At 47.7% G+C, this 285,717-nt stretch overlaps 2 protein-coding genes across 5 annotated transcripts; one reads left to right on the forward strand and one right to left on the reverse strand.

Annotated features, from left to right (window-relative positions):
• Positions 1-2,288: 2,288 nt before the first annotated feature.
• On the forward strand, positions 2,289-195,105 carry ATRN (attractin). Of its 4 annotated transcripts, XM_061992449.1 has the most exons (29): positions 2,289-2,714; positions 46,490-46,573; positions 51,482-51,595; positions 63,656-63,784; positions 66,476-66,681; positions 69,498-69,666; positions 71,008-71,098; positions 73,276-73,519; positions 74,926-75,109; positions 77,037-77,191; positions 82,555-82,639; positions 84,576-84,796; positions 85,886-86,007; positions 87,121-87,259; positions 88,669-88,850; positions 91,053-91,269; positions 93,910-94,095; positions 98,045-98,278; positions 98,967-99,104; positions 105,828-105,921; positions 106,843-106,895; positions 108,510-108,604; positions 109,935-110,013; positions 110,415-110,572; positions 140,674-140,735; positions 156,161-156,239; positions 171,277-171,384; positions 189,050-189,164; positions 189,830-195,105. In XM_061992449.1, the coding sequence occupies exons 1-29, from the start codon at positions 2,359-2,361 to the stop codon at positions 189,952-189,954; spliced, it is 4,224 nt and encodes a 1,407-aa protein (XP_061848433.1). In that variant the 5' UTR covers positions 2,289-2,358; the 3' UTR covers positions 189,955-195,105. The 4 variants fall into 4 exon arrangements, with proteins under 4 accessions (XP_061848433.1, XP_061848437.1, XP_061848436.1 ...); XM_061992450.1 differs by lacking the exons at positions 2,289-2,714; positions 46,490-46,573 and adding an exon at positions 50,130-50,244; XM_061992453.1 differs by lacking the exons at positions 156,161-156,239; positions 171,277-171,384; positions 189,050-189,164; positions 189,830-195,105 and adding an exon at positions 143,906-143,995 and having other exon boundaries at positions 2,484-2,714.
• A 7,581-nt stretch (positions 195,106-202,686) lies between these two features.
• On the reverse strand, positions 202,687-220,012 carry GFRA4 (GDNF family receptor alpha 4). The gene is made up of 7 exons (XM_010199037.2): positions 219,739-220,012; positions 216,440-216,520; positions 210,823-211,168; positions 207,833-207,942; positions 206,679-206,813; positions 206,276-206,433; positions 202,687-202,818 (listed from the first exon to the last, which is right to left on the reverse strand). The coding sequence occupies exons 1-7, from the start codon at positions 220,010-220,012 to the stop codon at positions 202,687-202,689; spliced, it is 1,236 nt and encodes a 411-aa protein (XP_010197339.2).
• Between the last annotated feature and the right edge of the window lie 65,705 nt (positions 220,013-285,717).

Consider the following 285,717-nt stretch of genomic DNA (forward strand, 5'->3'; position numbering starts at 1 on the left):
ACCTCCTTCAGCTCACACAGGTAACTATTTGGATTTCTTCTCAGTTGTTGACACGTTTCCCCACTTGAAACAGGGGAGTAAATTAACTACTCCAGTAACTCTAGATACAATAAGCTTAATGGAGGCAGACCAAAGACAATATTTACCCAAGGACTCCAACATCATCAGCTTTCTCACTCCATCGCCCTGCTGAAAATGAAAGGCCTGAACATTTTGAATGGCATTTGTGTTTCTGCTCCACCCTTCCTGTCACAAATGGCATCTTACTAGTGTGTACACAGCAGGCTGCTGTTCTGCCCATGAACTCAGGACAGAACCAGCTATGTAACTGCATTACTTCTTCCCTCACTCCATCCTTTGCTGTTATGGATTAAGGCCTAGAAATCCTTGGAGAACATCAGCTTGTTTCCCAACCATGCTTGCAGACCAGTGTTTCGTGGCTTGCACCATTAAATAGTAAGAATGGAAAACTGTTTTTTACTAGCAAGTGATGACAGGGCTCCCCAGCTCAAGGGAGACAGGGAACTGCTGGAGAGAGGCCAGTGCAGGGACACCAAGATGCTGAGGGGACTGGAGCATCTGTGAGGAGGAAAGGGTGTGGGACCTGGGGCTGTTCAGCCTGGAGGAGAGAAGCCTGAGGGGGATCTCATCAACACTTATAAGTATTTAAAGGGTGGGTGTCAGGAGGATGGGGTGACATTGTAGTGTCAAGTGACAGAACAAGGGGCAATGGACACAAGCTGGAACATAGACAGTTCCACTTAAACCCAAGGAGCAAGTCCTTTGGTGCTGAGGGGAGGGAGCCCTGGCCCAGGCTGCCCAGGGAGGGTGTGGAGGCTCCTTCTCAGGAGGTTTCCAACCCCAGCTGGACACGTTCCTGTGCCCCTGAGCCAGCGGAACCTGCTTGAGCAGGGGCTGGGGCTGCAGCAGCTCTGCAGGGCCCTTCCAACACTCACCATTCTGGGATTCTATGACAAACACACTGGCAAGCTTGGTTTTTGTGCTACTGTAATTCATGCCCAAACAGCTGATTACTTGTATTGCTTAAGCCAGACTCAGTGATGGGAGATCTCAGCACTAACCAAACTGTGACTTGAAAAACCCCAATGCACAACCTCAAAGTGAATTACTCCAGCTTTAACTGCTCCCATTTTCAGCCACGTACCACAGCATCCCTTCCCACTGCCCAGAGCTCTGGAGCAAAACAAGCCTCGCTACCCTGTGTATCTGGCAGCGTCTCTCCAGAGGGCAACCACTGCCTCAGCTCTGTGTTGAGGTGCCCGTGGATGTACACACCTCTGAGGGGCTGAGGGACAGGGTTTAGTGGTGGGCTTGGCAGTTTTCAGTTCAGCAAGAGCAAAGAAGGGCACCAGAGCTGAGGAAGGGGTTGGAGCATAGTGGTGCTGGGGAGGGGCTGAGGGAATGGGGGTGTTAAGCCTGGAGAAGAGGAGCCTGAGGAGGAGACAGGAGCACTCTGACACTCCCTGACAGGGGTGAGGTAGGAGTCAGTCTTTTCTTCCAAGTGACAGGACATGAGGAAAGAGGCTCTAGTTGCCTCAGGGGAGGTTGAGACTGGAGCTGAGGCAGAACTGTTTCCCTGAGAGGGGTGTCAGCCCTGTGCCAGGCTGCCCAGGGAGCTGGGGGAGTGCCCAGCCCTGGAGGGATCTCAAAGCCGTGGAGCTGAGGTGCTGAGGGCTGTGGGTCAGTGCTGGGCTGGGCAGGGTGAGGGCAGGGCTGGGACTGCAGCAGCTTCAAGGACTTTCCTCACCATAGTGATCCTGATTCCATGAACTCTCCAGTGACAGAGGAGCCGGTGGGTAGAGCGCCCTGCAGCAACCCACGCAAAAGCAGGAGCATAACAAAATACCCCAAACTCATCTTTTCACCGTTTCCCTCCCCTCGAGGCCTCTCCCACACCTCAGTGCCACCCTCCCCGCGGTCCCCCCGCTCCCCACAGCCGCCGCACGGCCACTTTGGGGAGTGGCCCTTGTTGCGGGGGTTCAGCGTGACCCCTGAGGGAGCTCCGCAGGGGACACTCCACGCCCGGGAGCGAGTCCCCCCGCTCCGTGCCCCTCGGGCTGCGCTGCCGCGGCGTGCGGAGCCGCCACGCTCGCGGCCGGGCCGGGCCGGGGCGGGGCGGGGCGGGGCGGGGCGAGGGAGCGGGAACCCCGCTGCCAGTGGCCGCCGCGCTGCTGATGTCATCGGCCGCGGCCCGGTGCTGCCGCCCGGCTGCTGCGCGCTCGGCCCGCCGCGTTCCCGCCCCCCTCCCCCGCCTCTCCCCCCCCCCCCTCCCGGCCACCGTAGCGGGAGCGGCGGAAGCCCCCTCGCCGGCCACCGTCCCGGGAGGTGCCGCGGCGGATGGTCCGCGTTGTCCCGCCGCCCCCTCCCGCCCGCCCCTGTCGGAGTCGGCGGCGTCGGCGGCGGCAGATGGCGCGGGAGCGCGCGGCGCGGCGGGGCCCGGGCTGGCGGGGCGGGAGGCGGCCGCCGCCGCGGCGGCTGCTGTTGGCGCTGCTGCTGTTGTTAATGCCAGCGCTGCCGGGCTTGGGGCCCGCCGCCGCCGCGGCCGCCGCTGCCGCTGAAGAGGCGGCGGCGGCGGCGAAGGAATGCGACAAGCCGTGCGCCAACGGCGGGCGGTGCCAGCCGGCCAGCGGGCAGTGCGAGTGCCAGCCCGGCTGGGTGGGCGACCAGTGCCAGCACTGCGGGGGACGCTTCAGGTGAGGCCGCTGGAGGCGGAGGAGGCGGCGGTGGGTGTTCCCGGTCGGGGCTCGGGGAGGCTTGGGGACGGCAAGGCCGTGGGGGTTGGAGGGGCAGGTGCGGGGATAAGGGGCTGGTTTGGGGTACGGTAGGAGAGCGGGTGGGAGCAGCTCTGGGGGCAGCGGGAGGCGGCGGTTGAAGCTGCCCAAGGGTACGCTTTGGGGTAACAGGGAGGTGGGTGTGAGGAGCGGGTCTGGGGGCCGGAAGGGGGTGGGAGCCTCCGTGGCTGGGGCTGCGCAGGGCAGAGTGGCCATGGGTGCGAGGTGCCGGTCCGGATGGTGCTAGGGATTCAGGTGTAAGGCTGAGTGAGAGCGTGTGGACACCTGTCCCTGGTTGAGTCTGTGTGGGGGCAAGTCAGAGGGCAACAGGGATCTGCGTATGAGGGGCTGATCTGGTGGGGTATGAGTGTAAAGGGCTGGGTGGGATCCGTGGGGGACACAACAGGGAGGCCTGGGGCGTGTGGTTGCGAGGTTACCACGAACATCTGTCTCTGAGGAGGCAGAATTTTGGGTAGTGCTTGTTGGGGTTGCACAGAGGTAACTAGGGATCAGTAACTAGTGGGTCTAAGGGGCTGTGGCTCTGCAGAAGCAGGGGTGTCAGTGTAGGACATAAGGACACAGGGGTGTCAATGCGAGTAACTGTTGTAGTAGGTTTGGAGAGAAGGTAAAGCTGGTGGGAGATGGGGTGGAAGCACATATTGAGGGCAGCAAGGGTGGATTTGGGGACTGTGTGGGTTGAAGCCTGAAGGATAGTGGGTGAAGGAAGGTTGATTTAGTGGCTGGAGGTGGCTGGTGCTGGAGGAAGGTGGGAGCAGAGGAGGGTGCCCGGGCTGGAGGATGGCATGGGTGTGGGGCCGGTTCCTGGGCAGGAGCAGATATGGGAGAAGGACTGATATTCAGATAAGAGTCTCTGGCTGGCTGGGAACAGGTTCAAGTGGGAGAGGAAGCAGGTGTTAGGGGTGGGTGGAGGCAGTTGGAGTGTTGGGGGGAGGCGGTTAAGCAATGTTGGCAGATAGGATAAGCAGGTTTGGGTTAAAGGTGAATTCAGGAGAATTATGGGCAGGGGAGAGAAGGAAAATGTTTAAGGGGTTAGCTGGCAAGTGGGGAGGCTTGGCTCTTGGTGCAGAAGAGAGCATGCAGGAGTGGTGCTGGCTCACAGGGAGGGACAGTGGGCAGAGATGGACAGGACGGTGGTGTGAGGGTCCTGCCTCTGGTCAGGGTCACTTTTCTGGGATGAAAAAGGCTAAAGGGTGGTTCAGGGCAGGAGGATAGAGATCCCTCTATCTCTGTGCTTGTCCAGGCCATGTGCATATGTGTGTGTATGGGGGTGAGAGGTATCTGCACAGGAGAATGGTTTGAGCTGTGTGATACTGGGAAGCACGTTGCCTGCAGTGCTGAGAGGCCAGTTCTGGTGGTGATAAGATACTTGATTGGGTTGTGTGTCTAAAATCTATTCCATAGGATGAGAAACTGGAAATCATCCCAGGAACAAGCTGGAAAATGCACCCTGGCCTCTCTGTATAAACAAGTTTTCAGACAGGGGTTTCTCTAAGATGGTTACCTGTTTGGGATTGATCAGCTGTGGCAGCCAGAGAGCCTGAGTGTGTGTGTCTGCATGTGTTAGGTGCATCTCCTGGGCAGAGCTGCTTCTTGGAAAAGAAGGAGATGAAAAAAACAAAGGATGATTATTTTAGGCAGGGGTTGCTTTCTGGGGGAGTTCCTTATGGAGATTACCAGCCACCTTCCACAATGACTGCTGTTGAATTGCAGGGAAGGGGAGCCACCTGTATAAGAAACACTTTGTGTGCTTTAGGAGTTGAGGTTTCTGGGGTTTTTTTGACAATCTGTACATGAGCGTGTGATACAGCTAATTTGAAAGGGGTTTTGTGTAGAAATGATGCCAGGGCAGGCAAGCCCTGGAAGTCAAAAGCTTCCTTTTTCATGTTTGGTTTGGTTTTGTTATTGAAACTGACATGATAAGAGTTTTGTTGTGTGAAATAGCTACTTACCTGTTACTTGCCTCCAGTGGTTTAGGATGTTTTTCATTTGAAGGAGACTAGATGGAAATAAAACCTGTCTTTTCTGAATGGCAAAACTGGTGCTGCTGAGTGTATATATATATATTTTCAGCTTATTTGTATTGTTAAAGCTTGTTAGTTTTCCCCATGTAATCCCAGTCTGAAGTTTTGACTGGAAACCTAACGGATGTTTTTCCCTCTGAGTGTTTTATTCAGCTGCTTCTGTGTTTCTTTGTTTATTATTGAGTTGCCATTTCTAGTAATGTTTGTAAACTTTGAGCTCTGAGAAAAGTGCAAGCAAGCGATTTTTTAGCAACATTTGTAGCTTTGCAGCCACAACTTTCCCATGCCCTTGGGTTTACTCTTGTCTCCTGTCAGAAGTGGCACTGGAAGGTGGGGTTTGTTTTGGCACGTGGCTGTCAAGAGCTTTGCTCTCAAAGACTTGATGTATTATTAGGTGCTGCAGGTACAACTGGGAAGTAGAAGGGCAGGTGAAAATGACTCTGGAAGTGTGGTATATTCAGCATGCTTATCTACCTGACTGAGAGAGGTAATTAAGTTTGGCGTGTTTGTCTTCCTGCCCTTATCTAGATGGATGTGATGACTGTATTTGTGGTCTTGACTTGTGTTTATGTTGAGCACTGGGGTTGTCATGATACAACTTGTGCTTCACTGACCTACTAATCTCTGACATCTTGGGTTTACAGCAAAGAAAGAACATCATAGCTTCACGTTGCAGCCTCCTAATATTCTACCTGCTCTCCTCATTAGGAAAGTCTATTTCTTTAGGCTGCAGTTAGACCTTTAGACAACAAGCCTTGGATGGACCATTTTCCTTCTTCTTTCACCCCAACTGCAAAGGGGAGGTGTTGTGCAACGTGTTACCATTCTAATGTGGATGTGTGTGGGCTTTTCAAGGATGTGTGGTGTGTTGTGACTTACTGAAAAGAAAAGGGTATAACCTCTGCATGTGGTTTCCTTAGTGCTTGTTCTTGGTTGTAGGAACGGCTTCTGAGAAAACACTGGCCTCAGTGATGCTCTTGGGAGGTAGAAGATTGAGTTAGGAAGCACATCAGGTGACTTTCTTCTTTTTTAAGATGTGAAACCAGCCGCTTGAGGTCTTTAAAGATTAAGATCTTGGTTTTAAAGGAAGCTGAAATGGAAAATATAGGACGTGCCTGATGGGCTTGTGTTTTCTATTTCTGTCCAAACCTCCAGTGGGCTTCTGTGCTGGCTGGAGTGTGCTGCAGGACAGTGGCTTCAGGCTGCTGTAGTCTGGGCAGGAGAGGAAGACTGCTGTGAGGCTGTCTGCTGGGAGGGATGAAAAAGCTCCCTGTCACAGAGCTGCAGCAACATACTGGAGGTGGTGTTTTTGAGCAGTGGGAGCTCAAGAGCACCAGCCTTGAAGTGAACTTGTCAGCATTGGGTGTTGTACTGTCAAAAGGATGCTGCAAGCTTGGAGACCACTGACTCTTCCAAGTGCTTCTGTAGCTCAGTGACACAACCTCTTGTCCTGCTTGAATTGTTTCAGCCATCTGCCTGACAAGGGCTGCTGAAGGAGGTAAAGCACAGGTTAAGAAACCACTGCTATTTGTTGGCCAGGCATTGTAGAGGATTGGATTAGCAAATTCAGGCTAGTGCTTGGCTTCTGGGACAGTAATTGTGTGTAGACTGTGTATATAGACACACCTGATGGGCAATTTGATGTGTGATATTAGCTGAAGATATGAGCAGGCTATATTTTGGACTATGTAATGAAATACCATTTTATTCTAGAAAGCTGGTTTCTGTGTGCAAAGGCACTGGTTCTTGTTTCATGGTGATGCTCTTTTATTTTGAGGTGGGAGATGAGAAACACTCAGCAGTGCTTAACAGTGCAATGTGACAGTTGGAAGGGGGAAAAAAGATTAGAGTGTTTCTTTTAAACTACCTTTTTATTAATTTAATGGAGGCATTTATGGGCTGCTGATTGAGAATTGTTAAGGAGTCAGTGGTAATAAAGTGTCCTTGGCCCAAGAATATTACAGTGAAGAGGGAGTTTTATCTCTGGAAGGTTTGGGTAAATCATAACCTGAGAGAGTTGCTAGCTGGCAAAGAACCAGCACAGTTCCCATCCTTAAATAAATAGCAACTTTTGGTCCATAGATAGTATTCAAACCCATTGTTTTTAACATGTTACCTGAGGCAGTTGAAAGCTTTAGGAAAGCCAGGAAAATAATATATCTAAGGACTTTGGCAGCTGGAATTAAATCAGTTTAAGTGCCCAAATTAGATTTGGGTGCTGCATTTATGCCTGTGGTCCATTCTGTTTCTGTCTTTTCATTAGTGCATTATCATGCTCTTAAGATGATTTTCTCTTCCATGTTGCTGTGTTGCTCTCTCAAATGTGCACTGCTAATAAAAGAACAAGCTAGTCAAGTAGGAAATACTTAAGCATTATCAGTTTGAAAGAATACACTGGGGGAAAAAACAGCTTTATGTGCTTTTATTTAGTTCCTTGAGGCATCATTTTCCCCACTCTGGATTTATAATTCTGTTGAGGAGGGGAGTGTGTGTGTATCTGTCTGCATCTGCATATCTACATCTTTATCTGCATGCATTTAAATGGTCTGTTCTTTGAGAGAAAGTCATGGCTAATATTTCTTCTGAATTCCCACTGTCTTATTGGACAGTCTGATATTTTACTTGGGCTGTTTGAAGAAGAAGAAATAATCTGTGAAATAAGTGAGTATTTTGGAAATAGCCAAGATGTTCCAAGCTTCTTGCCTTGCACTGAACAGCCAGTGTCAATATTTGACTTGTGTGAGGTTTTGTTCATCTTTGGCAAGAAGCTCACTTCTTACTGTTACTTTTCAGTCTGTTTTTATAGCAAGGAGCCAATAGTGGAGCATTCAGAACAGTTAAGACAATGCAGTGCACGCTACATCCTTTCTGTCATCTCTGCCTCGTGCACATCAAACGTCTTCACCAGCAGAGCAGTGCTTCTTGGAATTACTGAACAGCTCATGCTTTCAAACCTGTGAGGGAGAGGACTAAATAGCATCCAGCTGCTGTCTTCCTCATAAGCACATCTGAGCTTTGGGACCTCTGGGAACGGTGCAGGTAGAGGATAACATTCCTCTGCCTGTCAGTTCCCAGAGTATATCGCTGCCCCAGACTTGATTGCAGATGCCTCCTTTTCTGCAGTGGTCAACACAAAAGACATTTCTATCTCATTTCTCTGAATATCAGGGAATGGCTGCCTGACTTAGCTCAGTCTGACACTGCTCTAGATTCTTCCATGCTTTCACAGCCTGGGTTGCATCTTTCCTTATGGATTCAAGAGAAACTTATGTCCAACTGGGTTCTCGTTACCATCGTAGTCAATTTGCATTCAACACAAATGGCTTCCATTGAAATATCAGCACTGTTAGCACTGTTTTCATGGAAGTGGCTTTTTTTCCCTCTTCTAAGCTTTCAGAAGAACTAGGACCAGCAGTGCTTTTATCATGTGTCCTGATAAAGTTAATGCATGTGACAGATTTCACTTCCTGCCTTGTTCCTCTGAAGCTTTTGGGAGCAATCAAATTTAAACTCAGGAGCTTACTGTGCCTAATGTGTCTATGAAGATCCACACTGAAAATCCTCTCTCTATTGAGATAATGCTGCTGCTGACCAAACTGTTGTACTATTGCATTGATTTATGATACTTGTTAGTGTTTTCTTCTTAAACACTCAGTTTCCTTGAATTTTTCCCCCCTAGTTTGGAGTTCCAAGCACAGTTCTTGGAATTGGCTCCTTGAGCTAGTAAAGCTTTGCTTTTTTCCCCTTGCCTTCAAAGTATTCTCATAGAATCATAGAATGGTGGGGTTGAAAGGGACCTTTAGAGATCATCTAGTCCACCCCCCCTGCAGAAGCAGGGTCACCTAGATCAGGTCACACAGGAACGTGTCCAGGTGGGTCTTGAAGGAACCTCCACACCCACTCTGAGCAGCCTGTGCCAGGGCTCCTTCACCTGAACAGTGACAGAGTTTTTCCTTATGTTTAAGTGGAACTTTTTGTGTTCCAGCTTCATCCCATCACCCCTTGTCCTGTTGCTAGATACAATAGGTAAAAGTGCTGCCCCAACCTCCTGACACTCACCAGTGAGATATTTGTAACTATTAATGAGATCCCCCCTCAGTCTCCTCTTCTCCAGCCTGAACAGCCCCAGGTCCCACAGCCTTTCCTTGTATGAAAGATGTTCCAGTCCCCTCAGCATCTTGGTGTCCCTGCACTGGCCTCTCTCCAGCACTTCCCTGTCCCTCTGGAGCTGGGGAGCCCAGAACTGGACACAGGACTCCAGATGAGGCCTCAGCAGCTCTGGCAGAGCAGAGGGGCAGCACAACCTCCCTGGCCCTGCTGCCCACACTCTCCTCAATGCCCCCAGGCTGCCATTGGCTTCTTGCCCACGAGCCCACGTTGCTGCTCATGGGCAGTTGATTCTCCCCCAGCACTGCCAGGTCCCTCTCCTGGAGCTGCTCTCCAGCAGGTCACCCCCAGCCTGTGCTGCTGCAGGGGGTTGTTCCTCCCCAGCTGCAGGACTCTGCCCTTGTCCTTGTTGAACCTCAGCAGGTTCCTCTGTGCCCAACTCTGCAGCCGCTCGAGATCCCGCTGAATGGCAGCTCAGCCTCTGGGGAATCAGCCAGTGCTCCCAGTTTGGTGCCAGCAGGGAACTTGCTGAGGGTCCCTCTGTGCCCTCATCCAGGTGGTTGATGAAGATGTTGACCAAGACTGGATTCTCACCAGTCTTTAGGAACTCTTCACTCCCAGCTTCTAAAGCACAGTGAAAAGGTACAGTATAAAATGCAGAAGGTGAGATGGAGAAGTAGGTGATTTTTTTGTAGGTAAAGTGGTTCTGGTGCTGGAGGAGTGAGGTGCTGCCAGCTGGAATTCACCCTAAGAAGAATGGCAAGAATTTTATTGCAATACTGTGTTCTTGTAGAGCCATCTGCCAACATCTGCCAGTGGTAACTGCCACAGTGTCTTGAAAGCAGGGCTGGAAAATTTGATAATCAGTTTTTAGAGCCCACAGCAGAGATGATAATTTGCTTTTGTGTGTGGCTTTGAATCAAATAGTCATTTAGTGGCTGAAACACTGAACCAGTAATGATGTTTGCTTTTAGTTTCCTGCTTTTGTTCCCTTGCTTTGTTTGTGGCTGATCCACATGGATTTGCTTTAGAGCCTACTTGAGAGTGTCACTAATGTCCTTCCCTCCCTTTGCTTAACATAAATATTAACTTGGTAGAGACACAAGTGACAGAACGTGAGGAAATGGCCTCAAGTTGCACAGGGAGAGGTTTAGATTGGATGTGAGGAAGACCTTCTTCACCCAGAGCATTGGGCTGCTCAGGGAGGTGGTGGGGTCACCATCCCTGGAGATACTCAAAAGACACATAGATGAAGTGCTGAGGGATATGGGTTAGTGCTGGGCTTGGCAATGTGAGGGGAGGGGTTGGACTCGATGATCTGAAAGGTCTTTTCCAGCTGTAATGATTCTATGACATAAGTTGCTGTGAGGCCTTTGTGGATGTGTTGCATGTTATTCAGAGCATGAGTCTGGCATGTAGAACCTGATATCCTTGGGATTCTCAAAAAGGAAAGGCTCTGCCCTGGTAGTGGAGCTGTGAAATCATTAGGATTGGTAGAGACCTTAATTACACATAAAGCAGTCTTCAAGTGCAAAACCTGATAAAAGCTGCAGGTGGGACATCAGAATAGTACAGGGTTTATAGAATAATGTTTTAAAGAAAGTGAACTCGGTGCATTGGGCTGATAATCACCTTAGTGCAACTCACAATGGTGTAGAAGAATTCCCATGTTTTACTGATTGGCTGAGCAATATTCCTGTTGAAGTGAGGGTGGCTGATCTCTAAACCAAGTTGTATGAAATACTTCTAGGACACTCCAGGATCGGGTTCCTGGTAGTGATTGTGGCTTCATTTAATAAAGCAGATTTCCTGCACTATCATCAGATTCAGAACTTTTCAGTTCTCTGAAAATGCAGAAGTGAAATAAAGATGGTTTAAGGGAGATGATGCAAGGAGAGGTGGCCTGGGCATTTCAACCAAGGGGTTTCCAACAAGTAAAGCACCTTTTTTTTTCCCTGCCATTTCTGCTGAGCTTGGAGCTGGATGAGAAGCACAGAATCTTAAGAGGCCTCAGAAGCTCATCCAGTGCAACTCCCCTGCCAGAGCAGCACCACACAGGGACTCATCCAGCTGGATTGGAATGTCTCCAGAGAAGGAGATTCCACAGCCCATCTGGGCAGCCCCTGCCAGTGCTCCCTCACCTCAACAGGGAACAAGTTTGTCCTTGTGTTACTTTGGAACCTCTTCTGCTGCAGCTAGTCCCCATTGTCCCTTGTCCTGTCATTGGCCATCCCTGAGCACAGCCTGGCTCCATCCTCCTGACACCCACCCTTGATGGATTTGTAACATGAATGAGGTCACCCCTCAGTCTCCTCTTCTCCAAGCTGCAGAGCCCCAGCTCCCTCAGCCTTTCATCACAAGGGAGATGCTCCACTCCAGCATCTCTGTGCCCTGCACTGAACTCTCTCCAGCAGCTCCCTATCCTTCTGGAACTGAGGGGCCCACAACTGGACACAATATTCCAGATGCGGTCTCATTGAGGGCAGAGTAGAGGGTGAGCAGAACCTCTCTTGACCTCATCTGTGAGGTTGCACTAGATGCTCTCTAAAGGTCCCTTCCAACCCCTACCATTCTATGATTCTAAGCCTGTTGCACGTGGCAAAATATTCAACTAGGGGTTGTTGCTTCATGGAGATGAAGTGCTTCATGTCCTGTTCTGGATCAAAATGATTTGTAATACCTTTTACCGTTAGCCAGTGCCACCAGCTCTCCATGCAGACTAATGCAGGGTGGGTGTACCAATGCAGCTGTGACAATCTCAGCTTTTCTGTTATTTGTCTTCTTTTTCTAGATCCTGTTTTTCAGAAACTTAGTGAGGTTTTTCTTTATCCTTTGTTAGATCCTGTAATTTGAAAGGGTACAAAATAAGGAAGGCTATGGTAGGAAAACACCCTTTTGAAGACTTTCTTATTAGTCAGTGTTTGTATTGCATGAAAATTTAATACTTGTCTCCAAGGTGGTGCTTGTCTGCTCAAAGTATAAGGAGCCTGGCACAGATGAATTAACATTCTTTGTAAACTCCTTTTATGGAGTGAAATCCAGAAGGTGAGAAGTATTTTTATTTTTCCATTCAGAAAGTTTAGATTGGATTTGTTATTATTTCATTGGGAGGTGAAAGAATAACTACATCCTCAGCTACTCTGCTTTGAAAGCTGTGGCAGTTTGCATCCCTGCTCCTGCAGTCATTAGTATTGCTATGAACAGTGAATTACTCCTCCAGTGGGTTTAGCTTTGGTGAGCTTGTATAATGTATAGCTGTGTATTGAGTGGGTTTTGTTTCTTTTTTTCCCCTCCCCAATGTCTTTGTGCATGTGTTGTTACATCCTTCCTTTCTCAGTGTTTTAGCATCGTGGCCAGATCTCCTGAATGTGATTGCCTTAACTGGAGAAAATCCCTGCTTGAGGTTCACCCTGTGCATGGTTTCTGGGTTCCATTGCTTGTTACAATTGAGAACATGCTTTGAGTTCCTGTAAAATCAACTTTTCAGGATGGCTTTGTGAAGGTTTTTGTGTTGCAGTGTGCAGCATATTTCCTGCCAGAGTTATGCACCTGCCTGTTTAATGATTAATTTCCACGACCGATACCCTATTAATGCAGAGTGGAGAGTGTCACATGAATTTTATAGCCATTTCAGAGCTTCATATCTCCACTATCTGCCTTTGTTACATGCTTTGATCTTCTGTGAAATCAGCAAAGGTAATGTCAAGAGGAAAAATTCGAGGCATTGCAAATCCTGAGATGCAAAGTAGTGTGGGGCTGAGATGCTGACTGTGCAGGTCAGTGTCACGAGAGCAAAATCAGGGGGACCTCCTGCATTGTTTCCTATCCAGGACTTGTGTGCTGCCAGAAGACAATATTCCACCCAAATAGTACCCAAATAGTGAGCAGCCATCGAAGTTGCTGGTCTGCTGGAAGAAAAGTATTCATTTCCAAGCAGTATACTGGGAAATATACTTGGAGCATCTTCCTGCTGAGGAAAGGCTGCAGGAACTGGGGCTGTTCAGTCTGGAGGAGTCTGAGGGGGGATCTCATTAATAGTTACAAATATCTAAATGGTGGGTCCCAGGAGGTTGGGGCAGCACTTTTTTTGTGTTGTATCCAGTGCCAGGACAAGGGGTGATGGAAAGAAGCTGAAACACAAAGAGTTCCATTGAAACATAAGGAGAAACTCCTTTGGTGCTGAGGTGAGGGAGCCCTGGCCCAGGCTGCCCAGGGAGGGTGTGGAGGCTCCTTTTCAGGAGGTTTCCAAACCCACCTGGACATGTTCCTGTGTTACCTAACATAGGTGGGACCTGCTTTACCAGAGAAGTTGGACTGGATGCTCTCTAAAGCTCCCTTCCATCCCCCAGCATTCTGTGATTGTATGAAATAATTACTATTGAGGTCACTGAGGGTCCTGAGATTTTCATTAGAAAGAGGCAGAACTGTAAGGTCAGTTGCTTTAATTTGGGCTGAAAAATTTGCAACTAAATTTGTTGTCTTACAAGATACACTCTGTATTTCCAGATGCATTTATTTATAGGTGCTGCCTGCTTGCTTGATGCTACGTTAGCGAGCTTTTGTTATCAGATTGATTCATTGCATTCAAACAGCTCACAGGCAGATCATTCAATTTGGGTCAGTCAGTGTCTGTTTCTCAGGAGCACAGGTTGCAGTGATTCTTTAAAGTCAGTGCTTTTCATTTTGGGAATGGTAATGGCTGTTTAAGTATGCCCTTGTTCAACTTTTAGAGTATGAATCATTTTGAGGAGGTGTTGAAGTGGTTCAAAGTCAAAACCAGAACTTGACTTCCTGCCTATGCACATTTGCACTAAGACATCCACTCTAATGTTGCTGGAAATAGAAATGCATCTATATATTGACGTATATTGCTGATATTCTGTTACCTTGTTTTATTTCAATGCTGAGCCCAAAGAAAACTCAGAGCTGTGTAAAACACAGTAATGTTGAAATAGTAATTCCTGGATCATTTGCAGCTCCTCTCAGTAACCTGGACTGCTGAAGATTTGTAGGACAGAAGGCAAATGTCTCCATGTGTGCCTAATTCCATAATGAATATGGCATAATAACAATTTCTGTGCAGCTTTGTTGGGGTTTGAATGTGAAACAATGAGGATTTGGATTTCTGGTGGGAAAACAGAACTGACAGGATCTGAAGGGCTGCAAGGGACCTGGAAAGCTCATCCAGTGCAAATCTCTGCTAGAGCAGCACCACTTAGAGTAGGGCACACAGGGACTCATCCAGCTGGGTTGGAATGTCTCCAGAGAAGGGGCCTCCACAGCCCATCTGGGCAGCCCCTGCCAGGGCTCCCTCACCTCAACAGAGAAAAAATTCTTCCTTGTGTTTCTTTGGAACCTCTTCTGTTGCAGCTTGTCCCTGTTGCCCCTTGTCCTATCATTGGCCATCCCTAAGCACAGCCTGGCTCCAGCCTCCCCACACCAACCCTTGATGGATTTGTAACATGAATGAGGTCACCCCTCAGTCTCCTCTTCTCCAAGCTGCAGAGCCCCAGCTCCCTCAGCCTTTCATCACAAGGCAGATGCTCCACTCCATCATCCCTGTGCGCTGCACTGAACTCTCTCCAGCAGCTCCCTGTCCTTCTGGAACTGAGGGGCCCAGAACTGGACACAATATTCACGAGGGCAGAGTAGAGGGGGAGCAGAACCTCTCTGACCTACTGCCCACAGCCCTTCTAATCCATCCCAGGATGCCATTGGCCTCTTGACCTCTTGAGTTGCTGGCTCATGCTCATCCTGCTGCCCACCAGCACCCCCAGGTCCCTGTCCCCTGCATTACTCTGTAACAGTTCATTCCCCAGCCTGTGCTGGTACATGGGGTTACTCTTCACCAGATGCAAGACTCTACACTTGCCCTTGTTGCATTTAATCTCATTTCTCTCAGCCCAACCCTCCAGCCTGTCCAGCTCTGGTTGAATGGCAGCACAGCCTTCTGGGGTGTCAGCCACTGCCCTCAGTTTAGTATCATCAGCAAACCTGCTGACAGTGCCTCTGTTCCCTCAGCAAGGTCATTAGTGAATGGATTGAACAGTACCAGTCCCAGCACTGACCTCTGAAGGACTCCACTAGATACAGGGCTCCAACTAGACCCTGCCCCATTGATCACCACTCTGCCATCATCCCTTCAACCAGTTCCCAGTCCACCTCACTACCTGATCATCCAGCCCACACTGTCCCAGTTTTGCTAGGAGGATGCTGTGGGAGCTGTCTGGAAAAGGTGTAGTAACCTGCTATCTTAGAACTTTTCTGATGGCACCTAAGGAAGACTAGAACAGGGGTAAGGGAACTCCAGTCCTGAAAAGACAAAGGGAAGGAGTGAATAAACAAACAAGTGCCCAAGGTTGACATGCTGCTTGCTTTTATAAAACACCCAAGTCATTTCTTCTGCACTGTGTCTGAAGCTGAGACCAAAGCAGGTTGTCCTCTGTTCTCCCGTTCTGCTTTTGAGCCCTGTTGCTAGGTGGCTGCATGTATCCTCATCCAGCAGACACTGCACTGTCAGGACTTGGGGTGGGAACCTGAGCTAAATGGGAGAGGGAGAGCTGTTGCTGTGTGCTTGTGCCAGCCCAGGCGTGAGGAGTGGTGTGAATCCTGCACAACTTGACATCTCTGCCAGGCTTCAGTTTTTGTGAGCTAGAACAAGGCATATGGATGAGAAAACAGGGGTTCTTCTTGCTTAGTACTAGTTGGAAAGGAGATGTGATGTGTTCAGGTAGCTTGGAGGTAGACAGCAGCTTTTATTTGTCTCCATATCATGGTGATGTGTCTTTGAGCAAACATACTCAGGGTTTGTGTTACTGTATGGTGTGGGAGTGTCTCATCTGAAAGGAAAGGATGGTTTCACAGCCAGCATTGATTTTAGTTTTGCCTTCAGTTCTACCAAAACACCAGGTACCACCGTATCAGTTTGTCAGTGTTTGACTCTCAAGTTTGAGATGGAGTTTTAACATTGATTTGATGTGATTCCCTCAAGAGGAAATGACCACACAACCTTAGGAATCAAACAGAAGTATGCTTCATCATCTAGTTATCTTGGTTTGGTTTCCTACCTGTGACCAAGTTCTTGGTATGTTTTAAAGATGTTCTGATGATGACACTATTCACAGAGGAATTTAAAAGGTTAGAGGGATATTTTCAGCTGCATTTCTGCAGGACAATTTGTATCCAACTTGTCTGTTCTGAGAATAATACAGAAGAAATCTGGTTAATGTTACTATAAATATGCCTAAGTCATCTTCACTGAGGCTTCTGAAAAAGGATATTGGATGTTAAAAGTGATGAAGTTTAATATGATCTTAATTTCCCTATTCAGTGCTGACAGGCATTTGTCATGTGGAATGAAAAGAAAAAATATGACTGTGAAAATGGTGTGATCTGATCAAAGCTGGTCAGGGCATTTTTGTGCCAGAGGTTGCTTTGTTCTCAATACAATAAGTATGAGAGTATGCATGAGGTGAGATGCTGTGGTGAAAAAGACATCCTTTGCTGTGCTCTCACCCCGCCTAAAACCCACTGATCACAGAATCTTAAGGGTTAGAAGGGATCTGGAAAGCTCATGCAGTGCAACCCCCCTGCCAGAGCAGCACCACCTAGAGCAGGGCACACAGGGACTCATCCAGCTGGGTTGGAATGTCTCCAGAGAGGGAGACGCCACAGCTCATCTGGGCAGCCCCTGCCAGTGCTCCCTCAGCTCAACAGGGAACAAGTTTGTCCTTGTGTTGCTTTGGAACCTCTTCTGTTCCAGCTTGTGCCCATTGCCCCTTGTCCTATCATTGGCCATCATTGAGAAAGGGCCTGGCTCCATCTTCCTGACACCCAGGGCAGAAACATGGTGAAACATGAGTACAGGCATGATGATATAGTGGCTTCCCCTATAAATTTATCTACCTGACCTCCTCAGGCAGGTTCACCAAAGCTGATGAGATTCTGGAGGAGGTAGACCAGGCAGCATCCTCCAGAGCAAAGCCCTGTGGCTGGACTGGAGGTTCTCCCAGGGAAGGTGGAAGGAGGTTTTCTCTTACTTTATGTATTTTATAGGTTGATATAACTTCATGCATCATGTTCTGTGTTAAGAGCATAGCCATTTGGCTAAAAATATAGGCTGCATGCACAGCTGAAAACTCAAAAGTCATGCCCAGCCCCTGTGATTCAGACCTTTTTGCTGCTCTTTGTTCTTTCTCAGCCCCTAGATCTTTCTCTACATCCAGGCTTTGTCCAGCCTTGCAGGAAGGAGCCGTGTTTCTATAATCCCTTGAAGAAGGGTTTGACATGTTCTCTTTTTGACATGTGTGAGGAGAAGGGAAGGATGCTTTGCCCTGTTGCTTTGCAGCCCTGCTGCAGCTGGGAAACAATAGGAGTGAGCTTCCCCTTCTTCTCTTTCACAGGAGAAAGTAACTCCTGGAAAGGAATTTCTTGCTTTTACCTGTGGGTTTGAAGGAGAAATTCAGATGGAGACAACTGTGTGTGTGTCCATTGATTTCTGTTTACATTTCAGTGCTTTGAAATGTGCATTTCCTATTCATTTAAAGTTATGATGGGGTCATGGACCTGGGCAAATTGGGAAACACCTGAGCACTTCATGGCCAGGCTTCGTGGGGTCCCCTGGGTATCAAGGGCAATAAGTAATAAGTGAATTCCTCTCATTCACTGAAGGAAATCTTACTGCTCAGGTTTAGGAAGATGTACTGGATGCTGTAGAGCCAAGTGGAATGGCTGATTCTTTGTAGCATCCTGATTTTATGAATAGTGTGGCCAGAAGCAACCAGTTCATGTTGAAAATTTAAGAGTACCTGGAAGAAAGCCACTGTCCATGGCTGTTGGAACAAATAAACCACTCTGAATGGTTTCAGTGGTAGCTTTGTAGTAGATGAACAAGAAAAACAAGCAAGTATTGTGGAGGACGTTTAAGTTCTGATTTACAGGCTAGCACAAGGTGCTGTGCCTAATGAACAGAACAAGTGTTGGAAGCCCTTTGGGAGTCTGGGTTGTTGATGGGCTTGTGATGGGCTAAAGATTAACAGCAGGTCAGGACTGCAATTTGGCACAGGATGCTTTCCCTTTTATCTCCAATTAAGTAGAAAACCCCTGGTAGCTATAATTTTAATAGGGTTAAATATATATACCCCCCCCTTTTCCAATGGCTGTTTGGCATCTTGTCAAAGTTTCTCCTTTCTCTAATGACTTGGCTTACAGTTGAAATCACTCTGTAGCTTCTTTTTATAAGCTTTCCCCCCTTGATTGTACATGTTCATGATTAGCTGTGAATGTAGACAAAGTCTATAAAAGCAACCTCTGGAAAAGTTTGGTCCTAATGAGTTTTGTGTTGCTCTGACTTGATAGAAGTGGCAAGTTCCTCAATGTTCTTGTTGGGTTGTTTTTCTGGCAGTTACCTCTGTGCCTCTTAGGTGTAAAACACTTGTAAGGGTGGTGTGAAACACTCGTAGCGTGGCTAAAGCTGTACAGTTACCTAGGTGTGGAATTGAAATAACTACTGTACAAGTCACTTGATGCTCCTTAATATACAATAATATCCTGTTTCAGTGATGGAGCTGAGGAGGAAAGGAGACCAATGTCAAATAGTTGGCCTAAGTACTTTTGGTGACCCTGCTTCTGCAGAGGGGTTGGACTAAATGATCTCTAAAGGTCCCTTCCAACCCCCACCATTCCATGATATAATGTGAAATAGATCATGTATCACACAATCACAGAATCTCAAAGGTTGGAAGAGACCTGGAAAGCTCATCCAGTACAACTCCCCTGCTAGAGCAGGACCAGCTAGAGTAGGGCACACAAGAACTCTCATCCTAATTTCATTAGGAAAGGTCTTACTGGTTACACAATAAAATGCCTTAAAGACATATTTGCTGGCACTGATATTGTTTGAGACCTTCACTTTCACACGGAGTAAACTAAACCCCAACTCTTCTGTGTACTTCGAAAAGAACTCTACTTGGAATCTAAAAATAGAAGTGAAATATTCTTAAGAGCTACCTTTTGAGGAACACAGTCCCCAGGCTGCATGGGACACGGGCAAGCTGACGTAGGCAAGGAGTATTTTAACTGACTCAAGTTAGATGATGTCAATATGCCACCTGCAGCCTTATTCCAGTCAGAAATACTTCTGGTGGAGTTTTGACATGTGCAGAAGAAGCCAGTGGGAGTACAGTGTGCTCCTTTGCTTCACAGCGATACTGGTAACAAACTCATGGCAGCAAGTTGCAATGGGATTGGAAATGGAGCGAGGAAATTGCTGTGCATCACTTGGTTTGGTTTCAGTTTTTATGTTGTGGATTGTTGTTTTTCCACATTTGTGGTTTGTATCTTGACTTCTTCCCCTTGTTTTCAATGAAGTTTCAGGTCAGAAAGGTGTAGCACACTTCTCCCTCCAAATGAATTAGTGCAAGAGAAGAGGATTGATTTATGAATGGGTTAACTGCTTTGGTGCCTCATTGATTCAGTGCTTTTCAGCCCTTGTAGACTGGGCTGTTGTCTACAGAGTCTTAGCTGTCAATCTAAAACTGGTCTTAGAGAGCTGTTTTCCATGGCAGTGTGTTGAAGAATGCAGAATCTGTTCCCAAACTGCAGAGCTCATCCTGAGCTCTGGAAATGAGAGCACGGTACATATGGATACAGATCGTGTTACTTATTTGTACTCAGGGAGTATGTAGGAGTCATAGTCATAACATTTGGATTGTGTTCCCCCAAAAATAGCCCATGTTGATTATTTGCACTGATGGGATTCACGTTCTCTGGCTCAAAAGAACGTTTCTCCCTTTATTGCTGCTCTTTTAGTGCTTTGGTTAGATTTTTAGCAGTTGTGTAATATGCTCTAGATCCTTAATTCACTCAAAAAATTTTTCTTCATGTAATTACAATTGAATTTTGCCCTTGGGCAGGTGTACTTGTAATCTTTTAAAAGCAGGGTTAAAAATAGTGAGGGTAAAGAGCTGGCCATAGAAAGTAATATAAGTTGAGTCTTTAGGCTGTGGAATAGTGATATGCAGTGTCTATTAACAAAAAAGGGAAGCTGTGGGAAAGATGATCTGTGCATCTACAGAGCCATCAATCTGACCTTGAGAGCAAATGAGGCTTTAGAGCATGTTAGAGGAAAGAGCTGTTGGAGGCAGACAGAAATTGCCAGGTATGTTTGCCATTTGTAACTGATGCTGTATTAAATAAAATATGTCTTTGGCAAGGATGCTAATCTTATATGTGCATGGGGGGGATGTTTTTCTAAGCATTGCTTAGGATTACAGAATCACAGAATGGTAGGGGTTGGAAGGGAGCTTTAGAGAGCATCCAGTCCAACCCCCCTGCTAAAGCAGGTCCCACCTAGATCAGGTCGCACAGGAACGTGTCCAGGTGGGTTTGGAAACCTCCTGAAAAGGAGCCTCCACACCCTCCCTGGGCAGCCTGGGCCAGGGCTCCCTCACCTCAGCACTGAAATAGTCTTCCCTTATGTTTAAATGGAACTTTTTGTGTCCCAGCTTCTTTCCATCACCCCTTGTCCTGGCACTGGACAGCAGAGAAAAGTGTTGCCCCATCCTTTTGACATACACTTTTACAATACTTATAAATATTAATGAAGTTCCCCCTGAATCTCTTCTCCAGCCAAAACAGTCCCAGATCCCACAGCCCTTCCTCATAAGGAAAGTCCCCTGCTCCAGTCCTCTGATCATCCTGGGAGCCCTGCACTGCTCTCCAGCACTTCCCTGTCCCTCTGGAGCTGGGCAGCCCAGAACTGGACACAGGACTCCAGATGAGGCCTCAGCAGCTCTGGCAGAGCAGAGGGGCAGCACAACCTCCCTGGCCCTGCTGCCCACACTCTCCTCAATGCCCCCAGGCTGCCATTGGCTTCTTGCCCACGAGCCCACGTTGCTGCTCATGGGCAGTTGATTCTCCCCCAGCACTGCCAGGTCCCTCTCCTGGAGCTGCTCTCCAGCAGGTCACCCCCAGCCTGTGCTGCTGCAGGGGGTTGTTCCTCCCCAGCTGCAGGACTCTGCCCTTGTCCTTGGTGAACCTCAGCAGGTTCCTCTGTGCCCAACTCTGCAGCCGGTCGAGATCCCGCTGAATGGCAGCTCAGCCTCTGGGGAATCAGCCAGTGCTCCCAGTTTGGTGCCAGCAGGGAGCTCACTGAGGGTCCCTCTGTGCCCTCACCCAGGTGGTTGATGAAGATGTTGAACAAGAGTGAGCCCAGAACCCTGTGGAACCCCTCTGGCCAGAGGCCTCCAGCTTGTCTTCACTCCTTTGATGATCACCCTAAAGATGAAGGCATCTGTAACAGATAAATGCCACTCAGAGTATTATTAGTAGGGAAGCTGTGCTACTCTGTGTGACAAAGGAAGAACTTTTCACCTGTCTTGTGCTGCCCAGGAGAGCTTGAGTAAGCTGGCAGCCAAGTTCATTTCCCTTTCTGTCTTTCTATTGACATCAAATTGATCGGGGTCCTGCTCAAATGATCTCAAAGGGCAGCACTTGATGAGGTGTTAAATAGGTAGAGTTCAAAAAGGGGAGTATTTGGTAAGAACTTGGAGCTGGAATGTGAGGTAATGTTTTGATTTGTGACCTGGGGAGAGTGCACAGATGTGCACTGATTGCATGACGTGTGACATCACTGGGGAGCTGGGTGCAGAGGTCACAGTTTCACCCTGGAAGAGCAGGGTGACAGAACGGGGACGAGCCAGCATTGCTCAGCATGGCATTACACTCCCAGTGATGGAAGGGAAAAGCCTGTGAAGATGGAGTTGTACAAAAAAAAAAAGACCCAGAAACAGTAATTAGGCTTTGAATGGTTGTTGCTTGTCAGCTTGATGCCTTTTGAAAGACAAAAGGCCATGAGGAGAAGGAGGGAAAAATGATCCTGTGGTTGAAAGCAGTGACAGGAGCATCTCCTGAGTAATATCATCACCCTCTGATCAGGTGTTTTTTAATCACCTGGTAGCAAAGAGGATTGTTCTGCCCTTCTTTTTAGGGAGTCTGGTTGCCATGTATGTTGAAGTTCTTCATGTCTATTGATTAGCAAGTGCTCTTGCCTGCAGCTATTCCTTATCAGCATAAGGAAAGCATAGAATTCAACAGTGTTTCATGGGTGCTAAACATAAACTATTGTTTCAATTACTGAGGCTTCACTTTGCCAAGCATGTAATGCTCATCCCCTGATTGGGGAAAAAAAAAAAAGGCACAAATAATGATTTCTTTTAGGAAATGAGACAAGTCCTGATGTTTAATCCAGAGTCTGATGGTTCACTGGAGCACCAGCCCTTCGGTGATCCTGCTCATCACTCACTGTACAGCCTGCTGACATCTACTCAGATGCCTTCTAGACTGGAAGCCAGTAGCTGCAGAACATGTTGCCATGCACTCCTTGCTTTTAAAACCTATTAAATGATATTACAAGTATTTTTGTTTTCCACACATTCCTCTTCAGCTCACAGCTCAGACTGGGAGCAGATACAGAGATTTGGATTCCTAATTGTTACTATTTCAGTGTCTTCCCAAGTGGAAAAAAAGATGTTTATGTTAAAATTCATCTATTTGGAAAGTTCTATCAAGGCCTGTTACACTCTTAAATGAGTACAACAGCCTTGAATGGAAACAACTAAAGCAAATAACACATTGATGTTATTGCTCAGGTTTTCTTCCCCACAGTCAACCTCTGCCAGCAGAGCAGGGTGAGCGTAATCACCCTGTGCTTTCATCCAGAGTTGAAGTTAATCCCAAAACCACACTTTGAGGAAGCCTGACCTTTCAGGGACTTCACAAGAGGTCTCGGGTGCTTCTCTTTCCTCTTATGAGGAAAGGCTGTGGAACCTGGGGCTGTTGAGTCTAAAGAGGAGGAGACTCGGGGGATATCTCATTAATAGTTACAAGTATATAAATGGTTGGTGTCAAGAGGTTGGGGCATCCTCATCTTCTGTTGTACCTAGCAACAGGACAAGGGGTGATGGGATGAAGCTGGAACACAAAAAGTTCCATTGAAACACAAGGAAAAACTGTTTCAGTGTTTGAGTGAGGGAGCCCTGGCACAGGCTGCCCAGGGAGGGTGTGGAGGCTCCTTCCTTGGAGCTCTTCAAGACCCACCTGGACACGTTCCTGTGTGACCTGATCTAGGTGACCCTGCTTCTGCAGGGGGCTTGGACTGGATGAGCTCTAAAGCTCCCTTCCAACCCCCACCACTCTGTGTTTCTGTGTTTCTGTATATGAGGCCCAGGAAGCACAGTTTTTCCATTGCTGGCAGTGTTGTAGTGTTTGGTGGGTTTTTTGGTGGGGCTTTTTCTTTGAAGAACAAGATGTTTGGTTTTCAGCTCTCTGCTGGAGGTTGTGTTCTCCAAGTGTTTGTTGCTTGTGTAACGGACTCACCAGTATCATAGAAGCAGAGAATTCCTGAGGATGGAAACACTGTTAAGATCATCAAATCCAAGCCCTTCCGTCACCCTGCCCAGCCTGGCACTAACCCATAGCCGTCAGCACCTCAGCTCCAGCTTTGCAATATCTCCAGGGCTGGGCACTCCCCAGCTCCCTGGGCAGGCTGGCACAGGGGCTGACACCCCTCTCAGGGAAACAGTTCTGCTTCAGCTCCAATCTAAACCTCCCCTGGGGAAACTTGAGGCTGTTTCCTCTTGTCCTATCAGCTGTTAGGTTGGAGTAGAGACCAACCCTCAGCTCCCTGCAGCCTCCTGTCAGGGAGTGTCAGAGAGTGCTCCTGTGTCCCCTCAGGCTCCTCTTCTCCAGGCTCAACACCCCCATTCCCTCAGCCCCTCCCCAGCCCCTTGTGCTCCAGCCCCTTCCCCAGCTCTGTGCCTGGCTCTGGCCACGCTGCAGCCCCTCAGTGTCCCTGTGGCAGTGAGTGAGGGGCCCAGCACTGAATAGGAAGTTTATTGTATTGAGGAAAAATGATGAAACCTGTTCAACAGCAATTATATATGTTACAACTTTAATATAAAGCTTCAGTAAGGCCTATTTGCAAATCAATCTCGTTTTCCCTCCACAGATTTATAGAAATCAATGCATTTTTTTCATTTATTGGAGCCTTTCTCTTTGGGTTAAAAAGGGATTCTTGTGAATACCACTCTGAAGTGGTATCATTAGAGACCTTGCAGTAAAATGTCATTTCCATATGACACTTCACTGAGATCAAATCTTACCCTTGCCCATGCACCGTGTGTAGGAAATGTGACAAGATTAGGCAAGGTACTAAATGTTCCCCATCAAACTAGTGGCCAGATGAGGTTTCAGAGTATGAAGCCTCCTTTGGTAGTGCAATATACGCTTGTTGACAAGTCCTGACGCTGCTCATGTAGAAACAATTCTGTCTCCAGAGAAAAGAGGCCACAGAGCCATGGGAAAATGTCTGCTGAGACCATCAAAGGCGAAAGACAGCTCTGAACCAAACCCCTAACAAATGAATCAGCTGTGACTTTCACTCCCCACTCTCTTTGCATGAATTACTTATTGATTATTATGCCAACCAACATTAGGAGTGTGAGATCCCCTGTCTCACCAGGGTTGTAAACCTGCCATGCAAATAGGAACACGGGTCCTTTGGGTTTGGAGGCGCCAACAAGCTCTGCTGTGTTTAACTCGCCAGTTTTGTATGGACTAGGTAAAACCATCCTGTTTGTTTGTGCTCTCATGTAAAAAGGGGCTGTTGTGAAAGGTCCTGCCTCGTGTTGGATGGCTTAGTTTAATAATTGGCTTTGGCTGAAGAGCCTTGTATGCTTTCAAGGATTTTGTGTGTTTGCTCTCAGTGAAACACTTTGGGTTTGTGCCTTGAAACTGTTGACTGCACGGAGCAGAAAAAGGTGGCTCAAGTTAAGCTTTTCACTTAATGGCCTGGTTCTTAAAAGTGCTGAGCATTCAATATTGATCTTGCTTTTCCTGTCTGCAAAATACCTGCCCTTTCAGCCAGTGGGAAAGCGGGGAGAAAGAGAAATCATTATGTAATCAGTTATGTAGTTGATGGCAGGGGTTTAAACTGCTTTTGTGGGGTTATTGGCCCTTAACCTTCCTTTTAAACAGGGGCAGTGCCAGGGCCTGCTGTACCTAGGGCAGCTGCTGCTTTCTCACCTGCAATATTGAACAGTTAAAATGCTTTAATTTCCCAGCTAAAAATCTAAATCAGCCTCTTTCCTAGGGAATGTGACTTCAGGGTTGGGTGCTTCAAACCCTTGTTTGTTAAACTTGATGAGATGAGACATCCACCCCCTAAGTAAAGAGTTATACCGCTGGAGAAACTGAGTACTCCCACTTTCTCTAATATAGGGATTGGAATTAGTGGAACAATGTGACTGCAGGCCAGTTTGAACAGCCTGCCTTCATCATCTAAATGCCAGCACTCTCCACAACTACCTGAAAGGGAGTTTTAGTGAGGTGGGGGTCAGTCTCTTCTCTCCAGTAATGACTGATAGGACAAGAGGAAATGGGCTCAAGTTGCAGCAGAGGAGGTTTAGTTTGGACATTAGGATGAACTTATTCGTGGAGAGGGTTGTTAAGCTGAGGTACAGGCTGCCCAGGGAGGTGATGGAGTCACCATCCCTGGAGATATTTCCAAGAGGGACATGGTTTAGTGCTGGGCTTGGCAGTGTGAAGTTAGTGATTGAACCTGATGTTCTTAAAGGTCTTTTCCAACCATAATGATTCTATGATTCTACAAAGAAAACCCAAATGCTTTGAGCAAGATTTGTCTCCCTTTTCCTAAATTGGCAAGAAAGCATCTTATTCTGTAGCTGGGATGAAGGGGAAAGACAAACTGGGTCTCCATCCTCCTGTTTCTATGCCTCCTGATTGAGGGGAACCTGCTTTAGCAGGGGATTAGGCTGAATCATCTCTAGAGGTCCCTTCCAACTCCCACTGTTGTGGGATTCTGTCATGAGGCCAAGCAAGGCAAGAATCACAATCTGCCACGACAGTTCTCCTTCATGCCACAGCTCATCCCAGCTGATAATGCTCCCTTGAGCTGAGCACCAGCTCTCTCTCTGCTTTCCTGGAAATCATGTTTGCTTTTTGAGGTTGCAACTCTGTGTATTCAAGTGTAAAAGGGCTCCCAACATCACCCAGGCTATGGCAACCCCACTCAGTCAAATGCTTTGTGCTCCTGAAACTTGGGAAGCTTGAAGGGGCTCTGAAGTTGGACCTATGAGTTCCAAGATTTCTGAGGAAACATTGTGCAGCATCATTTGAATGTTGTTTTGTCTTTGAAACCACTGCATGCAAATCTTTTGAGGCTCATAGTTAAAAGAAGTCAGAGTCCACTATCAAACTTCTCCACAGTGTCAGCAATGCATGCAAGTCTATTAACTAGTCCCTGTTAGCTTTAACTGGAGAAGACACCAGCAGCATGAGTTTTTATCTTTACCTTTAGAAAGATCATTTCAGCAGAAGAACAAAATGATTCCCAAAAAGTCTTCTGCAGTGACTGAGACCCTTGTGTTTTGCATGCCTCAAATTGGAGCTGCTTACCATTATTGCTTCACTTGTTCTGTAAAATTATCTGACAGTTTAATTGGAAGCACAGGAGGTGCAAGGAGGTTACTGACCTTATGATACATTGATACATCTGTGGTTAGGTCTGGAAAGCATTCAACTTGAAACTTCCTCCTTTCAATAACCTCAAGTTTCGTTTGTATTGTGTTAAATAGGAGAAATGAGTAGTCAGACACTAAGCTTGCCCTCAATACACATCCATCTGCCTGACAGCAGGCCAGAGAGATGCTTTAGGCCAGGAATAAAAGTACAGTCAAGAGGAAAACAGCTTTGCACAAGTACCATCAACACCTAGAAATCCTTCCCAGCAATGCATAGTGTGGCCAGGCAGACAATGCAGCAGTGTTTGAGTGTGCCAGAGGGAAGCACTTGACATCAAGTGGGTTATTGCTTTCTGTTCCAGAGGACTCTGCCTGAGTGGTTCCCCTAATCCATCCTGGTAGGGTACACTGAAGTGTCACGTCTTGGTTTCAGAAGTTTTAAGGCAGGAATGAACTTTTTCCTGACAGGATTTGAGGGTGCTTGCTGTAGATGGTCAGTGTTCCTCTTGTAAATAGTGTTTGAAGACATTTTTGTTGTGAATAGAGAGCTGAATGGAAATGTAAGAAAAGGGAAAATCTTTTCCTGTTTCTCTCAAGAAACTAATGTGCTGAGAGCAGCATTTGGTGCACAATTCCTGCTTAGTGCAAACATGGTTTTCCTGTGGATGTTACTGGAGTGAGGAAAATTTGTGATGGCTGAATCTTAAACAAGGAGGTGGGATGTATTTTAGGTACTGTTAGTTGAGAGGTGGCCTGTAAATCATGCTCAGCTTGGTACTGAAGTTGTGTTGAGCTACCAGCTTTGGTCCTGTTGTTACAAATCTGTTGGGAGCAGATGGAATCACATTTTTTTTCATAGAATGGTGGAGGTTGGAAGGGACCTTTAGAGATCATCCAGTCCAATACCCCTGCAGAAGCAGGTCCCACAGGAATGTGTCCAGGTGGGTTTTGAAGACCTCCAAGGAAGGAGCCTCCACACCCTCTCTGGGCAGCCTGTGCCAGGGCTCCCTTACCCTCACAGTGGAAGAGTTTTTTCTTATGTTTAAATGAAACTTCTGATGTTCCAGCTTCATCCCATTACCCCTTGTCCTGTCACTTGACAGAAAAAAGTGCTGCCCCAACCTCCTGACACTCACCATTAGGTATTTGTCACTATTAATGAGCTCCCCCCTCAGTCTCCTCTTCTCCAAACTCAACAGCCCCAGGTGCCACAGCCTTTCCTCATATGAAAGATGTTCCAGTCCCCTGATCATTTTTCCTCCCTGTTCAAGAACAGCTCCTTTCTATGTCATGTTAGAGACAATAGGAGAGGTGCATATGGCAGCTGTGGAGATGGAAGTGCTGATTTCTTTTGCAGCTATGCCTTCCCTAGGGGAGTTTGGCTCTTTGCTGGGTGACTGCAAGCTCTGCAGACCTGCCCCTCCAATTCCTGCACTCAAAGGACACCCACAGTTGTGTTATTTTCTGGGTTTACCCTGCTATCTGTTACATGGTTCATCTGTTGGATTTTTGTTGGCTTTGTGAGGGTTTTTTGGTATATTTTTAAGGAAGGGTTTCTAAGCCCTGTGGGTGTGATTATCAAGAGGACTGGATGTTAGACACTCCCTTTACTACAAGAAAAGAGGAAGAAAAAGCCTGTGTGTGCTTATCCACCTCTGCAACTGAGAAATCAGTAGGCTGGTGGCTCTGACCTTCCGTGCACCATCAAGCTATTTCACAGACAAACACTTAAGAGCTACTTACCCTGCTAAGAGATCTTGGATTATAAAGATATTGTGGCATGTCTGTTGCTAAGGCTGCATTGACACAAACCACAGCCCCTGCTCTGTGTGCCAATGAGTGCGTTGTTTCCCAATTTCAAACGTTTCTTCCAAGAATAGAACAGCTTCTCATAGTCATTTCTTGATGCAAATTAGATAAAAAGTCAGTTTTTCAGACGGATTTCTTTCTTTTCAAGTGAGTTTTCTTGCTGCTGCCTCCATCCTGGTGAGGAAGCGAAGCTTGATGTTTTCATAGCCAAGAATCTGTTGTGGTGGGTTAGGAAATGGCTAATGTGGATTGTGAAATTAATTGTGCACATGCATTTAATAAAGCACAGCAGTTTATAGTGACTAAAACTACTCCTTTTCCTAAGGGATTTATGCTTGGTGGTCACAGTGAGGCTTAAAAGCATGCTCTAGTATTTGAAAATGCCTGGCCAAGAAGGCCAATGGTAGCCTGGAATGCATTGTGGGCAGCAGGTCAAGGGAGGTTCTTCTCCCCCTCTGCTCTGCCCTGCTGAGGCCTCAGCTGGAGTCCTGTGTCCAGTTCTGGGCTCCCCAGCTCCAGAGGGACAGGGAAGTGCTGGAGAGAGTCCAGTGCAGGGTCACCAAGATGATCAGGGGTATGGAGCATCTTCCTGATGAGGAAAGGTTGTGGGACTTGAGGCTGTTTAGTCTGGAGAAGAGGAGACTGAGGGGGGATCTTATTAACACTTATAAATATCTCACTGGTGGGTGTCAGGAGGTTGGGGCAGCACTTTTTTCTGTAGTAGCCAGCAACAGGACAAGGGGTGATGGGATGAAGCTGGAACACAAAAAGTTCCATTTAAACATAAGGAGAAACTCCTTTGGTGATGAGGGGAGGGAGCCCTGGCCCAGGCTGCCCAGGGAGGATGTGGAGGCTCCTTCCTTGGAGGGCTTCAAGACCCACCTGGACACGTTCCTGTGTGACCTGATCTAGGTGAACCTGCTTCTGCAGAGGGGTTGGGCTGGATGATCTCTAAAGCTCCCTTCCAACCCCCATCATTCTATGATTCTATGACTCCAGACTTTTCACCTCAGGGCTGTTGAGTTACTGGATGTCTTTCACATTTGGTTTAATTTCTCAGGCTCTTAAATTAACACTGTGGTGGTTTGAGGGGCTTGGATTTGTTCCATTGTTGCAAGAAGCTGATGGAAAAGCCTAGGCTCGATATTTGCAATAAGCTGAATGTGGTTAAACCAAACTGTGGCAGCAGTAGCAAGTTTTAATTTAAGGGATTAAGATGGTTTAACCAAATCTATTACATATTTCTTCATTTGCTAAGCCAGGCTACTGGCTACATGTTTGAGTGTAAACTGGTACAGGTGACTTCCCATCTCATGCTTTGATTCTGTTCACACCAACAAACTGTGTTTCCTTACAGTGGCAACTAAATGAGGTATTCCTGGAGCATTGATAGACTTGATTAAAGTTGTTGACTCAGAGGAATTTCCCCAGTTGTTTTCGTTGCTTTAATAAGTGTCCTGGCACTAGAGGGTTTGCATAGGTGGATGTGTGCTCACTGTGTTGTTCTGACCTTCTTAATCACCAGCATTTCTGGTGTTGAGTCAAACACGCAGCTTGGTGTTAATATATTGATGTGCTAGAGGTGGTTTTGATAGCAAATAAATTCTTGAGAAGCCTTGGAGTTCATAGAGTCATAGAATCACAGAATGGTGGGAGTGGGAAGGGTCCTGCAGAGCTGCTCCAGCCCCAGCCCCTGCTAAAGCAGCTTCCCCTGGCTCAGGGGGCACAGGAACGTGTCCAGGTGGGTTTGGAAACCTGCTGAGAAGGATCCTTCACACCCTCCCTGGGCATCCTGGGCCAGGGCTCCCTCCCCTCAACAGTGAAAGGGATTTTTCCTTATGTTTAAATGGATCTTTCTGTGTTCCAGCTTGTGTCTGGACATTACAGGAAAAAAGTGCCACCCATCCTCTTGACAAACACCTTATAAATACTTATTTTAATGATTTCTCCCCCTCAGCCTTCTCTTCTCCAGGCTGAACAGCCCCAGGTCCTGCAGCTTTCCTCCTCACACACACGTTTTGTCCCCTCAGCATCTTGGTGGCCCTGCACTGGCCTGTCTCTCTGGAGCTGTCCAGAACTGGACACAGGACTCTGGATGAGGCTTCACCAATATGCTGCTTTTTTTTTTTACTTCCTTGTTTTCCATCTGAATGCCTGATTCTTTCTTCTTGGTTTGTAACCTATGTTAGCAGCAGTGTGCCTGTGTTTGGGATGCAGGGAGTAGCTGAGCACAGCACACTCCCCCAGCATTTGCGTTTGTGGTTTGTATGTGTAGCCCTGCCTCAGCTCCACTCATCTGGATTGTTCTTTATTTTTGACTTTTACTCCACTTAACTTCTCAAGGAAGCTGACTGTGTACATCTGCCTTGATTAAATACTTGAAGTATTCAATATTTAGCTCCATTTTCCCCCCCCCCATTTGGTATGAAATTGCTTTCACTAAAAATGAGTCATTTGGGGAAAATACCACTTGTGCTTTGCTGTGAGGGGTTACAAATCATTCTTTTTCTTGCTATGATTAAGAGCTTAGCACAATAGTCCATGGGACAGAGGAACAGCTGGCTTCAACTGGCAAGTGTAAGGGGAGGGATGAAGGACTGAGATGCTGTTTATGGAAGGTGATTACCATTCTGTGCCAATATGCATGTGGAAATTAGAAGTGTCTGTAAAAAAAGAAAGTAGAAGAGAGAGCTTTTTGTCCCCATCTTTCTTTCTCTTGGGTATTGGCATTCTCAAGATAAATGTTACTTATTCATGTTATGGAGATTGTAGCAGCTTTCCAGTCCCTAAAGAGGCTGACAGGAAAGATGGAGAGACTTCTTACAAGGACGTGGAGTGATAGGACAAGGGGTGATGGCTTCAAACTTGGAAGAGAGGAGATTGAGATGAGGTGTCAGGAAGAATTCTTCCCTTTGAGGATGGTGAGGCTCTGGCACAGGCTGCCCAGAGAGTCTGTGGCTGCCCCATCCTTGGAAGTGCTCAAGGGCAGGTTGGATGGGGCTGGGAGCAACCTGGGCTGGTGGAAGGTGTCCCTGCCCATGGCAGGGGGTTGGAACCAGGTGAGATTTAAGGTCTCTTCCAATGCAAACCATGTATGATTCTAAGTGCTTATCTCAAGTTGCTTCTTCAGGTACTGGAAGGTACTCAGTGAGTAGGGAACAAAGCTAGAAGTAAAACTGGACTCTGGTCAAGAACAAGTGGGAAGATGTGCTCACCTCTGTGAGTGAGGGATTGTAGCATCTGCTTGAAAGACCATTCATAATTGGATGTGCTGGAGGGATTGTTACGAAAGAGCTCATGTGGCTGCAGGGAATGTGTCTGGGAACAGAATCCACTGCAGTGAGGTGCAAAATGGAATATATTAATCAGGCTTCTGGAGGTTTGTATTGGTCAAAAAGTTTGGATGTGTTTTTTGTTACTGGTGCTCTGTGGACTTCTCCATCTCCCCTCAATTTCTGCTCTCTCCTCTCCTTAAAGCCAAGTAATAGTTACATTCCTTTCATTCTTTAAAATAAGGAGAGGGCTATTTTGTGTATGATATGAACTTACAGTGTTTATTTCCTGGGGCCCACACTTGTCCTTTTCAGTTCAAATTCAGTGTCCAATGCTTATGATGTTGTTATTCATACCAGTGACATCCTTGAGATCAGTTCCCTTATTATTGTGTTCATTTTCTCATCAGAAAATCTGTTTCATTAATAAATAGAATCTTTTCTGCCAAGTTTGATGCTTAGTTGTCAAATGCTACATTGATATGTCACTGGTGTCAAGAAGAAGAATATAAATGGGTGCCACATTGCTTTTGGTTGGATGCAGGAGCTCTTGTGAATATTCAGTAAAAACTGTTGCAGCAACAGATCGATGTCAACAAACCCAGTCAGCCCCAAACAGACACTGCAGCCTGGATTCCTCTTTGAATATCAATTCCCTGCTCTTTGCATGACCTTCTGTCAGCTACAAACCTGCTTGAAAACATTAAAGGTCCTCATTCACAAACCCCTGTCTGGATCTTTGGATGGGGCTTTACTATTTTAGTGGTTTACACACTAGGATCTGTGTCAAAACCTTTTCAGGTCAGGACCAAACAACTGAAGTTAACCTTCACACCAATCTGGTTTCTGACCTTCTTTTTTAGGAAGCAATTTTCCCAGCAGGTAAATGCTGCTACGTAGTAGCTTAGAAATTGCTGAATGCCTGGCAGGAAAGAGTTATTTTTATCCTTGTTAGGAAAGTGGGTCAGGCTGTGATATTTATTTATAGGATGTCTCAATATTTTCATTTTCCTTTTTTGCTGCAAAACTAACTGGTCTCTGGCTTCAGCTTTTCTGTACATGCTGCTACCAGGTACTGTGCTCTGCATTTAGCACAGGAGTTGGCAGTGGTGGTGGAAGGAGCCAGCTTTCTCCCACAACATCAGAAAGCTCAGGCAGTGTGGCTGGGATGAGTGGGCAGTGAGGTGGATGGAGAGCTGCTGAATGACAGAGCCCAGAGGGTGCTGAGCAATGGCACAGAGTCGAGTTGGAGGCCTGTGGCCAGTGGAGTTGCACAGGGATGGGTTCTGGGGCCAGTCTGGGTCAACATCTTCATCAACCACCTGGATGAGGGCACAGAGGGACCCTCAGCAAGTTCCCTGCTGGCACCAAACTGGGAGCACTGGCTGATTGCCCAGAGGCTGAGCTGCCATTCAGCGGGATCTCGACCGGCTGCAGAGTTGGGCACAGAGGAACCTGCTGAGGTTCAACAAGGACAAGGGCAGAGTCCTGCAGCTGGGGAGGAACAACCCCCTGCAGCAGCACAGGCTGGGGGTGACCTGCTGGAGAGCAGCTCCAGGAGAGGGACCTGGCAGTGCTGGGGGAGAATCAACTGCCCATGAGCAGCAACGTGGGCTCGTGGGCAAGAAGCCAATGGCAGCCTGGGGGCATTGAGGAGAGTGTGGGCAGCAGGGCCAGGGAGGTTGTGCTGCCCCTCTGCTCTGCCAGAGCTGCTGAGGCCTCATCTGGAGTCCTGTGTCCAGTTCTGGGCTGCCCAGCTCCAGAGGGACAGGGAAGTGCTGGAGAGAGGCCAATGCAGGGACACCAAGATGCTGAGGGGACTGGAGCATCTTCCTGATGAGGAAAGGCTGTGGGACCTGGGGCTGTTCAGCCTGGAGAAGAGGAGACTGAGGGGGGAGCTCATTAACATTTATAAATATCTAAAGGGTGGGTGTCAGGAGGCTGGGACATCCCTCTTTTCTATAGTAGATAGTAACAGGACAAGGGGTGATGGGATGAAGCTGGAACACAAAAAGTTCCACTTAAACATAAGGAAAAACTGTGTCAGTGTTTGAGTGAGGGAGCCCTGGCACAGGCTGCCCAGGGAGGGTGTGGAGTCTCAATCCTTGGAGCTCTTCAAGACCCACCTGGACACGTTCCTGTGTGACCTGATCTAGGTGACCCTGCTTCTGCAGGGGGGATGGACTGGATGATCTCTAAAGGTCCCTTCCAACCCCCACCATTCTGTGATTCTATGATTATTTACAGCTGAACCAGACTTTAAACATGCTTCTTGAGGTTTGAGTATTTTTAGGGTGCAGTGATTAGGGAGGTTTGAGCATTGGTTTCATGGGTAGCTTTGGAAAGAGGAGAGGATTGCTGCTGCTGCTCTTAATGTTGTGTTAGAGACTTGGGTTTTTGTGTATGTCTTAGTGAAGTGCAGCAGGATGATGGTGGTCTGCATGGCCTTAATTGCCATTCATTTCCAGTTCCTGATGGCTAGAATGTTAAGTTGGCAGCTCGACTCCAGCCAGCTCAGCACTGATGAGGCTGCAGCTTCAGGGCTGTGTCAGTGCTGGGCCCCTCACTCACTGCCACAGGGACACTGAGGGGCTGCAGCGTGGCCAGAGCCGGGCACAGAGCTGGGGAAGGGGCTGGAGCACAAGGGGCTGGGGAGGGGCTGAGGGAATGGGGGTGTTGAGCCTGGAGAAGAGGAGGCTGAGGGGAGACAGCAGCACTCTCTGACACTCCCTGACAGGAGGCTGCAGGGAGCTGGGGGTTGGTCTCTGCTCCTAAGTAACAGGTCAAGAGGAAAGGGGCTGAAGTTGCCCCAGGGGGGGTTGAGGTTGGAGCTGAGGCAGAACTGTTTCCCTGAGAGGGGTGTCACCCCTGTGCCAGGCTGCCCAGGGAGCTGGGGGAGTGCCCAGCCCTGGAGGGATTTAAATGTGGTAGATGAGGTGCTGAGGCTCGTGGCTTAGTGATGGGCTTGGTAGTGCTGGAGGAACAGTTGGACTCATGAGCTTAAAGGTCTTTTCCAACCTCTACCACTCAGTGATTCCATTTGCTATACAACACACGTCCCACCAGGAAAAGCTTTTTGCCTGGGTTTTAGTGTAGGACTGGGAACTTGAAAGCTTCTCAAAGTAAAGTGCTCCTCAACTGGAGGCCATTATTGATGTGCCTGTCAATTCTGAGCACGTGCTTCACACATTTGAGTCACGATGCCTCCTTTAGAAGATACACAGGTGTGGTGTACTGCAATTTAAATGCTTGTACATGTGCTTAAGATACACTTTTGATTAACTGAATGTTTCTACTTTTGGGTAAGTGCTGAAAAATCACCCAACAAACCTCTTGTGCTGTTTGCCACTCAAGTGTGGATCAGAATGAACTTTTGAAACCGAGGAGAGGGCAGAATAGCAAATGAGAAATGGGTTCAAATGGGTAGGATCAGGGGTGCAAACTGCATCTTGAAATGGTCTAAAATAGCTCATCTGTAAAAAGTACTGGGGTTTTTTTGTGGGTTATTGAGTCTTTGAGCTTACAGGACCTTGAAAGAAATTTGTCAAGATGTGTTAAGTAAGAGGATGACACAAATTTGTGAAGCTTTCCATATTTTTTGATGACACTGAGCTGGGTGGAAGTGTGGATCTGCTTAAGGGAAGCTCTACAGAGAGATCTAGAGAGGCTGGATGGCTGGGCCAAGGTCAATGCCAGGAGTTTCAATAAGGCCAAGTGCTGGGTCCTGCACTTGGGCCACAACAACCCCAAGCAGTGCTACAGGCTTGGGGAGGAGTGGGTGGAAAGCTGCCAAGCACACAGAGAAGCCTGGCAGTGTTGGTTGACAGAGGCTGAACATGAGCCAGCAACGTGCCCAAGTGGGCAAGAAGGCCAAGGGCATCTGGGCCTGGATCAAAAATAATGTGACCAGCAGGACCAAGGAGGTGATTGTTTCCTTGTACTTAACACTAGTGAGGCAGCCCCTTGAATCCTGTGTCCAGTTTGGGACCCTTCACTACAAGAAGGACACTGAGGTGTTGAAGCCCGTCCAGAGATAGGCAATGAAGCTGGTGAAGGGTCTAGAGAACAGGTCTGGTGAGGAGAGGCTGGGATGTTTAGCCTGGAGGAGATGAGGCTGAGAGAAGACATGATCACTCTGTACAGCTGCCTGAAGGGGAACTGTAGTGAGGTGGGGATTGAATGATAATGAATGATAGCACATGAGGAAATGGGTTTAAGTTGGCCCAGAGGAGGTTTAGATTGGACATCAGGAAAAACATTTTCACTGAAAAGATTGTCAAGCGTTGGAACAGGCTGCCCAGGCAGATGGTGGAGTCACCATGCCTGGAGATGTTCAAAAGACACACAGATCAAGTTCTGAGGGATCTGGTTGAGCGACAGGCTTGACAGTGTGAGGTGAGGGGTTGGACTTGATGTTCCTAAAGGTCCTCTCCAACCCCAACAATTCTATGATCTTTAGCCTTTGATGATTCTCCTTGATGATGGCAGTAATGTACTTTCTCCTTACCTTTGTTTTGCATGGTGTTGGGCTTTGGGTGATGCTGAGACAGTTTGTGTGGGGTAAGACTGTTTGCAGGGGATCTTGGCCAGGACTTGCAAAGATTCATGACATGCAGTGGGAAGAGAAGAGCTGCTACATTCCTCTTTCTGATGCAGGGTTGATGTGAGAGCTTGCTTTGTTTCTGCTCTGCAGACAACTTATTGCTATAAGCTCCAAGAGCATTTCAGGACCACTAGTGAAGGGTGAGAGTTGTCTTTTTCTAGGCATTGCAAACACTTGCAGATAAAGGAATCTTTACTTCAAAGAAATAGGCCAAGATCCAATAAATGGATTTGTGAACAGGTGGGGAAAGCATAGTGCAACTGTTAGATCAGCTGAAAAGGCAACTGGTATAGCTTACACCATCTGCGTGGCTGATGTCTCAGGTATGGCCATTGGATAAAGGGGGGTTTCAAGGGGACTTGAAGTGGCCTTTTGTTATGGCAACACTTCTGCTTATGAGCTTGGCACTGGGGAAGAGTGTTTTGAAGACAAAAAAGGACTGATAATCAAGATGGAAGTAGTTGTGGTATGGAAGCACAGATGGATCATAATAGAAGCAGAACAAAGCCACAGAAATCTGCACTTGGAAAATGCTGCTTGTGTGAAGATGGCTCTCCTGTGGTGCAATGATGTCTTTTGTTCTTTGCTTTCCCACATGAAGTGGAATGGGGAGAAGAATTTGCAGTAGACAAGGTGCACAGTAACATTTGCATTTACACAGCAGCTTGGATGTTTAGTTTGACAGGTAAAGCTGAGGTTATGCAGTAAACAATGCATTGTGGTCTCGGGGCTGCAAATGAAGAACTAGACAGGGATCTATGTTTGACATGTTTCCAGTTGGAGTTTAATGGCCAGAGAAACTTGGAGGCAAGAACATAAAGTGGAGCTCCAGTGTGTTTTTGGAGCATGGAAACACTGATGTTATTATCTGGAACTGGTGACTCTGGAACTGGTGGAGTGCTGGTGTCCTTTGGGATCTAGCACAGCTTGGGTTGTTGTTTTTCAGTGGTTCTGCTATGAGGATATGGGATTGGAGGAGGGAAACCAGCTTTTCCTTCATTGTTTCTGTTGTCTGAGTGGTGAGATTTGAGTGATTTAGTGTCTTGTCCAATGGCTTCTCCCTGGATATAATTCATTTACTCAAGTAAATGAATTACTTGGCTTTTGAGTTTGTAGAGTAAGAGAAAAAAAACAAGCTTCTTCACTAAAAAGAAACAGAAGTGTCTTTTTAGATTAAATGTCTTAGCAATTCCTCACCTTCCCCAGCAGGAGAGCTGGTTGGGCAAGCAAAACTTTAAAAGATTAACTAGAAAAACTGGAGGAGCTCCAGGTGTAGCTCAGCTTATTGAAGCCAAGGAGAGGATATGTTTCTAAATCAACATGCAGAGGCACCAGCCAGCCCCAAGAGACTCCTTTGGTATCATTTGTGTTTTGGTGGCAACAGAAGGAGCTGGGACAGTGTGTCAAGATTGGGAGCGTGGAGATACTGGTGGCCAACTGGAGAGGGTCTAAGATGGAGAATATTTGCCTTCTAGCTTGTTGAATTAATGATTTTTAAGACTATAGCAGCACATTTTTTCCTTCTGAGTTCTCTCAGGCTGTCCAGTCATTCAGTCGTCTTTGGAGAAGCAGCTTGTCAGATCAAGGCATATCTTTGAGGAGCTAAGAGGGATTTAACAGGTTCAGGAGCATGAGTGCTGCAGGTTGTGACTCAGACAGGAGAGGCTGTTTTACTTGCTGCAGTTGCTCTGAGCGTTCTTTCTGAGACCTCAAAGGGCTTTCCAGGCTCTGCCTTTATCTCTGATCAGGAAGTCACTTTCCATATTTCTCTCTATCTCACACAGAAGGGCAAATCTAATCTCTTCCTTTGAAGAAACAGTATTTCCCATATCAAATTAACTCTGTCAGTCATTCAATTCCTCTTGGTTGTTTTTTTGAGCAAGACAGCTTATTAACATCAATTCAACTGTACCACAAAGTGGGATGAGAACAAGATACTGATCATCTCTGCTCTCTGGCCTCTGTGAGATTGGCATAGCAGTGCAGAGTGACCTTGAAAGACCTCATCCTCTGTGAGAGGGAAGCCCTGATGAAGGCAATGCAGAGGATGACTTTCCAAGTGCAGGAATGTTGCTGTGAGAGTGGTTAAAGATACCTTTTGCTTGCAAAGCTGTCAGATTTTCATGACTGTGTGCCTCTGCTGCAGGGTATGGTGGTAAAGGGCATTATTAGGGGAGTTTTGAGCTCCCCCTTTCCAAACTGAGTGTTCAGATTGGCTGGGGTTGTAGCAAGCTATTGGAAGCAACTTCACCTCCACTTTGTGCAGCTCTGAGCTTGATGGGAGTTGCCTGAGTGCTCTTTGCTGGAACTGCTGAGGAGTGTCCCCTTTGAGGCTGGGACCTTTCTTCAGATCCTGTGCCAACCTGACACCATCTGAGGAGGAGGACATGAGCTGGGCTGCTTCTGGAAGAAGGAGAGTTGCATCATCCAGAAGCTCTTAGCAAAGGGTTTTGGAAATCACAGGGTAGAGCCATCTTCAAGCTGATGTAGAAACACCATGAAGGAGTAATGAAAAAGAATGGGAATGAAGAAGCAGTGACTTTGCACCCTGAGTGGTAGAGCTAAGGTGGTCAGATGTGACACTGACAGTCGTGGGGGCAGCAGTGACCTTAGCATGAGTTCACTCATCTGGAGAACTCTTTGGCTCAGTTGCACTGGTGGTTTTGTGAGGGAATCTCTATAAATACACCCAGAGTAGTTCAAAGTCTTTGGTTAGATTTCTGCATAACTTAAATCCTTATGAAACTTATGCCTGTGTGACCTGATCTAGGACCTGCTTTGGCAGGGGGGTTGAACTGGATGCTCTCTAAAGGTCCCTTCCAACCCCACCATTCTGGGATTCTGTGGAACTTGGTTGTGAAGTTACTTTGAGCAGTGTGAGGCCTGTCATGTAATCAATTCTATCCTTCCATACATAGCTGTGGCACCTATTTGGAAGGAGATGTAGCCATCCTACATTAGAAACTCATTGAATAGATGCATAGGTTCTATTTACCTACATCTCTCATCCCTTATGTGGCTGCTCACTATTCCATACCTATAAATCAACCCTGGAAGGATATATCCTTGAACCTCAGTGTGTTTATTGAGAAAGTGAACAAAGCTAAATTGTTAATCAATTTAGACTAGAATGCCATTGTTCTGGTAATAGGCTGTAACAGCTCTTTCTTTCTTGGCTTCAACTTCAGATTTATCCAAAACAATGGCTTTTAATTGTGGTGTGCTTGAGGCTGTACAGCAACACTTGGGAAGGAAAAGGGAGAGGAGGAAAACTCATTGTTTGCATCAGTCTCTAGATTTAGCAACTTCAAAATTAGGATGAGTGGCTGGCTTTGGGGTTTGTTTGTTGTCTTTATTCTTTGGGGAGCTTTTTTGTTCTTTTTTTAGTGGAAAGGCTGTGCTAAAACTCTCCAGAGAATAAGCTGGTAAATGTTTTGTGGCATTACAAGAGTCACTGCAGTCTGAAAGCAGCACAAACCAATTCTGAGATGCTCTGATGACCTCTTAGAGGTTAAGGTTTAATTTGTTTTGTAAACCAAGCCACCTTGCTAACTTTCACTGGTGAGGAATGAAGAAAAGGCAATCTGCATTGGCTCTTTTGTAGTGCTTCTGATAAAAAGAAACATATCCATATCTCTTCCAATCCAAACCATTCTATGAGAGAGACCTGGGAGTGCTGGCTGATCATGAACTAAACAGAAGCCAGCAACGTGGGCTCGTGGGCAAGAAGCCAATGGCAGCCTGGGGGCATTGAGGAGAGTGTGGGCAGCAGGGCCAGGGAGGTTGTGCTGCCCCTCTGCTCTGCCAGAGCTGCTGAGGCCTCATCTGGAGTCCTGTGTCCAGTTCTGGGCTGCCCAGCTCCAGAGGGACAGGGAAGTGCTGGAGAGAGGCCAGTGCAGGGACACCAAGATGCTGAGGGGACTGGAGCATCTTCCTGCTGAGGAAAGGCTGTGGGACCTGGGGCTGTTCAGCCTGGAGAAGAGGAGACTGAGGGGGGAGCTCATTAATAGCTACAAATATCTAATTGGTGGGTGTCAGGAGGTTGGGGCAGCACTTTTTTCCTGTTGTATCCAGTGCCAGGACAAGGGGTGATGGGCACAGGCTGGAACACAAAAGGTTCCATTTAAAATAGGGAAAAACTCATTCAATGAGAGGTGAGGGAGCCCTGGCCCAGGCTGCCCAGGGAGGGTGTGCAGGCTCCTTCTCAGGAGGTTTCCAAACCCACCTGGACACGTTCCTGTGTGACCTGATGTAGGTGGGACTTGCTTTTAGCAGGGAGGTCAGAGTTAGATGTTCTCTAAAGATTCCTTCCAACCCTACCGTTCTTTGATTCCCACACCCCATTGGCAACATGTAGTGTACCTGTAATGTTGCAGTGCTTTGAGTGAGTGCTGTGAAATGATTTAGTCATCAACTAAATGATAAAAATGATTTACTTACAAAAATGATGTAGTTACAATGACAAATGATCCATAATCATTACATTGGTGAAGATAAATGGATGGAAGTGATTTCCTTGGAATGGTATCTAATATATAATCATTATATATAATAAATGATATCATTGGTAATGATATCTCATCAAATACGTTGACAAAGGATTTGAAAATGAGTTAGTTTTAAGCTCCTCTCAACTTTGTGACTTTCTGTACACGAGCAAGGTGAATGCTTTAGCTTATTAGCTAGTAATTAGATAACAGCTTTTGAGTCACTGCCTGGTTGTGCTGGTCATGTGTCTCTAGGAACTTTGTCAGTGTATACTGACTTGTATTTGAGACACATACACTGCAAGTATTTGCTGCAAGTTCCCTGCTGGCACCAAACTGGGAGCACTGGCTGATTCCCCAGAGGCTGAGCTGCCATTCAGCGGGATCTCGAGCGGCTGCAGAGTTGGGCACAGAGGAACCTGCTGAGGTTCAACAAGGACAAGGGCAGAGTCCTGCAGCTGGGGAGGAACAACCCCCTGCAGCAGCACAGGCTGGGGGTGACCTGCTGGAGAGCAGCTCCAGGAGAGGGACCTGGCAGTGCTGGGGGAGAATCAACTGCCCATGAGCAGCAACGTGGGCTCGTGGGCAAGAAGCCAATGGCAGCCTGGGGGCATTGAGGAGAGTGTGGGCAGCAGGGCCAGGGAGGTTGTGCTGCCCCTCTGCTCTGCCAGAGCTGCTGAGGCCTCATCTGGAGTCCTGTGTCCAGTTCTGGGCTCCCCAGCTCCAGAGGGACAGGGAAGTGCTGGAGAGAGGCCAGTGCAGGGACACCAAGATGCTAAGGGGACTGGAACATCTTTCATACAAGGAAAGGCTGTGGGACCTGGGACTGTTCAGTCTGGAGAAGAGGAGACTGAGGGGGGATCTTATTAACATCTATAAATATCTAAAGGATGGGTGTCAGGAGGTTGGGACATCCCTCTTTTCTATAGTAGATAGTAACAGGACAAGGGGTGATGGGATGAAGCTGGAACACAGAAAATTCCCTTAAACATAAGGAAGAACTCTTTCAGTGTTTGAGTGAGGGAGCCCTGGCACAGGCTGCCCAGAGGGGTTGTGGAGGCTCCTTCCTTGGAGGTCTTTAAGACCCACCTGGACATGTTCCTATGCAACCTGATCTAGGTGACCCTGCTTCTGCAGGGGGATTGGACTGGATGAGCTCTAAAGGTCTCTTCCAACCCCACCATTCTGTGATTCTATGATTTCTACTCCTGTTTATTATTAAAACCACATAGATTTGTCTGGTATGCTCCAGTACTCAGATTTGGCTTTTTACCCAGGAGATGCTGTTGCCTGCTCTCTGATTCTCTTGTCTTACCCCTGTGCTTTGCAGGCGCTGCCAGAACTGGAGGGGAGTAGCTAAATATGCAGAATTCTTTGACATGAAAGATTTCTCTTTGAAGCAAGCTCTCTTTTGTGACATCTTCAACCTTTTCATTGCCTCCCTTTTGTCTTTGTCTCACAAAAAGCTGAAACAGGCAGCACTCAATGTTGTAGCCCTTTTGAATACATAAGCTGTGGATTCAGTTCTCTAACTCCCTTTACCCCTTTGGTTCTTCTGTATTGCAGTCCACTTGAAAATCACTGAACAACTTCACACCAGCTGCACATGACACTGTTGCCACCTGGTAATGTTTGAAATAAGCCTTAAGTAGTGTGGATATGCACAAGAGCATACAGTATATATTTTTCACATCTCTGTTTTGTAAACAGATTCTTGCAATTGTTTTTCCACCCCTGGAGGATTTAAAGTCAATGTTGTAGCTCTGTAAGTGCTAAATGTTTGTCACCTGTGCTTCCCGGATGGTTTTGCACCTGTGTAGATGTTTTTATGTCACTGAGAATAACTGAATGACCTTGCTTTTTGATTTTCTTTGCATGTAGCAGCTGCTCCTTGCAGAGTAGTAGACACAACACATAAGTAGTACAGAGGTGTTTCTTGTGGAGTAACATCATGCAATGGTTTGGGTTGGAAGGAACCTTCAAGCTCATCTGGTTCCAACCCCCTGCCATGGGCAGGGACACCTTCCACCAGCCCAGGTTGCTCCCAGCCCCATCTGACCTGCCCTTGGACACTGCCAGGGCTGGGGCATCCACAGCCTCTCTGGGCAGCCTGTGCCAGGGCCTCAGCACCCTCACAGGGAACAACTTCTGACCTTATAAATCTCCCCTCTTTCAGTTTGGAGCCATCACCCCGTGTCCTACCACTGTATACCTGTGTAAAACGTCTTTCTTGGCTTTCCTCACCTACTCCGAAGTTGACCAAGAGAGATGGGAACTGATACCTTTCCATACTTTATGGAGTCTGTTTTTTGCATATGAATGATGGAATTATAAATACACACAAAAGATTTAGTAGGGCAAAGACCCGAGAGCCTGGTGGTGTTGGTAGCAGGTAACCCAGGGGCAAGAGGTTTGTGGCACACACACCATGAAGGTGGTTCCAACACATAGCCCTGTGTGTGGTATGGAAATGCCCTCTGATCAAGTAATTCATTCCTGGAGTGTTTTTCCCCCTTGAGTTACTCATGTATTCCCTTCCTGAGCCTTTGCTCCCAGATGAAGCCAAAACTTTGTGTAGGATATCTGCTGGTTATCAGTGCCCAGTGTCACGAGTAGCACCAACGGGCCGGAGCTGGCAGGAACCAAGGGGGTTTGTTTGCATTTTTAACTAGAGCTGGGAGAGTGGTTTACAGCTCTCTCTGCTGAATGTCAAGATAAAATTCCAGCTTCAGTTTGCTTTTAGTGATTGGTATTTATTTCTGTCTACCTTGGAGCATGTCTCTGGGAGAGTGTTTATAGAGGAACTCACATGTGCTAATGCCCTGCCCGTGCCAGGCAGTAGGTGGGGTATGAACTTAGCTCCTGTGTCTTTTGCTTTCAGAGACATCAACTCTCCTTTTTAAATGTCCTGTATTTGTTCTAAAGCTTAGTAAGGAATCTGATTAACTCCCAGATAAGTATTTAACTAATAGCACATCAAAGAAATGTGACTTTGGGTTAAGTTTGAAAGACCCAAGCCCTGTGTTTTGTTTTACTGAAATATGATTGCTATGTTGATGTTGAAATGCTCTTTTTCCCCCCTGAGATGTGACATGGCTGGGGCTCCAGCACTAATGGGATTCATGGTTTTATTTTCCATCACTCTTGATAACATTTCTGTGGTGAATGATTCAGTAATTGTTTCCACACCAAATTGTTCAAAGACTTTTCAGAGCCAAGGCTCTTTGAGAGTTTTTTGGCAGGTTGCATAAGGTTGTTTTTAGCTTGTGAGACTTGCTCAGGTTTCCAGGGTCTGTTTACTCTTGGTTGCATGTGAAGTGCTGTCAGTGTGGAAGCGTTGGTACAGTCTGATTCCTGGCTTTCCCACAGATAGGATATTGAAAAGCATTACATTTTAGGCAAGAAATGTAGATATTATTGCCTCCAACTTGGGATTTGCATGTTTCTGCAAACTTCTGGTCAGCAAATAAGTAAGTTGAGTTTTCAAAGAGACTGAAGACTTCAAATACCTCTATCTCTCTGTGTATGTTTATTTGTCTACCTCTGTATCTCTACATCCATTTGTGTCTCCACACAAGGCAAAGATGCTCCCTGTGCCCCTGAAGATTGGGGTTGTTTCTTCACTTGCTTAAATGTAGATCTGCAGAACTGAAGTAACTGGCTTTTAATGATCTTAAGCTGCCTTTCTGAAGTTGAAATGTATTGGGATAAGTCAATATGGAGGAAGAAGAAGGTGGCTTCCAAAATCTGTGGGTTTTGCCTTGGAAATTGGGATCAGAGATGAACCTTTCAAGTGTTCTGTGGAAAAGCTTCTGGAAAAACCATTTTGACTCTGTCAAAATATTGAAAAAAGATCAGATGGTAACATGAGCAGATCACTGGGAAAAGACACAGCAAAAGGTTCCAACATTTGGGAACTTGTGATCTTGATTCCTTCTCTTCTGTGCCAAGTTTGATTTTTGCAGAGTGTTTTTGTTGTACTTTAAACTCTATTGTAAGTAGGATGATAAAACTTTGCCAGAAGGCTGTGGTTTGCTCCAGCCATGTGACACAGTGGAGTTTCTAACTTCCCTAGGTAGGAATCCTGTTGCAGGTGCCAATACGTGTTCTACCAGCACATGGTGTTTGGGCATCTCCAGATACTGCTTCCATCTTTCCCTGGCAATTTCTTTTCAACTGTTTCTACTATATTTGTTAAAACCAATCTGGAATATTTTGACTAACGCATGTGAGATGGTTTGTGCATCCAAATGGTCTGGCTCTTGGTTTAGTCTTCTGCCCACGTGTGCATCTACCCAGTCCCACTTGTCACATTGAGAGTAGGAATAATGGCAATGTAAAAGCACATTTTGCACAGCTTTGCTCACTCCTTCCACTATCTGTATTAACTCACATTACAATGAGCATGAATATCAATTCCCTTTGTGCCACAATAAAGGATTAGGCATAGTTCTGAAATATAGAATGGCTTGAGTTGGAAGAGACCTTAAAGCTCATATGGTTCCAACTCCCTGCTGTGGCAGGCACACCTTCCACCAGCCCAGGTTGTCCCAAGCCCCATCCAACCTGCCCTTGGACACTTCCAGGGATGGGGCAGCCACAGCCTCTCTGGGCAGCCTGTGCCAGGGCCCCACCACCCTCACAGGGAACAACTTCTTCCTGATAGCTCATCTCAATCTCCCCTCTCAATCTGGAGCCATCACCCCTTGTCCTGTCACTCCAGGCCCCTGTACAGCTTTCTTGTCGGCCCCTTTAGGGACTGGAGGCTGCTCTAAGGTCTCTCCAGAGCCTTCTCTTTTCTCTATGTCTCCACAGCATAGATGCTCCAGCCCTCAGATCATCTTCATGGCCTCTTCTGGACTTGTTCCAATAGCTCCATGTCCTTATGTCCTTAAAATGTCATGAACTTTTCATCACAGCACCTTTGTGAGCTTTGAACTGGGTTTGTTGCTGCACTTGTGGCCATCCCTGCAAGCAGTGTCTAGACAAATGTGGTTGTCTGGAATTTGCACAGCATGGTGTTTACCAAAATGAAAATGAGTCCTTTGCTGGCTTTGTTTCCTTCTCTCTCTCAGTGGCATCTTGAATTTTTAGTGGTTTTAAGTGCTGACATTCATTGAGTGTCCTGGGATGAATGATTCCAACTCTACTTTCTGCTGTTACATCCTTCTCGAGTCAACTGTCAGGTTGTCACTAGCTATTTGTAGGCACAGAGGGGAAGAGTTGTTTGCAGGGTACCATCCAAGCACTGGGGACCACTCAACTCTTGCATGTTGATCACTACCTCTGGGATGATGGGAACATGAAGATGGGGAATGCCTGGAGCTGCCATGCTCTGATGTTGCTCTGAGGGACTGTAAGACTTACTTTGCACAAGAGGATTGTGTGATAACGACTTCGTGAGAAGTCAGATGCAGGATGGGCAGGAGGTTGTGGCACAGACCTCACTGGAGCTTCTTACAAGAGTTCCATCATTTGTCTAAAGTAGTTTAGGGGTTATTTTAGCTTGGCTGTTAATGGACTTTCTTTTGCTGTCTGGCTGGTTTAGTCTGTGCATTAGTCTTTATGAAGGAAGATGGGTTTTTTTCTTAGGGGGCTGATCTGAAACAATACCATGGATCTGACAGAGAAACCTTCCCTCACAACTGTCATTCTTGGAGGACAGTCATGGCCAAGCATGTACAGGGTTTAACAGGAGAATCTCAATTACCCAGTTGTGCTGCTGATCTGCTTTTAGTGGCTCTTCAGGAAAGGAGAAAGCTCCTCAATTTAGGAAATGCTCTGGAAATGTTTAATATCATGGGAGACTAATGCCTGTCTTTGTTTTGTATTTACAGACTCACTGGACCTTCAGGGTATGTCACGGATGGGCCTGGGAATTACAAATACAAAACAAAGTGCACCTGGCTCATTGAAGGAAGGTGAGTGTAGTAAACATCATGCATTTCTGTGCTGCTTGTGGTGACTTTTAGGGGATGCTGATCAGCGTTGACTACTTCTAAACCTCATGATTCTTTCCTGTTCTTAAAACTATATAGAGCAGCACTTAAGTGTTGTTGGTAAGTGAAGGGGGTTTTGTGTGTGTAACTGAGCCTTCCAAAGTGACTTCTGAATTTGAGATTTGCTGTGTGAAACACCTTTCACATGGAAACTGTACATGGAGAAATGAGAGTAAATGCATCTGTATAAAGAAGAGCTAAAATCATTGATCTGTTATCGTTGCCATTGTGGGCAGCAGGATGAGCATAAGTCAGCAATGTGCCCTCATGGCCAAGGTCATGGCATCCTATTAGAAAGGTATATTAGAAGGGCTGTGGGCAGCAGGTCAGAGAGGTTCTGCTCCCCCTCAACTCTGCGCCTGTGAGACCACATCTGGAATAGTGTGTCCAGTTTTGGGCCCCTCAGCTCCAGAAGGACAGGGAGCTGCTGGAGAGAGTTCAGTGCAAGGCCACAGAGATGCTGGAGTGGAGCATCTGCCTTGTGATGAAAGGCTGAGGGAGCTGGGGCTCTGTAGCTTGGAGAAGAGGAGACTGAGGGGTGACCTCATTCATGTTACAAATCCATCAAGGGTGGGTGTGGGGAGGCTGGAGCCAGGCTGTGCTCAGGGATGGCCAATGATAGGACAAGGGGCAACAGGGACAAGCTGGAACAGAAGAGGTTCCAAAGAAACACAAAGTTGTTCCCTGTTGAGGTGAGGGAGCCCTGGCAGGGGCTGCCCAGATGGGCTGTGGAGGCTCCTTCTCTGGAGACATTCCAACCCATCTGGATGAGTCCCTGTGTGCCCTGCTCTAGGTGGTGCTGCTCTGGCAGGGGGGATGCACTGGATGAGCTTTGCAGGTCCCTTCCAGCCCTTCAGATTCTGTCATTCTGTAGTGGGCTGCTTGATGACTAGAATTTGGTTTGGGATTTGTCCTTTTGGCAGTATGAAAAAAAGATAGAGCAAGTGCTATTAAAGCCCTTATTCATACAGAATCACTTTCAGTAATGATGCTCCTCTGATCCTGTGGCACTGTGAAGAATTCAGAGAGACCGTTGACCTTTCTTGCCAAAGATCTTCTAAATTGTGAGAAGTCCCTTAGATGTCTTCCCCTCATTTCTCATCCTTCCTGTATTTGATCTTTATATTGCTCAGTCACTTCTTGGCTGAGGTTTTTGGAGCAACCTATTCAGTTCATATCCCCTGACTGTCACCTGATGGATTGTACAGCCCTTCAGAGCATCTGACTTGTTGAAATACGTTTTTCATGGTACCAAGCTGACGGCAGCACTGTAAAATCCATTTATTTCCTCTCTAAAACTTTGCTGAGTGATGACAGCTATGCATTAATTCCCAGTCCATACTGTTCCTGAATCTCTAAGCAGAGAGGTTTGTGGATGGGAAGCAGTCATGTGAGAGCATGAATGTTTTCAATGACATTGGCTGCTTTTAAGCTGAGGTCTCCTGAAGGATCAGAACTTACTAAAAAACAAGGGCATACTTTTTTTTCTTCAGTCTTTTCTCTCTGTTTGGGAGGTCCAGTGGGTGGGAGGAATTGGTATTCACTTCATCTACTTCAGACATTTATTTTGCATGAGTAACTTAAATACCTAAGCTCCCAAGATGCTCAAAGGTGAGGACTAAGCTGTTCCAGAGAGCCACGTAGATCACTGAAATTGGAAGCCAGCCACTCACTACTATTAACTATAGAAGGAGCCTAGTTCTTTAATGTGGTTGAGATCAGAAGTTAGATGCTGTAAGTGGCAACACCTCTTAATTTTTGTAGGTAATAAATATACAACTGCAGCCAGTTTGGAATTACAGATAATTACACACTGTTCTGCAGGGAGATTATTGCAGACAGCCTCAGCAATTCCACTCCAGTCAGATTAACTTTCATAGCTTTCTTTTTTCCCCTAAAGAATAATGTGACTCACTTTTTTATCACAAGTGAAGTGCTGTTCATGGGTCCCCACTAATGTCACTGTAAATGCTCCTTCAAGCCTTTGTTTGCTACTACTGAGAGGCTTCCTAGAGAACTCTCACTGTGTGGGGTTTGAAATGAGATCTTCCTTGCTGTAGAGGTGTACAAAAATGTTGCTCCTTCTTTTGTAGCCAGGCATTTGAATCAGTGTCCTTTCCCTGCTTCAGATTGTTTGTACCCTGCTGTCAGAAGATAGTGGTAAACAGAAAGGAGATAATCACGCTGATTAAAGCAGCAGAAATCACCCTTGTGATAATGGCCTGAGCTGTCTGCCAAATGTGTCTCCCAGAGATCTGGACTTGGAAAACCACTGCAAGCAAAAGCTGTTAAATTCTGCTGAGTGCTCTCACCTTGTTGCTAACAGAGTGGTATGTGGAGGGCTTTTGAGGGTAGGAAGGGAAGGCACAATCCAATGTGCAATTGAAGGCTAGATAAATTCAGGTGTCAAGTCAACCATGTGTTCTTTACTGTAGTCATTTCACTGTTGCACCATTCCTGACTCTCTTGGCTGGTGCCAGTGCTGTGTCCTCCTTTCCATTTTTCCCCAGGAGCATGAGACAAGGCAGGTGAGATCCATCCATGCTGAGGACCCCCTCTGAGGCAGAACCCATAGCCACGTGCTGTGCAAGTTGAGCACTGTCTGTTAATGAATTGTTAACCGGAGCAAAGATAACCTCTTTTTGTTCTTAAAGCTTTTACTGGTTAAATATTACTTTCTGCAGCTGTCAGACTGTTAAAATAGAAGCAACCTCCTCACAGTTTCATTGGCTGCTCAGTTTTGAAGTGATGAGAAGTCTTTGTACCTTTTCTTTCAGCAAGATATTATCCTTGAGCTACACCTGTGGCTCTTTGTCCAAAGGCCTGGAGTAGACTATTGTGCCAACCAAAAAATGTCCCTTAGCAGAACAGTTCCCTGAAGTGTTCCCCTTCTGTGGGAGGAAAGGACTCTCTAGCAAGCTGATGTCTTATGAATTTATTTGATTAGGATGAGCAAGGGTTTAATTTGAACCCAAGGGCAACGCTGTTGAAGAGATCCTAGTCACTGGCATCCATCCTTTCAGCAGCTACGCTGTGGGTAGGAAACAACAGTGCTGCCACATCAGGGTCCAAGCACAATGGTAGTGATGTTTTCACCTTCTTTGAGTGGAGCCTTAGATTAGATATTTGCTGTGGCTTTTGTGTGATTCTCTCAAATTTATCTTTGTGTATTAGCCATGAAACTAATGGTATCTAAATGGACATGACTTGGTTGTGGCTTATTGGGCATCTTTTGTGTGTATGGATGTGTTTGGTGTGTGTTTGCATCCTCCCATCAGCTAAATTAACCCTTTTCCTTGCTATTATGTCTCCGAAGATCAGTCCCCTCAATGGTCTTCTCTTGGCTTGGTAAGTTAATGGAGTTGACTCTCGACATCAGGGTGTACTGGGCTTGCTGCATTCAGGTGGAAGGCAGCAAGTGTCTTCCAAGGACTTCAGCTCATTCATTCTTAACTGGTCCCAGTAGGTTTTGTAATGCATCTCCAGAAGAAAGTCAAGCTACTTGGTCACCATTTGTAAGGAATGAGGGACACTGAGTGGTTACTGCATCTACACAGTCCAAATGATAACCGAGAGCTTCCTTTTGACAACAGGTAAAGCTTCAGGGCCTCCCATCCTGTAGAAGGTGGATCTCCTCTGTGTTCTCTTGACCCATTTTCTCTTGCTCCCAGAAGGTGATGAGCAAGACTGAGAATTTCATTAGTTAATATCCACCGAGGCATATTTTTGATCCCCTCCAGTGTGGAGGGGCTTGTCTCAGGGCTGTCCTGCAGTACTGCACAACTGATGAGGTAGTAGAAGGATTTCTACCAGCTTCTGGGCAAGTCAACAGTGTCAGGCCATTGTAATCATATCATTCTGCAGAAAATCCCTAGAATGAGAAAAATAGCTCTAGTCAGTGTCCTGATGGTGACTGTGATTCTTCAAAGAATCATTTAGGTTGGAGAGACCTTTAAGATTGAGTCCAACCATGAACCTGCCAAGGTCACCACTCAACTATATCCCTAAGCAGACCATCTAGAATGTATTGTCCATGTAGATGTTCCATGCTTACCCCTGCAAAGCCCTGTCATTCTCAAGAGGGACAGAGAACTTCAGGGGACAGTCCAGTGCAGAACCACCAAGATGATCAGGGGACTGGAGCATCTTCCTTATGAAGAAAGGCTGCAGGACCTGGGGCTGTTTAGTCTGGAAAAGAGGAGACTGAGGGGGAATCTCATTCATAGTTACAAGTATATAAATGGTGGGTGTCAGGAGGTTGGGGCAGCACTTTGTTCTGTTGTATCCAGTGACAGGACAAGGGGTGATGGGATGAAGCTGCAACACAAGAAGTTCCACTTAAACATAAGAACAAACTGTGTCAGTGTTTGAGTGAGGGAGCCCTGGCACAGGCTGCCCAGGGAGGGTGTGGAGGCTCCTTCCTTGCAGGGCTTGAAGACCCACCTGGACACGTTCCTGTGTGACCTGATCTAGGTTGACCTGCTTCTGCAGGAGGTTGAACTAAAAGTCCCTTCCAACCCCACCATTCTATGATTAGGGGAGTCAATAAAGAGCACAGGGCTGGCAGTGCCTGCTCTTCAGTTTTTGCCACTGGTGATAGGGTTAGGTTTAAGGACACAGTTTTTCTGACCATAGAGAATCTGTTGCTTTCATACCAGGGGAGTGCACACACAAGAAGGAAAGCCACAGCCTGTCTCACGGATCTACAGATGCACTAGTTCAGTCTCGCTTAGAGACGAGCTTCACACCAGAGGAGTTTGTTGGAGGGGATTTGCCATGTGTATTGCATGGCCAATTACAAGTCTTTCATTCTTTTTTTTTCCCCCACAGGCCAAACACAATCCTCAGGCTTCGATTCAATCACTTTGCCACAGAGTGTAGTTGGGACCACTTGTATGTGTATGATGGAGATTCCATTTACGCTCCCTTGCTGGCAGCCTTTAGGTAAGTGCTCCTTGGTAAGAGTCTAACTCTGCACAATCACATTTCTTTAACTTGGAGCCTGGATCAAGTGTGGCTTCTAGCAGTATAAATATGTTCCAGCACTCTAAATATATAATACTGCAAACACAGCATATATAGCAAGTGTCCTTTTGTGCAATCATCATCAGCATAAACAATTAAGGAGTTGTTTCTGCTTGTACAATGAACAGATCATGTTGCTACCCTGTGGCATGTAAGTATTATGTTTTCATTTCCAAATCCTGATTATTTGAGAGACAAAAAAATGATTGTTGGCTGGTTGAGCTTGAGATGATTTGATATGCAGGCTCCTTCTAAACTAGCAGCCTGCCCCATTTATCAGGTTTAACTCGAAGTGTGTTTAATGCTGACAGAAGGCAGCACGTTGCAGACACATAGATCTCAGAGAACTGTCTATATCCTTGTGTACCTACAACTTGAGGAACTTAAACTCCCTGGAAGATGTTCAGAAACAACAATGGGTCAGACAACCTTGTGAAAACACGTGTAAAAATATCTGTTCTTCTGCTGGATGAGTGGAATTTGGCTCATGTGCCTGTGGTGAGAGACCAATTTGTGGATGCTGGTTAACAGGCGACATTTCACGAAGAGACCTAAATATAACTTGTGCATTTATGTGCTTCAGTCTTCCAGTGACAAGCACCACCTTGTGTTTTCTATTCTCTTAGCTGCAATGAGAAAAAGAATCCCAAGTTGGGTATGGAAAAAAACCTAATGGTTCCCTTTGGACTCTACTTCTTCCAAGTGGCTGATTAACTATTTCCAGAATTAACCTTCTGTTGTGCTTCCTTTCATTGGTGAAATGGAGTTCTGAAAATAATTCATGTTTGTTCCAAAAAAACCCCAACCCCTTGTCATTTCTCTGAGAGAAGATTAGCATAGGAACCACAGGTTGATTAAATATATACATCAAAAACACTGTGTGAAGGGTTTTTTGTCTTGGACTGAAAATAGAGTTGTTTTGTAGTGAAAATGCTTGGAAACCTTCAGACTAACCTGAGCTCAAAACAGGACACAAGAAGGAATTATGATGTTATTCTCACCACAACTGAAGGGAAAAAACCCTCTTCTCTCTTCTTAAAATGGCAAAAAACCTGGAAGCACAACCTGGAATCACTGTCCTTGCATTGATTTGCAGGAAGAGGAAGAAATGTCATCTCGTAGTCGTTTTGCTCTAATCAAGCTAATTCCTAATACACTGTTGAGAAGGTGAAATGATCATGATTTGTGCCTCCAGTTTTTTATGTGTTTTCCAAAAATGAATAGCCTTCCAAAATTGAGGTTCTAAGTAGTTCACAGCAGTAACAATTATGGTTCAGATTTGAAAATCATCTGTGAATCACTAGGAAGTCTGTGCCCAGGAGGAGCCAAGTGTGAACTGAATACAATGATGTGTTTGAGGTGGGGGGAAAAAATCCAGTTGTATTTTAATTCCTCCTTTAGGTGACAATTTGAATTTCCATCTTCATTAGTAGTGAGCTCTGTTTAGTAAACCCAAGTTCAGGAAGTAGCAGATGCTTCTAGTTTTGGTGAAGTGCAAAAAAACCCATCTGTCAGAGACCACCTTTCTCTGATACAAACCCACATGCACTAGGAGTTTCCAGGAGCAGTGCTCATGGAAGCCAAAAGAGAGCTAAAATAGGAAATTATAAGATGAACCATAGTGATATTTCCCTCTTCAGTGCTTTTTGCACCGTGCCAGAGGGTTTGCAAGGTTGAGCTCTGTACAGCTGGACACTGTTTGTTGATAAACACTGTAAATTCCTCCCTCTCTGAAGCTCAGTTTTTCTTACCTCCCTGGCTTCTTACAGCACTTGCCTGAGCCCTCACTTCCTTCCCTGCTCTCATCTTGTTCCCTTTACCTCCTGATGCTCATTATGTTTGTCCACAACACTCTATTTACCCTGAATATAAGATGATCTTGGAAATCCTCAGCATTGGACTGTAGAAAAACTTTAATTGCCTTTGTCAATTTTTAACTGTGATAAATATTTGCATAGTGCAAACATTTACCCAGTGCAAGTGTCTGCATAAAGTGTTTGCTAAACTCCTTGTAGTCTCAATGTCTCTGATGCAGTCTGGTCCTGCACATGGTTGTGTCCAGTTCTGGGCCCCTCAGTTGCAGAAGGACAGGGAGCTGCTGGAGAGAGTTCAGTGCAGGGCACAGAGATGCTGGAGTGGAGCATCTGCCTTGTGATGAAAGGCTGAGGGAGATGGGGCTCTGCAGCTTGAAGAAGAGACTGAGGGGTGAACTCATTCATGTTACAAATCCATCAAGGGTGGGTGTGAGGAGGCTGGAGCCAGGCTGTGCTCAGTGATGGCCAGTGATAGGACAAGGGGCAACGGGGACAAGCTGCAACAGAAGAGGTTCCAAAGAAACACAGGGAGTAATATCTTCCCTGTTGAGGTGAGGGAGCACTGGCAGGGGCTGCCCAGATGGGCTGTGGAGGCTCCTTCTCTGGAGACATTCCAACCCAGCTGGATGAGTCCCTGTGTGCCCTGCTCTAGGTGGTGCTGCTCTGGCAGGGGGGTTGCACTGGATGAGCTTTCCAGCTCCCTTCCAACCCTTGAGACTCTGTGATTAGGGTTTAAGCAGGGTTAAGAATACTTTTGCTGGTTTATATTTGTGATTATAGGCAACAGAAGTCTCTGTAAATGTTCTGCTTCACAAATGCAGTAGAACAGTGTAGAGGGAACAGAAATCCAGTGTGTTTCTCTGCACAGGATGAGAGAATCTGAAGCAGACAAACCACACTCATCACCTGTCAACTTTGTTGGTTTTGTTTTTAATGCTCCTCTCTCATGTTAAACATTTACTGGAGCTGCTTTTCTTGTGCATGTTTATGTTCATGTTGTGCTGATCAGCAGGGGAGGTGTTTCCCTGTCCCAAACCAATCATTCTCATGCAAGACCTTTGGCTGTGGTTTGGAGCTGGGAGGTGAGAGTGCTCAGGAAAGCCTCATGCATTGGGTGCCAGATGGTGGTTGTGGTGGCTGCCCCATGGGCACCTCCTGAGCTGGCAGCTCTCCTGTACCTTCAGAAAAGAGGAGCAGCTCCCCTTCCTTTTGTTACTAGGTGAATGTGGCACTTTTACACTCAAATTTGAATCTAGGCACAGAACATGGAGTGAGTTAGGTTGGAAGGGCCCCAGGTCTGGTGCCTTGCTCAAAGCAGGGCTGAGCTTCAGGGTGGGATCAGGCCCTCACTCAGGACTTTGCCTGGTCAAGTTGTGAATTTCTCTTCAGGATGGAGATGTTGTTGATCCTCTTGGCCTTCTGTTCCCGTAATTCTTTGCCAGAACCCACATTGCTACCCTGAGCACAAGCAAAGGTTCCCTTTTACTCTGCTTTATCCTCAATACCCTTCCTGAAATAACCTTGCAAACCTTGCATCACCCTCATCATGGACTTCAAATGATCAGCTGATAACAGCAGGAGGGTTGCTAACGAGGATTAATTACACTGGGAAAGGGACAAACCATGTTGAGTTGGTACTATTTGTGTTATGAGAGTATCCAGAGGAGATAATCAACTTAGAGATGATGTGATACAGGCTCATAGGAAGAAGCTGCTGTTGCGTCTGGCGCATGTACACAGAGAGCAAACCCTGGGTGTACGTGCTCTGCCTAAAAAACACAAAGGGACCTTTAATGCTTAACATTTCTTGTTGTGTTTGCATCAAACCATGTGTTGGGTGTGCTTTGCTCATGTGTGCAGCTGATTTTCCCCCCTCCCTGTTGATCTCACCTTCAGCTGATGGAGCTGGCCCTTAGCACATCAGCAAGCATCACTTCCCAGATCAGTTGTTACTCTGCTTCCTAGGATAAGAGATGTATCATTTTACAACCCTGTGCTGCTCTGTTGCAATACATCATGCACATGCTCAGTTCACAGAGAAGTCCAGCTGACTTGTCCTAGCAGCCTGTCCTCTTTAATAATAAGAGAGAATCATAGAATCCTAGAAGGTTAGGGGTTGGAAGGGACTGGATGATCTCTAAAGGTCCCTTCCAACCCCAACCATTCTATGGTTGTGTGATTCTCTTATTATCTTGCTCTGGTTGTTTTCTTTCTAAGCACAATAACTAGGGCACTTATTCAAAACACAATGAAACCAAAAGAGGGTTGGTAAGGAGCAAATGTAGGTGGGATTTGACTAGAAAGGTATGTGCTGAGTGATATTGACATTTACTCCATGAGCCCATCAGTGAGCCAGCTGATCTTTGGATTAATTGATTGACTAAAATGTCTTTGTAGTAGAAAGTCACAATCTCTTGGAGAAATGTAAATGCCTTGGACCAAAATTGCTTTTGTTCACTAAACCTGTAACCCATTTCCAAACCACCACATTTTTTGACAAGGTGGATAAAGAGAGTTTCTGTTTTAGTGTTTTGAAACAATAAATCCTCTAAGATAACTCAAGAGCTATAAAGCAAGTTGAGAGGAGAAAGTTTCTTCAGTTCATCACTTTCCCCTTAAACTGTTTCTGATGAAGGAAGTAAATGTATTATTTTCATTAATTGAAGTGTCTTGAGCTTTATGGTATTGAATGGTAACAGCAGTCCTTAGGTTGTAAAGAAGGAAAAGGCTGTGGCACCATGGCCCAAAGCATGGTCTGTGTCTCCAGGACTAGAATCTAATCGATTTTGTTAACTTGTAAAGGATGGCCTCACTCGAGTGGCAAAAAGAGGTCTTTTTGAGTCTTCTCTGTTCATGTTATCACAAAATGTGGCTTTTGCAGTCACAGAGTCATAGAATCCCAGAATGGCAGGGGTTGGAAGGGACCTTTAGAGCTCATCCAATCCAACCTCCCTGCAGAAGCAGATCCCACCTAGATCAGGTCGCACAGGAACGTGTCCAGGTGGGTTTGGAAACCTCCTGAGAAGGAGCCTTCACACCCTCCCTGGGCAGCCTGGGCCAGGGCTCCCTCACCTCAGCACTGAGATGATTTTTCCTTATGTTTAAATGGAACTTTCTGTGTTCCAGCTTCCTGGATATAACAGAAAAAAACTGCTGCCCCAACCTCCTGACACCCACCAGTGAGATATTTGTAACTATGAATGAGATCCCCCCTCAGTCTCCTCCAGGCTGAACAGCCCTGGTTTCTGCAGCCTTTCCTCATCAGGAAGATACTCCAGTCCCCTCAGCATCTTGGTGTCCCTGCACTGGCCTCTCTCCAGCACTTCCCTGTCCCTCTGGAGCTGGGGAGCCCAGAACTGGCCACAGGACTCCAGATGAGGCCTCAGCAGCTCTGGCAGAGCAGAGGGGCAGCACAAGCTCCCTGGCCCTGCTGCCCACACTGAGCATTTCCATAATCACCAAAATTGACTGAATGACTCATGAGACACATGACAATATGTTCCTAGTTTGTCTGTGCCCTCTGGAGGAAAAGCATCATGTGTGAACCAAGGAGGTTTTTGGGGCAAACCCCCTGGATCCCGAGGGCTCCGTGAGCAGGCAGGCTGTCCCTGTGCTGGTGCTGTAGCAGCTGGCTGTCTGTAGTGCAACAAGGGAAGACAGTTTCCATTAAAAAGAATTACACTGGGGTGTTGCCAACTCTAAATAATGAGGGATTTGATTTGTTTTGTGTTTAAACAAGTGTAATTACTTTCTTTCCTTAAAAGTCTCTGTTTGGGAGTCACTGCACAAGAGTCATGGCTTTTCCTTTAAGAAAACAATGTTGAGATGTCTCCTTGTTTTCTCTCCCCCTGTTGTAATTTTTTTGGCATTGATTTCATCTTAGTCTCTTGGAATTGCTGATTGTGGTTGGTTTATTTCTACTCTTGTAGTTGTGAGTAGAGGTGAGGAGCATGGACTGGTCTTTTGCTAAGGAACAGTTTCATTTTGCATGTGTGTGTGTGTGTCCAGATCAAACCATTTAGAAATTAGAAGGTTGTTTTGTGCTTTTGCATCAACAATGTGGGTGAGGGCACAGAGGGACCCTCAGCAAGTTCCCTGCTGGCACCAAACTGGGAGCACTGGCTGATTCCCCAGAGGCTGAGCTGCCATTCAGCGGCATCTCGAGCGGCTGCAGAGTTGGGCACAGAGGAACCTGCTGAGGTTCAACAAGGACAAGGGCAGAGTCCTGCAGCTGGGGAGGAACAACCCCCTGCAGCAGCACAGGCTGGGGGTGACCTGCTGGAGAGCAGCTCCAGGAGAGGGACCTGGCAGTGCTGGGGGAGAATCAACTGCCCATGAGCAGCAACGTGGGCTCGTGGGCAAGAAGCCAATGGCAGCCTGGGGGCATTGAGGAGAGTGTGGGCAGCAGGGCCAGGGAGGTTGTGCTGCCCCTCTGCTCTGCCAGAGCTGCTGAGGCCTCATCTGGAGTCCTGTGTCCAGTTCTGGGCTCCCTAGCTCCAGAGGGACAGGGCAGTGCTGGAGAGAGGCCAGAGCAGGGACACTAAGATGCTGAGGGGACTGAGGAAAGGCTGTGGGACCTGGGGCTGTTCAGTCTGGAGAAGAGGAGAATGAGGGAGCATTTCATTAATAGTTACAAATATCTCACTGGTGAGTGTCAGGAGGTTGGGGCAGCACTTTTTTTTCTGTTATATCCAGTGACAGGACAAGGGGTGATGGGATACAGCTGAAACACAAAAAGTTCCCTGTAAACATAAGAACAAACTGTGTCAGTGTTTGAGTGAGGGAGCCCTGGCACAGGCTGCCCAGGGAGGGTGTGGAGGCTCCTTCCTTGGAGCTCTTCAAGACCCACCTGGACACATTCCTGTGTGACCTGATCTAGGTGACCCTGCTTCTGCAGGGGATTGGACTGGATGATCTATAAAGGTCCCTCCCAACCCCACCATTCTGTGATTCTGTGTTTTTATTTCAGTAGATTGAGGAGCCAGTGTGCTCCTGTTTTGGATGGTTTTAGTATCACCTTTGTCTTTTTGCTTCTCTATGATCTCTTCTCTGTATTTCCACACTTCCTTTTTCTGACTCCAGTGTTTTCCCTTTTTGACTGTTCTCTGCTCAGTAGAGCCTCTAATGCTTTTGATCTCTGCCATGTTGGCAGGCTCCATCTCAAGTGATGAATACACCATCACTATGATGCTTCCACAGCAAATGGAGGAGAAATAATAGTGAAGATACCTTTAATTTTCAATCATTCCCATTTTATTCTGGTGTGGGGAGAGAACAAGGCAGGGGGAGTGTGCAGGGCGATGGAGAAGTTGCGTCTCTTGGATGTTGCCTTTCACTTTACCACTGACTTTATGAATCCAACACACAGAAGAGAGAAGTTGTTTCAGGGCACAACAGATGTTTGCCTTTCAGTGTGTAAGAAGCAGTGTCATTGGCCAGCTTAGCTGAGTAGGAGTATTTATTTGCTTTGGAGTAGTGATGATTGCAAAATGTTTTGAAACCTTATAAGAAGAAATAGAAGCGGTACATTGTGCAATAGTCTGAGCTGGGCAGGAGCTGAGTCTCGTGAGAGATTCTGGATTCCAGTTAAAAAGGAAGTTTTGCCTAATCCTTTACCATTCTAATTCTGCCTGTTGGAGTTCTTTTTTCATGGCAGATAATGTGAATCCTGTTCGTGTTGGTTTAGCCAAAGCATTGCAGCGCACACACTTGGTTTAGTCACAGTTCTTGAGGTTCAGCCTTTCAAAGACCTGATGGTTCTCATTGTGTTGGGTTCTCTTCATGGCTTTTTGTGAAAGAAGTGTCAACCTCTTTATGAAATTCCATCAGGCTGCTGTAAACTTGTGGAGGTGGGACAGTGTCCTTGAATACTGTGTTCAGTTCTGAGCCCCTCACTATGAGAAGGACATTGAGGGACTGGAGCCCATCCAGAGATGGGCAATGAAGCTGTTGAGGGGTCTGAAGAACAAGTCTGTTGAGGGGGAGCTGGGAGTGTTTAACTTAGAGAAGAGGAGGCTGAGGGGAGACATGATCACTCTACAACTCCCTGATAGGAGGCTGCAGTGAGGTGGGGGGTCATTATCTTCTCTCCAGTAATAAATGACACCACAAGAGGAAACAGCCTTAAGTTTCCCCAGGGGAGGTTTTGATTGGAGATGAAGAATTTTTTTCCCTGAGAGGGGTGTCACCCCTGTGCCAGGCTGCCCAGGGAGCTGGGGGAGTGCCCAGCCCTGGAGGGATCCCAAAGCCGTGGGGTGAGGTGCTGAGGGCCATGGGGTAGTGCTGGGCTGGGCAGGGTGAGGGCAGGGCTGGGACTGCAGGACCCTTTACAGAGCTTTTCCAGCTGTAGTGATTCTTTTCAGTATATTGACATACAAGTCATGAGAAAAAAGGTGGAAAGGAAGGAGCATGTAGTGAGAGCATCACTACAGAGCATCACTGGTACTCTGTTCTCCCCAAAGAAATCCCCAAGTTGAGATTTTAAAGGTAAATAAGTGTCCTGTCTTTGTCCTTTTATTAGGAAAGGTTACTGGGGAGAAGTTGTCTTCCCTCAGTAATACTACTCGCGTCCTACTTGTATTCTTTGCTGTTAGAGTGTAGCCTCAGCAAGTTCCCTGCTGGCACCAAACTGGGAGCACTGGCTGATTGCCCAGAGGCTGAGCTGCCATTCAGCGGGATCTCGACCGGCTGCAGAGTTGGGCACAGAGGAACCTGCTGAGGTTCACCAAGGACAAGGGCAGAGTCCTGCAGCTGGGGAGGAACAACCCCCTGCAGCAGCACAGGCTGGGGGTGAGCTGCTGGAGAGCAGCTCCAGGAGAGGGACCTGGCAGTGCTGGGGGAGAATCAACTGCCCATGAGCAGCAGCGTGGGATGGTGGGCAAGAAGCCAACGGCAGCCTGGGGGCATTGAGGAGAGTGTGGGCAGCAGGGCCAGGGAGGTTGTGCTGCCCCTCTGCTCTGCCAGAGCTGCTGAGGCCTCATCTGGAGTCCTGTGTCCAGTTCTGGGCTGCCCAGCTCCAGAGGGACAGGGAAGTGCTGGAGAGAGGCCAGTGCAGGGACACCAAGATGATCAAGGGTATAGAACATCTTTCATACGAGGAAAGGCTGTGGGACCTGGGGCTGTTCAGGCTGGAGAAGAGGAGACTGAGGGGGGATCTTATTAACATTTATAAATATCTCACTGGTGGGTGTCAGGAGGTTGGGACATCCTTTTTTTCTATAGTAGCCAGCAACAGGACAAGGGGTGATGGGATGAAGCTGGAACACAAAAAGTTCCACTTAAACATAAGAACAAACTGTGTTAGTGTTTGAGTGAGGGAGCCCTGGCACAGGCTGCCCAGGGAGGGTGTGGAGGCTCCTTCCTTGGAGGTCTTCAAGACCCACCTGGACACGTTCCTGTGTGACCTGATCTAGGTGAACCTGCTTCTGCATTGGGGTTGGACTGGATGAGCTCTAAAGATCCCTTCCAACCCCTACCATTCTATGATTATCCCCTCTCCAGTGCTGTCCAGGTAGATTGCCCTCTAATATCAATGATAACTGCTACAAGAACAAGACCAAAGAAGAATAAACCTGAACAAAGGAATTTCCCTTATCCCTGAGCTGTAGTTTGCATGACCCTGAATTAAATTCAGATGCCTGTTTTCCTGTGACAGAGACATACAGTCCCACAGTTTGCATTACAAAGGAGATCTATGAACCAAACAGTAAGAAGTTTATTAGACTTCGTCTTCTTTGATGTTGGGGGAGATGCTCTTCTGGGAGAGATGATCTTCAGATCAGAAGCCTCAGATTTGAGAAAGAAAGAGGCAGCACTTACACATGGAGCAAAAGGCAGCACATTTCACCTTTTAATCCCATGTCCTTGAGGTCAGAGAATGGAAAAATGCCACTTGCTTTGTCACCAGGAACTATTTATTGAGCAAATGAGCTGTTTAGGTAAAACATGGCATCAGGTTACTATGTTCTTAGGGCATGTTGCTAAAATGAAGAGGATCTTTCTGTCCATTGAGACTTGTTGTGCAGAAAGGGCTGCTGTGCATTTTGCAAACACTCCTGACTCCTGTAGCAAAAGCTTTTGGAAAGGCTCACTGAGTGCTCCTCTTCTCCTTGGAGCACAGGATCCTATGGTATGGAGGGGACAGAAGAATTCATGTCACAAAGAAAGTGATGTGAATGGGTTACTTTGGGTGTTTTCCTTGGGTGTAGAAACTCATTTACCCTGTCTTCAAATGCCTTGGCTTTTTGTTGTGAGTAGCCCTGAGAGGAGGAGAAGGAAGCTCTTTTCAGGAGGAAGGAATTCTTTTCATCATTGCTTTTTCAGTCCATGCTGCCCTGGGATATTGACAAGTTGCAGGGCATGAAACTAGGCTGGGCTCTCATCCCAGGAGAGCTGCTGCCTGCCTGCAGCCCCAGAGCTGCCTCCAGTTCCCTGCCTTGGCCTTTGGAGTCTCTGCTTTTGCAACAACCTTTGAAAACACAACTGAGTCTGGGGAGAAGATGATTCTCTATGAATCTCTATGATTCCCTATCAGCTGGCTGTGGATAGGTGGTGATAGACAAGGAGCTTTGCTTAGATAAAGGCTTTTATGAAACCAAATTCAATACACTTCAGATTTCTGCTTGCTCTCAGGTCATTTGTATGAGAGGGAGAGTTGACTTGTTGATTTTGTTATTGTCAGGCTTCTGTTAAAAGAAGAATAAACGTGTCCTTTGGGATGCCAGCTGTCTTATGAAATAGATAAAATAGTGAACTCTTGCAAGAGACATTTAGTCTCCTTCTCAGCTTACTCTAGATATTTGGGAGATGATGATATAAGTCTGTACTGTGTCCAATCCCAAATAGTGTAAATAGCTTTGCCCACCATCCTCCTTTCTCTTCAGCACCCCTGGAAAACTATGAAGTTGGAGGATCTAGTAGAGAAACAGCCAGAGGTGACTTGAAGTTTGCAAGTGAGGTGGGAATAGTGAGTGTGACAGCCAGAAGATGGATGGAACTTTGAGTGAATGGCAGGAAGAGGCGCTGGGTAAGAGTTATTTCTCCCAGAGGAAAAGCTGAGGAGGCAGGGTGGGTGATCAGCAGGTGTAAAGCAAGCATTAGGAATCACTTCTCTGTAGTTCCCAAGTTAATTGTTGACCTTGCAGGTTTTCTGGATGAAAAAGCTGTAAATGCTTAAGAAAGGAATTAGGTAGAAGCATGGGTGAATGGTTTAATCAAATGAGATGAATTGGGTGTGTTCTCCAGGTCAAAGCACCTGAGCTGTGCATTTCTGGAAGCTGGATAACATGTGGCCAAAATGCTTCATAATTGCTTGATTTATCTCAGTCTTTCCCAAGCATTTGCTGTAGTCCATAGTCAGGAGGAAATGCTGGGCTAGCCAGACCTTTGGTTTGTCTTGGTACAGGTGATTTGATGCTTTTGGGACACCCTAATTTCTGTTTGCAGTCACACCACTTGGTTTAAGGAATGGCTCCTGTTTAAATCACAGAATCTCAAGGGCTGGAAGGGACCTCAAAAGATCATCCAGTGTAACCCCCCCAGAATAAGAACAGAGGGAAGGTAGGTTTTGGTAGTAAATGGAATTCTAGACAGCTTCAGGTTTCCTCAGGTTAAACACTATTAATATAGATTTATCTTTCAGAAGAGCCAAGTCAATTGCTTCAGGGCTTTCTATTTGCATTCCTTTCTCCATCCATTGTTGTGGATCAAAGTCATGCAAAGGCAGCAGTAATGTTACCCTTCAGTAGCCTCAATATCCTGATTTGTCTGCACTCCTTGGTCCATGGCCACTGTATTGCAGGTAATCAAGCCAAGTGAGGGAGCTTAATAATCAGATCTCTGAAGAATATGACTTCATCCCATATGAGATCTTTCTGGGAAGCTCTTTGGGGGTTTGAGAATGCCTTTGGGAATGGGGTTGTTCTGAGGGTTGGTTGAGTAAACATGACACTGTTGAGATGTTTTCTTTGGAATGTTTAAAGAGTTCTGCTGAGGAAAAGCAATCTGCTAACACTGCTCTACAAAAATGGTGATTACATGAATTAATTGTACTGCTAATAGATGCAAAGACACGCTTTGAGTTTCAATTGTTTTCTTGATACTGATGCATTTGCTGCTCCCTTTTGTTTCACTTCTAACATTGTTTCTTTCTTTCTTTCTTTTCCAGTGGTCTTATTGTTCCTGAGAAAGACAGCAATGAAACAGTACCAGAAGTTGTAGCTACTTCTGGATATGCCCTTCTGCATTTCTTCAGTGATGCTGCCTATAATTTAACAGGGTTTAATATCACATATAAGTAAGTAGTACCACTCCAAAATGATGTTACAGGTGGGGCAAAAGGAGGTTTCCTCTTCCCTCAGTTTGATCTTGAAATAAGCAATTGCAGTTGAAGCTTGCCATTATGAGTAGATACTTGAATTTAGGTTTTTAATCTTTATTATACCCTTGCAACAACTAATAACTGTGATGTGCTCAGCAGTAACTTCAGTTGTCCTTTGTAAGCCTGGGCAAATGGTGGCTGTAAAAGACATCCCAGTGTTTATTTGGTATTGTTAGATGTGTTTGATCATATTCAGTCAGCCAGAATTCGTGTGTGTTGTGCATGTGTGTGCTATTAAACATTCTGCAGAGGTACTTCTACAGGCTTTTATGTAAGGGCACACATTTCACTTTTGAACACTGAGCTGTGTCTACTGTGCTGGGGAGCTTCAAGGAGTTTTCCTTGATCCCAAGGGAGCTCTTTCTTAGTCCTTGAACTGAATCACTTTATCTGGAATGGTTCTGTTATATTCTTTAGTTTCTACTTTAAATATTGCAGGTGGATGCTTTCTGGTCACTAACACATATTTCGTCCTCACTGCTAAACTTGTAAAAGCAGAAATGATGTCAGTGTGGACATACCAGCAGAGACAAATGTCTTGCTGCTCATGGGGATCATGGGCTTTGAGTTATTTTACTCCTACAGATACACATGATGTTTGTGCCTCACTGGGAGGTTTTAATTTGGGGGTGTAATTTCCAGAAGCTCTCACCTCTCTTTCAGGAAAACATCAGCTGCAAAAATCTTGGTCTCATCTGAAAACTGCAAGCTTTCCTTTAAATGAAATGCTCAGTTTTTGGATCCTAGCTGTAGTGCTTTCATTAAGCACTATAATAATAGAGGGTGGATTCTGGCAAATAAGGAGTTCCAAACCCAGCTGGACGAGTCCCTGTGTGCCCTGCTCTAGGTGGTGCTGCTCTGGCAGGGGGGTTGCACTGGGTGAGCTTTCCAGCTCCCTTAAGATTCTGTCATTCTGTGAACACTGAGCACTCCTGGAAAGCTCCAGCAGAAAACAAGGAGCTTTTGCAGTGTCTTTTATGTCAGTGGCGTTTAGAAAGTCTGGCTGAAAGCATAAACCATGACACCACCTTCCGCCAGCCCTCGGTATTGCACCCTTGCAGTACAACGGAGACATTCTCTTCAACAACAACCTGCCTTTTGAAAGTTCCTTTAAGATCGTTTAATATTTCCTTAATACTTCATCATTCCAATCAGTTTTCAAGTACCACTTTGTGATGGTTTCATTTGATGTATTCTGATCATTAGGTTTCCTCTGAACATTTTCACAGAGCAGATAAAAAGGGGTTATCTATTTCTTTTCCATTTAACAGTCTTTATAGTCACTACTCAACAACCACTTGTGAAATCATGTTCTTGGAGCCAACAGACTTCACCTGTTGCATGACAGTGGGAATATTGAGTAGCAATTCTCATCTGTGAGTTACACAGGGTGATACCAGCAGTGCTGGGTGTTAAGGGTTGAATTCACTCTTAAAGGACTTTTCCAACCTTTAACTATTCTGTGATCCTGCAAAAACTGGCATCTGGAAGTGAATAGGGTGTCTGAATTTGGATGTGTCTAGTTTTGCCTCAGCTACTTTGCAGATATTAAAAAATGATTGAAAACAGGCCCATCTTTGGCAGGAGCTTCATCTCCAGAGTGTTCCCTTGGTAAGCACATCCCAGAATAGCACCTAATTGTGAGCAGTTGAAGTATAAATTGCACAGACACCACAAAAGCCTTAAGCACTCATTAAGTTCTTTACTTACAGTTGGGTGTTTTAAGGCAATTCATTAGCATTACAAATGGCTAAAAATCATATTGGTAGTTTTCTGAAGGAGCTGTGAGTTTAACTCATTAAATGAAGTGGCTCTGTAGGTTATAGACAGAGAGCAAATCTCTACAGGTCCAGTGCATCAGATTCCAGATGAGCTGCTCTCATTGTTTATATGTTAACAAGCAACTGTGTTAAGTTTGGTTTAACATCATTCTTGTATTCACTGGTGCACCCAGAAGAGTGTGGGCAGCAGGGCCAGGGAGGTTGTGCTGCCCCTCTGCTCTGCCAGAGCTGCTGAGGCCTCATCTGGAGTCCTGTGTCCAGTTCTGGGCTCCCCAGCTGCAGAGGGACAGGGAAGTGCTGGAGAGAGGCCAGTGCAGGGCCACCAAGATGCTGAGGGGATGGAGCATCTTCCTGATGAGGAAAGGCTGTGGGACCTGGGGCTGTTCAGCCTGGAGAACAGAAGGCTGTGGGCAGACTCCTCATTAACACTTACCAGTCTCTAAAGGGGAGGTGTCAGGATGCTGGGGCCAGTGTTTGTTGTGTGGTGTCCACCAACAGGACAAAGGGTAATGGGCACAAGCTGGCACACAGGCAGTGCCTCTGGCACAGGAGGAGAAAGTCCTTTGGTGCTGAGGGGAGGGAGCCCTGGCCCAGGCTGCCCAGGGAGGGTGTGGAGGCTCCTTCTTGGAAGGTTTCCAACGCCACCTGGACATGTTCCTGTGCCCCCTGAGCCAGGGGAACCTGCTTGAGCATGAGGTTAAACTGGAGTAGCTCTACAGGGCCCTTCCAGCCTCTACCATTGTGAGATTCTGGGTTTTGTTTATAAGAGATGTGACTTAGGACTCTGTTTCATTGCTGACAAACCTTCTTTCCCTGGTGTTCACAGTTTCAACATGTGTCCCAATAATTGCTCCGGCCGAGGAGAGTGCAAGCTCAATAACAGCACCAATGCCCTTGAATGTGAATGTGCCAAATACTGGAAAGGAGAAGCTTGTGATATTCCCTACTGTACTGAGGACTGTGGGGCACCTCAGAGAGGCCACTGCAACTTCAATGATACTAAGGCATGTCTGTGCTCTGCAGGCTGGCAAGGTACATCTGTTAATAGAGACAAACTCTTGGATGCATTTTCTACATATGGTTCTTGCAGTTTAATTGGGATATTTGAGGATGTTCTACTTGGCAAGGTATAGCACTCTGAGGAGGAGAGGTTCTACATAGTGGATGGAGTGAGACACTTCAATAGTAAGAGAAAAGTAACAATGTGTTTATTGATATGAAACAGCAGTTTAACAGTTGGGTAATAAATGTGACTGAGGTTTGGAAAGGTTCCATGGCAGGGTGTACTTAATTACTTACTGCATAGAGCACTACACCAGACAAAAAGGACCCCTTTGCCTTCTAAACTCCTCCTCAGAGGGGAGTTTAGGTACAACTAGATTCAGGCTTAGTCCCAAATTTGGTGAGCAGTTTATGTCTAAAGGATTATATGGAGACATTCCAACCCCAGCTGGATGAGTCCCTGTGTGCTCCACTCTAGATGGTGCTCCTCTGGCAGAGGAGTTGCACTGGATGAGCTTTCAAAGTCACTTCCAGCCCTTAAGATTCTGTTATTCTGTGATATGTACACTGTTGATTGACTTAGAGGTTCCAAGTTAGCATGCTGTTAATCACTTACTGAGAGTCTATTGCAGCAAGGGGTCTTTCAGCCTTGAGGAGTAACCTCAAGAGGTGTCCCTGCTCAAGGGGAGATCCTGGCATGCAGCCTGCTGCCACACAAGAGAGCCCAACAGGCCTTGGGCTGTCCACTCTCTCATGGAGTGAGGTGATTGACTTAGTCATCTTTACATACTGACTGCAGATGTTAGTTTTTGCCAGATTCACCCTGAGTTGGACATTGAGCAGCACAGTGGTTAGGTGAGTGCTTTGCTCAACAGCCCTTGACTGTTGTGGTGTAACATTCCTCCCCTGAATCTACGTGACCAGCCACATCCATTATCACTGCCACTGGTGGTTATCACTTGGGTTATGGGAAATCCAGCTCAGGTTGGGGTGGAGAGCTTGTGAAACTTTAAACCTCATCAGTGTGCACCTAAAATGAACACACAAACTGTCTGTTTTCTCGTGTGCATTTATTCTGCTCAGCCAGACCTGGCTTAGCATCAGCACGAGCCAAACATACACATTTCCTTCACTAAGATGCACTGATGTGGAAGAATTAGTCTCATAGCAAGTACAACCAGCTACAACACTGGCAGCATCTGGTACCAGCACTCAGCTGTGCTGCAAAACCAGGCAGTATGTGGGAATAGTCCAAAAGGAGCATCCTAAGGAGAATGTAGCCAATACTCAGTTGGCATATATATATATACACATATCTATAGCTCAGGGCTGGAAGACCACATCCTCTTACACAGTACATCCCCTTCTGATGCTGTTCTGGAGGCTGGTTGTGCACTGACAGCAAAGGTAGGTTTATGTTTCCTCAATTTTTAGCCTTTTCTTTCTGTAACAGGTCAGTGTGGAAGAGGGGAAAAATCCCAACCAAACCAAACCAAGCCACCAACTCCCCCTGCAAAGCTCCAAAACAAACCATAGCAGAATGGGATGCAAGCTACTCTCCTCTTTCTTATTCTGAAGCTTTTTTTACATCTGAAAGTGGTCATTCAAGGGTGATAAACCAGATTCCAGTCTGCTTTCCAGAACTGAAGATACTGCTGGTAGAAACTCATGACCACAACTCTTGTCACACTTAGATTCACTTCTATGGCTGCCTGAAAGCTGTTGGGATAAACCTAACCCCTTTTGCAGGCTTGAGCCTCTTCAGCAGGTTCTGTGCTCTCTGTAGTGACCCTGTGTGTGTGGATGGCAGGCACTGAGAAGCAGGGAAAGCATTTGTGTGGCTTTTTACTTAGCTGAGACTGCTGCTTGCAGCTCCTCTTCTGCTCCACCATGGGGAGCTGTGAAGGGAAGGCTGGTAGTGAAGAAGTTGCTTTGAGAGCAGCAGAAATATAGGAGAAAATCAGAGGTGAACCATAAAATCAGATGGATCAATTGCTCCCATCCCAATATGGATCAGAGGTGATCCATAAAATGTATTGCTAAGAACAAGAGGAATGAGGAGAGGGGACAGATGGATGTAGACTCTTTAAGTTTTTGTAGTGTGCTGCTGAGCAAGTCTCCTGAAACTTTGACAGGTTGTGTTGGGGCTTCTGTGGGCACATGGCAGGTATTTAAGTGCTTGAAGATACTCAGTGTGGAGTGGGAAAGTGCCCCCTGTAATCACAGTGAGGGAGAACAGAGAGGAGTGTGTGCTTTGCTGCATCACTGGCTTCTTCTAGCCTGGAACTGCTTTTTAGTTCTGAAAACAACTTGAAATTGCAACTATGTGGTTATGGTTGGGAGATTGCACACCAGGTCTGACCTCATTCATGGTTACAAATCCATCAAGGGTGGGTGTCAGGATGGAGCCAGGCTGTGCTCAGTGATGGCCAGTGATAGGACAAGGGGCAACAGGGACAAGCTGGAACAGAAGAGGTTCCAAAGCAACACAAGGACAAAGTTGTTCCCTGTTGAGGTGAGGGAGCACTGGCAGGGGCTGCCCAGATGGGCTGTGGAGGCTCCTTCTCTGGAGACATTCCAACCCAGCTGGATGAGTCCCTGTGTGCCCTGCTCTAGGTGGTGCTGCTCTGGCAGGGGGGTTGCACTGGATGAGCTTTCCAGCTCCCTTTTAACCTTAAAGATTCTGTCATTCTGTGTGTCTGTGTGCTGATGTGAGCAAGGAAATGAATATCCCAGCTTGTACTGTTCCTCAGCCATGCAGCATGTGGTGCAGGATATTAACTGAAATACAGACTCTGGGGGGGAGAAAACCCAATCTCCATCATTTTTTCACCTTCTTTTCCCAGGTCCTGGCTGTTCAATTCCTGTTCCTGCAAACCAATCCTTTTGGACCCGGGAGGAATACTCTCTTCCAAAACTTCCCAGAGCATCTCACAAAACTGTGATCCATGACAATAAAATGTGGATAGTAGGAGGTTATGTCTTCAATCATTCTGACTCTCAGAAGGTTTTGGCGTGAGTATAAACCAAGATAATGAAGTTGAAGTAGAGGAATGGAGATGGAAGGTTTATGTTTAGCACCTGCCTCCCCACACACTGTGCTTTGACCCACTGTCTGAATCTGTAATGAAAACTTAGACTCATGTTTGAGGTGGGGGAAAACACTGCTCAAGGGTGCTGATTTCAGAGGAGAAAAGCAAAAGGTTCCTGATGTTCAGTGAGTTTTTGCTTCACCTGCTTCTGACAGCATTTAACTGCTCACTGTATATTTCTAGCTAGCTTCTACATGACATCTGACCCTGTATTCAAAGAGAGTAGTTCTGCTTCTTTGTTATTAGCCCTTCCTTATATCTCTGTGACTTCAGAGTGTTTGGCTCCTTAATTAATGCAGACTGATTACTGTGGATGCTTATGAGTAGGGGATGGGATGCCAAACAGGGAGTGGCATTTAAGATGATGAGGTTTAAGCAATTAGTTGAGGATAATTAGCAATAAGATCTCAAACAGTAATTGTGTTACCTCCATTAAAAAAACCATTCCAGGCTTTCTCTTGAGCTTGAGAGTTCCTCACTGTTGAGGTGAGGGAGCACTGGCAGAGGCTGCCCAGATGGGCTGTGGACTCCTTCTCTGGAGACATTCCAACCCAGCTGGATGAGTCCCTGTGTGCCCTGCTCTAGGTGGTGCTGCTCTGGCAGGGGGGTTGCACTGGATGAGCTTTCCAGCTCCCTTCCAACCCTTCACATTCTGTGAGTCTATAATAGTTGCTGATCACTTCCACAGTTTAATCTTTCAAAGTCATGCCTGATTTTTCAACAGATGCTCTGTGCTTTCTCTGAACACTTTCTCAGTGATGATTTCATCTCACAAGGCTGTAGTGTAGCTCATTCTTTCATCTAAGCAAGCCCCAGGCCATTTACAGGACAAAGGGTTTATCTTGTTTCAAGTTCACTGAAAAATTACTCTTGAACATAATTAGCAAGTGCCTTTTAAACACTGGCAGGTGAGATTTTTTATGATGTAGTTGCAGTTTATCTGAGCTTAGTGTAAACTCATCCTACTCTTTGGATGATCATATGGTGTAGGTTGTCATAGCTTAATAAACAATGCATTAACTCTTGGTTTTGCATGGGAAAGAGGGTAAAGCAAATCAATACACAGATGTTAAGTGACAGAGCAGGCTTGACTGGATCTTTTTAATCCAGAAGTACTCTGAGAGTGTTTTGTGCATGCTGGGAACTTGGTAGGACTTGGGTTAAGTAAAAATCATTTCCCACTAGTCCTGGGAAGGACGAGCAGTAACATTCTCAACTTCATTATCTGCTTCTCAGGTAATTAATTCACTTTTTAATCATGCAGGTATGATCTTATTTCTGAAGAGTGGCTTCCACTGGAGAACACTGTGAACTCTGTAGAGATGAGATATGGGCACTCATTGGCATTACATGAGGTGAGTTCGGTGCCTTCAGCTCATCCCCCAGCTTGTTTCTGCTTTTTCTCCCCCTCTGCCCCTCCCTTTGCACAGATCAGTTGTGCTTTGGGAGAAGCATTTCTCCTTCCACTTGTCCATGGATGTCCCAGTCTCCTCATTGTACTCCAGGGAAGTTGGTATCCTAGGAAGTCTAATTCCTTTGCTTCTATGTTCCTCCTTTGCCCAGAGATGTTAAGGCTGCCTGAGGCCAGTGAGTCCATGATTTTGTTCTTTCCAATGACTCCTCAGTTTTTTCTCAGTGCATTAACTTGAAAGACAAAGCTTTTGGTGTGCAAAACAGGGAGGAGTTTCCATCATACCTATCTATTTTTCCCCCAGGTGTCTTCTGTTGTTTGTATTTGCATATGGGAGGGGATTCAGCTTGTCTATTACATCACTTCCAGGAGAGGGACCTGGGAGTGATGCTGGGCAGCAAATAAACATGAGCCAACAATATGCCCTCGTGGGCAAGAAGCCAATGGCATCCTGGGGGCATCAAGCAGAGTGTGGGCAGCAGGTAGAGAGAGGTTCTCCTCCCCCTGCTCTGCCCTGCTGAGGCCTCATCTGGAGTCTTGTGTCCAGTTCTGGGCTCCCCAGCTCCAGAGGGACAGGGAAGTGCTGGAGAGAGGCCAGTGCAGGGACACCAAGATGCTGAGGGGATGGAGCATCTTCCTGATGATGAAAGGCTGCGGGACCTGGGGCTGTTCAGCCTGGGGAGAGTCTTGTTAGCACTCATGTATTTAAAAAGTGAGTGTCAGGAGGATGGGGTGACACTTTTTTCTGTTGTCTCAATTGACAGAACAAGGGGTAAGGGACAAAAGATGCAGCACAAAAGTTCCAATTAAATATGAGGAGAAAGTCCTTTGGTGCTGAGGGGAGGGAGCCCTGCCCCAGGCTGCCCAGGGAGGGTGTGGAGGCTCCTTCTCAGGAGGTTTCCAACCCCACCTGGACACGTTCCTGTGCCCCCTGAGCCAGGGGAAGCTGCTGTAGCAGGGACTGGGGCTGGAGCAGCTCTGCAGGGCCCTTCCAGCCCCCACCAGTCTGTTTTTCTGTGTTTCCTTAATCACAGAATCACAGAATGGTGGGGTTGGAAGGGACCTTTAGAGCACATCCAGTCCAACCCCCTTGCAGAAGCAGGGTCACCTAGATCAGGTTTCATAGGAATGTGTCCAGGTGGGGCTTGAAGCCCTCCATGGAAGGAGCCTCCACACCCTCCCTGGGCAGTCTGGGCCAGGGCTCCCTCAAATCAACAGTAACAGAGTTTTTTCTTATGTTTAAGTGGAACTTTTTGTGTTCCAGTTTCATCCCATCACCCCTTGTCCTGTTGCTAGATACAACAGGAAAAAGTGCTGCCCCAACCTCCTGACACCCACCCTTTAGATATTTATAAATGTTAATGAGCTCCCCCCTCAGTCTCCTCCAGGCTGAACAGCCCCAGGTCCCACAGCCTTTCCTCATATGAAAGATGCTCCAGTCCCCTCAGCATCTTGGTGTCCCTGCACTGGCCTCTCTCCAGCACTTCCCTGTCCCTCTGGAGCTGGGCAGCCCAGAACTGGCCACAGGACTCCAGATGAGGCCTCAGCAGCTCTGGCAGAGCAGAGGGGCAGCACAACCTCCCTGGCCCTGCTGCCCACACTCTCCTCAATGCCCCCAGGCTGCCATTGGCTTCTTGCCCACGAGCCCACGTTGCTGCTCATGGGCAGTTGATTCTCCCCCAGCACTGCCAGGTCTCTCTCCTGGAGCTGCTCTCCAGCAGGTCACCCCCAGCCTGTGCTGCTGCAGGGGGTTGTTCCTCCCCAGCTGCAGGACTCTGCCCTTGTCCTTGTTGAACCTCAGCAGGTTCCTATGTGCCCAACTCTGGAGCCGCTCGAGATGCCGCTGAATGGCAGCTCAGCCTCTGGGGAATCAGCCAGTGCTCCCAGTTTGGTGCCAGCAGGGAACTTGCTGAGGGTCCCTCTGTGCCCTCACCCAGGTGGTTGATGAAGATGTTGACCAAGACTGGCCCCAGAACCCATCCCTGTGGAACTCCACTGGCCACAGGCCTCCAACTCGACTCTGTGCCATTGCTCAGCACCCTCTGGGCTCTGTCATTCAGCAGCTCTCCATCCACCTCACTGCCCACTCTCCTTAACCTCATCAATCTTAACCCCTTTCAGGATGACATATACATGTATGGTGGGAAGATAGACGCGACAGGGAACGTGACCAACCAGCTCTGGGTGTTCCACATCCCCAGCCGGAGCTGGGCTCAGGCCACGCCGAAAGCCAAGGAGCAGTACGCTGTGGTGGGTCACTCGGCTCACATCGTCACCCTGAGGGACAACAGCACTGTCATGCTCGTCATCTTTGGCCATTGCCCTCTTTATGGGTACATCAGCAATGTCCAGGAATACAACCTGAGTGAGTAGAGCCTTCTGTTTTAGCAGCTGGTTTGAAAATGAATGAAATGACCTGTAGAAAAGGATCAGTAGACACACAGAGGTGTGTTTGTGTTTACAAGAGGTTCCATCTAACTCCCAATGCTTTTATAACACAAACAGTGAGCAGGCAGCCACGTGCCTTCCAGCTTCATACAGCTTCTCAGGTCTCAAGGACAAAAGAGCTGTAATTGAGAGACAAAGCAGGATAAGTGTGGGACAATTTAGATTCATTTCCCACTCTTCGTCTGACAGAGCAAACACTGCTGAAATCAGTGAGAATAGCTGTATGAATTTAGACCAAATATCCACTCAACCCAGTATCTCTGTCTCCATTACTGGTGATGAGCCAATACTTAGGGGAACAGGGAAGGAATTTCTGGACTCCCACATCTCTGGAATGATCTGGTCCCCATATTTCTGGGAATAGCCCATACTCTGATTTTCGGGTGCAGAGGTCTCCAGTATCATCAGCTTTTCGTGTGAACTGATCTTCTGCCTAACTTAGGTGCTCTGAAGCAGCTCTCTGGAGACATGTCCCTTGCTCCACTCACCAGGGAAGAGAACATGGTTAAGCATGGGAAGTTCACAACGTGAATGTAGTGGGTACTGTCAGAAGCTGTGGCCCTGTCTGTCCTTTCGACCTTTTATCTTTGTCCTTCAACCATATTGATCCAAAGCATCTACTGGAGCCTACTGTGGTGTCCACATGAGTGAGCTTTCTTCCTCCAGGAGAAGGCTGAAGAAACCCAGGATGTGTGGGGCAGTGGTTTGGTTTTGTGCTGTTCTGTTCCTAGTGTGAACTCCTTTGCCTTTTATGTGCCTCATCTGCCCCTTTCATTCTGTACCTGCTACAGAGAATTGGCCTGTAATTTAGCAGTCTTTTTACAGTTGCCATTATATTATGTCTAGAGTGCTTCAAACCAATGTTATTTTAGTGAGTGGGATACAAGATTATTAATCACATATTAGTTTTTAACTGTTCTTCACAGTCAGACTGACCTTGGCTTCAGTGCTGCCCTGGCTTTACACACACGCAATGGAAGTGCTTCTGGGTCCCATTGCGACTCCAACCCTGGTGCTGTTATTTTCATGTCACTGAAGTGCAGTATATTATTGCAGTGCTTTTTCTCTCTCATTTATTCAGCTTGTCAGCAGAATATGATAAATGACAGCAGGAGAGAGATTCCTGGTCTAATTAAAACCACTCGACAATGCATCTTGACAACAGCCTCCTTGAAGGGGAATCTTTTCGGCTATGAAGTGATGGAGACAGAGTCTAGATCTGTGTCAAGGGAAACCCAGTTGGTTTCACTCTGAAAGTTGTTGATAAGTTATTACTGGAAGGAAATTCACCGTGTTCTGTCACTCCCATTTCTCCCTCCTCAGCTGCAAACACGTGGAACGTTTTACAGACGAGCGGAGCTTTGGTGCAAGGAGGGTACGGTCACAGCAGTGTCTATGATCCAAATACAAGATCCATTTATATCCATGGAGGTTACAAAGCATTCAGTGCCAACAAATACAGGCTAGCAGATGACTTGTACAAATATGAAGTCGATTCCCGGATGTGGTAAGTGGTTCTCCTTCCTCTACCCCAACTCATTGTACAATGGCAAGCTGTGCTTAGGATAGACAGGGTACTCTTGTACCTCTGATTTTTATGTCCCTTTATGAATAGGGAATCACATAATCACATAGAATCAAGGCTGGGAACGAGCAAAGAAATCCATTTTAATCTATTGTTGTATTAAAGCTGGAAAGGAAAAGATTTGATGGGATTTTCTTGGCAGCAGTGCAGACGGTGTGTGAGTGCAGCTGCTTCAGCCAAGTGAGTGATAATTCAGTCTGCAGTTAAGACTGCAGAAGAATTCCTGTTATAACCCCATTTTCTTCTAGCTCTGTAGCTACTCAAAACCTTCATTTCTTAAGCAGAAATCTGGGATTTGTTTCTGGCCACAGGTGAATTTTATCCAAGAGCTGAACCAACTTTGAGCTGTGGGTGACACATTTCCCTCGGTTTTAGATCTTGTCCTAAAGTTGTTTTTTAAAGGCTCCTTACAGAAAGGAGATTGTCTTTTCAATCAACACGTGTGTATTCGAGTCACCATAATCTCTTTGTGAGAGTTTAAAGCAGCTGATATTTCTGCAACAACTGTTTGTGAGTGTGGACTGATGAGTAAAGTAACTTCTGACTAATTTGCAACCCTCTTCCTTCCTGCTTTGTGGTAAATGCACTGATAACCACATTTCCTTTCTTGGTTCATTTGATGCTTCACTTCATCCGTGGAGTGGGCAAATCTGGCTGAATAGGCAGAAAATGTCACAAGTGTGACAGTGTTCTTCCAAACTGCTCCAGCACCAACTTCCTCCCATCACATTCCTCTTGTCAGTCTCGAGGGGACTGTCAGAGCAGGCGAGCAGTCTCCTTGCAGCGAGCTGTGGAGGAGTGTCTGCTCATCTTTATCTAGATGTTTTTTGGTGCCATTAACTCCTTTTTTTTCCCCTGTTCTTCAGCAGTTTATGCTTCCTCTCCTCTTGTAATTTCGTGGAGAGATAACGAAGTAGCCTTGATTTGGAAAGCATCTTTCTCCCCATGGTCCCTTGGTGATTTCGACTGGCAGTTTCCCAGTCTTAATGCTGTAGCCCTGGCAAGGACAGAGTGATGCTGAAAAAGCCCCTGCCTGCTGCTGCCCACTGCCTGTGCATTAATAACAGGTCCCATATCTAGGTTGTTGATGGCCATTTGCTGAATATTTTGTTGTGTGAAAGCTTCAGTGCAGACAAGGTTTGGGATGCTGCTATGCTGCAGAACTCGTGAGAGCCTGCAGTGAGCTCGCTGCCTGCACATTCAGGACCTTCCTGCAATCCCATCCTCTCCAAATAGCAGGGAAATTCTACAGAGGGTGACATTTTGTGTTCAGTGCCATTCATCATGCTGATGAAGGATGAGGTCAGTGGCAAGTTAGATGAATGCTTCCTATGATTCAGTCATGGATGAGGTGTTGGGTTCTGCAGGGCTCCGTTATTGGCAGCTGCATAGATGTCAGCAAAACCACTTTTCGTTTAGTTTTGAGCAACAGATGATGCCCATTTTGGAAGAATTCATTAGTTGACTCTAAAAGTAGACTCACTACAAAACACTGGAGTCCTCCCAGGCAGTGGCTGTACAGCAGGTTTAGCTGACTGTGCTCAAAAGCCCAGTTAGTGTGAAAACTTCATAACCCCTCAGGAGGAATTAATGATTTGAAGATCAGTGTTGGAAAGAGGCTTTCATAGATATATTTCTCTTAAAAATTGGCAAGCAGATGGGAAGATGAGAGAAGAGAATTACAGGAGGAATTGAAGAGTGTACAAAGTAACTTGTTCAACACCTCATTAAGAAGAGCAGTTCAATCCTATCCCACCCACTCCTCTTTCAGCTCGTGGTTGTGGCTTGTTTTGTCTTTGCCAGGTTAGTAATCAGTAGCATTAATCCACCTCTTTTTGATCTGTCAAAGGACTATCCTGAAAGACAGCAAGTTCTTTCGCTACTTGCACACAGCTGTGATAGTGAGTGGAACCATGCTGGTGTTTGGAGGAAACACTCACAATGACACCTCCATGAGCCACGGCGCCAAGTGCTTCTCTTCCGACTTCATGGCCTATGATATTGGTAAGAGAAATCACCATCATCATCATCAAGTTCTTGGGTATTCCAAAAGAGCTGTCTTCAGAATGACTAATTCCCATGCTGGGTGTATTATAGCAAATGCTGCTGAGCATGCTGCAGGAGAATGTGTAATCGGGAGAGGCTCGTTTAGCTCGCTCTGCATTACCAAGCAAATGAGCTGCTGCAGGGATTTCTAGGCAAATCCTGCAGCAGTTAATTGGTCCATGGGTTATGCACAACCCTGGGCATTAAAAATGATGTCTTAAACAGGAAGTGTGGTGTTGTACCATCTCAGCCATAAAGCCGTTGTGATGTTTTGAGTGTGTTTTCGGCTGTGATTTATCAGAAACACGGACAGTTACAAGCACTGGACCCTGCTAAAGCTCAACTTGGACAGTGCACACTCTTGTCTTAACTGCAGGCTGGCTGACTGCTTTGACTGTGCCTTTTGGAATGTCAGTTTGTTTATGTGTGGGCTTTATTAAGCATAAAGAATCCCCATAAGCACTATTTAACTATAAAGCTAAACGAGCAGATTTTATTTGGAAGGGCTGAGTTTTGCTCAGTTGGAATAGCCAGGAGAGGGCAGCATTTCTTTGTGAATATGGAGTCCAGAGACTGAATTTAAGAAGAAAAGAAGATGAAATTGTATAAAAGAAGGTGCATGCATGTGTAGATAATTCATACTGGAGAAAAACAGTGTTCTGCTTGTATCACATTCTACTTTCTCCTCACATAGTTGCTAACATGTTAGGCTCTCGTGATTGATTCCCTGAAATAAGCATGTAAACCTGATTTCTTGGAGGGATTGTCCACTGGGATGTCACTCCCAGTTGGTGAAAGGAATATGCCAGCAAATGGATCACTATCAGCAGCAGCAGCATTTGACACCCTTGTGCCATTTGACTGTTAGAGGGATCATTCCCTTCTGCTTCCTGTGATTTCAAGTTACATGCCCCTGCAATTTATTGTGTGCTCCTAGCTAGCTTCATTTTGAGACTTTTATTGAAGAAGTGAAGCATTTCAGCAGGCACAGAGTATTTTTTAAGCTTTGCTAGTGATAGATTTCTCATGCTACATTTTGCTGTCTTCCCTGGCCCACTGAACCATTAAGTGTAAAACACAAACGACGTTGAATTTGACACAATGTGCCAATAATTATGTTCCTTTTCAGAGTTTAGTTAACAGGCAGGTTCCTGTTACATGAAATGAATGTTGTGATCAACCTACCCAGTCCATACCAATTTTACACTGAGAGTTTGAGCTTGCACTGAGTGCACTTCACTTGACAGGGGTGAGAGGCATTCTTGGGTACCCTTAATCCTTAGGGGAGAGACTCTGAGCCTGGGAAAAGACCTTTTCTGTTCTTTTGATGGCAGGACACCTTGTGCACCATTTGCCTTGTCCCACTGGACCAGCACTGGCAGGAATACAGCAGAGTGCTGGCTGATTATTACAGCCACAACAGAAACACCTATTTGGTGGTTCTTTTTGAATGATCTCTGCAGTACCTACGCTGATGATGTTCATGTCTCCAGGGCAGTATCGCATATACTATGAGGAAGCATTGCTGGCTCATGCTCATCCTGCTGTCTGTCAGGACCTCCAGGTCCCTGTCCCCTGTCCTACTCTGAGAGTTCATTCCCCAGCTTTTGCTGGTACATGGGGTTACTCTTAACCAGATGCAAGACTCTACACTTGCCCTTGTTGAATATAACCTGATTTCTCTCTGCCCAACCCTCCAGCCTGTCCAGCTCTGGTTGAATGGCAGCACAGCCTTCTGGGGTGCCAGCCACTGCTCCCTGTTCAGTATCATCAGCAAACCTGCTGACAGTGCCTCTGTTCCCTCAGCAAGGTCATTAATGAATGGATTGAACAGTACCAGTCCCAGCACTGACCCCTGAAGTACTCCACTAGATACAGACCTCCAACTAGACCCTGCCCCACCACTCTGCCTTCTTCCCTTCAACCAGTTCCCAATCCACCTCACTACCTGACCATCCAGCCCTCACTGACTCAGTTTGGGTGTGAGGATGCTGTGGGAGATGGTGTCAAATACTTAACTGAAATCCAGATAAACCACATCCACTGCACTACCACCATCTGTCCAGCTGGTTATGATGGGTTGATGGAGTCTCCTTCTCTGGAGACATTCCAAACCCCACCTGGACAAGTTCCTGTGTGACCTACTCTGTGTGGTCCTGCTCTGGCAGGGGAGTTGGACTAGATCATCTCTAGAGGTCTCTTCCAACCCTTAAGATTCTGTGATTGTTGATATCAAGGACCTTTGTGGCTGAGCCACTGGAGATGTCTCTGGCTATCACATCTTAATATTAACATGCTTACATGTTTGTTATCCATCATTTGATGCTCCCAAGGCTCAGGCTACCCAGGAGAAGACCAAGCAGCGAGGTCAGTCGAACTGAGTGCCTTTAGAAGAGTAGCTTAGTGATTGACTGTCTTACTGCCTAGTTTTCTAGTGTGTTACCTAGGTAATTTGCTCATTTTTAGCATCTTGTTGATGAAAGTAATAGCTTGGTGATCGTAGTGATGGTTGGGATACTGGAGGAAACCAAAACTGTAACACAGTCTAAAATAAAGGCTTCAAAACCAGATTCTTCTCTTTAACCTTTGCCATTAAAGCTTATTTCTGCAGGAACTCATTTTATTTACCTCCTCCAAGTGTTCTGGCTTTCTCTCCTCAAACTTCTAAGTAATGAGACCACATGCACTGAGTGTTGTGAGACGTATTATCTCCTTCTCTTTATGCGTGGGATACAAACAGATGTCACTGAGATGTGTGCTGACGTTCTCTGGGGGTTTAAGCACATTAGGCAGATGTAAGAATGCATAATGCTGCTTAAACTTTTACACTCCTCTTGAGGTATATTCAATCCAAATTGTACAGGTAATGCCCAGTTGTGGAAGGTTTCAGGATAGCAATCCAGCTGGCTGTGTGCACGTGCATTTCTTGTGACTTCTCAGGACAAGCTTTTGGATTGTGCTGATGTTCAGGTTGGGTGAGCACTTGGGTTGAGCAATCTCTCAGTGTTTTTCCTATGTTCTGCATGCTGCAGTGACTAGTTAGCACTTCCTTTCCCCAAAACTGGTCTTCCAAGGCCACTGTAGGAGAGCTTCCTTCTCAGTAGTAGGAAATCTTGCTTAATCAGTTTAATCCTTTACCTTCTCTTGTCAACAAAGCCAAGTGAGAACTGCAGCACTCCTGGGTTCCTTTCCAGGAGTGAACAGACAACCCAGCTGGATGAGTTCCTCTGTGCCCTACTCTAGGTGGTCCTGCTGTGGCAGGGGGGTTGGACTAGATGAGCTTTTGAGGTCCCTTCCAGCCCTTGAGATTCTGTGGCAAGCAAGGATTGTACTTTCTGAAGAGTCACTTCCCTTCTGTATGAGAGATGTCTGAAATCAAACAAGCAGAGAAGCTTAACAGATAGTCTCAAAATGTAGTTACTTTGGGTTAAGTGACCATTCTTTAACTTTATGGGGGTTTTTAGAACCTCAGCATGAAACACTCACATAAATCTTTCTCACTTATGATTATCTTTTCACCCCACAGGAGAGAAATGAAAACTCTATTGTTTACCCCATCAAAAATTCAGTTCTGATGGCAAAGCTAGAAGGAGGCTGGATGTTTCCATAGGATATATGTTCCATTGGAACAGAATATTTAATGAATCCTGTATGTTACAAGTTTTAAACTTGGCTTAACTCATTAGTCAGCAAGGAAAAGACTCTTTGTAGTTTCAGAATGATCCATTTTTTTTTCCCCAATACTTGATCTTCAGTTGAAGATGGGAAAGCAGCTTAGAAAGCAAAACATTCCAGGCCCTCGATTCATCTAGAGAAATATGTTTCTTGGCTTCACATAACTCAACTTGATGGCTAAAAATTGCAAATTGCTGTCCAATTTTGCTGTTAAAAATTGGAAGCATGCATGCTTGTCTTAGGAGTGATGCTGGGCTAGGTTAAAGTCTTGGGAAAACAGAGAAAATTACAGTTAAAAATAAACTTCAACCCCTCACCCTCAATTTATCAAAGTATTAAATCCACCCAACTGGGTCATGTGTCTTTTATTCATCAGGATTCTTTGAAGACAAGTTTCTACTGGAGCAGAGCTTAGGATCAGTTGTTTTGTTTTGCCTAACAGTTCTCCAGTTAAATGTGGTAAAAAATGATGGTGGTTTTCCTTAGCCCTCTGTTTATCTACACACTCTGTAGTTTGTGACCTCTCTGTTTTTTTTCAGGGGTGTTCAGTCCATGGCCCAACAGTTTTATCTTGTATTAAAGAATCTTTGAGTATTTGAGGACCATGTAGATTCTTTCCAGCAGGTCGACTTTTCTGTCTTAATTGCTTAAATTGCATACAAACTGCCTCTGGGACTTTACCCCCCAAGGTGATCCCATTCACTTTGCAAAGTTGAAGTGATAGGAATTGGAGTGACTTCTCCTGCTTTTGTTCCTTTGATTGCTCAGTGGTTTGTATGTTTCTTAGGTTGGTTGGTTTGTTTTTTTCAGTGCTGCCTAAAGGAAGAAATTACCTGAGAAACAGAGTAAAAAATGAAGCAGAACTTACAAATGTTATGCTAATAGAAAAAAGATGGAATAATACAACGTTATGGTAACAGAGGAAAACAGGGGAAAATCTTTAAGCTGTGATGAGTGAAAAATGGTTTTAAAAACATGGTTATCTACCCTCTAGGAACATCATTGCAATGGAAGTTAAAGCACAAAAAGAGAAGTTTTTGTTCTCAGTGATACTTGTTTGGGGGAAAACTGCAAATAATTCACATGGAAACAGATAAAACCTGAACTTGTTATGCAGTGAAAAACTCCACTAGTGAAGGAGGAAAAGCAGCTTTAATTATATGTGGTTGCCAAATAACTACTGACCCCTTCAGCAGGGAAAGTGTCCTTTTTCATGTGCTGCTTAGATGCTGGAGCAGAGCCATTACATCCCTCCTTTCCCTTTTGTCATGCCTGGCAGCTGGGATGAAGGCTTAAGTCTTAAATCTTGCAAAAGAAGATAATAAACCACTTCTTTCAGCTGTTCTGTTTCATAGAATCACAGAATGGTGGGGTTGGAAGGGACCTTTAGAGATCATCCAGTCCAACCCCCCTGCAGAAGCAGGGTCACCTAGATCAGGTCACACAGGAACGTGTCCAGGGGGGTCTTGAAGACCTCCAAGGAAAGAGCCTCCACACCCTCCCTGGGCAGCCTGTTCCACCTCAACATGTGCATTTTGGTGGTGGGTGGAGTGATCTCTATGTAGTTCTTGGAGTACTTTGGGATCTGTCAGGAAGAAAATGCTCTGTGTAAGTTGAGTCACTGATGGAGCTTTCTTTAACCCCAGCCTGTGACCGATGGTCTGTTCTTCCTCGCCCGGGTCTCCACCACGATGTGAACAGGTTTGGACATTCTGCTGTGCTCTACAACAGGTAAGGTTACAAACAGCTGAGAGCTGCTGCAATTACTCATGCCTCAATGAACTTGTACACCCTTTGTGTATCAGTGTGTTGGTATGTGTAGATCAATAACACTTGAGACCAGAAGGTTGAAGGTCTATTGCAAACCTCTTTGATGTTCTCTGTTATGGTGTCTTCACCTTCAGCCCCTTTTCACTGGAGTAAGCTGTCTCACATATTTCTGTTCCTTATTCAGCTGCACAGGCCAACTTTGACCTCCAAATCACACTTTCCCTCACTGTTTCTGAACTTACCCACATTGCAGTTGATTTCCCTTACCCTGTGTGGTGGGTCTTTTAGCAGTCCCACCAGTATTTAGGTGAAAGCATAGGTGAGATTTCCTCTGGGAAGCATTGTATCCCTGTAATAACACCAGTGCTTTGAGGTAAACATCTGATATCGTGTGTGAGTCTGCAGAACCAAGTTTGAGAAGTGCTATTTCTTAGGCTTGTTTTGTTCTGGTTCCTTTATCCTTTGAGGATCCTTTCTGTAAATCAGTCACATTATTTAGAGCTCAGCTGAAGCCAGACAGATAACTGTCACTGCTTTGAAAAGGAAGGTGTGCATCTACATAGTTATTTCCTTCCTTAAAGCCTCACTCACTCCCTGTTTGTTTCAGTGGATTGTGAATGCCAGCTGTGCATTTGCTCCTGTAACAGCCCACGAAGCCAGCGCTTTAGTTCTTTCCTAAGACAGAAAGAAAATCATATTTAAAATACTCATTATTTCAACACAAACCTCTGTTTCCAGTTCCACTGACCCTTCTTCAGTGTCTTTTTAAGTGTGCATTTACAAACCCGACTGTGTGGGCTTTCCTGGGTGGTATTTCTGTGTAACTAATGAAATTGGATGTTTTGCCTGAAGCAGCTGCGATACTAAAGGAGGCTTAAACCCCCCCCTCACTTCCCTACTCCCAAACATTATTTCATTTTGGGTTGTTTTTTAGTCTTGTGGGTTTTTTTTGAGTTGACACAATGCCTCTTTGCTCAGTTGGTAACAGCCATGAAGATAACTGTGGTTTTGTCACAGCGGTGTAGCGAGACGTGCCAATGTGGAATTGTTTTGACACGGTTTCTGAGCTCTGGTGTGCTGGTTTGATACCATATCCCTCATCTCTAGCTTTCCTTCCTTTTTTTGCCCGTTTTTTACAGGAGGATCTTGCATTTCTGCAGTACTTTATGTATAGTGACATAGATCTGGTGTCAGCCAGAGTTTTGGCTAAAGAGGAAGGTCAGTCTGTGACCTTGGAGTGGTTTCACTCTGTCTCAACACCCTTGTTGAAACAGTAGAACTTGAATGACCTTGTCTTTATTGCCTTCCTTAACCAAGAACTATTTATTTGGCTTTATAATATAATAAACCAGTTTACTCATACCTTAGAATCCCAGAATGATGGGGGTTGGAAGGGCCCTGCAGAGCTGCTCCAGCCCCAGCCCCTGCTAAAGCAGCTTCCCCTGGCTCAGGGGGCACAGGAACATGTCCAGCTGGGGTTGGAAACCTCCTGAGAAGGAGCCTCCACACCCTCCCTGGGCAGCCTGGGCCAGGGCTCCCTCACCTGAGCACCAAAGGAGTTTCTCCTCCTTGTGCCAGTGCAGCTTCTTGTGTTCCAGCTTGTGCCCATCACCCCTTGTCCTGCACAGGGCACTACAGAAAACAGTGTCACCCCATCCTCCTGACACCCGCCTTTCACGTACTGACACAGTTGATAAGGTTCCCCCTCAGCCTTCTCCAGGCTGACCAGCCACAGGTCCCACAGCCTTTCCTCCTCACACAGATACTCCAGTCCCCTCAGCATCTTTTTAGCCTAAATCCTTGGATCAAGTTCCCTTGCAGCACTCTGAATCCCATCTACCTGCGGCAGCACGCGATTTATAAACACAGGCACAAATATCTCTTCCATTTTGTCTAGCACCATGTATGTATTTGGAGGCTTCAACAGCCTCCTCCTGAGTGACATACTGAAGTACACACCTGAGAGATGTGAAGCTTTTGCCAACAAAACAGGCTGCTTGAGAGCAGGTCCTGGCGTCAGATGCGTGTGGGATGACGGCCCCGCTCGCTGCGTCCCCTGGGAAATGGCGACAGTAAAGCAGCAGCAAAAGGTCTTTGAAGACTGTCCTCCCAAGCCAGGTATGTGTCATATTCTTCCCATTGCCCTTTCCAGAGGCTGTGTAGGGTCCTTATGTCTTCCAGATTCTGTCTTGCATTAGTTGTATGTCATTATCAGGTCAAGTTTAAGAGGGAGGGCTGTAGTTCTGCTTCCCCACGTGCTCTGGGACACTTCTCTGCCCAAGACATGAAAGTGTTTCCATCTCTCAGTCCCCCTGAAGCTCCTTACTCATTAAGGCTTTGTTTTCCCTACTCTACTGCTTATACTTACTTTCCTATCCCAGCAAGACATCATCAGTCAGGAATCAGGCCAGGACCATTGCTCAGTAGATGTTTGTTCCAAGAACTGCCCTTGTCAGAGACAACAGTTTGGGGATGAGCACCACGGGGCAAGGGTGGGCAATCTGAGTCCTGCAGCTTTATCTTGTGCTCTTCAAGAGAGACACCAGGAAGAGTGCTGTAAGAAGTTAAATTTTCCTTCTAAAGTACTACATGAAAAGGAGCACACAAAAAGAGTGTTTGAAGGTCTTGATTCTTGTGTTCTCCCTTACCATAACTTCTAAATAACTTCTCAGTGCTTTGTCCTGCTGCATTCATTGCTCTGAACTGAATGACACGATTCTGTAATAGATGGCAGCCTTTAATTAGTTAAAAGAAATGAATGCAAAGGGACATTGCTTTGATGGGCTCTCCATCTACCATAAATTTTCACAAAACACAGGCACTGAGCAGTTGGAAAGACAAAGGGGAAAGTTCAAGCTTTGCATGGAAATGCTTCGTGGAGTTGGAGGCCAGGCTTGGCAGCAGAGTGGGGCTGGGGTGGGAGATGCTCACTGTCCTTGTGAAGTGTCCTCTGGCAGCATTGGCTGAAGTTCCTGAGCTCCATGTGTCGATGCATTTTCTGGTGGTGTGTTTTACAGCCCTAAAAATGATGAGTGCTACAAATGAATGCAATTTTCTATCAGTTCAATCACATGGAAGTGTCTGATTTCCTAAGTAGTGGATTATGGAAAAACCTACAGGTTATATCTTTTGCTGTATGTAATCAAGTTCTTAGAGCTCTGTCAGGAAATGCCTGTTTTTGGTCATGCAGGTTTTTTTCTTTAATAGTTGTAGACAATGAGAAATGTGATCAGATTACAGACTGCTATAGCTGTACAGCAAATACAAACAACTGTCAATGGTGCACTGACCAGTGTATCTCAATGCACAACAACTGCACAGAGGAACAGGTAAAGTTCTCTCTAATGTTTCTATAGTTTAACCTTTGAAGTAATGTCCAGATGCCTTCAGCTGTCAGTGTTGTGCTCCCTCTTGTTTCATTGTTTCCCAAGCATGTCTAGCTCTAATGGTGAGGTTTTTTTAGCTTAGTCCAAGGGCTTTTTGTGGGACTTTCCACCTAATTTAGGAGGGTGGCTATGGGCAGGGAGAGAATCACAGAATGGTTGGGGGTTGGAAGGGACCTTTGGAGATCATCCAGTCCAGCCCACTGCTAAAGCAGGTCCCACCTAGATCAGGTCACACAGGGATGTGTCCAGGTGGGGTTGGAAACCTCCCAAGAAGGAGCCTCCACACCCTCCCTGGGCAGCCTGTGCCAGGGCTCCCTCCCCTCAGCACTGAAACACTTTCTTTCCTTGTGTTTAAGTGGAACTTTTTGTGTTCCAGCTTCATCCCATCACCCCTTGTCCTGACACTGGATACAACAGAAAAAAAAGTGCTGCCCCAACCTCCTGACACCCACCAGTGAGATATTTGTAACTATTAATGAAATGCCCCCTCATTCTCCTCTTCTCCAGGCTGAACAGCCCCAGGTCCCACAGCCTTTCCTCAGCAGGAAGATGCTCCAGTCCCCTCAGCATCTTGGTGTCCCTGCACTGGCCTCTCTCCAGCACTTCCCTGTCCCTCTGGAGCTGGGGAGCCCAGAACTGGACACAGGACTCCAGATGAGGCCTCAGCAGCTCTGGCAGAGCAGAGGGGCAGCACAACCTCCCTGGCCCTGCTGCCCACACTCTCCTCAATGCCCCCAGGCTGCCATTGGTTTTTGCCCACGAGCCCACGTTGCTGCTCATGAGGTGGAGGTTCACATGGGTTTGATTATTCCACAAGACACCTAGCCATTTGGGTTTGCTATCAATAGAACCTTCCCTAGAAGAGAAACCCAACCCATTTTCCTGAAGTGTAGCTTGGGGGAATATCTTGAATCTACAGTGCAGGTCCTAAGTCTAATGTCACATCATGGGTTGCTTTGTGGATCTGAACTGTGACGTTTGGTGCAGTGATCATGGTCGTTAGAAACCAACACTGGTTGGATGGGAGAAAAGCCTCACCTCTGCTATTCATTTTAGGTTCCTATTACTCTGTATGACAATTGTCCTAAGGATAACCCTGCCTATTACTGTAACAAAAAGACAAGTTGTAAAAGCTGTGCCATGGATCAAAACTGCCAGTGGGAACCCAGGAATCAGGAGTGCATCGCTTTACCAGGTACGTGTTACTTGTATTTGTGGGAGAAGAAAACCCAAATTCACCCAGTCTGAAAGTTCTGGGGGTGTTTTTATTTGCTTCCTTTTAGATTTTTACCCTCAAATCTGCACTTTTTCAGTGCTAAGCTGGAGTAAATAATGTTGTTTAATCATACCAACGTTGGGATGAAACTTTATTTGTAGTAAATTCACAAAGTCTGATGGACCGGTATTCAATCCCAGATGTCTGAAGAGGACTGTGACCATTTGTATGATTATTAGGCTGTATTTCATCTCCCTCTCAATTTGATAAAAGCAGCACTGTTGATTTAATAGGCTTCTGTTAAGATATTAGGTTTAATAATGCATGCTGTTTAATTTCAGAAACTGGAACTGTGCAAAAGCATAATGGCATGTACTGGGCAAATCAGGCAAATAACACCTAAAGTGTGTAAGGAAAAATCTCTTCTTGGAGTGTTTCCAGTGGGAGCTCATGGGCTTTCATTATTAGTCCTCCTGTAGTAACTTTGGGGTTTTTTCCCCAGTGACTAGGAAGGAAATAAATCATCTTCACTGGTGAACATTTGCAGTTGGTGAAGTACAGAGAAAGGAGTAAAAATCCCAACAGACAGAACCTTCTAATGGGCATGGAAAGCCTTCTCTTAGTCTGACAGGTCTGGCTGTGGCCAGGTCTGGTGTTTGCTAGTGTGGAAGAGTGATAAAAATGAAGAGGCTTTGGAGAAGAGCCATGAGAGCAGGGAAAACATCTTTTAATGAGATAGATAAAGAGCTTGGTCTGTTTAATTTGTTGTAGGGAAGGAGGTGACTTCATCAGATGTCTCAAAAGCCCATCTGAAAGATTGATACTTGGGGACCTTTTCAATCTGTTTGTTAAATGGAAACCGAGACGTTGGAGCTAGACACCAGCTCTGCAGCAATTCACACCCAAAGTGCCCAGCAGGTTGCTTTTCAAAGGGTAGTTCTGAGTGAGGGAAATAATAAACCAGAGAGCAGAAGGAGTTCTTCAGTAGTGGGCATGGCTGTGCTCAAGGTGGAACAGGGCTGAATCCTGGGAGTTTGGTGCTGTGAACAGGATTAGCCCAACAGTTAAAAGGTATCCTGACAACTGTGGTTGATTAAGTGGCTTGAAGCCATCAGCAGAATTAACTTGCTTCCTTTTGCTCTTTCTTCTGCAATGATTGTACTGTTTGACTCCCTGCTGCAGGTAACTAAATGCTGACATTGCCCTTCAGCTTCCCTGAAGAGCTTTCCTTTTCCCTCTGGTATAATTACACATAAACTCACCTGAGCATGCCAATAAGCCATGCTGCTTTGGGAAAAGGCTTTAGGTTTGATTTTTTTGGTGGAAGAACTCTTTGTGAAGGTCACTTGCATCTTTGAGCTGACTTTCTTTCCTCTCCCCACCCCAAGAAAACATCTGTGGAACAAACTGGCATTTGGTTGGCAACTCCTGCTTGAAAATTACCAACGCCAAGGAGAACTATGACCATGCCAAACTGTCCTGCAGATCCAATGGTGCTCTGCTGGCTTCTCTCACAACCCAGAAAAAGGTGGAATTTGTTCTAAAGGAGCTGCAGAAGATGCAGTCTTCGGTGAGTGCTTCTCTTTTATGTCCCCTGAGTAATTAAGTGGAAGAGTCCTTGCTGGGGCATTGTATGCTGTGTACAGAACAGACTTCTGAACTGAAAAGGAATGGCTTGGGTTTGATTGGTTTTCTTCTTTTCCCTTTTGAAATTCAACATCCCCTTTGCAACTGGAGTTGTAGAGAATGTAAATGGACAAGATAAATACGAACATCCACAGTGACACCGTGCCTCAAAGGCATCGCTGCCCGTGACAAAACCACGCACGCATCTCTCCGGTGGGAGACGTGACCGCTGCACGTGACTTGTACACAGCATCTGATAAACCAAAGTCCCTTTGGGCACCAGAGCTGTTTAATGGAAAAGCATTTAAAGTTATTTATTCCTCTCAGAGAAAGTGGCTGTTTAAAATGTCAGCTTCTTCCTCGGCGGAGCTGCTCAGCTTATTTGGAGTTATTTATGTTTGATTTAGCGGCAGGTGCTTTTCTGTCAGAGCCAGGGAGAAGTGAATTGGAATCTGTCCCTCTCCATGCATCAATAAAATACATTTCTTTCTCTTTTGGTTTTTTTTCTCCCCTTCCTTCTCAATCCCTGGCAGGAGTGTGGAGGAATTCAGGGCAGCTTGTGTAGGTGGTGCTAAAGCACTAACAACGAGCAGAGCTGTGCAGCGTCTTGTTGAAAGCTCTGTTTAGGCTGCAGGGGCTTGACAGCATGTCAGGATAACTCCTCTTGGGTCCCAGAGGTCACTGTGGGCAGGGCTGGCAATCAGCAAACAAACCAAAATAGGTATTGATACAGGAAAAATGAGACTGGAAGCAGTAGGGTTGGTGTTTTTCAGAGGAGAGCGTACTCCAGTACTGAAGAGAACCATTCCCCTGTGGAAATGAGAACGTTCCCTGCTTTGATTTGCTTTGTGACTTTAAAGGAATAGTTCAACAGTTATGGGGTGTTAGAGGGGATCTGACTTAGCCAAGGAATGATAAGGTGAAGGAAGCTTGGTTAAGTCTTTTGTAAAGAGGGGAAGCCAGGCCTGGGACGTGGCATGGCTGTAACAGCTCTGTCTGTTTCTGGGTATCCCAGGAGCTGAGTGTAGTGTAAATGTCTCAAGACACATGGCAATCCTTCTCCAGTAGTATTTGAACCCTTACTTTAGGAGAAAAAAAGCTGTAACTCACTTTTTCTTCATCTACAGTGCCCTTTCAAAAAGTGGGCCTTGGGAATCTAAAGAGACTCTTAGCCCTTTTTAGTGGCTATTAGTGCTGAGGGCTGGGGAAATGCCTTTGCTACCAAGCCAACCTGTGCCTGGTACTTGACCTTTTGCCATTCAGTGACACTACATGCTGCTGCTGTGCTGTGTCTTGCAGTGACTCCTTTTGAAGTCAGCTGTGTGTAGATGTTTTGTGATGATAAGATCTACGTGTTGGTGTTGCCACTGAGTGCTGTGTAACTCTCTTGGGAGTAGAAGTTGCACCTCTAAGGTTTAAGAGTGCCTAGAATCAGTCAGAAGCAGGTTGTAGCTAGCAAGGAGGGAAAATGGGTGGTTTAAAGCCTTCTTAGGACAGCTGTGCCTCCAAAGTGCTTTTGCTGCAGAAAGGCTTTTAACATAGTACTGAGAGGGTTAAAATGCCTTTCCCCAAATAAAATGGTGCCAGGAAATAAACTGCTGGTAGAAATAGTTGTGTTATGAGTTCTTAGTATTAAGGACTTTCTTGGCAGCAAGGCTGATTCAGATTTGACCTGCTCTGTCTCTCCACTCCTCCACAAACTCTTTGATAGCAGAGGTCTTTCTGGCCAGGCTAGAGAGTAGGTAGATTGTTTAGGGGACTGCTGCTTTTCTTCCTCATGTAAGCCTGAAGCTCCACAATTCCCTTTTTTTTCTCCTTTCTAGCCATTTGTAGGAATCACAAACATACAGAGAACAACTTGCAGTTAATTTCATAGTCAGCCAGCGTGAATATTTGCCTTGTTCTGCTCCTGGTTTAGACACCTAGTAATACAGCATGACAAAACCCTGGTGTCTCCTGCAGGATTTCTCTATCTCTGTGACATTTAATTCTCATAGCACTGACAAACAAATATTTTTCCCTGCTGCATTTTCCTGCCACACCTAACTTTGCACAGTTGTTGTGAGCATTACATGGTGATTTGCTTCTCATAACTAAGGCAGCACAACTTGGTATCAAATCTACCCTTTTCCCCCTTCATTTCCAGCCCAAGACTTTGACTCCGTGGGTTGGCCTGAGGAAAATCAATGTGTCATATTGGTGCTGGGAGGATATGTCTCCCTTCACCAACACCCTCCTCCAGTGGCTCCCTGATGAACCAAGTGATGCTGGATTCTGTGGTTATTTAGCTGAGCCCTTCCGACAGGGGCTGAAGGCAGCAACGTGTATCAACGAGGTCAACGGCAGCGTCTGCGAAAGGCCAGGTGACAATATCCTGCTTGTGTGTCATGTGGGGAGCAAGGGGACCAGTAAATTGTCAGGCTTTAGGTCTAGCCCTCGTCCCTTCTGCTTCCCAAGGTGGGGTGGGGAGGAGAAAAGGTCCTGAGGGAGTCAGGGAGATCCCCAAGGACAAGGAGAGCTCACTCGCCACTGTGTCCCAGGCAAAGCAGACAGGACTGCTCAGCTTGGGGAAGGAAACTCATTCATTGTCACCAATCAAAAGCAGAATAAACAGAGAGCAACACAGAGTGGAATGATGATGATGATGAACACTAACAGCCCATTCAGGCCACTTTGCCCTCACCCCTTATCTCTTCCCAAGGCTCAGACACATCATCCTGGTGTCTTTACCTCCTTCCCCCTGAATGGTGCAAGGTCAGGGAATGGTGGAGGTCAGTCCCTCACTGATGGCTCCTGCCTCTTGTCTCACCTCAGGGCAGGAGGACTCCTCAGCATTCCCCTGCTCCAGCTTGGGTCCCTCACACATCAGACATCTGCACACACCGCTCCAACCTGTGTTCATCCTGAGGGCTGCAGCTCCTCTCCGCCTCCCAGTGCTCAGCCCAGCCCGTCCTGCCCCATGGCCACCTCCCCACACAGGCTCTGTCCCCTCTGTATGCTGTTGTCAACTCTCTGCTGTGGGGTCCTCCTGGAGCTGTGGGCCTGTTTGTCCCACCATTGTCCTCTGTGCAGGAGCACAACTACTTGCTTGCCACGGGCTGCTCCTCCTCCCTGTCTCCTTTGACAACTGTGGGGTCCACATGGTCACCTCTGTCTAGTCCCACTCCTTCCACCTCCTCCTCCACTGCAGATCTCTCTTGTCAAATAGTGATGGCAGAGGGACCAGATTGGCCTGAATGGGGCCAGAGGTGGGTCCAGCAGTTCTGAGAACTCATTACAGGGACAGCACTGCAGCCCTTCCCCTGGTACCAAGCAAAAAGTGACTCCACACAAACCCAACACACAAGCATTTCCATTTCCTACAGAGGAAAGAGAGTCCCGGTGGTTCCATTTAAATGTAGCTGCATCATGGCTCTGCCAAAGAATAGTGGTTCTGAAAGTGTCTTGCACAAGTGCAGGATGTGGAGGGTTTCAAGAACAGCTCCATATTTATGCTGTTAACTGTGAAATGCTTGAAGTACTTTATAGGTCAATAATGTTTTCCTAAGTTACATCCCTGAATGTGACATTTAGGTTGAATGTGGGATGGAGCCATCATCCATTTAAAGAAATAAGGAAGAGAAAGAAAACCTCCTTCCCAACTGAACTCCCTTTTCTCCCCTCCCCTGCTCCGTAGCCAGAGGAGGATTTCATCAAAGCTTGAAATTAATTGGACAAGACACTTTGGAGATATGAGAACTTAGAAAAAGAAGCTATTTGCTTTTGGGGAGAGACTTCTAGCTTTGTTGGCACTGCATATCTTTTAAAGTGGCTTGGCCTGTTAACTGTTTTAACTGATTACTTCTGAATGCCAATTAGTGCCTCTCGAAGGAAACTACACAACTTCAAGTCATTCTTTGTGTCCTGCACTTCAACAGACCCTCTACATGGAACTTGAAGTCTATATTTTATCTGGTTTAACTTGCAGCACTTTGAATTAGTGGAAGCTTTCACTTGTTTCTTATGGTCTGAGAACTGTGGCTTGAAACAGATGATAAAGCGTTGGCTCACGCCACAGAGTCCTGAGTTAGTTCTGCTTTCAGTTCTCATTTTATGTGTGGAACTGATCAAATAACGTAAACCACGTCCCAGTGTGATTGCATGAAACATGCAGCTGCTTCTCAGCACTTTGGTCTGCAGAACAGCTGAGGAACACATCAACAGACGTGCAGAGGGATCCAGACTCCGTTCATAACACCATCAAAATTGATTTCTGTCCACCTTGGAACACATTAACCACTCATGAGGGATACAGTAAGAGAAACCCACTGCATTGCTCATTTTCACAGAATCACAGGATGGTGGGGGTTAGAAGGGAGCTTTAGAGCTCATCCAGTCCAACCCCCCTGCAGAAGCAGCTCCCACCTAGATCAGGTCGCACAGGAACGTGTCCAGGTGGGTCTTGCAAGTCTCCAGAGGAGCCTCCACACCCCCCTGGGCAGCCTGATGTATCTCCAGCTCCATCCAGCAAAACCCCACCACAGAGTTTTTAAAGGCTGTGATATGGGACTGGTTTTTTTCAGCCTGAATGCTAGGCAGGGCTTTTTAAATCTCCTCTCTTTCTCTCTCGGGGCTTGTGTCACGTGTTTGTTTCTGGGAGCGAGCTGACTCTTGTCACAGAATCACAGAATGGTGAGGGCTGGAAGGGACCTTTAGAGCTCATCCAGTCCAAACCCCCTGCAGAAGCAGGTCCCACCTAGATCAGTTCACACAGGAACGTGTCCAGGTGGGTTTTGAAAGCTTCCAGAGAGGGAGATTCCACACCCTTCCTGGGCAGCCTGGGCCAGGGCTCCCTCACCTTCACAGTAAAGCTATTCCTTCAGTAGAACTTCTTGTGTTGCAGCTCTTGTCTACTATCCCCAGTCCTATGGAAAAAAGTACCACCCCATCCCCTTGACATCCACCTTTTAAATACTTGTTAGGCATTAACAAGGTCCCCCCTTCTGTCTCCTGTTTCCCTGCAGCAAACCACAGCGCCAAGCAGTGCCGCACGCCCTGCGCCCTGCGCACCGTCTGCGGCGAGTGCACCAGCGGCAGCTCCGAGTGCATGTGGTGCAGCAACATGAAGCAGTGCGTGGACTCCAATGCTTATGTGGCCTCCTTCCCCTACGGGCAGTGCATGGAGTGGTACACCATGAGCAGCTGTCCACGTGAGTGGTGGCTTCTGTGCTTTGATGGGAGGGCTTGGAGGATTGTGTTTGCTGCTGTTTGCCATCAAAAGTCATCAAAGCCCTGTGAGTGGGTTCTAATAGGTACCTGATCTCAGGAGCTCGGGTGTCTGCAGCTCCATCATGCAGTTCTCCCTGCACGCTGTAAAGCATTCAACTGAATTAGGTCCCAGTGTGCTGCTTTAGCCCTGGCTGGGTGCTAGGTGCCCACCAAGTCATTCTCTCCCTCCTAAACTGGACAGGGGAGCGAGAAATACACCAAGAGGTTTGTGAGTGGAGATCAGGACAGGGAGATCACTCAGCAATTAGTGTCACAGGTAAAAGACTCAACTTGGGAAGAAAAGGGTTTGATTTATTGATGAACCATCAGAAAAGAGAGATGAGAAATAAAACTGAATCTCAGACCACCTCCCCCACCCCTCCCTGTGCCCAGGACTCTCCTTCATCCCCCCCAGCAGCACAGGGGATGGGGGTTACAGTCAGTTCATCACAGATGGACTTTGCTGCTGAGTCTCAGGGGGAGGCCTCCTCACACTTCCCACTGCTACACTGTGGGGTCCCTACCATGGGAGAAAGTCACTCACCAACTGCTCCATCGTGGCTCCTTCCCATGGGCTGCAGCTTCTCACCAACTGCTCCAGCATGGGGCCTGCCATGGGGGCAGCTCCTCACACTCTGCCCCAACGTGGCTCATCCATGGGGAGAACAGTCCTTCAGGGACAGACTGCTCCAGCCTGGGGCCCTCACAGGGTCACAAGCCCTGACAGCAAACCTGCTCTGGCCTGGGCTCCTCTCTCCCCATGGGCTCCCAGGTCCTGCCAGGAACTTGCTCCAGGCTGAGCTTCCCACAGAGTCACAGCCTCCTTCAGGCATCACCCGCTCCAGCATGGGCTCCTGCATGGGCTGTGAGTGGGTCTCTGCTCCCTGGGGCCTCCCTGGGCTGCAGGGGCACAGCTGCCTCACCATGGGCTGCACCACAGGGCACAGAGGAGTCTTTCTTTCAGGGCTTAAGCACCCTCCTCTGACCTTGGTGTCTGGGGAGATGTTGTCACATTCTCACTCCCTGTCACTGCTGCAGTTCAGCAACTGCCCAGCCATTCCTTCCCCTTCTCCAATTTGATAATCAGAGGTGTTCCCTCAGTCACTAGTTGGCCAGGCCTTGGTCAGCTGTGGGTCCATCTTAGAACTGACTGGCCTTAGCCCTGTCAGCTACAGGGGAAGCTTCTGGCAGCTCTTTGTTTAAAGAAGCCACCCCTGTAGCCCCCCACTACCAGAAACCTGGCCCAGGCCAAACCACTACCCCCAGTTACAGACATGTTGACTGAACTAGCAGACAGTCAAGCCTTCCAATGATGAAACCTCCACTTTTGTTTCTTCCCAGGGGAGAAGTGCTCGTTTCATTATTTGAATTGCTGCCCCTCAAATTAATTGTTACATAATTTTAGGTGATTAACTTCTTTTGTTTCTCTTACATTCTTATATGGAGCCATGTAATTTAATATTAGATTATCTATATCAAATCCCAATTAAGGTTTACATGACAGTTTTATTGTGTAGTATTGTCTGTGTTTAGCCCACAGTAGGAATTGCTAACTTAATTTAAATAAATGATTTAGGGTTGGGGTTTTTTTCTCCCTCCCCCTCTTAGGTAGATGTGAGCAAACTGCTAAAGATTTATGGTGCTTTGCAATATTGCTTTTTGTATTCAAACTGTGGGGAAATAATCTGAAACTTAAAAAGCAGTCAAGCAGATTTTACAAATTACTTTCATTTATGTGGAATTCACAGAATCACAGAATGGTGGGGTTGGAAGGGACCTTTAGACATCATCCAGTCCAACCCCCTGCAGAAGCAGGGTCACCTAGATCAGGTCACATAGGAACGTGTCCAGGTGGGTCTTGAAGAGCTCCAAGGAAGGAGCCTCCACACCCTCCCTGGGCAGCCTGGGCCAGGGCTCCCTCACTCAAACACTGGAATGGTTTTTCCTTGTATTTCAATGGAACTTTTTGTGTTCCAGCTTCATCCCATCACCCCTTGTCCTGTTGCTAGATACCATAGAAAAAAGTGCTGTCCCAACCTCCTGACACCCACAATTAGATATTTGTAGCTATTAATGAGCTCCCCCCTCAGTCTCCTCTTCTCCAGCCTGAACAGCCCCAGGTCCCACAGCCTTTCCTCATAGGGAAGATGCTCCAGTCCCCTCAGCATCTTGGTGTCCCTGCACTGGCCTCTCTCCAGCACTTCCCTGTCCCTCTGGAGCTGGGGAGCCCAGAATTGGACACAGGACTCCAGATGAGGCCTCAGCAGCTCTGGCAGAGCAGAGGGGCAGCACAACCTCCCTGGCCCTGCTGCCCACACTCTCCTCAATGCCCCCAGGCTGCCATTGGCTTCTTGCCCACGAGCCCACGTTGCTGCTCATGGGCAGTTGATTCTCCCCCAGCACTGCCAGGTCCCTCTCCTGGAGCTGCTCTCCAGCAGCTCACCCCCAGCCTGTGCTGCTGCAGGGGGTTGTTCCTCCCCAGCTGCAGGACTCTGCCCTTGTCCTTGTTGAACCTCAGCAGGTTCCTCTGTGCCCAACTCTGCAGCCGCTCGAGATCCCGCTGAATGGCAGCTCAGCCTCTGGGAATCAGCCAGTGCTCCCAGTTTGGTGCCAGCAGGGAACTTGCTGAGGGTCCCTCTGTGCCCTCACCCAGGTGGTTGATGAAGATGTTGACCAAGACTGGCCCCAGAACCCATCCCTGTGCAACTCCACTGGCCACAGGCCTCCAACTCGACTCTGTGCCATTGCTCAGCACCCTCTGGGCTCTGTCATTCAGCAGCTCTCCATCCACCTCACTGCCCACTCATCCCAGCCACACTGCCTCAGCTTTCTGATTGAGGAGCTGAGTGTGAGCAGGGGAGTGAGGAAAGCCAGGACTGTCAGGGTGACAGAGGCAGAGAGAGAAGTGCCTGGATTTCCCAGAGGGAATTTGGGCAGTTTAAATGTCTGCAGTTGCTCCAGAAACTTTTGGCAGCTGATGAGAATCAACCTGGAGAGCTCCAAGTGCTGCAAAATAAGAGAGAATTAGTTTCAGGTAACCATCAAATGTGAAAGTGTGAAATTGCTGTATTGCCTGAGGTCAAAAGTTGGAGGAAACATCAGGCAGGAGATGAGGCAGCTGAAATAATGGGAAACAATGTTTTTGTGCTGCTCTTTTTTAAGGCAAACATTGTGAATTTGAGCATCAGGACAGAAAGCCTGTTCATCTCAGAAGAGCAAGAATCTGTAAAGTATTTAATTAAGATGATTTGGGGAAGGAAATAGAAAAGCTTTCCTAGAAATGAAGACTTTGTCAGCCCTGAAATCCAACCCCATTTGAGAAAGGACCAGTGAAAGGGTGACAATGGTTTCTCCCTGATTTAGCTGATCACCGGGCCCAGGGGATCTGCATGTGGCACTCTGAGTAGCTTAAGGATACAAATTGTGCACTGTATTTATGTTCTGTGCTTATTTGACTTCAGTAAACACTTGAAATAGGAGCATTTGATGTTAAAAAGTGTGGTAAGAAGAGACTTAAAGCAAGTAAACAAACTGATTTTTAGCCTTTGCCTCCCGATGCCTCATTTTATCTTCTGATCTGTTGTAAATTAACCTCTGGTTTTACTAGGTGGTGCTTAATGGTTAGAAAAAACCCTATGTGGGTGTTGTGGGGTTTTGTGACTTACTGAGTAATGCAAGCTCTGGTAAGAGTTAACTGAGATTCTGGCATTAATGTGCTGATAGGAATGAATATTCATGTGTTACCGTGGGTATCAGGCAAAATAGTTACAGATCCGGCAAGAGAAAGGCTTCAGGCCACATAAAAAACACATAAAGTTTTCTCTGTCCTTTGTAACACGTGCTTTGGAACAGTGGTTCAGTCCTCCATTTGATGTTTGGTTTGTTTTATAGCTGAGAACTGCTCAGGCTACTGCACGTGCAGTCACTGCCTGGAGCAGCCGGGCTGCGGGTGGTGCACCGACCCCAGCAACACGGGCAAAGGGAAGTGCATCGAGGGCTCTTACAGAGGTCCAGTCAAGATGCCAAACCCATCAGCACCAGGGAAGCACAGCTTGGAGCCTGTCCTGAATGTCAGCATGTGTCCTGTGGAGAACAACTATAACTGGTCCTTCATTCAGTGTCCAGGTAAAGGAGCAATGTTTAGCTGCTCAAAACGTTTCAGCTGTTGACATGCAAGGGGACTTTTGAAGGCTTTAGTGGTGTCTTTGTTTAGTGGTAATGGAGAGAAGAAAAGAGCTTGGAAGACAAGCAAGAAATAAACCATTTTGAGATGGAAGTGGCTGTGCAGGTATCTGCAGGTGAGCTGCAGAGGTTTGCTGCATGAAGACTGATCTCTGCATTACTCTCATCAAGTTGTTCCTTTCCCAACAAACCTTTACCAAGCTTAGAAGTTCTGTTTGTTTCATAGAATCATAGAGGTTAGAAGGGACCTTTAGAAAGGCAATTCTTTCTTTGCAGGTTGATTTGAGTGTTAGTAATGCTCAGGGTGATTCTGAAATAACATTTCCGACACCAAACATATAGAGGGAAATTACTTGGGCTGCCAATAAACCCTTTCTTCCCCATTCCTCCTTGTAAATCTGTCCCACCAGCTGCTTCCAGTCCCATCTGTCCAATATGTTTTAGAGTTCTGATTTCCATGTGTTGCTTTAAAGGTCAGGTTTTCAATACACATTTCTGTTTGGCTTCAAAGCAAGACCTCCCAGAGCCTCTTTGGAAGGTGCATGAAACAGTGACGTTCGTCCTCTGCAGAACACTTTGTGTGGGGTTCTCTATTGGAGCACAGAGACTCATCCTTGTCTGTTTCCTTCAGCCTGCCAGTGTAATGGACACAGCAAGTGTGTCAATGAAAGCATCTGTGAGAAGTGTGAAAATCTGACGACTGGCAGACACTGTGAGACGTGTATCTCGGGCTACTACGGTGACCCCACTAATGGAGGAACGTGTCAGCGTAAGTGACGTCTGCACTCTTCCTACCTCAAGCCTTTGATGTTTTTCACTCTTCACTCATTCCTTTATTATTTTAACCAAAATTATACCTTGATAATGTGTTTTTTTTCTGTCCTCCAAGCGAGGCACAGCCCTTCTTTCTTCAAATCAAAGTCATGGAAGCTGGGTGAGGAAATTCTTTGACTTTCCATGCACCAAACGAAGATCATTTGTTCTGTCCTCCTTTGTAAACTTCAAATGACCACAGTGAAAAGTGTGTGGTGCATTCTAGTGTTTGATGATCTTGTTTTGAAAGGCAAACAGTGTTAATCCCAATTTCTTGACCAAACTTCTGCTTATCTGAATTCCACCTTCTATGAGGTTTGGTTTAAGTGTCGTGCATTTATTGCTGCTGTTGCCTGCTTGACAAAAGGCTTGGACTGTTTCACTGAGGAGTTGCCTGGATTTCCATTGAGGATAGGTGATCCCTGTTAAAACTGCATTTTGAAGTGCTTTGAGACATTTTGGCATAAACAACTTCTTTCAGTTGTGCAAGATCCAGTTAACAAACTGGGGGAAAATATTTCCTGAAGGACCACTATAGGTAATGCTGAAAGAATCACAGAATCTCAAGGGCTGGAAGGGAGCTGGAAAGCTCATCCAGTGCAACCCCCCTGCCAGAGCAGCACCACCTAGAGCAGGGCACACAGGGACTCATCCAGCTGGGTTGGAATGTCTCCAGAGAAGGAGCCTCCACAGCCCATCTGGGCAGCCCCTGCCAGTGCTCCCTCACCTCAACAGGGAACAACTTTGTCCTTGTGTTTCTTTGGAACCTCTTCTGTTCCAGCTTGTCCCTGTTGCCCCTTGTCCTATCATTGGCCATCACTGAGCACAGCCTGGCTCCAGCCTCCTCATACCCACCCTTGATGTGTTTGTAACATGCATGAGGTCACCCCTCAGGCTCTTCTCCAATCTCAAGAGCCCCAGCTCCCTCAGCCTTTCACCAGGAGGGAGATGCTCCACTCCCTTCAGCATCTCTGTGTCCCTGCACTGAACTCTCTCCAGCAGCTCCCTGTCCTTCTGGAACTGAGGGGCCCAGAACTGGACACAATATCCCAGATGTGGGCTCACAAGGGCAGAGCAGAGGGGCAGCAGAACCTCTCTGACCTACTGCCCACAGCCCTTCTCATCCAGCCCAGGCTGCCATTGGCCTCTTGGCCACGAGGGCACGTTGCTGGTTCATGCTCATCCTGCTGCCCACCAGCACCCCCAGCTCCCTTTCCCCTGTCTGACTCTCTCAACAGTTCATTCCCCAGCCCGTGTTGGTACATGGGGTTGTTCTTTCCCAGATGCAAGATTCTACACCTGCCCTTGTTGAATTTCATTACATTTCTCCCTGACCAACCTTCCAACCTGTCCAGCTCTCCAGCCTTCTGGTGTGTCAGCCACTCCTCTTGCCCTTGAACCTTGCAACATTCTGAATTACTGTGGATTTTGTAATGTTGTATTGTGGAGAGGTCAGTTTTAAACCAGAATCCAGCTGTGGATATTCAAAGGTAAGGGAAGGTGCTGCTTGCTCCAAAGAGCTTTGAGTATTGAATCATAGAATGGTAGGGGTTGGAAGGGATCTTTAGAGATCATCCAGTGCAACCCTCCTGCAGAAGCAGCTCCCACCTAGGTCAGGTCACATAGGAACAGTTGAGTGGAGTGAGATAACGAGGTACAGTGATGGAAAGGGTAGGACAGAAACAACATTGGTGGGTTAGTAGTATTGTCAATACTTCCATGAAATGAATGTGGCTGGTTGGTAGGAATGCCAGAAGAAATAAGTGAAGGTAATTATTGAGAGGACATTGAAGACTTTCACTTGCTCCTTCCAAACATGGAGACAATCCAGTGGAAAACACCTGGAAATTCATTTAATGTGTTCATTGGAAGCAGCATCGACCTTTAGTGTGAAGGTGAGAGTCAGGAGCTGGAGCATGAGTGTCCTGTTCCCTAAAGCAAGAACAAGCTGATGATACCTGAGGCTCTACAGAAGAACCTCCCAGTGGAGAGATTCAAGGTAGAGGGTGACAAAAATCCCACGACACGAGCAAGTGTCACTTAGAGCAAAGGGTATTGCAGTAGCTGGGATATGAAATTATGGCAGACAGTACAAAGGGAGAGATGCATCTCTGACACTTTATTTCAGAGCATTATCTGAGAGATTAAATACCTCTGATATTCGTAAACTCATTTCATGTGGAGATAATTTGAAGTGCAGGAGTGAATAAATTGAGCCTGAGTTGGCCTGAGGAGATCTCTAAGTCTGCTCTGAGCCTTCAGGTTTAATCATTGGATCACAACCTGCCTTTTGATATTTGTTGCTTTTCTGTGCTTGTGGAAATTGAGAGGAAGTTGCTTTGGACCCTTTCACGTGAGGGTTGTCCAAAAGCTGTGAGATAATGGATGATAGACTAAAGTCATCCAGATACCTGGAAAAGCAATTACAAAATGTGTTGAGAGACTGTGCAACAGCATTCATTTGTTATCTGATGAGACTCATGTCAAAAGTGCTTTGCTCTCAAGTGCTTTGGGCCCAGGTTTTTAATTTGCTGTGATTTAACACTGTTTACTGTGAAGGGGAAAGGCTGAGGGGAGCAGGAAGCTGGGCAGAAAGATCAAGGTGGATGGGAAGGGGCAAAGTGGGAGCAAATGGTTCTGTATCTGATGGCAGCCTGAGGACTGCAGCCTAGGAGGAGTTTTTACTCAGTGAAAAGGATTCCAGAGGGAAATTCTTCAGATAAGGATGGGCTGATGTGCTCCTCAATTCCTCTGAACCATGATCCTTCCTTCTTTTCCCATTTGTGATGTGCTGATTCTACTCTTTCTGTGCATTCATGTGCAATGTTGTGTTAGAGCCTGTGGTCACGTCTGTGCTGGAGGTGGTTGCTTGCACCCTCTCTCCTGATGCCCAAGCATCAGTGCATTGGCCCATTTAGTGCCTGGTGTGGAGTACTTGTCCTCTGATGTGTCAGTCCTCAGTGTCAGCCCAGTGGGGACTGTAAATATCCTCAAAATGGCAAATATTCAGTGCTGGGAGAAGTGCTGCTGGTTGGTGTTTCCCATTTTTGCTGAGCCAGCAGCACTTGGAGCAGTGCTGTTGTTTGAAAGGCTGCTGCTAGCCTCTGGGAGGCTCTGCAGAGCTCGAAGTGATAGCCCCAGGGTTCAAAAACCAAGGAGGAGTAAGAAGAGAGGCTGAAATAAGGTGCCTTTTCCTGCTGCTTTGTGCCCCCAGGTCAGGTAAACGCTGCTGTATCGCTTGTGCTGAAAGAATTTTGACCAACTGCAGTTATTACTCTGAGAGAATTGTTTGCATATCATCATAGGCATTGGTGTTTGCAGAGCTGGGCAGATAATAACTAAAGGGTAACAAAATCACTCCTCAGAGGTTGCTTGAAGTGTCCAAGGTACAGAAGCGTTAATGGGGAAGGACAGGGAACGCAGCACATCAAATGTAAAAATAGCTGCAAGGTGCTTTCTCTGCCTTCAGGAGTTGTGTGAATTTCCTGATTAAAGTTTCACATGGAAATATGCTGGTGGTAGATAAGGGAAGTTATTTGCAAGAGAAGGGGAGGTGCTATTATGCCTGAAATCAGATTGGCACTGCGGCAGCGCTTCCCAGCGCCTCCGCGCAGCCGCTGCTGGGGCCGTGGGGCTGCCTGCTCCCCCCTCCCAGGGCTGCACCAGAGCCTTGGCTAAAGCACCTGGCATGGAAAAGAGAGTTGGGCAGGTGGATGATGAGGTTGCTGTTGGGTTGCTGGACTGTCACAAATGGAGGAAGAGGAGCAGCCATCCCCATGATCATCTCTGGATGAGTCCGTGACCCAGGGCTTGTGAAGGTGGAAGGAGACTCACTGTAAGGCATCCTCAGACTGGTTTTAATCATAGGATCATACAATAGTAGGGTTGAAAGGGACCTTTAGAGATCATCCAGTCCAAGACCTTGCAGAAGCAAGTCAGCTTAGATCAGGTCACACAGGAACGTGTCCAGGTGGGTCTTGAAGAGCTCCAAGGAAGGAGCCTCCACACCCTCCCTGGGCAGCCTGTGCCAGGGCTCCCTCACCTGAACAGTGACAGAGGTTTTTCTTCTGTTTAAGTGGAAATTTTTGTGTTCCAGCTTCATCCCATCACCCCTTGTTCTGTCATTGGATACAACAGAAAAAAAAGTGCTGCCCCAAGCTCCTGACACCCACCAGTGAGATATTTGTAACTATTATTAAGATCCCCCCTCAGTCTCCTCCAGCCTGAACAGCCCCAGGTCCCACAGCCTTTCCTCATAGGGAAGATGCTCCAGTCCCCTCAGCATCTTGGTGTCCCTGCACTGGCCTCTCTCCAGCACCTCCCTGTCCCTCTGGAGCTGGGGAGCCCAGAACTGGACACAGGACTCCAGATGAGGCCTCAGCAGCTCTGGCAGAGCAGAGGGGCAGCACAACCTCCCTGGCCCTGCTGCCCACACTCTCCTCAATGCCCCCAGGCTGCCATTGGCTTCTTGCCCACGAGCCCACGTTGCTGCTCATGGGCAGTTGATTCTCCCCCAGCACTGCCAGGTCCCTCTCCTGGAGCTGCTCTCCAGCAGGTCACCCCCAGCCTGTGCTGGTGCAGGGGGTTGTTCCTCCCCAGCTGCAGGACTCTGCCCTTGTCCTTGGTGAACCTCAGCAGGTTCCTCTGTGCCCAACTCTGCAGCCGGTCGAGATGCCGCTGAATGGCAGCTCAGCCTCTGGGGAATCAGCCAGTGCTCCCAGTTTGGTGCCAGCAGGGAACTTGCTGATGCTCCACAGTCTTGGCTTTCTGCTCTGGCCTCAAACTCTGGAGGGAAGTTTTCATGTGTAGAATCCAGTGAGGGTGTCTAGTACATATTGTCAATGAGAAGTTTCTTTACCAACTCCATAGCTGTATGAAAAGCCAAGAGAAAGCTCTGTGCATGTTACAAGCCCGTGGTGAATGGTGGCCAGTTACAGGGCTCACAGGAGAATGAATAAAGAAGTAGACTCACTTGTTGTGGGTAGAGATCTTTGTCATTTGACTTGATAAGCAGGGATGTGAAGAGCAGGATGAGGAAGCATTAGTGCCCTAGATAGGTTGATCTGCATCTAAACAACATGAAACTTGCAATTTCTCCTGGTTTTTTATGTACATTAATGTTGAACATGGATCAAATTTCACGTTGCTTACCTTTTGCAAAGCATAAGAAAGGAAGTGCAAGACATTCTCAATAGCATTAGGAGTTATTTTCTTTCAAGTGCCACTAATGAGAAGTGTGTTTGCTTCACAGAGTGCAATTATTTTGTCAAATCTTCGCTCAGGCTACTTGTTCCCACAATAGGCCTCTACTCTTCTTCCTGTTTTGTTCTGTGTTGCTGCTAGGAAACCACTCATCCACATCTGAGAAGCACAATGAAGTGTCTCTGATACAATATAGCTTCCATTGCATGCCAATAGAAGGAAGACATGAAAAGGGTTCATAAAGTTAAGGTCCAAGGTTGGCAAGGACTTCATGTCTGAGAATGTGCTGGTATGTTGAGTGGTGTGTGTCTTCTTAATGAGAGGGCATATGTTGTCTTAATGAGGAGGCACCAGCCTTTAAAGAATACTCCTTCCAGCAAGCTCAGGGACTGCAAATGAGGGATCTTTGTGTACTTCTCCCCTTCCTGTACTGTGCCCTCTCCCATGCACAGCTCCTGATGAATGCACCTTCCAGTTCATGGGTAGAACAGCTTTGAGAAGGCACCTACCTACCTTCTGGGAAGGGATGGTGTATCTGTTCCTCTTGTTACAGTGAAGATTTATATCAAAGACAACTCCTTCTGTTGGTTTTGTTTGTTGGTTTGGGAGTTTTGCATGGACCTCCTCTACCTCCCTATAAATAAAGATCTCAGAGGGTGTCAAAGTTTGCTCCCAATGCATAATGAAATGCTTTCTTTGGAAGCAAATCTCCTGTGTATCCCCATTCTCACACCTTGGTTTGCATCTTGACCAGGCTCAGGGTATATGAGCCTTTGTATTTTGGGCATGTCACAAACCTGATGTAATCTAAGGGTGTGTTAATTTGCTTCAACCAGAACCCTCTGGCATTCATCTCATGAGCCCAGGCTAAAACTGTTCCAAAGTACATTGGGGCACGTGCCCCAAGCCCCTTAGAGCATGGACATGGTATTTCAGCACCAGCTGTTTTACACTCCACATACACTGACATTGTTGCCAATGACATTATTTTCTCCAAGGCCTAATTACTTACACAAAAATGCCTCTAAAACACCATGAGCTTTGCTTTATTTGCAAGAATAGTCTGGTCTCAAGGGCTTTATGTTTGAGTGAAATGTGCAGCATGGCCAAAACTCTTGCACATGTCAGAGTCGTAGCATGGCCTGGGTTGGCTTTTCCTTAGTGGTTATGGTATCTTGGTGCCATCTAACGAGAGGACAGGAAGTTAAATAAGCTTTTTGAGGCTAAAAAGCACAGTCTGATCATGATTTCGTATGAAACATCCATCCTGGAACCTGCACTCACTCTGTTTTGATGCACAGTTCTATTTTTGGGCTGCCTTCTGTATCACAAAGAAACCAAAGAGTACCAAATGGGTTTTCATATGCACTTTCAATTGTTGACGTATCTCAGTTTGGCAACTGAAGGACTTAATTGCTAGCAAATCTGTTTCTCTTGCTTCATTCAACATTGCATCTCTTCCTTCTCTGCTCAACAGCTTGCAAGTGCAATGGCCACGCATCTGTCTGCAACACAAACACAGGGAAATGTTTCTGCACCACCAAGGGAATCAAAGGAGACGAGTGTCAACTGTGAGTCCCTTTCACTTTGTTATGTTGAAATCAAAAGGCTGTGCACACACACTGGTGTGGAACCCCTGCATTTTGTTAATGATCTGTTATTTGTGATGCCTTTGCTCATCCTTTCCTGCTGACAGTTGACTAACTGCATTGATGGTGCAGCCAGCTGTGCTTCCCCGTGGGGGGGGATAACGTGGACAAAATGATTTCCTCAGGATTTCTACTTTTAAGACCATTGCAACTGGGAATGTCACATGGAAGGGATGGGTTGAAAACAAAATCACTCCTCCCACCCCCTAAACTTACACATAGCACTTTTCTCCCTCAATAACTTCTTCTTAATTGGTAGATCTTTACTATCTGCTCACTCTGATGCTGTTCTGAGGGGAGCAGAAATAGATGTGAGATAAGACTTGGACGTTGGAGCATTTTTAATGGAGCAGTTTCAGAGCAGCACATTTTGCTGGAGGTTTCTCTGCAGCATAACAGAAATGCTTTCAGTGCAAATGTTAGTGGAAATAATTTCATTCCACATAATTTCATTGCCAGGTTTATTTCTACAAGCGTTGCTCCAACGAGTAAACATTTACAGGGCCAGATCTGGGAATGGCCCTAAATGTAAAAGCAAGCTTTAGTTTCTGACTGTAATCATTGACTTCCATGCATTGTGAAGGGCTAATAAATACATTCCAAGTGGGTGCAAAGGTTAATGTCTAGAATTTTAGCTCTCATTTTTACAGCATCCTATAGTTTGACTTGCAGGGATGGTGGAATGTCTTCAGCAGCCCAGTAGAGCTCAGACGTGCATCTCCTGTTTTCAGTTGTGTACCATTATCAGCACAGGTGGTGGTTTCTGGTTTTTTTCTTCAGTTTCTGGGAATAAATAGAGCTGAAATAAAGCAGCATTTATTAAAAAGATGTATTCTTTTGTAGGTGTGAAGTTGAAAATAGGTATCAGGGAAATCCACTCAAAGGAACGTGTTACTGTGAGTACTCTTGGGGTTTTGTTTGGAGATAATAAATGTGTTTGAAGTTGAGGATGGCTGATTTAAAACTAGTTTTCATTGCCTTAGCATCTGTTTAAAATACAAGGGATTAAGGGAAAGGCTAAAAAAGATAGTTGAAAGCCCCTTCAGTGTTCACAAAAGGATTGTTTAGGGAATTAAAATACTCTCCTTGATAAGGTCTGTGTGATGATGGGATCTGCTGACTTCAAAATGCAACCTGATCTTCTGGAGAAGCCTTTAAAATCTACACCTAATAAGTCAAAACCAAAGCATGTCTGGAGAGGGCTTTTTGTAGGTGCAAAATGCTGGTGTTTTTGAACAGCACTATTCCATGTTAGAATGGGTGAGGCTTCCCAATTGCCACGTTTCCTCTGAAGCAAACAGTTGGCTTCCCCTGCAATTTGAGGAGAGACTTTGCCAAGATGCAGATTACTTAATGGAACCTCTCCAGCTTCTGTTTGCAAATGTTAGCAATCAGCACACTGGTGGGCATGGATAGATGTAATCTTAAATTACATGAAGATGCTAGACCCAAATGGTATTCCTGTGCTACACAGAAATTGACAGCAAGCTGTATTGAGCACATTTGAATTCTGCTTGTGTAGCCACACAAGGGCACTGATGGCTTCTCATCAGTCTCCTTACTAGAATGACTTAATTCATTGCTGCCCAAGGCAGGAGTGCTGAAGTGGGTAAAAGGAGGAACAAGACAGAACCTTACAGCTCTTACATGAACTACCTTGTGCTGTATCCATTCAGTCTCACTTGGTTTTCCTCCTTAAACAGTTCTTAAGGCTTTGTAGGAGTTGTGCATAGATCTCAGAGGGTCACCTTACTTGTGTCTATCCAACAAGGAGGCAATAAGAGAAAAGCAACACCTGCTGTATATAGCTTTGTGTTTGCTATTGTTTGGAATATCTCTGCATGGATTTGGGAGCATGTACAAGTCATAACACAGCATTTTAATAACAACATGCTGAGGCTGGTGTATGGATCCCCAAAACTGGCTGTGCACTGTTGACTAACAGATTGCTTAACTGCCCTAGGCATAAGAGGGCTTACAGGTAGGCCAGAAAATGGTCCTTGAGTGCCTGGACATGATGTGAACCAGAGTAGGATGGCAGCTGAGTCTATTATCAAGTAGCTGCTCTGTAGAAATCCTCCCTGTACAGTCCACTGATGTACAGAAACGTATGATGCATCCTGTAGTCCCCTCCCAAGTGGCCATTATGCAGTCTGTTTTGTTTTGCTAGTGTTGCCTCAGCACATGGAGGCATTGCAGGAGGGAAAAGTGAATGTCTTGACTTGTATTTTACAATATATAGGTATGCACAGTCACATTGATTAAAGCTGGAAGCTACTGCCTGGAAAATGGGAGCAGAATCTGTTTTCCCCTTTAGATTCAACTTTAAAAGAGAGGTTTCTTTTTTCCCTGTTGTGTGGGGTCCTACATAGGTTGGAGTCATTTGCAGCAGTGTGGTGACTCCTGGTTGTACTCAGTGCAAGAAACACTTCAGCCACATCATGCCTTGCTTTGCAGAAGTTTGTTTCAATCTGAGACACCAGATGACTCTCTCCATGCATTCCTTGCAGATACTCTCCTCATTGACTATCAGTTCACCTTCAGCCTTTCTCAGGAGGATGATCGTTATTACACAGCAATCAACTTCGTAGCAACACCTGAAGAGGTACATTTTCTCCTTCCCTTTGACACCTCATCCTTTTTTAGATCTATGTTTGTTGTCTCTTAGCCATAGAGGCAATGAGTTGCTACACTTGTGAATCTCCAGGTGTAACCTCTTAACATGGCATCTCTGTCCAGCTCCACATTCTCATTGTGAGCTTGCCTTGGCCGTGCAGTTTCCAATCTTCATGGTGAAATTGCAGAAGGAGCCACAGTTGCTACTTCCCAGTTGTTTGAACAGCTCTACTTTTGCTTGTTGTTCACCCAATACCTTGTGTTGGTGTGTGTTCTTCCTGGCTTGTTCTATGCACGTGACTGTTGTCCTTTATGATGCTTTCCTTGGGGAGAACACTGCTCTCACAAAATGTGAACAGGTTTTTCTACTTGATGGAAATAACAAATTCCAGTGATGCTTTAGCATCTGGTGAATAAATTTCATAGAATCACAGAATGGTAGGGGTTGGAAGGGACCTTTAGAGATCATTCAATCCAACCCCCTGCAGAAGCAGGGTCACCTAGATCAGGTCACACAGGAACGTGTCCAGGTGGGTCTCGAAGCCCTCCATGGAAGGAGCCTCCACACCCTCCCTGGGCAGCCTGTGCCAGGGCTCCCTCACTCAAACACTGACACAGTTTTATTTTATATTTAAGTGGAACTTTTTGTGTTCCAGCTTCATTCCATCACCCCTTGTCCTGTTGTTGGCTACTATAGAAAAGAGGGATGTCCCAACCTCCTGACACCCACCCTTTAGATATTTGTAAGTGTTAATAAGATCCCCCCTCAGTCTCCTCTTCTCCAGCCTGAACAGCCCCAGGTCCCACAACTTTTCCTCATCAGGAAGATGCTCCAGTCCCCTCAGCATCTTGGTGTCCCTGCACTGGCCTCTCTCCAGCACTTCCCTGTCCCTCTGGAGCTGGGGAGCCCAGAACTGGCCACAGGACTCAGCAGGGCAGAGCAGAGGGGCAGCACAACCTCCCTGGCCCTGCTGCCCACACTCTTCTGGATGCATCCAAATTTCAAATTGATTTTTTTTTTCAGTTAAGATTTTTCTTAAACACAAGGAAAAACTCTTTCAGTGCTGAGGGGAGGGAGCCCTGGCCCAGGCTGCCCAGGGAGGGTGTGGAGGCTCCTTCTCAGGAGGTTTCCAGCCCCAGCTGGACATGTTCCTGTGCCCCCTGAGCAAGGGGAACCTGCTTTAGCAGTGGGGTTGGACTGGATGATCTCTTTAGGTCCCTTCCAGCCCCTACCACTCTGGGATTTCCTAGGAAACAGTACAGAAATTACTAACTTAAAAGTGGATTTTCTTCTCTTTTTTTTTCCTCCCTCCCCCAAGCAAAACAGAGACCTGGACATGTTCATCAACGCATCTAAGAACTTCAACCTCAACATTACTTGGTCCACAAGTTTTGCAGGTAAAATGGGTGTGATTTAAGTTCCTTTGTAGCTTGTTGCACTTCTCATTTTCCAGCAAATGCAAATTTCATCAGGGAAACTGTTTTATTTAACCGATGAACTTGTTCTGTAACAGTTGTAAAAGGCCTGGGAGGGGGGCAGAGGTGGATTATTTCAAAGAACTCCATTTTTCCATGTTGATAGTGTATTTTGGAGCCATTCAAGCTGCAGCTTTACCTTTTAGCAACATGCTGTTTTGGCACTCAGTGGCTTTGCTAATGCAACTCAGCAATAATACTGATGGGCTGAATAGTTCATTTGGTAACATTACCATTCAGGATGCTTCATCCTTTTTTTGTTTGCCACTTAAAATATTGCATTGAAACATGTTCCCTTGCTTCTTTTGAATGTCTGCCAACAGCTGGCACACAGGCTGGGGAGGAAATTCCAGTTGTTTCCAGAACCAATATAAAGGAATACAAAGACAGTTTCTCCAATGAGAAGTTTGATTTCCGCAACAACCCGAACATCACTTTCTTTGTCTATGTCAGCAATTTCACCTGGCCCATAAAAATACAGGTAGGAGCTCTTAACATCTGGAGAATTCTTTCAAAGTGCCTCTTTCTTTCTTTCCAACAATGTGGCAGTTTGGTGTGCTTGGTGGTGTCCAAACTCAACCAGCTCTCGGAGCCCTGGGGCAAGGAGAAGGGTTTGGTTTCCTTGTCATCTTCTGATGTTGCCTCTGGAAATGCACTGTGAAGTCAAGTGAGATGCTCACATATTAGCAGGGCTGAGCTCTAATGAGGCTTCTGGCTTTCAAAGTGGAAATGAAAAGAGGAAATGCTCTTTGTGTCTCCTTGTTCTCTAAAGGCGTGGCTCGAGGGCCATCCCCTTTCCTGCTCGTGTTGTCCGAGACTCTTTGGTACCTGCAGAATAAGATGAAGCTCATTCTTTCCCTTAATTCAGTGCAGTCAGTTAACACACATGTTGCCTCAGGGCTTAGACTGGCTGTGATGATAAGGCTGGTGCTGAAAAAAGCAGTGGATGAGGCTTAGTGGGTCATAAAAACACTCATAGATCACAGACTGCAATCAGAGAGACTCTGCAGCTGCTGTGGCAGCTAATAATTCAGAGGAACCTTGGCCACCTTCTTGCTCTGGGCTAAGTCAAATATCAACCTGCAGTGTACTCAGTGATATTGGGGCTCTTTGAAGGACAAAAGTACTTCTAGGTCTGGAAGGGAGCTCTCAAGTGTTATCTTTGAATTCTACTGGTTTTGAGAAGCTTGGTGAAAGGCAGGAACCCAAATTCTTCCATCTTCCCCCTTATTCAACCAAGGACTGGGTGAAAGCTGACAGCTTCATGTTAATATACTTGATCCTTCAGCCACATCAGTCACACAAAGTCATAGAATCATAGAATGGTGGGGGTTGGAAGGGACCTTTAGAGATCATCCAGTCCAAGTCCCCTGCAGAAGCAGCTCCCACCTGGATCAAGTCACTGTAGGGGTCTCTCAACTTCCAAAGCAAGTGATGTGTGATATTGAGCAAGGAAATGAGGTCCACCTGGCAAATAAAAAGGCTCCTTGAGCTATAGTTGTATTTTTCAATGCATTTCCTCAACTTCTAAAGGAACATTAGGAGTACTTGTGAAATGTCTGCATTGCCTGCTGGCAAAGATGGTAGCTTTGAAGTGTTTGGGAGACTTTGCCTCACTGATGGCAGCCTGGTAGATTCGATGGGCTGACTTTGGGCTGCTTTTTACTCCTTCTAAATATCACTTGGGATATTGATATTCATTTTCCTCCTGGAGAGCTTTTCCTTTACAAATTGGTAAGGTCTTAGCTCATAATCAAGGCCTAATTTTTAGTTAAGGAAGGGTTTGTAAGAGCTGCAAGGTAAATCTTTGTCATTGGGCACTCAAGCAACAGGTCCTGAGCTTCATTGTTGTCGTGTAAGGTAAGTTCCTCTGCTGAAAGCAGTGCTTATGTCCTGCATACAAAGGTGGGTACTTGCATAATGATTTGTTGAAACAGTCAGACTTCTCTTTTATCAAATTGGTAATCACAGGAGTCAGGAAAGGAAATCCTGTTGTGTTTAACAGGCTGACTGAGAGTTTGCTTTAGTGCTGGACTGCACTTGACCTTGACTTGTTTACTTCCTGCATCTTGGTGCAGAACTGTGTTAGGGTTTTGTAGATGTTTAAGAACAGTTCTATCTCCTGGCCCTTAAGCTCTCCTGTGTTTACTCCAGTCTCTACCCTACCTGTACTGAGAGTGAATTTCTGCTAGCTTTTCCTGTGCTAGTATTGTCATTGAGCTTAAATGTCCTCTCCATCTTTGCTTTCTCCTCCTGCTTTCCCTGAGTGCATTTGGACAGCTCAAATCCTCTCTTAGCCTTTACTGTTTTGTTTGTTGGTTTAAGCAAGACAAACTCTCATCATCTTGTCCTGAGAAACAGGTTATTCAGGTTCAGTTGCCTCGTTTGTTTTTCCTCTGAGCTGGTTTGTATTAATGTCACTTGTGCAGTTTTGGTCAGCCATGCATAAGGTCAGGGACACCAGGTCTCAGCACTGCTTTGTACAGCAGTTATTTCCAGGGGTTTTGGGGACATTTTGGAGTCCTTTTATGACAGTATTTTCCTTTGCTCATTCTCATGGCTGCAGCAATTAATAGCCCAGCTAGTTGATTTTAATATGGGCTAATAGTCCCTTTTCTTTCACATCCTTGGTGTCCAGCTGATGAGCTCCCAGTGTTGATAGTGAGCATTCTTCCCAGTCCCTAATAACAGCTGGTGCTACTGGATAACACTGCCAGTCCTGAAGATCATCTAGTTCTTCTTCTGTGTGATTCTTCTCTTCACCAAGGGCCTTGTAGATGGAGACAAGGACAGGGAGGGCTCACTGCCTATTATGCTTCCAGGCAAAACAGATTCAACTGTTCACAGAATGACAGAATCTTAAGGGCTGGAAGAGACCTGGAAAGCTCATCCAGTGCAGCCCCCCTGCCAGAGCAGCAGCACCTAGAGCAGTGCACACAGGAACTCATCCAGCTGGGTTGATGGAATGTCTCCAGAGAAGGAGACTCAACAACCTGAGCAGTTTAATCTACTGTCAGCTAGAAACAGAACAGACAGAAAGTAAAACCAGAGCAGGATGATGAGAAAAATACAACCAGCACTTTAAGATCTCCTTTCCCCACCCCTCTCTGCTTCCTGGACTCAGCTGCTGCTCCCCATATCTCCATCTCCTCCCCCCTCATTAACACAGAGGGGCAGGAGATGGGGCTTGTGGCTAATCCATCACAAATAGTCTCTGCCACTTCTTTCTTCTCAGAGGAGGACGCTCACATTCTTGCCCTGCTCCAACAAGGCAAGGTCCCTCCCACAGGGTACAGTCCTTAAGGAGCCTCTCAGGTGTGAGTCCTTCCCTGAGGCTGCAGCTCCTCACAAACTCCTCCACAGCAGCACAACTCAAGGCACATTCTGCTCCAATGCCACCTCCCACAGAATCATGGTCCTCCAGGCACAGTCACCCCTGGCTTTGGATCCTCCACAAGCTGCAAGCAGAGCTCAGATCCACTGTTACCCTCCATGGGTTGCAAGGGAACAGCCTGTGTCTCACCATGGGGTGCAGGGGGGTTCTCTGCTCCAGCATACCTCCTCCTCTCTTTCCTCACTGCCCTTGGGGTCTGCATGGTTGCTACTCTTTGATCCAGCTCCTTCCCAGAAAGGAGCAATCCTGCTCTTCTGGATTCTTCTCAAAAAGTGATTATGGAGATGTCCAACTGGCTCAGCCCCAGAGGTGGGTCTGGCTCAGAGCATCTTTACCTTGCCCCAGAGTTTCCAGTGCATTGATACCCACAATGGCATTTGGATTAGCTCAGCCCTGCTACCTAGTACAGCAATGAATTACTCTACAATTACTTACTTTTACAGACAAAAAGCAGTGGGCTGGCATAGCACACAGTACTGAGGTCAGCTCTATTGCTTGTTGATTGCAGCTTTTCATTTACTACTTCATTTAATCAAAACTTGTCCTGAAACTTTGCATACTACCAAGGTTTTGGGAGCATGAATATCCAGAGTCTCCCTCTGCCTCTAAACAGAAGGTTTAAATTTACCATAGATGCACAGTCAGCTGGTAGATTGCTCTAACAGCCTTGCTACCAGAGGCATTATTTCATGTGCCATTTTTTTTGGAGTGCTGGGATTCATGCTGTCTGCACTCACTGACTTGGAACACATCAAGACAGGGAGGTTTTGCTCCACTTTGGTTGTATATCTTTTATAGTTTCATTCCCATTCCACACTTTGCTTTACACCTGTGTCCTCAGCCTTAATAAAACCTCTTAATTTAGTTTTAGGGATGCAGCTGATAGACAAGAGATGGAAACCAATCCTTACAGCACAACCTCTTCCCTCTCCTTTCCTTGTTGCCTTTACTTGTGTGGCTGAAATATCTGTGGCTGTTGTGTTGATTGTTTACTGGGGTCTAGCACAGCTTGGGATTTGGCAGTTCTTATTTTACCTCTGTCCTGTTTGCTGGCTTCAAAGACATTGCTAATGAATCCTTTCCTCTCCTGTGCTGGTTTTGGCTGGAGTAGAATTGATTTCCTTCTCTGTAGCTGGTCTGGGCTGCTTTGGGCTTGTGCTGGGAACAGTGCTGATAACACAGAGATGTTTTGGTTACCCCTGAGCAGAGCTTACACAGAGCCAAGGCCTTTTCTACCCCTTACCTCATCCACCAGTGAGTGGGCTGGGGATACACAAGGAGTTTGGAGGGGACACAGCTGGGAAAGCTGCCCCCAACTGACCCAGGGGATGTCCCAGACCATGTGGGGCCATGCTCAGCAGGTAAAGCTGCAGAAGGGCGGAGGAAGGGGGGAGTGATGTTTGTCTTCCCAAGTCCCCATTACACATGATGCAGCTCTGCTGTCCTGGGGATGGCTGAACACCTGCAATGGGACTTGGTGAATGAATTTCTTGGTTTGCTTTGCTTGTGTGAACAGCTGCTGCTTTCCCTATTGAATTGCTTTTAACTCACAAGTCTTCTCACTTTCACTCTTGTGATTCTCTCCCCCATCCCACTGAAGGAGACTGAGGGAGCAGCTGTGAGAGTCTTGGTTACCATCTGGGGTCAAAGCACAACATCTTGAACATGTGAATGTTCTTGAATTGTTCCCAGAATCTCTCAAGGGCTGGAAGGGAGCTGGAAAGCTCATCCAGTGCAACCCCCCTGCCAGAGCAGCACCACCTAGAGCAGGGCACACAGGGACTCATCCAGCTGGGTTGGAATGTCTCCAGAGAAGGAGCCTCCACAGCCCATCTGGGCAGCCCCTGCCAGTGCTCCCTCACCTCAACAGGGAGGAATTTTCCCTTGTATTTCTTTGGAACCTCTTCTGTTGCAGCTTGTCCCTGTTGCCCCTTGTCCTGTCATTGTCCATCACTGAGCACAGCCTGGCTCCAGCCTCCTCACACCCACCCTTGATGGATTTGTAGTATGAATGAGGTCACCCCTCAGTCTCCTCTTCTCCAAGCTGCAGAGCCCCAGCTCCCTCAGCCTTTCACCACAAGGCAGATGCTCCACTCCAGCATCTCTGTGGCCCTGCCCTGAGCTCTCTCCTCATGTCCTTTTGAGGATGCAACTTTCAAACAGTTTTACATCTTTACTTGAGAGAAATGAATAGGTGGCTACTCTGCCACTTATCTCCTTAGTCCACTTGATTTTGTCTCTTATTTGTTTTTTCATCTTTGGGAAGAATGAACTTTCATTCTCTTACATAACTTACTCATTTTATCCTCCATTTAATATGATTGTGCTTGTGTGCATTCAATCCAAGGTAATTATATATCACCAGCTCGTCTTCATGTCCTTGTTACTTGCCAAAACAAAGACTAATATAACATCAGCTCTTACTGCTTGAATGGCTTTTTGTGACCAAGCCTGGCAGTGATACTGCATTCAGGAGTATGTGGTCCTTATGATTTCTATTAGCATGCTCTTCAGTTTGTATCTAAGAAACCTTTTTTTCCCCCCAAAATCATGTTTTCCTGTTGCCTTTCTCCCATTACCTTTTTGTGGTGAATGTCTCAGTCCTTTCATGCAGTTCTGTGTTACTTTGCTATGGTTTTGTGGTCTTTCTTCACCTTTCTCTGGAGATCTCATCATAGCTCAGCTGAGCATTCCTCCCTCCTTTCTCCCAGCAGTGTTGCTGGGCTGAGTGTGAGAGAGAAACCAGTTTCCTTTTGCCTCCTCTAACAACCATTGGACACTCAAAAGTCTTTACTTTGCTTGTCTTCATTTGACAAGCAGCATGGTCTGCACAGAGTCCCAGAGTGCCTGAGGTTGGAAGGGACCTCTGGAGATCATCTGGCCCAAGCCCTCTTCAGTCATGGCCACCCAGAGCCAGTTGCCAAGGTCTGTGTCCAGGCAGCTTTTGAATCTCCAAGGATGAGGATTCCACAGCCTCTCTCAGCAACTTGTGCCAGTTCTTGGTTACCCTCATAGTCAAAATGTATTTCCTGATGCTCAAGACAACCTCCAGTGTTTCAGTTTATGCACAGTGCCTCTGGTCTTGTCACTGGGGGCCACTGGGAGAGCCTGACTCTACCCTCTTTGTACTCTCCCTTCTGGTATTTATATACATTGACATCCATGTTGAGCCTTCTCCAGACTGAACAATCCCAGCTCTCTCAGCCTTACCCCACGGGAGAGATGGGCAAGTCCTTTCATCACTGTGGCCCTTTGGTGGACACATGGAGACACGTCTGTCTCTTGTACTGGGAGCCCAGCATGGGACCCAGTGCTCCAGATGTGGCCTCACCAGCAGTGAGCAGAGGGGAAGGAACCCCTCCCTCAACCTGCTGCCCATGCTTTGGCTAATGCAGCCTTTGCACCATAAGCAAATACCATTTTCTACTCATATTCATGAGTTCAACTTGGGTTCATTGTGTCCATGTAGAACTCAACATTCAGCTTGGTGTCCACCAGACCCCCAGGTGCTTGTAACCATGTAGATCTGCTTTTGACTGGTATCTCACTCTACTTCCAGTCCATTCACCATCTGGTGTAACTGTGCTGTCAGGTTTGATGCCACATGAAAGCTTTTCCACACTGGCTGCTAAGACACTGTACAGTTTGACACATCTCACACCACCCAGGGCCACTGCTGCAATGTTTCTTTTCCCTCCACACTCTCCTGATCGTTTTTCTCAGAGCAGTTGATGAGGAGGAGATGCTATTCTGAAAACCAATGCTTCCACAGAGGGAAAGCTAGAGAAAAGTCAGTATAAACAGTATGATTTGTTTCCAGGAGTCACTGTGTCCTTCCAGGTCTTGTGCAATCTTCCATGGTGGACTGAGCTGCCCTCAATTGCCCTTAATTGCAATCTGTGTTTCTACTTGCCCTTTCTGTACCTTATTCCTATTTCCTTTCCCTGTTTTCCCCTTTGTTGTAAAGCCTTGGCTCTATGTAGTTTATCCTCAGTAAGATGTAAGATAACTCAAGGCATGGATTTTTGAGGCAAAGGCTTGAGATCATTGGCTGGAGTTCACTACAAGATATAAAATAGAACCTTGGGGTGACTTCTTGACCTCTCTCCTTTCCTGACTCCTCCTTCAGCATTCACCCCATGTTCCTTTCTTTTCCCCCCCCTCAGACTTTTCCCATATTCCCCTCCCTTCTTTCTTCTTTTGTAGAGTTTATCCCTTATTTTACTGCATGCTGGTTGCTACACAGTTGTGTTTAGTCCTTCAGGGCAAGCTGACTCGTTAATTCACTCTACTTTCGTCAGGATGCAACCTGGTTTTCCTTTCTCAGAGACTGCCTCCTGCAGTTCTCATTGCAGTCACACCATTCAACTGGATTGCAGCTCTGGAATATGTTTCCCTTTGGAAATGAGAGTGTTTTCAGTGGAAGTGTGGTGATGTCAGTGAGACTCTGCTGCTGCCAGACTGCTGGGCTTATGACCTTGCAGCTTACACGTGTGTTTGGGCTGTTCCTCTGCCAGTGCAACACGTCCAAATGGGTTTTTGTTGTTGTTTAAATATCTTAATACACAGCTGGACATACACTCTCACACCCTGGCTTAGTTTCAATTCACAGAGAGATGTAAAGTGAAATATTCACATCTATACAAATCTTGCCACAGCAAACCCCATGATGGGCAGTAAGGCAATTAATCTGCAAGGTTTCTCTTCTATTAGAGGCTTTATTCTGGAGTTCTTGATTGAAATCCATCTCTCTTTCCCTCTCTGTGGTTTTTTTTTGCCTGTTAAAATGTGGACTTGCAGAGCATAATGCTCTTTTGTGTCAGAGGTAGCTGTGTCCCTGCCAATGCTCAATTCTGGCTTTCTTCATTTCCCTTCTTGCTCCACCTCTCTTCAAAACCACATGAGTTTGGAGGGGGGTTTTTTAAGTGTATTGGTTTAGGATGCCTTTCCCTGCCTGCTTTAATGACTTGATCCTTTTGTAAAAGAACTAAAGCTGCAAAATGCAGAAAACCTTCAAGACACAGCAATCTGCTTCCTAATACCTCCTGTCTGAGTGGTTTCTGAGCATGAAAGCTACGGTGAGGAGTTCACTTAAAGCCTTAACCTCACCTTGCCAGGCTTTCTTAAAAACCCAGGTAAGGTCTTGTTGAAAACATCTTGATATTTTCATTGTCTCCACTTTGCAGCTCCTCTCTGCTAACAAACTTTGTCTGGCATGGTGACTGTGTTAAGCGTTGTGCAAAGCACAGCTGTTCATCTTTCTGTCTTATGCTTGGAAAGCACTGCCCTGAATATTCCTCAGCTTCCACTGAGCCTGCACCCTTCAGAAAAGAACAACTGTTGGTGTTGGTAGGGTTGATGTTTTTCTGTAGCCATGTAATAAGATCTTTTCCTTCCTATTTCTTATGTTTCCTAAATCTTTCTTGTGCCTTTGCTCTAAAGAAACCACTTCCAAAAGCTTGTTGTACAAATCCATCTCAGGGCAGAGAAGGGCTCTGGAATACAAACAATCAGCATTAATAAATTCAGCATTACAGTAAGAACCAAGGAAATTCAGTGCAGAAGCTTGCAGAGAAGTTCTTTTCACAGGATTCCAGCCAGCCAGAAGCTCACTGGGATGTTAAACTTCATGGGAAGAATGTCAAACTCTCTCCCATACTAGTGTAAATGTCAGAGCTTTTTAACAACTTTTAAACTAACATGTATTTACCTGGAGCAGATTGCAGGAGGTGAGTCCTCTTGAATGCACAGGGGGTGGAAATTAGAACTGCTACCATAGCTAATTTTAGCCCTTTTTAATGGCTGGAAGCTTTCTGCTCCATTGCAGCATACAGTTGATAGTGTTTGGTACAACCCACTAAATAGCAAACTGTCTTGTTTTATACCCAAACTATTGTTTTTATTGGCATTCCATTTTAGGCATTTTTCTCCCAGATTCAGAGCCCTTGCTATAAAACCTTTTGCATTAATCTTTACTTTCTGAGTACACAGAATCCCAGAATGGTTTGGATTGGAAGAGATCTGAAAGCTCATCTCTGTTCCACCCCAGCCATGGGCAGGGGACACCTTGCACCAGCCCAGACTGCTCCCAGCCCCATCCAACCTGCCCTTGGGCACTGCCAGGGATGGGGCAGCCACAGCCTCTCTGGGGAGCGTGTGCCAGGGCCTCAGCACCCTCACAGGGAACAACTTCTTCCTGACATCTCAATCTCTCCTCTGTCAGTCTTTCTCCATCACCCCTTGTCCTGTCACTCCTTGTACAAAGTCCCTCTCCAGCTTTCTTGTGGCCCCTTTAGGGACTGGAGGCTGCTCTAAGGTCTCCCCAGAGCCTTCTCTTCTCCAGGCTGAACACTCCCAGCTCTCTCAGCCTGTCTCCACAGCAGAGGGGCTCCAGCCCTCAGATCATCTCTGTTGCCTCCTCTGGACTTGTTCCAGCAGCTCCACGTCCTTCTGATGTCGGTGTCCAGAGCTGGAGGCAGCGTTGCAGGGGGGAATCTCACCACAGCAGAGCAGAGGGGTACAATAGTGATGCAGCCCAGGATGCAGTTACTAAAGGCTCTGTAAGATGCCTAGGAGCTGATTAAGGAAAACACACAGTTTGTAATTGTATCATTAAGTGGCAATTGCCTCCTCTCCTTCCCTTGCCTTGGTTGAAGTATTTTAATTTGAACACGCTTTAACGTTAATTATGAGCCAAATGCTTCAAGGAACAAAAAAAGAGGCGAATGGATTTCACAGCCTCTTGCATACAAAACAAGCCATTTGCAAAACCTCCCTGTGTAGTCACCACACATTGTTTGCTTGGCACTTCAGAGTGATGTTGGCCTTCAGGAACGTGCCACCTTGTCGCTGCTCCGTGGACTGCTGCACCAGCATTGCACTGCTTGAGGGCTGCAAGTGTTTGATAACCCGTGGGGAAATTGTCAAATTGCCTGAATTGCTGCCTTCCACTCTGATTGTACAAGCTGTAGGGGAAAACCAGCTAAAATAACCTCTGCTCTTCACATCTTTTTTAGTTTCTCAAACTAAACCAGCATGGGCTGTTGAAGCTTTTCCCTGTGTTCCTCCAGTTGATTTATTTCAGGACTCTGAGGCTATATAACCTCTCCTAAAGCTTTATTCCTTTCTCCACAGCAAGTTAATGCACTGTGGATAGCTTAATTCAGTCCCATAATGTGTTGTCATAATTATTCTCAGTATTTCCAAATAACGCTGTTGACCGTGATGGGGCCAACTTCACTTTGTGAAGCCACTCGAAGTGTTGAACTGCTGCCTGGTTCATCTGCTGAAGTACTGTGTGGTGAGCTCAAAGGTGGAAACAATTTATCTCCCTCAAATTGATCTCTGCTTTCCAAGGAGCTGCCAAAAGTTCAACTGCAGGCACAGTAACAAATGGGAGAGGAAAGCCTCAAACGTGCTATAATGAAAGCAAACTGGAGCAGGTGAGTGCCACCAGCACTCTGTGTATACACTGACACATCCCTGGGGCACACAGAGTCCCTGCTGCTGCATGGGCAGAAACCATTGTGTGGTTATTTCAGAGAATGAAATGGAAAGCATTCTGTGCAGACCTCTTGGATGATGTACTCTTTAATGAGCTCTCTTTGCTTTTGAGGCTCTCCCGTCACTGCCTTACGTTACTTTCGTTCACTTAGCGTTGGCAAAGGCTCTGCCAGGATGAGTCCAACCACACTGGGAAGCAAAACACACACATTTTCAGAGCTCCAGTTAAGAACTGTGCTGCTGAGATGGAGTAACTGGCTAAATAGATGTGGGCATAGGACTCTGCTCTGGAGAAAGCTTTCATAGAATCACAGAATGGTGGGGTTGGAAGGGACCTTTAGAGCTCATCCAGTCCAACCCCCTGCAGAAGCAGGGTCACCTAGATCAGGTCACACAGGAACGTGTCCAGGTGAGTTTTGAAGACCTTCAGAAGAGGGAGCCTCCACACCCTCCCTGGGCAGCCTGTGCCAGGGCTCCCTCACTGAAACACTGAAACAGTTCTCCCTTATGTTTAAAGGGAACTTTTTATGTTCCAGCTTCATCCCATCACCCCTTGTCCTATTGTTGGCTACTATAGAAAAGAGGGATGTCCCAACCTCCTGACACCCACCAGTGAGATATTTGTAACTATTAATGAGATCCTCCCTCAGTCTCCTCTTCTCCAGCCTGAACAGCCCCAGGTCCCACAGCCTTTCCTCAGCAGGAAGATGCTCCAGTCCCCTCAGCATCTTGGTGTCCCTGCACTGGCCTCTCTCCAGCACTTCCCTGTCCCTCTGGAGCTGGGGAGCCCAGAACTGGACACAGGACTCCAGATGAGGCCTCAGCAGCTCTGGCAGAGCAGAGGGGCAGCACAACCTCCCTGGCCCTGCTGCCCACACTCTGCTCAATGCCCCCAGGCTGCCATTGGCTTCTTGCCCACGAGCCCACGTTGCTGCTCATGGGCAGTTGATTCTCCCCCAGCACTCCCAGGTCCCTCTCCTGGAGCTGCTCTCCAGCAGGTCACCCCCAGCCTGTGCTGGTGCAGGGGGTTGTTCCTCCCCAGCTGCAGGACTCTGCCCTTGTCCTTGTTGAACCTCAGCAGGTTCCTCTGTGCCCAACTCTGCAGCCGGTCGAGATGCCGCTGAATGGCAGCTCAGCCTCTGGGGAATCAGCCAGAATGACAGTTTCATGAATACAAGTCTCGTGTACAGTAGACCCATGACTGCTAAATTTGATGCAGTTTTATGACCTTTCCTTAGTTGTTAGTCTGATGGAACAGCCTAGACTCTGTTTATTCCTGTGCATCAAATGATTTCTGCTCTGCCTCTTGTTGCAACCCAAGGCTTTGGCTCTGGGATTCTGTTATTTTCACTAATGGCCTCCTTTGACCTGTAAAAACAATTCCCACTGGTTTACAGTGATACACTGAAAGCACAGGTAGAAATGTAAGAGAGCAGACTCTTTTCACATCCCTATGTCTCTGCAGAGCTGGCAGTAGTGTCACAAGTGTGTCTTTTTTCCTTAAGCTGGTAGATATTTACTGTGTTAGAATGTAGACAGAGTTCACACAGAGCCATATGCTGCTGGTGTCAGATGGATGTCAGAGCAGAGATGAATTACAAGCTAGATTGAGGTTTTGCTAAGGAGTAGCTCTCTGGCTGATAAAAACAGGCTTGTTTTTCTCTTACTCTGCCTATTAAAGTGGGAAGTAGTAGCCAAAATTGTAGCAAGTTCCAGGAATTCTGTTCCTAAAAAGACTTCAGAACCCTCAGACTAAATCCTTACTCTGATATGTTTCATTGTTTTAATGTGGGATGGTTCTTGTCTCCAACCTCCCCAAGTTCTCATTTTTCAAAGGAAACATCCTTCATTAAAGCAGTTTTGGGTTACACTTCTGCTACTCCTTCCCCATCCTGCTATTTTTATTGGCAGTGTTTACCCATAAAACAGGTGGTCTCCATTAACATGAATCTTAATACCAGTTTCAATTAAGCTTTCATTTTCCTTGCCATTGGGTGTTTAATGTGGTTTGGGAAGCATTTGTTTTCTTGCAAGCCTGAATGATGGATGACACTTTGCTTTGAGTTACCTTTAGCTCCTGCTGGCTGAGGGAAGCAGTATGCTTTGGTTTAAACACAGAGCTGGGGGAATCTCAGAACCTTCCTTTTGTTTTAGTCTCTTGACCTCTTTAAGGTGATGTGTTGCCAGCAGTGATCATCTCTAGGGTTACCTCTTTGAGCTTTACAACCTAACTAAAAGGCTTTGATAATACACATAATAAGACAGAGAGAGGAAACCCTATCACAGTTAAAAAGCAGGGTCTGTAACTGACTCATACCCTGATTTGTCTCTGGAGGAAACGTGAGGTAGTTGATACAGGGCATAAATATCCCTCAAGACTTGACTTGGCCTCTGGAGGTTTCCAGCCTTTCTGGAAATTAATGTCACTCTGTAATCAAAAGCCACGGGCTAATGGAGTGAAAGCTCTCTGGAAGGGTAAAGGGAGAGGAAAAATGTCTTTGTTGCTGGTTAAAGAGAATAAAATACATATAGGTAGGTAGTGATTGCTTTGATTAAATAATTATGTAGGCTTGAATCAGTAGTGAGGATGGTGATGTTGAGAGCTTCGCTGCCAGGTTCTCGGTGTGCCTCATGCACCTTTAATGAGGACTAGATGTAGGTGCGGCGATATAATCACCCTGAGCTCTCTGGGACCCTTCTGTTCCAAAACTGTGCTTCTGAAAGCACTGGAATGCCAAAGTTGTTTGCTAATGATGTCCCTTGCCTTTATTTGAGCATAACTGCGGGTGCTTTCCAGCCTCTTTCACCCAGCCTCTCTCTGTGGCGAGAGCTTTGCTTGAAACCCGACAATGGAACGTAAATCAATTTGTTAATCTGATGAAATTTGCTGTTGAATGTAATTACTTTTTGGAGACATGCAATTACAGGCTGGTTTTTTCACTATGGGCAAAGTGACATCTTCTACTGGGGACAGAAAGATTTAAAACAGAGCAGTTAAATGATACTTGGAAAAAATGAAACAGCTGCTTCCTTTTTATCTGCTCCCGCCGCCTGAGTTTTGGCATCAACCAGTGACATCTTTCTCCTTTCAGAAGCTGTTCCCTTTCATATTAAGTAGTATTTTTGTTAGCAGCTTCTTAAATCCTTTAAAAAAAAAACCCCTAGGTTTTCTCTCCAAGGCAGTTAACCCTTGCTAGGATTGATTGCAACTTCAGTCCTTGTCCCTGGAGATGGTGGCTTCAGCATCCTTCACACTCGAACTTTACCCACGTGGCGTGGGACTTTTGGTTCTTGTGCCCAACCATTGACCATCTTGGGGGTTTTATATCTACAAGTTGAGCTGTACTTGAGGTGGACTGTGGTAACTTCATGAGGTTTACTGTAGTATCTTAGTGAAACATTGCCAGTCTGCTCGTGTGGCTGTTGCCAAACTTCAGCTGCATAAAGAAGGTATGGGAGAACGGAGGGACGTAGATTTGAGATTCAGATTTAATAATACCAGGAGGATTTCTTAGGATGAGGGGAGGTTTTTTAAGAGTAAGATCCATCTGGATTGGCTTTCTTTTAACGAAAATGATCTTTATTTCCTTTCCTTTCAAGATGCAGGGCTGGAAACCATGATAGCAAAAAGATGCAGAGTTCATTCTCTACGGAGGCAACGTCCACATTAGGCAATTAATTTCTCTAGGGTGAGGCCCGAGGTGATGATGTGCTGGCTGCTTGCAAGTTGCTCTGCTTCTGTGCTGAATAGCTCTCCACAATACAATCTGCCACTGCTGGATGTAAATATAAACCTCAGGTTCAGGTATGTTTTGGAGAAGGAGCCACGTGGGCCGTCGCTGAGAAGCTTTTTACAGCTACCAAAAGAGCCAGATATATTTCCTTTATATGAAAGCTTATTTAAAGAGTCAAAGAATAGTAAGCAGAGTTAATGAAGAGGAGAAAAGTGCACTGCCAATAAAATACAAAGAAGCCAGCTTGCTCAACAACAGAGGATACAGCCTGGCTAAACCACGGGGGGAAAATATATCCTGTACTAACACAGGGTGACAAAAGCAGAAAGCCTCTGGCTTGTGGAGCAAACCAACGTGAAGACAGAGCCACTAGCACTTGAATAACAGCTCTCAGATGGCTCTGTGGGGCTGCTTTTGTTCAAAACAAACCATTCCTGGAATCCTGCTGGAACTTCTTCCTCTCTCTGTTTCCTGACTTGGTATTATGAAGGGGTTTATTTTCCTGCCACGTTGGCGAGTCTTGCTCACGGCAGCGTTGGCAAGCAGAGTGGAGAGCTGGGGTCAGGGAGGTGTAGGACTATCAGTGCCCTGTGTAATAACAAATTTCAGGGATAATTGGGGTTTTTATTGTTGTTTTTTTATAGAGATTTGTTTCTTATCTCTCTTTTTTTCCTTGATTGTGAGTGTTATGTAGAGTCACTTCTTCAACCTGTATGTTTTGAGAGCAAGACTGGCACTGGCCTGGTTCCTACACCTGCACCCAAAGTCTCTTTAAATGATGTGAGTGTTTTGTCCACAGAGATGGAAATAAACCACAATAGATTGTTTTGTCAGTTAGTTTTCTCTTTTTAGTGGCAAGTTCTTCGTGCCCAAATGGTGAAATACCTGTGGTGGAAAGCCTTTAGTGATAAGTAGTAACTCCTTATCCTTTCTTAATGCTAACGTACCACCTTATGTCTGAGTAACTCCTTTTTCTCTCTCCAGCAGTGTTATTTATTTCATGTTAAGATTTCTTTCACACAGAATCATAGCCAAGGCTCTCAACAAATAAAACACTGAGTAAAACAGCCCAGCCTATGATTTCTGACTTCACAGCTTTCCAGGCTGTTACCAGTACTGTGTAGCAAGGCAGCCCTTTGATCAGCCCTTACAAGAGCTCACATACCCTCTGCTCCACAGCATAAAGTTTCCTTTGTACCTACCTGATGTTTCTCCCTCTGGTTCTATTTGTGGAAACACATATCAGGCTGCCAGTTCTCCAGCTCATGGATATATGCAATAGAGAAGAATATATTTGTTAAAGTTTCCCAGTGTTTGACTTGATAACTCAAGTGCATTATTTAAAAGAGCCTAAAATGGGTTGAGCTTTCAGTCTTTGCACGAGCATTTAATTGTTCTTCTTGTGTTGTGGGTTCTTTTTCCCTCTGCAATTGGGTAGATTGTTGGAAACAAGCTTTTTATGACTGCCACTTCACACAGCAGCGTGACACCAGGTCTGAAACAATTCAGTATGGTGCAGTAATGTGAGAAATGGTGTCACTGAAAGGTGGGGTTTTTGGTTGCTTATAGAAATAGATACTGATTGTGCTTTGAACCATATTATATGTAGTTTATATAGTGTATATATATTTATATATGCATGTGGATGGCAAGAGCATGGGTGTGTAGAAAGATCATCCTTCAAGGTTAAGTGGGGGCAAAAGTTGGTAAGGAACAAGAAATCTCTCTGGGACAAAAAGAAGGACATGGAAGTGAGTTGCTTGGAGGCAAGAGCAATGTGACAACATCTCATCTGTGTGTATATATACATATAAAATTCACTTTTTTTACCATTTTCCTTTTGAATTTCAGGCCTAAAATCACCATTCAAAGGTATTCAACTGGAGAGCTTATCAATAAGTAGGTTTTACTGCTTAAGGATGTCAAATCCTTAGAATCTCTGCAGAGCTTTCTGCAGCTGGCATGTTGCAAGCCTTTTATGATTCAGATGACAGAAGTTTTGAAACTTTCATCCCATGTGATCCTTAGAAATTGTGGTTTCCTTGGCTAAGGAGACAGAACTTTTGCTCCACTAATACCCCTGCAACACTGAGCTCTGTCTTGCACGTATTTCCAGCATTTCATCTGGACAGAAATGATGCAAGACAGAAGGTTTTGCCCATATCCATATGTCAGCTTCTTTGCAGCCTTAAAATAAATTGCTAATAGGTATTTAGCTGCTTTACTCTTCTTTCTGTTCTCAATTCCTTCTTGTGTATGTACATTGCAAGCTCTTCAGATAAACACCTTTTATTCCTTCTAAGCTGCTGGCGTACAAGTAGTTGTAGACGCCAAAGCTCATCTTTTTGATGGACTTCCAGGGTCTGAGAGAGTGTTTGAGCTGTTGTGTGCTGAAGTTTTAGTTTTTTCCATGTTGCAACTCTCTAGAAATAGTTGGTGGGCTGGCAAATGTAACTCCTCCTGCACACAGATGGTGTCAGAGCTCTGCTCGGGACGAAGCCAAGGAGTGAGATCCTTCACAAACGCAGCGGCTCATACTGGAGGGAGGTACTTGAGGACTTGTAACTTGGTAGAGTGGAGTGTTTTAATGCTGGCAGCACACTTGCACTGTCTTACACAGAATCACAGAATGGTGGGGGCAGGAAGGGACCTCCAGAGCTCATCCAGTCCCAGCCCCTGCTAAAGCAGGTTCCCCTGGCTCAGGGGGCACAGGAACGTGTCCAGGTGGGGTTGGAAACCTCCTGAGGAGCCTCCACACCCTCCCTGGGCAGCCTGGGCCAGGGCTCCCCCAGCCTCACAGTGAAAAAGTTGTTCCTTATGTTTAACTGGAACATTGTGTGTCTAGAACTGGACACAGGACTCCAGACAAGGCCTCAGCAGATGTGGCTAACCAAAGGTGCAGCAGAACCTCCCTGGCCCTGCAACCCACACTCTTCTCGATGCCCCCAGGCTGCCCTTGGCCTTGCTCATGAGGGCACATTGCTGGTTCATATTTGGTTTGCTGCCCACCAGAATTCCCAGGTCCCTCTCTTTTTAGCATTTTTGTTTGTAACAACTTTTGTCCAAGTAACTGGAAACTCCCTTCTCTCCAGAACGAGTGTTGCAGTTGTGTTTAAATCCAAATCCATTGAAAAGAAGCAATCCATCATTGCTTTTCACTTGAAACTCATATGGTGGCAAGAAGCCTCACTCTGTAACCAAAGTGATGTTCTCAGCTGCAGGTTAGAACCTCTTTTCTTCTTTCTGTGGCATGAGCAAAGTGCTCAGCTTTGCTGCTGGTACTTGTTTCGAGGCGCTTGCCTGGGCTGGCAGAGCCACTCTCCCACGAGCCTCCTGCCAACTGCCCAGCCTTCAGCCTCACACCTCAGCACTGCATCCCTGCTGCCAACCCAGACAACCCAAACCAGCTTTGCAGCATAAACACATCCAAGGTCCAGTGTAAGGGCTGATATTTTATGTAGGTTTTCAAGAAGTCTGCTTTTAAACCTGTTGCTTTTACTGAGGAGTGGGAAAAGTGCAGTTTCTTTTTTAAATGAGGGCTTTTATTGCAGGATTTTTCTCAGTTGAGTTCCTTCCCTGCATTTCATTTCATAAGCAAGACCTTTTAGCAAAGAGCTCTTTTTTTCCCCTCTAGTTAAACACTGAGAGTAGAGCATCAAGTTTTGTTTGCTGTGCTTGAGACTGTTGCTTAGAGGTTGTAGATTTAAAACAGATTGCTCCTAGAATCCCTTTCCAGGTGACTTTCCAGCCTGAACAGCCCCAGGTCCCACAGCCTTTCCTCATCAGGAAGATGCTCCAGTCCCCTCAGCATCTTGGTGTCCCTGCACTGGCCTCTCTCCAGCACTTCCCTGTCCCTCTGGAGCTGGGCAGCCCACAACTCACAGGACTCCAGATGAGGCCTCAGCAGCTCTGGCAGAGCAGAGGGGCAGCAGAGCTGTGTAGGTTATTCTTCAAGGTTAAGTGTGGACAAAAGGCTGTAAGGAACAAGAAATCCTGAAGAAAGGCTTGGAAGTGATCTGTTTGGAGCCAAGAGCAATGTGACATCTCATATATATATATTTACACATACCTTTATACCATTTTCCTTTTGAATTTCAAGCCTAAAATTGCAATTCAAAGGTATTCAGCTGGACACCTTGCCAGCGAGGAGGCTAATAGTAAGTAAAGATCTTTCCTTGCAAGCAGTCTGCAAGGTTGGGAGAGTCTTGAGCATTTGTTTCTGTTTCCAAACCCTTGAAATAGTTTGAAGGGGTTTCTTTTTCCATAGCTGCAGCTTGTGGTGCTGTTTACTGCTGCAAGTGATTAATGTTGTTAGTCGTTGTCTCCAGTTGATGAAAGCAATTTGCCTGAACTTAATTGCCTTTATCATGAAATACACTATTTTTAACTATAGTCTTAAGAGGGGTTTATTAAGTTAAAAAGAAACAGTTTTACAAGTTGAAACAACTGAACAGCCAGTTCAGTTCTTTGCAAGGACCCAAATGAGACAGAATTATTGGTGTACTGTGCTCTCTGCTTTGGGGAGGGATGGTACCAGAAGCTTGGGGGAGTTAAGTGTACCTTAGAGGTCCTCTTCCCTCTGGAAATCCACCTTACTAAGTTTTTAATTACAACTTGGCTTGATGAGGTTATTTTTAGAGGTTGCAACTTCTGTGCCTATGGAGTCACTTGGAAGGATGGCCTCACTGCTGCAGACAAAGCACACCATCTCATAGATCATCCTGAGAAGTTGCATTTGGCATTTCAGGAGCAGAATTACAGGTGTGGATTCCTTCTCTGGTGCTCCTTGGAGGCTACTTAACTCCTGGTTGAGACAAGAGTTGGGATGGTACTTCTGAACCCACTGCAAGTGGGTTTATTTCATTTTAAGAACTTGGGAGTGCTGGTGGGCAGCAAACCAAACATGAGCCAGAAATGTGCCCTTGGGGCCAAGAAAGCCAATGGCAGCCTGGGGGCATCAAGAAGAGTGTGGGCAGCGGGGCCAGGGAGGTTGTGCTGCCCCTCTGCTCTGCCAGAGCTGCTGAGGCCTCATCTGGAGTCCTGTGTCCAGTTCTGGGCTCCCCAGCTCCAGAGGGACAGGGAAGTGCTGGAGAGAGGCCAGTGCAGGGACACCAAGATGCTGAGGGGACTGGAGCATCCCCTATGAGGAAAGGCTGCAGGACCTGGGGCTGTTCAGGCTGGAGAAGAGAAGGCTGAGGGGGGAGCTCATCAATGGTTACAAGTACCTAAAAGGTGGGTGTCAGGAGGATGGGGGAAGTCTTGGTTGTGTGATGGCCAGGGACAGGACAAGGAGTAATGGACAAAAACTGGAACATAAGAAGTTCCATTTGAACCCAAGGAGAAAGTCCTTTGGTGCTGAGGGGAGGGAGCCCTGGCCCAGGCTGCCCAGGGAGGGTGTGGAGGCTCCTTCTTGGGAGGTTTCCAACCCCAGCTGGACACGTTCCTGTGCCCCCTGAGCCAGGGGCAGCTGCTTGAGCAGGGGCTGGGGCTGGATAAGCTTTGGGGGCCCCTTCCATTCCCCACCATTCTGGGATCCTGTGATACCACTCTTCTGTTGCATGACAATTTCTACCTTCAGTGTGCAGATTTGACAGCGAATGGACATGACAGAGCTCCATGGGAATGAATGAGCTTTAGTTTCAAGGTGTTTGCCTGACAATCAGAACTACTGAGGTTTTCCTGGCCCTGCTCATGATGTAATGAGCCAGCGTGTGGGGTCTGTTCTGAGATTGCTCTTTCAATTATGAGACTTTCCAGAACATTGTTTGCTGGTGCCCTTCAAATTTAGATGAGCATCACTATTCAACACCTGGCTGTTCCTTGAACAAACACATCCCCAGTTTGTCACATTGGTGTGGTGATTCTTTTATTCTGATGCAGAGCAATGCTGGACTAAATCTTAAATGCTGGTTTTAATTCAGAGGCAGCTCTGCCCGTGTTTGCTCTGCACAGCAATCTGAGAGTTCACAGGGGGAGACAAAGCAGATATAATTGGCATTTCAGAGCCAACTGCTGACTGCAGCCAATTAGCTGAAAAGTGACAATTTGTAGCTGCTGCAGTAAGGTGGCACAGGATTGGAATATAAATCGATTTCCATCTCGGTCTAAGTTCAGAAATGAAGTGGTTTTTATATTTGCACAGTTACATGTGTCTGTGCTGTAAAGCTCAATGGCTTAGTTAATATTGCAGCAAGTGAGGAGCAAGTCATTTATCTCTTTCATTGGGCCTTCACACAGGAGCAACGTGGCTCAGAGCAGGAGGTGTGGAAATCAACTTTTAGTGGAGATTTTTATTGTGGCTTGTTGTAGGATGTAAATCTGAGCATGTGAAGCTCTTCAGCTGCATCAAGTTGGCCAGAAGTTTGTCATGTGCAAAATATAAAGCAGCAGTCTGTTGAGTGTGCTTGAATACAAGGTGGTTGTTGAGCTTCTCATGAGCAGTGAGTATTTCTTTTAATGCAAGCAGGAACAGAACAACCTGGAGTTATCTCTGAGGCTCCTGTGCTTTCTGTGATCCACCTCTCCTGGACCTTCAGCTGTGAGATCAGCTGGTGTTGCAGTTATGGGTGGTTATCCCTTACTTAAATTTGTCCAACTTTCAGTTGAGCATCACAACTCCTCCCTCTGATGTCCCCACCTACACCATCAGCTGTGTTACAGACTCTGGGGGATCTCCCATCTCCAAATCACGCTGCACTTCAAGCTGTTCAAGTCACAATTCATTCCTGCAAGACCTCCTTTCAAACTTATGGTTTAACTGTTGTGTCTTTTCCCAGTGGAAAAGGTTGTTCTTGAGGCTTTTGAAGACTTACATGAGTCAAGTCAGCTTAAAGTTTCTTCCTTGCCTCAATATTTGGATGTATTTTGCTGTTCATTTAGAATAGATCCACGATGCCTCTGAAAGGGAACATCCTCCTGCCTCCATGGTGTGGGCATCTCCTTGCACAGTGCTGCAGTGGCTGTGGCCAGAGCATGGCTTCACCTGAAATCTGGCTCAGCAAAGATTACTTCTCAGCTGCAGTGGGTTGTGTGATCTGCTTTACTACAGAGCTGCAAACACACCTTGCACTCTTGCTGGGTGATGGGAAACATGGAGACAAGTAGTTAAAGGTGTAGTCTGGATGCCCACCTGCAGCACTTATGGAAGGTTTCAAATGGTGGGGAGGTAATGGTCTATAACAAGCTTTGCTCCTTCCCTTGGCCATGCAGACACCTTGTCTTTTCAGAGCAGGTGTCTTACTCTGCACTTAGCTGAACCTTAACCCTGCACAGAGACAAGGAGCCATAATCCTTCCCTATCAGAGATTCAGCATCCACAGTTCAGTGTCAAAAGTCTCCAATCACTGAAATTTTAATGCCATTATCCATTTGTTACACTGCCAAACTGTGCTTCATACCTCTGAATGCAAATAGACAGGGCATGGTGCTAATCAGCCCTTCTGCAGGTGAAAGTGAGCTGAGGGCAACTAATCCCCTTGCATCCAAAAAGAGTCTGCCTTTTAGGATGCTGTCAAACAAGGCTCCTGAAACAAAACTGCTACACATTGTCCTTCTAGAACCAAGAAGACCATGGTTTCTTTCAGTAGTCAATCATCCTACTGCCTTTGCCTATTATACCTAGGTTACAAGTATAATGGTTTTGTTCCCTAAGTTTGTGTGGTGTTAATCCATGTTCATTGTCCTCAAGAGCAACCATCATGCAAAGAAGTAAAGAAAGAGCAGGTATTGGTCAGCTCATTCTTTCCACATCTGATACACAGTGCTAACACAGAGGATGGATAGTCTTGATTAACCTGCTCCTCTGTACTTTGTGGTTTAGTCCATGGCCTGATCTGAAAGGTAGAAATAACTATAATAATGAAGCATTCCCTTTGTACTCATACCCTAATGTTTGGGACTTGTTGAGTCCCTGACTGGATTTAGTTGCCTTTCAAGGCTTCTATAGCCTGAATTGGTCTGATTGGTGTCAGGCAAGTTTGTGGATTTGTATTTTGGGATGGGGAGAACAAGGGTGCAGGTCTGTTTATCAGACTTAGAGCATGCATTTTCCCTTTGCTTTGCCACTCTGGATCAGACTTAGAAAAAGTAAGGTGTACTTTTAAGCTTAGCATCACATCAAACAGGTTTGGAAAAGGGAAGCAAAGTGATTCTTGCAGGTTGGAATCCCAGATCTGAGCTCTTCCATTGTTTTCATTGAATCATCTAAGCTTTTAACAATGTGCTGACCCAGTTTGCAGTTTCTCTGTGCTTCTTGAGGCTGAAAGCAGAGTCAATAAACCAGTAGCCACTTCCTTCTTGTTTCTCAACATCTGATCCTATGTTGGTGTGGCTTACCACAGACATAACCACATTCAGTCCAGCAGTATTCAATGCCTAAACACACCATGGAGTGCCATGAGGGTGGCAGGTAGCATGTAAGACCTATCAGAGGCTCATGTCCTGCTGGAGCAGCAGCTGGAGGCTAGGTGAGATGTCCTAGGGCAGCTGGGTGGCAAGAGCTTACCCCTGTGTAGGCAAAGGAAGGAGCTTCTAGTGCATCCATGAAACCAAGGGCAGGGATGCACTGTGGAAATTGAAACCATTTCAGTGTCTTTCAATCAATATATTTGTGTGCTTCAGGTGTTTAAGGTCCCATTCTAGATGGAGACTTAGGTATGGAACTGTTGAGGTAATGCTGGACTTGCCACCTATGTTGGCCAACTGAAAGACAGGTGAGGTTTCCATTGAGTGTAAAAGGACAATAGACATGTGCCTCTGTGTGCCTGTATTTAAGTGTCTAAATCTCATCAGCAGAATTGAACAACTGCTTCCTTCTCAAGGTCATCCCAGGAGACAATTTGAGAGCCCCCTGCCAGAAAAGGATCATCTTGCCCTGCTCCTCCCATGGGTTGCTTCTGAGTTTGCCTAATCCCTCAGTGAGCAGGATCAGCTCAAAAACACCAGCATAAAGCCCTGCGTTCCCACAGCTCTCTGCTGGCTTAAGTCTTGCTGACTTGCCTTGGCTCATTAAAGGTGTTCAAGGAACGTGTGGAACAGCAGCCAGCAGCATGTGGCAGAGCTGAGACCTTTTAGGTGGTGGAGCTGGATTGCCTCAGTGTTCCCTGAATCCTCACCACTGAGGCTGTTGGGGTTGGCTCGCTGCTCCTGTTGAGTGGAGAGCACCAACAACACGTTTCCTGCTGTGGGTTTCGCTACAGCCTGTTGTATTTGTGTTTAAGACAGGATCTCGACCAGCTGCAGAGTTGGGCACAGAGGAACCTGCTGAGGTTCAACAAGGACAAGGGCAGAGTCCTGCAGCTGGGGAGGAACAACCCCCTGCAGCAGCACAGGCTGGGGGTGACCTGCTGGAGAGCAGCTCCAGGAGAGGGACCTGGCAGTGCTGGGGGAGAATCAACTGCCCATGAGCAGCAACGTGGGCTCGTGGGCAAGAAGCCAATGGCAGCCTGGGGGCATTGAGGAGAGTGTGGGCAGCAGGGCCAGGGAGGTTGTGCTGCCCCTCTGCTCTGCCAGAGCTGCTGAGGCCTCATCTGGAGTCCTGTGTCCAGTTCTGGGCTCCCCAGCTCCAGAGGGACAGGGAAGTGCTGGAGAGAGGCCAGTGCAGGGACACCAAGATGCTGAGGGGACTGGAGCATCTTTCATACAAGGAAAGGCTGTGGGACCTGGGGCTGTTCAGTCTGGAGAAGAGGAGACTGAGGGGGGATCTCATTAATAGTTACAAATATCTCACTGGTGGGTGTCAGGAGGTTGGGACATCCCTCTTCTATAGTAGCCAGCAACAGGACAAGGGGTGATGGGATGAAGCTGGAACACAAACAGTTCCACTTAAACGTAAGAACAAACTGTTTCAGTGTTTGAGTGAGGGAGCCCTGGCCCAGGCTGCCCAGGGAGGGTGTGGAGGCTCCTTCCTTGGAGCTCTTCAAGACCCACCTGGACATGTTCCTGTGTGACCTGATCTAGGTGACCCTGCTTCTGCAGGGGGTTGGACTGGATGAGCTCTAAAGCTCCCTTCCAACCCCACCATTCTGTGATTCTAAGGGAGAACCATAACAGGGAATGATGTTTGTGTTGAGCAGAAGCACAGTCTTTCTCCCCCTTGCTATCATAGAGGGCAAAATGGATGTTTTGATGACTTTGGTATCTCTCAAGAATACTTAAAACCCCTTTGTTTTTCAGCTGGTCCTTTGACAGAAGCGCAGGCACTCAGCATTCAGGCCACGGCGCCCGCTCACCGCTGTCTGTGTTCTGCAAGGTCACACTGAATCCTTGCCTCTAACCATAAAAAACCCAGGCGAGACAGTGGAGGTGCTGAGGAGGAAATGGGGAAAAGATATACATAAAATGTCATCTGCAGCTTGTTTGGCTGTTGGCTGTATCTCTTTGGAAGCCTTGGAGCTCCCAGTCTTAACGTGCTGCTGACTTGTTCGTTAACGAGCATAGCTGGGGCTATGTTTAACTAAGAAGCGAAGCAGCCTGCAATCTCTGCATTGCTGTGGTTTGCAGAGCAGTGTGGCCCCATAGACTATCAAAACTCAAGTCCTGTAGCATTCTCCCACCTGCTAGGTGTGCTTAATGGATATAGCAGTAGGGACCTTTTGTTATCTTCTGGATTCACAGCAAGCGCCCGACTCCAGCAGCCCGCTTCACGTCGTGCCTCCTCTTGGTCAGCTTCTCTGCTTTCAGCAGTTCCTTAGCTTTTTTGGCTTTTTCTCTCTTTTACAGTTCTATTCTAGGACTGTGTCCTGTTCAAAATATCATTTCCAATTTCACCTTTTCTCATCCTCAACATGAGCAAGGGTTGAAAAGAAAGGGCAGCGCTGGTGTGGATTGAGTCACTTCATACAACGGTGGAGAGAGGCAAAAGCACAGCGTGTAAATAACCCTGAACTGTTAGCAGGGAAAGACAAGTTGTACAGACAACATCTTCTCTGTGTGTTTGTGTCTTCTGCAGCATTTAGATAGCCCAAATGTACCAAATCATGCCATGAAAGTGTCATACTTGGTACTTGAGCAGTTTGGTCTCCCGAGACACTCAAACCCCAGCTGGATGAGTTCCTCTGTCACCTACTCTAGGTGGTCCTGCTCTGGCAGGGAGTTGACTGGATGAGCTTTTGAGGTCCCTTCCAAACCTTCTGTGATTCAGTAGAGTTTAGGAGTACAAATATTATGTGTAATGATAGAAATTGAGTTTGGAGAGAGATTTGCCCCATCTCCATTGTGTCTGTTTGGCTTCTGTTCCTCTAAAATAAAGGTAACTCCAGCACGAGCAGAAAAAGTGATATTGTGGTGATTTATCTGTAAATCTGTTTGTTACAGGTGAGTGAGAGGAGTTACTCACATTTGTTTCTTGCTATATTTAATGGAAAGTACTTCTAGAGCATTTCTCATGGGGTTGGTGATAGCAACTTTCCTTAGTGGTATGTGACATTGAAACAGTTCTTAATGAGTTCAAAACACTTGTCAATGAGAAGCTTGGAGGCTTTCACTTTAGCTGTGGTTGCACTTGCAGGCTTAAGGTGAACTTGTTTCAAAATGAGCAGTTGACTAAGAGGCAACTTGGACCCATTTGTGTACAAAATAGCTCTTGAAATTGCCCTCAAGTTCCTTTTGTCTCGAAGCACGAGCTTGGCAAACCAGTTCCTGGGATGGAACCGTCCCAATGGGTTTGTCACGGTGGACATCAGTCACAGCCTGTAGTTTAACTCCACAAGTATTTGGAGTTTGAAATAACCAACTGTTACTGAAATGTCAGGTGGGTTCAGATGACTTTCCCTTGACTCAGTGTGTTTGGGTGCCAGGTACTTGGCCCTGAACCCCTCTGAAACGTGTGTGTGTACTCATTTCAAAACTAGGACGCTCTGTAGGTGTTGTTGGTTAGTTAGAGGTAGGCAGATTTTACTTCTGGCTTAATGGCTTATGCTAATTAAATGATGAAGAAAGTAAAGCTCTTAATTACACATTTTTATCAGCTTTTTATTTCACTTCATCTGGAAAGCAGCCAACTTGGGGGGGAGGTTTTTGGACACTTCAAATGATGTGGCGTTAGGAAAAGCACGAGAGGCTGCTGTGCTTTTCCAGATACCTTCTCAGATCTGATAAACACAAGCTTTGTAAGACTCTCTAGAATGAAGGTAATTAATTTTCTGATCTGTTTGGATCTTAATTACTTCAGGAGACTGCATTATTCCTAGAGAATGTGCCATAAAATGTCTTTGGTGGCAACGTGGTTTTGCAGCCGAGCTGAAGTTCTGGAGGAAGCTCTCCCAGTCCTCAGTGTTTTTCCTCCTGTGACATTGCTTATTCCTCTGGTGCAAAATGAGGTTTTTGAGTGGACAAATGGATCTTCTGCTGTTGTTTAAACTTAATTAAAAATCCATACTGCTGAGAAATTTGTGCCATATTTATCCTGGATCCACAATGATCGCTCTACTCTGCAACAGCTATTTCTAACCCAACTTTCTATCTAAGTGAATTAATTAAGTCCTAGGAGCAGATTATATTAGGGGAAATGAAGCTCTAAGTAAGCAAGCCATTAGCAATTATGATACTAAATTGCTTGTGACACAGATTGGTCAGGTTTAATAACACAAAGCAGGAAACACCTAGACCTTTCTCCTGGGGCAGGGACAGACAGCAGACCTTCCTGCCAAAGGTGTGCCCAGCTGGAGGGACTGCTGCAGGTGCTGAGTTGCAGGGGGTGGTGAGAAGGCTGTCTAACATCAGGAAGGGGTTAGAATCATAGAATTGTTTTGGTTGTTAAAGCCCTTGAAGCTGCTGCAGTCCCAGCCCTGCCCTCACCCTGCCCAGCCCAGCACTACCCCACAGCCCTCAGCACCTCAGCCCCACGGCTTTGGGATCCCTCCAGGGCTGGGCACTGCCCCAGCTCCCTGGGCAGCCTGGCACAGGGGCTGACACCCCTCTCAGGGAAACAGTTCTGCCTCAGCTCCAACCTCAACCTCCCCTGGGGCAACTTGAAGCCATTTCCACTTGCACTGGAGAGCAGAGACCAACACACACACCCCCCCCAGCCCCCCTGCCACAACCTCCTGTCAGGTAGCTGCAGAGAGTGATCATGCCAATAATGTGGAAGAGTGGAAGCTTGCAACAGCAAGGATCATCTAGAGGAAGAAACTTCCCCCAAAGCCTGAGGTGCCCTTACAGATCTGCTTCACTGCTCTGCAGATGGAAGAGGAAAGACATCAGGAGAGACACTGGAGCTGAGTAAAGCAGCCCATGTAAGAACCAGTACAAGTAAGGAAAGGTGATGGGGGGCAGTAGTAGGTGACTCTCTCCTTAGCAGTGTTGAAGCACCCATTTGCTGACCTGACCCACTCTCTGGAAAGGTGTGCTGCTTACTGGGAATGTCACTGAAGGATTACCAAGCCAGGAGCTGTCTGAGGAGTATCAGGAAGGGTTACAGAACCCCAGGAACATCAGGAAGGGACTCTGGAGTGCACATAGTCACTTCATCAGCCCTTCTGGTGAAAGGGAAGGGGTTTGAAAGGGCCCATCAGTTCTGGCAGGTCAACAAACAGTTACAGGGTTGGTGTCACAAGTGGGGGTTCAGCTGCTTAAACGTGGGACTTACTTTGACAGCCCCAGTGTTCTGGGGGCTGATGGGCTCTGTCTGTCAGTATCTGTTGTGACAGATTTCCAAGCTGGTCAAGAGAGCTTTAAACTCAAGTTACGGGGGAGGGAGACCTCAGTCCATCCCACTCCTACCAGTTTGCTGCCAGCAATAGATGCTCAGAACCTGCAGAGGAATCACAGATGAGCAGGGGAGCACCTGAAGAGCCAGAGTAGATTTAGATGAGGTGTAAGGTGAAGCTCTTCCCTGTGAGGGTGCTGAGACCCTGGCACAGGCTGCCCAGAGAGGCTGTGGCTGCCCCAGCCCTGGCAGTGCCCAAGGGCAGGTTGGATGGGGCTGGGAGCAGCCTGGGCTGGTGGAAGGTGTCTCTGCCCATGGCAGGGGTTTGGAACCAGATGAGCTTTAAGGTCCCTTCACTCCAAACCGTTCTATGAAAGTATTTTCAGCTGGAGAGAAGTAACTTGCAGGAAACAACCTGGTTTTTTTGCAAGTCCATGTATGAGATACAGACCCTCAGCTGGTCATTACAGGAGAGGAACTCCAACAGGTAGACAAATGAACCACCATGGGTAAAATACAGTCCTTCTGTGTGAAGCAAACCCAAATTCTCCTTCTCTGCTTTATTTCTTTCCTACACTTGTATTATCAAAAAATGAGAAGCCCTTCTCTGGTAACAGTTCAGAGCTGAGATTACAGTCTCATTAATCTTTCATACAATCTGTCTGTTTTCTTGTTATAATTGGAGCAAGCTTTGGTTTCCATCACAGAAACTGGTCCTAATGGTCATCTTGAGAGGACTGGCCCCTTATTGATTTCTTTATGCTTTTAATTTGCTTTTTCTATAGAAGGATTTGAAAAGAGATGCTGCTGTCTTGGTTTTGAAATGCATCTGTTAGAGTTGATCATAGTTCTTCTCAGGCCATATTTCTGCATATACTGGATGTATTAAGTGTTTGTATTTGGGGATGTGATAGTTTAGTAAGAAAAAAACCCCCAATCTTTGCCTTAAAGAGCTGCCAGATAGTTATGCAAATATAAAGCCACCTCAGTTAATATGCTCTGGGCTTTAAAACATGAAGTGAAATTGTGCTCATTCTTCTTTTCCTCATCAGCAAGTGATTGGGAAGCACTTTATAAGGGAAAAATCAGCAAGAAACTATGTATTTTCTGTATGATTTTCCTGTCTTCTGTAGGCAGTAACATTGAAGTCACAAGCATCTGCTCTGCAGGTCTAGAGTTAAAGTTAGAGTTCCAGACAAGCACAAGTTAGGCACTGTAAAGGAGCTTTCCACTTGTGACCATTTCAATCTATCTATAAGAAAATGATTGTGGTCAGCTTCTGTACCAAGTTCCAATGGCTGTTTGAAGCAAATATGATAAGAGGAGGTGTTGTAAAGCAACAGAAATCCAAACAGCAGCTCATTTTGCATACATTCATGGTTTTGGGGACGTTGCTGGGAGGTTTCTGTTGGTGCTCATGGGCCCAGGCATGTGGTTTATTAAAGAGAAACACCACCACTGACACCTGAAGTGAGTTTTACATCCATGGAAAGCTGTTGTAAGTGCAGATTAGCCCTGAAATAGATTCAGTTGCTTCAGGAAAGAGTTAATATCCCATTGTGGTGCTGTAGATTGATAGTCAGAGGAAATAGGAGGTACCTGGAAAGAGCTTCTGATTCCTAATATTGCAGGAGTTGCCTTTCTGTTGGCTTCCCTCTCCTCTGCTTTGTTATTCTTAACCAGGCTCCCTAATCTTTCCTTTTGCCTCCAACCACCTCCCAATTTCCTTTCTGCTTCTTCCCTCTGTTTTCTGTCCAAAACCTTGGCTTGTTTTTCACTTTGCAGTTTGAGTGGCTTGCAGGAAAGTGACTTGAAGATGAATGCCATAGCTGTTTTTACAGTATCTATTATCTTCTGTGTTTCATGCCTATTTGCTGCTCTTGGTGTAAGTGAATTTAGTCCAGGAGGTTTTGATGTGCTGGTGTGGTTGGACTAGGAGCATGCATTTTAAACACTGAGCTTCAGGTTGCTGTGTGTGCAGGAATGAAAAAGACTCTACTTTAGCTCTTGAAAACTTTTGGGCTCTTGCTTTTTGGAACCCATGTTTACTCAAAGGTCGTTTTTGTGCACTTGGACATGCTGCTTGTTGCTTGTTTAGGTTCATTTTTGGGATATATGCTTCCAGACTGATGTGAAGTTGTACTTTGTTTGCTTTGTTTCAGTGGGTTTCAAAACAGTGCTCAAAAATGCTGATTACCATATTAGTAAAGATACCTTTCCTTGTGATTTCTTTGCTCCCAACAACAATACATCTGAAATGTGAACTCAGTAAATAATAGAAAGCATTTGCTTCTTTTCTTTTCCAGATTGCATTCTCACAGCACAGCAACTTTATGGACCTGGTACAGTTCTTTGTGACGTTTTTCAGGTACTTTTAAACAGCTAAATGTTTCTTCTTTAGCAAAGATCTGTGGGGTTTGGTTTTCAGTTTAGTGTTTGGGGGGGTTTTGTTGGTGGTTTTCCATTTAATTCAACATTTCAGCCTAGAGAATGGGAATCTCTGCTATGTCTGAAGCACTTAATTAGGAAATATGTTACAATAATGGTCTTTGCAATGCCTCTTGTCCTGTGCATGCAGGGAAAGGGAGGTCGGGGTGGGGGAGGCTTTTGGAAGCAAAGTTGCTTTTGTAATGGTGTAGAAGACATCTTCTGACTTCCCAGGTCATGGGAATAATGTATGACTTGTAGGAATTGCAGATCTTCACACATCATCAGACACAAATCATAAGGGATTTGGCCAAGAGTTAAGCAGAGGCTCGTTTCAAACTCTTTAGGTGGCGCCTTCTAATTTTAAGCTGAACTCTGAAAAGGTATCAAGTTAAACACAAACATATGTTCCCCCACAACTGAAGCCAAATATCCTCCTGTCCTTCATGAACTGCTTGGTAAAATCCAACCTAGTGTGAAGAGAACTGATGATTCCCTGGGAGCTGGAACCAACAGAAGCATTTGCAACACTTGTTTCCTCTTCTGCAAAACAGTACATCCCTAACAAGGAGGTTCAGTGCCTCTGAAACATAGCAGGTCATCTCTTGAAGGCTTAAAGATCTAGAGCATTAGCCTCCACAAACATAAACTGATACTTGATCAATAAAGAGAACTCTCTCAGGGGGGTTATACATGGAGTAAACAGTGCTCCAGCTCTTACAGTGTGTTATGAAGTAAGCAATATTATGCCCATTCCAAAATGAGCACTGGAAATAACATCTTGCTTTAGATTCCATCCTAAGCTTAATTAAAGCAGGGAACTCCAGATGGATCCTTCAAATAAAGCTTCCATTGATATGGAGTAGGTGGTTAGTCCTGGATCCAGACTTAAGCATTTGATCTGCTGAATCCATCACAGTCAAGGTCTTCTCAAAACCTTGGTGTCAGGGTAATTGCTTATAAGGAGAAGGAATATGGAAGCAGTTGGTTCTGTAGGTTTTTATTCATGGCATAAGATCAACCCAGACTTTCAAAACTCCCCATTACTTCTTTACAGACTTGCATATGAGATTTTGAGACTCTTCTAAGTGAGTGATTCCTCCAGCTCCATTACTGGAAGAGAATAACAGCTAGAAGCAGAAGATTTGGGGTTTATGCATATGTATATCTGTCTCTGTGAGCACAGGCAGCTGAAGGTACATGCCCAAAAGTTAGGTGGCTTAAAGATAGTCAGTGGTGATTTTCCCTCCCTCCCTCACTGCTCTCAGATGGATCTCCATGAGAAGTACCACTGTAATATGTGTTGGGTTTGTGTGGAGCTGCTTTTTGCTTGGTACCAAGAGAGAGGGCTGCAATGGTGGCCCCTGTAATGAGTTCTCAGAACTTCCCATGGCTCTGGGTCAGACCCATCTCTGGCCCCATTCAGGCCAACATCATGCCTCTGCCATCACTGTTTAAGAAGGTATATCTGCAGTGGAGGAGGAGGTGGAAGGAGTGGGACGAGGTGGAGGTGACCACATGGACCCTGCAGTCAGTGAGGAAGAAGGAGAGGAGGTATGACAGGCCAGAGACCCCACTGCAGCCCACAGCAGGATGGTGACCCTCCCTCTGCAACCAAGGAGAGGGCACTAGTGGGGCTGGAACTCACCCACAGCTCCCAGAGGAGTGACAGCCTCCAGAGGAGATGGAGACTGTGTGGGGAGGCAGCCATGGGGCAGGACAGGCTGGGATGGCTGGGGGAGAACCATGTGGGAGACAGAGAGGAGTTGCAGCCCTCGGGATGAACACATGTTGGAGCAGTCTGTGCAGGACTGTCCAGTGTGGGAGGGACCCAAGCTGGAGCAGGGGAATGGTGAGGAGTCCTCCTGCCCTGAGACAAGCAGCAGGAGCCATCAGTGAGGGACTGACTGCACCCCCATTCCCTATTCCCTGCTCCACTGGGGGGTGGAGGTAAGGACACCAGCAAAAGGGCAGGGGTAGGGGAAAGGTGGCTTGAGAGAACAGTTTGTGTTCATCATCATCCCACTCTGGGTTGCTTTCTGTTCATTCTGCTTTGGATTGGTGACAGATTACATCAATTCAGTTTCCTTCCCCAAGTCAAGCAGTCCTGTCTGCTTTGCCAGGGACAGCAAGACCCTCCCTGTCCTCAGGGATCTCCACAAGGCCTTCAGGACATTTTCTCTTCCCCATCCCACCTTGAGTGGAGAGAGAGCAGCGAGCAAGCAGCTGCCTGGTCCTTGTGGGCTGGACCAAAACCACAACACAGTATTATTTCACAGCCTGCCATGCCAGAGGAATAAGAACCTGTTTCTTTGGGAGAAGACAGTTGGTGTTTTCCAACTAAGCATCTATAACGCATGAGAAGCTCTTCAGTTCTTTAACTCTGCTCAGCTCCTCTCCCAGCCCTTGGGTTTACAGTCACTGTAACTTGCTAAATAACCAGTGTATTGGACCAGCAGGATTCATCTGTGCTGTTTGGAGGGGAAACTCTTGCAACACTTGCATTTTTAGTGCTCCAGGGTGCATTTTGTAATTACAATTGAAATCAAGTCTGACTGTAAATAAGGAATATCCAATAGCCCCCTGTGATGTGAATGAGGCAGAGCTGGCTGCAAGTTTGCACACTAAGTAGAGGCAATGAAAATGCCTTCTGCAAAGCCTGAAGCCAGTTGGTAAAACCACCCTTGAGATACAGGTCAGCTTTAGAACCAAGATACTTATCTTTGGGTGTGATAGACACAAAGAGAGACTTTGTCCTGGAAAGGGAATGTTGAGGATGATTTTCTGTTAGCACATTCAAGGGTCTTGCTGCATTTTGCTATTCTGCAGGCAGTTTTGGAAGTCACAGAGTAGTAGGGTTGGAAGGGACCTTTAGAGTTCATCCAGTCCAACCCCTCTGCAGAAGCAGGGTCACCTCTGTGCTGGTGATGTTGTGGCATGTTTCTGTCTTCTACAAGCCACCTTCTCCCCTTCATTGTAACCTCATCCTAAATATGCTTTTCTGCCATGCTGCTGGAAAAAACAGCTGTGCCTTGAGCTTCATGGGAGCCATACAGTGAAATGGGGAGGTTCAGACTTTCAGTTTCACTGCTGACATTTGTTATGCTTTAGGTCAAGTGAGTCCTTCCAACGGGTACTGGAGTGGAGTGCAAGCTGCACGGCCAGACTCCAGCACTGCTGAACTTATGGAGTATGGCAGGCACTGACTGACTCTGAGGCAGATGCTACAGTGAAGCCAGGAACCTGCCCTTGCATTCACTCATCATCAGGCAGAGCACAATGAGACTGCTGGTTTCCATTTCATTTAAGGGCTGGGCTGCTGTGGGGTGGAGGGGATGTGCCTCACATTCTGAAGAATCGAGTTGGAGGCCTGTGGCCAGTGGAGTTGCACAGGGATGGGTTCTGGGGCCAGTCTTGGTCAACATCTTCATCAACCACCTGGATGAGGGCACAGAGGGACCCTCAGCAAGTTCCCTGCTGGCACCAAACTGGGAGCACTGGCTGATTCCCCAGAGGCTGAGCTGCCATTCAGCGGGATCTCGAGCGGCTGCAGAGTTGGGCACAGAGGAACCTGCTGAGGTTCAACAAGGACAAGGGCAGAGTCCTGCAGCTGGGGAGGAACAACCCCCTGCAGCAGCACAGGCTGGGGGTGACCTGCTGGAGAGCAGCTCCAGGAGAGGGACCTGGCAGTGCTGGGGGAGAATCAACTGCCCATGAGCAGCAACGTGGGCTCGTGGGCAAGAAGCCAATGGCAGCCTGGGGGCATTGAGGAGAGTGTGGGCAGCAGGGCCAGGGAGGTTGTGCTGCCCCTCTGCTCTGCTCTGCCAGAGCTGCTGAGGCCTCATCTGGAGTCCTGTGTCCAGTTCTGGGCTCCCCAGCTCCAGAGGGACAGGGAAGTGCTGGAGAGAGGCCAGTGCAGGGACACCAAGATGCTGAGGGGACTGGAGCATCTTCCTGCTGAGGAAAGGCTGTGGGACCTGGGGCTGTTCAGCCTGGAGAAGAGGAGAGTGAGGGGGGATCTCATTAACATTTACGAATATCTAAAGGGTGGGTGTCAGGAGGTTGGGGCAGCACTTTTTTCTATAGTATCTAGCAACAGGCCAAGGGGTGATGGGATGAAGCTGGAACACACAGTTCCACTTAAATACAAGAAAAAACTGTTTGAGTGAGGGAGCCCTGGCACAGGCTGCCCAGGGAGGGTGTGGAGGCTCCTTCCTTGGAGCTCTTCAGAACTCACCTGGGAGCTGCTTCTGCAAGGGGGTTGGACTGGATGATCTCTAAAGGTCCCTTCCAACCCCCACCATTCTGTGAGAAGTGCTGACAGGCTCTCAGAGCTCCTGCTGCTGTTGGTGCTGAGCACGCCGGGCGCGTGGCTGCGTGTTGCCGTCGTTTGATTTTGCAACACGTTAATGTTTTATTTTAAGCTGCAGAAAATGTCAGTGGATAAAGGTTGGGTAGAGCAGTGGAGTTCCAGGGTTGTTAATGTTGCTTTGTAATTGAAGCTGCAGGAGAAATGATATTCCATTCGTTGTTAACCTTTGCACAGCTCAATGAGATGGAAGCAAACCTCTTCTTTTCCCTGTTTCCTCCTCTCTGGTTTTCATAACATAGCTCTTTCATTTATGGCAACAGATAGTTTGAGCTATTTTGACAACCTCTAGTAAACATTTTTTACCAGTGTTTGGACATCCTCATCTTCCCCCCTAATAAATTCTCGGCAGTGTATCTTTACATGCAGAAGATGTCAGAATTCGTGGCCACCTCATATTGCTGCCCACTGCTCATCCTCCTTCCTTCTTCTTTTAATTAATCACACCCATTTTCTGCTTCATTGGCCAGTTCTCTAGAGGGTTTATAAAAGGAGGATTTAGAATGGTTTGAATGAAGTACAGATGTGTAAGCATCAGAAGAAACAGCACAGCAAGAGCTGAAAGCATGGCTTGTATTCTGCCTGGTGACACGGTTGAGGATGATGCTGGTAAACTCTCCAGTTAGGCAGGAGGAGACCTCTTGCTCTAGAGCTAGGAGGGTGGCAGCAAGGCCACAGCACCTCACCTTTTCCTGATGTAGCAGCCCTAAACTCAAAGTGTGGAGATATTGACCCAACAGGCTTGTCAGAAGTGTGAATAAAACTGAAGCCAGAGTCCTGCCAAAGAAGCTGTTGAGCCCTACAGGGTATAAAAAGACCTGAAACCCATGTTTACTGTCTCCAGGGATGTAGCCAGAAGATGTGGTAAGGATGTGACAGGCAGCATGTCCTCTCCTCTGTGTGGTACACACGTGATGTTGGCCAAACAAGAGAGTGTGAAATGGATAGAACTGTTTTTTCTCTGAGGTTTTGTGAAATGTCACCACTTTCAGCCTGGAGAAGGCTCTGGGGAGACTTTATTGGAGCCTTTTGGTACTTAAAGGGGGTCTTACAATAAAGATGAGGACAGACATTTAGTAAAGCCTGTAGCAACAGGACAAAGAGTTATGGTTTAAAGCTAGAAAAGGGTGGGTATAAGAAGGTATTTTTTTATGAGGAGGGTGGTGAAACACTGGCACAGGTTGCCCACAGACGTAGGAGATGCCCCATCCCTCAAAACATTCCAGATCAAGTTGGATGGAGCTCTGAGCAACCTGATCTAGTAGAAGATATCCCTGCTCATAGCAGAGGGTTGACCAGACGACCTTCAGAGGTCCCTTCCAACCCAAACCATTCCATGATTCTGTTCTGTCATCCTGAGCTTTGTTACACTGATTCACCATAGTCTTCTGTTGTCTTCTACTGCACACCTGTGGACAGTTCACCCCATTTCTTGGCTGTTCTATATATCATTTTTCATATCTTCCCTTGAAACCTCCTTCTGGAAGTGTTCAACACCATCTCTCCAGTCCCACCATAGTCTTAGGATGATGGTCCTGCTCTGGCAGGGGGGTTGTACTGGGTGATCTTTCAAGATCCTTTCCAACCCTTAAGATTCTTTGACTTCACAAATGGAACAGAAGCTGCAAGTTTTGTGTTTTCATGGTGTCACATGAAACCTCACGTGCCTCTACCAAAATCTGAATAATAAATGGTGTGATTGGACATTGGTGCAGATAGTTGGACTTGTTCCTCATGAAACCTTCAGAGGGAGCAGTGAGGCAGATGGCTGGATGTGCTGTGGATTGTTTTTCCTGGATGTAAACGTTCACCCCGTGTTTTCAGTAAGTGGGAACAGTCTGCTGCAATAACCCAAAGCTGGAGTTGTGCTGCAGATACTTTTATTTACTCATTGCTTATTAGATAATTGCTTACTGCAGTAGAAATGCCATTCCTAAATATGTGAGCTGGCTGAATGACAGAGCCCAGAGGGTGCTGAGCAATGGCACAGAGTCGAGTTGGAGGCCTGTGGCCAGTGGAGTTGCACAGGGATGGGTTCTGGGGCCAGTCTTGGTCAACATCTTCATCAACCACCTGGGTGAGGGCACAGAGGGACCCTCAGCAAGTTCCCTGCTGGCACCAAACTGGGAGCACTGGCTGATTCCCCAGAGGCTGAGCTGCCATTCAGCGGGATCTCGAGCGGCTGCAGAGTTGGGCACAGAGGAACCTGCTGAGGTTCAACAAGGACAAGGGCAGAGTCCTGCAGCTGGGGAGGAACAACCCCCTGCAGCAGCACAGGCTGGGGGTGACCTGCTGGAGAGCAGCTCCAGGAGAGGGACCTGGCAGTGCTGGGGGAGAATCAACTGCCCATGAGCAGCAACGTGGGCTCGTGGGCAAGAAGCCAATGGCAGCCTGGGGGCATTGAGGAGAGTGTGGGCAGCAGGGCCAGGGAGGTTGTGCTGCCCCTCTGCTCTGCCAGAGCTGCTGAGGCCTCATCTGGAGTCCTGTGTCCAGTTCTGGGCTGCCCAGCTCCAGAGGGACAGGGAAGTGCTGGAGAGAGGCCAGTGCAGGGACACCAAGATGCTGAGGGGACTGGAGCATCTTCCTGATGAGGAAAGGCTGTGGGACCTGGGGCTGTTCAGCCTGGAGAAGAGGAGACTGAGGGGGGATCTTATTAACATCTATAAATATCTAGATGGTGGGTGTCAGGAGGTTGGGGCAGCACTTTTTTCTATAGTAGATAGTAACAGGACAAGGGGTGATGGGATGAAGTTGGAACACAAACAGTTCCATTTAAACACAAGGAAAAACTGTGTCAGTGTTTGAGTGAGGGAGCCCTGGCACAGGCTGCCCAGGGAGGGTGTGGAGGCTCCTGCCTTGGAGCTCTTCAAGACCCACCTGGACATGTTCCTGTGTGACCTGATCTAGGTGACCCTGCTTCTGCAGGGGGGTTGGACTGGATGAGCTCTAAAGGTCCCTTCCAACCCCACCATGCTGTGATTCTGTGGTACGTGCCTGAATCACTTCTCTGTTTTTCCAAGGAAAAGGAAGAGCTTTTAAATACTTTTACACAAACTTCTTCACCTTGTTAGAAATAAGCAGTTCAGCATTAGTGACTTCTTTCCATGTTGTCCTCATCACACTTCAATTCATCCTGCACAATGGTCACAAGCACACCAGAGCAGTGATTCCATTTGGGGTCTCTTTCATTTATTAGTCCTGTTGTTGTCTGTGACCTTTTGTGCTCTTGGCCTTTGAAGCCTCCTGTGGCAAGGTAATGGTTTGAGGTATGGGAGAAGTACTTTGACATTGTAAACTTTTATTGAGTAGGAGTTTTGACACCTTAATGTAGGTTTCTCTGTATATTGTGTCAAAGCTTTTCTAGTTAGGGCAGGTGATGGGCACCAAAGAGCAGATGAGTTATCAGACATGGATGTCCACTTTAGGGTGAGATACAAAGCTCTCCACAGATTGCTGACTGTAGTTCATTTGTGTATTTCTCATGACTTAGTTGACTGGATGACCAGGTTAATGCAAAGGATACAGAAGAGCAGAACTGAGAATGGAAGGGGTCTCCAGAGCCAATGCTGTGCTTAGTCCCTGGTCTCACTCATAGCCTCAGCCTGCTCAGCTGGCCCAGCCTTCAGAGTGACTTGTGCTCTCTCCTGAAAATGCTCTGAGGGGAAAAAAACTTCAAACCACAGGTCAAAATAACACTGATTTCCATTCCAATTTCATCATGTGTCCCATTATTTTTGGCTTGTTTACTTAAAGCTCCATCTACTAGACTTGCAAGATGACTTTTGCCCTTTATTTAATGCTGTATGCCCCTTGTGATGTCATAGAAGGATTTGCACATCTGAACCCTAAACAACACCCCAAACACAAAAGCAGGGAAATCCGTGAATGCCTGCTTTCCCAAAAGACCCCAGCTTAGACTCATCTCATCTTTATGGTAGCTGCCACCATTTTACAAGGTGTCAGAGTTGTTGTGCTGGCCAATGCATTTGCAAAACAGACACAAGGTCAAAATAGTGTCACTTGCCACAGGTAAAGTGGATGGTGACTTGTTACCATCCTCAGCAGACAGATGAGGTTGTAAAGGGTGGTGTGAGGAGGATGGAGCTGATAGGACAATGATAGGACAAGGGGCAGTGGGTATAAACTGGAACAGAAGAGGTTCCAAAGCAACACAAGGAGTAATATCTTCCCTGTTGAGGTGAGGGAGCACTGGCAGGGGCTGCCCAGATGGGCTGTGGAGGCTCCTTCTCTGGAGACATTCCAACCCAGCTGGATGAGTCCCTGTGTGCCCTGCTCTAGGTGCTGCTGCTCTGGCAGGGGGGTTGCACTGGATGAGCTTTCCAAATCCCTTCCAACCCTTAAGATTCTGTGATTAATCTGCTGTAGGCTGCAGAGGGCTGTTTGGCAAAGACCAACCATGCAAACGATGCACACTCCTCCTGCTTTCTGTGTTTCTTCCCATTATTTGGAGGTTTAATGAATTGAGCACTTAAAAACATGTCCTGTAACTCTCCAGCATATTAACATTTACTTTTAAATAGCACTTAAACAGTTTCCAGTTCATCAAAGTGATTTGGGGTGTGTTTCTAGTAATCATTGCAGTGCTCTCTGAAGTTATTAAGTGACCTGTATATGTTAAAGCATATTAGTATTGAAGCAACTGTATATTTTGGCTTTTAAAACTGCCACTTTCTTACTAGCAATTCTGATGTTGATAAACATTGTAGGAGAGTTTAATAATTGGGCCTTAATGTGCCAGATGGATTTTCTTCTCTCTTTGTGAGGAATTGCATCGTCTCAAAGCGCTGATGAAGTTTTCCAGCCGTTGAGGGCTCCAAGTGTACTTGTTCCTAGAGCTTTAAGGGTACCTGGAGTGATGAAAATACCCTCTGTGCTGTGAGGAGGAGCTTAGAGTACAGGATAAAACCTGGCAGGGTGTTAAAGTTCAGGTTTTTGTGTCAGGATGGGGAATAAAGAGGGTATAAAGAGGGCTGAAGGCTTATCAGCTAACAAGTAGCCCATGTGTTGAGGCCATCTGAAGGGAGGTTACTTCTAAGCATGTCACTCATTTGCTCTCCTTCATCTAATAAATAAGAATGACTGAATGAAGCTACTTATCCCATTTTCCATCAAATGTAAATGCCATGCAGTATTTATGCTGTAGAAGCATAGACTTTTACACCTTGTACAGACCAAGGAAAGGGGCATTTGGTAGAACCTGAGCCAAATGAGGACTCACGTTCAAAGTTGCCTGGGCTGCAAAACTCTCCAGCAGTATGTTAGATGGTTCTAGATCACAGAAGCTCAAGGGCTGGAAGGGAGCTGGAAAGCTCATCCAGTGCAACCCCCCTGCCAGTGCAGCACCACCTAGAGCAGGGCACACAGGGACTCATCCAGCTGGGTTGGAATGTCTCCAGAGAAGGAGCCTCCACAGCCCATCTGGGCAGCCCCTGCCAGTGCTCCCTCACCTCAACAGGGAACAACTTTGTCCTTGTGTTGCTTTGGAACCTCTTCTGTTGCAGCTTGTCCCCGTTGCCCCTTGTCCTGTCATTGGCCATCACTGAGCACAGCCTGGCTCCAGCCTCCTCACACCCACCCTTGATGCATTGGTAACCATGAATGAGCTCACCCCTCAGTTGTCTCTTTTTCCTTCCAGTCTTGTTTCACATCCAAGTTTCCTGGTTTCTCCTTTTTCTGTTGGAAAAACTGAACTGCTCTCCAACTGGGCTCACCCTTGGCCTTAGGAAAATGGGAATCCAACAGCTGGTAGTTCAGATGCAGCTACCAGATGTGCTGCTCACCTTACAGGACTGTGTACAGAGTGCATTGGGATGTTCCAAGCCCAAGGACATTTCTGTCCCCTTCTTTTCAGAGAGATGAGTGAGGAGAAGTGATACAGAAGCATTGTCTGAGATGAGGGAGGTGCAGAGAGACCTGAATGAGCAGTGGATTTCAGGGATGGAGGAGGCTCCTGGTAGGCTATTCATTTTGGAGGAGAAACAGAAGGAGAAAGCAAGTCCTGCAGCAAAGGTTTATTTTTGAGGCCATTTGGAAGTGGGTGAGTATTCATAGCTGGCAGAGAGGATGCTGAGGCTTTTCAGGAGAAAGCAGGACAGAGAGTGTGGCATTTGAGCAGGACTCTGCCAACTGTAGGCTTTCACTCCAGATCATTTTCCAACGTGGCTCTCATTCCATGCAGCTGTTTGTTTTTGCTGCTTCCATAGTCACACAGTTGCTTTCCAAGAGAAAGTGTGGGCAAACAAAGCTTCTTCAAAGCTACTGATTTGAGGACAGGTGTTTATGCCTTATTTCAAGATGGTTTAGGCTGAGCAAGCCTTTGACTTCACCCATGAGACTCTTCCAGCAGGTGATGGACTGCAGCCCAACAAGCAAGCGTTGTCTTTTCTCCCTCCCCCCAAGTGCTGCCAAGGGGAGGTGGTGCAAAGGGGAAAACCTAATTCCTTGGTGTTTTAAAGCTTTTGTGGATATTTGCTGCCTCCTTGTGACAGTACAAAGATGTCTGGTGCTGTGGCTCTGAAAGACAGGGTACTGTGGTGAGCCTTTAAGGGTTTTTAGTCGTCTTTAGATGTTAATTCCTCTCTGTGCTTTCATCAGAAGGCCTTGGCTGTGGTGCCTGAAGTGAGGCAGGAAAGAGGAACCCATGAAAGATTCTGGCCTTGTGCAATGTTGCATTTTAGAACAGGGATTTAATATGAGGATAAAGCTGATCCTCTTAGTTCTCCACTCTACCTTTCTCCTCTGAGGGAGTAAGTGAATATGCAGGAGATGTCACGTTCAACTCAACCACAAATAAGAGGTCCATAGCTGATATTTACAGCTCACTGGGCTCATGTTTCTCTCTAAAATTGAGCTATCCTCATGCAATTCAGCATGTTTTGATGCCTGTCTTCAGTGTGGCAGGCATGTTTCTGGTGCTGCCTGGTAGATACGAGTGGAACACATACATCTTGTAAAGGTCTCCTACAGAAAGGTGGAGATCTCATTGCTCTGCATGGCACAGCACAGGTCCATCTGTATGCTTAACCTCCTGAGAAACTCCTCCTGAAGGTAAATCTCTCTGGAGTGACTCTTTATACCACAGAGATGCTGGAGATTGATGAAGCATCTGGCCTTTTGGCTTTGCTCATTGAACGTCCCCCTTTCCCCAGATAAAGAGGTGTTGAGGACGTAGGCTGAGATAAGCCAGGACAGCAGCCATTGCCCATAAGCTTCATCTCAAACACTTTATCACAGAATGGTGGAGGTTGGAAGGGACCTTTAGAGATCATAGAATCACAGAATGGTGGGGTTGGAAGGGACCTTTAGAGCTCATCCAGTCCAACCCCCCTGCAGAAGCAGCTCCCACCTAGATCAGCTCACACAGGAGCTGAAGCTTCTCTCTGGTGTCACAACATGAATGCCATCACCTGCCATGCCTTGTGCTTTGGCAGCCTGTCCTGGGGACTCCTGTAGATGTTTGCAATGTTGGGTTTTTTGTGCTTATATGAAATATGGAGCCCAAACCCCTTTTCCTTGCTGCCCTGAAGGTTTTGTTTTCTTTCCACCCTCCGTTTGTACGATGCCGTTCATATGTGGCTGGAAACGAAGCAGAGCAAAGATTGAGCTCATGGGCTGGTTTTGCATGCATGCATTTGGGATTTCTGCTCTTCAGGGAGCACTTGGGCCTCAGAGACAAAACAAATATTGCATTTAGGAAACCTTCAGGTTTCTCTGAAGGAAAAGGAGCTTAAAAGAAGAAAACAAGCTCATGTGAGCCATTGAGTAAGTGTGGTGGCATTCATCCCATAGGGAGCTAACAGGAGTCCCAAGACAAATGTGGGCACTCAAAAATTCTGCTAGGTCATCATTCACTTGTGCCTCCTCAAGTGTGGCATCAGTGAAAATCCATCTAGTCCAAACATGACCTTGTCCAGGAGAGAAACACCGTTTCCAGGTGGTACAGATAGGCTGCTGTCACACTTAATACAGTGGCAGGGAGCTTCAGGAGGAAAGGGGAAAGCTGAAGGTCTGAAATCCTCAGTCATTAATAATGCATCTTGGCTTCTTTATCAAAACAGCAATTAAAGATTTAATGTGTATGCTTTCGTAGTTACTGGGGACACATTGGGTTTGGCTGCAAAAGTCAGTAATAAACCAAGGAAAGGAAATAGCCATGAGAAGTGCTTGTCTAAACTGTTTGTGTTTGCAGACAAAAAATGGCCAGGCTTTTGCAGGGAAATAATGTCAGGCTTTAACATGTAGAGAAACCATGGGGGAAGCAATTTGGAATCCATAGCTCTCAAAATGAAAGAGGCCAAACAAATTGCTCTGTGATCCTGCTTAAATTTATCAAGAAATAGGTACCCTAGGAGTCTCTCAGTGCCTTGCAGATGTTTGAATGCTGAAGTCACATGAGTGCCAGTTTTTTGCTGCTGTATGCTATATGACAGTAAAACATATTTCTGGATATATCTAAGCTTGAAAAATAGAATCACGTTGCCCAGTGGCTGCTGCTTCAGTGCTCAGTGCCAGATCACACACAGGGTTTGTAATAGATAGGCTGCAGATTGTGATTTGTAATCAGGAATGGGCTCTTCTCCCTCTGCATCTCAGGGAATGGGTCCTGCTGTCTATCCTGTGTTTTTAATGATAAATATGGTCCCATCTTTCATAGAATCACAGAATGGTGGGGTTGGGAGGGACCTCAAGAGATCATCCAGTCCAACCCCCTGCAGAAGCAGGGTCACCTAGATCAGGTCACACAGGAATGTGTCCAGATGGGTTTGGAAACCTCCAAGGAAGGAGCCTCCACACCCTCCCTGGGCAGCCTGTGCCAGGGCTCCCTCACTCAAACACTGACAGAGTTTTTCCTTATATTTAAGTGGAACTTCTTGTGTTCCAGCTTCATCCCATCACCCCTTGTCCTGTTTCTGGATACAACAGAAAAAAAGTGCTGCCCCAAGCTCCTGACACCCACCAGTGAGATATTTGTAACTATTAATGAGCTCCCCCCTCAGTCTCCTCTTCTCCAGGCTGAACAGCCCCAGGTCCCACAGCCTTTCCTCAGCAGGAAGATGCTCCAGTGCCCTCAGCATCTTGGTGTCCCTGCACTGGCCTCTCTCCAGCACTTCCCTGTCCCTCTGGAGCTGGGGAGCCCAGAACTGGACACAGGACTCCAGATGAGGCCTCAGCAGCTCTGGCAGAGCAGAGGGGCAGCACAACCTCCCTGGCCCTGCTGCCCACACTCTGCTCAATGCCCCCAGGCTGCCATTGGCTTCTTGCCCACGAGCCCACGTTGCTGCTCATGGGCAGTTGATTCTCCCCCAGCACTGCCAGGTCCCTCTCCTGGAGCTGCTCTCCAGCAGGTCACCCCCAGCCTGTGCTGCTGCAGGGGGTTGTTCCTCCCCAGCTGCAGGACTCTGGCCTTGTCCTTGCTGAACCTCAGCAGGTTCCTCTGTGCCCAGCTCTCGTGCCAGTCAGGATCCCACTGAATGGCAGCACAGCCTCTGGGGAATCTCTGTGTTATTCTCTGCTAAAGAATTTACCTTTGTCAGTGGGACTCCCATTTGCTGAAACATTAATGCTTGAAGGACAGAATCTCCAGCCCTTCAGAGCCTGTGTAAGCAAACAGCAGAGCTTAGGAAGAGAAGGGACAACGGGAAACTGGTGGATGAGATGCTGTCCATCACCACCATGAGCCATCTCAACAACAAGCTCTTGGGATGAGATGCTGTCCATCACCATGTCACCTTTTTTCTGTCAACAGTGCAACAGTGGCTTCACATCCAACCAGCTGAACACTGGGGGCATGGACCTGTGTATGAGTAGTGTGGCAGAACAAAGTGGACACCACAGTGTTGTTTGGAAATAGGAGGTTTGGGGATGTGTGGAAAGGATCCTTTTTTGGAAGCAGATCTGAATTTGCTGTTAAAGGAAGGGGCTTCTGAGTGAGCCATGGTCTTTCTCCCACAGTGTCTTCCTTGGGGGTCTCCATTCAGAGCCTCAGAGCAGAGAGAACTGAGCTATGCCCAGAGGCAGGGGAAGAGCCATGCCAGGTCCCCTTCCACCAGCAATCCCTGTTCAGGCCACAGAGCACAGCATTAATCATGCACTTAGCAAATAAGTCATCTCTTCTGGTGAATCTGCCTTTAAACACTCACTTTAGATACACACTAGAGCGTGGGGAAGGAGGTTTGGAGCCATTTTTCTCTTACCTATCAGTGCATGACCTGAAGAGAGGCTTTCACTGGGGTTCAGAGACACAAAGAGGACAAACATTCATCTTGGAAAGCTTGCGTTGCCTTGAAGTGGCTCATCAAGTATTCATTGTGCTAAGATCAGAACTGTCAGTAAGGTTGGCTTTTATTATTCAGATGATGATGATGATGATGATGAGAACTGCTTTCTGTTAAACCTGCTGCTGTGCATTTTCCCTGGAAGCTGGCAAATCTCCTCACCCTTTTCTCTTTAGATTTTAGAACAGCAATGTAGACTGGGAAATATCAAGGAATGGTTGTAGTCCTACACCAGCCACTTACAAAGAACCCACAGCCACTTAAAAGAACCCAACCCATGCCCACTCCCTCTTAGAAGAATCCCTTTTCTCTGCTTCTTCCAAGGCTTCTCTCTTTGGGCTTATCCTCTCACTTCAACTATCAACAAAGATAGTCGATACCAGCTTCCCCAGTTTGATTATCAGCCTTACTGCTGTCATTTCCTGGTGGGAAATGGTGGATATTCATGTCCAGAGGTCAAATAGGTAACTTTGGAACAACAGTTTCCTCTGCAAATAGATGTAGGAGCGTTGCTGAGCCGCTCTCAGGAGCACTGAACTGTGCAAAGCACTTTGCGCCGCCGGATGATCTCCCATCAAAGCACCTCTTGAAGTATTACATGAACTTTGAGCCTTGTTTTGATTTGGTAGAGCTTTTCAGCTGATGTGATGTGCTGAGCAAGGCCAGCAAGATTGATTTTCATCTCTTCTTTTCCCTTTGCAGTTGTTTCCTGTCTTTGCTCCTGGTGGCAGCTGTGGTTTGGAAGATTAAACAGAGTTGCTGGGCGTCGCGTCGGAGAGAGGTGGAAATGACTAAATTGAATGCTATCTCTTCAATGACTTCTGGGGGTTTTTTATAGTTGTCCTCTCTTGTATTTATTCACATTTGCATAGCATTAACCTTCAGTTAAGGATAAGCTCCACTAATCTAGAAATGCTTCTGTTTGGGGATTTGTAACAGCGTGCTCTGCGTTACAGTTTCAGTGACAACTGCTGCTGGTTTCCTATCCTCATGCTGCACAGGAAAATAGGGGGCAATGTCCTGCATCCTCAGAACTCAGGGTCTAGACAGCAGAAATCCAAATCAGGAGATTCTTTACCTCTGTTTCACAGAATCACAGAATGGTAGGGTTGGGAGGGACCTTTAGAGCTCATCCAGTCCAACCCCCTGCAGAAGCAGCTCCCACCTAGATCAGGTCACACAGGAACGTGTCCAGGTGGGTCTTGAAGAGCTCCAAGGAAGGAGCCTCCACACCCTCCCTGGGCAGCCTGTGCCAGGGCTCCCTCACTCAAACACTGACACAGTTTTTCCTTGAGTTTAAATGGAACTGTTTGTGTTCCAACTTCATCCCATCACCCCTTGTCCTGTTTCTGGATACCATCAAAAAAAGTGCTGCCCCAACCTCCTGACACCCACCAGTGAGATATTTGTAACTATTAATGAGCTCCCCCCTCAGTCTCCTCTTCTCCAGGCTGAACAGCCCCAGGTCCCACAGCCTTTCCTCATAGGGAAGATGCTCCAGTCCCCTCAGCATCTTGGTGTCCCTGCACTGGCCTCTCTCCAGCACTTCCCTGTCCCTCTGGAGCTGGGGAGCCCAGAACTGGACACAGGACTCCAGATGAGGCCTCAGCAGCTCTGGCAGAGCAGAGGGGCAGCACAACCTCCCTGGCCCTGCTGCCCACACTCTCCTCAATGCCCCCAGGCTGCCATTGGCTTCTTGCCCACGAGCCCACGTTGCTGCTCATGGGCAGTTGATTCTCCCCCAGCACTGCCAGGTCCCTCTCCTGGAGCTGCTCTCCAGCAGGTCACCCCCAGCCTGTGCTGCTGCAGGGGGTTGTTCCTCCCCAGCTGCAGGACTCTGCCCTTGTCCTTGTTGAACCTCAGCAGGTTCCTCTGTGCCCAACTCTCAAGTTGGTCAAGATCCCACTGAATGGCAGCTCAGCCTCTGGGGAATCAGCCAGTGCTCCTAGTTTTAAAGAGAAAGCTTCTGTGCTGATACTCTGAACCTCATTAACTCCTGCTCTAATCTGTTAGAGAAAAAACTCATCCCCATTTTCAAATTAAAGCTTGTGTGAATAGATTGGGATGATTGGGTTTGGGTTTTTTCCCCTGGTACACAGCAGCAGGAGAAGCCACCCACGATTTGGAGCGCTGTAGTGTACTCTTTAACAAGGCAACTTTCAGTGGTAGAGCTTTCTCTTTTCACCTGGTCAGGGACCATACCAGCTTCCCAGCTTTTTCTTGTTTGCAGCACATAAAAAAGATATTTGCCTTGCACCTCCCAAAATATTTATCCCTGATGCATTTGCTTCTTTGATGGTGTTTTTACCACCCTTTCTTCCTGCTTCTCAGTTGAAGCCACTTTGCTGATACAGGGTGACTGGGGCAGGGTGGCCAATGAGTTATCCCTCAGAAACACTACAAATATGCTCCTTGTTAAGCACAAATGTGGAAATGTGCAGTAGAGCCATGTAGAGAAGCAGCTCCTGTGTGTTGCAAGGCAAACAGCCACATGCTCCTGGGCTTTTCTTGCTGTGCTAAGCACTAAAAGCACAGAAGGCAGAGCCCTGTGTAATGTACAGATCCAGCAGAGGTTGGGCTGGGCTCTGCCTGGGATTATTTTTAGGAGCTTTATCTTGTGCAATCTGGTTTCTTGCAAGCAAAAGGAGCTGGACTTTGTTCAAGGGAGCCTGTATATGTTTATGTATGTAGATGTGGCTATATGTCATCACCCATCCTTCCCTAAGGAGTGTGTGGTGTCTTCTTCCCCTGCTGTTGGATTTTAAGGTGAAACCTACCCATTTTTGGTTTCCTCCCAGCTGTCCTGCTGGGCTGGAGCCCTTGGCATCTGCAGGCACCCAGCCATGAAACTCTGGAGGTGTTTTATCCAGACATAATAGCTGATGAAGAGTATTCTGGGGATTCATTTTTACAGTGCTGACATCCTTTGCAAGTGCCCATTTCTTTACTCTCTCCCAAGATCTGTATCTGGTTGTACTTTCCAGTGCAGTAGTGGGAATAGTATTAAATGCATTCAATCTGAGGATCTCCTTTCTTCTAATAAAGCAAAGTAGTATCTGATAACTCTCTCACTCTTCTTCCTCTTTCTGCTTCAGATGCTTTTGCTCTTACTAGTGAGCTCAAATGCATAATAGAATCAGCAGGTTTTAAACAGATAACCCTTAATCTTGGAAAGAATTGAAGTCTTGGAGGTTTTTCTGTACTCTCTGAAGGTAGATACATTTTCACTAGGGCTGCTGGGTTTTTTTCCTTCTCACTTTCTTGGCAAGAAAGTGAGCTGGAGGCAGCATAACGTTCCCTCTTGGCTCCTGGGGTTAAATGTTATCAAGGAATATATGAGGAATACAGACTGAGAAGTAAATACTGTGCTTTGGAGCTCACTTCACATATTTTAGCAGTGGCCTAAATGAAGAATATCTCTGTAAATGAAGTTGCTTTCAGCCTGATGTATATTTTAAGGGATAAAAAGCTTGAGTCCTAGCAACATATTGGCATGTTTCAGTCTAAATCCAGTTTATTTGTGTGGCTACTTGACAGGCAGTTCATCAGGGTGTTGTTTTCCTGGCAGATTCCTGTCTTTTGCTGTTAGTTGTCTTGCTCCTTCTTTTCATCTGGGGACTCTATTTAGTTCATAGACCTCTGCTATTCCATTCCTCTTCTGTTAGAAATGCTTAAAAACTAGAGGAAGCTGTTTGAAGTCTTTACCATGCCACTATTAGATACTATTAATAAAGACTGTCTCCAGCAACAAAAGTCTGCCCAAAGGTTCTCTGACTTGCTGATGTTACCTAAGATCCTTTTATACCTTGCAGGATTATTTTATATGGACTCTCAATAAATCCAAGCAAGGCTCCCCTTTAAATATGAGCAGCTAAAACAATGGTTCATTTAATCCTGCAAGTTTGAAGTGTATGCAAGTGTTTCCATCTGTTCCTCTGAGGATGGTTTTGGAGCCTGTGACTTTTACATTTGCCATTCTTCCTTCCTTTTAGAGGTGTCTGCTCTCCTTGGTTTTCTCTGTTACCCTTACAGGAGTCTTGGCTCACAGAGTTTTTGTTGGCAGGACTGGGAAAAGCAGATTTTGTTTTATCACTGGTGGGGTTTTTTTCCCCCCCTCTTCTATAAACTACTGACACAGTTGATGGAGATCACTTCTCCCACCTCCTCCCACCATATTACAGTTTAAAGACAGAGTGAAAGGGAAGGTGATTAAGCAGCAGTGGCAGGACACCCAATTCACACAGCATATTGTAATCTTTAAGTTAATATATGCTGCAGCCCTGGAGGAAGATATTGCTCTGGAGGAAGATATTTCTCTGCTTTGGGCTGTATATAAGCAGTCAAGTTCCAGTCACTCCCTTCCCATGGGTTGTGCTGTAGTAATTCTACACAAGCTCTCTAATCTTCAACCAAAAGTAAGTAAAATATAATGCAATCTGCAGGTAATTCCCAGCTATCAATCACTCCTGCTGCCAGTATAACCATTGCCAGGGCCTAACTCCTTATCTCAGTGCAGAGTGAAAAGCAGATAGCTGCAGCTTCAATCTGAGATATGTATAGTACAGAAAAAGGCAGCTTGTTGATAGGTCTGCTAGTTCAAAATGATTCAGACAGTATTGCTTGGAAAATGTGCTGGGAGATGTAGAGCTGAACGTGGAGAAGTTGTACAGCTGAGCTTGGTTTATCAGGTTAATGGAACAGAGCAGCTAAACTCCATTTGCATTCCTCCTTCCTGAGAAAGCAGTGGACTACATATCCAGAATCAGCATCAGGATCTTGGGAAACAGATAAGATTCTCCTTGCTCTTTTGTCTCCTCCTTTCTGCAGCTAAATCCTCTTTTGGCCAGCTGCTTGCACGTGGCAGCACTGATGGTTCTCAGCCTTCTGACTAAAGAGTCTTCTGGGTGTGCAAACACGGTGTAGCAAATGTATGCTCGTAGGATTCATGATTTTGGAGCACTGAGCAAAAGTTCAGGCATTGCAGGGTATAAAACTTGGCCTGAAGTCAAAATGGGAACCGTTGGTATCGTATCTGGAGGAGATGGGATTGTAAATGGGGTGTTTATTCCCTCTCCAGTGAGCACCAAGTTTAAGTATCTTCAGATATCTTTAAAAGGGGAGGGGGATGGAAATAAAAAGGCAGCTTTTATAGGAGGCTTAGGATGAGGTGAATGGCATTAGGAAGTAGGAATGGGAAAACCTTTCCATCTTGTCTCTAGAAAATGACACATCCAATGTGTCGAGGTGGCAACAGAGAATAATGCACAAGTGGCATCAGAAAGTTCATATGCTCATCTGGACTTTTCCATCCTCTTGTTTTAGCATCCAGATCCTGTTTTCACCCTCAGTCTGCTTCATCTCCTCTGCTTTCAGCAAGAAACGTCTCTCCTCTTAACATCTGCAGCAAATGGAGCGTGGAGGGGGATTGGGCTGACTCAGTGTCACTGTCTGCGTGAGGGTCAGCTGGATCTCTCCCCGTGCCCCTCTGGGGTGTGGTGGGAGCATCAACACCAAACACATTCAGAGATAACTAAATCTGGGTGTCTAGACCTCAGCTGCACCCTTCACATACATCCAGTTGTCTACATTTTGCCTACTTTCTTGCCAAGACCATCCTGGACTGAACATTTTCACTCTGCACTGCTGCCCATCTTATTCAGGATGGGTTTATGTATTGATTTACTGCAGGGATTATCCTTCTCCTTCCTGACCTCCTTGCTGAAACCTTTGTGCTCTCCAAGTGTATTCAAAATACAGCAGTACTTCTCTTTTTTCACTGGCATCCTTCACTGTAGCATCTGTGCACACTGAATGCCATTGAGCAGACAGATTTCTGGGCTCATCTTTACAGCAAAGACTCTTCAGGGGATGTTTGCTGTGTATTATTTATTGCCCTGCCTTTGTTTTCTTCCCCTTCCTGCTCTCACCTGTAGTGTGTAGTTAAACTCATGTCCTCTCTCTTAGAGTGTGATTTAGGGCATCCTTTGTCACAGAAAAGGATTGAGGATTGGAATCTTTTCCTACTGTAACTGTAAATCAGGATCTTCATCACTGCTGAGAGTCCCCAGAGATGTAAGGATCTGGAATTGGCCTTATGTGAGAACATTAAAAGCTCAGGCTACAAATGTCCCTGGATTTGGGCACTCCCAGGTGCTTGGTGGGGATTGGAAGAAAGAAGATGTGCTGGTGCTTGTAATTTGCTGCTGGTTTTTAGTCAGTGGAGTTGGGTTGGCTTCCCAGAATACTTCCCTTGAGCAGTAGACTGGAATGATGGTGGCCATGGTGATTTAATAACTACATAAACTCTCAGTTTCTCTGCTTGAGTCATGAAACAAGAGCACAGCATCAGTAGTAAGTGTAACCAGTTCTTGGTACACGTGTCCACTCTGGTCTCAGCAAGGTTTTGAGTGTTGCAGATGGCACAGAACGACGCCACAAGATGAATTTGTTCTCTGAAAGATAAACAGGAGACTTAAAGCATCACAAATTACTCATTTGATCCGAGGAAGAACATATTGAGGTTTGATGATGTGAGTCAGTGTCTGTGAAAAGGAATCACAGAAGATTCATGATGGGATGAGACTCTTCTAAACGACCAGCCAAAGGCGTAACACCTCGTGTCTGCGACTGGGGATGGGAAAGAAGTCACAAGCTGCTTTGTTTTCCTCCTCTTTTTAACACTGAGAGCAGCAATGGCAACAACTTGCTTAGAAGCAAGGCTCTGGAAATTGAAGTGCTTTTGGAAGGATGTTTTCTAGGTCAGTCACGTGCTGCAGTTCAGTGGTTGACACTAGGCAGGAGGTCACATCAATGAATCGTTCACTCTCCTCTGGCCACGAAGTTCCAGATCTATGAGTGGGAACAACTCGTAGTGCCTGGAGGCTTTTTCCAAAATACAAGTGTGCTTTTCACAGTGTGAGGCTTTGGTCACCAACTGAAGGAAATTGTAGCAGAAAGATGCCCTGAAGAGTTAAAACATCCCAAAATATTAATGTTGACGAGAGATTCCAGCTTGGGGGGTGGAATTGGTGGTCTGTGCTCATTTGAACATGCTACTCTCACTTCTGGGAGGTTCTTCTTCCCATCTGCTCTGCCCTGCTGAGGTCTCATCTGGGGTCCTGGGGCCAGTTCTGGGCTCCCCAGCTCCAGAGGGACAGGGCAGTGCTGGAGAGAGGCCAGTGCAGGGACACCAAGATGCTGAGGGCACTGGAGCATCTTCCTGAGGAGGAAAGGCTGTGGGACCTGGGGCTGTTCAGGCTGGAGAAGAGGAGACTGAGGGGGGATCTCATTAGTAGTTACAAATATCTCACTGGTGGGTGTCAGGAGGTTGGGGCAGCACTTTTTTCTATGGAAAAGGGTGATGGAACACAAAAAGTTCCATTTAAACATAAGAACAAACTGTGTCAGTGTTTGAGTGAGGGAGCCCTGGCACAGGCTGCCCAGGGAGGGTGTGGAGGCTCCTTCCTTGGAGGGCTTCAATACCCATCTGGACACGTTCCTGTGTGACCTGAGCTAGGTGGGAGCTGCTTCTGCAGGGGGTTGGACTGGATGATCTCTAAAGGTCCCTTCCAACCCCACCACTCTGTGATTCTATGATTCGATGATAATTGAGCTCATCTCTGGTTAAACTTGCAGATGACCAGTTACAGCTGACCCTTTGTAGGTTTAATGTGTCCCTGTAGGACACCATGATAGCAAGTTGGCAATCACATACATGGTGTTGGCATCCAGCTGAGGACTTCTCACATAGTCACAGAATCTCAAGGGCTGGAATGGAGCTGGAAAGCTCATCCAGTGCAACCCCCCTGCCAGAGCAGCACCACCTAGAGCAGGGCACACAGGGACTCATCCAGCTGGGTTGGGATGTCTCCAGAGAAGGAGACTCCACAGCCCATCTGGGCAGCCCCTGCCAGTGCTCCCTCACCTCAACAGGGAACAACTTTGTCCTTGTGTTGCTTTGGAACCTCTTCTGTTGCAGCTTGTACCTGTCCTATAGTCTTTGTTGCTGGAGAATTAAGTTGGTTTAGTATATCCCCAAAACCCCCATTGGTCAGTATTTATGATGCTGAAGCTACACAATCAACTCTAACTCTAGGAGAGTTCAGCATCATTTAGAAATGAGAGAAACCAACCCACAACTGCATGTGTACTGAAGCTGTTGGCATCTCAGACTCGTAGGTATCTCCCTTGATGACTGGAATTGCTGGTAGAAGATACCTAATTTAGCTATTTGGCAAAATCAGGGTGTAATTAGGCTTTAGTCAACCAGAGGTGTGCTCTGCTATTGGGATGTATTTTAGTCTTCATGGACTACATACTTCTGGTCTTTTAAAGAGAAATGATCTCTTACTCTTCTTATTAAAGGTCAGGTTTTCTGTGCCCTCCTACTGGGCATGATTATGATGAATATCTTACTTATCTTAATCAACCCTGAATTAAATATCTGCCGTCGTTTCAGCATGAAGCAACTTCCCAGCAGCTTTGCTTTCTGGTTTGTTATGGTTCTGAAGTGTGGAAATGCCTGTTGAGAGGCATTTGAACATTAATTCTCTCCTCCTCTCTCTTTCAGCATAGCCTGCAAAGTCAGTTACAAAACTAATTAGCTGACATTAATATGTGCACTGCTCTAGGGGCTTAAAAACTTCATTTTCAGTGATGATGGAAGTGTCAGAGAAAATTGTTTGTTTGTTGACTTACATGGAAGTCAATGTAATTGTAGCTAAATGCTTTAAATCACTTCTTTCTGAGACAATATGTCTCATCCTGCAACATCAGTGCCTTGTATGTTTATCTTCTTGGCTGATGCCCCTTGTTATTTTGTAAGGAACTCTGTGGTTTTCTCCCCTTTCCCCCAAGGTCACACAACATAAAGCAAAGGTTCTCACAGCAGGATAGATGTGTTACTTCAAAGTGATGCCTGAGCACTTGGAGGTGCTGGACCACCCAGCTGTGTGGCTCTAACAGCCTTTGTCCCCATCACTGGGAAAGGCACCTTCCCTGAAGACCCCTGAGAACTCCCCTGGAAGGAGATGGCCCCAGTTTGGGGAGATGCCATTACACAAGAGCTCTGGGACAAGTTCTCCAGACAAGGTTTCCCTACTTAGTCATGCCTGGAAATAGGTGGTTGGTAGTTCATGCCCATGCACAAGTATGTATTTGTGCATAAATGGGACCAGCTGCCTTCTGAATTCAAGTGAGACCCTTAGAGCCATCCAGGAATAAGCTCAAAATGCCTCTCTACCAGTATCACCACTCTACCCAGTATGTTTTGGAAGGATAGGAGCGCTCTCCATCCTCTGACCCCATCACTGTGACTTCAGTTAGCAAGTGGCCAAGTGTGAGCTAATAAAGCTTTGCTGGGAGCATTTTGTTACCCTTTGCTCAGTGTATGCAGCAAGACCTTTAGGTGTTTGATTAGACTGTGTGTTTTATATGCCTTGGAGGGAATGTGTAAGAGAGCTTGACACACTTCAATAATGCTGTTTGAAAGGCTGGTCAGGAAGAAAGTGACATCTTTGTTCTGTTTCCCTTCTTTTTCCCCTAAATGTCTTACACTGATTTGCACTCTGCTTGGTTGTTTCCTTATCTTTCTGGGGCTGTTTCATTCTTCAGGCTGAGCTCTCTAGGTTTGGTCTCACTGGGCCAATTTACCTTTGCAATGGAGACAAGGCAGTGGTCCAAAACACACAACTCATTTCAGAGTATCCTGGTTTTCCAAGGTGGCTGTGGCCAGCATGGGGAACACAACTGGTGATGTTGCTGCTTCACAAGAGAGCAAGGCTCCATTGTTTTCTCTTCCCATGGTGGTACAAAAATATGGCAGTAGAGGCCCAGTTCAGCAGGAGGCTGATCAGAGCTTTGGCTTTGGAGCATCATCTCAAATGACCATTAGTCATACTTGTCTCCTGAAGTAAAGCAACGTGTAGCTTGCTTCATCAATATACCTTCAGCACAGGTTCTTCTAAAACCCAAGTCTTACCTCCTGAGGATGCCCAGAGTAGCTGTACTTCTAAAAACAACAAGCTATGGGTCCAGAAAGATCTGAATTGCAGAAATACTTTGAGGGATTAGAGCTACAACTGTCCTGCTGTTGGTAAGACTCTTGTTCTCTTCTTGGAGTTACCCCCTTGGACTGTAGGACTGGGGTGATGGTACCAGGCATTCCTGCTGATCCACCACCTCAATCTGTCCTGCCTGCTGGAAAGAACTTTGCTCCCTTTCTTAAGGGGGTTCCTGCTTGCTTCTCTTTGCCTCAAAGCTCATCCATGCCCACTGTTCCCTTAGCAAACCCGTCAAGTTTTCCCCAGCGAGTCTCTCGTTGTTTTTCCTTCGCTGTTGAAAACTGAGACTAAACCCTCACGTGAAAACTGCAGGTAACTGTTTTGCTTTGCTTTTTTTGAAAGCCCTTATAAATAAAAGAAGCAAACAGCATCCAAAACTTGTGTCTTTCCTGTAGGGTAAAAAAAAATCACCATCCTTTCATGGCTGAAAATAGCAGAGCCCCATCCTAAAAGTTCCCGTAGCTCTTAAAAGAGACTCTGCAGGGGGACATGGCTGAGATAGATGGTAGCAGGATGGTTATAAAGAGACCAGGGCCTGCTTTATTGTCATGAATAAAATGTTGGGGCTTTTCTTGTCAGGAAACACAGCACAGGTTATATTAGTCAATTAACCTGCTGACCTGAGTAGCAGTTTATCTTGGGCGTGCGAGTCTGCTACTGCAGGAAAAGGTTGTCCCCAGTTCCTCTGCCTTTGTCTTTTACTCCCATCAGTAAGAAACTACTCCCTTTGGATTATCTCTTCCTCAACACATGGGGATTTTCAAGAATCACATGAAACACAGATTCCCTGGATCAGCACCTCTAGTCCTGGGCACTATGAGCTGAGCAACACTGGTGGTCTCCTCAGCTCCCTGCTCTTCCTCTCTCCTGCTGTAGACCATTGAGTTTCTTCAGTTAGCTCTCCTTAGTGTCTGCTTGCACCAAAACCTTCAGACATTCCTTCAACACTTCCCATTCTGCAGTTGCTTTAACTTAACAGGGTTTTTTTGACAGAGTTCTTTCTACTGATAGTGGGGAAAAAAGAAGATGAATGCAGATGAAACATGAAAGGCCAGTGGTGTGTTCCAGCACACACTTTGGGATATGTTTTTTACTGTAAGCCTGTCAAATGTTTTCCCTTTAAAACTCTCTTCAGGCCTGAGTGATTTAAACTGTTCCCAGGTTGTCCTGTTAATTGTGTGATCTGCAAACCAAAGGTTTGCTTGAAAGAGCATCAGAAAGCCAGTCCTTAGGAGAGAGGGTGAGCCAGGTTCCAGGGTGCCTTAACGTTAGCTGCTGCTGATCTCTGAGGACATGCTCGATGCCTTGCCTTGGGAAATGCCACAATTCCTCCCTTACAGCATCACAGAATCTTTTCATTAAAATTCTGACACACCAAACAAACATGGAAGGATTTGGACATGCACTGATTAACCAGGGTGTGTGCCTGGGGGCTAGGGGTGACATTCTGCTTACACAACAGTCCTCTCTCCAGTTAATTCTTCATTTGGAGGGGGGGGTGGGAACTTGGTGATGTGATTGATGCTGCATCAGAAACTGGTGTTAGGGAAAGGATGTTCTCCCTTAGGCATTTCACTGAATCCCAGAGTGATGGGGGTTGGAAGGGAACTCAAAAGCTCCTCCAGCCCCAGCCCCTGCTAAAGCAGCTTCCCCTGGCTCAGGGGGCACAGGAACGTGTCCAGCTGGGGCTGGAAACCTCCTGAGAAGGAGCCTCCACAGCCTCCCTGGGCAGCCTGGGCCAGGGCTCCCTCCCCTCAGCACCAAAGGACTTGCTCCTCCTGTGCCAGGGGCACTGCCTGTGTGCCAGCTTATGTCCAGTACCCCTTGTCCTGGCACTTGAGACAACAGTGAAAAAGTACCTCCCCATCCTCAAACACACACCTTTTAAATACTTGTGTTGCTGAGATCCCCGCTCAGTCTCCTCTTCTCCAGCCTGAACAGCCCCAGGTCCCACAGCCTTTCCTCATCAGGAAGATGCTCCATCCCCTCAGCATCTTGGTGTCCCTGCACTGGCCTCTCCAGCACTTCCCTGTCCCTCTGGAGCTGGGGAGCCCAGAACTGGACACAGGACTCCAGATGAGGCCTCAGCAGCTCTGGCAGAGCAGAGGGGCAGCACAACCTCCCTGGCCCTGCTGCCCACACTCTCCTCAATGCCCCCAGGCTGCCGTTGGCTTCTTGCCCACGAGGCCACATTGCCAACATTTGCTGCTTTGGTGGCAGCTTGAACCTTTGCATTTACCTGTTTTTTTTCCACTGAGGATCAACTGGCTTGGGGACAACCCCAAAAGCAATGCCATTCCTTAGTGCTGTGCAGAAAACAAAGGCCATTATGAGTGCTTTCCCCACTCCTCGTGCTGCAGCACGTCTCTGCATTGCCAGGGCTGCTCAGGGGTTTATTCCTTGAAGCTGCTATTGACTTCAAGAAGAATCATGTTGCCAAATTGCACATTTCCTTCAGTAAATGACACTTCCTTCAAAGAGCTAATAGCTTTGAGTTCTTAAGTCTCTTGGACATCTTCATCAGGACAGCTTGTTCTTTGATTTTATAGCCATTAAACAAAGTGCTTTATGATAGCTGAAGGGGACAATTGCAGCAACGACAACCCAGCAATCTGTTTCACACTTGCTTTAGTCTGCAATCTGCTGGTGTGCCTTAAATACTCCAGAACTCCTCGCCTTCCTTTGCCCAGCCAGGAGTTACACACAACTTTGCTTCTAAATGCTCTGTGCAGCTCTGCTTCTGTGCATCACTGGGCTCTTTTGCTTTGTGACTTGCTCCAACCTGCTCAAAATGCCCCTTCCTTACCCCCCATTTCCTTCCCCTCTGGTTTTTTGCCCTTTTTGCCCCTTTTTCTTGCTCTTTCCCTCCTTCTTTGCTTCCCCTCTTCTTTGCTTTCACCTCTCTTCTTTGCTTTCACCCCTCTTCTTTGTTCCCCTCCCTTCTTTGCCTCTCCCCCCTTCTTTGCCTTTCCCTCCTTCTCTGCCTTTCCCCCTTCTTTGCTTTTCCCCCTTCTTTGCTTTCACCCCTTTTCTTTCCCCCTTCTTTGCCTTTCCCCCTTCTTTGCTTCCCCCTCTTCTTTGCTTTTCCCCTGCTTCTTTGCCTTTCCCCCTTCTTTGCCTTTTCCCCTTCTTTGCCTTTCCCCTTCTTTGCTTTTCCCCCCTTCTTTTCTTGCCCCCTTTCTTTGCTTCCTCCCTTCTTTGCTTTCACCCTGTTCTTTGCCTTTCTCCCTTCTTTGTTTCCCTCTTCTTTTAATTCCCCCTTTTCTTTTCCCCTTCTTTGCATTTTCCCTTCTTTGCCTTTTCCCCTTCCTTTCCTTCCTTCTTTTTTGCTTTCCCCTTTCTTTGCTTTCCTCCCTTTTTCTTTGCTTTCCCCCTTCTCTGCTTTCCCCCTCCTTTTCCTTCCCTCCTCCCCTCTTTATCCTTTGCTTTTTCCTTTCCCTTTTCTTTCACAAAGGAAGCAAAACTTTGCCACTTGCCTTTTGTATCAGTCAAATATCACCTTGCTCTTGTCACACTGAGAGCCCCAGAGGCTCACTCACCCACAACCCCCATCCCCCAGCTCCCTGCTCAGCCGCATCCATCCCACCATGCCTTCCCCACACATTACCTGAGCCCCAGCCTTACTGAGACACTAGCCCAGGCTCCTACACAATAACAACAACAAAAAACAACCCCCACAAAACTAAGTAATGGCTTAGGCAAAGAATAGCCCATAAGACATTTTATGGGTTCAAGAAAATGGGGATGTAAATAGTGTTGTCCAAACGAGTTGCATTTTTCTCTTGCCTGTGTGCTGTGTCGTCTGCTCTGGGCTGGGTGTGGGCAATAGATCTTCTTGGCTTCCTTGGGGCATTGATGCATTTTATAGTGTTTTCTTTAGTCTTTTTTTTTTCCCCCCCAGTGCTGTAAATGATATAAGGGTTGGAGTGACAAATAGCCCAGAATTAATGGGGAAATGGTAGATGGTGATGGTGGGAAGTACAGAGGGAGTTTGGTAGTGGGTCAACCTACCCATAGAGTATAACTAGTACTGCTGCAGCTAAGTTGGGTCAAGCTGCACCCAAGTGGGTTTTAGGCCTTTGCTGTACTTAAGGGTAAGACTGCTGGGCTTTTTACATGCTCTGCATAGTGTGTGCAGCTTCCCTTATTAAATAGGGGCATTGAGTCACAGCAGACCCACTGCTCCTGGGAATTAGGCTTATAGCTTCTGCATCCACTTCTAGTTCATGTAACTTGCAAGGGGTGATGGGATGAAGCTGCAACACAAAAAGTTCCACTTAAATACAAGAAAAACCTGTTTCAGTGTTGGAGTGAGGGAGCCCTGGCCCAGGCTGCCCAGGGAGGGTGTGGAGGCTCCTTCCTTGGAGCTCTTCAAGACCCACCTGGACACGTTCCTGTGTGACCTGATCTAGGTGACCCTGCTTCTGCAGGGGGGTTGGACTGGATGAGCTCTAAAGGTCCCTTCCAACCCCATCATTCTGTGATTCTATGATTGCTGTCAGTATTAGAGATTAGCTGCTGAAGCCATAAAGAAATGTGTCCACAGCTCAGCTAAAATGGAAATGCTCTTTCCAGACCAGTTACAGAGGAACTGTGTATTTCTTTGGGTGTTAAAAAAACAGGGAGCTCCATCAAAACACTTGGAAGTGCTTAAGAGTACAATAAAAAGATGGCTCTTGTCATGAAGCCTTGCAAAGATTTACCCAGGAAGAGGTTTTGTGTTTGAATAAAGCACATTGCAACAAGGACATGCTTGCCATGTGATACATTTGCTGCATTCAGAGAGGAAGCAAACAATAAAAATAGATGATTATTCAATAGGTGCCTGACAGCATTTTGCTAGTGCTGTTGTAAAAGAAAACCATCAAAATTCTTTCTTAGCAGTGGTTACATACAGCTGCTTGGTGCATTTTCTAATGGTTCCCACAAATCCTATGGAGTCCTGTCATGCCACTGGAATATCACAGCTTAAAAAGTAAATAAGTGCTTTATGGAGAATTAAACAGTTTCCCTTCAGAAGTGAGTAAGGCTCTGTGTGCAGCTTTGCTTGCAATAACTTGTGAAGTTCATAGAATCAGAATGGTGGGGTTGGAAGGGACCTTTAGAGCTCATCCAGTGCAACCCCCCTGCAGAAGCAGGGTCACCTAGATCAGGTCACACAGGAACGTGTCCAGGTGGGTCTTGAAGAGCTCCAAGGAAGGAGCTTCCACACCCTCCCTGGGCAGCCTGTGCCTCACTCAAACACTGAAATAGTTCTTTCTTATATTTAAGTGGAACTTTTTGTGTTCCAGCTTCATCCCATCACCCCTTGTCCTGTTACTATCTACTATAGAAGAGGGATGTCCCAACCTCCTGACACCCACCCTTAGATATCTATAAAGGTTAATAAGATCCCCCCTCAGAAAGCTGTTGTAATGTGACCATTTACAATTATCTGTCTATCCCCTTAAGCTCATTAAAGCACCAGGAGGTTCTTTTTCTTCCCCTCTTCCATATTCATTGCCATCCCTTAGGTAAAACCTCTCAGAGATAGATGGGAGGGGTTGGTGGGTTTTGTCATCCCTGTGTTGGAACAATGTGAGATGGGAGGGGTTGGTGGGTTTTGTCATCCCTGTGTTGGAACAATGTGAGATGGGAGGGGTTGGTGGGTTTTGTCATCCCTGTGTTGGAACAATGTGAGATGGGAGGGGTTGGTGGGTTTTGTCATCCCTGTGTTGGAACAATGTGATAACAATGTGTTTCTGTTTGTGAAATCAGCAACTCCTGCGTGAGATGCAGCAGATGGCCAGTCGCCCCTTCGCCTCCATCAACGTTGCCTTAGAAACAGATGAAGAGCCGCCAGATCTCATTGGGGGAAGCATAAAGGTGAGAGCTGGTGCTTCAGGATGCTCCTTACCAAGATTCATTGGGGATGATTGCTTGTTTTCAACTGTGGTTAATGCAGTAATCCCAAATCTTCTGTTTCATGGAAATGTAGTAGTGGTTGGAAGGGTGCTGCAGAGATCATCTCGGCCAGCTCTCTGCTCAAGCAGGTTCCCCTTGATCAGAGGACACAGCAATGTGTCCAGGTGGGGTTGGGAGCTTCCCAAGAAGGAGCCTCCACACCCTCCCTGGGCAGCCTGTGCCAGGGCTCCCTCACATCAGCATCAAAGGACTTTCTCCTCCTGTGCCAGTGGAACTTCCCATGTTCCAGCCTATGTCTGTTAACCCTTGTCCTGTCAACAAGGATGGGACTGATATATACCATAGACTCACAGAATGGTGGGGTTGGAAGGGACCTTTATAGCTCATCCAGTCCAACCCCCTGCAGAAGCAGGTCCCACCTAGCTCAGGTCACACAGAAATGTGTCCAGGTGGGTATTGAAGCCCTCCAAGGAAGGAGCCTCCACACCCTCCCTGGGCAGCCTGGGCCAGGGCTCCCTCACTCAAACACTCAAACAGGTTTTCCTTATGTTTAAATGGAACTTTTTATGTTCCAGCTTCATCCCATCACCCCTTGTCCTATTCCATAGAAAAAAGTGCTGCCCCAACCTCCTGACACCCACCAGTGAGATATTTGTAACTATTAATGAGCTCCCCCTCAGTCAGATATACATTTGCTATCTACCTGCAAGAAGCCCTGAGTCTGGGAGGGCCAACAGGTACCATTTCCATTTGCTTTTATCCCTTCAGGTATGCATTTACAAGTTTGGGGCTGGTTTAGATAAAGGTTATAGCATGTGTAGAGTACGAGATGTTGTGTTTGCCTTGTTAGTTTTTATATGCAGTGTAATACAGAATAATGAAGCTCTACACAAGTAGAACATTTGGCTTAGAAGTAGGTGCTGCAAATAGAAACCATTTTTTTTCCCTGTGATATTACAAAGCAAAGAGGAATAAAATCATGTCTGTGTAGTGGAGTAGTGTTAACATAGTCCTGATTACACAAACCCCTTCAAATACATCTTCCAGTATGCAAAGAGGAGTGTGGGGGAGTCATTGCCTTACCCCAGGCTGCAATCTTCTCTGTTAGTCCAGGCATAAGCTTTCTCATCTTCTGTTTCTGTGAAAAGACAGCAAGTTCTGCTTTTCTATTTAAAAAACATGTGTGCTTTAATTATTGTAGAGCAGGTAAAAACAATCTGACCCAAGAACTTCTCTTTAGTGAGTCATAATATTGGAGTCTTGACCTTAGTGTCAGGAAATGCCATCATTAAGGTTGCCTCTGTGCCCTTAGCTCCTTCCCCTTTATCTGTGCATATAGTCTTGGTTGAAACACTTTTTCACCTGATTAATGTGCATCACCTGCAGCATCTTCTGGGAGGACACTGTAGAAAATGCTTTTCTGTATGTTGCCTTAATTTCACTGTTTGCTCTGGTTATTTACTGTGCTCCATCCAAACCCTTAGTCCCAAGCTTGAGTGACCCCTGGCATGTCCCTCATTTGAGTGCTTCATCAATTAATCATTCCCTTTCTCTAAAGTCAGGGGTTATTGCTCCTGTTCTGCAGAGAGCATCATGAAAAGCAAAATCTTCCAAGACACTCAGTAATTTGGGGTAGTTGAGTGACAGGACAGCTAAACTGCTGTGTCTCAGGGACCTCTCCTTGGAGGCTCTGAGTGGTTCTGCTGCCCATTGACTTCAATTCGACTGCAGATCATTCCTTTTTTTCTGAGGTTTTATCCTTTCTCTGCTTCTGTTACGTGGATGGTGGGTGCTGGAAGTCGTTAGCTAATAGCTCACCAAGACTCTCAAATGTGTTCCTGTAAAATTGGGTTGTCACTCAGCAAATTAGAACCACAGAATCACAGAATCTGAAGGGTTGCAAGGGACCTGGAAAGCTCATCCAGTGCAACCCCCCTGCCAGAGCAGCACCACCTAGAGCAGGGCACACAGGGACTCATCCAGCTGGGTTGGAATGTCTCCAGAGAAGGAGCCTCCACAGCCCATCTGGGCAGCCCCTGCCAGTGCTCCCTCACCTCAACAGGGAACAACTTTGTCCTTGTGTTGCTTTGGAACCTCTTCTGTTCCAGTTTATACCCATTGCCCCTTGTCCTGTCATTGGCCATCCCTGAGCACAGCCTGGCTCCAGCCTCCTCACACCCACCCTTGATGGATTTGTAACATGAATGAGGTCACCCCTCAGTCTCCTCCAAGCTGCAGAGCCCCAGCTCCCTCAGCCTTTCCTCACAAGGGAGATGCTCCACTCCAGCATCGTTGGGGAGAAATCTAATGAAATTCAACAAGGGCAAAGGTAGAGTCTTGCATCTGGAAAGAACAACCCCATGTAGCAGTAGAGGCTGGGGAATGAACTCTTAGAGAGTAGGACAGAGCAGAGACCTGGGGGTGCTGGTGGACAGCAGGATGAGCATGAGCCAGCAACGTGCCCTGGCACATTGGCATCCAATGGCATCCTGGGCTGGATGAGAAAGGCTGTGGGCAGCAGGTCAGAGAGGTTCTGCTCCCCTTCTGCTCTGCCCTTGTGAGCCCACATCTGGGATATTGTGTCCAGTTCTGGGCCCCTCAGCTCCAGAAGGACAGGGAGCTGCTGGAGAGAGCCTTTTTCTTCTTTCACCGCTTCATTAGAGAAGCTGTGGGATGTCTGTGGATGTTCCCATCAGACTAGAGGTGGATTTGTGAGGCTGCAGCCTGGCTGCTGATGGTTTTGGGTTTCAGTCTGTCTGTCTGGGGCAATTCCCTTCCCCTCTTTCTGTTTTCTGGAAATAAGCTGACTGAAAACACCTCTCTTGTAGCGTCAGGCAAGAACAAAGCTGTCCCAAACATTTTGATCTCTCTGGCAAGTTTGTGTGCACTCCAAAACTACAGAGCAGACAGTAACTTTGCTTCTCTTTTGTTGTGATTAGCCTGTTATTTCTCCTCTTGTTCAGCTGCCTGTGCTTTTCCTTTTCCCTTGAGGCTTTGTTCTTCGATTTCCCCTCCATACCTCTGCTTTTTGTTTTCTTTTTTGATTATGGGAATGTTGAACTCTCCTCTTTTGAAGTGCTTCCACAGAAGCACCACAGACAGGATTTCATCTTTCTCTCAGCTAAGCTGCCTTGCTTTCCCCTGTGTGCCATCATCTTCCATATCTCACTTGTCTGACCTCCTTGGCTTACTCAAGAATGGATGGAGAAGATGCTTTTGAGCATTAACAAGTAAGACTGTGGACAGATGTCCTTTTTCAGACCCAGAAGTTGTTACCAACTGCTAATTGCCCTCTGTGCTGATAGCTCATACAAATGTCTCTTAACTTCAAGCTTAAATTGCCTGATTCAGTCAAATTGCTCTGATTCAAGTAAATGGCCCAAACCTTGTACAGGAACCTGAAGCCAAGTAGGAAACGTGGACCTGGACTGTTGGCATCTGCTGCAAGCTGTGGATGCAGAGCGAGGATGCTTTTCCATCACAATGAAGGGGTTATATAAGGGTATTTTTATCATTTGGGGGAATTTGGGTAGCAGATAAAAGCATTTGTAAAAGTCTGGGGAGTTTCAGCAAAGCTGAAGTGACACAGACAAGAGGCTCAGGAAGCTGGTGGGTTGTGAGCAGCTTGGGGAATGACACCTCTGAGATAGTCTGGCCTGTTGGAAGCTGCATATAGATGAATTTAAATAGAAGAAGAAAAAGCAGTCAGAGTATCTGGGGTCAGCTTTGGGTCTTCTCCTCATCCCTTTTGCAGCTGCATGTGGAAGAAAGCTCTTTAGCAGGAGGGAGCTGCGGGAAGTAGATCTGGAAGGGACCTGGAGCAGTAGAACTGCATTTCTCTTGGTGTTTTTGCCTATCCTTTAATCACTAGCTAAGAAAAGATCGAAGTGTTGCTATGCTGTTGGACTGTAAACCATCCTTCAGCCACTCAAGTCCCTCTGTCAACATTTGAGAGCTTTTCTTTCAGTGCAAGAAACCCAGGCTTGGCGTTATCAGAGACGCAGCGATGCTTTTCTTTCTCCGTGTGAGTCAAAGCCTAATAACGAGTTGATTTGGAGGGTTACAAAGGAGAAGTGGAAAATGGGCTGTCTTGTCTGCAAGAGCTTTGTTTCCTTTTCCATTGTGCACAGCCAACTGGCAGCCAGTGTCAAGCTAGTTCCATCCTAAGCTGATGTTTTCCAGCTGGATGGTATTAGAACAGCGTTTTCAATTAGGATTTTTTCCTGGGGTACTTAGGAGTAATAGAAAGTGATTTACCTGCAGGGAAACTATTCAGATTACAGTTTGCAGCTAGGCAACATGTGACTAGCTGCTTTTGGTTTATTTCCCACTCAACAAGTACCTACTTGCATCACAAATCTACTGCTAAATTTGCTTAGTTGTTGCAGAATCCATTGGCTTTCCTCTGCAGCTCTCAGTGCCTTCAGAGATGCTGCATATTGCAAGGATTTTTCTTCACAGTATTTAACATCCCTGAGTGTTTGGGACTCATCCAAGTGTGTGAACTGGTGTTACTGTAACTCAGGCTTTTTTTAGGTGGTCTTATCTAATTAGTCTTGTAGTTTTGCAGCTGTTTTTAGAAGCAACTTTCCTGAAAGGATTGGGGAAGATTCTGACATCGATGATGTCTAAAGCTCCCTTCCAACCCTACCATTCTGTGATGTCCATCTCCAGGTGTCTCAAAGTTGGTAAAGGCACAAAGTTAAGACTTGTAGATTCTTGAGAAAAGCACATACATAGCAAGCAAATGCTGACCAGGATCAATAGCAACATCTAGAGAAGTTGAGGGGAAAAAAAACCTGCTTTGGAAGTGTTTGGAAGCTGGTGCATAGAGCAGCCCTTGTTGTGCTGTGTTTAGGGATCCAGCCAGTGCTAAGAGGTGATATTCTTTTCCATCCTTGATGAACAGACTGTCAACATCTATAGTTTGGTTATCAGGGGGAGTCAACATGGCTTCACTAAGGGGAAATCCTGTTTGACCAACCTGATGCCTTCTGTGAGTGCACAACCAGCTGGCTGGATGAGGGAAGAGCAGCAGATGGCATCTGCCTTGACTTCAGCAAGGCTTTGGACACTGTCTCCCACAACACCCTCATCAGAAAGCTGAGGCAGTGTGGCTGGGATGAGTGGGCAGTGAGGTGGATGGAGAGCTGCTGAATGACAGAGCCCAGAGGGTGCTGAGCAATGGCACAGAGTCGAGTTGGAGGCCTGTGGCCAGTGGAGTTGCACAGGGATGGGTTCTGGGGCCAGTCTTGGTCAACATCTTCATCAACCACCTGGGTGAGGGCACAGAGGGACCCTCAGCAAGTTCCCTGCTGGCACCAAACTGGGAGCACTGGCTGATTCCCCAGAGGCTGAGCTGCCATTCAGCGGGATCTCGAGCGGCTGCAGAGTTGGGCACAGAGGAACCTGCTGAGATTCAACAAGGACAAGGGCAGAGTCCTGCAGCTGGGGAGGAACAACCCCCTGCACAGCACAGGCTGGGCGTGACCTGCTGGAGAGCAGCTCTGCAGAGAGAGACCTGGGAGTCCTGATTGATAATAAGCTAAATATGAGCCAGCAATGTGGCCTCGTGGGCAAGAAGCCAATGGCAGCCTGGGGGCATTGAGGAGAGTGTGGGCAGCAGGGCCAGGGAGGTTGTGCTGCCCCTCTGCTCTGCCAGAGCTGCTGAGGCCTCATCTGGAGTCCTGTGTCCAGTTCTGGGCTGCCCAGCTCCAGAGGGACAGGGAAGTGCTGGAGAGAGGCCAGTGCAGGGACACCAAGATGCTGAGGGGACTGGAGCATCTTCCTGATGAGGAAAGGCTGTGGGACCTGGGGCTGTTCAGGCTGGAGAAGAGGAGGCTGAGGGGGGAGCTCATTAACATTTATAAATATCTAAAGGGTGTGTGTCAGGAGGCTGGGACATCCCTCTTTTCTGTAGTAGCCAGCAACAGGACAAGGGGTGATGGGATGAAGCTGGAACACAAACAGTTCCACTTAAATACAAGAAAAAACTGTTGGAGTGAGGGAGCCCTGGCCCAGGCTGCCCAGGGAGGGTGTGGAGGCTCCTTCCTTGGAGCTCTTCAAGACCCATCTGGACATGTTCCTGTGTGACCTGATCTAGGTGACCCTGCTTCTGCAGGGAGTTGGACTGGATGATCTCTAAAGGTCCCTCCCAACCCCACCATTCTGTGATTCTATGATTCTATAGTTGCCTGAATGGACTGAGAGAAGCATTTGCTGAGCAGAATCCTTGGGAAGTTCATGTAGTATGTTCTGTACCTTCACGGCAACGTGCAGTTAATTGTGCTGTGTTAGGCTTCTGAGGGCAAAACTGCTTCAGTGCAAATCCTCAATCAGACACCAACTCACCAGGCTGGCTGATTCCTTAAAAATAGCAGAAAAGTTGATGGAAAATAGCATCTCACTCTACTAATTAGTTTGCTTTGTTCTGGAAGAAAGTGCTGTTGAGTGGTTTAAAGACTGCCAGAGGGTCCCATCTGTTCAAGAAGCACAGAGATGAAGTGGTGGGCTGATTTAGGAGTGGGCAAGGGATACCACAGATTTGCATTTTCAGCCTATTTGTATTTTTGCATCTGAGTGGTGGCCTGGTGAAATTCCTTTTACATTGCAAGAACCAGCCTGGACACGTTCCTGTGTGACCTGATCCAGCTGGGACCTGCTTTAGCAGGGCACTTGGACTGGATGATCTCTAAAGGTCCCTTCTAACCCCTGCTGTTCTGTGAGTGTCTGATTCTGTGACTTGCAGCCATCAGTACAGAGCAGGGAAGTGAGAAGACCCGTGTCTCAGGCGATGGGTGTGGGGAAGCTGCAGGGAAACCACTGCAGTGGAGAGTGGTTTGAAATGAAGCATTGTCCAGCCCCAGCAGCTCCTACAGGCTGGCTTCTTAAGTTTTACATGTAGAATCATAGGATGATGGGGGTTGGAAGGGACCTTTAGAGATCATGCAGTCCAACCCCTCTGCAGGGGGTTCCACCTTGCTCAGGGGGCACAGGAACGTGTCCAGCTGGGGTTGGAAACCTCCTGAGAAGGAGTCTCCACACCCTCGGGCCAGGGCTCCCTCACCTCAGCACCAAAGGACTTTCTCCTCCTGTGCCAGTGGAACTTTCTGTGCTCCAGCTTCTGTCCATTACCTCTTGTCCTGGCACTTAGACAACAGAAAAAAGTTCCACCTCACCCCCTTGACAAACACCTTTTAAATCCTCATTAGACTCGGTCCGTGTGCCAGAACCTTCCCGTTGCATCAGGGTGACGAGGGCCATACAACAAGAAGCAACATCCCAGCTTGTGCTTGAGCTTTTGGGTTCATTCTGCTTGTTCTGGCCCACTTTGTAATTGAGAGAGAAGTGTGTGGTCCCCTTGGAAGGAGCACTGTTGTCAGTGCTAAGGAGGGAGCGTTGCCTGAGCAGCCGAGGTGTGCAGAGCGGATTAGCTGCACCAGGTCTGCATCTGGTCTGGCTTTGATCAGCGCTGCCCAAACAACAAACACACCTGATAAAACCTTCCCCTAATGAATTATCTCCAGTTAAAGTTACTCATTTTGTTTTCTGTTACAAAATTAGGGCATTGGAGGGGGGGAACTTATGGCACTTCCATGATATACTGTGGAGTATAAATACTAGGAATGGAGCTGTTGCGAGATCCACAGAGACATCTGTTAAACCTGCCTTGTGTTTAGGGAATATTTGGCTGATAATTGAGATTTAACTAGTTTGAGATATGAAGACTGTGAATTTTCAGCAGGATAGACCCTGATTTTAGCTGATAAGGAGGAATTTGCTGGAGGGAGAGGAAGGATTGTGAAGCTTCCCGCAGGAGAGGGTTTTTCTAAGCTCTTTTTTCCCTCCTGTGCAAATGAGTCTCTCTTCTGATTAAAGTACTAACAACACCAGCAGCTTCTCAACAACATTACCAGGGACCTGTTTGCATTCCTTTATGCCAAGTGGTTGTTTTGTGCCTCGACTTCATCCAATGTCTGGTTTCATTGGGGTTCTTTTTGCTCTCCTCCTGCTTTTTCAAGTGCAAAAACCAGCCAAGTGGTCAGAAAAATCCTGCCTCTTCACCCATGCAAAAATCAAACCAACCACCCAGCCTTGGCCAGATATCTATTTGCCCAGATTTGATACCCATAGCCTCATCTATCCCATCCCCTCCCCAGGGCATCAGCAGGGAATTGGATAAAGAAAGGGTGAGCTGTTGGCTGACGTGAGTTGCAACACTCGAAGCTGTGACGGGAGGTTTTTGTCATTTCAGGGTGACTGCTTTTGAAACACAAACTTGCCTAAGTGAAATCCCTTCCCTGAAAGCTTGTGCCTGTGTTTTGCTGGGTTGACACTTCAAAAGAGGAGGCAGTTGTTCAATGCAGCGGGAGCAAACTCGGTGCCCCGTGAGGCTGGTTTGTGTCTGTGCTCCCAGTTCGTGGTACCTCGGGATGCTCAGAGCTGTGGTTTCAATTTCAGGCTGTTGCCATTCATCTGAGGGCTTGAACATGGCTTTCTTGTTTAGTTCCTCATGTGCAGGAACCCATTGTTCAGGACTGAGTTGTGTGCAGTTCAGCTGTGCTAACTGAGGATGCAGAGAAGGCTGAAGTACTGAATGCCTTCTTGGCTTCAGTCTTTACAGCCAAGGCCAGCTCGTGGGAAGCTCAGGCTGGCAAGGATAACAGGATGGCCTGGACAGCAGACAACTTGCCCTGGGTGGAAGAGGAAGAGGTTAAAGACTTGTTGGCCAAGCTTAAGGCTCATAAGTCAATGGGTCCTGATGGGATGCATCCTAGAGTGCTGAGGGAGCTGCTGATGTGGTTGCTAAGCCTCTCTCCATCATTTCTGAACAATCCTGGAGGACAGGCGAGGTGCCTGAGGGCTGCAGCAAGGCCAATGGCACTGCAGGCTGCACAAAGGGCAGGAAGGATGAGCCAGGACACTCCAGGCCAGTCAGCCTCAGCTCCATCCCTGGAAAGGTGATGGAACAACTCATCCTGCATGTTATCACTGAACATAGGAAGGAAAAATGGTTATCAGGGGGAGTCAACGTGGCTTCACCAAGGGGAAATCCTGTGTGACCAACCTGATGCCTTCTATGAGTGCACAACCAGCTGGCTGGATGAGGGGAGAGCAGCAGATGGCATCTACCTTGACCTCCATTCATTCCTCAGCCCTTGTGTCACTTCTAAGGTAGATATCAGGGACAAGGTACGTGTGCACTTCTAATCTAGACTCATTTACTGCAAATTATTACTGGAAGCTCATTCATTCCTCCATCTCCCTCACTGAGGGGGGATCTCACTAATAGTTACAAATATCTCACTGGTGGGTGTCAGGAGGTTGGGGCAGCACTTTTTTCTATAGTAGATAGTAACAGGACAAGGGGTGATGGGATGAAGCTGCAACACAAACAGTTCCACTTAAACATAAGGAAAACCTGTTTCAGTGTTTGAGTGAGGGAGCCCTGGCCCAGGCTGCCCAGGGAGGGTGTGGAGGCTCCTTCAGGAGGTTTCCAACCCCACCTGGACACATTCCTGTGTGACCTGATCTAGGTGACCCTGCTTCTGCAGGGGGTTGGACTGGATGATCTCTGCAGGTCCCTTCCAACCCCGACCATTCTATGATATTACATACATATTACCTTGAGAATATGACTTCTAAAACGTAACACTCCCACTTTTTTAATGCTTGCAACTGATTTTACAGACATTCATTCAGCTTTTAATGGCACCATTAAAAAACTCACAAACAGGCTTTTGACCCTTTCTCAACGGGGTGAAATCAGCTGAAGAAGTGGAATCAAATAATAAAGTTGAGCTGTTTCAGTAATATTCCCCTTCTCTTGCCCCCACCATGAGATTTTTCCCTCCAGCCTCCCCCCTTTTATTTCAATTTCCTTGAAAGCTTTGCCAGTTGTTTGAGCAAAGCACAGAAATATGTGTTCTTGTTAAGGGAAAAAGGAGTTCTGTCCAGTAGTGAAAAGCACTGTGCTTGGCAGTGTGTTCCAGGAACCTAAGCAAAACTGAGGCTGTGTTTTTTAAATTACACAGAATATTGATTGTTGTAGCCATTAGTTTGATGTGACACGTTATTAACCTTTAGAATTTGTTGGCATAAATAGAAATAACGAGAATGAATGAATTGGGTTGAACATCTCGATGGCAGAAAAGCATTTGGCTGTGAAATTGTCTCCCAAGGGAACTGGTGGGTTCACTCCACACCTGGGTCACATAGAAATAATCCAGAGTCCTGGAAAATGACCTGTTTGTGAGGAAAATCCTGCTGGAGAGAGTGGACTCATTAGCTGACCTAATGGGTCTCTGAGCTGCTTTTAACTTCTACAGTGGTTTAAGCTTTATGTGTATTAAGTATATACCAAAACCCATAAACAGCTAAAAGTGCTTGGCTTTTTGATTCTGGCTTCAGCCAGTAAAGTCATCTGTGGAAAACAGCTGAGAACAGACTTTGCTGCCTCCAGGAGCAGTGGGGTTGTGTCACTGCTGAGTAAAATACCATCCACTTCATATTTTCATCCCAAGAAGGGTTGTCACTGGTTCCAAGAACACGTGGTAGTGGGTCCTGGTTAAAAACCAGACAGTGCAGCACACCCTCCTGCAGCCCAGCAGAGTGTGTTTGGGTGTGTGTACCAGGATGAGAGGTCATCCCTGGTTTCTTGGTGGTTGGTTGACATTTGCACTCTCCTGATTCCCAGTTGTTGTCTTTATTCCCTCCCCTATCCATTCATCACAGCGTTGCTGGTGTGAAGAGACAGTCAGAGTCTGTTGCAGGAGCAGGTGCTGCTGGTAGCTCAGACTTAAATTGACACTCCAGTGTATCTCAGAATCATTATGGTTGGAAAAGACCTTTAAGATCAAGTCCAACCACTCACCTCACACTGCCAAGCACTAAACTAAACCACATCCCTCAGCACCTCTGCTTTGTGTCTTTTAAATATCTCCAGAGATGGGGACTCCACCTGAGCAGCTCATTCCAGTGCTTAATACCGTGTAGGCAGAAGATTTCTTTGAGGACAAGAAGCAGCTTTAGGGGAGGATGCCTGATGGCTTGACCAGCTGTAGTTGTGTGTTCATAGCACAGGCACAAGCAGGGCAGCACAGCATCCCCTCTGCTGACTTCCATCCTGGTTGCAGCCAGAAGGCTACACATTATTGCTTCTGTGCATACAAGTACAAAGTCACAGAATGATTGAGGCTGGAAAAGCCCTTTAAGATCCTTGAGTGCAGCTATTTCCCCAGCACTGCCATGGCCATCACTAACCCATAGCACCTCAGCACCTCAGCTACGTGGCTTTGCCATGGCTTCATGGATGGGGACTCAATCACAGCCCTGGGAAGTTTGGGACAGGGCTGGACAACCCTTTGGGTACGAAATTGTTCCCAATCTCCAATCTAAACCTCCTCTGGTGCAGCTTGAGACTGTTCCCTCTTGTCTTGTTGCTTGTCATTTGGGTGCAGAAACTGAATTTCCCCAGCCACAACCACCTCAGGGAGCTGCAGAGAGCAAGGTTTCCCCTCAGGCTCCTCTTCTCCAGGCTGAGCACCCCCATTCCCTCAGCCCTTCCCCATCAGACCTGTGCTCCAGCCTCTTCCCCAGCTCCACTGATGGGTTGTGAGGGGAGTGTGCTTGGTGCTTCGTGAGTCAAGGACATGACTCCTTTGCTGGTGGGCTACTGGATGGCAGTTTGGCTCATATGGATTGACTCACCACCAAAGGTGAGATCTTACCCCACTAACTGTGGTGTTTGTCCAGCAGCTGGGTCTAGCTCTGTGCCCCCCTCCTGGGGTGGGATGCTGCTGCTCAGGCACCCTCTGTGCAAAGCAGTCATCGTGTGCCAAGTGTCTGAGGGATGCACCTTATTTGCATAGATTTGAATAATGTCTACTTTATTGTGCCATTAAGCCTTCAGTAAAAATGAATTGCTTCTATAATTCAACAATGGGTTTATCAAAATACTCTAAATGAGGCTCTGGCAGAGGCTGCTTTTAACCATCTCAGGGAAGGTGTTTAAAGTTTGGAGATCTCTGTGTTTGATGTGGGTTCCTTCTAGTGGGCTATTAGAAACCACCTCTTAGACTGAAACAGAGGCATTTAAAATGACCTGACCTTTGCTTCCCAAGTCCACCCCAAACCCTCTTGCAGAAAAGCCCCTTGGATCTGCAACAAGAGCATTCAGAAAGCACACGGGGGGCAGACGTGCCACAGAGAGGAGAGAGGAAAGGGGATGGGATTTCTCCTTAATCTCCTCACAAAAATTCAGAGTCACAGAGTGGTGGGGGCTGGAAGGGCCCTGCAGAGCTGCTCCAGCCCCAGCCCCTGCTCCAGCAGCTTCCCCTGGCTCAGGGGGCACAGGAACGTGTCCAGGTGGGGTTGGAAACCTCCTGAGAAGGAGCCTCCACACCCTCCCTGGGCAGCCTGGGCCAGGGCTCCCTCCCCTCAGCACCAAAGGACTTTCTCCTCCTGTGCCAGTGGAGCTTCTTGTGTTCCAGCTTGTGCCCATCACCCCTTGTCCTGTTAGTAGATACAACAGAAAAAAGTTCCACCTCATTCTCTTAACAAGCACCTTTAAATACTTGTAAAGTTAATGAGATCCCCCCTCAGTCTCCTCTTCTCCAGGCTGAACAGCCCCAGGTCCCACAGCCTTTCCTCAGCAGGAAGATGCTCCAGTCCCCTCAGCATCTTGGTGTCCCTGCACTGGCCTCTCTCCAGCACTTCCCTGTCCCTCTGGAGCTGGGGAGCCCAGAACTGGGCACAGGACTCCAGCTGAGGCCTCAGCAGCTCTGGCAGAGCAGAGGGGCAGCACAACCTCCCTGGCCCTGCTGCCCACACTCTCCTCAATGCCCCCAGGCTGCCATTGGCTTCTTGCCCACGAGCCCACGTTGCTGCTCATGGGCAGTTGATTCTCCCCCAGCACTGCCAGGTCCCTCTCCTGGAGCTGCTCTCCAGCAGCTCACCCCCAGCCTGTCCTGATGATGAAGCCAGCTCCTCCTCAGCTGCTTTGAGCCATGGTAGCACCTGCATAGATCATGTCACAGCAGGGGCAGGCTCCCAGCAAGTCCAGCTGTGGGTGAGAGCCACATTTGGTACAACCATGAAGTTACTGGGTGAATTACCCCCACACCTTCCTCCATGACTGCAGAATCTGGTCCCCAGGCCCCACTGCTGGCTTGCTGTGTGTCTCAGAGAGGGCACAGCACGCCCTTCACTCCTGCCTGACCTCTCCTTTGCATCCAATTCATCATTCCCATCACTCGGCCCGTGAGTCATTTCATCAGGCTGCGCTTTGTCTCTCGGCCTGGTGAGCACAGGCTCAGAGATGAGATGCAGCATGAGTCACAGTTCAAAAAGCAGGTGCCTGAACTGGTGCTGCTGTCAAAAATAAATCTGCAGGACTTGACTCTTTATGCTGGGCTTTTTTTGCTGTTATTAACTGCAGCTTGTCTCAGGAAAAGGGCTGGTTTTGATGGACAATGGACTAAGTTGGGGGGGGGGGTTCCCCTTTTAGATTGAAGACCAAGATTAGCTGCAGCAAGATGACCTTGTGCTTAATTCCTTCCAAATTAGCTTGTGCCTGCCTGACAGAATTTGGATGCATCATTACAGAAAGTACACTGCCTTGCTTTGCCTGCTTGATAGAAACAAAGTTCCCCATCTTTGCAGTTCTTCACTAACACTCAGCTTCTCCTGAGGTTGCCCCTGGAAGGGAGGAGGCTCAGAGGTGTATCCTCTGCCCACAGCTATCTGTGGTACCTCAGGTAGATGAAAACTCACTGCAGCAAGGGGATCACACTCATCTCCATGAAGTAACACTGAGCTTTAGGTATCAGTGTGGCCAGGGTCTGCTGTCACTCCTAGGAGACAGCACTGGCTGTTTAGAGCTCTCTTTGGAGCTCTCTCCTGGGATGAGGCAAATAGAGAGGATGGAGATGTGTGACCTTGAGGAATGGTATGAAAACCCCATGGAAAGGGAAAGATCATGCCCAAAGGGACTCAGAATGAGGGTTTCTGCTGCATGCTCAGGGTTCATTAGTTGGAAAGGGCAGAGGAGGAGAATGGGTCCTGCTTGGGGCTGAGAGATGAGCTAAATGACCCTCAAAATCCCTTCATCTCTGTGACTGAGGGCTCTAATGAACTTCTGTTCTTTACCATTGTATGATGTGCAGGAGAATCCAGGGGGGAGGGGGTTTTGATACCATTACAGAGGCTCTGTCAAAGCCTGAAACACCTTTCAAGTCACCCATGGTCCAGTGCAGCAGACAAGATACAGAGAGGGGCTGTTGACAGAGCTGGAAAAGGGAGTGTTTGTGTTCAGAGAAGAAATTCAGAGCATTGCTCATTCAGGAAGGCTGAGAGGTACAGTAGGGCAAAGCCCAGAGAGAGGGCCAAGACACAGAAGAATGTCAGATGGATGCATAAGGTTAGATGGGAAAGAACTGAGGTTTCTGGTGTCAGAGCAGGGTGATCCAGGAGCAGGGAGCTTGTGGAAAGGTCTCTCAGAGGTGATGGCACAGGCTGAAAGTGTAACTGCTTGTAAAGCAGAGAGTTGCAGTGTTGTGGGGCTGGATTTGGTGATCATGGGAGTGATATTTCAGCCTCCTGGTTCTTCACAGTGGCTGGAGGATGATGAACATGCTGCTGAGACACCACAACTCATATTGGAGTAGAGTGGTACTGAACAATTTATGTTGGGCAAGGAACAGTCAGAGGTAAAAGCAAACAGCTTAAAAGGTAATAGAAACAGAAATGAGGGCATGACTGGCTGGCTGGATGAGGGGAGAGCAGTGGATGGCATCTACCTTGGCTTCAGCAAGGCTTTGGACACTGTCTCCCACAACATCCTCATCAGAAAGCTGAGGCAGTGTGGCTGGGATGAGTGGGCAGTGAGGTGGATGCAGAGCTGCTGAATGACAGAGCCCAGAGGGTGCTGAGCAATGGCACAGAGTCGAGTTGGAGGCCTGTGGCCAGTGGAGTTGCACAGGGATGGGTTCTGGGGCCAGTCTTGGTCAACATCTGCATCAACCACCTGGGTGAGGGCACAGAGGGACCCTCAGCAAGTTCCCTGCTGGCACCAAACTGGGAGCACTGGCTGATTCCCCAGAGGCTGAGCTGCCATTCAGCGGGATCTCAAGCAGCTGCAGAGCTGGGCACAGAGGAACCTGCTGAGGTTCAACAAGGACAAGGGCAGAGTCCTGCAGCTGGGGAGGAACAACCCCCTGCAGCAGCACAGGCTGGGGGTGACCTGCTGGAGAGCAGCTCCAGGAGAGAGAGGCCAGTGCAGGGACACCAAGGTGCTGAGGGGACTGGAGCATCTTCCCTATGAGGAAAGGCTGTGGGACCTGGGGCTGTTCAGTCTGGAGGAGACTGAGGGGGGAGCTCATTAATAGTTACAAATATCTCTCTGGTGGGTGTCAGGAGCTTGGGACAGCACTTTTTTTCTGTTGTATGCACTGACAGGATAAGAGGTGATGGGATGAAGCTGGAACACAAAAAGTTCCCTTTAAAATAAAGTGTTTGAGTGTTTGAGTGAGGGAGCCCTGGCACAGGCTGCCCAGGGAGGGTGTGGAGGCTCCTTCCTTGGAGGTTTCCAGACCCACCTGGACATGTTCCTGTGTGACCTGATCTAGGTGGGAGCTGCTTCTGCAGGGGGTTGGACTGGATGATCTCTTGAGGTCCCTTCCAACCCCCACCATTCTTTTGTTCTCTGACTGTGTAATATCTTCTGGGCTTATCCAGTGGCTCTGTCACCCTTCTCTTCCTCCCTCTACTCCTCTGCTTGTTCTTAGCTGCTCACTGTGCTCAAGGCTGAGGATGTGAGTGCTCACTATGACACACAGGCACTGTGCCCCATCCTCTGGGGTTCAGCAGCAGTGGTTTATTAAGAGTAGAGTAACTAAAGTACTTGGCTCTCTGCAACAGAAAAGAAACTCAGTGCTCCCCCTCACACACCAGAAGTCCATGGGCTGTGTTTCTGCAGCTGCCTTCTCTGTGCTCTCTCCATTAGCTCTGGTAATTGAGTCTCCTGTGGGATACAGCACCAGGATACACCTGGTTGCTTGGTGGCAAAAGCCTTGTTTGGAGTGTCATCCCTTTGTTGGGGGTGGGAGGAGGAGGTGAAGAAACAGAAAGCAGGCAGACACAGCCTACAGCCTGTGGAATGTGCATTTACCCACCTTGCACACACTAACAAGTTGCTCTTGCAGTCATCACAGTAAACACGAGACATGAGAACAGTTTGAGGTTTCATTCTGGTGGCTGTCATCCCTTTTTTTCCCCTCTGTTTTGTTGAGCAGCAGCTATTTAATAGCATTGTTTGACTCCTGCTTGGCTTGTCCAGGGTCTTGCATTGGGTTGTGTTCCTGTTGCATCGAGTACAGTGGGAGACTTTTAGGCCTAATGGAACATAAGCAATAGTTACTTCATTAATACCAGGGTAGAGTTTGTCCATACTGAGCAAGAACTCAGAAAGCACTGAGTGTATCAGGTGAAATAGTGTTTCTCAGCCTTTTTTGCCCATGTGGAACACATGAAGGCAATGTCTTGTACCCATACTCGTAGGTGTAGTCTTGCATCCTCACCTTGCTGTTGTGCCATCCCACAACAGCACTGATTGCATGGCATCATGTGTGGGACTGGGGCCCAGCTCAGGTAAGAACATGCTTTAGTTTCTGGACTGTGCTGTGACCTTTTGCCTCTCTCATGTCATATTGAAACAAGCTGTTGATCATTCAAATAAAATCCTTTACAGGAGTCCAGGGGGAGGGTGGTGGCTGAAGACACTGAGGGCCAACAAGGGATCCCATCCCCTGCATCAGTTCACTTTTAACCTGAAAACTCTACTTCTTGTCCTGTATTTTTTAATACAAGTGTGAAATAGATGTATTCAAAGTAAAGTGTGTTAAGAGTCATGGGATGGAACAGCTCACTGAAACCAGAGCCAGGGTCACAGACCAGTCCTGAGCTCTACTGAATCCTCTGCTCCTCAGTTCAACAAAGGACACTGCTTTCTAAAGCTCCCAGAGCAGCCAGCTCCCTAAGAACAAGAGTCAAGAGCGGGCTAGAAGGCTACTAGAGAATGGACACAACCCCTTGGGGAAGAACAGACATGATCAGGCAAAACTATGGGAGCACAGCTTAAAGCAAAACCACAGGGACACAGAGAGGGGCCTGGAGGTGGATGTTCCTCACCATGTTAAAGCACATGGGGCTGTGAAGGTGTTAGTTGGAGGTAAACTCTGGGAGTGGAATTGAATCTCAAAGGGTCAGAAGTGCCAATATTTGTAATATGAGGGAAAAAACCCTCAGTCCCCTCATTTAGCACGAGCTGCTGCTCAGTCCCCGAATTTAGGCAGAAATAACAAGCCTTGTGCAGTGGTTGACTTTTTAATAGCTGGGTTTTTGTTAAGTAAATGTGGGAGATGTGTTTTCTTGCCATGACCAGGGGTTTGATTGTTGCTAAGGTTGGTTTTTAGCTGCGCCAGCTACTGTGCTGGAGCTTTGCCAAGCACACAAACACGGTTCGTGCCCTGAAGCTTGTACAATCTGCAAAGGACGATGCTGGGGGAAGAAGGGAGGGTGTAAGGCACTGTGTAACATTTGTTTTCTCTTCTTCCTTCGCTTGCTGCAGACTGTACCAAAGCCAATAGCTCTGGAGCCCTGTTTTGGGAACAAAGCAGCCGTTCTGTCTGTATTCGTGAGGTTGCCCCGAGGACTTGGGGGTATCCCACCACCAGGACAGTCAGGTGAGGAGTATCATCGTCTCCACTGGCTTGGTATTAACCCTCCAGCCTTACAGAGTCACCTTGCACTTTTAGACTTGGTCCTGTAGTAACTGCTGTACCCACACAGGGTCGTAGAGTCGTAGAAGTTGGAAAAGACTCATTGAGTCCAACCCATCCCCTCAGCCTGCCAAGCCCACCGCTAACCCATGGCCCTCAGCACCTCAGCTGAAAACCTCCAGGGATGGGGACTCCACCACCTCCCTGGGCAGCCCATTCCAATCCTTAATAACCCTCTTGTTAAAGAAAGTTCTTAATGTCCAACCTAAAGCTCCCCAGGTGCAGTGTGAGGCCATTTCCTCATGTCTTATTACTGCTGGTGCAGAGACACATCCCTTCAACGCTGTGGCTTTAATACCCACATTTCTCATTCCTGTTTCTTTCTGCTGCAGTTGCTTTCAGTAGAACATGCAGCATTTAAAAGCTGATTTCAGAGTAGCTGCTAGAGTTTAATCTCCTCAGCCAAAACCCTTTCCTAAGCCTGCTTTTTCTTCTTAAGAAGAACTCGAGAGTCAAAAACGATCCTCATTTTGTGGCTTGGAGGGGTTTTTCTTCCCCAGCAGTTGGTAGGAAGGATTTGTTTTCTGTGCACTGTCTCACTCTGTGACTGTTGTGTTTCCTTGCCTCAGGTCTCGCAGTGGCCAGTGCACTGGTGGACATTTCACAACAGATGCCAATCGCCTACAAAGAGAAATCCGGTGCAATCCGAAATCGGAAACAGCAGCCCCCTGCACAGCCAGGAACCTGTATTTGATGCATGGACATCAGAAACTGTATAGGCTTTTAAACAAAATGGAAAAGTAATCCCTAGGAGGAGGAGGAGGAGGAGGAGGAGGAGGAGAAGGAATGATTTCCCAAGTTGTGTCCCGAGAGACTAGAAGCGCTCAGAAAAAAGAAACACAACTTCCTTGAACCCAACTCTTTTTGTTTCTCTCTCATCTACGTGATAGTTGGCTTTATTTGACAGCTGCTCCACTTAAGTTTTACTGACACGTGGCTTCAGGTTGCTCCTTTGTTTTTCCTTCTGAGTTGCAAGTAAAAGGTGGTTTGGTTGCAGGTCCCGGTAACATCCGATCCGACGCCGCTCGTGGTCAGTGTAAATACAACAGTAGCCCAATCTGAATGACACTCAGGTTTACACATGGAAAAGTGCTTTGTAGTTCATGTATTTATCAACCTGTCCAACAAGAGAAAAGATGCAGTGTTTACAGGTGTCAGCTTCTCAACACATAAACACTACTATTAATCTCCGAAGCATCTTCATCCTTTTGTTTCCGTTCCGTAGCGCGTGTTTTATTCCCCTCGGGAGCAAAGTGCAACTCTCTTCCACATCCACCATCGTGGTCCAGAACATCAAGAGAGCAAAAGCTGGGATGGTTTGAGGCTCAATGTCTCTCAGACCACGTGCAGCACCTGGAGAAGTCAAACCATTGCTTTGGAAGGAACTCGGTGTTTACCGTGGTCTGAAACCTGCTCGGAGTGCACCACACACAAGTGCCTAGGCTTGAACAGATCTAGGGAGCGAGGACACCGCTGCACCAGTTTCATTTTAACACCATGGTGTTCCTTTGGGATGCATCTAGAGACAACATAGGTCCAGTCACCCAAGGCAATCTGTGTTCTGTGTAACGTTGCCACGTGCAGTCAGGGGAAAATGGCTTTTTCCTGACCGACAAACTACTCGACCAAGTGGAAATATCTGGAGGGAAAGTACATTTTCAGTGTCTCATCAGAAAACTCCCTGGTTTGACCAGCTCTTGTAATAGCAGCAGTTTGTGTTCCAGGTCAGATACGTGGTTTTCTCTTGCTCATTTGGCCTCTTTCCCCTCACCCCAGCTTCCCTCCTGCCATTCTTCCGAGCTGTGCCGGGGCTCAGAGGCGTCACTCCTCAGCACTAAGGGTTGCTCCATCTCCTTACAGGGTGTAAAAAGCAACACTCCAGGTGCCAGACCCTTTGAGGATAAAGTAAAAAAAGGGCTTTCCATAAAAAGCAAGCAGAGCAGCTTCAGTGGGCCACGGCTTTGAGCCCCACATGATCAGTCACTGACATCTCCCATTGGGGCTGAGCTCTCCTTTCCATGCCGAAGCAGGTTGGTGGTGGCTGCAAAGAGCAAAGTGAAGGCTTTTTGGGAGGGGATGTATCAAACCATCTGAGGTATCTTGACTGGTTTGAGGCCTGAGGTTGGATGTAACCCATCAGTGTGTGCACACCAGTGCTGATGGTGGAGCTGGTAGTTGAAGGTGCCAAAGGAGGAGTGTGATTGTGGCTTAACCACAGCTCAGCGCAGCTTCCTTCAGGTGCCTGAGTCGCTGGTTTCTGACGAGGACATCAAGTATTTATGAACTGGAGAAGTAACAAATGAAGGGGATTGAAGTGCTCTTGAATCTTCTGGCCAGGCAGCACCCTCTTCCAAAATGAAACCCAAGGAACTGGTTTTCTGTGCACGTTTTGGTGATGTATCAGCCACTCGGTTTTGTGTTTGAGGGTCGGTTTTTGGTCCAATATATTTGACAGAGGCTCTTTGGAGCACGTCAGCATCACAATAAAGGTGTGAAGAATCCAGACAGCAGTGATGGGGGACTGGTGGAAGGACTGTGGTGGATTACAGTTCTGATTTAACGTGTCATTTAACAAACACAACAGAATTGCAGTAAATATACTGGGGGGAAATGCATTTTATTGATGTGTGTGTGTGTATATACATATATAAAATGCATTTGTTTCTAAACTAGAGGTTTAAATGCCCTCTGGGGAAAAGAAATAGGAGGGAAAGGGGTGACCTTTGTCTTTTAGACTGAAGGGGCTTGGGCAATTAAAGTTTTAACCAATTACCTCAAACAGATTCATCTCCTGGAAGTGTTTTCTATCTTCCTTTAACCTGGACTAGAGAAATAATCCTGGACTAAAATCCCTCCCCTTGTTTTATCACTTCCCACGTTTTCAGCTGTGATGGACCTCCTCATGTTGAGAGATGTCTCCTTCTTGCTTCTCTGACACCTCCTTGGGAAGAGAGCTGCCCACCCAAGTTGAGGAGGCTCTTGCACTCAAGCCTCCATATTCAAGGACAGCACTTAAGCAGGTGCTTAAAGTTGTGGCTTGGGTTTTGCTGAACAGAAACAGCATTCATTCAGAACTGGAGAGCTGATAGGTTTCTACATTAACAAAAAGATCTCAGTGTTGGGTTTCTCTTTCCCACCCCACCCCTGGAGAGATGGGTTGTCTGGTCTCAAAAGCTCACGGCTGGAGCGTGCCCAGGAGTGCAGCCACAAAGTCAGGTGCCACATCTTGGAAAGGTGAGCAAAAGTGATCAAACTTGGAGGTTTAAGAGAAGCAGAACAAGTAAATAGAGGAATGGGGCTTATTTGTATAAACAAGATGAAGCAGCTCCATTAGGATGGATGCTCTGCATCTCATCTCCATACTGATGAGGGGGAAAGAGAACTCTCATACATGTCCCCGCTGCCAACAGCTTCATCCCAACTTAGAGACAAAGGTGGGGATGGATTAAGGGGGAAGAAGAGTTGCTGGTGGTTTATCAGCAAAAGTGAAGGATTGGTGGGTTTCTTTCTTTTGGAGGTGGGGGCAGAGCAGCCTCCTTTCATGAGAGAATGTGAGCAGTACCACACTGATCCTGCACTTGCACATCAACTCCACGGTGGTGTGCAGAGCAGGGAGAGATTTAACGTGCACATAAACCAGGGAGAAACAACTATTGAATGTATTTTAAATGAGGGATGAGTTTGGTCTTTAATAACTTCTCCATGTGATGAGCATCAGGGCTTTTACCTTTGTGATATGTTGCAGTGTAAAGCAGGGAGGGCATAACTTGGCTTGGATGTGTTCAAATGCATTTCACTTCAATGCAGAAGAGGAGTAAAACGTGGCTCTTCCATTTGAAAGGAGGGGAGGGGGAAACAACCCCAATGCTGAGAGGCAGGTAATAAATGTACTTAAAGCAGTCATTATGTGGAGGATTAAGTCAGCAGTTTAAGCCTCAAGCATTAAGGTTGTGCCAGTGATTTCCATTCAGAGTCACTGCTGGCAAGTGTCTGGAGCTGGCTGGAATTCAGCACTCGAGTTCTCAGCCCTCAGAACGTTTCTATTCCTTGAGTGTAGCCTTTAAAAAAGGACAAACTAATAAAGAAATCAGAACCATTGTAGCCCTTTTCTTCTAGGAAGCAACAGTGGCCCTGGGCCTGCAAGAAGCAGCCTTTGGGTTGACCTTTTCCCTTTGTTTTTAGCCCAGGATTTCCTCTGGTTGGTGTAGCATGAGTGGCCCTGCCACGAGATGTTGGGTGCAAGAAGGTGGGACATGACTTTTGACTTCTTGCCACTTTCCCTGGGCTTCAAATGCTCTGTGCTGACATTGCCAAAATGAAGCTGTACATGGTTAGGGTAATGCCTGTGATTAGCACAAAAGCAGAAGGGGGTGATGTAGCAAAACTTGATGGTGTGGTGCCACAAAAGCACGAGAGCAGAACACCCCTCCTTAAGCAGGGCTGGCACAACAGATATTGCTCAGAAACACCCTTTTCTATGCTGTAAACCTTTGCCTTTGCTTGGGTTTATGGTGTGGTTTTGAAGTGACAGCTCAGCTTGCTCGGCCCTGAAGCAGCTGTAACGAGCTTTTGATGAAACCCCCTCGCCCCAGAGGCTGAAATCAACCTTTGGGCTCCTCCCCTGACCCCTGAAAGTCCAAAGATGAGGCTGAATCTCCATCCTCACTGCTCCCAATGCTTGCAGCCACCTTTGCTTTTCCATCAGACCCCAACTTGGGGGCAAAGCTGCATCCCTGAACCTGCAAAACCCTTTTCCGTGCCAAGAGGGAGGTGCCAGCGCTGTGAGACAGCAGAGAACAAGACCCTCCGTGGCAAGAGCAGCTTTAAACCCCCTCCTTGGGGCTGGCAGCGAGGGGAGGGGGTCTCTCCTTTGCCCTTTTCCTTTGCACCTTCTTTTGGGAGCCCCATAGGGTCAGGAAGGGAAGGGAAGGGGTTTGTCAGAGCCTCCTGAGCTGCAAGGGCAGGTTGCAGGTGGAAAGGTGCCGCTGGGAGAGGCATCGAGGGAGGGGAGGGAAAGGATGGGGTTAGGTTTGTTCTGCTCACTTTCAGACCTGTTCTTGGCAGTTTTGGTCCAATTCACATGGGGTTTTTTTCTGTTGCCAGCTGCTTTAACCAGATGATTTCCCCACAATGCATGGATGCTGTTGTTTTCTGCTTGTGCATCAGTGCAGGGCTTGTTGAGTCTCATCCTTAACACTACACACACTGGGTTTTGTGTGTCTTCCAGGTACTACACAGCTCTTTAGACATTTCCCTCTGCCTTCACAAAACCTCACTAGACTAAAGGAGGACAGAAAGAAGCCCACAACAAATGTGTGGAGGAGTGTAACACATGTCAGTCTATTTTTGGTTGGGTTGGGGGGGAGTTTCCCTAATAAAAAAGCAACTAAAACCAGAGTTTTCTGTCCCTCTGAGGTTTGTGCACAAGAAATGTTCTTTAGGAGCCTTCAATTAATTGTATTTGGATTTTTTCCCCCCTCCCCCTTTGCTTTCCCCCCCCACTTTGTTCTGTAATTAGGGTTCTTCTCTGTGTTCCCACCTCTTGAGCTTAGTTTTGTTAATATGTATAATTCAGCATTTCTTGCATTCAGATGTAAATAACGAGCCAGTATTGTAAACTATTCCATTGCTGGGGCCTCTGGGTGTTCTACAGACACATTTAGGACTGCAGGTTTTTTGGTATAATTTTTTTGTATTGTAAAATAGCAGCTAATTTAAAGCAGGAGGGAGGAGATTGTTGGGAGGCCTGTGCATTTTAAATACCAATGTGAAGTACATGTACAGAAACACAAGTAAATAATGCAAATCTTTCCTCTGAAATAAAAAGTAGATGATCTGGTTACAATCTTTCACCTTTTCCTTTCTTTTTTGACTCCTTCTTTTCTTAAAATAGAGGAGAAGAAGTAACTCCAGATGGTTTTAAAGGCTCCTGGCTGGGCTGAGGGTGAGTTTGGACCATGGTGGTGGTGGATTTCTCAGTGTTGGTGTCTCCCTGAGCAGGGTGAGTCCACCCTGTGCCAGGTATTGAGTTTGGGAGGGGGAAAAGGTGTGTTCACACACTGCCTTGTGGTCCTACAACCCCATCAGCCTCACCTACACCTTCCCTAAGGTGCCTTTGAATCATTATGGTTAGAGAAGACCTTTAAGCAGATGGGCTGTGGAGGCTCCTTCCCTGGAGACATCCCAACCCAGCTGGATGAGTCCCTGTGTGCCCTGCTCTAGGTGCTGCTGCTCTGGCAGGGGGGTTGCACTGGATGAGCTTCCCAGCTCCCTTCCAGCCCTTGAGATTCTGTGAGTCCCAGCTTTGCCCTCACCTTGCCCAGCCCAGCACCACCCCACAGCCCTCAGCACCTCAGCTCCACGGCTTTGGGATCCCTCCAGGGCTGGGCACTCCCCCAGCTCCCTGGGCAGCCTGGCACAGGGGTGACACCCCTCTCAGGGAAACAGTTCTGCCTCAGCTCCAACCTCAACCTCCCCTGGGGCAACTTCAGCCCCTTTCCTCTTGTCCTGTCACTTGGGAGCAGAACTCTTGTCCCATTGCTCTCAGCCCATGGTTCCAGCCTGCCCAGAGCCCTCAGCAGACCCTTCCTGCCCTCATGCAGAGACACTCTTGTCCCTGATCATCTCTGCAGCTGTCTCTGAAGGATGGTGGAAGGGAGCAGCACTCTAAAGAGGTGTCAGAATCTTAATATAGACAAAAAGAGGCTTGTGCTCCATACAGGTCATCTGGGATGGTCAGGGCTGAAGAGGGAGTTTGTTTGCTCCCACCTGCTGAACACTGGCAGTGTGAGTCTGTGCTGTCCTGCTGCAAATGGTCTTGATTTGGTTCAGCAACTGTATTACTGTCCCAAAGCTCTGGGCTTCTGTGATCAGGTTTTAGCTAAGCCCAGCAGAAAGAGAAAACCTCAGCCTCTTCCCTTTCTTGCACCCACTGCTAATTTTTCATAGAACCACAGAATCACAGAGTGCTGGGGGCTGGAAGGGTCCTGCAGAGCTCATCCAGTCCAACCTCCCTGCAGAAGCAGCTTCCCCTGGCTCAGGGGGCACAGGAACGTGTCCAGCTGGGGTTGGAAACCTCCTGAGAAGGAGCCTCCACACCCTCCCTGGGCAGCCTGGGCCAGGGCTCCCTCCCCTCAGCACCAAAGGACTTTCTCCTCATGTTCCATGGAACCTCTTGTGTTCCAGCCTGTGCCTGTTACCCCTTGTCCTGGCACTGGCCACCACACAAAATAGTGTCTTCCCATTCTCCTGCCACCCACCCTTTAGGTACTGACAAGTGTTAATGAGCTCCCCCCTCAGCCTTCTGTTCTCCACCCTAAACAGCCCCAGGTCCCACAGCCTTTCCTCAGCAGGAAGATGCTCCAGTCCCCTCAGCATCTTGGTGTCCCTGCACTGGCCTCTCTCCAGCAGTACCCTGTAGGGCCACATCTGGAGTATTGTGTAGTTCTGTGCTCCCCAGTTCAAGAGAGACAGGGAGAAAGTCACTGCCCCTGCTCTTGCTTCAGCATTTGTTCCTGCCTGATGTCCCTGGTTGGAGGAGAGAGTGGTCTCAGGTTTGTTGCAGAGTCAGTGCCTCCAAAAAGCAGTCTCAGACCCAGAGATGTGATAGAAGTGAGGGTCACACAATGCCCTCTCTAGCTCTTAGTGATGCTCCTGCTCCAAAATCTCTTCACCCTAAATTCAGGCTGATTTCCAGACTTGCTTGAAGCAAGTTGCTATGATCCAGGGCAAGGGTCATAATAGCAAAAGCACCAGCCCTGTGTCAGTCAAACCAGCACTTGCTGTCACTTCCAGAGCCCTGTGGTCTCCAGCACTGACACCCAGCACCTGGTGATGTGTCTCCCTGGCCCCCAGACCAGCCCCACTAGCTCTGTGGTTCCTGACCTTTAGTGAGCTGCTGCCTGCCAAAGAGCAGGGAAAATCCCTCAAACCTGCAAGGTTTTCACAGCACATTTCAGGTGCAACCAGCTGGAACTTTCCCAGGAGATTTTTCTCCTGTCAGCAAAACCACAACTTCTGAAACAACCTTCAGGTGGTGGGGAAGGAACCCATTCAGATGAGGCTCCTGAGGCTGACCATCACCCTCTGGCTTTCCTCCTCCCCCTTCTCCATCCCCAGCTGCTTCTGTGATGCTCATGAAGAGAAGGTGCAGCATGAAGAGAAGGTTTCTGGGTTCAACCTTCAGCTCTGTGTTTAGGAACTGACTTGAATTTCCCCTCAGTGCTTTGATAGAAACCTTCTGTATATTTGCTTTCTGGAATTCGTGGGTTTTTCCACCTAAACCCCACCCCAATTGGCAGGGAAACATCCAGTGTGCCTCCAATCAATCCCCTTCTGTGATTTCTTGGGGTTATTTTATTTCCAGTTGCCAAAAATAACTCACAGATGTTTGTGGCATGGGCAGAAGCCTCCATGGTTGGCATGAATTGCCACCCCTCCCTCTTCCTCCACCTCCCCTCCTCCTGTGCCCTGTGGGAAGCCAAAGCACCAGCCACCTCCTGCTGTTTCCACCCACCCCAGTCACATGTTGGCATCTCAGCATTAGTGGCTCCACCTGCCACTAATTGTGGCTGCAATTATTCCCACCCCTGGCACATCTTGCAATGCCTCTCTCGTCCCGCTCTGCCACCAGCTTTGAGCTGAATCTTCCCCAGATGACTCCCAAATCTTTGCATCCATCACCTTGGCATGCATCACAAGCAGCTCCTGAGGCTGCAGCTCCAGGTCTGTGCTCAGTGCTGGGCCCCTCACTCACTGCCACAGGGACACTGAGGGGCTGCAGCGTGGCCAGAGCTGGGCACAGAGCTGGGGAAGGGGCTGGAGCACAAGGGGCTGGGGAGGGGCTGAGGGAATGGGGGTGTTGAGCCTGGAGAAGAGGAGCCTGAGGGGAGCCAGCAGCACTCTCTGACACTCCCTCTCAGGAGGCTGCAGTGAGCTGGGGGTCAATCTCTGCTCCCAGTAATAAATGACAGGACAAATGGAACTGGCTTCAGTTTGTACCAGGAGAGGCTTGCATTGGAGCTGAGGCAGAACTGTTTCCCTGAGAGGGGTGTCACCCCTGTGCCAGGCTGCCCAGGGAGCTGGGGGAGTGCCCAGCCCTGGAGGGATCCCAAAGCCATGGTGCTGAGCTGCTGAGGGCTGTGGGGTAGTGCTGGGCTGGGCAGAGTGAGGGCAGAGCTGGGACTTGATGATCTTGTCTTTTCCAACCAAAATGATTCTGTGAGTCTGGATTCCCTGTCCCTTTCCCAGATGATGTCTCTCTATCTCATCAGAATCAGCTTTTCACCTACTCCCTCTCCTTGTTGGTATCAGATCTGTGTTAACAGCCCAGCATGGGACACCAGAGCCCCCTCACTCTGCCAACCCCCAAAAAACATCCTCCCACTTCTTCCAGCTGCCCTCACATCACAGCAGGCAGCAGCTGGATGCAGGAGCACAGACAGCCCCACGTCATGGACAGGAGCAAAGGGGCTCAGGAGAGATGCATGTGTGCTTTATTCATGGATATGTTTGAATATTGACATGTACAGAAGAGATAAGTACAGGTTATACCCCAGTAGCACAGGCAGACACCAACCACCCTCCCCTCTGTGTGGCTACACACACACACACACACAGAGCCTTTAGCATCACCCTCCTGCCTACGGGGTTATTGCTCCAGCCCCAGCTCCCTGCTGCCACATCTCCCTCCCTGCTCACATACAAGCTGTGGGATGTGATACTTCACAGACCTTTCAGGACTGCCAAACCACTGGCAATGATGCTGAGCAGCCAAAAAAAAACCCCTCCCCAGAGTTCAGTGGCTACAGAAAGTTTGGCTGGATCTTTTTGGCAGGGTTTTTTCCTCTCTTTCCTTTTCCCATGACTCTTCTTTGTGCTTATGAAAGTTCCCAGGTATGGGGTAACTCCTAAGAAAACCCCTGTTGTCCTTTCTCTTGGCTCAGTCAGTCCTTTCTTGGCCTTCACAAGCAGCTTTGCTGTGACTTTGGTGGTTAAGTCAAGATGGAGATCCGTGGTTCAGGGAGTTGAGCAGAGATGGGATTTCATCCCTCCCATCCCCAGATTAATGACTTGTCACAAGGGGAAAGGAAAGGCCAGTGTGTATGTGTGGGGGTGAGGAGGAATGTCACCAGGCTTCCATCCTCCAAAAGGACTCCTCAAAAGCCATCCTCTTCTTTTTGTTTCCCCACAAGGTTTGATTTGTGGGCAGGCTTGGAAATAGATCTGACATTAAAGTCAGTGCGAAATGGCCAGGAAAACATCATGCAGGTTTGGAGATGGCTTTGTCCCTGAATTCTGTGTGACTGCCCATCCCAAGGCCCTGTCTCCTTCCTGCTGGGTGGGGGGCTCGTTGCTCTGTGCCTTGTGCCTCCAGACCACAGGGAACCAACTGGCTCAGGACAGTGCCTGGAGGATGCAACATCCAAACTCACAGCTCAGGATGAAGGCTGAGGACAGGGAGTGCATTTTCAGACCTTCAACTCCACAGATGCTTCTGAGGGCCCTCAATGGAGGGCATGGGGAGGAATCCCCCTCTAGCACTAACTCCCTGCAGTTCTTGCAGGGGTCCCAGCAGGCCATTGCCATGTTTGCTGAGCTTCTCATGCAACGTCTCTTCCTTGCCTTGGGGCACTTGTAGCTGTTGGTCTGCCATCACTTCCAAACATGAGGACTTGAGAAGATGCCACCATGGGTATTGAGGGTCTCGTTGGCCTGTGATGCTCAGAGACAACTGACATCCTAAGGAATCTTTCAAGCAAGATATAAATCCAGGGGAGGTGATGATGTCCCTCTCTGAAACTGTTGAAAGTCACTCAAGATAAATCTGGCAGAAAGTGTAAACCAGACCATTGATCCTGGGATGTGGGAGTGGACTAGGTAACCTCTGGAGGTCTCCTCCATCCCCTGGTTCTTTATGTCTAGCTTTTTCCACACCATTCCTAAGGGAGAGCTGAAGTGGGGTTGCCAGTCATCCTGACTACCTGGATAAAGTCTTTCTCTTCTATCAGTCAGAGAAGGAAACAGCAAAGTGGCATTTCAACCTCAGCACCAGTGTGTTATGAAGAGGAGGAGAGGAGCCATGAGAGGCTGCAGGGGTGGGTGCTCCTGGAGAGCAGCTGACACACTCTCACTCATTCTGCTCAGAGGCTCAGCCTGTGCAAGATTTAAAGGCTGGTGGGAAACAGGATTGCCAGGGCCAGAGGTGTAGAAGAGCAGGGCATGTCTATGGGACTTGAAAGCAGCAGCAGCAGAAGGCAATTCACAGCAGGACCTCATGATGTTGAGGTAGTTCCTTGCCTTTGAAGGGCTGAGCATCAGGGTTGAATCCCTTTCTCACCTGTGGCTCAGGGGGCACAAGTGTTGTAGGGCTGCAGCTAACAGTTTTGTCAGTCAGTGCAGAGATGCTTCCACGGTCTCTCAGAGGACACCAACGTCCTGGGTAAAGGGGAGGAGTTCACAGCAACTCAGTGCACAGCTATGGCACTTGGAAAGGAGGTAAGAGTCTTTTCTGCCTGTAGTGCTACCTCCCTTGCTTGCTTTTCTGGTGGGGTGAGCCCCTTGGCAGTGGCACCCTGCACACAACACTCACATCTTGGCCCCTTCCTTTGCACAGCCCTGGATTAGGACAACCAGGTGCTGAGGAGCAGAACCTTGGACAGGATGCAGCCAAGGAGGGTTTCTGTGCATGTCTTACACATCCACAGGTGTTCAACTGGAGACAAGGGTGGCTTCATATTGGGCCAAAACCCAAGGAAGTTGCTTGCAGTTTCTCTGCCAAATCTGAAGCAACAACGAGTGGGAGGTGTTCTGCAGGGAATGGGAATGAGAAGCGTCAGACTTTGCTGTGTTGGCTGTTGCTGAGCCTTTCTGTGGATACAAATGCTAAGGATGGTCTTTGGAGGAGCATAAACCAAGGAACAAATGGGCTGCTGCAAAGCCCAGGCCTAAATATTCAGGGAGAATCCAGAGCTATTCCTGTGGCTGTCAACCTGGGTAAGCATTTATCCTGGGAAGCCTTCTTCTTTCTTGGCTTGATCTGGTAAGGGGTTCAGCCCCTGCAAGAAGGTACAGGGAGTCCTCAGCTCACCCCTTCAAGGGAAGACCCCCAAATGCTCAAGTAGCCCAAGAGACCAGCGAGATATTTGTGCACAGCTTCCAGCTGGGCTCTGCTTGCAGCTCAGTAGAATGGGTGAGTTCACCTGCCTTTGCTTAAACAACCTCTTGGCTGAGTAACCAGGACGTGGCAGGAGGTAACATCCTCCACATACTGACCTGGACACAAGTGGTTGCCTCTGCCAGCTCAAGGAGGGGAATCGTGTCATCCATGACAGGATCCATGGCTCAGCCTTTCCATGAACTGGATGTTTATGTCCCCAAGGTGGTATCTAGAAAACCTTTCCCACCTCAGCTCCTCCTAGGAAAACTGATGGAATGCCCTGCCTGAAGCTCTCTGCGAGCCCAGAGGTCGCACAGGTTGTGTTGGATTCACACCCAGTCCTGCCCACAGGCTCCCACAGTCACCCCTCACAGAGCAAAGTTCCCTCAGGGTGGGACAACGTTGGCCAACCATGGACAAAAAGACAACAGATATCTAACCCCAAACACTTTGAAGGCCCAGTGAAAGGTGCCAGGGCTGGGGCACACAGAAAGCCAGTGGTGAACAAAACACAACACACGTGTTTCTTCCTGAAGACCATCCATATGGGACAAGTTCCTCTATAGAGGAGGGCCTGAGGGGTGGGTGGCAGCCTGGAGATGCATGCTGGCTTTCAAATGCTGCTTCCAAGTGGGTGGGTAATCCCCTCCAGCCAGTTCACAGCGTGGTTCCTTGGTCCACCCCAAAGGTGCTTCAGGATCCTCTCCAGTGATCAAACCCAAGCATCTGTTTACCTTTTCCTTCAGGCTGCCCTCCAGTTCCTGAGCAACCTTGGGGCAGTCTCAGCTCCACATTGCTTGGCATGTCCCCTCAAGAGCCCCAGCAACATAAGTCAGGGCTTCAGGAAACCTCCTGACTGCTCATCCATCAAAAGTCTTTCCCCTCTTTGGCAGGCAAAAGCATTTCCATTGCAGCCCTCGTTTCTTGCCTCAGCTCTCCCCTTCACCTTTGCCAAGGGGATTGTCCACGGCTCTGACCCCCTTCTGCAGAGAGCTGGGCAGGCAACAACCAAGCTGTGGGGTGGGAAGGTGGCCAGGACCAAGAATGAGCTGGTTGTCGACGATGCTGATTGTATAAAACCAAATAAACTGGCAGACGGAGGAGGAGGAGGAGGAGGAGGAAGGGACACGTAGACGCTCGCCTCTCCTTCCCGTCCCCTCCCTTCTCCCCCACCACCTGCCCTCCGCTCCTAAAAAGTTTACTGCTCTGGTTGTTTTGTAAAGAAACCAACACAAATAGAGTCTGTGCATGGTGTGTGCCCATCCTGCTTCACAGCACCAAGAGGCTCAGCACAGGCAGAGCCGGCAGAAGCCACACGTGCAGCCGGGAGGGAGCTGCTGGGCTCGACGGCCCCGATGACAGCCGTGTGGAGCCCCGCAGGAGCTTCTCCTCTCCAGCCACCTGCAAGGGAGAAGAGGCAGCACGGGGTGAGAGCTGTGGTGGTGGTTGTTGCACGTTATGTCGATCAAGAGGGGCAGGGAACTGCTGGACAGAGTACAGCACAGGGCTACTGAGGTAATCAGGGGACTGGAGCATCCTCCTTGTGGGACCTGGGGCTGTTCAGGCTGGAGAAGAGGAGACTGAGGGGGAGCTCATTAATACTTAAAAGTATTTGAAAAGTGGATGTAAGGGGATGGGGTAAGCTTTTTTTCTGTAGTGTCCAGTGACAGGACAAGGGTAATGGACAGAAATGTCTTTACTGTAGTAAGGGTGAGGGAGCCCTGGCCCAGGCTGCCCAGGGACGGTGTGGAGGCTCCTTCTCAGGTGGTTTCCAACCCCACCTGGTCATGTTCCTGTGTGACCCGATCTAGGTGGGACCTGCTTGAGCAGGGGGGTTGCCCTGGATGATCTCTAAAGGTCCCTTCCAACCCCCACCATTCTGTGATTGTGTGATTTGGTGACAGAATCACAGAGGGCTGGACTCACAGAATCACAAGGGCTGGAAGGGAGCTGGAAAGCTCATCCAGTGCAACCCCCCTGCCAGAGCAGCACCACCTAGAGCAGGGCACACAGGGACTCATCCAGCTGGGTTGGAATGTCCCCAGAGAAGGAGCCTCCACAGCCCATCTGGGCAGCCCCTGCCAGTGCTCCCTCACCTCAACAAGGAGCAAGTTTGTCCTTGTGTTGCTTTGGAACCTCTTCTGTTGCAGCTTGTGCCCGTTGCCCCTTGTCCTATCATTGGCCATCACTGAGCACAGCCTGGCTCCAGCCTCCTCACACCCACCCTTGATGCATTTGTAACCATGAATGAGTCACCCCTCAGTCTCCTCCAAGCTGAAGAGCCCCAGCTCCCTCACACACTCCTGTGTGAGTGTGTGTGCAGAGGGGAGCCAAGGTGAGCCTCAACGCCCCAGCACTAGTCTGGAGGTCACCTCAGATCTGTTGGGAATGGTGGTGAGAGTAGTGGTAGCATCATGGCAGACAGCAGAGTCACCTCATGGGCACAGCACGAGGTGTCTGGGCACTGGTTGGAGATGTCTCTGTGTGAGGTGGGTGTCTGGATGTCCACTCTGCTCAACAGAGATCCATGAAGCTTCTGGAGCCAGCGCTGGCCAGCAGCTTGACTTGGTGGCCTCTTCAGCTTGGAGATATCCCCTGGGCATTGAGTATATCTCCATGGGTCTGGCAGACATTTCACCAAGCAGCAGCTGGGAGCCAAGTGGCTTACTCCAAAACACAGTGCATGTGTTGACATGACTGAGTCTCACCCTGGGTGCTTACCACCTGCAGATAAACTGCACCCTTCCACTTTTATGGTGCACTGACATCTGTGGCTGAAAATCTGCTTTACCAGAGACCTCTGCTTGCATTAGTTGAGCATTGAAATAATTTAGAGCAAAGGCTCTGCACTGCTGTGAAGATGGAAAGCAGATGGACTATTGGTGCATTGTAGCTTTCCTCCTCAGGTCCAGAGGCACCAACAGGATCACAGAATCCCAGAGTGCTGGGGGCTGGAAGGGCCCTGCAGAGCTGCTCCAGCCCCAGCCCCTGCTAAAGCAGCTTCCCCTGGCTCAGGGGGCACAGGAACGTGTCCAAGTGGGGTTGGAAACCTCCTGAGCAGGAGCCTCCACACCCTCCCTGGGCAGCCTGGGCCAGGGCTCCCTCCCCTCAGCACCAAAAGACTTTCTTCTCCTGTGCCAGGGGCACTGCCTGTGTGCCAGCTTGTTCCTGTTACCTCTTGTCCTGGCACTGGCCACCACAGAAAACACTGGCCCCGTCTCCTTGACACCTTCAGGTATTTATCAGCATTGATAAGGCCTCCCCTCAGCTGAACAGCCCCAGGTCCCACAGCCTTTCCTCATCAGGAAGATGCTCCAGTCCCCTCAGCACCTTGGTGTCCCTGCACTGGCCTCTCTCCAGCACTTCCCTGTCCCTCTGGAGCTGGGGAGCCCAGAACTGGACACAGGACTCCAGATGAGGCCTCAGCAGCTCTGGCAGAGCAGAGGGGCAGCACAACCTCCCTGGCCCTGGTGCCCACACTCTCCTCAATGCCCCCAGGCTGCCATTGGCTTCTTGCCCACGAGCCCACGTTGCTGCTCACGTTTAATTTGCTGTCCATTAAGAAACTGAGTCTAAAGCCAAGATCCATCTCTCCAGTTCCTCTTGCAGTGTCAGCAGGGACTGTGCTCCAGCAGCACTCACACCTCCACAGTGGGATGTGCTGCTGTCACATGGAGGTTGGCAACATGCTAAGGCCAGCACTTACTGCAGTTGCTTTCTCCAGCTTCCCACTTGCTGTGGGCTATTTGGGCTGGATTACCAGTGATGAGAGAGGTTCACAGCTTCTCCATCACTTCCAGGAGAAAGTTCTCAGTGTGAGATCTGGATCTCAGGCTTCTACTTGAATTGCAGCAAGGTCTGGGGAGCAAATCCTCCAGATCTCCTGGGTGCAAAGTTTATGGTCTGATTACAGCACAGCCACCTGAAAAGCAGTGAGGGAAGCTGATCCACATTTCTGCACCTCCCAACCTGCTGCTCTGCAAAAACAGAGTGGGGAGAGGTGAGTCGGGTGTTTTCCCAGCAAAAGAAAACAGGAAAAGGCTTAAAAAGCCCCAGGTGTGGAAAGTCTGCAGCAGTATGGGCTGACCCAGGCCTTGGAGTCTGGTTAACTGACAGTTTCTGTTCAGCAAATCAGGGTCACTGTTAATTATTCAACAGGAAAAGAATTCAATATGAAAATGACTCTGGTGGGTGGCAAACCAAGGTCACTTGCTCCCCATTTAAAAATAGAGTATTTAATGTCTGCTTCTGCCATCCTCAGGAAATTCATCTGTTACTTGTTCTGAAACCACTTGTTTCATGTTTATTTTGCTAGTAACAGTTTGCTGATGGCTGGGACCTTTCATCTGGACATTTTTCCAGTGCTCAGCACACCTCAGTCAGTCAAACCTCTCTGTTATGACCTCCAGGATCCACATCTAATAAGGGAGGAATCTGTGTCTCAGGTAGCTGAAATGCACATCTGAAGCCTTGTCTGAAGCAGGAGGATGAGGAGCCAAATCAATGGTCTTGCCTCTCCTTCTACACTCCTGACAAGCCCATGGATCTGCCAGCACTTCTAGAAACCCCAATATCTCTCTGTGGCACCCAGGAAAGGAAAGAGAAGGTTTCCAACAGGTGGGAAGGCAGAGTCAGGGATAGGAGCATGTAGCCCTGTGCTTTGTGTGGGGAAGAATATATCAGGGCATGAAGAAGAAGGTGAATCAGGGACCCCAGGAGATGGAGGGGAGAGTAGATGTCTGCACATAGCTGAAATGACACAGATGGAAGAGGGAGCAGAGGTGAGAGGGGTTGGATGGCATGGAGGAGGAACAGGCATGGCCAAGCATCTTGTAGAGCCAGTTGAGCTCTCTCCTACCTTGGTGGGCTGGAGGTGCTCGAAGACGTTCTCTCTGAGGGTCGCCACAGCTCTGTTGGCATTTCGCTCCTGCTTGTACATCTGTGTGGTGGGGGGGATGGATGGAGCCACAGCTGCATTCAGGTAGGTCCCATTGCCAAAGGCCAGAATGGCATTCTCTTTGTGGGGGACAAAGAGATGGAGAGAAGTGTTGTCAGGGCAACATTTCCAAGGGGAAAGCACACACATTCCTCTTTGCTCCTTTGCTCACCCAAACACGTAGCCAAGGCTCTTCAGAGCTCCTTGGCTGAAAGCACACGGGGGGGAGCTGGACACCTTGAGGACCAGGGCATCTTTATACTGTCATTCACAAGCAGCCTCAACAAGTTGTGGGTGCTGGGAGGCAGGGGCTGTGTGTACTTACGGAGACAGATGTTGTCGGTGAAGAGGTGCAGGAAGCTCTCACACTCTTCCTGCCGGTTGCCACTGGCATTGCACGTGCACCACGGAGCTATGCTGGAAGTCGAGTTGTCAATGTAGTTGGGTGTGATGGGGCTGCCTGCCAGGAAGGGTGGACAAGGGTTGTTTTGAGTGAGGCACAATGATTTTGCCTCCTTGCAGCTGAGCCCTTCTGTGATGGCAGCATGAGAAAACTCTTCATGTGCTGGTGGCACAGCTCTGCTGCCAGGAAGAGGGACAGTCACAGTCCTTTTGTTCACCTCATGAGCAGCAAAGCTCATGCTATCAGCCCAAGGAATGGGCACTCAGCTTCATAGAATCATTTTGATTGGAAAAGAGCTTTAAGCTCATGGAGTCCAAGCCCTCCCCTCACACTGCCAAGCCCACCACTAACCCATGGCCCTCAGCACCTCAGCTATGCACCCTTTAATTATCTCCAGGGTTGGTGACTCTACCACTGGGCAGCCCATTCCAATACTTAACATCTTCTTGGTTCCCTAATAACACCCCTAAACTGTTCATGAATGTGCATAAAGGTTTCCATGCTGTCACCGAAAAAGCCAAACTCAGTCTTCAGGATGGTCAAAGACAACAAAGGATTAAACCAGAATGAAATCTTGACCCAAAAAAGCCATCAATCCAGCTCAGCCATCAAGACAGACCAAATGCAACAGCCATCAGCATTTCTCTTTGGCTGTGCTTGTGCTAACTGCTGCCTGCTGGGTCTCTGCAGCATCTGAAAAGCCAATTTGACATCCTCTGAAGTCAGCAAGATGGCAGTGGATGGTGATTTCCAGTGGCATCGCTGGTCGTGGCATCAGGGAACCTCTGACAGAGCAGATGCCCTGGGACAGCCCTTCTATTTCCACCTGAGAGAGCAGCTGGGAGCTTGCAGCAGCCCATGTGCATGGTTTTTCTCCTGCTGCTGCTAAAAGTTACCCCATCCTCATGGCTTAAGCTCCTTCTGCAGCCACTGCAGAGAGAAAGCCCAGCATCTCCCTGAGACCCCAGTCTCAGCTCCCCGTGAATTTAGCTGGACAGAGAATGGAGGAGGTTTCCCACCCAGAGGAGATGTTTTCCACCCAGAGAGTGGGAAAGAGACTGTCTGAAGGATGTTACCTATGATCCCTGTGTAGGCCAGCAGGCAGGCAGCATAGCTGTCCCTCCGGCAGCCGCTCGCAGCCTGGGGGGACGGTTGGCAGTTAAACTGGAACTCTGCGTAGCGTGACCTGATGGAGCCAGAGCACAGAAAGAGACACATCAGCACAGACATTAGGGGCAAAAAGGGACATGGAGTCACAGAATCATACAGTCATTTTGGTTGGAAAAGACCTTTAAGCTCATCGAGTCCAACCCCTCACCTCACACTGCCAAGCCCAGCACTCAGACCAGTAGCTGTGAGTCACATACTGGGCTTGTTGGGGCTGCCCAGGCCATGCAGGGAGGTAGGTGCATCATTCAGGCAGGTAAATTGCTCTTTGCACATGCTTCCCCTGCTAGCTCAGTTGGACAATCTCATCGTGCTGCCAACCAGATCTTTGTCACCTAGTTCTTTAGGGGTGAGTCTGGCAGCTGTTGGCACAAAAGCATCCAGTGGTGTTTAGACATTGTAGGGTATCTGAGACATGATATGTGGCTCTCAGGTAGGACACAGGACCTACTGGAGATTCAGATCCATCTAAACAGGCATCCTGTGGCCAGGTGAGAAGGTATCTCACATGGCATTTGAGCTGCTTAGGAAACTCAAGCAGCAGCACTGCCAAGGCTGGGAGGCAGAGCACTCAACAACCTGCAGCGGCCGAACCATCAGCTGGGTACCTCAAAGGGCAACCTCAGAAAAACTGAGCCTGTTGCCCCTCCCAGACAGCCCCTCTCTTCCAGACACTTTATTGGTCAGTGTCACCACTCTGACTTGCACTTTTCTGCCCACTTTGCCTCCCCAGTCTTCTCCCTTTTTACCTCTTTTCCTATGTTTGCCCCGTACCAACCCTTTTCTCCTGCACCCCATCCAGGCAAACTCTTCTTGCTCGAGTCTTTGCTGCATTATTTAGGGGAGGAAGGTATTGATTGCAGGTTCTGTATTATTCATCTTAGCAGAGCCCACTCCTCCCAGCTGGGAAATTCAAGGGGTTACAGCTGTGGAGAAGCTGCAGGAGGACTGAGCAGCACAGGCAAGCTCAGCCCTGGGGTATTTTACTCTGTTGCTTTAAAGTGCCATAATTTGTTCCTGGCTCTCCTTGTGGTTTCTGCACTGCTAGCTCTGACCGGGTCACACAGCAGCCCCTTGCTCCCACCATGTCCCTAGAGGATGTTTTATATTATATATTCAGAGACCAAGGAACCAGATAATTAACAGCTGTGCTGCTTGCAGGAAACGGTTTGCAGCCTCCTGGGAAGCAACACTCTCCCCTTTGATCCTCTTCTTCCCTGCTGGGTCTGCTCAGCTTGTTAGGGAGAGGGCAGTACCCCTCTGTTTTAGATTCCCTGGGTAGCCTGGGGGGGAGTCTGAGCAAGAGCTGGTGTGGCTTGGGGGCTTTGCATCCTTCAGAGGCAGCTTCAGATGTATAGCTCAGTTGTTCTCCTTCAGCCCCACTTCTGGGGTGCAGGTGGGTGAGTGTATTAATACCAATCCATCCTTCACAAGAGGATTCTGCTGCTCTCACCTCTTTTTGTTTTGTGAAAAGACAGGACTTTGGTTTTTGATTGAAATTCAAAGATGATGTGGTGGTAGGGGATGGCTGCTGGAAGTTCAACCCAGGAAATCCTAAAGCCCACAATAATTACAGACTGGAGCAATACTGGGTGATGTGTCCTACACTTGCTCTTGTGCTCTCAGAGGAGCAAACCCCCTGGCCTCATACTACATGGTGGATCTGGAGTGACTCTGAGACACCTATTGCAATCCCCAGGACATCCTGCCATGCAGCAGAAGGGTCTATTTATATCTATAGCTATATATGATTGATTTTCTAGTTAAAAAGGAGAGAAAGCCATGGTTTTAGGGGTATCTACAAGTGCCTTGTGCACTCTGGTTGGGAGAGATTGGGTGCTCCTGTAAGATGCTCTGGGCTAGGGGTGATAGATGATGAATGGGTGGAGAGATAGATGGTTGGCAGGTAGATAGGTATATAGATGATAGACAAATGATAGATGGATGGATGAATGGATAGATAGATGAATGGATGGATGTATAGATGTAGATATAGGATAGATAGATGCTAGATAAATGATTGATGGATGGATAGATGGATGGATGGATGGATGGTTGGATAGATGATTGATAGGTAGATAGATAAATAGATACATAGATAGATAGATAGATAAACAGGAGACAGATGAGTGAAAGTGGCTACAAGCACCCAACACCACATCCCTTCTTAGCTCATGCCTCCCTGGAACTATTCTCATAGCAGGTCTTTCTTTAGGACCAAAGTCAAAACCCCATAGAAAAGGTCTACAAAAAAGTTCCAGCTCCAACTTCTCACATCTTCTCCTGTGTCAGTGCCTTCTGGATGGAGAATGCGACAAGGGCAACGGTCATAGAATCTTCTCAGACATCTCCTATCCATCTCATAATCATAGAATCACAGAATGCTGGGGTTGGAAGGGACCTTTAGAGATCATCCAGTCCAACCTCCCTGCAGAAGCAGCTCCCACATAGAATGGTCATAGAATCACAGAATGGTGGGGTTGGAAGGGAGCTTTAGAGATCATCCAGTCCAACCTCCCTGCAGAAGCAGCTCCCACCTAGAATGGTCATAGAATCACAGAATGGTAGGGTTGGAAGGGAGCTTTAGAGATCACCCAGTGCAACCCCCCTGCAGAAGTAGGGTCACCTAGATCAGGTCACACAGGAACGTGTCCAGGTGGGTCTTGAAGCCCTCCAAGGAAGGAGCCTCCACAACCCCTCCGGGCAGCCTGTGCCAGGGCTCCCTCACCCTCACGGTGATGGGAAGGAACCACTTGAGCAGGCCTGTGTTGTGGTGGGACGGCTGCCTCCAGCCAGGATCCTTGAGGCGGGTGTCCAGGCCCTGGGATCACCGTGCTGTCAGCAGTGCACAGAGCCCAGCTTCACCCAGGCCCAGCCCCTCCATACGTGCGAGCGTTACCTGCAGACGTAGTTCTCCCGACAGGAGTCCAGCGGCGCCAGGCAGTTGGGCTTCTCCTTGGCCTCGTAGGAGCAGGCCGGGACGATGGTCTGGCGCCGGCGCTCGGCACAGGCCGTGTCGTCGCAGGGGCAGAAGAGCAGCTCGTGGGTGTACTCGGGAGGGACGCGGTCGAAGAACTTGCGCAGGGCCTTGTGGCACTTGGAGCGGTTGCAGGCGTCGGCGCGGGCCAGGCGCCGGATGCAGAAGGACACGTACTCGGTCCGCAGCCGCTGGCACATCTCGTCCACGTTGCAGGCCTTGGCGGCGTCCAGGCACCGGTTCACCTGGGTCACCTCGTTCTCAGACCCTGGGAGGTGGTGGGAGATCAGACAGTCACTGAATGGTGAGGGTTGGGAGGGCCCTGCAGAGCTCCTCCAGACCAACCCCCTGCCAAAGCAGGTCCCACCTAGATCAGGTCACACAGGAACGTGTCCAGGTGGGGTTGGAAACCTCCTGAGAAGGAGCCTCCACACCCTCCCTGGGCAGCCTGGGCCAGGGCTCCCTCCCCTCAGCACCAAAGGACTTTTCCCTCATGTTTAAATGGAACTTTTTGTTTTCCAGCTTAGCCCCCAGTGAGAGGGTTTTGCTCTGATCTCCTCTCGTGGTTCCAGCCCAAGGGGCAACACAGCCCCACGCAGCCACTGACTCCCTCCCCACAGCTCCCGTGGGATGGGTAATGGGAGAAGAAAATCAAAACTTGTGAGTTAACAAGTGTAATAACCACATTAAAATATAACAGCAGTAAGAAGAGTAAAATCTAATAATAGTGATTAAGAGAAACAAAACCCAAGAGGAATACAGGTGCTGCCCAATGCAATGGCTCACTACCTGCTGACTGATGCCTAGGTAGCAATCCAACCCCCCAGCCAACCCCCCAGTGTCTGTACTGGGCATAACCCCTTGGCTAATTGGGACCAGCTCTGCTGGCCATGCTCACTCCCAGTTTCTTGTGCCCACACCAGCCTCCCACCACCCTCCACTTTCCCCCCAGTCCACTCACTGTCAGGAGAAGGTGAGAAGCAGAAACAGCCTTGATGTTTGCAAGCACTGCTCAGCAAGAACCAAACCCCTCTGTTATCTACATTCTCTTCAGCATAAACCCAAAATACAGCCCTGGAGCAGCTACTGGGAAGAAAACTAACTGTATCTTAGATAAAACCAGGACAGCTCTCCACCAAAAGCACCATCCCATGCCAAGGCCTTCATCCCCATCCTGCTCCCATCTGTGGTCACCTCAATGAGCCCACCACTTGCTTTAGGAAGGCAGTGGTCAGCGTGAAGTCCACATTTGCTCCCTGTTTCTGGAGAGAATCAAATCCCCTTCCCCTACTGACCTTTCCCAAGAGGGACCACGGCCACACAACAAACCTCATACATCAGAGCCTGCTCCATCAAGCTCCTACATGTAATGAAATGAAGTTTTGCTCTACCACAGGCTTCTCATAATGCATTACCAAAGTGAATTAGCCAGCTTGAGGAAGACCACAGTCCCAGGAAAGTGCATCTACTTATGGCCATGACCAGATCCACCAGTGTGATGGGATCTCTCCCAATGGACCTTCTTTTTCCAAAAGCTTCAAAACCAAACACTGACTCGGTGGCAAAGCTGGGTCTCCTGACACATAGGTGGTCTGCACTAAGCTCTGTACCCCAGACCCCCTATAATGAGTTTCCTCAGGCCTCCAGAGGGTCCATTCTGGCTTTGTCAGCAGCTGCGCTGTGTTCATCCCAGGGCCTGCTCAACTAAGTGAGAGGTGTCTGGGTCTCAAACCACACCAACACTGCTCTGGCTTTCCCCATGCAGACCAGTTCTGACCAGTATGTCCACTCCCTAAGCAGCAACAGCACAGTGATGAGGATGAGAGCCACCATCCGACCTGATGCCACCGAACCATGTCACTAGCCGTGTGTGAGCACACGTGGGTCTCTCCCCACATCCTTTTCCCAGGTCATCCCTTTGCTGGGTTCAGCAAAGTTGCTCTGTATTTCTACCCTCTTAAAGAAGAGGGGAAAGAAAGCCCCAGATGGATGGGAGAGTAGAGGGATGTGGGGATGCAGGGAAGGTGGAGGGAAACTTGCAGCATGGGGAACAATCAGGAGAAGAAAGCAAAACCTGTGGTGATGTATGAGAAACACACTGTCTTCAGCAGGCAAAGAGGGGCCTCGTGAGTTTATATACCAATGGCCTCCTCTGCAAATGTGGGGAATGGGTAAGGGCTCCTTCAAAGACAGATGAGGCTGTTTTATAGAGTGGAGAAATGCTACAAGAGCCCCTGGTAGGAGTCAGTGGAGACATTAGGCTCTGTCTGATCAGACAGATAAGATGAGGGTCCTCCAAGCGTGAGAGAGAAAATGAATTCAAAGCCATTTTTCACCTCTCTGAATTAAGCCCATGACCTGAAGCACACTGGAAGGATTTTCTTCCCAGCAGAGAAGGAAGGGATTTTTTGTTCACAGAGGAACAATCCCCAGAATGATAAATTTCCAATGCAGAGTCAAGCCCTATCTTTGGCTGGGAGTTAAAACCAGCCAGTCACCGCTGACAAGTGTTAAAACATTGACAGTCTCTCGGAGCACTGCAAAACTGGCTGCCCTCCTTCATTTCCACTGACGTTATCAGATGCTCCCTCTCTGACTTATTTCTCCTTTCCTGTTGTCCCTGCTGCTTATGATGAGCCCAAAAGTCAAGTCCCAAGTTTTGCTGTTATTTTGTGATGGGTGAAGCTTTGTTTGGCTTTGTTCCCAAGTTGTTGTAAAAGCATTTCCCTCTGTAAAATGCCCAGAGGTGAATATTGTCAGAGCATCAGTTGACACTGGAAAGCTGTCAGCAAAACCTGTAGGAAACAGGTTGGAAGGGTATTACCCATTCAGTTAATGAATCACAGGGAGCACAGTAGCTTTTCTCCTCTTCCCACACTGCTACAGAGGATGTGCTTTTGAAATCACTGCTACAATTAGAGCAGAGGGTTAGCATTCTGTTTGTACAGTTTTAATGGTGGCCATATATTCTTTGAAGTAAAGTTGGGTGAAATACATCCCTTGCTTTGACTTGGCACACGGTCATGGGGATGTCTGTTGTTTGCACAGGTTCTTGGGTGGTTTTTTGAGGGAGGGGATAGATTTGAAAGAGACTCCTTTGGCAATGCTGGCTGTATGATCCTTGGCACTGGACAGGCATGGAGTGACAGGTCATACCTCAACTATTACGTTCAGTTTTGAGCCACTGAGAGATACTGAGGGGCTGGAGCGTGTCCAGAGATGGGCAACAAAACTGGTGAAGACTCTGGAGAACAAGTCTTATGAGGAGCACTTGAGAGAATGGGGGTGTTTAGTCTGGAGAAGAGGAGGCTGAAGAGCACTCTCAGCAGCTCTCTTTCAGTAGTGAGGTGGAGGTCAAGCTCTTCTCCCCACTAATGAATGATAGGACAAGAGGAAAGGGGCTCAAGTTGCCCCAGAGGAGGCTGAGGTTGGAGCTGAGGCAGAACTGTTTCCCTGAGAGGGGTGTCAGCCCCTGTGCCAGGCTGCCCAGAGAGGGGGAGAGTCCCCAGCCCTGGAGATATTCAAAAGATGCTCACATGAGGTGCTGAGGGATGGGGTTTAGTGATGGGCTTCACTCTTAAAGGTCTTCTCCATGATTCTATGTTATAGAAGGTGTTGATGAGTATAAACAGGGGAAAAAAAGGTTAGGCCAAGAAATGTCACGTCCCTAGATGGATGCTGAGTGCTTTGGTACATATCCCTCATGCCCTGGGCCCACTCACTTTGCTGCTCAAACTCTTTCAGTCTGGTTTGCAAACCTGACAATGTATTAGCCACCATAAAAATCCCTACCCTTAGAATCTGACGTGCTCTGAAGAGCCCTGTAGGACTGCCAGTGAAAGAGGAAAAACTCTAGTAAAGGAGGCCATGACCCAGCAAACAGCTTTGTGCCTGCTTCGCTTTCCACGCTCAAACCAGTCAAGTGGAGTCAACAAGAAGATGTGAGGTCAGGGAGCAATCCCCCTTCCCCTTGCTGCTCAGATTGTTGAGGGCTGATGGATTCATTTGCTCCTGGACATTTTCACCTACCAAGTGCCTCAGCATCACATGGGACTGCAGACATCCATCAGCTGCAGGGACCTGCTGCTCCTTACTCACTGGGGTGTACTCCAGCTGTGGATGACACCCCAGACTCAGGTGCACTTTTGGGAAGAGCTGTAACAGGGTTGCTGTTTTGAGACATCTGGCAAATAATCATGCACATCATCCACATGGGGAGAGCATTACCTGGGCAACTGGGTAACAAAAAATGCTGTGATGCATAAAGAGAGTGGGACGAGGGTTGTGGTGGCGGCTGTGATGTTGGTGATGGATGGCTTAATAGCTACCACACTGACCTTTTAACTGCTGAGCTGGGGGTTCATGCCCTCCAGGGGGTTAAAAGGTGTCAGGCAGCTCTGCTCAGGTTATTAGGCGGATTACATGATGCAAAGCAGAACATGGATCTGAATCCTTAGGTTGCCCTCAGGGCAGGGGGTTAAAGGCTGTGGCTGAGATCAACCAGTGGGTTGGGTTATTGACCTTTTTGCCTACAGAGTTTGACCCTGTGACTGATGCAAAGTACATTCTCATGCTTAACAATATCCAAGCAGCCCCTGCTCAGCAGGGCCTCTGCATGGCACAAGTCATCCACCTGCTATGGAGAATCAGCCCATCTGTGATGGCTTATTGGAACAGGATTTCCTACTGTGTTCCTCAGTCCCAGCCCCTCACAGTATGGACATGAGAAAGCCACAGACTGGTGGGGGTTGGAAGGGCCCTGTAGAGCTGTTGCAGCCCTAGACCCTGCTAAAGCAACTTCCCCTGGCTCAGGGGGCACAGGAACGTGTCCAGCTGGGGTTGGAAACCTCCTGAGAAGGAGCCTCCACACCCTCCCTGGGCAGCCTGGGCCAGGGCTCCCTCCCCTCAACACCAAAGGACTTTCTCCTCCTGTGCCAGGGGCACTGCCTGTGTTGCAGCCTGTGCCCATTACCCCTTGTCCTGGCACTGGACACTACTGAAAAATGACTGGCCCCATCCTCCCAATACCTGACCTTTGGGTATTTATCAGCATTGATAAGGTCCCTCCTCAGCCTTCTCCAGGCTGAACAGCCCCAGGTCCCACAGCCTTTCCTCCTCACACACATGTTCCATCCCCTCATCATCTTGCAGTCCCTGCACTGGCCTCTCTCCAGCACTTCCCTGTCCCTCTTGGGCTGGGGAGCCCAGAACTGGACACAAGACTCCAGATGAGGCCTCAGCAGGGCAGAGCAGAGGGGCAGCAGAAAGAACCTCCTTTGCCCTGCTGCCCATATTCTTCTTAATACACCCTAGTCTGTGATGCTAAAGAATAAAACCGACAAGTGCTTCTTCCTATGACACGTTCTTCTACCAACAGTTCAGCACAGGAATCATTAGCATCTCCTTGGAAAAATGACTGCAAGATCTCAGCAATGCTTTGTGAAGACACCACAAAGGATTTTATCCACAGTGCTTGATCCCACAGCCAATCCCCCCAGTTTGCACCAGTCAGTGTAAGAGCATCTTCCCACTCACCTACCTGCGGTGATGGACGCCAGCCGGACGTAATCAAAGCCTCTGACAAACGGCTCGTAAGGGGAACTCTCCAGCACATTCATGCCTGGGTTGAAAAGAGAAGTTAGTGAGAAACCAGCTGAGGCTCCTGAGGCATGCCTGAGACACACGAGGTTCAAAGGATGCAGTGCAGGTTTGCTTGCTGGATGCAAGGAAGTGCGTGCTCTGAAGGCCGTGGGTAAATGGATGCTCAGAGTCACACGAACTGATGTGTGCCCATATCCTTAGAGAAGGGAATAGGATGTAACTGGCTCTTAAAAATACATCAGCACAGCTTTGGAATAGGATGATCTCGTGGGGAACTGTGGAGTTGCAACCCTCAATAGCTCAAGTCTTGGGCCCCTTTATAGAGCCTGCCACTGAGGACATCAGATGGGACACGAGGAAGCGGGTTCAAGTTGTGCCAGGGAAGGTTTAGATTGGACATGAGGAAGAACTTTTTCACCAGGAGGGTTGGTAAGCATTGGAATGGGCTGCCCATGGAGGTGGGGGAGTCTCCATCCCTGGAGATATTCAACAGACACGTAGATGAGATGTTGAGGGCCGTGGGTTAGCGCTGGGCTGGGCAGTGTGAGGTGAGGAGTTGCACTCAATGATCTTGAAGGTCTTTTCCAACTGCAATGATTCTATGACTCTATGATTCCAGTGTAGCACAGGCTCTTGCTCATGGCCAGAGTTCAAACCACCATCTCCCTGTGTACACAGAAGGGGTTCCCATCCCCATTCTTGCCATTTCCCACACACCTCTCCTTGGGTTGATGGTCCTCACCTGACTCTGGGACACAGCACGGGGCTCTGTGTGTGTGGCAACACACGTGCCTTCACATTTATTAACACCTCTCCCCTTTTCCTTGCTGACAGCCCTTTCTTACTTGGCACAGAGCTAATGACCCACAGCTCCCACAGAAACTTCCCCTCTTCAGTTTTAAGTCTCCGGGAAGCTCATTTTATTCAATCGCTGCTTCCCTTTCATCCGCTCAATGGTCTGTGATGCCCCGGCACCCTGATGGATACCACAGAATATTATTGAAGCAAACAGCTCAGTATCATTTATTCTTTTTATTAGACATTTAGATGGATATGGACAGCAGCAGCAGATGTACTGGCTGGGATAAAAGGACTATCAAACCTCATGCTCCGGGCATATGCTGATCACCAGCTGCGGTCAGGAAGAAACGGCTCCCAGGGTACCCAGCCCTGTGCAATTACCACAGGTGCATTACAAGGCAGCTTTACACCTCCATTGAAATATCTTGCATCGTTACTGACTGGAGAGGGGCCCATTTGTATGTTCCAGGGTAGCAGTTTTATGTCCTGATGAAATAGCACCTTATCAGAGAATTGTTATCGGGTTGTCATCGTGTTATTGTGTCTCCAACCGGGGAAGGTGGCTAAACACAGGAGCACTGGAGAGGAGCTGAGTAAATAGTATGCTTTGTAAATTCCCTGAGCACACACTTCCACAACTGATTTTATAAGAGGGTTTCTAGGAAGCTTTTTACAGCCTCCTGGGTACGTAGGGCTGAGAGACAAAGCCCTACATGTGGAGCATGTGGATTGCCTTCTTTCTCAGTCAATTAAGCGTGTGTAAGGACTCAGAAACATGTGACTGTTATGAAATAGATTTCCCTGGAGAAATTAAGGCAAGGAAATCAAAGGTTTGGGAGCGTGAATCTGCATTACAAGTGAACTCAGTGCTTGAAAAAGCACAGGGCTCAGGGCTCGAAGCAGAGGAGTGAGGCAGTCTCTGATAAAAGCCCTCTCACGGTCATCTCCAAGATGGAAGTCCCAAGGTGATGGGCGAGAAGCCCAACCTAACTGTCCAACACTCATCTCCTCCACTCATCTGGAGACCCACACCTGGCCCCTGCCTGCTCCCAGCACTCCCTGCCATCCCCTCACTGCTCTTCCAGCAGCGGTCCTGGGGCTGGAAGTCCTCCTGACACCACTGTCCTGCACAGCCACGTCACAGATGAACTGTGTCCAAAGCCTGAGGCCACAAAGGTCGGTGGGGAGGGAGTTGTGACACAACCTGTGAAGAGGAATGGAGAGGCTGGATTGCCACCTCTTTCCCAGGCTTCATTTCAGTGCCAAACCAAATTCACCTGGCCTGTAATTACGGGAAAGATGAGATCCTGGAGGGTGCTGAGGTCTCTTATGTCCTCTGTCAGCTCATAGCACCGCACTCTGCACTCTGCAAGCTGCAGCACCTGAAAGCTTTCCAGGAACTTGATCAAGCAGTTCCCACTCTGGAAAAAGCCTTTGCATTATAGCCTCCACCCTTTTCTGTTTTGCTTGGCCTTGTGGCCTGTGTTACCACCCCTGCACCTCTCCTTTCAGCTTTCAGCCAGCGGTGTTTTATTAATCTATTTCACAGCCCGTGGCCGGAAGGTTCTGTTTTATTCCCCCTTTTAATTTTCATGGTGCATAAAATACTCACCAGCCTGACAGGGAAGAGTTATGGCCACTGAGGTGCACTTTTATGATGACTCTTAAAAAATGTCCAAAGCCAAACTTGCTAAATACCGGCTCTGGGAACACTTTAAATCCTGACTTGATGTCACCAGCCTCAAATCTTCACTAACCCAAAGACACTGGTGCACTTGAGAGCCTCCAAGAAAGTGATTTTTTTTCTTCCTCGGTGCCCATGCTTTGTAAAACCCACAGCTGTCCTGGTCTTGGTTAAGCATACTTAGATGCAAGGCACACCATGCCTTTCCCCAGCAAAAGATCCCAGGGTATACTGGGAAAGTCATAAACAAGGGGTCAGGTCAAAGAAAAAAGGGGGAAGGTGGTGTCTCAGGTTTTCAGGATTTCCTTCCCCAAATGTCATTGCAGGTCAGGTCTTGAGAGGGAACAGGATGCTACAGGGGTGACCTTCTTTTTGCAGCCACTTTGGTCAGGCTCTTCACTCCAGTAATGAATGATAGGACACCAGGACATGGGTCCACGTTGTGCCAGGGGAGGTTTAGATTGGAGCTGAGGGATAACTTTTTCGCCAGGAGGGTTGTTAAGCATTGGAATGAGCTGCCCATGGAGGTGGTGGAGTCCCCATCCCTGGAGATATTCAAAAGACGCATAGATGAGGTGCTGGGGGACATGGGTTAGTGCTGGGTTTGGCAGTGTGAGGTGAGTGCTTGGACTCAATGAAGTTCTTTTCCAGTCTCTATGATTCTATGGTACTGGAGACCTCTTAAAACCCCCACCCCAGATCTAATTCCCTCACACAAAGATCATCAGAAACAAACACCCTCCTTGACTGACCTTCCATCAAGGTGTGATGGATGCTCCAGTAGACACTCAAGCAGTGCTTCTCCTTTTTCATGCCTCTCTTGCACTTGCAGCCGTAGAGCTGGCTGGAGAGCAGGGCTGTCACGGTGCTCCGGCACTGGCTCTTGGCATCGGGGCCCAGCTTGTTGGCTCCGTTGCCCGCGATGCATTGCCGGAGGGTCCTGAATTTGGCACTGCAGATGGGGTCGTTGGTGCAGGACTCACCTGCTTGAAGGCAGTCCCTGCTTGAGCTGACAGCTTCTGCCATACCTTCTGCAACAGAAACACAGAAGGGGTGTGAGGGTGGTGGGGTGACCTCCACTGGGAAACTAATCTTGCCTCCCATGAGCTGGAGGGGCTGGAGTGTCCATCCTCATGTGTAGGCGTGGAAATCCTTCTCATCACAGTCTACCCTGCAAGCAAGAGCTTTAATATTTAATATAAGTATATAAATGGTGGGTGTCAGGAGGTTGGGGCATCTCTTTTTTCTATGGTATCCAGCAACAGGACAAGGGGTGATGGGATGAAGCTGGAACACAAGAAGATCCATCTAAACATAAGGAAAAACTCTTCCACTGTTGAGGTGAGGGAGCCCTGGCCCAGGCTGCCCAGGGAGGGTGTGGAGGCTCCTTCCTTGGAGGTCTTCAGATCCCACCTGGACATGTTCCTGTGTGACCTGATCTAGGTGACCCTGCTTCTGCAGGGGGGTTGCACTGGATGATCTCTAAAGGTCCCTTCCAACCCCACCATTCTGTGATTCTGTGATTCTATGATTCTGCTTCTGAAGTACTTAAGTGGGTAGATCCCTCCCCAGTAGGTCAGCTGGAGGGTTTAAATGTCCAAGCTTCTCACTATTACTCATGAATTTCATGAGGGGGACTACTGGCTGCTTGAGTGTGCTGCAGGACTTCTCAGCAGCACCACAGAGGAACAGGACTGGGTGAAGGGAAGTTGGAGAGATGTTAAGGAGATAAGGCACAACCACAGATTCAACACCTCAACCCAACACTTTCCCATATTGCTGAGCATGTGGCATCCAGCTGAGGAGCCAAAGGAGATGTCAGCTCTATCCTGGAGAAGCAGGCTTTTGCTGATTTCAGAGTGTGATCCTGGATGGGCTCAGCCTGGAAGCACAATTATATGCACCAGAGACTTGACCAGTAGTTGGTGGTTCCACTTTCCTGCTTGGAGCACAAAAAGCTCTCCAAGCCCTCCGCTCTCCCAGCTTTTCATCTCTTTTCTCCTATCAGATGTTAACAGGCCAATGCTATGGAGGCTTCTGCTTCTCCTTGAACACGATTTAACTCTGTCTGCCCTCCCTGAAGCTACAAATGGCTTTGTGTGGGGTGTTCTGTAGTCAACCCATGTATGTCCCAGGAGTTGCCCCTTGTTCTCTGTCACCATTTTCCCTGGACTCCCACTGTTTTGTCCAAGCTCCTGTAAATTCTCCTCTTGTAAACATACCAATTGTGCTTTGTTCCCCATGCTGAGAGGACAGAGCATAGGATGTGAGGAAGACATTATTGCTATGTGTACACCAATAAATTAGACACGGTCTGTGGAGCTCTGTGGTGCTGTGCCTCTGTGGCTTGGAGCACACCATTCCCATGCTATTAAATGTTTTTACTCTCTAAAGCATGCTGGCTACATCCAGAGTGACTCCTGGGGATGTGCTTACTCCAAGGTTCACAGCTGCATCGCTGCAATGGCAGGGCTGGAGGCTCAGCCATGCTCATGGTAGCACTCAGGGGATGGAGATGGGGGTCAGGACAAAGCAAATCACACATCTCCCAGTTGCTGTGGTGCTCTGGTGCATGTTGACATTGGTCAGGCATGACTGCACCATGGCTTGGGGGAGTGATGAAGAGGGGAACCTGTTTTATGGAAGAGGAGAATCAATCCATGAGCCTATAGTGTAATTCCTATCCTGCTGCACTGTAAAAACAGAAGCTGCTGTCATGACCTTGAAGGAGGACTTCTCAGATACTTCCTAAAGGAACTCCATGTCCTTGACATCACTTGTCTTTCCTTTGGGTAGCAACCAGAAGGGTATGGACACCTTACCCCTTCACAGGATAGATAAGATGGGGGCACCTTCTGGTTATTGAGCTGCTCCAGGGTCTGCTCCTGGTGAGACCCAACTCGGACAATATTAGACAATCCTCTCTGCTGAGAAACATGTGGGGCCTTGATTGCCACCTCTGAGGGCCTCAGGAGATCTCCCCTCTCTCCAAGAGTCTATTGATGTCTCCATACAAATCCCCTTTTCCCTCTTCCACCGGCTGTCTCTCCTGCCCCGAATCTCTGCACCTGCCTCTGCTGACCTGTCAGTTCAGCGCCTGAGCCCCACGTATCCATATCTCTTCCCTCAGCAGTCACAGGTTGTTTGCTGAGAAGCTGCTTCTGTTGCTCTTGATTAGTGTAGCAGGCAGCAGCTGGAGTTGAGATATTTCAATTAAGTTTATTGCAAACTTTGGGTGAACCCACCAGGAGGTTTCCTCCTGAAACATCCCGATGGCATCTCAAATGCAAAACCTTTCATCAGACTCCAGACTGTTTTGAAGTGCCTCATGGCCAATGTCAAGCTTTCAGTTCTTTCAAATCTCACAACACCTCGAATATGAGTTCTCCTACCTTTGATTTATTCATAGACCTGGTTTATTCAGTACTCAAGGCTTGTTTGGATCTGCCAAAATGTGGAGAGAGAAATTATTTCCAACATGTAGGGAACTCTGCCTTGGGCTGTCATATCTTCAAGAGCTCCAAACACAAGGAACCAGTTTCCTTGAGACCTCATTTGGTCTGCAATCCATAAATTGAGGCAGAGCTGCTCATAGTCCCTGCTCTCAGACACCACTGTATTTTCCATGCAGAATCCACAGGGGATAGAAATAAAAAGCACTTGACTTATTTTGCTCTGGCATTCTCCAAAGGATCTCCTCTGGATAAAGCGTGGCAGGTTTTATTCTAGAAGAGATGACTTTGTCAGTGTCATGTCAGCTGTTAGAAAAAAAAAAGTAGGTTAAAATGGAAGTGCTGACCCCCTCCTTCCTCCTCTCTGCTACATGAATTGCAGGAGATGCTCCCCAGGATGGTTATAAACACAGGCAGCCTGTAAAAGCTGTAACACGCTTCGGGACCCTCGCGTTAAATAAATCAACCACATTGACCACTGGAGAAATTTCCCTGTGAAATTTTAAGTAAATATATATCCTCAAGCTCAGCTTTGCTTCACAGAACAAAAGCCAGGGGAGGGTGGAATATTTACAACCCAAGCCCAAAGCATAAAACACCCTCCTTTCAGACTTTACGGCAGGAGCGTCACGAACGACCCGTCCTGTAATCGTGTCACTTAAAATACCCAAATCAATCAGGGGCTTTTATTGTTAGCTGTGTCTTTGCAACTGAGACAACAGAACACCACGTTTTCCTCCTCACACAACCCCTGAGAGAGTAATTTTATGCAACATTAAGAGAGGACCTCTTAGGGAACAGAAGAATAAAGCCTCTGTGGCTTATAAAATAGATGGTGCTTCCTAAATGGGACAAATAAGCAAGATCAGGTCTTCTCACCCAAAGATGGAGTGGCCTTTCTGCTTTTTGCCTTCAAAAAGAGCAGCCTGTAGACTCTCCACCACAGGATTTTCCTCCACCTTTGTGCTTCACTGACTGGAAGGGGGGCTCAGGATGCACATTGTGTTGCGGAGGGTTTGGGCTTTCTGTGCCTCTGTTTTGCTAACAGCAGACCTTCCAGCTCCCTCTGCTCTCTTTAAAAGGCCATTTGTCTGGGTTTTTATTCCTCACTTGCTGCTAATTTCATGCTGTTTACGGTGGGCAGATGGAGGAATGAGTTTATTTTCACATCCTGTTTGCAGCGACGCTCCACATCTGTTTCTGCTCTTGCTCACCTCGGTGACACTTACATAAAGTTCCTCCTAACGTGCAGGAGTCAAAGAGAAACCTCTCTCTTCCCACTGCCTTACCAGACCCTCAGTTCTCATGATATAGGTATCTCAAAATAGTGCATTTTGTAGAAGGAGGAGGTCTGACTCTCTGATCCAACCAACACTTGGGCTTCAGATGCTTTAGGTGGAGCCAATGCTGTTTCTCGTGATGCTCTTCAACCTGAGGCTTGGGGATATATCCTTGGGGATACATCCTTGGGGACACATCCTCCTCCTCTCCAGTTTTGATATGTGGTAGGTGTCAGTCCTGTTACACCCCTGATTCACACACAGTCCCAGGGAGTGATGAACACTGTTGTTATTTCCATGACAAGCTGTTAACTCCAGAATGTTTGGCATTTGCTAATATTTGCTGCTAAGGGGAAAATAACCTCCCAAAATCACCAACAAAGCATCAGGAATGGTTTATTGCCCCTTTAGGTTTGTTGGACATCTTTTACACTGTTCTTCCTAAATCAAGCCTGCCAAATCTTGCATAGGGAGTGCAAGTATGATGCAGAAGGCTCCTGAATTCCAATGCCTTTGTGCTCAGGCTGCACCTCCTGAGCTTCTCCATCCTGCATGCTGTGGCATTCCTTCTGCTCTGCCATCTCCTGTGCCTGCTGCACTTCAGAGGTCTTCTGCTGATCAGACATGTGACATAGAACATATTGTGGTGAGTGAAGGGCTGTACCTCTACAAGCCTTGCTGCGTTTGCAAATGTAGATGGATCTTTTCATGCTGGAGTCAGTCTTCTAGCCAGCACATGGGTCATATAAATGGCTGGAAGAGGGTATTGCAGAGTATACTTGCATCCTGTGCTAAGATGTAGAACCAGAGTCTAAACCTGAGGTGGGCACCAGGCCACCTCTCTGCATCCATCTGAGAGAAATGGCCATGATTTGGCAATCCTAATAGCTGAGTGGGACTGAATCTGCAGGACAGATATTGGTGCTTGCTAACAGGCATCTGCCTGATATGCAGAAGCTTTCAACTTAACACAGACCTGTCAGAAAGAAGTTGTTACACACAAGTGTCCTGGAGTGAAACATGATGGGAAAGGGAGAAATATTCTTCGTATTTCCCATATCTTCAAAAACCAACAGTGATGCATGAGTGGGGCCAGGTGGCTAATGCAGGTGGTCACTGCTAAACCTTGCTTAGACTGTGTTTTCAAGTCATGCTCTTTGCAGCCAGTGCTCAGGATCAGCTAAGGAACAAGCCCTTGTATACAGCTCAAAGTTCATTTCCCATTTACTGCTGAACTAGTTGCAGAGTGTGCAGAGCTGTCCTGGTAAACACCTCTGCCATACCAACGGTCCTTCCCCACAACCTGCTTGAGAACAGCCCTCCCAGGACACCTCACATGCCTTGTCCAGAAGTCACAGCTGTCTTTTAGTATTCATAGTGCCCAAGGATGCCCTTAGAGATGCTGTTCTCCAGGCAAGGGAATGTTTCCTTCCCTTCTCTCCATCTTGCCTTGAGCTTAGCTCATGCTCAGTGCTCCAACACAGTGGACACTTTGAGGGCCATCTCACTGTTTTGCTGGGTTAGATCAGAGCAGCTCATGCAAGAAGGATGACACCAATCATTGCTATCAGCCCTCTGTGGACTTAGATGGTTTTACAAACATGACACACATGTAATGGAATCCCACAGTGCAAAACCACCTCCTTTTACTAGTGATTCTTCCCAGTAAGCACCGGGGTGGTGGAATTTAGCTGAGAACACCTCAGGAATGTAATGTTCTGGGGATGTCAAAGCAATATTGGAAAGTTCAGGCCAGCAACATGCTGCATGTCTCAATCAGGCATTAAAACTGTGCTGCCTGACTCTGAACCTACAGCTCTGACCTTTCTCCCCTTACCTTCAGGTTATGAGCAATATTTTGTCTGTATTTGCTCGGTGCCCTCAAGCAGGACTTTACAGACACACAATAACACTCACCAAGCCTTTCCTGCTCCTCTAATACCTGATGCACGTAGAAGAGAATTTACCCATTGTGTGGAATGAAAACCAGAAGGAACCACATCGCTCTGATCTGTCTTCCTGCTTGTGACAGACTAATAGGTGACACCTAGATACCTTCAGAGAAACCTGAACGCTTGAGATGGCCTATAGGTCAAGACCTGTGTGTGTTTATTAAGCAAGCCAGCCCACTGTCCTTTGGCATGATGGATCTGCACAAGCCAGATGACACACCAATGTTTTTAGTGGGTTATTCTCTGCCTCGTGAGGACTTACAATGTGAAGCGAGGGTGAAATGGGATGGCCACAATTATCAAATGAAAGTCAAAGAGGGTTCAAGTGAGTCAGGTTTTAGACATCTGCTGAGACAAGCTCAGTACTCCTCAGTTTGTCTTTGACAGCCCTTCTCATCTGTAGCTCTCACAGCCATTTGCCAAGGAGACAAGTGTCACTCTGACTTTGCTGATGCCTGAAAAGATGAAGCAATTTATTTGTCCCCCACCCAGTCAGTGACTAGAAACTGTCTGGGGAAAAAAAAAAAGACAATAAAGAAATCATGGGCTGGGGCATTAGCTGTTGGATTGTGTCTGCAGACTTCCAGGTTGGAAAGAAAATCCAGAGCCCTCTGGGTGTCTATGGTCTGGTGAAGTTACATCGTGTCTCCAGCGCCCTTAAGGAGAAAGGAATTCTTCATGAAAGCTTTCATGATAACTGGGGGTGAAATCTCCCTAGATATCATTACTCTCTTACACTAACATATCCTTTCTGACAAGGCTTCAGCCTTTGTTTTCTAAAGATGCCTCTGGAATGCCCTGCCTTGCTGGTCTGACTCAGCCAGAATAACCACCAAATCAGCTATAAACAATATTCTTAGGAAAGGAAGATGCAAATCAGAGCATCACACACATCAGTGCATGACCTGGTTGCAAAGAGCTGTGTGCCTCTTCTGAATGAGATTAATCCACCTGAACACAGAGACAGCTTAAAACTCCTCAGCACCCATGAAGCCTCAAACTGAGCACACAGCACCCTGAAATGTGTACTCTGCATCATACAAGATACAAGTCTTGTCAGCACCATCCACCTCATGTACATTGCTTGCTATAATGTGGGGGCATCATGGTGTTGATACACTGAGGGGCTTCTGTCCCTGATTTCTGGTGTTAACAGAAATGTTATCCCCCATCCCAAAGCTATACCATGAACAAGAGGTGCTGGTTAGTTGGGCTTGTGATCACTAGGATCTCAACATGGGTGCCTGAAAATAAGCATCCCTGAGGGACTCTGGGTATCAACTCCTTGTCTATGAGCACACCTAGCAGAGAGCAGTTAAGGACAACTGTATTAAGGACTCAAGGGCCAGAAGAGATATCTAAGTACTTGAAGTAGATACATATAAGACCACAAGTTTCACTTAAGTTCAACTCTAAAATGTCCTGGCCACATAGTACAGACATAAAGATTCTCTGCTGAGGCATAGCAAAGCAAATTTAGACCCTGAGATAGTTCCTTTTTAGGTCTAACTCTGGCTGGGTCCGATCACACCACTTTGTCTTCTTTCCCCTTTCTGACCTCTGACCTCCTTACGTGCTGGCCAGGGCTCAGAAACACTTCTATTCACTCAAAAGACGATGGTGAGCAGGAGCTTTGATTGCATGACTTCAACTCTTGTGTTTGACCTTTGCATGCCATAGAAAGCACCTCCCAAGGAAGGTGACTCAATAATTCATATTCAGAATGACCCCATTAAGTTCCTATTCCAAGCTGATCTCAAGAAGACGTTGTGAACCCACCATGCATCCTCTTGGAGAGGCATGGCACAGTGAGGCAGTGTAACCAACCATGGCTGACACGTGGGAAGAACACAGGTTGCCTGCATCTCTTGGAAAACCTCAGTCTGGTCTCTGCAGAGAGCAGTGAAGAGGGAATGTGTGTGTGTGCAAGTGTGGAGGGAGGGCTGTGGGAAGTGCAGTGGGCATTGCTCATGCCTAGCATTTACGCAGTGAGGAATACAGTTGATGGGAACATATATGGATGTTACAGCTGAAGCACTAAGTGTATTGCTTTGAATGGCTGTTTATTGCTGGCATTTTTTTCAAGCAACTCTTACTGGCATAGCAAAATACTTGGGATGAAAGCTGCCGTTGAAAGAGGAGTCATTATCACTTCAATCGGCGCCGCAAGAGCGATGTGAAAAGGACAGAAATCGTCGCTAATGCTCCACACACGGTGCCTTCCATTTCCCTGCCCAGTGCCCTGACAATTTCTCTTCCTCTTTGATGTCCTTGAGAAGCGTGTGTGACACGTCAGAACTTCCCACTGCAACAGTGAAGTCTTTTTCTAAGCAAGATCTGGCTATAGCAGCCCCAGAGATAGAAGTGCGTCCCTCGCTGGAGGGGAGAAGGATCTTATTAAGCATGTTGCCACCCTAGATTGTGGCAAAAAGGGGGCAATTTCAGATGGGAAGCTGGACACTTAATATAGACTCATAGAATGGTTTGGTCACCAAGCACCTGCAAGGAACAGGGACATGATGTTGACAAATCCATCAAGGGTGGGGATGAGGAGGCTGGAGCCAGGCTGTGCTCAGTGATGGCCAATGATAGGACAAGGGGCAACGGGGACAAGCTGCAACAGAAGAGGTTCCAAAGAAATACAAGGAAGAATTTGTTCCCTGTTGAGGTGAGGGAGCACTGGCAGGGGCTGCCCAGATGGGCTGTGGAGGCTCCTTCTCTGGAGACATTCCAGCCCAGCTGGATGAGTCCCTGTGTGCCCTGCTCTAGGTGCTGCTGCTCTGGCAGGGGGGTTGCACTGGATGAGCTTTCCAGGTCCCTTCCAAACCTTCACATTCTGTGATTCTGTGATCTTTGACCAGATAGTGGTGCTCAGAGCCCCAACCAACCTAACCTGGAATGTTTTGCATCTACCACCTCCCTGGGCAATCAATTACCATTGCAGTGTTGATGGCTTCCTTTGTGTCACCATGAAACAGCCTGTGACGTGGATTTGACACACAGAAAGGAAATAACAAGTCCTTGTTCCAGATCTAAGTTTAGGGTAAGCAACAAGTGAATCATTCTGCCAGTGATGTAGGAAGGATGGGGCAAAGGAGGCACCATCCTGAGCAGAGAAAGACAAATGGAGGTCTATAGATTGAGGAACTGGAAGAACTAAAGAGTAATTTAATCAAAGCAGTATCCATGACATCAACAACATGCCAGAGACATTTACAACAGTCTTCTCCACTTCATCAAGCTCAAGTTCATCACCAATAATTACCACTGGGTTGATTTTCCAGTCTTTAGAGGAAAGAAAGTGCTCCATGCTCCAACTATAGGCATTTCTCTGGTGCTTCTGCTGCCTACATTTACTCTTCTCAAGGCAGAGAAGTGGTAAGTGTATGCTGTTTAACTACAGTCACTGAGCTGTGAGATCCACAAAGAGCTTAGTCCTGTGCTGTTTGGGATTTCTCAACAGCCTACACCTGTAACAGGATTTATATTTAAAATAAGTGTTTGACAGGCCTCTATTGAGATGGGAGACCAAAGAACAAGCTGTTAACATGTCCTCTTGGACTCCATTTCTTACATTAACCTCCACATAATCCCTTTTCATCTCCCCCTTTTGCAAACAGAAACTATTCTCTCATTGCAGCTTATGCTCAACTGCCACTAAAACAGCATCCACCAGGGTCATCAGCCACAGAGCCTGGAGCAATAGCTCTTTCACCATCATTTGATTTTGTACATGTATTTTTATCCATCAATCTAGTTATCTATCCATCTATCTATCTATGTCCCAAGACCAGCTCAGCTTCCCTGCCCAGAGCTGAATAAGCCAGGCAGTCTAACTCAGCTTTCTGAGCAAACTTTCACATAGCAACAATCAGTACCTTGAAGGCAGTCCTCTCAAGTCCAGCAGAGTGAGACACAGGTTTTTCAGAGCCTCTAATGATTTTATACACATATATAAAAATGTAAAAGGAATCTTTTAACTCCCTTAACTGCACTTTACCTCAAATCAAACGACTGAAGAATCCTGGCATTCACCAACTCTTCAAAGTCTTGCAAGGTCCTGTCAATTAAGTATGAACTGATGTAAAACAACTATTTCTGGAAGCCCTTATCTGTCAAATAAAAGGTTCACTATTTCCTACAAGACATCTTAACAGAAGAGTCTTTAATCATGCAGCCTCAGAGTACCCTGGACAATCCAGCGGGTCCAGCATATCCCACCCATCATCCTTGGCTTTTCTCTCCAAGGCAGAAATCACTGGCAGATTTCACACACATCCATTTACCCATTTGCTTCATCTCTGTGTATATTTGTGGCCACTACAATGCATTTTTCAATACCTCACAGATTCTATCAAATAGGGGATGATCTCCTTAATATTTACAAATACACAGAGGGTGGGTGTCAGGATGGAGCCAGGCTGTTCTCAGTGATGGCCAATGACAGGACAAGGGGCAACGGGGACAAACTGCAACAGAAGAGGTTCGAAAGCAACACAAGGACAAACTTGTTCCCTGTTGAGGTGAGGAAGCACTGGCAGGGGCTGCCCAGATGGGCTGTGGAGGCTCCTTCTCTGGAGACATTCCAACCCAGCTGGATGAGTCCCTGTGTGCCCTGCTCTAGGTGGTGCTGCTCTGGCAGGGGGGTTGCACTGGATGAGCTTTCCAGCTCCCTTCCAACCCTTCACATTCTGTGATTCTATGATGCTGGGAAATACCTCAGGGCTGTAGTATTTTTGGCACTACTAATTCTTGCATCTGTATGCAAACACCATCAGTTACAGAAAGCTCTGATCTGAATTGATATGTAGTTCCCAAGCCTTCTTTCAGCTACACTAGGAACAGCTTTCTGCAGTGTCTTGTCTTTTGCCATGGCCACCAGCACTTTATTCCTGCATTTGAAGTTCATACTGCATTTGAGGTGAGAGAAATCCCTTCCAAGAGATTTGCATGTGCTGTCCTGTTCTCCACATAGTCTTCAAGAACTCAAGTGACTCCTCAGTCACTCTCAGGACCCTGCCTACTCTCAGCTCTTGCTTTCTTGCTTTCCACACTACTCAGACTTCATGGGTACAGCAGGAATAGGAAAGACAAACACCCTCTTGCTTTTTGGCAGGTGAATGAGATTTTTAGCTTTGGGAACAATGAATGTGGGAATCCATCTTCTCTACCTGAATATTTTTCCTTAACCCTTAACAAGGGTTTTGTCACACTGTCCTGAGTCATTTGCAGAGGGATTTATCTTTGGGTGACACAGCTTGCCAAATCTCAGGTGCTTGCTTTCTTCTCTCTTTTGCTTTCAAAACTCCCTGTTCATGTTGCCAGTCCTGTTTCATTTCGAGTCCTTCTGCATAACATCCAGAAAGAATTGTCAGCCAGGATGCAAACCCTGTACATCTTTCTTATCTATCAAAGCAGCATTTCTGTAATCACCTGGCTTTGCCAAGAGTCTGTGTGTGTGTCGATTCACTTATACTTTCTCCCAAATCTCTCACATTTCTGATTTTAAATGAGATCATTCCTGCCATGCTCCATTTCCTGACCCATTTCTGCAGCTTTTTGCTGTCTTCCCCTTTTGCTGTGTCCCAGTCCTTCAGGATATCATCTTTCAATGTCATTTCCTCATTTCCTTCAAATAATTCTTTCACTTCCCTGTCAAAAGTCTCAGGAGCAAGTCAAAACCCAGAGGGAAATTTGTACAAGCAATATCTCCCATTAGAGGCATTGAAAATGCAAACTTTCAAGGTCTTCTTGGTCAGGGCAATTTGCAAAGACCCAAGAGGGGCAGCTAACAGCATAAAAAGAAAACACATCTCCAGCCATTGACTTGAAAACATCTCCCTCAGCAGGCAAAGGAAAAGACTTTGAATATTCCTGTTGAGTTCTTTGGGATCTAAGAGGGACTTGTCCTTCTTTCCTGCTCTTCCCAGGGGCAGGCACATTGCAGCTGCTTCTGCTTCTAAACATGATTTTTCAGTGTTAGTAGATAGTCCAAACCCTTCCCTTAATTTCTGTTTCATGAGCAGAGGGGTATTTCTGGAGGCTGAAGCATGGAGCACTTGGGATCTGACAGGATCTATGTCTTCTTCACCAATGCCATTAAAAACACCTTAACATTGGTTTGTCATTTTCTCTCTTTCTTTTTTAGCAGAGTCCTTACTTCTGAAGCAGAATCTCACCTCTCTCTTGACAATGATCCACCTGGACTTTTGTTTTCAGTTTATTAAAGTTTTAGCTCAACTTGACCTCTCAGAATCACAGAATGTGAAGGGTTGGGAGGGACCTGGAAAGCTCATCCAGTGCCACCCCCCTGCCAGAGCAGCACCACCTAGAGCAGGGCACACAGGGACTCATCCAGCTGGGTTGGGATGTCCTCAGAGAAGGAGCTTAATCCTAGCACTCCTATTTGCTGGTCTACACTTCTTTGCAGTGCATCATCTTCCTACTCCTGATACCATCCAGTGTTTCTTTGAAGATGCAAACCTGATAAAAAAGGATGTACACTGGGGAAGAAATGAAACAGTACAAAAGCTTTCCATCTGTGTTGGTCCCTGACTGCAGCCAATTCCTACAGAAGAGTTGTTAACCAAGAAGCAGGTGATGGAGAGAGGCTGAGGACGTGGAGAGAGGAATTGCTTGTGCTGGTGATCCATTGATGGACAGGTACACACTCATAAATCAGGGACAGAGTGTGCATGCTGTGGGCATCACCTTCTCTAAGAAAACAAAGTGATAGACCCTGAAACCCTGCTGTTACACAAGTCAGGACGTGTGGTGTGTGGTGAGATAGGCCAAGGACATCAATCACTTTGAGAACTCTTTTGGGCAAGACTTTCAGAATGACTCCAGCTGAGTCACAGGATGGTAGGGGTTGGAAGGGACCTTTAGAGATCATCTAGTCCAACCCTCCCTGCAGAAGCAGGGTCACCTAGATCAGGTTTTCTGTCATGTCCCACCTTAATGTCCATAGAATAAGAGATTTTCCCTTCAAATGGTGTTTTTAAATCCCTCCCCCATGGCATGTGACTGCTCATACAGGAATTTATTCTCCCAGGAGCTGGTGGTATCTGTCAGGGACACTGTGCATCAACTACAAGAAATGGTAGAACAGCAATGTTTGTAAATTCCCAATCCTCAACAAGATTGAGATCCCAAAGAAGAAGGCAAAGACTTTAAAGAAGAAGGAATCAGATGACTAATAGGCCAATCATGTGGATAAGAGTGGGGTAGAGGGTGACTTTTGCAAGCTATTTGGCACAGGTCCATGTGATGTGCCCATAAGAGTGGCCTCTGAGCAATCATGGTTGAGTAAGTGCTCATGAATACTGAGCTCCAAGAAAAGCAGTAAAGGCACATCTTCAGACTAAGAAAGTCTTCCAGAGTCTGTCCTAAGCCTGGCACTGTTCTATATTCTCATAATTACTTGGATGATGGACTAGAGAGCAGATTTATGTAACTTGTGGCTGACAGGAGATGAGGAGGAGGTCACAAACAATGTGCAGGACAAGACTGGAATTCAAAGTGATCATGATGTTAAGGTTAAAAGCAGTGTCTGAAATCAGGTGAATGGCACTGACCAGAAACAAAATTGGCACAGAGAGGGAAGAGTAAATCTAGGGAATGGGTGGCTTGCCAGCAATATGGGAGAGGTTGTCTCAGGCTGAAGAAGTAAAAGCAACAGGATGGAAACACGAAGTCTGGGACACAAATGGTACATATTTATCACACAAAACCACCATCCTGCACTGCCAAGCTCCAGTGGAGCCTTTAGCTGGAGTTTGGGTCCATGTTTTTGACAGCACAACACGTGCCAAGGAGGATGACAAGACCCCAGAGGAGTTGTATTAAAATTCTAACAGGTTTTGAGGCTGAGGAAAGGCTGAAAGAACAAGCTCTGTGTAGTTTAGGATGAAGGCTGTGAAGAAACAAAGTCAGAGCACTCCAACAGGGTGGTTCAGAAGTGGACAGTGATGGATAGCCCTCCAGCACCGTGGGAGGAGAAGTCATTTGAGTAAATGTGCATCCAGGGAGATTTAGTTAGATATTAAGAAAAATGTTGGATGGGAAGTTAAAAAGTGGAACAGATTATGGGGAGCAGGTTTAATCCCCACCAGTGGAATCATTTACAGAAGCATCTGTCAGAAATGGCTCTTGCATCACCTTCTCTGCTGGAGCAGCAGGCTTGGTACATGCTCACCCTTCCCTATGACACTGTCCAGTTGTGATTATTGACTTATAAAATGAGAACAACTGCCCCAAAACCAAGAAACCACACTGGAGGCAGACACAAATGACAGGTTCTGTGCCTGCCTCTCCCTAACAAGGCATCTCACGGTTCAGCTGGTGTTAATCAGCAGTGACTTTGCTGAAGTATTAAACATGAAGTTGTGGAAAACCAAAGCTGAGCAGTAAAAAGCCTGGTAAGGGTGTTGTGGAAAGAAAAGCAGCAGCATTTCCTTCCCTGGGGATAATGATGCAGGATGGTGGTTAGGGACTCAGCAAAGGAAAGGTGTTTGGAAGCCTCCCCATTGGGGAAGAGCTGCAACCACCCCATTAACCCATGGAAGACAAGGTGTTGGAGGCTGAGTGCAGGGTGAGGCACGTGCTGAGCATGGCAATGGAGAAGTTTGGCCATTTGGAAAAGAAACATAGAGCAGGAGGTGCTTGCTGGGTCAGCACAGGGCTTTGCTGGGGATGGTGGGTAGCCCAGCCTTGGGCAAGTTGGCAAAGCCTCAGAGAACATCCAGATCCCACGAGAGAGAGTCACATATTTTCCCATTTGTGTTTGACACTCAGATCCACGAGTGCCTCTGCCTTGTTCACCAAACAGATCTGAGCAGGAGTCCCTAAGAAGCAGCTGCCCATCTGTGTCATGGAGAGAGCAGCTCTCCCCTGCCTCACCAGGCTCTAACACAGCTTCTCAGGCTCTGTGGCTGTCCATTGGCTCTGCCACCAAAGCAGCACAAAAGTGGATTATCTGGTTTTCAGAACATGTTGTGCTAGAGATCTGTGTCCTCCTTTGCCATCCTTGCCAGAGAGTTGGGGGAACTGCAGATCAAGGGCAAGCTGAGTCCATTTGCTCACTCCATACCTCCTTCAACTCAACACACTCTCTGCAGGCTTCATCTTGAGGCAAAGCACGTAACATCCCCTTGTCCACTCGTGCCAATAGCAAAATAAGCTCAGTGCCTTCAAAGACAGAGGGAACATGCAGTTCAGCAAGCTCTCTGAGGGAGCTGTGATGTCCACTACATCAAACAGTCCTAAGAGCATGTCAACACTGCGGGTTCAGCAGGGGCCAAGGCTCGTTTGCAGGTTATCATGCTCTCTGTAGAGAAGCAAGGAGAAAACCACATTGTTCTTTCTTTGATCTCTGGCACTTTCTGATCAGGAAAGTCCACAGGTGTTGAGCCTGAACTACTGCCAGACAACAATTGTTAGCAAAACTGGGCAGCATTTGGATCAGGCCTTCAGTGGTTTCAACACACTCCTGTCTATCCTAAGCATCACCATACACAACTAAGCACTGAGAAGCCTTCCAGCAATGCCTGGCTTGCAAAACACAAAGGTATCCAAGGCAGGCCAAGACAACTGTGCAGACCTGGAGTATTTGTTGGTAAGGAGAGAACCTCACACATTTTCAGAGGGGTCATTTATCAATGAACTCTCTTCTTAATGTCCCTCTTCAAAACACTTAAACCACAGTGCTATGAGAGAAACCAGCCCCATGTCAAGCAGGAGCTGTGACCCCTTTTTGTGTGATGAAGTTCATTTTTGTTCCATCCCCATTTTCCCCCTTTGTGTGTGATTAACTGGTGAATAAAAAGGCTCTTTTTTAAATTATTTCTCTTTGCAAGGGCTGAAGCAGTTTTAATCATATATAATTCAACACTTGCTATGCAATTTGCATTCCCTGCTTTAAGATGAATTTGGCACCAAACAAGCTCTCAATTATACTCCCCCGCCTCTGTTTTCTCTGGAAGTCACAAAATTCATTCAAACAAAAGCTAAACTCCCCTGAAGTTTTATGAAGATGAATGATGATTGAAACCAAAGGGCAGAGATCTTTCCCTTGACTTTACAAAGCCTTGGGCTTCCAATATGTGTTCTCCAGTGACACTTTTCCAGGCAACCTTTTGCATTCAAGGACTAAATTGTGTACATGTCTCTACCAGCCCAGGTCACTGCATCTGTCATCACCCTTCCTTCCCTTGCCTACTCTGCTTTTTGCCTTCTGACACTAAAGTCTGGAGTCTGCAAAAGCCAAAGCATCAGTGAGGCTGAAGAAGGGGAAAACTGAGATTAGAGAAGGAGGCCAAATTGGAAACAACTGGAGAAGCTGAAGAGGAGAGGAAGAGCAAAGGCAGGGAGAAATGAGCACTGGTGCAAGACAGCTGGGATTTAGGTATGCATGTATGTACTTACATATGGAACAGGCTGCCCAGAGGGGTTGTGGAGGCTCCTTCCTTGGAGGTCTTCAAGACCCACTTGGACATATTCCTGTGCAACCTCATCTAGGTGAACTTGCTTCTGCACGTGGTTGGACTGGATGAGCTCTAAAGGTCCCTTCCAAGCCCCACCATTCTATGATTGTACCTTACAGCATCACTGCAGAGAGGCAGCAAGCACAGAACTGAGGAGGAGTTAGATAAGCCATAGAGAAACCTAAATTAAGTGCTTGCACCACACCTCTATGCCTTTAGCAATTACAGGAGAGACCAGGGATCCTCACTTAGCTGTAATCATCCCACAGCCATAGTGAGGCTTATGGGAGGAGACAGGCAGCAAATATGGGGTGGAAGATCATGGAAGGGAAAAGCCAGCTTGTGTGGGAAGACAAAACCATGACAACTTACACTGAAATACACAGAACTCCCCACTGAATGGACATTGAGGCTGTAAGCTCAGGGATTCCCAAGCTGAGACATGCTGTGAGTAATCCAGAGGAGCTGAAATCCACTTATCCTAAACCAGCATGATGGCACAGTCTATACCAACACTGTCACATAGTAAATCTAGTCTATGCACTCACATATCTTTACTCACAAGAGTGCCTTTTACTACTTACATCCACATTGCCCAGAACATCAAGGGCTGGCTGCAATTTAGACCTAGAGGTGCTATTTTCATCATCCAACTCCAGTTAAAAACCTACCTTCTGGAAGCAGTGCAAGTTTGTACCTCATGTAATATTTAAGAGTGCTTGCACAGAGCAGCAAGAGGCAGAATTGCAAGATCTAAGCAGCTTTGGCAAGTCTTTTCAAACACATCTCATAAAAGGGAGAGCAAAAGAGATATTTCATCCAGCTAACTGTTAGTAATAAAAAGGCATAAAACCAATGTGGAGGCCACAGAACAGGGAAACACAGTGGAAATGAGATAAGAGAGAGGGAAAGGGAGAAGAAAAACTGTCCATGTCTTGGGGTTGTTCCAAAAGCAAGATGACAAGATTTGTTTTCCCCCTGGAGGTGTTGAGTTGAGGCACTGGGCAGGAAGCAGGCAGAAATGGGCAGACAGTGAACAACGAGGGCACTGTGTAAAAGAAATAAACCAGGAAATATAGGCTAAAAGGCAAACATTTCACTGTTTGTCATAGAAGGGCTGTACCAAGGAAGGAAGAAGACAATGACAATTTAAACTGCATTCACTTAGTTGATGCCACCTGAGCTGGTGATCTGTACTTCTGTATCACTTCAGGGACCAGTTGCCCACCTGTGGTTGCTCAGAGCCCTTTGAGATGCTCGAGGTGACCTGAGATAGGAACAGGACTGCACTTGGGACTCATCTCCCTGGGAAGTCTGCACCTTTCTGGAGCAGCAACTGGAAACCAAGCACAGTGTTAGGCAGGGCAACCAGCTCAGCTGTATCACAGAATGGTGGGGGCTGAAAGGGACCTTTAGAGACCATCCAGTCCAACCCCCCTGCTAAAGCAGATCCCACCTAGATCAGGTCACACAGGAATGTGTCCAGTTGGGTTTGGAAACCTTCCAAGAAGGAGCCTCCACACCCTCCCTGGGCAGCCTGTGCCAGGGCTCCCTCCCCTCAGCACTGAAAGAGTTTTTCTTTCAGTTTAAGTGGAAATTTTTCTGTTCCAGCTTCTTTCCATTATCCCTTGACCTGTCATTGGACACTACAGAAAAGTTACTGCCCCATCTCCTTGACACCCACCTTTCAAATAGATTTAAGTGTTGATCAGGTCTCCCCTCACTCTCCTCTTCTCCAGATTGAACAGCCCCAGGGCCCACAGCCTTTCCTCAGCAGGAAGATGCTCCAGTCCCCTCAGCATCTTGGTGTCCCTGCACTGGCCTCTCTCCAGCACTTCCCTGTCCCTCTGGAGCTGGGGAGCCCAGAACTGGACACAGGACTCCAGCTGAGGCCTCAGCAGCTCTGGCAGAGCAGAGGGGCAGCACAACCTCCCTGGCCCTGCTGCCCACACTCTGCTCAATGCCCCCAGGCTGCCATTGGCTTCTTGCCCACGAGCCCACGTTGCTGCTCATGGGCAGTTGATTCTCCCCCAGCACTGCCAGGTCCCTCTCCTGGAGCTGCTCTCCAGCAGGTCACCCCCAGCCTGTGCTGCTGCAGGGGGTTGTTCCTCCCCACTTGCAGGACTCTGCCCTTGTCCTTGTTGAACCTCAGCAGGTTCCTCTCTGTCCTGTAGGGAGATATTTCTGTGAAATTAGAGGGATTCATTTCTTGGAGCTTAATCCTGGTCAAATTGGAACAAGATGTTTGCTGAAACCAAGTGAGATGGTAACAAAACTGTCCCAGGTGTCAAATGTGGCCCCAGCAGGGATCATTAACTTCATTGTCAGGGGAAGCAGCAAGTTGATTAAAGTGAAGACCTCTGGCTTGTGTCAGGGATTAAATGAAGCACCTGGAGCCAGCCAGCTAGAGTCAGAGCATGCTTGAAGTGGGATGGGCTTCCACAGTGCAACACAGCAGCAAATGCCAGCAGTGTCATCTGCTCTAAACCCTGAATCCCAAGGAAAAACAGCACTTCTGACACCCCAAGAAAGGATACAGCAACCTAAAGTCACAATGTCTTCACTTTAGACCTGCATTTATGGCAATGAGGTGTTCCTTCCATCCTGAAAGTCCCAGGGAATGGAAGGAAATGAAACAATAATAAGTTATTAAGCAAGGTTTGTAGCTTCATGCTGAACTTGCTCCTTACACCCTCCCTGTTCCCATCCTGGAGTTCTGGTTTCAGTCTCAGCTCAAATAAACATGGAAGAATTTTCCTCTGTGAAATGATCTTGTAGCCCAAGACACCATGATCCACATAAAGGACTTGCTCCAAGGCTTCTCTTGCCCTTGTAAAGCAGGAGTTCACCCAGGAAGAGGAGCAGAACCCTAAGATGTAATTATTAGCTGCAGTGCACATGCAATTATTTATAACACACTTTCAATGATTATTCATAGGTTTCCTATTCAGGGAGGTCACCAGGTTGCAAACAAGCCTGAAATTCCACGTTACTTGCTGAGGAAAGCTGGGGGAAGATGATTATGATGAATAATACAAGACAAGAGCATAAGGGAAATTGATTGTGAGGGTTTACCAAGAAGATGTGGGCTATTAAAAGCTGTATTGCACATCAGTGAATCTCAGACACTTAATTGACAGGACCTTTAAAGGGAGATCACCTTTTCCAGCATGTAATCAATGCAGGTAGCAGAGTAGTTGGTCTCTTTTTCCCTGCTCTCTGTTGACTTTGGTTTCCTAGTTTGGAGAAGTTTAATGTTTAACCTGATAATAAGTGTCTGAATAGACCAGAGGCAGCTGAAAAAGACAGAGGCAATCAGGTTCAGCTTTCCTCCTAGCTGTCTGTATAAAGCCCAGCTGATCATAGCTCTCCTTGAATGGCATCTGTTATTTCAAGAACCCTTTTTTCTCCCCACATGGCACATTGAGGCTGCTCTAAGCCCTGTGCTGCTCTGCTGGAGGCAACACAAAGTCATGTCAGCAACTGAGAACCCCCTTCCTCCATCTCACACAATGAAAAGAGACTCAGAGATGTTTGGGACCTGGCCAAGGACAATACTCCCAGTCAAGTCCAGTTCCTCTGCTGCCTTTCACCTTATAGAGTCATACTTCAGTTCACAAGTGCTATTGCAGGCAGGGGCCAGCATTCCTGGCTGTGTGCAGGGATAAACAATAAGGCAAAGGGCTGTGGTGGCTGCTTTTCATCTTCAAAGTGTTTTCTCAGCTGTGGATGAACTTGAGGTTCCCAGTGCCTGAGGAAGAATGAAGCTCCTACAACTTTCCCCGTGGCAGCCTGCTCAATAGCAGCAAGGTTCTGGTGTAGAAGGTTGGGAATGACCAAGTGAGGTAGTGACTGCAGGGAAAGGAGGATTGTTACACCCATTTAAACCCACAGAAGTCACAAGGGAGAGATGACAGCCAGGAGGGAATGGGCATGAGCCTGTCTGTGGATCAGATCCACCTCAACAGCAAGGAAGTTTCTCCTTGTGTTTAACCAGAACTTCTTGCGTTCCAGCCTGTGCCCATTACTCCTGGCCACCACAGAACAAAGACAGAACTCATCCTCTTGATATCCACCCTTTAGGTATTTCTCTGCCTTTATGAGACCCCACTTCAGTCTTCTCCAGGCTGAACAGCCCCAAGTCCTGCAGCCTTTCCTCCTCACACACATGTTCCATCCCCTCAGCATCTTGGCAGCCCTGCACTGGCCTCTCTCAGAGAGTCCCAGAGAATCTCAGAGGAGGATCCTGCTGGAAATGCAGAAGATGAGCACTTGCTGGATGTTGGTGTGAGTGCAAGCTCCCTTGCCTGTGTGGTCTCATACTGAGTTGTTAGCAGTTGTTTTGGTGTAAAGGAGGTCAAGGAGAGGCAGCAAATTAGGGTAGGCGTTGGGATTGTAGGAATGAAGGGTCTGTGTTGGATGAACACAGGGTGGATGTGGCCACTGATCAGAAGAGAGTTAATATGCACAGTCCAGAAGTGAGTCAGTGTAAAGTTATCTAGACAAAAAACCCCACATGGGCAGAAGGGGGAAAGGTCTGAGGCAGTTGGCTGCTCCCCTATAAGGACCTGTATTACAGCCAGGATGCATGAGCATCACCATTCTGCTGTGGTCAGCAAGTAGCTGATTAAATCCCTCAGAGCTGCCTGTGTGAGCAAGGCAGGGGCCCTTCAGAGAGCAAAGGGACCATATGATTCACAAGCTCAGGAGCCAGGAGCTCAGAGCTGACCTCTTCCCTTACACAGGCCAAAGGATTGCATCTACTTACAGTGGTAATTGGCCCTTGTAATTTGTCTTTGGCTGGAGTGTATTTCACAGAGAAAAGCCTCCACTGATTGGAAGACTTCAGAAGAGAGAAATCTGTTACCATTCTGGGTACTTTGTTCCTCTGGTTATCCCCCCTTCTTGCCAATGTTGTGCTTGTCTTGGCTCCTTGGGTTGTATCTGGCCCAGCTTCTTCCCCCACCCCTCACTACTGCTTTCCCTGTGAGGTTTAGACTCTTCCCACTTCCCTTGAAAACACTTAGATAACAGGATCACTGCCCCACTCATCTCCCTTCTCCAGCAACACCATTCCTTAAAATCTGTCCCTAAAAGGTCTTTGTGGCATTACAGATGATTCCACAGAATCACTCAGAATCACACAGAGTGCTGGGGGTTGGAAAAGCCCTGCAGAGCTCCTCCAGCCCCTGCTACAGAGGTTCCCCTGGCTCAGGGGGCACAGGGAAGTGTCCAGGTGGGGTTGGAAACCTCCTGAGAAGGAGTCTCCACACCCTCCCTGGGCAGCCTGGGCCAGGGCTCCCTCACCTCAGCACCAAAGGACTTTTTGCTTGTTGTGTTCTTTCATCCACCAATGCAATGGTTCCAAATCTGTCCCTGCAGGCATGGGGAAGGGGCTTGTCCCCACGTTTTTGGCACACCCCATAGCCATGCTGCTCTGCCATTTCATTTCTGTGCCCATGAGAGGTTTAAGCCATGCATACAACATCTCAGCAAATCACCAGGACTGCCTGTGTGCCAAGGCCCCTAAACTCATCTCTCTACCAAAATATCATCATCCTGTGGCAAGGGGTTGTGTTTTAACTCCCATCTTGCAAAGCTGGACCCCAGATAAAGAAGCAGCTCGTTGCATCTGCCTCCCTCACGCTCTGACAACAAGGATTTGTGTCTCCAGTCACTCAACACCTCCACACTACACACTGTTACCTTGGCCAAGAACACTATCAACATTTTTAATCATGCAATTAAAGACTGGATGAGAATGGATATGCACCAGGGGAAAGGAACTAAAATTGCACAGACAGCCTTGGATCTGTGCTCCCCTGTCTTTTGACTGCTTGGTTTTTCTATCTTAACCTTCTCTAATAAGATCAGACCATTCTCCTTCTCCTCCCCCACAAGATATTAGCAGGTGTAATGTACCTGTGCTGACCTCCCACTGTCCTCAGTATCTCCTACATAAACACTTCACAGCTTTGCAAATTACCTTAGAGAGGGGCACAGGCATCTCATCCCCAAATCCTCTACGTCTAAAGAGCACACATGGGATTGGTAGTGAACACTCTGTGCCTCATGAGAGGACATGGAGCCTGTTTTGGAGAGGTGGCTCACATGGCTGGTGGGATGGTGGGGTCTGCACACACATGTGATCCTCAGATGGGGGCTTCAGGTCTAATTCCCAGCAGTGACACTAGAATTCCTTCAGCCTTTGCCTCAGCCTTGGTTTATCCAGCTGGGAGGTGAGTTTGGAGATGTGAGTGAGTTTTGAGACCCCAGCTTTCCTGCCAGGTAAGTGATAGCTGTAGGGTGTTTATTCCTAGTGGTTTTAGGGGAACCTTGGAGGAGCCCAGAGCTGGGTTCAGGTGGTGTACAGAGGTCTCTATGCATGGCAGGTTTACATGGCCAAGGTGATCTGCTCATAAGACCTGACTGTGCCCAGGAGCAGATCCCAAAGCACAGAGCCATTGATGGTACTCAGGGATCACTGGGGTACAGACAGCCTCCATTGTTCAGGAAGGAGCCAATGCAGAAGTGTCTGATTAAATGAGGATGAAGCTCCTAAGTCCCTGAGAGTCATTTCATTCTGGCTTTCACTGTTTTCTGGAGCTGGATTCACTTTCTTTCAAGGCACTTCTGTGTCACTGGTTGACCACAGCCATCCCTTCTGAAGTGCTCGTTTCATACTTTACTCAGCTTCAGTTTTCTTGAAGGGCACTTTTCAGGGACAGATTTAATGGGAATAGATTTGAGTTGGGTTGAACTTCTCTCTGTCCTCTGCAGCTCATCTGGGTTCAGCAACCATTGTGCCCTCAAGCCTCCTGTATCTCCTACAAATCTAGGCTGATGGCTGGGGATTGAACTGGACAATCACAGAATCACAGAGTCTCAAGGGCTGGAAGGGACCTGGAAAGCTCATCCAGTGCAACCCCCCTGCCAGAGCAGCAGCACCTAGAGCAGGGCACACAGGGACTCATCCAGCTGGGTTGGAATGTCTCCAGAGAAGGAGCCTCCACAGCCCATCTGGGCAGCCCCTGCCAGGGCTCCCTCACCTCAACAGGGAACAAGTTTGTCCTTGTGTTGCTTTGGAACCTCTTCTGTTGCAGCTTGTCCCCGTTGCCCCTTGTCCTGTCGTTGGCCATCACTGAGCACAGCCTGGCTCCAGCCTCCTGCATCCTCCTGCTAGTGATGCTGCTTGCAAACAGTTGTCTCATGAGCCAGGCATCATTCCTCTCCTCTCCCCCCTCCTTCAGATAATCCCTTTCCAGGTTGCTTTTGCAAGCTGGGACCTTTGTGCTACACTCATCTGTGTATTCCCAGCTGGTTCCAACTCCATTCCCTACAGAGAAACCCCCAATTTCATGACATCAGAAGCTGGCACAACCAAGTGAAGACAAGGCTGACTCAGACAACTGTACTGAAGCTACACTGCTTTACACCAGCCTGGGAGAAAGCCACAATGATTTTCCTCTCTTGTGACTGAGTAGCCACCGTGACAAGAGACTGCATAGACGACAAAATAAAACAGATCATGAATCTGGAACATGAAGATGGAGTTTCCCCAGCAGACTCACAATGTGAAATATCCCAACAAAAAGGGCTGTGAAATATGAATTCATGGAAGGAGAAGGTTTTAACCACAGTTACACAACTTGAAAGCCACAGTGATTCCATGTAGCTCAGCCTGGTGACTGGGGTTTTGCTTAATATCACAGATATTAAGCACAAGGAACAGAGCTGAGTCTTATATTTGGTGGTGTTGATTCTGCAGGGAAGTCAGTGGCATACACAGGTGTGAGATTAAAGGTGAGCTTCAGGAGCTGGATGATTTGCTGGTGTGACTGATCATCTCTGCTTCCTCTTCTGGATACACAAACATCTGTCCTGGGGATGCTCTGGCAGTGGTCAGCAAGGTTGTTGCAGAGTCTCTGCTCTGATTATTCATTGGTGTCCTCGTTGTGGTGTGAATCAGGAGTGGAAGATATGAAAATCAGGACACTTGGCTTTTCATTTGCCACTTGCTTATGTAGGGCTGCATCAAATGGAGCACCACTGACTGACACTGCAGGTGCTTGGCTGCTCTGAGAGCAGAGCAAAGCCCAGCATGTGATGAATGTGGCTGTCACATCCCTTGCCCTGTGGCACAATTTCCAGGAGCCATGCCAGTTACATGGGACTCACACACTGCAGACCAGCCTCTTCCCTCATGGCACCCCAGCACGGGTGCACATGGCATCATGCATTTTGGATTGGGAGTAGGGGAATCAGCAGCTTGAACTTGAATTTCCCTGCTCCCTTCTGGGTGATGCTGTTGGGGTGACTCATGTCTGTGTGGCCTCTTGCCACCAAATGGTTCTATGATTCTATGCTGGGGTCTGAATGATGCACAGATGTGACCACACACATCAGGAGTGACCTTGGGCTGTGGTTGCTCACACACTTGACTGGCACCAGCAGCCATCACTCAAGGTGCAGAACCATAGAATCCTTTCGGTTGCAAAAGATCTTTAAGGTCAGCAAATCCAATCCCTCCCCTCACCCTGCCAAGCCCAGCACTACCCCATGGCCCTCAGCACCTCAGCTCCATGGCTTTGGGATCCCTCCAGCAATGGAGACTCCATTACCTTTCTGGGATACTCTCTCAGGGAAAAAGTTCTTCCTCATGTCCAATCTAAACCTCCTCTGGTGCAACTTGAGCTCATTTCCTCTTGTCACTCATTACTGGGAGCAGAGACTGGCCCCCATCTCACTGCAGCCTCCTCTCAGGGAGTTGCAGAGTGCTCCTGTCTCCCCTCAGCCTCCTCCTCTCCAGATTAAACACCCTCAGGGCCCTCAGCTGTTTCACATAAGGTTTGTTCTCTAGACCCTTCCCTGCCTCTGTTGCCTGTCTCTGGATAAAGTAGCCCTGGTGAAGACAGACTCATACACATTGCTAACTAACTCATAACTCATCAAGAGAGGAGAGGGAGAGTCACAGAAACGAGCCTGTGTTCTCCCTGGGTCCATCCAGGCTGTGCATCCAAGCTTGGAGACCAAAGTGTAGGTCCAAGCAGAGCCTTTGATGCAGTGTTGGGCCAAGGCACCAATGGGTAGAGAAATGGTTTTGTGGTCTGGGAGCTGCACTCCTAAAATAGCAAAGCCCTTCTGGGAATGAGCACTTGTATCAAACTAAGGAAAAAGCAGAACTGGTTTAAAAAATACCATTTAAACCAAAAAGGGGAGGGATTCCCTCAAATTATCAAACCAGCTCTTCCATCCTCCAACTGAAACGAGTTCTTCCTCACATTGCCCTTCAGGTAAAGCCTGTTTTGAGGGGGAAAAGTTGTCCCAGATGGCAAGTTTTGAAAGGAAAATGGATTGTGATCAATAAAAAGTCAATGCACACACTGACAGCAGCTCTGACCACTGAATTCATTCCTAAGCATGGATTGGGATGGTTGAGGGTCAAAAAAAGAGACACCTTTTAATGGAAAAGGGAAGTACTCTGGACATAACAGGACTCATTCAGCTGGGGATGTGTGGTCTGCCTGTGCTGCCTTCCATCAGCCCAGCCTCATCTCACAAGCACAAACCCAAGGGCAGCACAGGGATCTCTGAGCTCAGGGGATGCAGAAGCAGCAGTGGGACATGCATGGACCCTCAGTCTCCACATCAGCTTTGCTATGGCACGTGGGAAACACAGTGACTGCTGCTGTTTGTTTGCAACAAAGCTTTTTGTCCTGGTCATTTCAACTGTCCCCACTGCTGTGGGATTTTGTTTTTACCTACCCAAAGCTCTGGCCTTGCACAGAGCAAATGGAGATGCAGGGACAAAGAGAAGATGGTAGGGATTTTTCCTTTTGGAGACTGAGCATCTCCAAACAAAGACAAACGTGGCCCCTGAACTATGACCATGGGGTGTCCTGCAATCTGGCTCAGTTCTCTGAGTTCTGCAGCTGGAGTTCATCCTCCAGCAGGCACTACAGACACAGCTCAGGATCCAAATCACCTCCTTTTCAGCCAAAAACGTTTTCTCTTTTGCCAAAACTGGGGCAGGCTGCTGGGACTGTCTCTCTTGCCTCTGGTTTTGTCAATATTTCCTGCAGAGGGAAAACAAACTCCAAAGGTTTTGCAACCTTCTGTGCTCGGTTAGAATAACCTCCTGCTCAGTGGGTTCTGTCTAAAGCCTGAGGCTGCCCTGTGGCCAGTGTCTGGCCTGCCTCATGGAGAGCTCCTGCTTTTTTGAAGTGAGTCAGAAGCTGCCCAGGTGGCCTTTGGATGAAGCCTACAAAGGGCTCTTTCCTCAGACCAACCACACAAAGCCACAGCCAAGAATGCTCTTTGGTCATGCAGATGCAATAATGCAAATCACCCAGTGGATGCAATACATCCCATGCAACACATCACACGCAATGTGGCTTGTGCAGCCTTAGAATCATTGAATCATTATGGTTGGAAAACACCTTTAAGTGTTGTGATTGGATTGAGTCCAACCACAATGAATCCCTTGGTGTGTGCAGTGGCTGCAGTGGCTGGTCACAGGCTCTATCCAGATGCCATTTATGGATTGAATCCCTGGTATGTTGGGAGGATATTGCTTTCAACCCTTTGTTGTGCAGGTAAACTTGGGTTTGTGGCCACCATGATCCAGGTGTGAGGCCCTTTTGGTTTTGCAAAGACAAGAGAAGGTAGAAAAATTGGAGTCTGGACCTGTTTTGAAACCTTGTACCTGGGCTTCCCTGAGAGCTCAGTCAAAAACAAGGGGTTTTATTTGCAGCCATGGAATCTCAGACTGGTTTGGGTTGGAAGGAACCTTAAAGCTCATCTGGTTCCAACCCCCTGCCATGGGCAGAGACACCTTCCACCAGCCCAGGCTGCTCCAAGCCCCATCCAACCTGCCCTTTGGATACTTCAAGGGCTGGGGCAGCCACAGCCCCTCTGGGCAGCCTGTGCCAGGGCCTCAGCACCCTCACAGGGAACAACTTCATAATACCTAGTCTGAATCTCCCCTGTTTCAGTCTGAAGCCATTACTCCTTGTCCTATCACAACCTGCCCTAGTAAAAAGTTGTCTTCATCCCTGACAGATGTGCACCTAACTTGCACTTTACACACCTTCATGATGCCTGTGCCTCCAGTGTTTCTCTTCCCCAGTGCTCAGAAAGTGTTTCATAACTCCTGGGTTTGCCTCATGCTAAGCCCATGACTTTCTTTACCCTTTATGAAGTGATGTAAGGGATGGATTATATCCTCTGTTGCTCCAGGCTGTATCTCCCTACACTTCTCCAGACTAAATATACCCCACTTCATCAATATTTCCACCTGGCCTTTGACAAGGGCTGAAGCTTAATAACAACCAGGGATGACCTGGAAGAAGAAATGTGCATTTCTTCCTGCAGCCCCAGATTTTTCCACCTATTACCCTGTTTTACAGAGATCCATTCAACATCACAAATCCAAACCAGGAGAAGGAAAACTTGTCAGTGTAAGACAAACAGAGCTGATGCAAGGCAAGGTTTAGCATGGCATGAGAGCAGCTGCAGCCTCTCACTTTTCACTGGCACTTTGGCTCACCCAGGGCAGATCTAGAGAGGGGCCTGTGTCTTTTCAGCTAACCTGCAGAAAGCCAAGGACAGAGAAAGAACCTTACACAGAGAATTTGGTAAGGCAGAGCTTGCTGAAAGCAACTTTGTGCTCCCTTCCCCCTTTGGTCATGTACACTTAGTAAATGTGCTTTTAATCTCATTAATGTTGTTTGAAAGAAGCAGTAGTGGATGAATCATCTGATGCAAATGGAATAGTTTAGGGAATACATACATTTTCATTAGCCTAACTTCTCCTCCAGCATGGAATTAACCCATTAATTCTATTGATTTCTATTAATATCGTGCATCCCATCAAGTGCTCGAGTCCCCATGGACTGCTTTCCAACCATCCACAGGAACTGGCTTGGTTAATCAACACTGCAAAACTAATTGAGGCAACTGCTTGGGTCATGAAGTGGAGAAGAAAATGGTTTCAAATTGAGAGAATGGGAGGAATTTGGGGAGGCAGGTTGTAATTATTACTGTTGGAACAGGGCCAGGATGCCAATGATCTCACTCCACTGATCTTGCCAAAAGTGTCAGGGGAGTTGAAGGTACGATTGATGGAGGCAAGAGCAGATCATTTCAATTGTTATCTTGTCCCAAAATCCAGCCAGCACCATGCTAGTGGCAAACTCATACCCTAAAATGCCCTGGGATCTTCTCAGACAACTCCTATCCATCTCATAGATCATAGAATCACAGAATGGTGGGGTTGGAAGGGACCTCTAGAGCTCATCCAGTCCAACCCCCTGCAGAAGCAGGGTCACCTAGATCAGGTCACACAGGAACATGTCCAGGTGGGTCTTGAAGACCTCCAAGGAAAGAGACTCCACACTCTCCCTGGGCAGCCTGGGTAGCTTTTTCTTATGTTTGAATGGAACTTTTTGTGTTCCATCAGCCTTGTCCTGTCACTGGATCCAACAGAAAAAAGTGCTGCCCCAGCCTCCTGACACCCACCATTTAGATATGTGCAAATATTGAGATCCCCCCTCATTCTCCTCTTCTCCAGACTAAACAGCCCCAGGTATTCATCACCTTCTAGCACAGCAGTATCTAATTACCTTCCTGTGCTCCCCATACTTCTCTTGCCAACACCCTCTTTGCCCTGTGCAGATCTGCTGAGCCATTTCTGGCTGCACCCTTCCCATCACGGTGCCATTGATGGATGTTGTCTGGGATAGAGCCACTGAAAGCAGTGGTATCTCCTACACAGTGGTGAGAGAAGGTGGTCAAAGAGCTATGCCCCCATGTAGGACAAAGGAGTCTTCCCACACGTCTGCAAGACATCTCCCCAGCAGTTTAGTGCAGTCACACAAAAGGATGGTTCCAGAGAAGCTCAGTGATCAAGGGATGGGGAGGATCTCCAGAGACTGCCAAAGTCAAAGCAGGGTCACAAAGACGCTCTTTCATGTTTCTAGCTCAAAGCCATTGGGTTTGTCTTACAGCTCAGGTAGCAGAACAGCTCTGCCTCTTGTAGCCTTTTGCTAGGAGGAGGGGATAAATGAGGTCTTTGATGTCAAGAACCCAAATGAAAGCAAACACGACAAAGTCGCTCTTTAAACTCAGCTCCTTCACCAGCACCTAGTCTGGCAGTCTTCTCCCTGGGCAATAACTGCAGCAATCCCACCTTCCCATTGACTATGCACACTGAGGCCATACCCATGACATTTTTGACAGCACTCTTCCAGCAGTATTTCATCTCAAAATGCCTTTGCAAGAGACTCTTCTCTTTATTCCCCTCCTCACAAGCCCTGCCTCATTTTCAGCACCAAGCTGAATCCTACCTCTTGCATCCTGGCCTAATTATTAAACAACCCTGTCAAAGTATTCAGTCATTTGCTGATATTTTACTCACAATTAGAAGTATGAATGTGCTCCATTAGGCTTCTAATCTCCTTTATGCTCAGCCTGACATTTGGGGAGCTCTTTTATTGCAGCTGCCACTCTGGGAAATGGGGCTGCCATAGTTAGCATCAGTAATGGTGTTATTGACCCCAATTTTATGGATGCAGGAGGATGTCTGAATGTTACACACTCAGATATCCAGAGGGTTCTCACTGTCTCACACAAATGTCTGCTCTGGGAGCTCACATCCCTACCTTTCTATGACAGTGTGTGTGTGGGGGGGGGTTTCTCACCCTCCTAAAGCTCAGAGACACTGTGTGATTGAGCATTTGGCAACCAGTTAACACCAAAACATCACACACACAAGTGGGAATGCTCAGGGTGGTTCCCACTTTCCAAACAGCCTGGTGACACAGTCCTGGGCAAGTTACTTCACTGCTATTTCACTCTGGGTCTGCTGGTGGTAGCATTGTGATTGTCATAGCACAAGAGGCTCTGAAGTCCCCCTCCATGTAAACACCTCTCTCTAAAGCACATGGAGAGATGGTCCCTGCCATTAAGGTCTTTGAGACCAAGCCAAAAAGACTTGGTTCTGATAAAAAGGACAACTTGAAAGCTGAGATTAGAACATGGTTGTTCTGAGCCACAGTTGGAAACCTAATAGAGATTTGACTGGCTCTACTATTGCTTTGCTGGCATTAAATGGACCTCAGTCAACAGTAGGTGAGCATGGGACTTTTCTGGTGCCTACCTTGCAGCAATGCCAACCAGAATAAGGCTGGGGAAAGGCAAGCAGCAGTGAGCTACTGTATCAGCATCTGACTGCTGAGCACCAGCAAGCAAGTCCTCCATCCTCACCTGCCCTGTTGGGTCCTTCTCTCTGATCACCAATAGGCAACTGGAGCCTCTTTGAAGAGGTTCTGGATGGGGTTATATGGGCATAACCCAGAGCTCCACATTTCAGAGACTGCATCTGGAGTGTGTTACAAAAGGAGGGCTTGAACTTACCCTTCCTGGCTCTTTAAGCAGTGACTGCAAGAGCAGGCTGAGTGGCAAATCCAGATGGAATCTGCAAAACCCACGTCTGACTGATGCTTTGCACCTTTCTTCCTCAGCAGTCATGGTGCACAGGCTCTTACCATCTCATCTGCATTGGGGTTGGACTGGATGATCTCTAAAGGTCCCTGCCAACCCCTACCATTCTGTGATTCGCTGATATAACAAGGAAATTCTCTCCCTTTCCTCTCCCATCTTTTTTTCCCCCCAGCACTTTGTGAGCATCTGGAGATGAGACCATTTTGGAACACAGGAAAACACCCAGTTCTCATCAAGAGGAAGCTATTGCTGAAATGTTACTCCATTTCAGTGCTACAAAAGTGGGATTCCTTGTGTCAAGGGTAGTTATTGTACTCTAAAGCCTTTTTAAAACAATAACAAAGGAGGAGCCATTCATCCATCACTGTGGGGTTTTAACGTAAAGAGAGAAGGAACTGACAGGGCAAAGTGGCTTCTCCAGAGGGCACAAAATGTCAGTGACAGAGCAGGGGCAGCCCAAACTCCCCTGAGCCCCAGACAAGCCCATGGTTCAAGTTTTCACACATTTCTGACTTGAGAAATCCATCTGAGCTTGCATTCAGCCAGCCTCTGCTTTGTGGGTGCTGCTCTGCCTCCACATCTGTTGGGAGGAGTAAGAAAGACAAGACTCTTCCCAGTGGTACCCAGTGACAGAACTAGAGGTGATGGACAGAAAGTGAAACACTGGAGTTGCTACTAAACAGAGGAAAACCATTTAGTACTGTGAGAGTGACTGAAGACTAAGAGGTTGCCCACAGAGGTTGTGGCATCTTAGTTCTTGTAAATGCTCAAAACCCAAGTGGACACAATCCTGGGCAACTGGCTCTAAGGGACTGTGCTTGAGAATGAGGGTTGGACTAGATGATCTCCAGAGATCCTTCCCAACCTCAGTGATTCTGTGCAATGCCACAGCATCACCTGGGCTGATCATGGAGAACCTCCCAGGATGGTCAGGAAAAGGCAGACTCTGAGGCAGGGGTTGAAGGGATGGAGGTTGTGAAGGAGCTACACAGGACCCTTCTAACTCCAGGGTATTTGGCATCCTGAAAGTGACAGCCTGCAACTGCTCCTGGCATAACAGTGGTGTGCTTGTCAGAGGTGCCAAACACTGTCCAAGTTCCTCCAGAATCAAGGCATTTAAGGGGGAAAGTCAGCATCTCTCCAAAACAGGCTGCTTATTTGCTGTCCAAGGATTCAATCTGCTAAGGGCTGCTGTGTCTGGAAGAATTGGGCTTGCACTGCACTGTGTATCTCCAACCTTCCTCCCAAACTGGCTAACTGGCCAATCATCCTTCCATCAGTAGTGGAAGGTCTTTCCAGCCACCACCAGCCACAGCATCCAGGAGAGGGAAATCCCAGCTTCAGAAGCAAAAGGAGCTGCTTCAACCAGTTTGGGGTTGGAGCATGGAGCTCAGCATCACACAGAAGCTCTGTAAGGCAGAAACATGGCTCTAGTAGCTGTCTCAGCTCCCACTGTAACCAGGTGGAGACACTGGGCAGGATCCAGTGCTACAGAGGTGCTCCATACCCTTCAGATGCCTTGGGCTGCCATAAAGGATGGAGGGGCTGTGTGGTTAGGAGCTCTCACCTCATCCCAACAAGGAAAGAAAGCTTTCAGACCATATCACCATCTAAAAAGCTTCAGAAGGAGTTCTCTCTTTTGACTGACCACAGAGATCCAGCCCTGTACTGCCCTGAGCTGACACCCAGCAAAGTTTAAGCAGCTCACACACACACAAACACACACATACAAACACACACACACACATTCCCCTTCTGCAACAACAAAGCTCCAGCTTCTGCCTCTGAAAATCGAATCTTATCTCCTCAAACCACTCCAGCTCTGCACACCAAGGATCCCATCTCTCCTTCTCATCTGACTTTAAAAACAACACCATTCCCCCTTGGAAGGAGGAGGATGGAGCCCAGATTCAAAGGAGACGTTTAGCTGGCAGCAACATTCCCTTCCCTTGCCCTTTGATTTGGGGGTTTTGTTGTTGCTCTTGCATTTTTTATTGAGCACCAAGGGCTGAGTGGTTGAATCAAATCAAACTTCCCAGCTGAGCCCACAGATGCTCAGCTGTGCAGACCTTAGGGAAAAACGTGTGCAGCTCCCATTTTGGGCCAATTGTTATGCAGGGAAACCTTTTATCCTGATGGGAAGGTGGAGAAGAGGATGAAAAGCCTTTAGAGGTGCAGGCTGGCTTTTAAAAGAAGGCTGGCCACTTCAAATTGTTGAGGCAGGACTTCAGCAGGTATGAATGAGCAGAGATCCTTCATGAATACAGGGATGAAGAGCTAAGGATTCAGCTGGGAATCTGGGAGTCTGGGTGTGGAGATGCCTGTGTGGGTTGATATAGAACTGCAGTTCTCTTTAGTGGGTGTATCTGGGGGTTGTACTGGTTTGGTTTTGTTTGTTTGCTGTTTTTCTTCTCCCTTGGACATTGAACATGGGCTGGTTTGCTTGGGATCATAGTTCTATGAGTCAAATTAATCCCAGGACAGCAAGCACTCTTTCCTTCCACCCTTGCCAAGGGTGCATAGGTCCTGCACTGCTGCTCTTTGCACAAGCCCAAACTCCAGACTCACAAAGCAAAACTTTCTTTGTGCTCAGTTAGACTTTCCAGACCACCTCCCTTCCCTGCTTTCCTCCTCACCCTTCCCTATTCTGTTAACTCAAAACTGATTCTCAGCCTTGGGGCCTGTTTGAGGTCCATGGTCTCATCCTGAGGTGAGTTACTCCCTTGCATATTCAGTGATGAAAGGAGAACTTGTCAAACACAAACCACTATGTGAGGCAGCTTCCAAAGCTGGCTCTTGCCAAGCTGCTAGGATTTCCTCTGTTTGTGTCAGCAGACTCAGATGACATTTGGGTGCTGAGAAGATCAGTTATCTGGGGGAAGGGGCTGGTGCTCTTGATCTCTTGGAAGACTTAGCATCACTTTGAACATTGTAGAAGAAACCAGAAGTAACTTGTTCATCATGCACTTGCTCCCTGTTGGGTCTCATTCCCCCTTTGGAACCCAAATCAAACCAGTCCTAACAAAATCATTCTACAGGAGTTTAGAAAAGCCCCTTTAAACCCCCCCCAGGCTCAACCATTCAGGCACTGTTGCATCCATCTCTACACACATATGCTGGGAGAAATCCTTCCTTGTGCTGCCATGAAGTCCTGTGGCATCTCTCCACCCTGAGCACGTTTGCAGAACTGGGCTCCTCTACCTTTTAACCTCCATCCTTGCACAGGTCTGATGAAACAGCCCAGCAAGGACCAGCCTGTCCACTTTGGCAGAGACTGGGTGGGAGGGAGACAACATGGGGCTGGTGGATTTAGAGAGGAGTCATTTGCCTTGCTCTGGAGGAATGGGTGAAAAGCTCACCCTTAACTTTGATCAGAACAATTAAGAAGTATTTTGACTCCAGGTGTATAAATGAACTCTTGAAAACCTGCCCCTCCATCACTCCTGCCCCAGCTGACTGCCTCAGGGCTCTGTGCAGGGAGTGGGTGCCATGGACCTCAGGCAGCCATGCATTTTCTTCCTCCTCATGTAGACAAGATAACACAGCCCTTCTTACCCTGGAAGAGATGCTTAGATCTTCCTTCTTCCCTCACCTGCCTGATTAGCATCAGAAAGCACCCTGGACATGAATATCCTCTAGGACCAGTCCCAGCAAACTATGTCTTCTTCTAACAGACTGCCACCCTCCCTCTTGTTTGCATTTTTATCTTCCCTTCCTCCTTCATCTTCTCAAAACATTTTCTCCTCCTGCTGGGTTTGTGTCTCCATCTGTTGTCTGTCCATTTCCCCTCCCTGCTGGGATGAGAAGAAGCTGCAGGGTTATGGCATCAGACCAGGCTTGTGCTCAAACTGAGCCCCTCTTCCCCCAGCATCTGCTCAGGGCTGCACTGCTCTTGCAATTAACTTCTTACAAAGTCAGAGCAGCAGTCACAGAGGAAGGATGAGTCCAGAGAGGCTGATGTTTTCTGTTCCAGCTTCCCCAGAACAGAACTGCAGGCTTAACTTTCCATCCTCAAAACTGGGACTGGAAGCAGACAGAAAGAGAACAGCAAAGCAGGAGTCCTGGATTAATGCCTGTCCTGGTGGGATGAAGCTGCAGTGGGAGGGACTGGACACAACCTCACAGAACCCCAGAAACACAGAATCACACAGAAGCCCAGAATGGCTGGGGTTGGAAGGGACCTTTAGAGATCATCCAGCCCCAGCCCCTGCTACAGCAGCTTCCCCTGGCTCAGGGGGCACAGGAACGTGTCCAGCTGGGGTTGGAAACCTCCTGAGAAGGAGCCTCCACACCCTCCCTGGGCAGCCTGGGCCAGGGCTCCCTTCCCTCAGCACCAAAGGACTCCTCCTGTGCCAGGGGCACTGCCTGTGTGCCAGCTTGTGCCCATCACCCCTTGTCCTGGCACTGGTCATCACAGAACAAAGACTGGCCCCAGCCTCCTGACACCCACCGTTTGAGTATTTCTAAGCATTGATAAGGTCCCCCCTCAGCCTTCTCCAGCCTGAACAGCCCCAGGTCCCACAGCCTTTCCTCGTATGAAAGATGCTCCAGTCCCCTCAGCATCTTGGTGGCCCTGCACTGGCCTCTCTCCAGCACTTCCCTGTCCCTCCTGAGCTGGGGAGCCCAGAACTGGACACAGGACTCCAGATGAGGCCTCAGCAGCTCTGGCAGAGCAGAGGGGCAGCACAACCTCCCTGGCCCTGCTGCCCACACTCTCCTCAATGCCCCCAGGCTGCCATTGGCTTCTTGCCCACCAGCCCACGTTGCTGCTCATGGGCAGTTGATTCTCCCCCAGCACTGCCAGGTCCCTCTCCTGGAGCTGCTCTCCAGCAGGTCACCCCCAGCCTGTACTGTGCAGGGGGTTGTTCCTCCCCAGCTGCAGGACTCTGCCCTTGTCCTTGGTGAACCTCAGCAGGTTCCTCTCTGCCCAACTCTGCAGCCGCTCGAGATCCCGCTGAATGGCAGCTCAGCCTCTGGGCAATCAGCCAGTGCTCCCAGTTTGGTGCCAGCAGGGAACTTGCTGAGGGTCCCTCTGTGCCCTCACCCAGGTGGTTGATGAAGATGTTGACCAAGACTGGCCCCAGAACCCATCCCTGTGGAACTCCACTGGCCACAGGCCTCCAACTCGACTCTGTGCCATTGCTCAGCACCCTCTGGGCTCTGTCACTCAGCAGCTCTCCATCCACCTCACTGCCCACTCATCCCAGCCACACTGCCTCAGCTTTCTGATGAGGGTGTTGTGGGAGACGGTGTCCAAAGCCTTGCTGAAGTCAAGGCAGATGCCATCTGCTGCTCTCCCCTCATCCAGCCAGCTGGTTGTGCACTCACAGAAGGCATCAGGTTGGTCACACAGGATTTCCCCTTGGTGCATCCAAAAGAAGACCTAGCAGGACTTAAAACACTTAGAAAGTGATGCTCCATGGAATAACAAGGAGGCTCAGCATCAATTAAAGGCACAAGAGAGGAATCCCATCCCATTGTCTTCTGACAATAAAGATTGTGGGACAAATGTCCTAAACCAGGACAAATATTGCATGGCATGGAAAACCACAACTGTCAAGCAGGACTATGACCAGAAAGCCTGCTCAACCTCATCAATGCCCCTGTCACTTTCAGATAGGCAACAGGCTTGTCCTGTGCAAACAACAGAAGAAGAGGGGGTGAGGTGGAAAAGAGCTGGAGGATTTAATCACTTGGCTTTGCTTACTGGAGATTTCCTGCAAAATTTTGGAAAGAATGAACTCAGAGGGGAAAACAATGTCAAGAGTTGTCTGGAGTGGTCATATAACAACAGCTCTGGGACACAGGACAACTGCAACCAAAGCTTTCAGTATCACTCTCTGCCCTAAGATCACAACTGCAAAAATGAGAGAGCAAATATGAGTGGAACACATTGCAAATGTGTGAAGCACATAATGGGGTGTTTTAGCTGCTTGCTTCTGGATTTGAGGAGTGGCTGGCCCAGAGCAGCCTCTGCTTCCCATCACAGAATCTCAAGGGCTGGAAGGGAGCTGGGAAGCTCATCCAGTGCAACCCCCCTGCCAGAGCAGCACCACCTAGAGCAGGGCACACAGGGACTCATCCAGCTGGGTTGGAATGTCTCCAGAGAAGGAGCCTCCACAGCCCATCTGGGCAGCCCCTGCCAGTGCTCCCTCACCTCAACAGGGAACAACTTTGTCCTTGTGTTGCTTTGGAACCTCTTCTGTTGCAGTTTGTCCCCATTGCCCCTTGTCCTATCATTGGCCATCACTGAGCACAGCCTGGCTCCAGCCTCCTCACACCCACCCTTGATGCATTTGTAACATGAATGAGGTCACCCCTCAGTCTCCCCTTCTTCAAACTCAAGAGCCCCAGTTCCCTCAGCCTTTCATCACAAGGGAGATGCTCCACTCCCTTCCCATCAGGATGGGGAGTCCTGGGGACAAATGGACAAGGAAAAACAACCTGCAGAGCAAGACTCCAAACTCAAAGAGCCCCAGGGAAAACCCAACAGCCACATTTGTGTGCTCACACAACAGTCATCAGACCCTTAAACAGGGAACTGTAAGAATTCTTTGCCCATCATACACCATTATTGGTGTGTGAACCCTGAGGTTAAGGATCCTGGTGACTTCTGGCCTTGGACCCTGGACAGTTAGCAGGGTTCAAAAGGGTTTCACTTTTGCTGGAGCTTATGGATGTTCCTTTTCCTTTTGAATATCATTATGCTCCTAGTGTTGGGGTGGCTGAGAAAATCTGCATTAAATACTCTCTGACAGTCCCCCCTGGCTATAACCTTGAAAGCTGTGTCTTCTCAGCATTTACTTGTTGTTAAAGGAGTGAGGTCATTTTTGTTTTAAACAAAGTGGGGTGATGTTTTCCCAGATGCTAAGAAATGGCTGGAAGATGAGGGGGTCTCTGAGATGTACTCTGCACAGGCTGTACCCATTTCAGCCCAACAACTGCTCTGTACTGCCTTTGCCTGGGTTTTCAGTTTAAATGCTGAGCTTGAAATCCTTGCTTTCAACTCATCTATTCCTCTGCCCAACCCCAAGCTCTCAGGTTGAATAGCTGCTCCAGCCACAGCCCTGGAATAACTAGAACCATTGTTATAACTCAGTTTGCACACACAGCACTTGGGGTTTTGTTTGCATGGGTTGCCTCTGCTAACCAAAGTTCCTATCTTTGCTTACAGAGCAGATAAAACACTCCTTTAAGCAGCAGCTTGCAAGGAATTGTGCATGGCAGCACTTCACAAAGTATTTTGGGGGTCATATGAAGAATATTGCAAACTATTCCAAACCCAAAGCATAATATATTTGCACATTAAGGTCTAAATACAAGCAAGGAAAAAAGCCACAAAGCCAGAGGCCACTTTGACTTAGATGCTGCATTAAAAGAGACAGTTCCTACAAATACCATAGTGAGTGAGGAGTGTGCAAAGGTTTCCTCTGCTATTTGGGGTTTAGGTGGGAAGGAGCTGTGTGTTTTAAAGGAGAAGTTATGGCTTTGTCCAATTTTATGGTGATAATTTACATGGGGGTCTTTGTTAACTCTGAATAATTCATCTTTCCTCTGATTGCAACACCAGAAGCACTTCTGAGTGTGAATAAAATGAAAACCCTTCCAAAAGGAAAAGTTCTTTGTTTTCCTTCAGACTGATGAAAAAGAGGAGACTTACACATGTAGCATGAGCACTCCAAACCATGTTTTGTGGGTTCTCTGCAAACAACACATGGGTTTAGTAGCAAGTGGGACAGTTAAAGGCTTCTGCAACGCTCCTGATTTGTGCCAAGTGATGTTCCTCCTCTCCTCCCACCTTGGTATCACCTTTACTGAATGCTTCTGCAAATGCTGAGGCTGAGCTCTTCCTGCTGTGGTAGGGATGTGATGGTTTGGGGTGGTTCAGGAGGGAGCTGCTGGTTTAGGGGGGGAGGATGGGAAGGTGCTAGCAGTATGGGGTGTGAGTTGAGTGCTGGTAGTGGGGAGCAGAGTGGGGCAGGAGAGGAGGACATGAAGCAGGTCATCTGGGGAGTGCTGAGAGGCACACTGCTGGCTGCTTCTGGAAATCAGACAAATTTGTTGTTGAGAAAAAAACAAAGACAGTGACTAAAGAGCTCAAGCTGTTGTGAGGGGTAAAGGTCTGAAAAATTGCCAACCGAAACACAACAGCACTGGAGAGGAGCAGTAAAACCCTCCTCTGCTGCTCCCCACAGTGCTATCAACGCCTCCACACCCAGGCACATCAACTGCAAGACATTCCTATGCCCATTTCTCCTCCAGTTCAAATCCAAGAGTAAGGCTTGAGAGCCTATTCAAAGGCAAACAGCACCAATCCCTAGGTAAACTCCTGGTGATTAGTGAGCAGAGCCTGCACTTTGCCCCCTTCATCCATCACAAGCGCCACGGCAGGCACTGGGACCTGGTGCAGGTGCCCTCTCCAAGCCTGGCTGCAGGGGCTTGGCAAGGGTTTGCCTTCCCCAGAGCCTGGTACAACCAAATGGATGTCATAGAACCAGAAAATGGTTTGGGTTGGAAGAGACCTTTGAAAGTCTCTTCTGGAATGAGCAGGGACATCAACCAGACCAGGTTGCTCAGAACTCTGTCCAACTTGACCTTGACTGTTTCCACAGTTGGGGCATCTACTACCTCTCTGGGCAACCTGTGCCAGGGCCTCACCATGGAATATTTCTTCCTTTTATCCAGCCTGAATCTGCCCTCTTTTAATCTAAAACCATCACCCCTTGTCCTATTGCTACAGACCCTCCTAAAAAGTCTGTTCCCATCTTTCTTGTTATGAGCCTCCTTTAAGTATTAAATGTCAGAAGTAGTGAACGTTGCAATGGTTCAGGTTGAAAGAGTTTAACCTCAGGAGGTTGCTCTTTCTCCCTCCATGACTTCTGCTTGCTTTTCCATATACAGCAGGTTTTACAGCTCCCAGCCTTGCTTTTAAAAGACTGGCAATCTGCTCCCCCATTCACATCTCTCTGCTCCCAGCCCAGTGCACTGAGAAAATTCCTTCTGTAAACATGTGCTCTGAACCTCTCCAAAGGCACCTCTGCTTTCAGACACCCTGATACCTCCTCTGTTCAACACTGTCTTTGATTTGAAAAGGGTCATCAGAAAAGGCACTCTGTCCCTCCAGGGACCAGGAGGGTTCACAGCCTCTGGGAAGCAGGTATGGTTCTGCAAAGGCTGATAATAAGCCAGTGCAGCCAAAGTTACTTGAGCTATAAAATACCACTGGAAATGATTTTACATCAAATCTAAAGCTTGGCTTGAGCATTCTATAGCTTTCATGGCTGTGTGAGTAAGAAAGCAGGGACTGTGGTGTTTTAATTAGCTCCTCAGACTTTCCTCACTTCTGCTGCCAGTTCAGCCTGTAATTTTTGGAGCACCTAGCTTTCATTAAAAGCAAACATCTCAAAGACTTGGGGGCCTACAACTTCTCTTTTTGTCCAGCTGAAGATGAAGGCTGACCCATTTCAGCTAAAACATACTTAAAGCTGTCTCTCCTTGATATCAGGGAGGGTGTGGAGGCTCCTTCATTGGAGCTCTTCAAGACCCACCTGGACACATTCCTGTACAACCTGGTCTAGGTGAACCTGCTTCTGGAGGGGGGTTGGACTGAATGATCCCTAAAGGTCCCTTCCAGCCCCCACCATTCTATGACTCTCTGATCATTCAGCATGGTCTTCTCCATCCACATCTGAAGGAATAGTTCTGATCCTCTCTCAACACCTTTGATCCAATTTGTGTGCTCACATCCTTAGTATGGGGTTGGGAGTTTTGTGTTGTCTGGTCTTGAACTGCAGCAGGACCAGGGCAGGCTGCTCATCCTTCCTCCAAATTGCCTCTTGAGCTGTGTTTTCCTACAGTATGTCGAAAAATCTCTCACCTGAGCTGCCCAGCCTCAAAGGAGATGTAGAAACCACCTCTCCATGCTTCAGTTATTGAGGAAATATACTGTTGTCCCATGTTTTGAGGGCTTTGAAGCCAGGATGGCACATGGCTGAGAGCAGGAGGGCTTTCTTACAGGACAGCAGAGATGCAGTGGGACAAGCACAGTCATCCTGGACATGCATTGAAAGGGATCAGCACACAGGAAAGGGCTGCTTGTGTCCCAAAAGGAATGGGAGGACAGAGTCTTCTACATGTTGCTTTCAAGCATCTCCCCTTGTGCATGACAGAAAACTAAACTCTCCTATAAGCTCCTGCTTCTAGGAGCTGAGGCTTTCAAGGAGAAATGTTGTCTCAAGGCCAAGCTTGTGAAAGAGGAACACACTGAGACACTGGGGCAGCCCAGCAAACAGTGCAGCAGACACAGGTGAGGCTTGTGGTGGCCTCAGCCCATGAGATACGTGGCAGAGTGATGCATTTCCCCTATTTGATAGGATTTTGGGGGGCATAATGGTGGGTAAAACTCCTGGGAAACAGAGTGGCACGTACTGAGGCTCAAAGAAACAGCCTGATGCATCTCTGAACCCTTACCAGACAAACCAAGACCTTTATGTAACAAAAGGGTTTCTCTATTGTTGGTCAATCTGGTTTATTTTTAGGCTGATCAGCTTGGAGAACAACCCTGCAGCACTTGTTTCTCTCCTGTTCAATCAACAAGCAAGATGGGGAAGTCAGTGATTTCTCCTTCCCACACACAGAGGGGATGAGGCATTACCCCACTTGTCTTTCCAACTCAAACCCACTAAAAGCCTGGATGGGACTCAGTTGCTGCCTCTGTCACCCTGCCACAGCACTGAAGAACCCTCAGCTGCAGTGGCTCTGGCAGGTATCTGCCCTGTTGTGCAGTGACTGCAAAGAGGAAGAACAATGGCTGTTATCTTTTGGATGTGTTTCTCAGCCCTGCCCTGAACCTGTTTTCCATCATGAGCTGGAGTTAGAGGAATTCAGACCCTGCAATGAGCATGGGATGAGGGTGTGGGTACTTGACAAGGATTGTGAGGCTCTGAGTGACGTTCTGGGTAGTTAATGAAGCCACCTAGAAAGGCTGATGGATTTGCATTCATGTTCAAAGAAAATAATAATAATAATAATAATCATTAGAGGCTGTTGGAAAGTGCTGCTCTGACAGCCCTGGTGAATGCTTCTCATTCACCCACAGACACAAAGCAGCCTCTGCTCCTGCTGTGCCACTGCTGTTCTGAGAGAAATCAGCTTGCTTTTGGACACAGCTGCTCCCTGCTGAGGATGAAACCCCAGAGCATCCTGCAACCCATGTCCCTGTCTCCTGCAGCCTCATTTCCCAGGCTCAAGGGCAACCAGAGCTCTTGCAAGCTGTGTGTCAGGCTGTGAATAGAGTCATAGAATTGTTTTGGTTGGAAAAGCCCTTGAAGCTGCTGGAGTCCCAGCCCTGCCCAGCCCAGCACCACCCCATGGCCCTCAGCACCTCAGCCCCACGGCTTTGGGATCCCTCCAGGGCTGGGCACTGCCCCAGCTCCCTGGGCAGCCTGGCACAGGGCTGACACCCCTCTCAGGGAAACAGTTCTGCCTCAGCTCCAACCTCACCCTCTCCTGGGGCTACTCCAACCAATCTCCTCTTGCCCTTTCATTCATTGCTTGGGAGAAGACACCAACTTCTGCTCATGCACGAGGCAGCTGTAGAGTGGGAGCTGAGTTAAGGGGACCTTCCTGGTCTTCCCAGGGGAACAAAACACAGCCCCAGCACATGCTCTCAATTCAGCACCATCTCTTGCCAGGCAGGAGACCTTGCTGCCTCCATCTTCATGGCATTGCTCCAGCCCTTCCTCCCTTGGCATCACACCCTGCCTTCATGGACTACACCCTGTCCTGCCTGGGTGGACATCAGATAAATCAGATGAGGAATTCTACAGTAGCTGTGGCTGCTGATACAAAACTAAACACCTATTTGTTTAAAAACTCTTGTTAAAACACCTGTTTGTTGAGATGTGCTTTGGTTTGGAGTGCTCTGGGTTTGATTTTCGTCTGTCTCTCCTTCCTTCCCTCCCTCCTTCCCTTGCCTAAGACCCTCAGAGGCTCTTAGGTCAAATCTCTGTCTGGAGGGCTTTCAGCACTCCAGGATTCAGTGCCCTCCATCACAGAGGCTTTCTGGGTCCTTTTCTGCCTTGTCTCACAGAAATAGCTCACTGCTATTCCACCAACATCAAGTTTGAGGTGAGAGAAGGGACCCCAAGTGCTGTAACCTGCTGCCAGCCAGCCTCAGATGACTGATGGTTTCTGGCCAGGCTGTGCTGAGATCTGCTGGGAACTTGAACTACAGCAAGGCTTTGGGCTAGGAAGAGGGTTGAACTTCCACTACACACTAAAGAAGCTCCCACTCTGCATCAGGCTTTGCCAGGACATGCTTTGCTGTTGAAAAGGGCAGCAGGGGGGGGAAAGCAACAGTGGGAAACAACAAGGAGAAAAGCAAAGAGGACTCAGGGCTAGGTAATTTCTGGCCAACAATTGTCTCTAATAAGGTTTGACTGTATTAATTAATTGAAATGTGCCTTAGAGAGCTGGAGCTGCTGCAGATGGAAGTCAGCCAAGGAAGGAGAAAAAAACCAACCCTCATTTTCTCTGCAAACCTGCTGATTAGAGCAGATCTCTGAGGTTCACTGTAGCAGGCTGGGGGGAGACAGGCAGCCTTCCAGGGCCTGTAAGCCACAGGTAGGAACTGGTTGTCATGAACTGCCAAGGGAGGAGGTCAGGGGTGGAGGAGGACAAAGCTTTGCAGTGGGACTGAGCTGAGTTTTTCCTTCACATAAGCTTTTGATTAATATCCTGCATGAAGCCAAAATGTATGTGTGTCCATTGTCTGTCTAGGGAGAAGAACAGAAATGAGGGTATGCATCATTCAGCAGAGATTCAGGTCATTGGTAGGACCAAGACTGCTACAGAGTCTGCAAAGAACTCAGGGAAGAAAATGCTCTTCAGCCTGTTCTTGACCCTCGTCCTGTACTTTGCACTGTGGCTGTGTCCTTGAAGGGCGACTACCCACAGAGTTTTCCAAGCTCTTGGTGGAAAAGATGGTCTGTGCATCTTTCCAACCCAAGTTATGAACTGGCAAGGAGAGGATAGAACAGCCCCTTGCCAGAGAAACTTTGCTCTTTGCTTTGAATGCAGTGTGGAGGAACCAGCAGGACTCCTGTATGTCTCCAAGAACAACCCTCCCACTGCCATCACCAGAAGTGACAGAGGTCAACAGACACCCTACATCCCTGTTGACCTGAGAGCAGTAGCAAGATCTGAGGTTTAAATACAGCAATATTGACCTGAATGGAAAGCATAAATGACTAGAGACACGTGTGTATCAGACTGAGGGACTCCTGGAGGCTTTTTCATGCAAGTTTTTTTCCTCTCAGGAGTTTGTACATGGGAGCAGAAGGAAATCCTGATATAGCTGTTCACTTCTTCTATATTTCTTCCTCAAAAACATAACTTCTAAGGCTTGGAGACTAAGGGGCTGGATTTAGACCAGATTGAGTAAAAACACTGCTAACAACTTCTACTACAGCTTCTACAGCCAGGAACTGAGAAGATGCTGGTCAGGGGTGGGTACTGGATAGCACAAGGTTCAGATGTGCAGGAGTAAGAAGTGTTGGACCAATGTTGGGATTCCCTTTTGGATCCAATTCCAACACATTTGGAAAGAAACTGTCCCAATTTTCCACATCTTCTTTTTGTTTTCTGCCATAAGAAGGAAATAATCAAGACTGAAACTGCTTCCACTAATTGTCTCCCAGTTTTAAATCTGAAATGCTGCCAAGTTGCTGCTTGGGAATTGTCCAAACAGCTTTAGTTACCCTTCTCTCCTCAAGGCCACGCTTCCTAACAGGACTTTTGCACGTTAGGTGGTCATCATGCACAAGAGATACAGTCTGGTCATACAGCCCAGCCCAGCTACAGGCTCAAGTCAATCAAGCTGCTGTGCTAATTGATCAGTTTTGAGGAAGGTAAGAGCTGTCATCTTTTACAAACCTCAAAATCAAAACAAAGCAGAAGGCAGATGCTTTTCCCCAAAAGACAAATGTTTCTAGGTGGCTTCAGATGATTAAAACCCACATCTTTTGGCAGAGGAAGCAGTGAGATGGGATGGTTTCAAGGACCTTTGTCAAGCTTGAGTGAAGGAGAGCTCACAAGCCCTTTGCTTGCTCCAACCACAGATGGTTCCTCTGTTATTGTCCAGAGCCATTTGACTGGCTGTCTACACAAACATTAGAGAGATCAAGCTGCAGAGAAGTCATGGTTATGGGCTGAACTCAAGCAAATTCAACCAAGACCTAGATGTACATTAGATAGCCAGCTCCAGACCCATGGGGATTCATGACTTACCTCCTTGCAAGTGCACATTCTGGCTTCCCCACGTGCCTAAACTCCCCCCCACCTGCACAGACACCTTTTCCCATCTGTCCTGGGTCTATGACACCTCCTAAGTGTGCCAAGGCACTGTTTGGTCAGGAGGAGCCAAATCTCTGCCAGTGAGAAGATTTTGGACAACAGTAGGACAGGGCTTAAGGATGCTATAGAATCAGAGAACGGTTTGGGTTGGAAAGGACCTTTAAAGGTCATCTAGTCAACTCCCTGACATGAGCAGCAACATCTTTAACTAGATCAGGTTGCTCAGAGCTCCATCCAACCTGACCTTGAATGTTTCCAGGGATGGGCTATCTACCAGTCCTCTGGACAACCTGTGCCAGGGCCCCACTACTCTCATCACAAAACATGTCTTCCTTACATCTAATCTGAATCTTCCCTCCTTTAGATTTAAACCATTACTCCTTTTCCTATTGCTGCAGGCCCTGCCCAAACGTTTGTCCTCATCTTTCTTATAAGCCCCCTTTAAGTACTGAAAGCCCACAATAAGGTCTCCCCAGAGCCTTCTCCAGGCTGAGGAGCCCCAGCTCTCTCAGCCTTTCCTCACAGGAAGTATTCCATCCCTCTGAACATCTTTGTGGCCTCCTCTGGACTCACACTCCAACAGCTCCATGTCTTTCCCTGTACCAAGGGCTCCAGAGTTGGGCGCAGTACTCCAGGCACACATCTTCAACTACATCACATCGCTCAAAGCCCCCATCCAACATGACCTTAAACATTTACAGGGATGAGACATCCACCAGCTCTCTGAGACACTTATTCCAACCTCCTCCTGGCTCTGTTGGCTATTTCACATGGATGCATGTGGCTTCTGCCTCATTTCACCTGTACACGTGCTTAACTTCAGACCTGCGACCCACGTGGATGTGGCAGCGGTGTGAGAACGTGCTTGGATGTAAGCATGGCCATGCATTCATGGTATGTGCTCCCTGTGAGTCTGCCATCCTCACTGGGAACCTGGTTTGGACTCAAAATGTTTGTGTGTTAATGTGCAAATTAAAGTACGACTCCAATAAGAGTCGAGAAGGAGCCCAAAAGAGAACAGAGGAGATTGAGGACGTGCATATTTTAAGTGCTTTGTGTCTGTAAATGTTTGCTTGAGAAACAAGAGTGAAAAGAGAAGCACTGACACCACAAATAAAAATAATATAGGGAGATCCATCTCTCTCATTATTAAATTAGAGATTAAAATAAGGAACGTGGGGGAATATAGAAACACATATCTCTGTGGAGGCTTTATGTAACAATCAGCATAAAATAACATAGCGCTACCTGACAGCTTAAATAAAGATAGGAGCTGATGCTCCTATCTAAGCATTTATCTCCTCTGATCCAGACAGGGTAAAGAGGCATAAAAGGCTCAGATAATAGCATCTTTTCTGCACACCAGCTCCTGAACGATAGGCAGATTTCATACTCGGTTACTCCACATAATGTCAACATTGTTAGAAAACAAAAGCACCATGAAGGAACAGTTCCTTTCCCCTCCCTCTTTCACCTATTGGGGTTTTTTTTCTTTCTGTCCTTCTGATCTTTTAGCTTCTTATTTCCTGGTTTATCTGGAGAAGAGGAGACTGAGGGGGGGGTCTCATTGATAGTTACAGCTATCTAACTGGTGGGTGTCAGGAGGTTGGGGCACCACTTTCTTCTGTTGTATCCAGTGCCAGGACAAGGGGTGATGGGATGAAGCTGGAACACAAAAAGTTCCATTTGAATATAAGAACAAACTCAGTGTTGGAGTGAGGGAGCCCTGGCACAGGCTGCCCAGGGAGGGTGTGGAGGCTCCTTCCTTGGAGATCTTCAAGACCCACCTGGACACGTTCCTGTGTGACCTGACCTAGATTGACCTGCTTGTGCAGAGAGGTTGGACTGGATGATCTCTAAAGGTCCCTTCCAACCCCTACCATTCTATGATTTCTGTATACAGTGCCATGGGTTAGATCTAAAGCTCTGGAGCAGCCCCTGGGTTTGTGGGGCAGCAGGCTGTGGGACAATGGGAATGAGCTGTGAGGTTCAGATGGGCACACACACAAATCATACACAGGGAAGCAGAGAAAGCACCAGCCAATTCAGTTAATGCCTGTCCCTTCCTGGCTGCAAGCTGTCACAATATCTATTGTAGTCAACAGCTACCAACCATTGCATGCCATGCCTCTAACCTTTGCCACCCACCACGTCAGATGATGGAGGTGGAGAAAGCCATGTGTCACATCTGAGCTGGGCAGCATGGGGGAGGTTCAAGCAGAGCTGCAGTACACCTTGAAATGGGAAGTGAAGCTGATGGGAAGTCTCACTGCCATGAGGCTTTGTCCAACGAGGTGGACTTCATCATGGCACATCCAATAATGTGTTCAGTGCTGGGCCCCTCACTCACTGCCACAGGGACACTGAGGGGCTGCAGCGTGGCCAGAGCCGGGCACAGAGCTGGGGAAGGGGCTGGAGCACAAGGGGCTGGGGAGGGGCTGAGGGAATGGGGGTGTTGAGCCTGGAGAAGAGGAGCCTGAGGGGAGACAGGAGCACTCTGACACTCCCTGACAGGAGGCTGCAGGGAGCTGGGGGTCAGCCTTTACTCCCAAGTAAAGAGTGACAGGAGAAGAGGGAAGGGGCTGAAGTTGCCCCAGGGAAGGTTGAGGCTGGAGCTGAGGCAGAACTGTTTCCCTGAGAGGGGTGTCAGCCCCTGTGCCAGGCTGCCCAGGGAGCTGGGGGAGTGCCCAGCCCTGGAGGGATCCCAAAGCTGAGGTGCTGAGGGCCATGGGGTAGTGCTGGGCTGGGCAGGGTGAGGGCAGGGCTGGGACTGCAGGAGCTTAAATGGTCTTTTCCAACCATAATGATTTTATGATTCTATGATTTGAAGGCTTTACTCTTGCCTCTTGGACACTTTGAAGACCAGTCTATACCGTCCCCAATTCCCTTCATTACCAACAGTTACCTGATGCCCCTTGAGAAATTCTGTGTCTTTGGCATCCTCAAAGTGACACCACAACAAGTCAACCCAACCCAGGGGAGTTCCCACGAACCTCCAGGCTAATAACCTGGAGCAGCCCTCCTCAGAAGGTGCAGATGGCACAAGACCAAGGTCCTGGGCATTGCCTGAAGGACACCACATTGCATGAGTGTCCACTAGATTTGGCACAGACTCCACTTTGCCTTCTCCCCCTGGACTTGCAAGCTGCACGGACCTCCCTTGTGATCCCAGGAAGCTATTTCTTTGGCTCTGTGCAGATCTGCATCAGCCACTCTCCTGCTCAGCTGGGAACAGCCTTTTCTACCACAAACTTCACTAAACCTTTCCCCCACAGCACCAAGGAGCTCGTTTCCTCTTCCACAGTTCATTTCACGGCAACCTGTGTGATCTAAACATCTTCTAAGACCTCCATCAAACCCTATTTAACCTGGATAGGGGGCTCAACATTTATTTGGGGTTGTCAGACACATGCAAACACGAGCCTTCTCTTCTCAGGAAGCCACAGGCTGAGGAGCAGCATAATTAGCTTGTTTACCTTCAGCTGAATCGAGCCGTTAATTCTTCCTCGCCTGACGGGTTTTCTCCAGGGACACCTATATTTGCCTGGTTGATTTGTTATGAGAAGAAAGAGTTCTTGGCACTTGCTTGAGGAGACAGGGAAAAATCTTGGCAGCAGTTAGCCACATTTTTGGAAAAGGTTTAATTCTGAGTCCCAGCATAATGGAAGGTGACACTAAGAATGATTGGCCAAGCTTGACTTGGAGCCAATCCCTCAGGGAGGTTGCAGCAAAGCTCCTGCCTTCCTCAACTCCATTTCCAGGGAGGATGGGGCCAGGTTGGAGGAGAGGAGGGTTTGGATCCTGGGAGCAGGGAGGGGCTGGGAGGTGGAAAGGATGAGGCCAGGTCTAAGGCACCAAGAGTAAGGCTGTTTTACTGGAGAAGAGGAGCCTCACCATCACCTATCAGCAACAGGCAGATCCCAGGGCTAGCCAAGGCTCTTGGCTGACCCAAACGTCATCTATCACTGAGCTACCTCCCAGCTCTACCATCAACCAACCATCAAGACCTTTGGTTGAGCAGCATCATCTTTCCAGGGTAACTTGAAGGTAAGCATTGGATATTTGGCATGCAGGGAAAAGGGGAAGGTGAAGGAACCTTGGCCAACCCTCAGTCCCTGCACCTAGTGACACATCATAGAATCCCAGAATGGTGGGGGCTGGAAGGGACCTTTAGAGCTCATCCAGTCCAACCCCCCTGCAGAAGCAGGGTCACCTAGATCAAGTCACACAGGAACATGTCCAAGCAGGTCTTGAAGATATTCCTATGTGACCTGATCTAGGTGCAGCTGCTTCTGCAGGGGGGTTGGACTGGATGACACTTGGTGTCTTGAAGGTTACACAGTCCCTTGCTTAGCTCGTGGATGCTCCTAGGACCTGCAGATCCTACACACTGATGCACCATTTAACCCTCATTCCCAGCACTCACCAATCCCCTGAGCAGAACAATATTTCATCAAGCCTCACCCAAACTGAGCCCATGTAATTTCTTTTCCTCAGTAAAACATGACAAAGAAAAAGCAGCCTAAACGTTTTGCTCTTCACACTCAGAACTTTCTCTTTCCCTGTTTCACACTGTTGCTCTCTTTCCCCTCTGTCTTACAGAAGTGTGACTAATCCTCTTCCTTCCCTTGTACTGTTACCTTGAAGGTATTTATAGAGTGTGATCATGTTCTCTCCTGTGCCTTTCTTCCCTTTTCAACTCTGGATAAATCAAGCTTCCTCAGACTTCTCTCATGTGTCTTATGTCTCACGAGGTCGTGCTATCTGCAGTGGCAAGCTGGGAAAGGCTTTGGTGGTTGGAGAGGACACTTCAGAGCTCATACAGCCACTGCAAGAAACTTCTGATGGACCCAGACTGCACATCCCCAGCCTCTTGCCAGCTCTGCTGCACGTGGGTTGGCATTCACCTGTGTGCATTAGGAACAGGGGGATTTATCTGTTCCTGGACAAGTTAGCCAGTGCCATCATTTACTTGGTATTATCTCATGTCACTGTGAGTGTTCTGCCTCCAGAGCTGGAAGCAGCAGAAGGGAAGATGAATGTAGGGAGCTGAAAGAGGTTAAGTTGAAACATGGTTGTCCAACAACATCATCAGGCTATTGGAGCATCTGTGTGAGGAGGAAAGGCTGCAGGACCTGGGGCTGTTCAGCCTGGAGAGGAGAAGGATGAGAGGGGAGCTCATCAACACTTACAAGTATTTAGAAGGTGCTTGTCAGGAGGTTGAGGCAGCACTTTTTTTTCTGTAGTGTCTAGTGACAAGACAAGGGGTGATGGAAAGAAGCTGGAACACAAACAGTTCCACTTAAACATAAGGAAACACTATTTCAGTGTTTAAGAGAGGGAGCCCTGGCCCAGGCTGCCCAGGGAGGGTGTGGAGGCTCCTTCTCAGGAGGTTTCCAACCCCACCTGGACACGTTCCTGTGCCCCCTGAGTGAGAGGAACCTGCTTCTGCAGGGGGGTTGGACTGGATGATCTCTAAAACTCCCTTCCAACCCCTACTAATCCATGATTCTGTCTGAGAAATGGACAGGGAAGGGAAAGAGTGGTCCCTCGTGCTGTACCTAGCTTAGCTCCTGAGGGAAACTCAAGGTGCTGGTCCAAGCCACCTAGAACTGCCTCATTCATGCCATTAAACTCTCATCCCATTCCAAACAGAGCAATCACTTCCAAAACAACTGAGAATGGTCCTTGGCATGTACTAGCTCCTGACTGATGCCCAAGAGGTGGCTAGTTGGACACGGCTAAAACCATCTCAAGGATGTGAAGTGCTTAAGGACATGCTGAGGTGCTGAGGGCCACGGGTTAGTGGTGGGCTTGGCAGTGTGAGGGCTTGGACTTGATCTTAAAGACCTTTTCCAATCAAAATGATTCTATGATTTTAATAAATGTGACAACCAAACTCCCATGGGTGGTTTCTGAGTGGCCTCCAGGACCCACAGCAGCCTCACCAGGTACTTCAATCACCTCTGTGACTGGAGCCAGCAGGTCTGTGAAACAGCTGGAAATTTCCCACTGGATTTCTTTCTTTCTCCTTTAACCACCAGCAAACGTGTTCCCTGGGAAAAGGTAGGGCTTGTAAGTAGAAAAACAAAGTGCTAAATAATGTTTTGATATTACTTTCCTTGTCTTTCACTGATGGGCTCCTTGACTGCTCCCTCCATCACCAGATGCTCTCTTGGAAGACAAGAAACCTTGGTGGCTGAGGTGGGCTTCATCTCCTTGAACTTCAGGTAAAAAAGTGTCACCTCTATTCTCCTCAGAGACAACATTGATGTGCAGAGAGGGTAAATGTCCCTCTGGACCCATCAGCCTCTCTCTGTTGATTTAAAGGGAAGATTAAGACCAGGTGGGGTGAAACCCACCTCCTGCAGCCCTCCAGGACCATCCCTGGTGCACCAGGACCATGCCTGGTGCAAGGGAAGGAGACAAGTGAGAAACATTGTCCCCTGCCATTGCTTTTCCTGTCCAGAGTCCCTCTACAAAGACTATTTTCTGTTTTCTTAATAAAAGCAGGTAAACCAGAACAGAACCATCTGGAGGTTTATTTTAGCCCTCATTTTAGTTCCCCTGGAATTATCCTCAATGAGCATTTTATTTTCCACTCACTATCTTTTATTGCCATTTTTACTATTCCTGATTTGTCATTGTTGTTCAGAAAGCCCAAATTGTACCAAAAAGCCCAGTATTTGGGTTGGATTTCTTTTATCTTTTTGGTGGGAATGAGTTTCTGTTTTCCAGCCTGCTCTTTTATCAGAGGCTCCTGTTCCTTGCACCCCGTGGCTGCTCCCATCTCCACGAATCCAGCCTCTTTAGCAGCACACATCTCTAATCCCAGATCACTGATCCATGTGGAGGGGCTATAGCAAGATTTTGGGAGGAGATTAGTCAGCTACTGCACTTGAATGCAGCTCCTGCCTGAGTACTGAAAGGAGAGCTCAGTGGATTGTGTGCACAGCAGGTGCTGCTGAAAGTCACGTTGCTCCTTGATAACGCTGACGAGAAGTTTTGATTCCAGCTTGTAGTCACCTGCTTCACACCAGCACAAACATCCCAGGTCAGACCCTGCCTCACCATCACTTCCCTACCTTAAAAACATCCTTATTTTACACTCTGATGCAGGGAGCTTGCATCATTTTCCAAACCCTGAGAGACACCCAGAAAGAGATGCTGTAGTTCCCTCATCCTGTGGGACAGCATTTGATCCCCAGATCAGGCACTTTAGGGGGAGTTCACTGGATTTCCTTTTGTCAGTTGAGAGGTTTTTGTTCATTTGCTTGTTAGTTTGGTTGTTTTTCCTCTAACCCTTCTGATATAATTAATACTTATTGGCAATGTGATAGCATATAACAAACTCAACCAGAGATACGGACCCCCTCGAGTCAGGTACTTAATTACTGACAAGCTTTCCAGCACACATTAAGGATTGGCCTGGCTGGGTCTGTAGGGATGAAGAGTGAGGCAATATCAGGAGAGGGAGATAAATTTCCTTGTATTAGTCCCAGGAGAGTGGTAACTCTGAAGCTGCTTTACCCAGTGTGTATGCCTCCACACTCCACGCTGATGGATGGGTCCCTGAGCTATCACTTCACATGCACTTTGCCTGCAGAGACTCACATCACCTTCTGCAGACAGGGGAATCCAGCCCTTAGGGCTTCCCCAGCTCTCCAACTGCTCTCAGACCTTGACAGTCCTACAGTTTCCCCCTCTCAGCTCCTGGATTCCCTGTTAAGCTTCATCTCCATCTTCTATCCAGCCTCTCAGAAGCCTTTTCTCCTCTGCTTCCCACCACAGAAGCAGCTCAGGCACTTCTCTGCTGTTCCTTTCCCACATCTTCATACCCTAATGGAGAAGTTTCATGTCCTAAGTTTAACACAGTTCCTAATCTTTTTCCTAGAGGAGGTTCCTCATCTAAGTCTCAGGATATTTCCTTTAGGGGTTTGTTTTTTCCCCTTCAATTAACTTCCTACATCACCACTAAACAAAAGCTTTCCAATGGAATAGGGGGAAAGCAGGACATCCTCTGGGAATGGGGCATCCCACCACCTTTCAGGAGTTCCTTGGGGCAGCACAGCTTATGGCTTTAAGGTTTGCTAAAGCCCACAAAGCCTGACAAGGCTCCAAGTGATCTCATCATCTTCCCAAAGGGAAACCTGCTCCTGTCTCCCTTCCTTTAAGTAATCAGATGTTGTCCTGGCTGAAAGCAAAGCTTTTATTCCTACCACTCAGCCTGAGTTCCTCCTCCTTGCAGCTCTTTGTGAGGCAGAGAACAATGCCTTCGTGTTACCTTGAAGGTATTTATAGGCTGTGAGCACCATGACCCCTACAAACACTTTTCCCCACACTGGAAGGAAAGCTCAGCACAGACAACTCTGCCCATGCCCTCTCTCCAAAAGACGATGTAGCTGTGACAACAGGCAGGGTGAGGTGTGCAGTTAGTCTCTCAGGCAGCCTCCCTGGCTTACATTCTCTTACTAAGAGGAAGAAACAAAACAAACAGATTGGAAGGGGAAGGAAAAAAACCCCAACCAACCAAGACCTAGAGTGAAATTGCTGTAACTCACGTGTCACACCAGCTAACCCTTGCAAGGAGGAGTGCAATTCCTCACCGTGCAGAGGAAACACTTGGGCAAACTCAGCCTTGTCTGGGGCTTTACACAAACAGGTCAAATGGCTTTGATTCATTCCAAGCCCTGTCTTAATAATTCAACACTCTGCTTTGCTCTGCTCTCCATTAGTAGATGGCAAACACAGCGTCCTCACCTGCAGCCTCTATCACAGGAGACTCGGCGCTGCAGGGATTTATGTCGCCTTGTGCCTTGTGACATCTTTTTAAGGCACCTTCTGCTGTATATACCAAACATCAAAGGAAAACACAGACAGCAGCAAAGGGGGGGGGGGGGAAATAAATCAGGAGACATCTGCTACCCATTTCCAGATTGCAGGTAAGAGAGTCAGCTGTACAACGTCAGAGAGATTGCTGTGAGGGCTGTCACGGGGAGATGCATTTCTCTTCACATGCATGGAAGTGAAAATCTCAGAAGAAACAGCCAGCCTGCTATTAAGACTTATTTATTCAAAGTCACAGAGACAGCTCTGAGAAGCTCTGAGTTTCCTTCTGGCTGTTCTCTCTGGGATGAGTCTGAGGAAGGCAAATCATTGCATCCACAACCAACACTTGGGGAGCTGATCTGCAGGTCCTGGATGCTGGGTGATCATAGAATCATTTCAGCTGGGGGAGACTTTTGAGATCATTGAGTCCAGCCTTTGTCCCAGCCCTATCAAGTGCAACATCATAGAATGGTAGGGGTTGGAAGGGACCTTTAGAGATCACCCAGTCCAACCCCCCTGCAGAAGCAGGGTCACCTAGATCAGGTCACACAGGAATGTGTCCAGGCAGGTCTTGAAGACCCCCAGGGAAGGAGCCTCCACAACCCCTCTGGGCAGCCTGCTTTGAAACCCCTCCAGGGATGGTGACTCCAGCAGCTCCCTGGGCAGCCCCTTCCAATGCCTGGCAGCCCTGGCACCAAAGAAATTCCCCCTCACACCCATCCTGAACCTCCCCTGGTGCAACCTGAGGCTGTTTGCTCTTGTTCTACTGCTTGTCACTAGGGAGAACAGACCAATCCCTACCTCCCTACAGCTTCTTTTCAGGTAGTTGGAGAGAGTGAGAAGGTCTCCCCTCCCTTCAGATAAGCAATGGACAGCAAAAGGCATTCAAGTTAGAATCCCACTGAAGCTGATAATGATGGAGGGTCCAGTAGGGACAGCAGGAGGGGAAAAAAAATCAGAGCAAAGCATTTCATAAAGGCTGCCACAGTAAAAGATGATGAACTGCGAAATTACAAACTCTTTAGGATTGATTTGACTGCTTGTACAAAATTCTCACAGACAGGACCACATCAGCTCTGCACAAGTGGTGGCCCAGACACCAGGTTTGCTCCAAAGGATTCACAGCCATCATCCAAGTGAAGGCTCCCTTCCCACGAGGCTCTGGCTGCCCTGTGTTTTCTTTGCTCTGATTAATCAAGGATGATGGGATTTCCCAGGTGGCTGCTGCAGAGGCATCAGCCAGCCTCGTTTGATGCAAAGCTTGAAGCACAGCCCTGATTATTTTGCAGAGATTGTGTTCAATTTGCCATCTCTGAAAGCCCCCTGGAGCTCTCCCAAGACCTGTCCTGAGCCTTTTGCTGCATCCAGTTCAGCTCTGAGCCTCCAGAGACCTCAGATCACACAGGCAGGGACTCCCAAAGATGCTCCCATTGCTGCCTAGCTGAAGAGCCAAGCATTTCTCACAGGCACCTTCACTTCTAGTGGCTTTTGCAGCTGTTAGTAGCCAAACACCCTGGAGCCAGGTGAGGTCTGAAACGTGTGTGCAGTGCCTCCTGCAAGGCAGGCTGCTTACAGAGAAAGACCTGCAGCTTGGACAGAGACATCAAAGTTGAGTCTGGGCTTGAATTATGTGCTTGGCTTTTTTCTCCACTGTACAAGTAACAGGAAGAGAGGAGGAAAACAAACCCCACCAGCTTCTCAGGTCTTAACTCACAGTCCTTTAGCATCTGGACCTGTTTAAACCCCCATCCCAGAGCAGACTGTCATCCCCTTGGAGGCAAAGAATAGATGACTTAGCCTGGCAATATGTGAAAGATGAGCCATTTGATCCTGCTTTTGGGAGAAACATCAGAAAACCTGCCACTTTCCAGGATAAACTGGATCCACGAACTTGAAACCAGCTGCCTGCACTTGTGTATCAAAAGGATCCCCCCAACCCACGTGTCTGCAGGAAGGTGGGGAGTGCTGCTGATGACTCTGCTGAAGCACTGAGTGAGGGCAGGTATTGCAGACAGGAGTTGCCAGTTGGATTCAACAAATGAAAACCACAGCACAACTATTTTCACTGCATCTTTCATGCAAAGTGCTTTCCAGATGGCTTTGGACAGAAAGAGGGAGATGTGCACTGAGAAGCTGCCTGTGGAGGAAGCAGAGGGATTTGCATGAAGGGAGGTGAAAAGAGGCTCAAGAGAGGCAGGATATGGCCAAGGCAGTTTTGAGCTGAGGAACTAATCCAATGAGACAGAAGGGAAACACTTTTCCTCCCCCATGAAGATAGTCAAGCAGTGGAGCAGAGAGGTTTATTCAGTCTCTGTCTCTGGAGGTCTTTCCCTCCTTCAAGCCACCTGCTGCAGATAGACCCCAGTGTCCCCAGCAGCTCCAGTCAGGTGAACCAGAGAGGAGAGGGGATGACCAGGCTCTGAGGACACACGAGGGTCTGGCCATGCCCTGAGCCTTACATGGTGCCATTCCCAGCAGCAGGGAAGGATGTGTCCCTGCAGAGTGACTAAGGGAACCCAAGGCACATCTGCCCCTGGGGTAGGACTTCTTACCAGCTCAGCTCTGCTAAGGTGCAGGGAGATGCTTGGAAATATTAATGAAGATAACAACCTTTCTTAACACCTAGCAAGCTCACCACAGCTCAGCAACAGCCAGCTGTGGCATCACTTAGTACTAGACCCAAATCCTGGAGGAGTCACAGGGGATTTCAGTGGGATGTGACCTTAAATGGCACCTGTCCTTCCTGCACACTTGTTTTGTTCCTCTATGGCAGCCCTATATTCTCCTTACCCAGGACAAATGGTAGCTTCAACGTCTGCAAATGCCTCCAAGGAGTCCTGGCTCCTTGTTCTCCATCACCTTCACCCTCCTGGACATACTCCCTGGCCCAGTCACACCAAACTTAGGTTTCCTCCTTTTCCATCTCCAGGACCTCACCCTCATCCTTGGCTCCACTTCTCATCCACCTCTTCAAACTCACCCTCTCAACCACGGTTTTCCACTCTGTTTTCACCAGGAGCCCAGCCCCTACATGCCCATATTGGAACCTTTAAAGCTGTGATGGCCAAACAAGATGAAGGCAGTCCACAGGAGGTGGTGGAAATGCCTTCCCAGCCCTTCTCCCCTACTCACACAGCTCCCACCATCAGTCCCTCCAGGCTTGAAGTTCAGTGCCAGGAGGTGTTACCAGAGGGGATTTTGACAGATGTATATGAAACAAGGGAGCTGTGCTGTGCTGAAGATTGACAGGAACAAGCTTTTCACAGTTTTGATCCTTTTCATTTTTACAGTGAGATGTGTCCTAAAAAACTGGGTTAAGAGCAGAACTGCCTTTGAGTTTGTCCTCTTCCACTTTTGGGTTGAGAAGAAAGAGGTCTGTTTGTCCTAAGGGAAGTGAAAGGAACATCAAGCCCACTGGAGGGAAAGAGGAGCCTGGGATATCTTGGGAGCAGAGTGTTTCTATGGAAAGGGGGCACACTTCAGCAGGGTTAAAAGGCATGTTTAAAAATGACCAAGAGGGAAATTATACAAATGAACAAGTCTTCAAATGGGGAATTTCAGTCACAATATTCAATGTAATGAACAGGAGCCAGCAGCGTGCCCAGGGGGGCAAGAAGGCCAAGGGCAGCCTGGCTGGGATCAGCACTGGGGTGGCAGCAGGAGCAGGGCAGGGATTGTCCCCTGTGCTGGGCCCTGGGGAGGCTGCAGCTCCAGGGCTGTGTCAGTGCTGGGCCCCTCACTCACTGCCACAGGGACACTGAGGGGCTGCAGCGTGGCCAGAGCCGGGCACAGAGCTGGGGAAGGGGCTGGAGCACAAGGGGCTGGGGAGGGGCTGAGGGAATGGGGGTGTTGAGCCTGGAGAAGAAGGGGCTGAGGGGAGACAGGAGCACTCTCTGACACTCCCTGACAGGAGGCTGCAGGGAGCTGGTGCCTCTTTTTTCTGAGTAATGAATTATTGGGTAAGAGGCAATGGGCTCAAGTTGCCCCAGGGGAGGTTGAGGCTGGAGCTGAGGCAGAACTGTTTCCCTGAGAGGGGTGTCACCCCTGTGCCAGGCTGCCCAGGGAGCTGGGGGAGTGCCCAGCCCTGGAGGGATCCCAAAGCTGTGCAGCTGAGGTGCTGAGGGCCATGGGGTAGTGCTGGGCTGGGCAGGGTGAGGGCAGGGCTGGGACTCCATGAGCTTAAAGGTCTTTTCCAACCAAAACAATTCCATGATTCCATGGGAAACAGCTGGGGCAAAACTCCATCATCAGGGTGTCAAAAGACAAGAATGAGGAGAAGCTCCTGGCTTTATAATTGCAGGTTGTTCCACAGCTCTGTGCAGGCTGGGAGTGATGGTGATCCTCGGGTCATAGACAATAACTTCCCCAAAGGACAGTCCGCTGGGCTGCTCGTTTAATCCAAGGATACTGCTGGCTTTGCCCTCAGCTCACTGTTGACTCTTCCAGAGGACTCCCCTTGTCTGTTTCCCTGAGAGGGGTGTCAGCCCTGTGCCAGGCTGCCCAGGGAGCTGGGGGAGTGCCCAGCCCTGGAGGGACCCCAAAGCCCTGGAGCTGAGGTGCTGAGGGCCATGGGGTGGTGCTGGGCTGGGCAGGGTGAGGGCAGGGCTGGGACTCACTGATCTTAAAGATCTTTTCCAGCTGTTGTGATTCTGTGAACAGAAATCATCTGTGAAAATTACCAGGAGTGCAGAGAAGACATTTCTTCCTCCAAAAGCAAAACCAAACCCTAGTCACACTAACTCACACTATCTATAAACTAGCACTAATTCGTACCCAACAGTCACTTCAAGCTCCAGAACCCTGCAGATAAAACACTTCCAGGGTGTGGTGAGATCCCTGCAGGGGAATTTGCAGAGTGTTTGAGGACAGCCTGTTGAGGGAGAAGTTTTATTTCTCCTCCACACCAATACAGAGAAGCATAAATATCACATCCTTACTGATGCAAATAACGGATTGCTCCTGTCAGGACTGACAAAGGCACTAATTTAAGCAGCATTTTCCTCTCCCATACACACAGACACATTTTCCAAGAGATTTCTTTCTCTTGCTCTCCCACCCTGGGATCTGAGTTGTCAAACCAGCTGAAAAAATCCACCAGACCATCTCTGGTGGTTGATTGCATCTGGGAAAAGCCTGTGGGGAAACATATGCCAGGAGTTATGCTAATGCCTAAGAGCAGTAAAACTTGCCAAGGTAAATCACACAGAGCCACAGAATCTCCAGGGCTGGAAGGGACCTTGGAAGCTCATCCAGTGCAACCCCCCTGCCAGAGCAGGATCACCTAGAGTAGGGCACACAGCAAATGCAGTTGTCAGCAGAAGATAGCCTAGATGCTATTTGGGGGTCCTGCCCTCCAGTGCAATGGTCCACAATTGATTCTTGATCCCATGGGGACTCAATGCAAACTGCTGCTTCCAACTCCAGCCCAGAGTTTCATTTTTCATCCTTTAAGTGTGATTTTGTTAGGGCAGGGACTGATGTGACCTCTGCAAAGCTGCACAAGGGATGGGAAGTGCTTTGGGGGCTGTTACAAGTGTAACCCAGTGTCCTTGTGAAATTAATTCTTCATATTTAATTACACCAGTGCTTTCCAGAGCATTGATTTTTCCATGGAGTCTTCCTGGATGCTTCCCCACTGTCCCATGGCTGGGATTTCTACCCAATACCACACAGGGAAGCAAATATCAGGGGATCCTCTGACAGCATAAGCTGCCCTGTCCCCAGCTGTGTGCTCTTGCTCTGCCCTTGCCACTGGCTTTCATGTGGCTGCTGGTGAGACAGGCCAGGGAAGCTGATCTGGCTGGTTGAGGCAACTAAGCAAATGTGCTCAACTCTATAAGCTGCCTGATCTGAGTCCCCCTGCTTGCCTGTGCCATCAGGGAGCAGGGTATGAAGTGGCAGCAGGAGCCCTCCATCCAGGTTGGGTGATGGTGACTCTGCCTAGTCTCACCTTGGTGAGCTCTGATTTCTCCAAGCTCTGCCTCTTCCACCCAGGATCACCCCCAAAAATGGCAGGGGGAAAGGGATGAAGCTGGGAATTGCCATGCTTGCAGTTGCAGAGGCTGCCAGGACCCAGGAACCCCACTTCCCTGTAGGGAATCTCTCCAGGCACATCTAAATGAGCAGCTCTCATCCACCCATCACATAGACAGTAACAAAACATCTCAGAGAAGGGGCTGAGGGCATTGAATGGCATCTGCTGGGATGGTGCTGAGCCTGAAGGGGTCAAATGCCACTTCAGAGACGAAAATGGAGGCAAGATCAGAAGGCCAAAAGGTGACTACTATGTGATGGTTTTGCTCTGGAGTGGACTGGAGGCGATGAGTGTGTCCTGAACACCTGCCCACTATTCCCAATTGCACTGCTGACAATGGAGAGATGGCCATTTGCTCTTTTCTAAGTCCACTTTCTCTAGAGAAAATCAATCAGCCCACCAGTCAGTCAATCAGTCAATCAGCGAGTCAGTCAATCTGAACCACTTGGAAAATGGATCCTGCAGAGACCTGGATTCCAACCCAGCAGCCCTGGGAGCCTTGAAGGAAAAAATCCCCAGCTCTGAGGGAGGCTGAGACTTTCCCCAGCCCAGGGCAAAGCTCCAGCCCCTGCAAGGCAGCAGCCATCCCCATGTGGGGTATGTCCAAGTCCTGGTGCTCCTCCAAACCCCTGCAGCAAAGCTCTCCCTGCCTGAAGATAGCCCCTCCTGGGGAGGGGGAGGGAGTCGAAATTCCACACCACCACCCCTCCCCTCTGGTCTCTGGGACTGGCAAGAGTTGCTGCTGCTGACATCTAGTGACAGGGAGAGCCGGCAAGAGGAGTTACCTGGAGCTCTGACAAAGCCTTCCTCCTCACCGAGGGAAAAACCTGCTGGAGGTCTTCCCCAGGAGGTGGGCTCACAGCAGAGATGCTGGCGGTGCGGAGCACACGGTGCCGGGCGGGACGGGAGGTCTCACACGCTTCGATACATCCCGAAACCTTCTCCTCCCCCAGCGACCACCCCAGGAGCGGGTTACTCATCCCACTCCCTGCCTTCCCTGGTCTAGTGCAGCACAGACTCCTTTTTGGGTTGGCTATCTCAAAGAAAACACAAGGAAGAGGGGGAAAGAAATACCCTAAGGGGAGCTGGCGGGGTGGCATCCAAGCAAAGGCAGGCAAGCGAGGAGGCTGGCAGCAGCGGCTGCCTTGCTGCTGGGTGCCGTCAGCCCCTGGGTGCAGCCCCGGGCATGCGGGGAGCCCCGGGAGAAGCTGGGCAGAAGCACGATGCGAGCAGGATGCTGAGAGCTGCAGATCACATCCCCGCGGCATCCCAACGGGGAACAGCATCTCCCAGCCACCACACCGAACGAGGGCTGCCTTGAGAGCTCACAGAGGGGATGCGGGAGGCATCTGTGGTCCTTAACCCCCCCCCCCAAAAAACCCCCCTCAAAACTAGAAAGCTCTAAGGACAAGCTACTTTTGGGGGTGCGGGTGTTTTGGGGAAGCCCTGAGCGCACACACACACAGAGGTTTGGGTCAGAACACGGTGCTGGGCGGCGGAGCTGGGGTTGCCAGCCCTCTCCCACCGACCCCCAACATTTTTTCCAGCTTCCCCATCACCGTTGGGGCTGCCCAGAGCCGTGCAAGAACCTGTCTCCCCAACACATCCCTCCAAGATTCTCTCCCCCAGCCTGAAGCGCCTTCATTCCCGGGGTAAATTTAGCCATTTCCAAGGCAAACAACTCTCCGGAGTGACAGCAGGAAAGGTCCAAGCGCTTGGGTCCAAAGCAAAGGAGACAACGGCGAGCTGGGTGATGCTACCGAGGCTGCCGAGGAAGGGGAAAACGTCCCGTCCCCGGGAACGGCAAAGCAAACCGAGGCGGAAAGTTGTCCCCCCCCAACCCCAGCTCCATCCCTCCCGTCCATCCTCCCCCCGCGCCTCCGCTTTACTCACCCAGGAGGATCAAGGTGCAGAAGTAGAAGATGCCCCTCATCCTACCGCTCGCTACGGCTCCGGATCACCCCGAATTGCCACGGTTCGGACCGAACCGGCCCGGCACGGCAGCGGCAGCGGCTCGGTACAGCCCGGCCGGGCGGTGCTGGAGGATGCGCGGAGGCTGGGCAGGGACGGAGGCGGCCCCGGACCAGCCTTCCCCGACCCTCCCGGGGCGAACGAACGTTCACACGGCTCCCGGCTGGGTTTCGCTCCGGCGCCGGCTCATGCCCATAGCCGGGCACCCGCCGGTGGCTCTTCGCCGCATCCCTCCGTTGCGGGCAGAGGGAAAAAGCTCGCAGGTGGAGACGCTTCCTTGCTTTGCAGCGATTCGATGTTCGGCTGGAAGCGGGTTTCCCCCACGCCGCTGTGGCAGCAGCAAACTTCCCGCGGCGGGGCGGAGGCTCGGCCGTGCCCCAGCAGCGGGGCAGCCCCTCACCGCCGTGCCCGGGCTGCCTCCGCCTCTCCGCGCCCCTGGCCCCGCGGGGAGGGGCTTCCAGCACCGGCCCCGCTCCTCCCCCCGGCCCCGGAGCAGCTCCTACACCCCTGTCTTATGCGAGCTTCAAGCGCTCCGCTGCACGGTCTCCTTCGCTCCCCTATGTCCAGCCCCAGAAGGTTTTTTTCCCTCCCCTGCCTTGTCCTCCTGGAGGGTCCCGGTGTTCCCTCCACACCCCAGCTCTCATCCCTTTGCAGCTTCACACGGGGTATTGGCTCGGGATGGCAGCACCAGCCTCGTCCCCTTGGGATCTGTGTCCTGGGTCTTGGGTGTTTGCTTAGCAGAGGTGCAGCCCTGAAGTCTTTGGGCTACATCCTACCGCCCTTCCCAGCCATGATTGCCTCCACTAATCCCCTGAATCAGAACCACCTTCCCAAATCTCCCCTCCAAACAAACACGTCTGTGGAGTCAGGTTATGTGCTTCTGCAACCCTCAATCCCACCCTCTTTCCCCATGCTGCATCCAGCCCCTGCAATAGGTCTCTTGCCGTTGTCCCCTGCTGCTGCTGCTGCCACCCCTCTCCCCCAGCCTCCCAAACCTCTAATCCCCATGTCCCAGTGCATGACCCTCCTCCTTTAGGAATCCAACCAGCAGAGCCTGCCTCCTAAAGCCACTTCTTCATCTTTATGGTGACGAGTGAGCATCATTTTCCACTACCTCTGTCTCATGCACGGAGAAGCTGAGACACAAAATGTGATGTCTTCAGGTTCACCCAATAATCAACTCACTGACAGAGTAAGAAGCCTCATTTTAAAGTCAGTACACTGTAAACAGAGCCACCTGCAAAAGGTTTGCCCTTTCAAAGGTGTTTGGGGTTCCATCCTCCCCTTTTTCCTCTTCTTTTCCTCTTCAATCCCTTTTTCTTTCTGCTTTCCCCCTCCCTTTTCTTTCTCTCCTCCCTTCATCCTTCATTTCCTCCTCCTCTCTCTCTTTCCTTAAGACACAGGCTCCTCTGATGATTGAGAGAAGCACAGGGGCACTTTTTCCCCACACTGAAAGCTCAGGCTTTTGAACATCTGCAGGGAGAGCTTTTCTCAACTGCTGGCTCAGGTATTTCAGCTAAACGGGTGTTTAAACACCCTGCGAAGGGTTGTGGGTGTGCTGCTGCTTCTGCTGGAGCTGTTCAGGGTTCTTAACTTGCATTTCCCCGTGGCATCACCTCATTAATCCTCCAGCAAGTTCTCCTAGAAAGCCAGAGGAGTTGCACCTTTTTGTCATGAGCAGAACAGAGTAGGGAAATAATTCCCACAGCCACGTGGAGGTGTGATAAAGAAGTTGGGAAAATACTTTTTCCTTGTGTTCTTTTCCCTTTCTACTTGGTAAATCAAAAGGAAAACGGGATCTTTGGCCTTTCCTTTTGAAAGTTTCTGCCCTGTTCCAGTCTGGAGCTGCTCATTTCATGAGTTTTCTAGTCCTCTGTCAGAAAGGAAAAGCTGGAAATCCATGAATGTCTTTAAGAACTGTATTTCACACTTTGCACAGGGAGCTGGGGCTCTTGAGCTTGGAGGTGACTGAGGGGTGAGCTCATCCATGGCTACAAATGCATCAAGGGTGGGTGTGAGGAGGCTGGAGCCAGGCTGTGCTCAGTGATGGCCAATGACAGGACAAGGGGCAATGGGGACAAGCTGCAACAGAAGAGGTTCCAAAGCAACACAAGGACAAAGTTGTTCCCTGTTGAGGTGAGGGAGCACTGGCAGGGGCTGCCCAGATGGGCTGTGGAGGCTCCTCTGGAGACATTCCAACCCAGCTGGATGAGTCCCTGTGTGCCCTGCTCTAAGTGGTGCTGCTCTGGCAGGGGGGATGCACTGGATGAGCTTTCCAGGTCCCTTCCAGCCCTTGAGACTCTGTGATTCTGTGCTCCAAAATGAGCATCTTTCATATGATGAAAGGCTGTGGAACATGGGGCTTGTTCAGTCTGGAGAAGAGGAGACTGAGGGGGGATCTTATTAATAGTTACAAGTATCTGAATGGTGGGTGTCAGGAGGTTGAGGCAGCACTTTTTTTTCTTGTATCTAGTGACAGGACAAGGGGTGATGGGATGAAGCTGGAACACAAACAGTTCCACTTAAACACAAGGACAAACTGTTTGAGTGAGGGAGCCCTGGCGCAGGCTGCCCAGGGAGGGTGTGGAGGCTCCTTCCTTGGAGCTCTTCAAGACCCACCTGGACACATTCCTGTGTGACCTGATCTAGGTGACCCTGCTTCTGCAGGGGGGTTGCACTGGATGAGCTCTAAAGTTCCCTTCCAACCCCACCATTCTGTGATTCCCTGAGCTACTCAGTAGTTAAAACAGAAAGTATTAATAAAACCTCATTCAAACTGGAAAAAAAAAAAAACCCAGAAATTGCTCTGGAGCTGGGTTGGGGCTTTTTTTTCCCAACTTCTTAAAGAAAAAATGTGATTAAGTTGAAGCAAATTTCCAAATGAAACAGCAGTGAGATGCAATTGAAACATGGAGCTGGGAACCTGGGGAGATGATTGGATTTTTCTGCTTATTATTATTTTTAATTATTTTGCAGGTTCTCCTTTAGTGCTTCAGTTTTGAAGTTGCTGTTTTGCCCAGGAAAAAGAACCCATGGTATCACTGGAACATAGGGAGGTTTCTTGGGGTTGAGTGAAAAATAGATTTCCCTTGGGAAACATCTGCCCTTCCCTCAGGGCTGAGGCATCCTGGTGCTCCTGGACCAAAGAAAGAGGTGACTTGAGCCCCATCACCCCATGCATTAAAGAAGGGATGGGGTTGGCTTTGGTTTTGACTGTCCCACCTCACATAAGGGTGCTGGGAGCAGGGATATGAGGGTTTGCTTTCCCTAGCACTGCATTTTGTCCCCTTCTTGAGATCTGAGCTGCAGGAAAACCTTCCTTTTGGTCGAATCAGGAAAGCTGCACCCACCTCCTCCATCTGGAAGGGGCTGCCCAGATGGGCTGTGGAGGCTCCTTCTCTGGAGACATTCCAACCCAGCTGGATGAGTCCCTGTGTGCCCTGCTCTAGGTGGTGCTGCTCTGGCAGGGGGTTGCACTGGATGAGCTTTCCAGCTCCCTTCCAAACCTTAATATTCTGTGATCTGCACAGCTGGAGCTGGAGGGAGCAGTGTGAAAGCAGCCCTGCTCTCTCCTCTTGACCTAAGGACACGATGCAATCTCCTCCTCTAGACAAGGGGAAGCTGTCAAGGAATTGGTGCTATGAAAGCAGCATTTCTTCCTCAGTTTGAAGGGGGAAAAATAGGGGGGTTTGGGGCTGGGGGAAGTCCAGGCATAGACAACCCCCAGTGCCCATCCCAAGAAGGAAGCGTTTCCTGCCTCCTCTGTCATTCCTTGCATGCAGAGGGGGTTATCCACACACTGGGGAAAAGCCACCCAGAAGAGACATGCTGCAAATACTGTGAAGAGAGAGGGATCATTGTTCCTTGCTGCT

This window comes from Colius striatus, chromosome 3 (genome assembly GCF_028858725.1).
Source record: "Colius striatus isolate bColStr4 chromosome 3, bColStr4.1.hap1, whole genome shotgun sequence".
Lineage (NCBI taxonomy): Eukaryota > Metazoa > Chordata > Aves > Coliiformes > Coliidae > Colius > Colius striatus.

What these genes read in the sequence shown, in the direction of transcription:
- ATRN (XM_061992449.1), top strand. Translation starts at nt 2,359, where the DNA reads ATGGTCCGCGTTGTCCCGCCGCCCCCTCCCGCCCGCCCCTGTCGGAGT. An exon ending in GGAGTGCATCGCTTTACCAG is followed by an intron (nt 87,260 to 88,668) that starts GTACGTGTTACT and finishes CCCCACCCCAAG; the next exon opens with AAAACATCTGTGGAACAAAC. An exon ending in AAAGGAGACGAGTGTCAACT is followed by an intron (nt 105,922 to 106,842) that starts GTGAGTCCCTTT and finishes ATTCTTTTGTAG; the next exon opens with GTGTGAAGTTGAAAATAGGT.
- GFRA4 (XM_010199037.2), bottom strand. Translation starts at nt 220,012, where the DNA reads ATGGCAGAAGCTGTCAGCTCAAGCAGGGACTGCCTTCAAGCAGGTGAG. An exon ending in CCATCACACCTTGATGGAAG is followed by an intron (nt 216,521 to 219,738) that starts GTCAGTCAAGGA and finishes TTTTCAACCCAG; the next exon opens with GCATGAATGTGCTGGAGAGT. An exon ending in AGCACCTCCAGCCCACCAAG is followed by an intron (nt 202,819 to 206,275) that starts GTAGGAGAGAGC and finishes TCTCCCTTGCAG; the next exon opens with GTGGCTGGAGAGGAGAAGCT.